The sequence below is a fragment of the Podarcis raffonei genome, chromosome 6, assembly GCF_027172205.1.
Source record: "Podarcis raffonei isolate rPodRaf1 chromosome 6, rPodRaf1.pri, whole genome shotgun sequence".
Classification (NCBI taxonomy): Eukaryota; Metazoa; Chordata; class Lepidosauria; order Squamata; family Lacertidae; genus Podarcis; species Podarcis raffonei.
In genome coordinates this window covers 90,551,600-90,786,466 of record NC_070607.1, presented here as the reverse complement: position 1 = coordinate 90,786,466, position 234,867 = coordinate 90,551,600, and the positions used below count along the sequence as shown (strand labels likewise).

The 234,867-nt window shown below is 45.3% G+C and overlaps 1 protein-coding gene across 1 annotated transcript; it reads right to left on the bottom strand.

Annotated features, from left to right (window-relative positions):
* Positions 1 to 45,482: 45,482 nt before the first annotated feature.
* Positions 45,483 to 176,080, bottom strand: NTSR1 (neurotensin receptor 1). Its single transcript, XM_053394459.1, has 4 exons — positions 175,194 to 176,080; positions 64,965 to 65,166; positions 50,294 to 50,384; positions 45,483 to 48,733 (listed from the first exon to the last, which is right to left on the bottom strand). Exons 1-4 carry the CDS (start codon positions 175,881 to 175,883, stop codon positions 48,484 to 48,486), a joined length of 1,233 nt encoding a protein of 410 aa, XP_053250434.1. The 5' UTR covers positions 175,884 to 176,080; the 3' UTR covers positions 45,483 to 48,483.
* Positions 176,081 to 234,867: the final 58,787 nt, after the last annotated feature.

Below are 234,867 nucleotides of genomic sequence, written 5' to 3'. Positions count from 1 at the left end.
ATGCTTGCTTATGGGGTATGCATGGACATCCTATTAATTAATAGGATGGATGTCCTAAGGTAAAGGTAAAGGTACCCCTGCCCATATGGGCCAGTCTTGACAGACTCTGGGGTTGTGCGCCCATCTCACTCAAGAGGCCGGGAGCCAGCGCTGTCCGGAGACACTTCCGGGTCACGTGGCCAGCGTGACAAAGCTGCATCTGGCGAGCCAGAGCCGCACACGGAAACGCCGTTTACCTTCCCGCTGGTAAGCGGTTCCTATTTATCTACTTGCACCCGGGGGTGCTTTCGAACTGCTAGGTTGGCAGGCGCTGGGACCGAGCAATGGGAGCGCACCCCGCCACGGGGATTCGAACCGCCGACCTTTCGATCGGCAAGCCCTAGGCGCTGAGGCTTTTACCCACAGCGCCACCCGCGTCCCACCGCCACCCGCGTCCCACCATGGATGTCCTATTCAATTATTATTATTATTATTATTTATTCTATTATTATTATTATTATTATTATTATTATTATTATTATTATTATCATTATCATTATCATTATCATTATCATTATCATTATCATTATTATTTTGTTTGTAACCCACCCATCTGACTGGGTTGCCCCAGCCACTCTGGCTGGCTCCCGACACATATAAAATCATAACAATACATTAAACATTTAAAAACTTACGAAAGAATGGAAAGTGTTTACTGAATACTTACACATAAACTGTAAACAGATAAGCACATTGGCAGGATCATTGTAATAACTGGCAGTTTCATAAGAGTATACGTTTAAAGAAGGTGAATAAATGAGCAAATAAGTTAATTTGGATATGTAGAAGATATTAAAAATAAATTTAAGGAACCGCATAAAGAGGGGGGAGGAAGTCAAGCTTTGCAATGTCAAAATGACCATAAAATCAGTGAAAGGTATAAACCTGAAAAGTATAAATAAAAAAACTAAGAAAGTAAATGAAATAAAATGGACATTAAAAAACTTCCTTACACAGGGCTGCCTTCAGATGTCTTCTGAAGACTGTATAGTTACTTATCTCCTTGGCTCGGGGGTCGCAGAACTCCATGCCCTCCAACATTTCTCTGATGAAAATAGGGACATCCTAAGGAAAAGGGGATGGAAGTGAGAGCTGGATCATAAAGAAGGCTGATCGCCGAAGAATTGATGCTTTTGAATGGTGGTGCTGGAGGAGACTCTTGAGAGTCCCATGGACTTCAAGAAGATCAAACCTATCCATTCTGAAGGAAATCAGCCCTGAGTGCTCACTGGAAGGACAGATCATGAAGCTGAGGCTCCAATACTTTGGCCACCTCATGAGAAGAGAAGACTCCCTGGAAAGACCCTGATGTTGGGAAAGATGGAGGGCACAAGGAGAAGGGGACGACAGAGGACAAGATGGTTGGACAGTGTTCTCGAAGCTACCAGCATGAGTTTGACCAAACTGCGGGAGGCAGTGGAAGACAGGAGTGCCTGGCATGGTCTGGTCCATGGGGTCACAAAGAGTTGGACACAACTAAATGACTAAACAACAGCAACAAGGAAAAGCAGGACATTCTGGGATCAAATCAGGGACCGGGATGGCTTCTGTAAATCCGGGACTGGAAAATAGGGAAATTTTGAGGATCTGTTCTTATGAATAACACAATGCACAATTTCCTCACTCTCTTCCACATAAATGTTAGTCCCAGATACTCCTGTTAGGATTTCAAGGCTGTGTGTGTGTGTGTGGTCTTGTTTTATTTTTTCACCAATAAGTTTATCATTTCCTAGCCCTGCGGGGCTTGCTTAATGCATCCAGTTCGTACCGAACGAAGCAAAGTGGATTACAGAGAGCCCTAGGGTTCAACATATCTAGCTGTGAGTGTCACTGGAAATTGGTGCAAGGCAGGAACAGGGAATGACAGGCCCTTGATAAAACGACAAGAATTTTAAAGGGCACTGCAATCTTGCTAACACAATCTGGCCATTTTGGACCAGCCTGGCTAATGTTAATCTAATACGGAGACCTTTCCCAGCAGGCTGAATTCATTATACTTAAAAGCCGAATCTGTCTTTCTGTCCATCCGTCCATCCATTTGTACTGTAGTGTTCAGGGGCGAGTGCGGATCATTGGCATCACAGGGAGGTTTGGCCAGGCTTAGGTAAAATCTCCAAGGTTTGCAAAAAACCTTTAGGGGGGGAAAAGACCTTAAAGTGTGTGTGTGTGTGGGGGGAGTCCCAGAAAAGCAGCCCAATGACAACTGAGCATGCTCAGTAGCCACAGACTGTAGAGTCACTTATACATCTAGCAGTTAGGATTCCCGGTTTTCACCCAGGTGGTCTGGGTTCGATTCCTGGCATGGGAACAGTTTCTTGAGCTCAGTATAGCTCAGGCAGTAAAGCAACAGACTCTTAATCCCAGGGTCATGGATTTGAGCCCCACATTGGGTGAAAGATACCTGCATTGTAAGGGGTTGGACTAGATCAGGGATAGGCAGCCTTAGGCCCTCCAGATGTTTTGGACTACAATTCCCATCATCCCTGACCACTTGTCCTGTTAGCTAGGGATCATGGGAGTTGTAGGCTAAAACATCTGGAGGGTCGAAGGTTGCCTATGTCTGGACTAGATGACCCTGGGGATTCTTTCCAACTCTACAATTCTATGATTCTATGTAGTTTGTTAAGGGCTCTGAGAGTTCTTAGGAGTTGACCCGTGTTTCCCTCACAGAGCCACAATTCCCAGAGTTCTCTTGGAAGAGGGATTGACTATTAAACTGCTCTGAGAATTATGAATGCGACTCTCACCTTAGTACAGTAGGCTGGATTCCAACCTTGTGAAAGGAGGGCGTTTTCTATTTACAGACCTCTCCATCCCCATCCAGAAAAGCAAGAGACATTGTCATGGCCCAAGGATACATTCCGGTCTGTCAAAGGCACACAGGGCATGGGTTTGGCCTGGGGTGAGTCCTGAGGGCTGAATGGAGAGGCTCAGAGGACCACATTTTGGCCCCTGGGTCGAAGGTTCACCACTCCTGTATAGCCGCTCTTAAAATGCCAGAATCTTATATCTTAAAAACCTAAGAGAGCTCTGTCAATCTATCCAATGCAGTTAGGATAGCGCCCCCGAGAGCTTGAGCTGAAAATGAAATTAAAGTGGCCGAGGAAAGGAATGAGGCTGATATTTCCAGTCCTGATGAAAAGCATTTCTCCAACTTACACCCACAGTTTCCAATTGCCTGATGAAGCTGATTTGGGTTTCTTTTGCCCATCATCACTCCAGCATATCTCTGGTGTTTCAAAGTTGCCCTAGAAAAATGAATGAGAAACCTCTAATGGATAGTTTGTGGCGGGTGAAGGCTATATTGAAATAGATATTTCAGTATACCGGATATTTCAATATACAGGAAGAATATGAAATAGCAAGGAAAGATAAAGGCTGAGTAGGATGTGCAATCAATTCCACCAGAGAGCATGCCATGCCTTCATATTTATTGCAAGGGAAAGTTAGGGAAATTCAATGCATTGCAGGATTTTCTTCCCCAACCCTCACTTTCCACCATTAGTTAGTTTCACAAGGACCAGCTGATTCTCCTCCATGAAGGTAATATGATTTACGTATAAGCTAAACAAGCTATAGCTTAGGGCCCCACTCTCTTGGCCCCCCCAATCCACTTTTAATATACTTCTTCTTAATTGTATTTCAGTTCAACAATTACTTTGATAAAATACATATTTTGTTATGTGCAAATGGCTTTAGATACCTATTAGGTCCATAAATTACCACAGAGCATACATTCAACACAAAAACAATGACAATTTGTTGTTGACAAAGGACAGCTGGACATATAAAGGGCCCCATTACCTTCAGTAGCTTAGGGCCTCATCAAACCTAAATCTGGCCCTGGTGATATCTCTCTCATACACACACACACACACACACACACACAGTGGTACCTTGGGTTACAGACGCTTCAGGTTACAGACTCCGCTAACCCAGAAATAGTACCTCGGGTTAAGAACTTTGCTTCAGGATGAGAACAGAAATTGGGCGGCGGCGGCGCAGCAGCAGCGGGAGGCCCCATTAGCTAAAGTACCTCAGGTTAAGAACAGTTTCAGGTTAAGAACATGTAGGAATAACGAGGACGATGGGAGGTTGAACGCAGGTGAGCTGTGCAGAAGCACGCTGGCTAGCATGATCCAAGCAAGCTGCCGACTAGCTCTGCAGAGGCTCCTTTTATTAGCAGAAGTCAACAATTGAAACCACTCTGAACATGACATATTTCCATCTAAGCACATTGCTAGCATTAGCAAATACACGTGTCAGCAGGTGTTTCCCTAATATGTTTCCCCCGATACTTGATTGCGTCTGCATCCCCCATCATGCTCCAGCCAAGCGTTATGTCTAGTAACCAAATCTGTGAGAGGACAAACGGTCAGGGGGAAAACCCTGTTTGCTAGCCAAGAAGGCAAAAGGTCAGGGAGCGTGGGCACAACGCTCCTTGGCACACTGTTGCATGCCTGGTGCGAGGTTTGCCTCAGCACAAGCAAAGCATCACCTCCACAAGAATGGACCTCCAGAATGAATTAAGTTCTTAACCCGACGTATATATATATATCATATAAATATCTACTACTTTACTGGGAGCAGAGGAACTGGGGAGGGCAGGGTGCCCTCAGTTGCAGTGGTTCAGCATAGGGCAGTGGCAGAACATGTTCAAACTGTGCATGTTTAAACACACACATGCTAGGGGGCTGTGCACAGGGCATGGAGGGAGAAAGGAGCCCACCACACTCCAGCCCAGCTCTTGCAGCCAGTGCAACACCAGCCCCGAGCTGTTTTGCAAGGCTGCAATGTTCCTGGCCTCACAAGGCGGCCCAGGGCCCTGTACCACTTTGTCAGGCTGGGATCTGATCACAAAGCCAGACCCTCCAAGTGTCCCTAGTTTCCAGGGACACCCCTGATTTAGAGAAGCCGTCCCAGTTTCTGATTTGATCCCAGAATGTCCCACTTTCCCTTAGGATGTCCCGGTTTTCATTGGAGAAATGTTGGAGGGTATGGAGCTATCCAACCCACCAGCTGTCTGAAGGCAATCCACTATAGGGAAGTTTTTAAAATGTTTAATGTTTTATTGTGTTTTTATATATGTTGGAAGCTGCCCAGAGTGGCTGGGGCAACCCAGTAAGATGTGTGGGGTATAAATAGTAAAAGTATCATTGTGGAATAAAAAGGTAAAGGTACCCCTGCCCGTACGGGCCAGTCTTGCCAGACTCTAGGGTTGTGCGCTCATCTCACTCTATAGGCCGGGGGCCAGCACTGTCCGCAGACACTTCCGGGTCACGTGGCCAGCGTGACAAGCTGCATCTGGCGAGCCAGCGCAGCACACGGAAACGCCGTTTACCTTCCGCTGGTAAGCGGTCCCTATTTATCTACTTGCACCCGGGGGTGCTTTCGAACTGCTAGGTTGGCAGGCGCTGGGACCGAAGGACGGGAGCGCACCCCATCGCAGGGATTCGAACCGCTGACCATGCGATCGGCAAGTCCTAGGCGCTGAGGTTTTACCCGCGTCCCTATGGAATGGGATGTCCCTATTTTCACTGGGGAAATGCTGGAGGATATGCAAAGCAGCTTGGGGAGGGTGGTATGATACAGGAAATAAAAACAGAACCAGCAACAACCTAATTTATTCCGTTTCTCCACCAATTATTCTGTTCAACAAAGAACATGACTTTTCAGTTCTAATAATTTCAGTCCATGTCCTGCCAGCCACAATGTTTGCAAAGGAGTCATTTGTTTTCAAACCCCTTTGTGGCTTTCCACATGCTGCCATCCCCTAGTTTGCTTTTTCACCTGTTTAACTTTTATGTAAAGCTAAATGGATAAAATCACGCCCACGCCCACCCCGCAAACAAAACTGCCACTTTCTTGGCAGACATGCTGCCAAATGATTTACCCAGTTGCATTTTTATTTTTCGCTCTAATTCTCTCTTAATTGGTCCCTCCCCCTTCAACCTCTGTGTCTTGCAGTAATAAAGTGTTGGGTTTGTGTGGTTTGTATTCTGGTCTTTGCCCTACAAAAGGTTGAATTTCACAGATATTTCACAGGTATCTGACAGACCACCAGAACCAAAACATGTTGTGGATTGTTCCTTAATTAAAGGTAAAGGGACCCCTGACCAGTCGTGGACGACTCTGGGGTTGCGGCGCTCATCTCACTTTACTGGCCGAGGGAGCTGGCGTACAGCTTCCGTGTCCATCATGACTAAGCTGCTTATGGTGAACCAGAGCAGCGCACAGAAATGCCGTTTACCTTCCCGCTGGAGCGGTACCTATTTATCTACTTGCACTTTGACGTGCTTTCGAACTGCTAGGTTGGCAGAAGCAGGGACTGAACAATGGGAGCTTGCCCCGTTGCGGGGATTCGAACCACCGACCTTCCAGCCAGCAAGCCCTAGGCTCTGTGGTTTAGACCACAGCACCACCCACTTCCCTTGTTCCTTAATTAGAGAAGTGAAAAAGCATACCCAGATAGAAGCTGTGATGGGAATAAGAATAAAAAGAGTAATGCCCTGATTCCTGTGTATTGCAATTCAAGTATGCAGCACCCCAGGGCAGCCCAGCAAAGGCAAAGTTTGTGTACACTTTCCAAGACCCCACCTAGGCCTCCATCTCCGTTCAGCTGGGTTATACGAGCTCTAGAAATCACTCATTACCTGTAATATCCTGCTGTACTGTCTACATGCTTTAAAAAAAATGTTTTGAAATAAATTGCAGTTGGAGAAATATTGTTCCAATTATTTTTACGGCACACCTCCAGGTTTATTTGTATTCCTCTGAGTCCCACTATCACTTTCTTTTGACTTCTTCTACTCAGCTATGTTTGGTTTCTATTCCCCACTTAATTTGATTTTATGTTCCTAAACTGAAGTTTTATTCATTTGCTCCAAAGCATATGCCCTTCAGACATTATGTTGAATGCGTGGGTGGGCATGTGAAATTCTCCAAGTTTTGCGACCCAGTTCTTTGACCAACCAATCATTACCAAAATGCAGGGAGACAGTTTGATTATAATGCATACATTGTTGGAAATAGAATTGAAAATGCAATAAGGTAAAATTGCTTGCAAAAAGAGGTCTATTAGCCAAAACTGCCCACAAAATTGTGTTTTCGTTAGGAGAAATTTGCACTAAAATGCTGACTAATCTTCATGAGGATCGATCGATCGATCGATAGATAGATAGACAGAGGTGTGTGTATGTGTAAATTGCAAATTGCTTCAGAACTGCAGAGAACTGAGTTTAAGAATGAAAAAAATTAGAAACAGAGATAAGTAGAAATCAACAGATTTGTCCTTCCTAGCAGTCAGCTAAATCTTTGCTGATTTTTAAAAATAATTTTATGTGCAGGACTTTGACTGATTTTAGTATGATTTTAGTATGATTCAATAAAGCAAGTAAATGTTGTTGTACTTACAGAGTTCAAGTCTGTTTTGAGACATGAGAGATGGGCAAGAGAAGCCAGAATCCAATGATGCAAATAAATTTATCATTATTATTTTTAGCTGCCAATTTGCAGAGTACCAAAGGGCAGGCCCTTGCTCTGGGGACCATAGGTCACAGGGGAAACAAGAGAGGAAAACCTGCACCCCAGCGGTAGAGTATTCACATTGAATGCAGACGGTCTGGAGTTCGAGCCCTGGCAGGGATACTTTTGCCTCTGGCCCTGCTCACCCCTGGCATGTGGCCCCTGGGAGGTTGCCCAGGAGAACACGTGGCCCCTGGACTGAAAAAGAGTCCCCACCCCGTTGCAGAAGAACAATTAATAGCTAGTTTTATAAATGCACCACATAACATATGCTGTTCTGTTTCTTAGGAAGGAGTGCCAGCATAGCTATGTTAGCGTATAATTAACCAGATGGGGAGAAAAAGAACCAATTATTAGGAGGTTGTTATTTGACGACGTACTTGGCATAATTAAGCTGACTGGCTGTCATCTGAAAGAAGAATGGGAGGAGAGGAAACAAATAGATTCAGGTTCAAAGATATTGGTGGATGAGACCAGGGGGACTTTGTGGTTTTCTTTGGTGGGGCTGGACAGCTGGAAGGTGCACATGCTTGGGCAATGCCAAGGCTCTGCCAAGGTTTTCGGGAAAGCTATCCCTCCCCCGGTTGCAGCAAGAACAGAGAAAACAAGGAGAGTCATTTTTTAATGAGTTTCATTCAATCCTAATAGCGAGAGACAAAAAGAACGCAACAAGCCTTAACATGGCGTTCCTCCAAACTGGTCTCCTACTCCCTCTTTCCCAGCAACAGCATCTCCCCTTATGGTGGCTGCTTGTGGCCAAATGTCTCCGATTCCTTTGTTCCTGCACGCTTAAGGAACGCCGAGTTCTGGGAGAAGGGGGATCAGAAATACTCTCCAGTGACAATGTGTCATCTGGCTCAGTCCAGTATACCTGAAGGATATACCCCATCATTCTGCCCGGCCACTGAGGTCCAGTGCCCAGGGCCTTCTGGCGGTTCCCTCGCTGTGAGAAGCCAAGTTACAGGGAAACAGGCAGAGGGCCTTCTCGGTGGTGGCACCCGCCCTGTGGAAATCCTCCCACCAGATGTCAAAGAGAACAACAACTACCAGACTTTTAGTAGACATCTGAAGGCAGACCTGTTTAGGGAAGCGTTTAATGTTTAATAGACTATTGTATTTTAATATTTTGTTGGAAACTGCCCAGAGTGGCTGGGGAAACCCAGCCAGATGGGTGGGGTATAAATAATACAGTGGTACCTCGCAAGACGAAATTAATTCGTTCCGCGAGTTTTTTCTTCTTGCAAGTTATTTGTCTTGCGAAGCATGGTTTCCCATAGGAATGCATTGAAAATCAATTAATGCGTTCCTAAGGAAACCGCTTGCCGGGCTGGCGGTGCGGAGAAGGGCTTTTCTCCCCACCGCAAGCCTTCGGAACAGGTCCGGGAACAGAGGAGAAGGCGCGCAGCGCTTCTCCTCTGTTCCCAGGGCTTGCGGTGGGAAGAGGGTTTTTCCTCCCCACCGCCAACATTCAGAACAGCATTCTGAATGTTGGCAGTGGGGAGGAAAACCCTCCTCCCACCGCAAGTCTTCAGGACAGGTCCTGGAACAGAGGGGAAGGTGCGCTGCGCTTCTCCTCTGTCCCCGGACCTGTTCTGAAGGCTGGCAGTCCACCGCCAGCCTTCAGAACAGCCTTCCGAAGGCTGGCGGGGGAAGGAGGTCTCTCCGCCCCACCGCCAGCCTTCGGGGCAGCCTTCCGAAGGCTGGCGGGGGGAGGAGGTCTCTCCGCCCCACCGCCAGCCTTCGGAAGAGGTCCGGGGACAGTGGGGAAGACGCGCTGCGCTTCCCCGCTGTCCCCGGAGATTTCCCTATGGGCTTTCATCTTGTGAAGCAAGCCCATAGGGAAATTCGTCTGGCGAAGCACCTCGAAAAATGGAAAACTCTTTCTTCTTGCAAGTTTTCCGTCTTGCGAGGCATTCGTCTTGCGAGGTACCACTGTAAATTATTATTATAAATTATTATTAAAGGCTGCCCCTTCTTCTAACACTTCCCAACTATTTTGTCCGTCTCTTTCTGAGCTGTGTCCTTCCTCACCCCTCTCAAAAGCCCCTGCTTCTCTTCCCATCGGAGAAGCCCCAATCCCATTCCTACTTGCATGCAAGCAGGAGGGGGCAGGGATCCTCAGCAGGGAAGGGAGGTGTCCCGTTACCTAACTGAGAGATCCCTGCCCCCTCCTGCTTGCACACAAGTAGGAGTTGGGAGGCTGCTCCGATAGGCAGCATGAAACCTCCCTTCACAGCTTAGTTGCTGGGGTCAGGGAAGGTGGAGGCAGCCCGGAAGCTGCATCTTGGAGCCCCTGCACCACCATCATATGGGGACTTCAAGCAGCTCCTGAAGCCAGCCAGAGCCAACTGCTCCGGGCTGCTGAGACTGCCGCTGCTGCGTTTCCCTGGGACATTAGATGAAATCCGGGGACATTCCGGGGATGGAATTTGTCCAGGGACTTATTCGCAAATCCGGGGACTGTCCCCGGGAAACAGGGACCTCTGGTAACCCTACTGTAGCTTCTAGAGAAGAGGAAGGTAGTATTGAATTACAGCAGGGCTTTGAGGAAGATCACAGCTCAGAGGCAGATGAACAGAAGAGTTTGGAGGTGTTAGGAGAAGGGGGTGGGGAAGCAGAGTCAGAGCAGCCAGCTGACATGCTATCACTGGAGAGCATTGAAGACCCACCTTCCCCTAGAACGCTGCGTTTGTTAAGAGTGCAAGAACAAAGGACTCAAAGACACTTGATGATGGACGGCCAGCATAAAAGGAAAAGCTGTTGTGCTTGGAAAGGAGGGGGGAGTAGCTCAGTGTGAGCAATGCCATTAATGGAGGATGACTGGATTTCACCATGATGACTGAATAAACTTATTAGTAAGGACTCTCTTTGTTTCCTCCCTGCTTCTTGCTTCCACTGGGGGACGGAGAGAATTCCCCAAGCCTGACACCCAACTCAGAGAAAATAAACACTAATCCTAAACCTCCATTGCCTTGTGGGATGTTTTTGGGAGAAGAAAATGCTAAGGAGTAAACCCTGCACAAATCTGGAGTAGAGTCCCAAAGACAGTTGGATGGTGCCTTGTAAGCCCCTCCTGGAAATTCCTGTAGCTAAGATGGTGACAAATATATTGCTCTTCTTGTTAGGATATTGATGTTCCATTTCACCTAAACAGATGTGTGGAGCTGTTGTATGTCACATGTCTGTTTACATTCCAGCACAGCTTGCTGGGAACTTCCGTTTGTGTATAGCTTTTGCCTTATGCTTCTTGCTTGGACACGAAGGGGAGAAGACATGCTTTTCTTTTGTCCTGATGCTGAATAAATGCTTGTAAATACGCTTTACACAGCCTCTCTCTGCCCTTCCATTGCAAAGAGTTCTTATCTCTGCTGGCTTGCGTGACCAGCTTCTGACAGTTTCTGAAGCTCGGGTTGCTGTTTATATGCAGAACCGAGGACTGGAGTTTGACCAGCACCTGTCAGTGGGCTGGAGACAGCTAGGGGCCTGCCAATTGCCCCCGTTCCCTTGGACGCATCACAATACTTCTTTCCTTTGGACCACATCAGCAAGGCTGAGATGGGGACATGTTGTCTGGGCAGCCCAGGCCCTTCATACACGCTGCCCAGGCTTGCACCCCAGAGAGGTCACTTCTGTCACGGCTAAAATGGCCGCTGTATCTATAATGCTTAAAAAAGCTGGGTCAGCATGAGTCAGCGGTCTGCACCGGGTTGTATATGTAGAGTGAGAAATGTTAGTTTGGTGTTTGGTTGGTTGGTTGGTTAGTGAAAGCTGGTAGTGTTGTTGTGTGTCAGTCGCTTTTGCAGAAAGACTTTTAAGAATAAAACTCTGCAAGGATACTTTTCCCGTGGACACTTTTATGCCAACAAGGGTCTGAGGACCAGGCTGAGGAGACAAAGGGAGGTCAGAACCCTTTCCTCTTTTTTGCTTTTTACAAACACTGACAACTTCAGTGCTGCTCATGCAGCAATTGGACTTGCCTCCAGAGCAGCACTCCATTGTCTCTCAAGACACAAACCACATGGACATTACTAGCTTCTAAAAAGGGAGGGGGGTTGTGGTGGGGAAGAAGCAAAACAGATCTGCAGTGAATTGTGCATATGCCAGTTTTGAAATTATTAATAGCAAACTCAGATGCTGAGTTAAGACAGCTATATAGCCAAAATGGGGCTACTCATAAAGTAAAAGGAGCCTTCAGTCTGCTCAGAAGAAACATGAATACTGAAGAAGTAGAGGGAGAAACTTTAGAGAAATGAATCCCTTCAAAAAAAAACAACAGAATGCGGAGTTGTTTTTTGGGAGTGGGGATGAAAAATGGCAGTGTGGGGCCGGGGAGGTGAAACGGAATGGAGTAGCCTGCATGAGGGTGTGGATGGCTAGAATACTACACAGGAGCACTCAACACAGCACCTTTTTTTTTTTGCATGTTCCACTTGCTTTTCTAAATACTTTATTCCCCAGTAAAATAATATATTTGAAAACAGCTTCCAAAAATAATCAAGTGTGCATTTAAGTCTCAGCCACCAAAAGTTAGAGTTAGTCCAAATGGCTTGAAGTCAACTTTCAATGCCAGCTGTTCTCTTTGTCTGCATCACTTCAAGAACAATCTATTAGCTGCTTCCGGAAGAAATGATTGAATCAAACGACTGAAATGTGCAGGCTTGTGACACTATTTCACCATTAGCAAAAATGGACAAAGTGCTTCTGCAATCAGCCAGTCATATACTCATTAAGAAAGTTCTCTGAACTGTCCTTGGTCCACCCAAAATGACACCATCAGCAATGTAAAGGAGAGGAAACCTATGTCTGTTTCCTGAGTGCGCTTGCCCTACTTCTCCCTCTCTCCTCTTTTTTATCATGGTAAAATGAGGCACTGTAACAGAAAATGTATATCAGTATCCTCTGACAGCAGGAATGGAGGAGGGTGTGATTGCCTATTTCCCTGTTTTGATTTTCTTGGCATGCATTATGTGTCCCACTGATTTAAAAATATTGTATCGCAACACCAAGGCATCTCCCATGATCTGGTTACCATGGAAGATGGTCATCAAATGTCATCTTTGTACCTATCACTGTGAACCTGAGATGACCCCTGCTGGATCAAGCCAAAAGGCCCATCTCTACCAGCATCCTGTTCCCACGATGGCTAAGCAGATGCCTATGGAGAACCCACAAGCAGGACTTGAGTGCAACAGCTCTCTGCCCACTTGCAATTCTCTGCAACTGGTATTCAGAGGCACGTTCAGAGGCTTCTGACAGTGGAAGTACGGCATAGAGGTTGGGGGAGAACTTTGATTCAGTTTGCATTTAAAGGTGAACCTACCTAATCTGTGCCTTCCAAAACAACGCAGGAACCAGAACACACGCCCATCCTTCAAAATTCACGCTTCTCTGAATGCGGTTCTCTAGCCACGTAGTGTGTACAAAAATGGACTTCTAGGAGAAAGTGTGCATAACCATTCACATAATGTATTGCATTAGGAAAATTGCACTGTATAAAGGTATGTATTGGGGAAAATTGCATACAGAATGTGTGCACCATGAGGAATTGTGCAGTAAATTTTGCTGGTGGATTTCCTTGAGGACCTTTCGAAAAATAAAAGTCAAAGTTGCAAACTGATGTGGTAATGTGGAGAACTGAAGACTGGGAAACTGAGAAATTGAAATTGACAGATCCACCCATCCCTGGTAGAACGTGGCTGTCGTGTCTAGTGGCCATTGATCCTCTGTGAATTTGTCTGATCTTCCTTTAAAGCCATGACTACATTTCGTGTGAAGAGCTACGGTACTTGTTTTTTGGCCCCATTGCGGACAGTGGGGTGGGATGTTGTCCCTCACCTGACCTCTACTAGGATGCATTGCTGTTGCTTAATAGAAGGAGGAATGAAATGGCAGCAAGGTCAGTGTGGTGAGAGCACCCCAGTGAGAGCACTGGGTTGGCTCTGCTGATGTGTTTGCACTGCAGCAACCTCACCGCTCCCTCTACCCCCCAGTCAGCAGCGATGTGACCGACTGGAGGTCAGGCGAGCGGTGCCACCCCATCACATCAACTACTCCTGCTTTTGCATTTCCTGGTCCATGACCTGCACAACTGCACAAAGCCACCTCTTCTTGCTCAGTGTACCTGCTATAAATCTCCTGTGTCCAAAGCAGCTTCACTTGCTCATCCAATCCACTACATTTTGGGAATGTGCATCATGTTTTACTGGTGGAACATTGATTATTTTTTGGCGGAATAAGCCAGAGAGAGGAAAAATGATACTGCAAGTGCCTGAAGGTTTTTTTGTTTTGTTTCGTTTCCTGTTGCTGTTTGGAATGTATTTGGCAAAGGAGGAAGCAACAGCAGTCTATTTTTCTTTCTTTCACTGTGTGTTTTATTCCTGATTTTGTTCCTCTATCCTCCTTTTTGGGTTTTTTTTTGTAATTTCTAGAGGATCACTTGCAAACTGCATCTTTGCAGAAAAGGCTGTACTAAGCAGAGCTTGATATGATCCAGCAAGTCACTTCGAATATTCTTATGGCCTTAGGCAGGAGTGGGTATTCAGGATCACTTAACACAGATTTCTTACATCTTGACTGTTGAGAGATCACGACTCTTGCATGGTAAATGTAGAACACGTTGAGATTTTAGCAAAAGCAGGCCACAGCTCCCAGCCACATACCCTGCCCTATGTGATTGGTCACTACCTATTTCCCCCCTGCTATATTATATAAACTTATTTCTGGCAGAAAATCCAAGGATAACGTGGGAGGCATCTGTGAAGTGGCTCCCTCCCATATCAGCATTGCTATAGTTTCTAAGAGATGCAACAATGGTTCAAGAAGGATCTGCATTGTGGACTTCTCATACCTGTTTGAATGTGTCTGATGTCACAGAACAGGTAAAATTATCATATCCTCCAAGAGGCCTTCAAGTGCCCAAACAACCACAATGTGACCTCTCTTCCTCCATCTTAGCTTTGTTGCCTGTATCACGCTGCTAAGGGTGGTTAAAATGGTTGCCTCTATATCTAGTTAAAGCTATGATTTTCCCAGTAATGATGTATGGAAGTGAGAGCTGGACCATAAAGAAGGCTGATCACTGAAGAATTGATGCTTTTGAATGGTGGTGCTGGAGGAGACTCTTGAGAGTCCCATGGACTGCAAGAAGATCAAACCTATCCATTCTGAAGAAAATTAGCCCTGAGTGCTCACTGGAAGGACAGATCCTGAAGCTGAGGCTCCAATACTTTGGCCACCTCATGAGAAGAGAAGACTCCCTGGAAAAGACCCTGATGCTGGGAAAGATTGAGGGCACAAGGAGAAGGGGATGACAGAGGATGAGATGGTTGGACAGTGTTCTTGAAGCTACGAACATGAGTTCGACCAAAGTGCAGGAGGCAGTGGAAGACAGGAGTGCCTGGCATGCTCTGGTCCATGGGGTCACGAAGAGTTGGACACGATTAAACGACTAAACAACAATATCTACCCTTAGGTCTTTCAAGCAAAGCTTCTCCTGTATCAAGCCCTAGCCAATACTTCACTTTGGTTTTGCTTACTCCAGTTTTGCTCTTTTATTATCATTCATGTTTAAATTTGGTCCACGAAATAAGATTTCCTCTATTTTGCTGAGCTTTCGTGTGTGTTTTGTACTGATCCGACTACAAACATTTTGCAGTTTGGGGATACAAAATATAACATGCAGGAAAAGAGGCGCTCTTAGAAACAAACGATAGATAACGATTTCAGTTTGGGATAATGGAAGCAGGTTAACTAACGGCAGAGCCCCCTCTGGTTCAGTTAAAAAAAACAACTATGATCACATATGCAGCGTTCATTAGAGTCCACGCCTCTTGAAAAATTGCCCAAATTAGTGAGAGACAGAAAGTATCAGCCTAGCTTGGTGCCAATGAACATCAGGAATGACAATGTTATTAACATTCTGAGGTCAACGCTGTCGGCTCCAATAAACCATTCATAATGCACAACAAGTCTCTTGCCTTCTGCAAATTAGAGCTGAGATATCACCTTAGCCCATAATTGCTTTGAACTTGCAAAAGGACCAAAGGAAGCACATTTATCTGTTTAACCATGTTGTTTTATTCGGTGACCTGGTTGTGCAGAGAATCTGAATTAATTTTGAGTTGTCAATCTCTGCAGGGTTTGCAAAGCTTTTCGTCCTGCAAATGCAAAGGACTGGGTCAGAGGGATCGTTGCAGCTGTGGACTAGTTCACACATGCATTTGCAGCATGAAGACACCATGTTTGATGGCTGGGTGGCTCCAGTAGCACTGTGCCAAGCTCCTTGCTGCTTCACCGGTGTGGTAGTGGTCTGGGGTTGCAAGATGTGTGTGTCCTGTTACTATTTCTGCAGCAAGATCCCTGTCTGCAGTATTCAAGGGCCATCAAATTACCATAAAAGGGAGCCTTTTAGCCACTTTATGATTGAAAACTAAGCATTTAGGAACACTGACAACACAAGGTGCTTCAGTTTCAAGAGACTAGAGTGCAAATTCTGTTACGTCCAATGGAACTACACTGAAACCATGACTTCAGTCACTCCAGAAGAAGATACTGGAGCACTCCAAATCATTTACTCATTTACCCAATAGAAAGTAACGCAAAACGGATTAATCAGTTCCAGATTTTTAAAAACAACCCCTAAAACAGCGATTTAACATGAATTTTACTATCTAACGAGACCGCTGATCCATAAAATGAAAGAAATAATCAATGTATTGTACTATACAATAAATAAGGCAGCATTTGTGGTCACCAAAACAAATTAACTGAAAAAGCCTCAAAAACAAAAACACAAAATAAATAGTAAAAACAAAAGCGCCAAATACAGTGGTACCTTGGTTCTCAAACTTAATCCATTTCAAAATGTTTGAAAACCAAGGCGTGGCTTCTGATTGGTGCAGGCCCAGAAACAATAGCGGACAACTGCATTGCACGTTCGGCTTCTGAAAAACATTCAAAAACTGGAACACTTAGTTCTGGGTTTTCAGTGTTTGGGAACCAAGGCGTTTGGGAACCAAGGTACCACTGTACTGTATAAACTTATAAAATTGCATAATCTTAGAAGGGGTGGGGCTGTTCTGGGGTCGGGCACAGTTTACATTGGAACCATGGTGTTGGGTGAGCAGTGTTAACCTTCTCCCCATTTACCTGCTGAATATTACTCTCCAATAAAGTTGCAATTTGCCCCTGGAGCTACAAGCAGCAACAGGTGTGTGTGTCTGTGTCCTGAAGTTGCCTCCTTCCTCCCCCTTTAACATTGCCCCAATTCAGATTGAATCTCTTGCGACTGTTGAAACCTGTTAAAAAAGAAAGCAGGATAATCCCAAGCATGTTTAACATCATTTTGTTTTCTTTTCTTTTACTTTCCCAGCCCCATAGAACACCAAATGTAAATTCTCTCCTGCATATGCCTTTGGGATCAGAACTGAGTGCCTCTTCCCTTGACTGCCAACTCAATTTGCCTCCCCGAGAGATTTGACTGCTGCACAATTTAATAAAGGCACCGACTACGCTCTATGAAATAAAAGTAAGGAAATAAACAGTGCTTAAGGTAAGCAGGACTATTGATTTATGCCTGGCAAAGCATCTTCTTTCTTGCTCACCATATAATAGATCGGATCTCGCATCTATGTCTCCTTGCTGGTTAGTATTCTAGTGCCAAACAGCAGAGAGGGAAAGTGGGATTGAAATCAGAACAAAAGCAGTGGTGATTCAGACACACCAGCCTTTCATAATGTCACTTTATTCCTCCTGTCTTGATCAAGATGGTGCGGCGAAGTGGGAAAAACAGTGCCTTGGAAGGGGGAGAAATACGTAGATAGGCAGGTCCAATGACTTGCAATCATGAATGAGAAGCAAATTGACACAGGGCACAGCACAGAGAGCCTCTTTAGGTGGCATTTTGTCCAGCTTCGCAGAGGAGAGATGCCAGAGGTGTTTGAAATTATGCATTGTGTGGGGAAGGAGGATAGAAAAAAGTTCAGGATGCGTCACAGCCAAGGGCAAGATGCTTGCCAGCAGTATCCCCATCTGCATAACCTGGTGGAAGGTGCTCAGATGGCGTGTTCGAAGGGCTGAACCAGCTCAGGATCTGCAAGATCCCAAGCTGCTCTCACAGCTGGCAGCAGACAACAGAGGGCCTGTTCTGGGCCTGACAGCTGCATCAGACTGAAGCTGGTGTAGGGATTGGGCTCAATCTGCCCCTTCAACTCATGATGTACAGGTGGTATTTAACACCAGTGAAATTGGCTAAAATGTATACAGTGGTACCTCGGGTTACATACGCTTCAGGTTACAGACTCCGCTAACCCAGAAATAGTACCTCGGGTTAAGAACTTTGCTCGGGATGAGAAATTGAGCGGTGGTGGCATGGCAGCAGCAGGAAGCCCCATCAGCTAAAGTGGTGCTTCAGGTTAAGAACAGTTTCAGGTTAAGAACGGACCTCCGGAATGAACTAAGTACTTAACCTGAGGTACCACTGTAGAAAAAAAAACGAATGTTGGAAATGTAAGGGAAAGGAGGGTACTTTTTACCATATGTGGTGGACATGTAAAGGGGTAAAAGCTTTCTGGGAAACGATATATAATGAGTTAAAGAAAATGTTTAAAAACACTTTTGTTAAAAAGAAACCAGAAGCGTTTTTATTGTGTATAGTGGGTAAAGAGATAGCGAGACAAGATAAAAAAATTGTTCTTGTATGCAACAACTGTGGCAAGAATTTTGCTAGCCCAAAAATGGAAACAACATGAAATACCAACAAAAAGAAGAGTGGCAGATGAAATTGATGGACTTTGCAGAACTGGCGTAACTGACGGGAAGAACCCGGAACCAGCAAGACCAAGCATTCCAAAAAGATTGGAATAAATCCATATTATATTTGAAAGACAACTGTAAACAACTAACATCACTAGCAGGGTTATCTGAAGATTTGTAAGATGAAATTGCTACCTATTCAGGTTGAGTAATGTAACATTTTAGGTAATGACATAACAAGAATAGGAAAGGAAGCGAAATGTAAAGATGCAAAGTTTAATTTTGTAAACCACTAGATGGGAGGGAGGGAAGTTGTTGGGCTCAGTTGAGCCAAAAAGATGAAATAAGAAGATATGATGTTACATAATGTGATTATATGTAAAACTATTTTTTTTAAAAAAAACCAACAACAATCTGCCCCTTCAACTGCTGCTGCGAATGACCGAGCCGGGGATGCAGTAATACTGCCGTTCCACATACTCTTGGCAGTTGATTGTTCTGTTAGTCCTGCTTAAAGTAGATTCACTGAAATCGAGGCAACTCAAGATAAGTCCCTTTGCTTTTGATGGGTCTGCTGTGTATCACAGGGGGTTGGAGGAGATGAGCCTTTGGGTTCCTTCCAACTCTGTGGCTCTGTGATTCTACTCTAAGCATGTCTGGATCCAACTCTCTGTGAGAACAAAAAAGAACCATATACCGGAGATCAAAGTGTTTGAATCTAAAGCTCAGTTTATTTTGTTACATTTAAGGATTTGGAGATCCAAATCTGCTATGCAGTAACAGAAGGAAGAGGAAAAGGAGGAGGGAATACTCATGCCAGACTCCATGTTACCATATTCCAGGAAGTCTTGCATTGTTAAGCAAGTGACACATAGCTACTCCAATCCCCAATTAAAGTCTTTGTGAGCCACTCTCAAGTGCTTATCATCATTATGTGACAGGTTTCACTTGAATAGGTATATGCACCACTCCTGAAGGCTGCAGGATCTTCTGAATAATGAACAGATTCTGAGCAGGGACCAAACAGCTCCTGTCTGAATATAAGCCCTTAGTAGTTTTAGCAAATGGGTTCCCTTTGTGGCTCGGGTGAATTTTTGGTTGCTTGTTTTGATACTGGAGTGTGGGAAAAATCAGACACCTTCATTTTTGCAGAGTGTGTTCCTTAGGTTCTATTTGGCTATCAGCATCTGTAAAGTAAGTTCTGTAGAGGGAAATCTGCATGCGGGAAAACCAAAGCTAGAACACAGCAGGGAACACATACTTCAAAGAAATGTTTATCCTGAGTTTCCCCCCCTTGGTGTCAGAGATCAGGCTGAGGAGTACTACTCTGATGAGGAATGGTGGGAGCCTACCCCTCTCCCTGCTGCTGGCCAGGATCCTGAAACTCCACAGGAGCAGTGGAGTAGTATTGACCTGGAACAGTGGTTTGCTGAGGGGCACAGTTCAGAAGATGATAGTTGGGCAGAACTGGGAGGTGAACAACAACAAGAAGAAGAACAGGAAGAGAGAGAGCTAACTGACTCTCTCTCACTGGAAAGTATACAGCCTCTCAGTCCCAAGGCTAGGAGATTAGATAAGGTAGCTTCACAAAAAGCACAACAGTTGAGAGATCAGGTGGCTAGGAGATGAGAGGACGGAAGTGACAAGAGGGAAGTTGGCAGAACTTAATTAGGAGCACCTGCACTACAAGAATGGTCGTTGGTTCTTTTGCTGCGTTCATTAAATGTTTCTGTTACTGGTAAAAGACTGCTTGCTCTTTGTACTGCTTATCTATGGCTAAGGGGGTAGGAAGCCAAGCCCCGAAGCCTGACACTTGGTGTGTGTTTCAGGAGAAATCTGCACCATAATGCTGATTAATTTTCATGAGGATTTAAAAATAAATAAACCAAAAATTGCTGCTGAATTGCAGAGAACTGAATTTAAGACTGGAGAAACTGAAAGCAACAGGTCTGCTGATCCCTAATTGAGGCCACAATATTGAAAGGATGAACTTCTCCTCTGTCCCCCGCCCAGCTGAGGTCTACAATGGAGTCCCTGCATTGTGTTTTTCTAACAGTGGTTTATTGGTACTGGTGAGGCAAAAGCCCAAGAGACTTATAGTAGGTTGAGCCAGAGCTGTTGACAGGCAAAGCCAACACATCCTGTTGTTGTTTAGTCGTTTAGTCGTGTCCGACTCTTCGTGACCCCATGGACCAGAGCACGCCAGGCACTCCTGTCTTCCACTGCCTCCCGCAGTTTGGTCAAACTCATGTTCGTAGCTGCAAGAACACTGTGCAACCATCTCGTCCTCTGTCGTCCCCTTCTCCTTGTGCCCTCCATCTTTCCCAGCATCAGGGTCTTTTCCAAGGAGTCTTCTCTTCTCATGAAGTGGCCAAAGTATTGGAGCCTCAGCTTCACGATCTGTCCTTCCAGTGAGCACTCAGGGTTGGTTTCCTTCAGAATGGAGAGGTTTGATCTTCTTGCAGTCCATGGGACTCTCAAGAGTCTCCTCCAGCACCATAATTCAAAAGCATCAATTCTTTGGCAATCAGCCTTCTTATGGTCCAGCTCTCACTTTCTCCCTGCTGAGTTCTTCGAGGGCAACACTGAGACTCAGGAGGAGGAACTTCTTGGATTGATTGCAAGTAAGGAGATACTGAAAGAAGAAACTGAAATAGACCAATTCTATGAAGACTTACAAGACCTTATAGAAGTGACACCAAAGAAGGATGTTCTTCTCATTATAGGGGATTGGAATGCTAAAGTAGGGAATCAAGAGATAAAAGGAACAACTGGCAAGTTTGGCCTTGGAGATCAAAACGAAGCAGGGCAAAGGCTAATAGAGTTCTGTCAAGAGAACAAGCTGGTCATCACAAACACGCTTTTCCAACAACACAAGAGACGACTCTACACATGGACATCACCAGATGGGCAGTATCGAAATCAGATTGATTATATTCTCTGCAGCCAAAGATGGAGAAGCTCTATACAGTCAGCAAAAACAAGACCTGGAGCTGACTGTGGCTCAGATCATCAGCTTCTTATAGCAAAATTCAAGCTTAAACTGAAGAAAGTAGGAAAAACCACTGGGCCGGTAAGATACAATCTAAGTCAAATCCCTTATGAATACACAGTGGAAGTGACGAACAGGTTTAAGGATTTAGATTTGGTGGACAGAGTGCCTGAAGAACTATGGATGGAGGCTCGTAACATTGTACAGGAGGCAGCAACAAAAACCATCCCAATGAAAAGGAAATGCAAGAAAGCAAAGTGGCTGTCCAACGAGGCCTTACAAATAGCGGAGGAGAGAAGGCAAGCAAAATGCGAGGGAGATAGTGAAAGATACAGGAAATTGAATGCAGATTTCCAAAGAATAGCAAGGAGAGACAAGAAGGCCTTCTTAAACGAGCAATGCAAACAAATAGAGGAAAACAACAGAATAGGAAGAACCAGAGATCTGTTCAAGAAAATTGGAGATATGAAAGGAACATTTCGTACAAAGATTACCATAATAAAGGACAAAAGTGGTAAGGACCTAACAGAAGCAGAAGACATCAAGAAGAGGTGGAAAGAATACACAGAGGAATTATACCAGAAAGATATGGATGTCTCGTACACCCCAGGTAGTGTGGTTGCTGACCTTGAGCCAGACATCCTGGAAAGTGAAGTCAAATGGGCCTTAGAAAGCACTGCAAATAACAAGGCCAGTGGAAGTGATGGTATTCCAGCTGAACTAATTAAAATTTTAAAAGATGATGCTGTTAAGGTGCTACACTCAATATGCCAGCAAATTTGGAAAACTCAGCAGTGGCCAGAAGATTGGAGAAGATCAGTCTACATCCCAATCCCAAAGAAGGGCAGTGCCAAAGAATGCTCCAACTACCGCACAATTGCACTCATTTCACACGCTAGCAAGGTTATGCTTAAAATTCTACAAGGAAGGCTCAAACAGTATGTGGATCGAGAACTCCCAGAAATGCAAGCTGGATTTAGAAGAGGCAGAGGAACCAGAGACCAAATTGCAAACATGCGCTGGATTATGGAGAAAGCTAGAGAGTTCCAGAAAGACATCTACTTCTGCTTCATCGACTATGCAAAAGCCTTTGACTGTGTCGATCACAGCAAACTATGGCAAGTTCTTAAAGAAATGGGAGTGCCTGATCACCTCATCTGTCTCCTGAGAAATCTCTATGTGGGACAAGAAGCTACAGTTAGAACTGGATATGGAACAACTGATTGGTTCAAAATTGGGAAAGGAGTACGACAAGGCTGTATTTTGTCTCCCTGCTTATTTAATTTATACGCAGAATACATCATGCGAAAGGCTGGGCTGGATGAATCCCAAACTGGAATTAAGATTGCCGGAAGAAATATCAACAACCTCAGATATGCAGATGACACAACCTTGATGGCAGAAAGTGAGGAGGAATTAAAGAACCTTTTAATGAGGGTGAAAGAGGAGAGCGCAAAATATGGTCTGAGGCTCAACATCAAAAAAACGAAGATCATGGCCACTGGTCCCATCACCTCCTGGCAAATAGAAGGGGAAGAAATGGAGGCAGTGAGAGATTTTACTTTCTTGGGCTCCATGATCACTGCAGATGGTGACAGCAGCCACGAAATTAAAAGACGCCTGCTTCTTGGGAGAAGGGCAATGACAGGCCTAGACAGCATCTTGAGAAGTAGAGACGTCACCTTGCCAACAAAGGTCCGTATAGTTAAAGCCATGGTTTTCCCAGTAGTGATGTATGGAAGTGAGAGCTGGACCATAAAGAAGGCTGATCGCCGAAGAATTGATGCTTTTGAATTATGGTGCTGGAGAAGACTCTTGAGAGTCCCATGGACTGCAAGAAGATCAAACGCATCCATTCTTAATGAAATCAGCCCTGAGTGCTCACTGGAAGGACAGATCTTGAAGCTGAGGCTCCAGTACTTTGGCCACCTCATGAGAAGAGAAGAGTCCCTGGAGAAGACACTGATGCTGGGAAAGATGGAGGGCACAAGGAGAAGGGGGCGACAGAGGATGAGATGGTTGGATAGTGTTCTTGAAGCCACAAACATGAGTCTGACCAAACTGCGGGAGGTAGTGGAGGACAGAGGTGCCTGGTGTGCTCTGGTCCATGGGATCACGAAGAGTCGGACACGACTAAACGACTAAACAACAACAACAACAAGGAGATAGACTGTGCCCCATTCTCCCTAACAAATCAGCCTCCACGGTCTATACAGCCCATCCTTTTGGCATTCCTAACAAAACCATCAGGAGGCTTTACATGCATGTTATTTTATGGATTGCTCAAGTGGATGGATCATGCATGATATAATTGAAACCTTTTCAAACAGACGCCCATTCACCAGAACCTCTCTATACCCCATGATCAGTACATTTCTTGACCCATTTCACACCAACTTCTGTGCTCTAGTCAAGAATCAATTTCTCACTGTCGAAAGTGTTCTTTAGCCAGCTCTAGAAATGTCACCCTTAGAAAACTCTCAAATCTACTCCCCACCAAAAATAAAAATAAACCTCTTCAGTTGACACAGCACCACTTGCAGTATTTTATAATTTAAACATTCTTTCTTCTTGGTAAACTTAAAAATGCTAGCATTGCTGGGCCTTCGGGGGAAAGGACGGGTTAAATATTCTGAGCAGAATAAATAAAGCTTCAGATGTTGCTGCTATTGGAGGTTCATGTCGACAGCATGAAGAAGGCTGATGTCTCATTAACTCCCCAAGTAATGTGAGAAGCACCTGCATTATGACTGGAGGAGTGGAGGCAATAATCATGGTGTATGTGCATGTGCGCAAGGCAGGAGGGCATGGAGACATGAGAACATAACAAGAGCCTGCTGTTTCAGGCCAGTGGGTCATCTAGTACAGCACCCTATTCTCACTGTGGCCAAGCAGATCTCGTGAGAAGGTGGCAGAGATCTAAGGATTGGGAAACTGACCACCTCCAATCTCTGTACATAAATTGTGCTTCGGCAAGCAGCTTTGTGCAGGTGGCTCTCTGTGCTCAGGAAGACCTCCTGCAACTTCTGTGGGATGCTGTTTGGAACAGTACCTGCCTAAATTTGTGATGCTTCCCTGAATCCGCCTCTGCCAACGTGGTGAACTCCAGGTGTTTAGGACTACAACTGCCATCTAATCCAGGCTCATCCAAAGCCTATTCTGGATGAGCCCACAAGAAGTGCTACGGAACAAATGAAAAGATAAAAGAACAACTGTTATCTGCAGGTGGGTGTACACCCACACCCCCACACCCCCACACCCCAGAATGCTCAAGGGAAGTAATAGTAACACTCTGTTCTGCCTTGGGCAGGCCACATCTGGAATACTGTGTTCAATTCTGGGCACCACAATTCAAGAAGGATGTTGACAAGCTGGAACATGTGCAGAGTGTTAGGATACAGTTCCGTTCCACCTTTAGAACAGGCATGTGGAGTTGTTGTATGTCACATGTCTGTTTACTTCCAGCACAGTCTGCTGGGAACTTCCATTGTATATTGCTTTTGCTATGCTGCTGTTTTTTGCTTGGACACGAAGGGACATGTTTTTCTTTTGTCCTGCCGCTGAATAAAATGCTGTAAATATGCTTACACACGTCTCTGTCCGCCATTTCCGTTGTGAAGATTTATTCACTCTGCTGATAGAGCGTGCTCAAGTTTCTGAAGGCTTCTGAAGCTATGAGTCACTGATTGATGCTGTTCCAAGGGAAGCTGGAGTTCGCCCGGCTGTCGGCCGGTGGCTGGAGCCAGCTGGGGGCCTGCCTGATGCCCCCGTCTCCCTGGCAGCATCCCAACACAGAGGAGGGTGACCAAGATGATCAAGGGTCTGGAAACTAAGCCTTATGAGGAACGGTTGAGGGAGCTGGGTATCTTTAGCCTGGAAAAGAAGAGCCTGAGAGGAGATATGGCAGCCATCTTCAAATATCTCAAGGGCTGTCACATGGGAGAGGGAAGAAGCTTGTTTTCTCCTGCTCTGGAGGGTTGCTGGTGGTGGCAGTGGCTTTCAGTGAGATCACGCTGATATCTCATGAGATCTCATCAAAATCTTGTGAGACCTTGCTTGAATCTGCTGCCATTGCTGTTGCGGCACGGGTGCTGTTGCATAGCCCAGGTAAGGAAGGTGGTGGGGAGGCACAGTGATGGCAGCAGTGCTAAACTCACTCCAGAATATCTGAAGGAGCGTCTCCACCCCCATCGTTCTACTGAGGTCCAGCACCGAGGGCCTTCTGGCGGTTCCCTCACTGCGAGAAGCCAAGTTACAAGGAACCAGGCAGAGGGCCTTCTCGGTAGTGGCGCCCTCCCTGTGGAACACTCTCCTACCAGATGTCAAAGAGAACAACAACTAACAGACTTTTAGAAGACATCTGAAGGCAGCCCTCTTTAGGGAAGCTTTTAATGTTTGATGTATTACAGTATTTTAATATTTTTTTGGAAGCCGCCCAGAGTGGCTAGGGAAGTCCAGACAGATGGGTGGAGTATAAATAATAAATTATTATTATTATTGTTGTTGTTATAAACCTTCCTGGTTTGCTTCAGATGGTGAAAAGGGACATGTGGCCCCATATAATTCACATGGACAGATGTAGCATGTGAACTAGGCCATGGTGGATTTAGACTGCAGCACATCCTATGATCTCAGTGTAACCTTTATCTAGCTCCTGCAATTGCTCTTAAGTATTGCAACTTATATGGGTGGGGAATAATAATAATAATAATAATAATAATAATAATAATAATAATTCCGTTTCTACAGTATGCTTGCATACTTGCCCATGGGAGGGCATACTCAAGGATGGCTGGGACAGCTTGCATGTTCAAGAATAAGAACATAAGAAGAGGCTTATTGGATCAGAACACAGACTCAGTATCCTGCTTCCTAGAGGGACCAACAATATCTCTCCAGAGAGCCAATGAACAGAGAATGGAGGCAATAGGCTTCTCCAGCAAAATGATATTGTGTTTACTAGTCCTTTGCATTATTGCAAAGCATTGCAGCACAGTTTGATAAATGGTTTCTCTCTCTCTTATCATGGTAATATGCACAATAGACAGAAGCTATTGTCCTCCACTCCATCAAAATCTGTAACTTGATTCTTCACTCCTTCCAGAAATGGGCTCTGAAGTGTATTTTCTTTTCTGATTTATTGAATGCCTCCGGTATCAGAGATTGGGTTAAGAGAAGTTGATGCAATAAAGTGACATGTTTTCTTTTCCTTCTGTTGTTCTCCCCCACCCTGTTTAGAAAAGAAATAAGGAAAGCGAGGAAGGGAAACTTAATGTTTGTGTAACTGGATTTTGTCGTTGTAAACTAATTAGAAGCCTGTTTTGGGGAATAAATAAATCTTTTCAGACAGGGATCCGGGGTGGAGCTGGGATGGTCTCTTTAGCTTCTGACAGGAATCTGCACCTATCAGGGTAATAGGAGGATATGCCCATCAGGGTATGGCAAGCATGGATGGGAGGAATATTTTGTTGGAGTAACTGGACCTGAGAATTTCCTTCATGAGCAAGGCCAGCCAGGCCAGCTACTTTGGTAACAGCCCAGTGCCATGACTATATCTGTGATTAATGCATGTCAGCTCAGTAGTGTTTGCTGGTAAATTGGTTAGCCGGTTGGCGTTACTTGTCTGGTGCTAAATCTTGAATTGCTGGACTTATTTTAAGCAAGGGAGACATTCTGTACTTCTCTCTCTCTCTCTCTCTCTCTCTCTCTCTCTCTCTCTCTCTCTGTGTGTGTGTGTGTAAGGGTAATATGTGAATGAGACAGAGCAGATGGTGGAGGGACTGGGTATATGCAGCTTTCAAACTATCAACTCTGATATTAACCAACCAACCAATATTCTTCTTTTTTTAAAAAACCCCAAGGTAATTTGTTTCTGCAAGCAGCAAATGGCTTCCAAAATGACCATGACAGATTTGTGTGAAACCAAGGGCAGTTTATGACTGATGCTTGCCAAGGCCAAAGCAGTGAGCTTGGGGCAGGATATATAGTTAGCTATTTGCAAGAAGTGAATTTGAATAGGGTCTAAGGGATGATTTACATATGACACCAGTCACAGGGAGGGATATGCGAGTAGATGCTTCCAAGTGGTAAGTAGATCCATGCAATGGGTGTCGAGAGTTCCCACCCAACCAGTACGTTACTGAGCTGAGCAGAATTTTATCCCCCTAGCTTGTTGCTAGAATTACAGATTGCAGATTGTTTTGCCAAATGCAAGGTGGTTCTTTTAAAATTAGATTCAGAAGCAATACAAACACAAGTTGGTGAGAAGATTACAGATTTTATTCTGAACAGCAAGTAAAATATGCATTACCAAGCAGCACTTCAATCTGCCACTGGGAAGCTTGAAGAAGTGGTGAAGTGACCCCCTCAGATAGTCTTCCTTTGCACAACCTTCTGGCCATGAGTCTGTGCCCAGCTTCTCACTGCCATGCTTAAAAACTGTGCCCTCTTATGGCCACTACAGGCTCAGCTATGAGCCACTCTACATCAAAGACAAAAAGCCAGGCCATACATCAAAGGCTTTTACTGACCAGTGCCATTTGCCAACAGACCACACATCAAAGACTTTTTTTACAAGGGATAGAGAAAGTAATAATTACAGGTAGGTAGCCATGTTGGTCTGCCATAGTCAAAACAGAATAAAAAAAATTCCTTCCAATAGCACCTCAGAGACCAACTAAGTTTGTTATTGGTATGAGCTTTCGTATGCATGCACACTTCTGCACACGAAAGCTCATACCAATAACAAACTTAGTTGGTCTCTAAGGTGCTACTGGAAGGAATTTTTTAGGTCCATATAGTTAAAGCTATGGTTTTCCCAGTAGTGATGTATGGAAGTGAGAGCTGGACCATAAAGAAGGCTGATCGCTGAAGAATTGATGCTTTTGAATTATGGTGCTAGAGGAAACTCTTGAGAGTCCCATGGACTGCAAGAAGATCAAACCTATCCATTCTGAAGGAAATCAGCCCTGAGTACTCACTGGAAGGACAGATCCTGAAGCTGAGGCTCCAATACTTTGGCCACCTCATGAGAAGAGAAGACTCGCTGGAAAAGACCCTGATGTTGGGAAAGGCTGAGGACACAAGGAGAAGGGGACGACAGAGGACGAGATGGTGGGGCAGTGTTCTTGAAGCTACCAGCATGAGTTTGACCAAACTGCGGGAGGCAGTGGAAGACAGGAGTGCCTGGCGTGCTCTGGTCCATGGGGTCACGAAGAGTCGGACACGACTAAACAACTAAACAACTACAATAAAACATATATAAGCAGAGCCAGGAAGAGATAACCAGAGCCAGGAAGAGTTGACCATGTCAGATCACTAATCTCCTCAAAATCACAATAATCTTCCGGAATAAGTTTCCCATACACAAATCCACAGGGTGGGGAAATGCAGCAGAGCCATATTCTAGAATCTCATGCCCAGAAGATCACTGACCTGATCAGACTGGCCCCAAAATTACATCCTCTACCGTTACCTGGTTAAAACATTTATATTTGCAACTATGAAGCTTATGTTTAGACTGAACTGTAATTTTAAAGTTTTAATGCTACCTCTTCTTTTGCTAGGGATGTGGGTGGCACTGTGGGTTAAACCACAGAGCCTACGACTTGCCAATCAGAAGGTCGGCGGTTCGAATCCCCGCGACGGGGTGAGCTCCCGTTGCTCGGTCCCTGCTCCTGCCAACCTAGCAGTTCAAAAGCACGTCAAAGTGCAAGTAGATAAATAGGTACCTCTCTGGCAGGAAGGTAAACGGCGTTTCCGTGCGCTGCTCTGGTTCTCCAGAAGCGGCTTAGTCATGCTGGCCACATGACCCGGAAGCTGTACTCTGGCTCCCTCGGCCAATAATGCAAGATGAGCGCCGCAACCCCAGAGTCGGTCACGTCTGGACCTAATGTTCAGGGGACCCTTTACCTTTACTTACCTTATTTTGCTAATTTATTATGAATGTTGATCTTTTCTTGTTTTTGCCATGTTTCTATCTGCTATGAATAAATTTATTGAAGTGCATTGTGGACCACCCTGAAATACATTTAGATGAAAGACAAACCAGAAGTATATTTTCACAAATTTTAAACATCAGACATTTTTTATTACATATTAAATTTATCGATCACTTTTAAAACCAAAGTAACTCTAAGCAAATAGGGACACGGGTGGCACTGTGGGTAAAAGCCTCAGCGCCTAGGGCTTGCCGATCGAAAGGTCGGCGGTTCGAATCCCCATGGCGGGGTGCGCTCCCGTCGCTCAGTCCCAGCACCTGCCAACCTAGCAGTTCGAAAGCACCCCCGGGTGCAAGTAGATAAATAGGGACCGCTTACTGGCGGGAAGGTAAACGGTGTTTCCGTGTGCTGCGCTGGCTCACCAGATGCAGCTTTGTCACGCTGGCCACGTGACCCGGAAGTGTCTCCGGACAGCGCTGGCCCCTGGCCTCTTAAGTGAGATGGACGCACAACCCCAGAGTCTGTCAAGACTGGCCCGTATGGGCAGGGGTACCTTTACCTTTAACTCTAAGCAAAGGAACTTGAATAATCACAATATGTCCCAGTATTCTTTAAAAAGCCTCTATCCTTGCTCAGATCTGTTGATTTGGTACCTTCCTGGTTTCACCAGTTAACTCAGGTTGGCTAGAATATTAAGTAATTAAACAAACACAAAATATTTCTTCATGCATTTCATTTTATTTGTGAATTGCTTTCCATGAAACAAAACCAACAGTAAAAACACATAGAAAAACAATTTCAATCTCAGTGCAGGTGCAGCCTGGGATAAGAATCTCCACATAAAAGGCTTTTCAAAAAAGGAAGATATTCAATGGCATTGAGAAAACAATAGAGACGGCCCCTGCCTGATGTGCAATGGGAGGCAGGTTCAAAGGTGCCACCAGATTCTCACATTGTATGGAACTGGCCTCCTGATGAGAAGGTATCTGCAGGAGACACTCTCCTGTGGCGTGCAGTGAATGGTTCTGTATATAAGGAGGAGAGATGAACTTTTTGGTATTGTGCTCCAAACATTAGGCTTTGCACACCTTGAATGTTGCCTGGTAGCTAATTGGCAGCCTGGGCAATTCTTTCAGCTGCTACATAGCATGGTGGTGATATCCTGCCCCTTGAGCAGCTCAAGCAGATCTGTCGCTGATCTTGCAGGAAGATCCGTCACTTGAGCATGCATGTGCCGTGACACGAAGGACAGTGGCTTCACATCTGTGTTGGGTAGAATCATAGAATCATAGAGTTGGAAGAGACCACAAGGGCCATCGAGTCCAACCCCCTGCCAAGCAGGAAACACCATCAGAGCACTCCTGACATATGGTTGTCAAGCCTCTGCTTAAAGACCTCCAAAGAAGGAGACTCCACCACATGTGTGTGTGTTGCAAATAATAATATTATAATAATAAATTTTATTTATATCCCACCCTCCCCAGCCGAAGCTGGGCTCAGGGCGGCTAACAACAATAAAATAGTACAACATTCTAAAATCATTTCGTTATAAAATTAATTCAAATCAAATTGATGGCAACCATTAGGCTAAAGTTCTGTGAAGATTGCAAAATGAGGGAGTCAGGCTGTGCCCTGACCAAAGGCCTGGTGGAACAGCTCTGTCTTGCAGGCCCTGTGGAAAGATGTCAAGTCCCGCAGGGCCCTAGTCTCTTGTGACAGAGCGTTCCACCAGACTGGAGCCGCAGCCGAAAAAGCCCTGGCTCTGGTTGAGGCCAGCCTAACCTCCCTGTGGCCCGGGATCACCAAGATGTTTTTATTTGAAGACCGTAAGGTCCTCCATGGGACATACCAGGAGAGGCGGTCCCATAGGTACGAGGGTCCTAGGCCGTATAGGGCTTTAAAGGTTAAAACCAGCACCTTGAACCTGATCCTGTACTCCACCGGGAGCCAGTGCAGCTGGTATAGCACCGGGTGAATGTGATCCTGCGGCGAGGACCCCGTAAGGAGTCTCGCCGCAGAATTCTGCACCCGCTAGAGTTTCTGGGTCAGTCTCAAGGGCAGCCCCACGTAGAGCGAGTTACAATAATCAAGCCTGGAGGTGACCATCGCGTGGATCACAGTGACTAGGTCAGGGCGAGAGAGGTAAGGCAGAACACTTTGTGAACAGAAACGCATGCACTCTGTGTTGTGCCCCCAGGCATTCTGTGCTGGATCAGGCCAATGGCCCATCTAGTCCAGCAGTCCTGATCTCACATTGGCCTACCGGATGCACACTTCCCTGCTGTGGCCGCCAACAACTGGTATTTAGAAGTATTACTTCCTCCAACCATCTGATTTCTTCCAAGATGCCCTGCCACCCACCCACCCACAATAAATAAATTAGTTGGAAAATAAATATAACCCAGGTGGTTAAGAAAGCCCAACAGAGACTTCATCTCCTCAGAGTATTGCAGAAGAACAATGTCAATCAACATTTGATTATCTCCTTCTACTGGTCAACAATACAAAGTGTCCTTTCATACTGCGTCATGGTGTGGTACGCTGGTTTGACATCATCTGATAGGAAGTGCCTACAGAGGGTGGTCAATACAGCACAAGATATTATGGGCTGTCCCGTGAATCCGCTGGATGAAATAGTGGAAGAACGTTGCCTCAGGAGAGTGAGGAAAATTCTCAGGGATGAGTCACACCCTGGCCGGCACTTTCTTGATCTCCTGTCCTCAGGCAGAAGATATAGAAGCAGGATTAGTCACACCAACAGGGTAAAGAACAGCTTCTATCCGTGGGCTGTTAGGCTGCTGAATGAAAAGATAACAACAGGGCAACTGACTTTTGGGTTTTTTGGGTGTGCATCAGTAAACAAGGGGAATTAGGACTAAGAGAGCTGAGTGGGGGGAGCTCGTGTAATCTCACTGCATACAAGTTGTACAAGTGACAATAAAGTATTTCAATTTCAATTTCAATAAATCCCAAGCATCTCTCTCCCCTGTTGAATGACTGCCTGCCATCTCACCCCAGACCACATCCTAGAATCTAATGCTGCCTTTTACTCTTATCATTTATCTTAGTTCTAAGCACCACAGTGCTCAGATTGGAGATAAAGCCCTCTATAAGAATAAATGGCACCTCTTGATGAATAAATGGCAGGGAGAAGTGTTGCCTTTTACTCTTAAGGAGCAGGCAGAGGGCTTTATCTTCAAACTTAGTGCTGTGGTGCTCAGCACTAAGAGCAGAGATAAAAGACACCCCCTCTGCTCTTTAGAGAGGATCTCTAAACACTGAGCTAGATGGATCAATAGTCTGACTTTCTCTAAGACAGCTTTGTAATTATGGGATGCCTGGCCTTCAGACTGGGCATGCATCTTTTCGATGGCTTTGCAGTCGCTTGAAGTTTAACCTGTATTATTGCCAGAATAGCATTATGTAGCCGCTCCCTAAGAAAGGAAAGGTTTTGTAAACTGGAAGAGGCTTGTTAATGATAGTAATAGTAATATTACTAATAATAAACACAGGCATTTGATGTTCCATAGAGCAATAAATGGTTGACACCTGTCATGGGTGGAACTTATTCAATTCTTCTCCAACGAAATTTTAAAGAACACCACACTTCCTCCCTAGAGTGAAGCTTAATGTGGCATAAATTGAGATGGGGTTTGTGTGTGTCGGCATCTGCCCTGCACAAATTGTGTCTGTGGTGGAGGATTTGGAAAGCAGATGAGATAAATACATTCATTTACCCTTTTAGAATTAAGAATGGCATGAGGATAATAAAATTTTGTCAAAAAAAGCGAGCAAAATGTACTCCACATTGGAGTAAATTTGAAGGCATGCACTATAGTCCCGTTGGGCTGTGATCCAATGAATGATTTCACAGGTGTCAGCCATAGCCCAAAGTGCATTTAATCAACTTTGGCTGGGTTGCCAGCTGTGACCCTACTTGGGGGGAAAAACAACAACACAATCTAGCCAAAGATATCTGTACTCCGTTAACATCCAGGTTAGATTGCGTGACCAGGCGGTGACAGCCCCAGCTCCCAGGGATCATAAAGACTCTGATGACGTGTTATGGAATTAAAATTAGGCCACAACTTTATTAAACTTCTGAATGTAGGAAGACCTTAGCTTAGGCCTTGGGCGTGTATCCCTCCCGGCCCCCCAGCCAGGGGGAACTGGGGCTCATCAGGGTAAATGGTGTTGTAAATAAAAATATGCCCTTTTCCCTTATGGGGTATCCAAGAGCCCATATAGAGTCCTTACATAGGTTCCCTATTGGTAGGAGAAAATAACAGAGGCCAACCAGAGAATATTGAGAAGCAAAGCAGCTAGTAAGCTTGATCTTTATTGATCTGTTGCAACAGGGTACTCCCCTCACACGCAGGAGAGGAAGAGGACCCCCAAAAATGCTGTGCAAGGACTTATAAAGACTTTTGAAATTCCCATCCTCTAGATCAAGACCACCCCCAGAAACATTATGCATTCATCACAGAAGGGGTGTAACCTAAGACCACCCCTCAGATAAGGCGGTCTAAAACAGAACATTTGCATGTTGTTTTCTCCTGTCGCTTTGTTTATTTCCTGTCTGGCAGGTTACTTGATTGGATTTCTTGGGGAGCCTGGGCAGTCTTTTGTAATGATAAGGCTCACACCCTTATTCAAACACAGATTAAGACAGGATTTGTGAAGGAAGAGACAATGGGGAGGCTTTTCCATTTTGACCATACAGAGAAACATTTGCTCAGTTTAGGAATCAAAATGGTTCCAGGTTGGCTTTCCTGTGCTGATCTATGTACGTGTGGTTATGAACGTTGCCATATATCTAAGACCATAAAATTCCTATCACAATGGGATATTGGGGTGCTCTGTGAGACGTAAGTGTAGCAGGCAGCTGAGCCCATATCCCCGCATGCATGGTAGTTCACTGACAACTTTTCAGTGTATGGCCAGTGACACCCATATATAAAACCCCTTTAAGAGGGGGAACCTGGAATCGCCACCACAGGGGAGTGAATCACCACTTCACCCCCCCCCCCCCCCATATAGGGAAGAAAAGATGAAAGGATTCCACCCAAGGCCATAAACCACCAAAGTTGTGACGAATTGCTACAGGGAAGACAAAACCTGCCAATGCAGGAAAAATTTATTTCCAGTCCTTCAACAGTGACCAGTCAAAGACCGTAGCAGCGCCCGCTAAACAGGAAGAAAAAGTTAACCTGCAAAGAAGGAAACATTAAACAAAGGGAGGAGAGGGAGGGTGACTCTCCAGAGCCAACTGCCTGGCTATTGTTGGCTCCACCCCCTATTTTTAAATGGGGCTGGCCCCACCTCCCAGCAATGAAACTTGACTACTGAGGCTGGGCGTGAACCTCCAAATGATAACAGTGAGAGGCAAGCCAGCCCCTGTTTGCCAGTAAGCTCCCTGGGAACTGTAGCACCGTGCACAATCCTGCAAAGGGCAACCACAATGTAAAGTGTGAGTGCTCATTACGGTAATGCACTCTATGTGGGACGACCTTTGAAGGTGATCTGGAAACTGGAACTGGTTGTTATACTGGATCATTTAAAACTGGTCATATTTAGAACAAGTTCCTTTTTGTTTCTTTTTGAAGTTTCATTCAACTTCAGAGGGGAAGCAAACCCTTGAAATTGTAAGCAGCTAGTGGAAGCATTGGGGGGGCGGGGGGAGATTTTTATCCAGTGGAAGACAGGAGTGCCTGGCGTGCTCTGGTCCATGGGGTCACGAAGATTCGGACACGACTAAATGACTAAACAACAACAACAATAACAAGCGAGCAACAGCAGAGAGTGGATGGACTCCTCTAACCATTGGTTCACAAAGCTGTACTTACCACTTCATTGGGTGTATGTATTTTTCCAGCTCCCGCTCACCCTGCCTCTGCAACTGGACTCAGTGTCTTTTAAGTGACAGCCTGTAACTGCACACCAGTTCATGCTGATAATTCTGGCGAGCACCCAGGGAACATTTGGTTTAATTTAATTTAGTTTTGAGCAGCATATCCCTCCAGGAGCTTTGCCCACTTCACGCTTTGTGTGTGTGTGTGTGCTTTGCAACCAAGAACTGCCGTACTAATAAATTCCCCTAGTCTCTTGCTGAGTGATGGCCTTTACTGCCGCAACCCTCTCCATAAATCTATTGCAGCCTGATTTGCAAGTCAAGCACAAATTCAATGGGACTGATGGGGAGAGGGTATCAGGTGAAAACCTTGTGCATAAATGAAACCTCAAATTATCTTTGTCTCATGGAGCCAATCTTCTCCAGAAGCACAACCAATTCTTAGGAAAACTGTGAATATGCTTTTCATAACTTTTCATAACTGAAATGAGAATGTGGGCCTAATCCAGCTTGTTAGGAATACAGGAAGCTGCCCTCTGCTGAGTCAGACCATTGGTCCATGCTGTTCAGTAATGTCCAGACAGACTGGGGATAGCTCTCCAGGGTTACAGAGAATCTTTCTCAGTCCCACCTGGAGATGACAAGGATTTGAATCCGGGACTCATCTGCATCCATGTGCTCTACTACTGAGTTCCTTGCTGTCTGACTGGCAGAATTGCTTTGTCTTCTGTTCACAAGGAAAGGCTTGGCAAGCATAGTTACCGTATTTTCCCGTGTATAAGATGAGGTTATTTTATGAAAAAACTGCTAAAAATTGGGGGTCGTCTTATACACAGATAGTGGAGAGGTGGGACAGGTGATTGGTGGCTGTCGCGAGCAGGAGATTGTCAGTGGCATTTTTGCGTGTGATCAGTGGGTGCTGCAAGGTCCACTGGCTATTGGCTACTGCGGCAATTGGGCGGTCAATAGGCATTTGCTTTCGGTGAGCAGGCAGACTATTGGTGGCTTCCTCGATGTGCACGCGATTGGCTGTTGTGGACCTGCTGGTGATTGATTTTTGGCAACCTCCCCCCAAAGCTCAGCAACTCTGGGCAATCTCCCCCCATTTTCTCAATTTGGAGTCCCCCAAAAGAGGGGGCGTCTTATACATGGAGGCATGTTATACACGGAAAAATATGGGTCATGTGGCCAGCATGACTAAGCCGCTTCTGGCAAACCAGAGCAGCGCACGGAAATGCCATTTACCTTCCTGCAGGAGCGGTACCTATTTATCTACTTGCACTTTGACGTGCTTTTGAACTGCTAGGTTGGCAGGAGCAGGGACCGGGCAACGGGAGCTCACCCTGTCGCAGGGATTCGAACCGCCGACCTTCTGATCGGCAAGTCCTAGGCTATGTAGTTTAACCCACAGTGCCACCCACGTCCCTTTTACTGCATTGTTGGGAGGCCCGTATTCCCTCCACAGAGCTATAATTCCCAGAGTACAGTGGACCCTCCAGTTACGTACCTCTCTGGTTACGTAACATTCAGGTTATGAACGCAGCAAACCTGGAAGTGTATACTTCCAGGTTTCGCCGCATGCGCATGTGGAGAAACGCTCTGTGTATCGCACACGCACGTGCGCAGAAGCGGCGCCTCTAGTTACATCCCTCTTCACAGATAACTCTGGAAATGGTAGGTCTGTGAAGGGGATAAAGGTAAAGGTAAAGGGACCCCTGACCATTAGGTCCAGTCGTGACCAACTCTGGGGTTGTGGCGCTCATCTTGCTTTACTGGCCAAGGGAGCCGGCGTACAGCTTCCGGGTCATGTGGCCAGCATGACTAAGCTGCTTCTGGTGAACCAGAGCAGCACACGGAAACACCGTTTACCTTCCTGCCGGAGCGGTACCTATTTATCTACTTGCACTTTGACGTGCTTTCGAACTGCTAGGTTGGCAGGAGCAGGGACCGAGCAACGGGAGCTCACCCCGTCACGGGGATTCAAACCACCAACCTTCTGATCAGCAAGTCCTAGGCTTGGTGGTTTAAGCCACAGCACCACCCACATCCCTTTTGTGAAGCGGATAGGGGTCTCCTAATAACTCTCAATGCCCTTAGCATACAACACTGGTACTGTTTCATATAGTACCAATTAGGTAGGTTCACCTGTAAATGCAAACTGAATCAAATTTCTCCCATATCCCTAGCCAGAGCCCATTCATTTATCTCTCATTTTGTGAAGTCATAAGATCTGTACAAGCCACCCAGTTATTCTTGCTTTTATGGAGCATTGGATGCAATTTCAAAATTGCAATAAATTGGTAATTTAGCTGTTTGCCTTTTTTGCATAACAGCGAGTGTGGGGGAAGACCACCAGGAAACAACAAAAAACAAACAGATGCAGAATGCCAAATGCAAGCTCTCCCCACATTTTCTGTCGCCAGTTGCTAAGATACTAGGAGAGACAGGAAGAAATCATAAGCAAGGAAATGCACAACATAACTGCAATAAAATTCCAAAATGATTGATTCAAATGTAAAAGACATCAATCGCTATTACACATTTATGCACACAAATTTCACATGTCATACAACGGCAAGATAAAATTTAAGTATCTAATATGCATTTATCAGGAGTGTGCACAGACCCCAGGATTCATATCTGTGCCTTTTTAAAAAAAATATTATTAAAAAGCTGATCTGTTTGAGTCATTCTGTGCTGTTTGCTTTGATCTGCTTAGTGGTCCTCATTCACTGTAATGGGGAATCCAGAAATGGCTAAAACTTTGTCATTTATGGCCAAAGTGGATGAAATTTGCAGGCACAAAATGCCACTTCACTCCAGAGTTGACTATGCTTTCCAAACTGCAGACAAATGGATCCTGTGTCTGTGTAGGAGGGAGCAGGAGGGAGCCTCTTGCTCTTTCTTACCTTAAAATGAGCCATAGGTGGCAAAATGGTTTGTATTATTTCTCGCACATTTTTTAAAATGCTGCAGTCCCACACAGGCCTCTCTTTTCTGGTGCTTTTTGTATCCTCTAATACAGGCATAGGCAAACTCGGCCCTCCAGATGTTTTGGGACTACAACTCCCATCATCCCTAGGTAACAGGACCAGTGGTCAGGGATGATGGGAGTTGTAGTCCCAAAACATCTGGAGGGCCGAGTTTGCCTATGGCTGCTCTAATAGGCCTCACAGGTGAGGCGATATCATGTGAAGCTGTCTAGAATACTGCATGGGGTTCTGGAGAGTATTGGTCCTCACCATCTGCTATTATTGTGGTTCTTAAAGTAAAGCAAGGCTGGATTATTATTATTTTTTAAAAAAACTTCAACAAAGCTTAAAAAACAACAACCCTCTGCTGCTGTGCTTCTGACAAATAACTACCCAGGGCTCTTCATTGTTTAACAGACAACATCATGGACAGCCCCACTTCTTGCAAAACCCATGAAACTAGAGAAAACTAGAGATATCGGAAAGCAGGAAGCAACAAGCTAGACCCGTGCACTGGATTCAGCTGAGTCGCAAATACTTGAAAGAGCACCTGATCTTTTATAGACTAGTCTGGGATTTAAGATCAGCAGGAGAGGCCTTGCTGGTGATTTTGCTACCCTCGTAGGACTGGGGAGTGATGGCATGCAGGTCCTTCTCGGTGGTGGCCCCCAAATTTTGGAATTCATGTGCACCTAGTCCCAGCTTTGAGGATTTTCAGAAAACATGCAAAAGTTTCAGCTAGGCTTTTGGGAATGTGTAATTGTTGTTCATTTCCTGCAAATGATATCGTTTGTTGATTGTTGTTTTAACCCTTTAACATCTGTATTTTGTATTTTACTGCTTCATTGTGATGTAGCCTGTCCTGGGGCTGGTAATAAAAGTGCTTAATAAATAAATAATAAGACAAAATTTTAAAAACCCTATAACCATTTCTTGCAATTTAGTGGAAAATTCTTTCCATACAGCTTTCAGATGAGAGTGTTTTATTCTCTTTATCCAGTTATGTATAATCTCTTCCAGCTACTGTAAGTTCAGATAGTGCTCTGAGGAATGAGTATCTATTACATCAGCTTATAATAGAACTGGGAATATCTATAATTGCGACATGATTGCATGATAATGTTGGGGCAGACCTATCCAGTATGTTATTTGAATCAAAAAAGATATAATTAAGCTTAGTATTGATAGTCAAGTACTGGACATATTTCAATTTTCTCTGAATTGTCATTTTAAAATAATCACAGAACAACCTGCTTTTCTCTGATCGGACAATGAGCTAGCCTAGACATATAAGAGCAAAAATTCAATTTATGTTATTTTTGCTCATGGAACAGAAAAGTTTTGTTCTTGGATTGCTATTTTAAAGAAAACCATTTGCAGAGCTCATGGCGCATATCTTCCTACCTATTCTGAACATTTACAGCTCAATAGATCTGGTGGAAAAGTAGGAAAAATGGATTTGCCTAATAAATTATTACATTTGTTAATAATTTTTGCCATTGCAAAAACAAGTTCACCTCCCCCAGATGATAAATCATCTACAGATTTCTCCTGCCCTCTCTCTTCACTGCTCAGTGACTGTAAATCTTTAACTGGGATTTGGAAAGTTAATTCGTCTAGCACTGAAAGCTTCATAGTGGCAAAGGATTTATTTTTATCCAAGTAGCAAATCTGCCTGTCCATCCATCTACATCAGAAAGAAAATAGCCCAGGTTAATAGTTAATAAATATGTTTATGTTTGACAAATTGTCAGGGTTAAAACCACTTGGGCCTGATTTAAAAATTATCTTTTGTACTTGGTATAGAGGCAGTGTGATCATGAAATTAAAGATGTGCATCAGATTTGGGCAAATTCCAAGCTGAAGCTGGTCATTTCAGACATATTTTGGGCCTGTCTAAACAGGGACAGGATTTTTCTGAAGCCTTCTGAACCAAAGCATGGACCTCTAATGGGATTCTGGATGTTTTGGAGATTTGGATATTGAAGAAACACACCATAAGGCACGTCTTCCAAAAATGAATTCTTGTTTGCCATATAAGAAAAACGCCACAGTAGGATGGACGGAAAGCTCTTTTCATGATGGACAGGTCTAGCTTCTAATCAGAGGGAATAGTTTTCCCAGGAGTCTCCAATCACAGTGTTTTGGAGAAGGGATGATGGAGTAATGTATCTCCTTGCTCTTGTTTGTTCTGTATTCTTTACTAACGCTATTAGTGGCGTGCGTGTTTGTGTGGAGACAAATCAGCCCAGAATGTAAAAGATATAATTAAGCTGCAGGAATACAATCAGCCAACAAAATAAAACCCAAGGCTGTTTTATTTCTGAAGATCAATGCATGACAAAGTAGTACCATACAGTACAAAGGCTAATATCAAGAAATAGCTTTACACTTGGATCTAAAAATATCCAATATACAATTATGATGTTGATACATTTTGAGAGTATTGTTCCCTTTGACACATGAACTATTAACAGGTAGATTGGAGCACTTGTCATGTCAATTGTTTATTTTTTTTAAAAAATAGTAACATAAGGACTTCTGTGGGGTTTTCTTTAAATTGTGCACTTTTGTATTTCTGCCACAACAATGACATGTGTAGAATAGTTACATTGAACAAATATATGAATTTGCCAGTACAAGGGCAAAATGTTGTAAAAAGGGGGGGTCGTTTCCATACTCACCATCTTGGTTGGAATTGCCATCGTTTGTTCAGTAAGCCTGTTGCTTTGTGGTTCTTTCTGCATTAACCAATGTTCACACCAGATCTGTGGGGTTTTTTTGTTTTAAAATAACGTTTAATATATAACTGCAGATTGTCCATTGTGGACTAACAAAAAGTTATTAAATTTATTTCGGGTTACTGCGTCTTTAATTAAAAGCTTCCTCCTTGCAGGTTCTTTCACTTGGGTTGGTCTTTGTCAGGTGCAATAGCAGCATTACTCATGAATAGCCTCTTGGTTGTTCTCAAATAGCCTCACTTGCCCTTGAAATTCAGTTCTTCTTTCTGGGAAGGTAAAGGTAAAGGGACCCCTGACCCTTAGGTCCAGTCGTGACCGACTCTGGGGTTGCGGTGCTCATCTCGCTTTATTGGCTGAGGGAGCCGGCATACAGCTTCCGGGTCATGTGGCCAGCATGACTAAGCCGCTTCTAGCGAACCAGAGCAGTGCACGGAAACGCTGTTTACCTTCCCGCTGGAGCGGTACCTATTTATCTACTTGCACTCTGAGGTGCTTTTGAGCTGCTAGGTTGGCAGGAGCAGGGACCGAGCAACGGGAGCTCACCCCGTTCCGGGGATTCAAACCGCTGACCTTCTGATCGGCAAGTCCTAGACTCTGTGGTTTAACCCACAGCGCCACCCGCGTCTTTCTGGGAAGAGAAGGCTTTAATTATTTGTTTCCTCTCATTATTATTTCTCTTCTTTCCTTTGTAGTGGGAGATCATTATTTTGCAATAAAAAAAAGTAAACCAACCAATAACAAAAGCCAGTAATTTCAGCCGATTATTAGAATGTTGGTACAGGAAATTATATTAGAGGGCAATTCAGAGACTACTCAAAGGAAAGTTAAGAGACTCGTTATCAGTAAGAGCAAAAGCTGCAAGGAAGAAGCTGCTAATTAACACTATAGGAGACTTTTGCTTCATGGGATGTGCCTCTGGGTTAGAGAAGGATTTTGGGGAGGTGGAATGTGAAACCATTTAAATTACACTTCAGGCTGATTGTTTAAAAGCAATTGCTTGGCAGGGCTAAACAACCTACTTGTGGAAGCAACCCATGGTATAAACTGGCAGGTCTTTGCTTTCAAATTTCCCTACAAAGTGCCTGTCAGAAGCCCCTCACTCCAGAAACTCACAGCCCCATGGTTTCTGGATACCTTCAAGATGCCCCACACCTATTGTCCCTCTGGTGAGAAGCTTGTGGCACCCCATACTCTGAAACTGAATGCAAAAACACAGAGAAAGACATAGTAGAGGCAGCCACATAGCTTTGGATCTTCTTACTTCTGGAGAGGTGCTGCTCTAAGTTCCTTTGTAAGTGGAGGCATGATTTATAACGGAGAGGGCCTTTTCTGTGGTGGCACCCCAACACTTGAATGCTCACCCTTGCTTAGCACTGACGTTACTAGGTTTTCAACCACAGGTGAAGTTCTTCCTATTTTCCCAGGAGTTTTAGATAGTACACAATATGTGGAGTTGTGTTCTATTCTGTTTTTAGCTTCTTGGTTTTGTTGTTTTGCCTGTATTGTCTGGGTGGATGAGGCCAACCACGGAGCCAGGAATGACGTGGCTTCAGTGGCCAGCTCCTCTTCCTCCTCCTCCTCCTCCTCCTCCTCCTCCTCCTCCTCCTCCTCCTTCTCCTCCTACCGCAGAGAGGAAGGAGTGGGGAAAAAGACCCTGACCAGGGGCGGCAGCAGGAGAAGGCGGCAGCGCCGGCCATTGAAGCCATGCTGCCTCTGTGTTTGATGTCCTGATGTCTCCCAATGTCCTGACATCAAGTGTGCAATGTTGGCCCCCATTCTCCCTTGAAGGATGGTGCCTCTGCTTCCTGTCAACCCTAGCCTGAAACAGAATATGGACATACCATGGCAGAAATGGTTTGGCTGCAGCAGTGTGAAACATCCCTTTACAAATATCGGCTTCTCCTTTTGCTTTTCAGCTCGCAGCAGTGTCACTGCGCTCCATACCACGATCAAGAAAATAGAACTTGGAATTATTGTGCATGAGCAGCTTTTGCCATGTCATGCAATTTTCATGATGGTCAAAAGAAAGAGAGAGAGAGGGAGAGATCTGTTGCCCTGTATAAAGAGGGCAATTTGATTAAAGCGAGCGGCGGTATTCAGAGCTAGCAATGTGATTGCCCTATGTTCGGAAAAAGACAGTTTGACATAACCAATGAAGGCATCTGTTTACTTTTCCTGTTTACACCACGTGTCTCCCTTAGGCCTCCCATCTGCCCTTCCATTACGTTGGCTTCTTTAAGACCGGAGTCACTGAAGCGAAACCTTGCTTGCTGTACAAAAGGCAAGATCGGCAGAGCATCACATGCACGGAGGCAGGACGGAGCTCAGGAAGAAGAAGAAGAAGAAGAAGAAGAAGAAGAAGAAGAAGCCGCCCATTCTGGATAAATTGATCAGAAGCACAATTCATTTTGGAGTCTGATTGCACACTTTGTCAAATGGATGGTGCTCTCCATAAAAAGCGGTTTGAAAAGTACATTTTCAAGAAGTCATATGGCGGACCCTTTTAATAGCTGTCATCCATCTGCTGTAGCTTTATTTCCCTGAATCTGCTATCTTTTTAAAAACCTTCTAAAAGGCAAATGTCTTAGAATCGTCTCAACAGAAACGATCGCAGGGTTCATTTAACCCAATGGTCTCAAAACTGCACGCCCGGCTTGAAAATTGCTGAAGGTCTTGGCAGACTGTTTAATGATTTTCCTGCAATTGTGACATGTGGTGCTAGATGTGGGTTTCTGTGTTTCTTACATGTTGCATTTTATTGTATTACAATTTTGATTCAAATGGCAATGCAATAAAATGCAATATGAGAAACAAAATAAGGAATAAAAATACGGTTGAAAATCAAGATGACTATTTCGTCTGATGGATGGGCAGTGGCGGAGCTTCATGCTCCAGCACTGGGGGGTGGACAGCAGGCAGGGGTGGGGCTGGCGTGCGTCCCGGGGGCGTGGTGTGCCACCTGCAGGGGTGTGGCGTGCGTCTTGGGGGCATGGTGCACTGCCTGCAGGGGCATGGCACTCGTCCTGGGGGTGGGGTGCGCCGCCTGTAGGGGCGTGTCGCTCAGCACAGGCGGGGGAGCAGCTGCGATGGGACCCCACCAGGATTGCGCTGCCCCCGCACTCCTCTTCCTCCGCCAGTGTGGATGGGATATCTCCCATCTTCAGCCACAAATCCAACAGACCACAGAACACTTGAATGCAGCTCATCCCACAGGTTGGTAACTGATCTAGCGCAACTCTGTGCAAATGTAAGATTCCTCGATATTAAACCACCACCCATAAAACCTGAAGAAAGGATTTTCTCACATTTTCCATTCAGCAATCCATTTAGCTGTGCATGCACTTTCTGATAAGCAACCTCAGTCTGTGAATATATTCACCATTGAGCAATCTTTCTTTATGCAGAGTGAGGGAGCCACCTCAGTTGGCAGCTGCTGAGGTGTGGAGAGTGGACATTGCTGGGGGAGTCACCCCACAGCCTTGTGGGCCCTGTGTGTGGTGGAGCATTTAGCCTATCACCAGTGTTGAAGTAAGATGCAACTGCTGGTCTAGTCAAAAGGGAGAGGCGCCATTTTCTCCTCTGCCACCATTGACGTAAGCCAGCCCTGCTCTACATAAGTAGTTTTCAAACTTTCCAGTTCCTGGGTTATCTCTTGTCAGAATTGTCTCATCTTTGCTATGGGACACCAGCTTGTTGCAAGGGATTCTGGGATATGTTCCATGGAACACAAGTTCATGCAAGGTCCTCCCTGGTCTGTCCTTGCAGTTAAGAATTACAGGAGAAGAATGGTAGTGAAGAAGCTGTCTTTTAGCCAAAGCCGTCACCAAGATACCCCCAATAAGCTTTTGAGGTGCTCCAGGTAATGGTTTTGCAGCCCACCGGCTGAAGCAAAGGTTCCTTGATTCTCTCTGACCTCTCCTCACGCATCAAATGCGGCAGTCCTTTGATCATCCCTCAAGAGATTATGCATACCAGATGAGGCCAATCCAGTGCCAAATCCAGTATGTCTCATTCCTTTTATGTCTTCCTCCCTGCGTAAGAAGAAAAATCTGCAAAATGTCGCTAGCTGGTTTGGAGCTGTAATGTGCTACATTTTCAGGACTTTCAAAACAGATGCATGCAGATTATTCAAGCTGTTTTGTCAAATTATTATTAAAAAAATCAGATTTAAATAATAACGGAAATGGATCATCACATTGACATACAGCAAAGTGAACACTTATTCATGTATATAACATTATATACGTGTTATCCTTGGGCCCTTTAAAAGTTCCTCTCCAAAGGATCTAAAAATGAATAAATCAAAATCAAAATCTAGGATGTCATAGGGAAAATGCAGTTACTGCTTTAATTTCTTTCCTGAAATAAATCTACCCATCCCCTTAGTTATTCCTAGAGCTTTTGCAGAGCTCTTTATGATTTATGTAACTTTATATAGATTTATTGAATTTGGTACAATGCTTACACGTGGTGCAACTTGGTTTATACATTGTTCCATATTTTGCAATGTTACAAAATCACAGAATTTTAGAGTTGCAAGTAAGCTTGAAAGTCATCTGGTCCACCCCCCTGCTCTTTATCATTCACCCAAAATAATGAATTTTAACCAAAATGTCTGCCTCCAGGAATTTGTTACATGCCAAAAGTACACAAGCACAGACTTAAGTGCATATGTGTGTTTTTGCTTTTCTTTCTTTTGGCTTATTTTCTTGCATTTTCTTTTGATCTAAAGGCACAGTCATATCAGCTACTGTGTCCCTGTTGTGGTGAGTTCAAAAGTCAAAATTAGTTGTCCTTAAATCCTATTATCAATTGGGAGTAAAGCAACAGTGTTTGCAATAAGATGTCAGAACTGGGAGTGGCTTACAGGCAATCTAGTCTTCCCTCATTCTTTTGTAAGTAACTACCTCTAGGTAGTTTTTCTCAGGCTCCTCCAGTCAGTATTCATTAACCTCATGAGAGGGTTGCCATATTTAAAGAAAAGTTGTTGAGCTTCCTGGTTCTGTTGGTAAAACCCGGACATTTTGCCGGACGCTAATTTCACCGTTTGAATCCCGGACATGCCCAGGAAATTCTAGATGTATGGCAACCATACGTCATGATGGCCACATCTAAGTCTCTACCCAGGATGGATTTGTTTGCCAGGATTAATAAACCTTAAGTTTCTTTATTATTTCACCAGCAGTCATACCAGATGATATAATTCTGCACTTGGCTGCAAAATATATACACCAAAGCCTAGCACTAACATATCCCCAAATAATAAGGGAGTTTTCAAGTTCCCCAGCATGGTACAGTCTAGCAACAGATAAATCAGGCCCAGCTGAGCAGACTTTAGATTTGGAAAGAACTGGATTATCAGATACGGATCCCCCCAAATATGCTACAGTTTTCCCTAGCAGAGATTCAGCCATTGAGTTTTGCCTTCATGCTTAGTTGCTCAGGCAGCACATCACCAAATGCTGTGATGTTTAGAATGGAGGCTGAGGAGAACAGATGTCTTTCTCCTTCTCCAGCTACACTTGTTGTTACACCACTGATCACTAGCTGCCATGCCAAGGAACTATTTGGGAGGGGAGGAAATCCTGGGAAACAGAGAAGCAATGCAAGGCAAACCTATGTCCTGCATGCTGAAGAGTTGAATCTGCCTTTAGGAAATCACCATATTAATATCAGTCTCAGTATGGTGCAGTAGATAGGGGCTGGACTTAGAACTAGGGAGATTAGGTTCATCTCAGCCATGATGCTCAGTGGGTGACCTTAGGACAGCTTCCCCCAACCTGGTGCTCTTCAGATGTTATTGGATGATAGCTTTCATCATCTCTGACCATACATTGTATTGGCTGGGACTGATGGCTCCAGCAACATACAGAGGGCCCTATGCTTCCCATACCTGTAGAAAGAGAAGAGTTTCCCCTCCATCTCTTTAGGTATACAGTTGAGGGAGGGTAACTTTGCAACCGTGAAGCTGCAAAGATGTCACATTGGTTGGGACTGATGGCAGCTGGAATCCAAACCATCGGGAGGACATCAGGTTTGGGGAAGGCTGAGCTTAGGCTGGTCACCATGTCTCTCTTTCTTCTATAAATAATTTTTATTCATTTTCAATGAAATCCTCCAATTAACAACAAATCCAATCAAATCATTGCAAATTACAATAATAATACCACCAATTATATATTACAATTACAAAAAAATAATAATTCAAAAGCGGACTCCCCATGTTCCAGAAGTCTTGAGGTTTTGCCTTCATTAAAGTCCCTGCGTTCTTCGCTATTGTTCAATTCATAACTCTGATTTTAACTATCCTTATTTCCTCAAACCATCAGTAGCTGTTCTGTAACTCCCTGTCTTTCCCCCTCCAATCCCTTAAATTGTTAGCACACAAGAGGTATTTTTTATTCCATATTGTTGGCTGGCCACCATGTCTCAACCCAACTTACTATGCAGAGTTGTTGGTGAAGAAAAAATGGAGAGTACCCTCTTTTTAATACCTTATTCAGACTCGGTTTTCCACTGCCATTTAACTACTACTGCCATACCTGCTACTTACAATTTCCTAACTTCTTCCCTCATCTCTTCTTCATTATCTACTGTAGATTGCAAGTGCTCTGAGCAACTCCTTGATCTGTATGGCACCTTGCATATGATTGACAGGACACAAGTGTTACACAGTTGTAGACAAAGTAATTGAAGTCGACCAGTAATCAAAGCTGGATGTGTCTCCTCTGCCTAAAGTGAATTCCAGCGCTATATAAAGGATGCAACAACTTTCCCCTTTCTCTCCTAGCAAGTATGGTATATTTTTCCAGGCACCCTTGCCTTTGCCTGCATCATTACTGTACAATGGTAGCATTGCCTAGAGGCTTTGATCAAGGAACATGGCCCTGCTATGACAGGCACATACACAAATAATAACAACAGTGGTTTCCTAGGCCAAAATATTGAAATATTATTGAAAACGTAACCCAAGATGGCACCATGGACTTTCCAAGGCACCCCACCCTCCCCTTATCAAATGAAAGGGAGCCACACTGGTTCTCCCAAACACTCACTGCAGAACCTGAATTCATCCCCAAAACCAAAAGTACAAGAATAACCTCATTCCCTGAGTATTGCATGCCCTTCTTTATTGAACAATTTACATTCCTCTTTCTTTAAAGACCCGTTGGATAAGTTTCCCTTCTCCCACCCTAAAAGCAACAACCCCCATTCACTAAAAACCAAACCAAACCCCACCCACAATACCTACCCAGCCTCTATACCAGCTTAAGATCACCAGGAGAGGTGGGTCTTTTCCAACACCCCTGTGGCACTTCTAACTGAGAAATGGATGAACCACAGTACAAGAAGCATTCAAGCTTGGCCAACACTGACTCCATAAATGTTTATGCTTCCTGGATGACGTCACAGGCAACTTCTATGCTGGATCAAAATTACACAACATGGAGACGTTACTCACAAAAGGCAGAGGCCGATGCATTAACATAACCCCAAAGTTAATCTGTAGAACAGAGGTCTACTCATTCCCATGTATGACAACCAGCTAAACACATTCATGCTATGGTGAATTTGGAGGTCATGTATGAAAGCAGTACAGCCCTCTTCTCAAGCTCTGATTCTGCCTTGAATCAAGATGCTTGTTCATTCCTTCCTTGACAATGCCCAAGTCTCAATATGTGGTTTCTCTGGTGACTTGGCTGGAGAAGGTATGGTTGCTGGAGATGCTGTTGGACTTCCTGTTGAACTTGGTCCTCTTCTTCTTCTTTCTCCAGGGCAGGCACACAAACATGAGCGTGGAGAGGAAGATTTGGCGGAAGTTGGCAGAGACCAGGTTGTACAAGACTGGGTTGATGGCTGAACTGACATAGAAGAGGATGTTTGTCAGCATGTAGAAGTAGTGGTAGAAGTCGAAAAGGAAGCTAAGGGGATAGAAGAAAAGGTGGGGCAAATGAGCAAGGAAAAAAACCAGATGGTTGAGTTGTGTAACAACAAGTCATCGTGATACTTCATCATCATTTTAGTGCACATTCCTCCAAACATACTCTATTCAATTTTGCTAAATGTACAATTTTTTCCAAAGCAATTTCCCCAAATATAATGCTTTCTTGCCTGTTATTTTTTGCTAATATATGATTATATATGCATTTTTTGCTCTTGTACATGCATATGTGTACACATTACTTGGCTGGAATTTTAAGGGACAAAGATTTGGCTTGGAGTCATGCACTGGGCCTGAGGTTGTCCCTTCTGTCTCCTTCAATGGAGAAGGAACCCTAGGAGAGCAAAAAGCTGAGATGGTGGATAAGCACATTCACACCTCTTGGTCAAGCTTCCAGTGTCATGTTCAGGGTCTAGCAACTTGGACTTCCTTTAGGAAGTTATTGACCTTATGGATTTAGGGGCTATGAAACCTCCTAGTTCTATGAAGGGTCATTGGCTGGAGATGCAATCAGAGGGACCTGGATCACCAGAACTTCTTCCCTTGAAAGATGAGGGAAAGGGGTAAAGGAGGTGTCAGCGCTGCCCAAGGTCCCAGCTCACACAACACCAACGCTGCTTCTTCCTCAAGTTAAAAAGTCTTTATTGAAGTTCAGTTTCATTTCCAGACGCGCAGCGCGCAACGCTACGTCTATGCCTCAGACCGTAGAAGTCCCATCTGAATCTCCTCCCCCCTGACACCAGCTTAAGATTCTAGCCTTACTCCACCTCTTCCTCTGTTCCTTCTTTCTCTGGGTCCTCCTGCTAGTCGGAGCCTCAACCCTCCTAGATTCTTCTGACGCTGAGTCCGCCGACTCTTCTCCCCCCCTCCTTCGGGCTTTAGGACCTGGCTCCCAATCCGGGTTTTCTGCTGTCCCGCGCTCCTCCACATTTGAACTTGGCGTGCGCGCGCAGCCTCCCACTTTCCTTCTGACCGTTACACTTGTGTCACTGCTCCCTCTTTCGGGGAGGCTAGCTGGACCTGGCCTTCCCTCCGTTTCCCCACTCCCCGATGGAGGAGAAGCTGGTCCTGACTCATGTGACTCTTCCCCCCCACTGTGCTCTGGTGGGGGAACTGGTCCTAATCCTCCGCTACTCCTTTGGGACTCCCCTCTGGTTCCTTGTTTATGGATCGTCCCCCCTGGGACTCGCCTCGCCCTTACCATAGGCGCCCCCTCCTGGGAATCTTCTGATTCGCTGGAGAAGCTCATGGAATCTCTCGGGCCACTGTCATATTCCCCTACGCTCCCCTCTGATTCCTCTCCTCCGCTCTCTATTTGCTCTCTCCCCTGCTCTTCTGCTCCTGAGCCTCTGACAGGAGGCTTGAGCCATTACCCAGCCAATACTTCCAGCAGGATGGCAGCTTTCCCCTGAGAGTAGTTGTCCTCTTCTAAGAGGCCAGGAGTCACCTGATTGGGTAGGGGTAAAGGAAGCAAGGCTGTTGGCCACTGTGATTTGCATTGAAACATACTGCAGTTAATGCACAGAATTAGGTTACTCACTCTGACCACTGATTTTCTGGCACATAGCAATACATAAGTCGCCGTACATGATACGGAAGCCAGCAGACAACAAAGGCAATCACAACAGCTCCTGCAATGGACAAAAATACCAATTAGTCTCTGTAGTCGGTGCGGTCTGCACTTTCGTTGCATTGCAAGGCAAGTTGATGATTTGCACCCCGTGCTATGTTAAATCAGTATCCCACAACCAGGGGCAAAAACTGGCTCACCTAACTGTTTGCAATCATTGCAACAACACAAGTTCTGCAGGAAAAAGTTAGGAATGATTTTCAGCTTTCCACACTGGAGGGCTCTTATGCATGAAGGGGGACTTCTCTGCAAAGAAAGGAATGCAGATGGAAGGGGAAATAATGATTCAGTAGAGGAAGGGTGGGGAATTTGCATTTCCTTGAGGGTAATTTGTTGGGGCCACTCACCTGCAAAGGGTCAAACTCGATCCAGTGGTGGGCTTGGGACCACAGTAAAAAATGATGTGGATCAGAGTGGACCCTGATGGTTCCTTTGTAGCCATGCAACTTAGATGGCCATCTAAGTTGGTGGCCATCAGTGCCTCTGGTGGGAGCAAATTCTGTAGCTTAATAATGTACTATGTGAAGAACTTAATTTTGTCTGTGTGCTGTAGCACAATGGGTCAGTGCTTCTGTCTGCTGACCAGAAATTTGGTGGTTTGAGCCCACCCAAGGGCAGCTGTGGGTAGGATTCCTGCACTTCAGGGGGTTGGACTAGATGACCCTTGTGGGTCCCTTCCAACTCTGATTCTCTGATACTATGATTCAAGTCCATCATTCAGCTTAGAATGCATCACTTCCTTTTTGGGGGGGGGCATCACTGTTACCTCTCCCTCTGACAGCACTTCATGCCTGAGGACCACCTGTTCAGCAGGAGTTCAACCCAAGCCAGAAAACAAACAAACAAACAAACAAACAAACAAACAAACAAACAAACCACAACCCCATCTGTCTTGTCGAGAAAGAAAATTGGACCATCCTTTGGAAACCTGCTGCATGACATGGCTGAAGACTGAGCCTATTTCCAATAAGCAGAAAAATCCACTTCGGAATCTGATCTTTTAATTTGTTAGGGCTTGAGAACAACCTTCTCATCTGGAGGCGATAAGCTGTTTGAAAGCTGTTCTGTAATGATGGAATGGTATAGACATGTTGGTATATGAGCGCTCTCCATGGTGCTGAAAACGGCAGATAGTATTTTGCAGCTTAGAGCTGAAACAGCAAGACAGATAGGACTGGGTGAAACTATGGGTCACTAAATTGACTTAATAGAACACAGAGATAGATACTAAATATTAGTGCAGGAGCTAGCTATAACCTATCAGACAACACCTGCAGCATTTGAGATGGCATTCTGCCTAACCCTTCTCCAAGTCGCACCATAAAAGTAAGTAGGGGAGATTCCTGCATCATTCTTCCCTAGAGTCAAGTGCACCACTCCGCAGAAACCACAATGCAGAGCAGGTGAAACAAACTGTACAAAGAGCCAATAGCAGGCAAATTAAAAATCCCTACTCAGCCCCAAAGCAACCTATTAGATAATGACCCTGTATGATAGGTGTCAGGGGCTGGTCTGAATCGGATGCCAGAGGCTGGTCTGACTCTGAAGATGGAGGACTGAGATCACAGACAGAGCAGCCTCTAACAGAGGGGGAGGATCCCCCCTTGCTTTCCATGTTCCCAGAAGCAGTGAGACCAGCAGATTCAGAGGCTGCACAGTTGGGGGAAGAGCTGGACAGCTTTGAGATAGTAGCTAGGCAACCAGGAGGGAGGGAGTGTTTAGGCTCACTACTTCTTATCAGAAGCTACTGGAGGGAGGGGAAAACTCCCATGCCTGCCAGTGTACCTGACAATAGGTTAGGCTGAGAGGTAGTGACTAACCCAAGGTTGCTAACACTAGTTTCTCCATATGTGAATCATCAGCTTTGCATGCAGAAGGTCCCAGACTCAGTTCCCAACATCTGGGAATGTCCCTTGTCTGAAATCCTGGAGAGCTGCTGCTGGTTAGTGTAGACAATACTGAGCTAGATAGAGAACTGGTTAGTCTCAAGGTAAGGAGGCATCCTGCCTTCTGTGTTTCAGGTCTGACCAACATTACAGGTACATGCTTTTCAACATCTACATGCAGCCGCTGGGAGAGATCACCAGGCGGTTTGGGCTGGGTGTCCATCAGTATGCGGATGATACCCAGCTCTACCTCTCTTTCAAATCAGAACCAGTGAAGGCGGTGAAGGTGCTGTGTGAGTGTCTGGGGGTGGTTGGAGGATGGATGGCGGCTAACAGATTGAGGTTGAATCCTGACAAGACAGAAGTACTGTTTTGGGGGGACAGGGAAGGTGTGGAGGACTCCCTGGTCCTGAATGGGGTAACTGTACCCCTGAAGGACCAGGTGCGCAGCCTGGGAGTCATTTTGGACTCACAGCTGTCCATGGAGGCGCAGGTTAATTCTGTGTCCAGGGCAGCTGTTTACCAGCTCCATCTGGTACACAGGCTGAGACCCTACCTGCCCGCGGACTGTCTCGCCAGAGTGGTGCATGCTCTGGTTATCTCCCACTTGGACTACTGCAATGCGCTCTATGTGGGGCTACCTTTGAAGATGACCCGGAAACTACAACTAATCCAGAATGCGGCAGCTAGACTAGTGACTGGGAGCGGCTGCCGAGACCACATAACACTGGTCTTGAAAGACCTACATTGGCTCCCAGTACGTTTCCAAGCACAATTCAAAGCTTTGGTGCTGACTTTTAAAGCCCTAAACGGCCTCGGTCCAGTATATCTGAAGGAGCGTCTCCACCCCCATCGTTCTATGGACTTCTCGGTAGTGGCACCCGCCCTGTGGAATGCCCTCCCACCAGATATCAAAGAGAACAACAACTACCAAACTTTTAGAAGATAGCCCTGTTTAGGGAAGCTTTTAATGTTTGATGCATTAAGGTATTTTAATATTTTGTTGGAAGCCGCCCAGAGTGGCTGGGGAAGCCCAGCCAGATGGGCGGGGTATAAATAATAAATAATAATAATTATTATTCTAATAATTGCTTAGCCTAAAATAGAATAATGAGGCTCTCTGGGCTTTGCATCCCTGCTGCCACAGATCAAGGCTAGGGGCCAAGTAGACAAAGACCTACTTGGAGCCTTTATATTGAGGATAGAAATGAGACTTGCATGGAACTGTCCGCAGAACTGTATCCAAGGAGACCAAATCTCTCTCCCTCTTTGCACCTCCAAGTTTATCTCAGATACATCTAATTGCATATCTCAATTTTTAATAGCAGTGTGATTGCATTGAATATTACAACATTACCATAAATAGGTTACTAATTGGTTATTTATTTTCTGAGTCATGGCAACTAATTTTATATACCAATAGGTAGATATAGAGTCTAATTGCAGAGAATATCAGAGGCCACAAACAAGCTTTCAGATTTCTGCCAATTCATCCCAGTTCCTTCCTGTAGACTTCCATGACAAGTCTGGATCAGGACAAATATTAAATTTCCATAATTTCTAAATCCTGATCCAAAAGTTCTGACAGACATTAGAAATTCTGCTTGACATTTCAAGGAATCAACTTACTATCTGTTCTTACATTAACAAGCATGGCATATGATTGGCATCTCTACATTTTCAAGGCTTTTTATTTCCCCCCCATGAATCCTTGATATTTCTGCCCTTAGCTGCTAATACCATATTAATTTTTGCATGCAAAAAAATGCACATGGCCCTAAAGACTACACAATCCATGATGCAGTGGGAGTGTGAAAGGATGGGCATACATTCAGTGAACCATCAATTGCCACCTGTTGGTACCTCACATCCAGGTACAGGCAGTTCAGAGAATGAAAACTTTGCTGTGTCAGTGCCATGAGTTTGTTTGTTTCTTCCTGAGGAACTTGAGCAGATTTTTGGAGAACCAGATCCATATCAATGGTTCTTAGATACAAAAGGTAAATGGATCATCCATGTTTAGAAGCGGTTTACCACCAAATGCCGCTTTCTGGAGGCAAAAATGAAGAGAAAACATCCTGCTGCAGGAGTGCCTTGATTTCAGAATGTGATGGCCTGGAACTTGGGCTTGGACTCGGAACCAGAGGAGACTCAGTCTGCACTGGATCCTTTGCCTCAGGCATCACCTGAACCAAGTCTGGGCCTGATCCTGAAGCATCCCAGTCTGCACAGGTTCCTCTGCAACAAACACCAGCTGGGCCGAGTCAGGGGCCTGAGCCTGCCCTGGCTCCAGATGTGGGGATTACCTCGTTGCCTTCAGCTGGGCCATCACTTACAGCTGCTCCACTACCAGTTGGGTCAGGGGAGGCTGAGGCGGCCCCTGGGTCTAGTAACCCACTGACGTCTTCCGAGCTGCAGAGACTAAGGTCTGAGAGAAGGAGAGACCTGAGTACTTGCAGGAGGAGTGCTCGACTTCGGGCAAAACAGGGAGGTGAGTCGCCAGCAGATCAGGACCGGCTGCTACCCCAACAAAGATAAAAGGCTATCGGACCCCACCCCAGGTTGCGGGAGCAACATTGCTGTGTGCTGGATCCTGCCCCTGTCCTTGCCTGGTTTCCTGCCTTGTGTCCTGCCTTCGCCCTGTCGGACTGACTCCTAGCAGAACCTCCAGATTCTGGACCGGTCCTGGACCACATTTCACAGGTTACCCCCGGGCCCAGCACACAGAAGCATCCACACAGGTCATGGCAACAACTGTCCCCTTTCATCATCTGCCTCCAGCTTCTTACAGTCAGGGGGCCTTCTCGGTAGTGGTGCCCACCCTGTGGAATGCCCTCCCATTGGATGTCTAGGAGATAAATAACTATACAACTTTCAGAAGACATCTGCAGGCAGCCCTCTATCGGGAAGTTTTTAAAGTTTGATGTTTTATATTTGTTGGAAGGTGCCCAGAGTGGCTGGATCAACCCAGTCAAATGGGTGGGGCACAATTATAGAATTATAGAATCACAGAGTCGGACGGGACCCTGAGGGCCATCTGGTCCAACCCCTGGCAATGCAGGATTATCTAATGAGATAATCTAATTATCTTCATCATCCATCATCATCATCACATGTGGAAGCTCATTTTTGTCTATCCGAGCTGCTCCAGCGAGTGGTACTATGATTTGTATACATCATGTGAGTGTCTGAAAGAGCGTGAGAAAGGAGGTCTGTATTATCTCTTCCTTCTGAGTACTACTGGAAGTTGGTTTCACTTCTGGGTGTGTTGCTGTTCTGTACTGGTGTTCAGAGAGCACAGACGTACTGCTGGAGTCTGTGCATATAAGACTGAAAATAAAGTAGTTTTAGAACTACGATTGAGTCTTCTGCTATGATATACCAGAAGACTGGTGTCCTCTTTTCAGGAGAGAAGGGTCGCTTATTACCGGCTACTCTGGACTGAAGAAGATTTACAGCCAGAGAGGGCCACACTCTGGAGACTTGGGAGGTTTGCAGCCTTCCCAGGGCGTTTTCCCAACAATTTTAGCTGCTAAGGCCAAATGCTATTGACCCCTCCTAGGGTGGGGAACCTCAGGCCTCCCTCCCTGATCCTTTGAACCTCTCCCCAGGCAACACCCTTCAATGGCCTTCTTCAAGGCTAGTGTGTGTGCTTGAGCTTGGATAAGGCCTCTTGCTTGTCTGGATGTAAACAGGGCTGTGGGGCAGCTTTGACTTAGGCCTTTAATCACACCAACTGCTACTGAGCATGTGACTGCATTTGTTCCCATTCATCCATCCCTACCTTTGGCTCTCTTCCCTTTCTCCCACTGCTAAAACTTGGACTGTAAGCTCCTTGCAGGCATAGACCTATCTCTGTTTGTTTGCAGAACTCTGCAAACCCTGACACACATTGATGGCGCTGCATGCATAAGGATACATAAGAACTACAGCCATCTATAGGCATAATTTTCTGGGGCTCACACAAGAACAAGTTTTTTGCCTCCAAGGCAGGAAAAGTCGAGTAGCTCTTAGAAAACCAATGGCACCCCAGGTGAGTTCTTTGAAGTTTTCCCACTTGGGTGGTATTGGCAAATGAGCTGAAAGGCTACGATCCCAGGCAGAGCAACCTGTTTAATGAATTGCCAAATGAGCTCAATTCACAAACTGGCACAAGCCAATAAATTGTTTGGAATTGGATCTGCCTAATTAGTCTGGGGAATTAGCCTGGGGAAGGAAAGGGAAAAAAGTACAGACCTGTTTATTGACCAATAAAAGTTTTAAATCTCTCCAGAGCTACAGCTTTTTTTGCTCAAGAGTTAGGGCTGATTCAGCTGTCCCCACAGCTATAATAATAATAATAATAATAATAATAATAATAATAATAATAATAATAATTTATACCCTGCCCATCTGGCTGGGTTTTCCCAGCCACTCTGGGTGGCTTCCAACAAAATATTAAAATACAATAGTCCGTCAAATATTAAAAGCTTCCCTAAACAGGGCTGTCTTCAGATGTCTTCAAAAAGTCTGGTAGTTGTTTTTCTCTTTGACATCTGGTGGGAGGGCATTCCACAGGGCAGGTGCCACTACCGAGAAGGCCCTCTGCTTGGTTCCTTGTAACTTGGCTTCTCGCAGGGAGGGAACCGCCAGAAGGCCCTCGGCACTGGACCTCAGTGTCCAGGCAGAACGATGGGGGTGGAGATGCCCCTTCAGGTATACTGGACCGAGGCTGTTTAGGGCTTTAAAGGTCAGTACCGACACTTTGAATTGTGCTCGGAAACATACTGGTCAATGAGGTTCTCACATGGCATCACACCCCATCTTAAGAACAGAATCCTGCTGGGCTGCAGGATCATGAGGAATGTTTCTGTGCTTCAGAAATTATAGATATAATATAAAATGAAAGTTGAAATGTTTGTGAGAAAGGCTGAATGTTGGAATGTGAAGCTTGTGTTTGCAAGAAAACCAAGAGATAAGGACAGAACAAAACGTATGCAGGAGCTATTGCTATAACAGTTGAGGATAAAGGAAGGAGGGGACGATAAAAACGTTGCTATGCCTTGTGATTAAACCAGTAGAAGCTGGTAGAAGGAAGTTCTGCCTCTTTGCTTGTAAGTGTATAAATGTTTGTGCTTTTCCCTGTTTTGTATGTCACTCTTCAACTATTTGCAAACCGAAATAAATGTCCTGCTTGACCGGTAATTGGCTTCTGGATCTTATTGGCCATGCAGCCTGAATCTACAGGGTATTGGACCCCAATATTTCCCCAACATCTGCAAGAGTATTATCCATTTCCTAGGAAGAAATTGTGGCATTAATGTGAAAGCCTCCAATGGGCTCTGTCCTGGCTCTTACTTGTAAGTAAGAAATAGATGTTTATTCAGACACAGACTCAGGAGCAGACACAAAGCTCAAGGGTCATGGTTCAGGAGTTCAAGAGTAGGGCAAGAAGCTTGGAAGTGGATGGAAGCAACAAAGACGTCCCAACAAGTTTCCATGCCCCACCCGCCAAGCTTTTAAAGATGAGCCATGGCATGAGGATCAGTGTTCCAGGATGATAGGAATTGTAGCCCAACATTTGGAGAGCTGTGAGTTCCTGAGTCCTGTTGCTAGGAGTGGTAGTTAGAGAAAGGTTGTGTGTAGATGTGACATACTGTGATGACCTGGGATTCAGACTCGGAGGCTGAACCTGAGGAATCCAAGCCTGCACAGGATTCCCGCCTCCAGAAGCAGCTGAGCCGGGGCTGGGGCTTGAGCCTGAAGGGTCCTCACCTGTAATGGATCCTCAGGTGCAGGCACCAGCTGAGTCTGCTCTGGCTCCTGAGGTGATGGAGAACGCATTGCCTGCAGGTGCTCCACTCTCAGCCCCGTCAGGGGAATCTGAGGTTGCCTCTGGATCCGGTAACCCTCCAGCCTCTCCTGAACTGCAGAGGCTCAGGGCAGAGAGGCGGAGGGAACTAAGTTCCCGCAGGAGGAGTGCTCACCTCCAGGCCAGGAGAGGCGAGTCACCTGTGGACTGGGGTTGCCCTATGCCTTGGGGCAGATAAAAGCCACCCAGCCCCAGTCCCAGGTTGCGGGAGCAACATTGTTGGTAACCTGTTCCTGCCTGCACCCTGTCCTGCTCTTCTGCCAGAGTTCCTGACCTCACCTGACTCCCTGCCTTGGACCCAGCTTCAGCTTTGACGGACAGCCTCCATACCGCACCCTCGACCTCGGACTGGACTCGGACCTCGCCGCACGGTTAACCCTCGGGACCAGCACACATACCCTCTCAATATTATTCATTGGTTTTTGCTGACATTTCCCATACCAAGGCAGGAATAGCCATTGGAGTGCAGCAACCTGCTGGCAGCAGAAGGGTGAGAATTATAATGATCAGGGATGTTATAATCCCAGGGACAAGTGGAGCCAGTGCACTTGATAAGGTTTAGGGGCTCTAGAACATAGGTCAATAAATGAGAGTCCTGGGTTACAAGTTAGTTCCAGGCCCAGCAAAATGATTTATGTGTACTGGCTCCCTCCAGCAGAACTGCCAGAACCTCAGGTTTTCATTTAGACAGACAAGTAGTTTCTATTTCTCATTGTTGTGCAGAAACAGTTTCTTTAAAAAAATGAATGCCAAGGCAGAGCCTGATAAGAGCTCAGCTGCCTAAGATATTCTATGTGTACATACGCAAGTTATCTTTGTTCTACACTCCTTTTAAAATTTCATTTGCAATTTGATTTCAGGGCTTAATTTTGATGTTTTAAAAAAACTGTTTCAAATATGTTTTGCTGATTGTCTTAACTGCATGCTGAACTCAACAGGGGGCTAATCCTAGAAGGTAGGAAATGAACACAAAGTAATTTGGATTCATTATCCAACTTGTAATGACATTTGGGGCCACCTGAAGCAGACTTCAAAGACAAGTGGGGTGCCGCAGAGTTCTGTCCTGGGCCCAGTGTGGTTCAACATCTTTATAAATGATTTGGATGAAGGAACAGAGGGTATGCTCAACGCTGCAGATGACACCAAACTGGGAGGGGTAGCTAATACCTCAGAAGACAGAATCGGGATTCAAGATGACCTTAACAGATTAGAGAACCAGCTAAAGCTAGCAAAATGAATTTCAGGAGGGTTCTACAATTAGGCAGAAAGAACTAGCTGTACATATATAAGATGGGGGACACCTGGCTTGCCAGTAGCACATATGAAAAGGATTTAGGGCTTTTAGTAGATCACAAGCTTAATATGAGTCAACAGTGTGATGCAACAGCAAAGAAAACTAATACTATTCTAGGCTGCATCAACAGAAGCATAGTGTCCTCATCAAGGGAAGGTCATAGTCCTGCTCTATTCTACCTTGGCTCGAACATACTTGGAGTACTGCGTCCAGTTCTGGGCACCACAATTTAAAAACGATATTGACAAGCTGGAATGTGTGCAGAGGAAGGGCACCCAAGACGATCAAGTGTCTGAAAACCAAGTATATTGCTTCCAGCCCTTTTGTGACATAATTAATAAATCACACACAATTTCACCACAGCGAAGAGGAAGAGTAACAACATGGTTTTTGGTGGAAGCTGAACTGCAGCAGAATAGAAGCAGGGCTGCCAAGAACATGGATCAGAATGGAAATTGATGGCTTCTTAACCCTGTACTCAACACAGAGTTGAGTCCTGTGTTCCCTGACCACAAGTTATTTCACATCCATAAATAATCATAGTTTAGAGGTCCCGGGCCCTAAGGAAGTCAGATTATCCTCCACCAGGGCCAGGGCCTTCTCAGTGATGGCTCCGACCTGGTGGAACGCTCTGTCCCATGAGACCAGGGCCCTGCAGGTTTTAACTTCCTTCTGCAGGGCCTGTAAGACAGAGCTATTCCGCCTGGCTTTCAATTTGAATTTAGCCTGATCTTTTATTCCCCTTCCTTCCCCCCTTCCCTTTTTGTGAAGACTACCCGCTCTGGGATCCCACAGCTAATTCTCCCCTGGTCTCCTCACTGGCCCTAATTTAGCCAGCTAGCCCTGGTGATCATCTAATGTTTATTGGATGGATTTCCCCCTAAATTGATTTTTGAATTCTGAATTTATTGTTATTCACGTTTTATACTGTATTTTATGCTGTTTTTTGTTGTATCAATTAAGTGTTTTAAATTTGTTGCTAGCTGCCCTGAGCCCGGTTTTCTGAACCGGGAAGGGCGGGGTATAAATAATTTATTATTATTATTATTATTATTATTATTATTATTATTATTATTATTATTATCCATCCAGACGAACCACTATTCCCCATAGTCCCCATTCTAGCACAAGAGTTCTTGCTTAGCATATACACCTCTATGCGGTGTATCTGGTGCTAAACTGGAGCTCAGCATAGTTCCTCACACAAATACTTTGTAGCTTACTTATTGCACTTCTCCTGCATTTTAAACTTTTCCTCCCTTTTTCTTTCATTCTCTACATTTTGTAGATCTGCACTAACCAGCTGAAATCCTGTTGCCAAATAACATTTATCCAAAGGTGCAAATATGTAATTTTCAGTGCTGATTACAAAAAATAAGTTTCCCCCCATTTTCTCTGGGTAACTAGCCCTAGCAGTTCGAAAGCACGTCAAAAGTGCAAGTAGATAAATAGGAACCGCTCCGGTGGGAAGGTAAATGGTGTTTCCGTGCGCTACTCTGGTTCGCCAGAAGCGGCTTAGTCATGCTGGCCACATGACCCGGAAGCTGTCTGGGACAAACGCCGGCTCCCTCGGCCCATAGAGCGAGATGAGCGCCGCAACCCCAGAGTCGGTCACGACTGGACCTAATGGTCAGGGGTCCCTTTACCTTTACCTTTAACTAGCCCATGAGCGAATACTCACAGAGAAGCATGAGAATACGGCATTTAGTATATGATTTCACCTTGGTGGTCTTATGCCAATAGTACCCAGACAATATGTCTTTTTCTCAATGCATTCTGCATAGCATTGTGTGTGTGCTTTGATTTTTGGAGGGAGAAGGAATGCTGTAATTTGCTCCTTTAATAGCTTGCTGTACGTTACAGAGTTTAGATTGATTGAGCCTCCTTTGTGTACGACAGAGGAATAGAAGGCAGTTTTACTATTCTCCAGCCATCCATGTTCCCTCCAGGCTTTCAAATGTGCCAGCCGTAAGTCTTACTTGAAGTAAAACAGAGAGCTATCGCAGGGGGTGGGGACAAGAGGAAGAATATACTTCTTCCCTGCATGCAATTCTGTGTGGAAAGAACAGAATGAAATTTTAAGATCATTTTGTTTCAGGTGTGCTCTAAAATGCTAAATGAGATGTTAATGATTTACGATCCGGGTCTCTGCATGGTTACTTGGGAGTGATTCCTGTTTTATTCAGGTGGCCTTACTCATAAGAAAGTAGGCAAAGAATGGCAGCCCAGGCCCCAATGAGATGAGTTAGTCCCATTGCTTGCACATGGAACTTAGTCACAACTAACGTAGCTGAGCATTAATTCTGCCCAACCATTTATCAGTAGATGTGGGGGAGGGAAATGGCCTTTCTGTGTTGAATTAGAATGGGTGTGGGGGTGTTTGCATGCAGGGGAATTTCCCAGTTTACAAATTCATATACTGTATTTTTCCGTGCATAAGACTATATTTCCCCCCAATATTTTTAAGTTTAAAATTGGGGGTCGTCTTATACACGGAATGTTGCCAAATGTTTATTTCTTAATTTTGGGCTCAAAAAATAGGGGTCGTCTTATACATGGGGGTGTCTTATACACGAAAAATACGGTAATCAACTGCAGTGTTTCTCAAATTTGCATTTCATTGCATTACATTTGCATTTAAATTTCCCTCTGTTATAGTGAACTGGAAATTTGAACCCAGCCTATTTGGAATCAACAAAAGCACCAAACCCAAAGCTCATTTTAGGAATATGCATTTGCAGAGGATGCATTGCAACCATCCTCCTATAGGGACCCGCTCCTGTTCAAGGTCCTAGCCTGCTGTTTCCTCCAAGCAAATCATTCTGCTCTTCCTCCCTCCTGTTCCATTTTCTTTTCCAGCTGTCACTCTGTTTTCCATAGCTGTTGAACATACTCAGCTCTTACTGGGCTATTTTGAGACTTGGGTTTTTGTTGTTGCTGCTGTTGTTACTCCCTTTGTTCTGTTGTGTTTTTTTTAAATATAATGATGTATTTGTATTTCTGATAAACTCAAGAGTTGATCTTAGGGTTATGGTATGAACCTAATAATAATAATTTATACCCCAGTCATCTGACTGGGTTTCCCCAACCACTCTGGGCAGCTCCCAATCGAATATTAAAAACAATACAGCAATACAATACAGCATTGTATTGTTGTAAAAACAATACAACAATACAATACAGCATTAAACATTACTTCCCTAAACAGGGCTGCCTTCAGGAAGAAATCTGTAATTTTCTGCTACCGCTGTCTACGTTGTAACCTGGTTTAAATATGAGATTTAACAATAATAACAATATAATTGGCAGCTACAGTATATGGAACTGTATGAATGGAAGTGGATTCTATTTAAGTAATCAAATAATGACTGTGTTGAACATGACACATAGGCCTGTGTTTTAATTATATTGTAAAATCTAATAAAATATCAATTCAGGGTGGTTGTTTTTCCCCTTTCAGTATTTGCATTGGGAACTCGTTTAGCTAGGACTGCTGCGTTGTTAAAATATCCTTTTGTTCATTCACAGATTAGCAGCTTTAAAAGAAATCCCAGATATGATTAATATCTTAACACTGGTATTTATTCGAGGATAATTAACAACTAGTTCACACTGAGACCTTAGCAGAAGCTCAAATAGTAATGTGCAGTAGGACAATCATAAGAACAAGAGAAGAGGCTGCTGGATTAGGCCAGTTGCCCATCCAGTCCAGCCTCTTGTTCTCACAGAGGCCAGCCAGATGATTAGGGGAAGTTTGCAAGCAGACCCTGAGTGCAATAAGTGGTACACAGGCTGAGACCCTCCCTGCCCGCAGACTGTCTCACCAGAGTGGTGCATGCTCTGGTTATCTCCCGCTTGGACTACTGCAATGCACTCTACGTGGGGCTACCTTTGAAGGTGACCTGGAAACTGCAATTAATCCAGAATGCGGCAGCTAGACTGGTGACTGGGAGAGGCTGCTGGGACCACATAACACCGGTCCTGAGAGATCTGCATTGGCTCCCAGTAAGTTTCCAAGCACAATTCAAAGTGTTGGTGCTGACTTTAAAGCCCTAAACGGCCTCGGTCCTGTATACCTGAAGGAGCGTCTCCACCCCCATCATTCTGCCTGGACACTGAGGTCCAGCTCCGAGGGCCTTCTGGCGGTTCCCTCATTGCGAGGTTACAGGGAACCAGACAGAGGGCCTTCTTGGTAGTGGCGCTCACCCTGTGGAACACCCTCCCACCAGATGTGAAGGAAATAAGCAGTTATCCTATCTTTAAAAGACAGCTGAAGGCAGCCCTGTTTAGGGAAGCTTTTAATATTTAATGCTGTACTGTTTTTAATATTTGATTGGGAGCCGCCCAGAGTGACTGGGGAGACTCAGCCAGATGGGCGGGCTATAAATAATAAATTATTATTATTATTATTATTATTATTATTATTATTATTATTATTATTATGCTCTCCCATCCCAGCAAGTGGTAGTCAGTGGAGGTAGAACACAGTATTCCAGGTTAGTCATCATGGATCGCAGAGACTATAGGCAAGAGTGACTCATTTGGCCTTGCCTGGATCCCAGGAGCATACATTCTAGCACAGCACAGGAAATTTTTGCTATCACTTTTCTTAACAAACATGTATCTATGTGATTTCAAGGAGAAGGTGTACAGTGGCGACATCCTCCAGTGTACACAGTAACACAGTTTTCAGTGTATCTTCTAAGCAACACCAATGTTATGAAACCTTTGCCAACTGCCCATGTTCCAATCCAAGATGTCCCATTTAATAAGAGGTAGTTGAAAGACTTGAGCAATCCCCCTAACAGTGAACTCAGGTGTGGAGTGCTGATATAGTTTGAGCCAAGAAGGAGCTACTCATTACACCATTAACATTATGGTGCTGACCTTTAAAGCCCTAAACGGCCTTGGTCCTGTATACCTGAAGGAGCGTTTCCACCCCCATTGTTCAGGCCGGACACTGAGATCCAGCTCCAAGGGCCTTCTGGTGGTTCCCTCACTGCAAGAAGCCAAGTTACAGGGAACCAGGCAGAGGGCCTTCTCGGTAGTGGCGCCCACCCTGTGGAACACCCTCCCTTCAGATGTGAAGGAAATAAGCAGCTATCCTATCTTTAAAAGACATCTGAAGGCAGCCCTCTTCAGGGAAGTTTTTAATATTTAACGCAGTATTGTTTTTAACACTTAATTGGGAGCCGCCCAGAGTGGCTGGGGAAACTCAGCCAGATGGGCGGGATATAAATAATAAATTATTATTATTATTATTATTATTAAGAGGGAGGCCTCAATATACTAAGGGGAACTTTGAAGGTATCTCCACAAACTTTGCCATCCACACACAGTCCATGAAGTATGAGGGCAGCCATTTTGCTAGCCTAAAGCAAACAGGAGTTGGAAAATGCTTCATCAGTGAGGTGGGCATTCTGGAAGTTTGTTTTGAGAAGGCTAATAGCCGGTAACTTCCAAGTCTCAAGTGCCAGACCTCAGCAAAAGAAAGTCTGTCAAGATATGCAGGAATCTAGGAAGAGGGCTTAAAGAGAAAGAGGAACTTACGTAAGACTCGGACGCCATGCTTCAGGGCTTGTACACGGCCAGGCTCCATGGACATACTGAGCATCGTTTGCTGGCCTCCAATAGTGCACACCTGGTTTTCTTGTGCGGCTTGCTTGAACATGATGATGAGCTGGTTGGCAATTATGGTGTTCAAGACGGAGATGACGACCATTGGGAAAACGAAGGAGATGAAAGCATTGACCTGGATGAAAGAGGACAGATATCATCATCTTCTTTTTAAAAAACTTTTATTGATAATTGCAATACTTACAAACACAAACCAGAAACTAAACAAATTTATTTTAATTTAAATACTGCTAATGTCAAAATTGACATTTCAGCAACTTAGAAGTATAAAAATGGTTATATAACCATTGAAACCATAATCACATTACGCAACTGGAATACACCATAGGGCACTCCCATTCCAATATTAAAATATAAACAACCTATTAAAATAAGCAATAAAGCAACCCCATTGAGTACAATGTGTCCTCATCAAGAGTTGTTTCCTCATCAAGAGCATCCTGAATTATATTCTAGAATTTAATAACAGTGGCAAACTACGACTACAAAAAAATAAAATAAAGGAAGCTGGAAGGGGGAAGAAAAGGAAAGGCACGACTCTCCTCTTTCTTTAAGGAATGGTTGATCAAATAGGGAGATGGACAGGAATGTCAAAGCTCACAAAAATGTATTTGCCTAAGAGACAGCAGACAGCACTTTGAGACTTTTTGCATTAATGGTTTCCCTTTTACCAGCTTCATAAAAGAAAACGCAGTTTGAAGTTTGACTTGTATAAAAGCCTTTTCTGTATTGCAAATATAATATGTTTCTGTGCTTCTGTCTATTTTCCATGCTTGGCAGAAGAAGAAAAAGTTGCTTCTAAGGAATTAAGTTTTTGCACCGCAAAAAAATGGTTAGCTTTTGAGTTGTTGTTGTTGTTGTTGTTGTTGTTGTTGTTGTTGTTGTTGTTGTTGTTGTTAAATAGAGGATTAGACAAATACATTATTGACCAGCCTATCAATAGCTGCTAACCAGGCTGACTTAAAAAGCTCAACAATTGGCAACCCTACGATATTGATGAATACATAAAGACATTATAAATTAGAATGGGGAAAAAAACATATAAACATTAACATATTCCCTCCTTTCGTAGCTCCCATTCTCCAATGATTGTGGCAACAACATTGGCAGCACAGTAACAGAAAGCAATAGTATACTCCCATCCACTAACCAGCATAGAAAAATAAAAACTCAACACTTCTCTCTTTAGCCCTAATCCAGAGGAATCTGCCATGTCAACCCGACTCAGATATTTCCTGGATTCCCAAACCTCGTAAGGTACTCAGTGCCCATATGTTGTGGGTGCTCTCAGTGCATCACCTCATTCTCTAAATTAGAGATAAACCTGTGATGGAAATTTCAGCGTGGTGGGGAATATGAAATCTCCAACTATAGAACACATGCATTCAAGAGGGAAAACCTTGGGTGCAGGATTGGACTAAATTAAACTTCCTGCAAAGTTTATGGTCCATTTACTCCACCGTTGCTCCCATGTTAACTGGCATAAGCATTTGATCTTCTTATCTACTGTAAATAGCCAGTAGGATCCCTTTGGGCTGCTGTGGTGCAAGTTAACACTTCACAATATCAGTGATTCCTGATTCACAATTGCTGGTTCATTCATCTTTAAAATAAAAATAAAAATTATAACCTGGGCTCTCCTTGAACTCCATCTTATTCCTTCCCCTCTAGCTGTCTTCTTTGTGTGTGAAGTTTAATGATTGGTCTCTATAGCCCGTGATCCCATTAGCCAATAACCTCTGCCCCAGAGGATTGAAATTGATTGAACAAACAAATCCAAGTTATAGCATTTCTGAAACCCTCAGTATGTGTTTTTCAATAAAGCAAACACTACTGATATTAACTTGTGCTTGACTCTGAAGGAAACTCAAACACTGAATGCAATCAAGATCTTTTGCATTTCAACCAATGTGTAGCCATATCTTCACTAGAACCTTAAACTTCTTTGAAATGAGTTTAATTATCACAGCACACATCAAATAATGGTGGAAACCATTGCTCTGTGAGGTTGCTCAGACCCCTGCCCCCTCTCCCTAGAATTACAGTTTCCAGGGTTTCTAGGTTGGGTGTTGTGAAAAGTTTAAAGCTGGTTTATATTTGTAGGGTAGCCATGCTCCTATAAAAGAAGTGCAGGTGGTGCTGTGGTCTAAACCACGGAGCCTCTTGGGCTTGCTGATCAGATGTTTGGTGGTTCAAATCTGTGCAACAGGATGAGCTCCCATTGCTCTGTCCCAGTTCCTGCCAACCTAGCAGTTCAAAAGCACACTAGTGCAAGTAGAATCATAGAATAGAATCATAGAATCATAGAGTTGGAATAGACCACAAGGGCCATCGAGTCCAACCCCCTGCCAAGCAGGAAACTGTGCAGATAAGATGGCGTCCGGCACGTTTCTGCTGCGCCACTGCGCTTCTGTGCCTAGCTCCCTTTAGCTCTCTTATCATAGTCCTAGCAGAGTTCAGCAGCGGGAGAAACTGTTGCCGTGTGTGGGTAATAAATTCAGACTGACAGCAGACTTCTTGCTTATCTCCAACAGTCTTTAATGCGTAGAAAAACATCATAAATTAGCCCGGCGAGAGAGCAGCCATCCTTCTCGTCTCTCAGCCAAAACCGAAAGAAAACTCACACACAGAGAAAGATTCCCGTATGTGAACATAACCACGCCTCAGAATGTGAGACGTCACACAGAACTGTTTAACCCTGTAAGTTCTGATTCTCCTCACACCCCCTCTCGTCTCGCATCCTGAGGGAAGCTGTGAGTATAACTCTTCGGCAAAACCTTGCACCTGTCTATCTGTCTGTGCGCAGCTCTCGGCCTGCCTGCCCTCTGGCAGCTTCGTGGTCAAGCACACACCTATAGACTTCATTGAGTTCAACTCCTTTCCCATTGCCTCTTGCCCCTTCCTGGCATCTGTCTCAGGCAACTGTTGAACTTCCTCAAAACTCAGGTTCGCACTGCGCGAAACCAGCCCACACGCTGGTGACCACAAACCTCTCAGGTGGTACTCCCTTTGTGGTGCGAGCGGACCATCTGAGCACTGTCTCAGGTGCTCCCTCTGACCCACTGGGGCTAGCAAGTGTGTCTCTGACATCAGAAGACTCCCCCTCCGACTTACTGTGTCTTCGGGCCTTTTGCACTTTTCTAACGGGAGACGAAGGCTCACTCTTGGGCTCTCTTTTAACAACCTGCGGAGATGCCCAACCCTGTTCTTGACCCTGGTCAGAGACCTGGTCCTCATCAACAGGTTCAGCTTTTAACTCTCCCTCCTCATCAGAATCGGACAGACATTCTGAGAGAACGTCAGGATTCGCATGTATCCTTGACCAACCATTCTGCTCACAGAACTCAGCACTTCTGCTGACTAGAATCCTGGACTGATCACCTTCTGGATAGGCAAACCTCCACCCTTTTGTCGCAGGCTCGTACCCACAAAAGATCATTTTCCGGCACCTCGGGTCACCTTTCTTTCGTTGAGCCTTTGGCACAAGCACCCAAGCTTCGCAACCAAACACACAGAAGAAATGCACCTTAGGCTTCTTCCGGTGCAGTAGAAAATACGGGCTGTCACCTACCACTGAATTGAACGACCTGTTCAATGTGAAGTTGGCCGCCTTCCAAGCCTCCCCCCAAAAACTCTGAGGCAAACCAGAGTCAAACAGTAAAGCGTCAGCTGCCTCAGCTAGCGTTCTGTTCCGGCGCTCTGCTACACCATTCTCCTGAGGAGAAGCAGCAACCATCAACCTGTGACGTATTCCCTTCCGGCGGAAGAAACTCTGCAGAGCAGACCCAGTGAACTCCCTGCCTCGGTCACTCTGAAAGCTCTGTACTTTGGTGGAAAACTGTAGTTCCACCTCCGCAACCCAGTCTTTGATTACTTGCGCTGCCTCGCTTTTTTGTTTCAGCGAGAAACAAATGTTGTCCCTATTTTCAAAAAGGTGAAAAGAGAGGACCCAAATAATTACCGCCCAGTCAGTCTGACATCAATACCAGGGAAGATTCTGGAGCAGATCATTAAGCAAACAGTCTGTGAGCACCTAGAAAGGAATGCTGTGATCACCAATAGTCAGCATGGATTTCTGAAAAATAAGTCATGTCAGACTAACCTGATCTCGTTTTTTGACAGAATTACAAGCCTGGTAGATGAAGGGAATGCAGTGGATGTAGCCTACCTTGATTTCAGCAAGGCATTTGACAAGGTGCCCCATGATATTCTTGTAAAGAAGCTGGTAAAATGTGATCTTGACTATGCTACCACTCAGTGGATTTGTAACTGGCTGACTGACCGAACCCAAAGGGTGCTCATCAATGGTTCCTCTTCATCCTGGAGAAGAGTGACTAGTGGGGTGCCACAGGGTTCTGTCTTGGGCCCGGTCTTATTCAACATCTTTATCAACGACTTGGATGATGGACTCAAGGGCATCCTGATCAAATTTGCAGATGACACCAAACTGGGAGGGGTGGCTAACACCCCAGAGGACAGGATCACACTTCAAAACGACCTTGACAGATTAGAGAACTGGGCCAAAACAAACAAGATGAATTTTAACAGGGAGAAATGTAAAGTATTGCACTTGGGCAAAAAAAAATGAGAGGCACAAATACAAGGCGGGTGACACCTGGCTTGAGAGCACTACATGTGAAAAGGATCTAGGAGTCTTGGTTGACCACAAACTTGACATGAGCCAACGGCAGCTAAAAAAGCCAATGCAATTCTGGGCTGCATCAATAGGAGTATAGCATCTAGATCAAGGGAAGTAATAGCGCCACTGTATTCTGCTCTGGTCAGACCTCACCTGGAGTACTGTGTCCAGTTCTGGGCACCACAGTTCAAGAAGGACACTGACAAACTGGAACGTGTCCAGAGGAGGGCAACCAAAATGGTCAAAGGCCTGGAAACGATGCCTTATGAGGAACGGCTAAGGGAGCTCGGCATGTTTAGCCTGGAGAAGAGGAGGCTAAGGGGTGATATGATAGCCATGTTCAAATATATAAAAGGATGTCACATAGCGGAGGGAGAAAGGTTGTTTTCTGCTGCTCCAGAGAAGTGGACACGGAGCAACGGATCCAAACTACAAGAAAGAAGATTCCACCTAAATATTAGGAAGAACTTCCTGACAGTAAGAGCTGTTTGACAGTGGAATTTGCTGCCAAGGAGTGTGGTGGAATCAGCCCTAGCCTCCATAGGCAATGCCCCCCGGAATCCTTTATCAGAACTACCCCTAGATATTTGGGGGAGGTGATGGTGCTCCTCCCCCCCAACTCATCAACATAATAATACCCCTACCAATGCCTAACCGCCAAAACCAAAGGCGTTGTGACATTTTGCTACGAGGTAGGCGAAAAAACCAAACGGCTCCAAAACAATGCCTATTAGCCAAGTGGAAAAACTCCTACCAGGCCCCTTGCGGCGACCAACCGAGGTCCATAGCAAAGTCCGAGGGGAAACCTAGAGGGTGGGTGGGTGGGTGGGAAACTGCAGCTGGAGCGTGGACGGAAAGGGGCGTTCTCGGGCCGCACAGACCTTAAATGACCCAGGCCCAACTGGCTGGCCCGGGGTATGACGCGGCCCGAGGATCCCCCTGGTCGCGCAGGGCCGCAGCCAGCCCCGCGCAAACGATGGTGGGGCATGAGCCCGCAACCCCCCCTCCTAATGTCGGTAGTGGCTTTCCACACACAGTAACAGCAGCAAATTAAATACCAAATCAACTGACTTCACACAAATATTCCTGTAAGTCTTTTCAACAAATTCCTCCTTCTGATCTTTCTGTCTCCAGTTCCGTTCCCCTAAGTCACCCTAATGTGTCCTGCTTCCTTCCATAACCTGGCTGGTGCTTTGTACGACCACCAGCAAATAACACAGTTGAAAGGTTTCTAACAGCAGGAAGGTGATGGGTTGGATCTCTCCAAAAGTATCCTTAAGAGCTGCCAACTCTCTGATGCTTTTAAAATTGTGGAGGATGAAAGAAGCACAATTCCCAGTTCTGCAGAAGCTGCAACACAAAAGTTTGGCCTAATAATTTATACAGTAAATAATATAGTAATTTGCTACCGCAATGTCTGCCAACTTGGATGTCTTTAAAAGGGTTTCAGAGCAATTCATGGAGGATAAGTCACAATGGCTATGTTCTACTTCCACTGATGGAGGGAGTATGCTTTTGAATACCAGTTGTGGGAAATCATAATTGTGGAGGGTGCTGTTGTGCTTGCAGATTTCCCATGGGTGTCTGGTTGGCCACATTGAGAGCACTGAGTTAGGTGGACCTGATCCAGCCTACCTGTCATGTATGGGGCCCCACCTCTTCGCTTTCACTTGCCCCTTTGAGATTTAGAAAAGCTGGGATGGAGATAGTTTGTGAAGCATCTGAGCTGCATTTGACTTGGTAAGCTTTCTCCCCTCTTCTTCAAAGGGAGACGTGAAGCAGTCAGTCCCTCCGAACAGGCCTGGCTGGGACCAGCTACCGCTTGACTTTCCTCTCTCAGGCTGCGGACCTACCTTTAAAACACATTCAAAACATGTTCTTTCTCTCAAAGAATTCTGGATGCTGTAGTTGGCGAAGGATCGCTGGGCCTTGTAACTCTGTGAGGGGTAAACGACACGCCCCAGTATTCTTTGAGAGGGCAAAGATGCTTCAAATATGCTCTAAAAGCATAGTGTGTATTTTCTACCTGAAATGTCTCTATTACCAGCCCTTCAATCTCAGACCCTCCAAGTGTCCCTATTTTCCAGGGACAGTCCTGGATTTACAGAAGCTGTCCTGGTTTCTGATTTCATCCTGGAATGTCCTACTTTTCCTTAGGACACCCCTATTTTCATTGGAGAAATGTTGGAGGGTATGGAGTTAGGCGACCCACGAGCAACGGAGAAGGCATCTGAAGGCAGTTCCTATATAGGGAAATTGTTAATGTTTGATGTTTTACTATGTTTTTATCTGCACCATAAGCCATCCTGAGTGGCTGGGGAAACCCAGACAAATGGGTGGGGAATAATAATAATAATAATAATAATAATAATAATAATAAATAAGAATTGTGTATTGATTTGTAATGATTTGTTGGGTCTCTGGACTGTAATAAAGATTGATTGATTGATTGATTGATTGAAAATAAATAAATAATTGAATAGGACATCCCTATTTTCATCAGAATAATGTTGGAGGGTATGCAATCTGGTTACACCAGGGGGAGAGCTGAGGTGTAACGTCACCTTGCCTTAGAACAGGGGCAGACTGTGCTGGGCCTGGGGGTTTACGCGAGCAACGCAGTCCAGGTCAAGTCCCAAATCCAAGGGTCCCACAAAGAGTCAGTCCAACAAGCCAAGGCAGGAAACCAGGCTAGGTCAGACACAGGGTAACAGGCGGGTACCAGCGAGCAGCAATGTTGCTCCTGCAACCTGGGGCAGGGTCTGACAGCCTTTTATCTTTGTTGGGGTAGTGGCCGATCCTGATCCCCTGGCGACTCACCTCCTTGTTTCTCCCGAAGGTGAGCACTCCTTCTGCGAGTACTCAGGTCTCTCCTTCTGTCAGACCTTAGTCTCTGCAGCTCGGGAGACGTCGGTGGGTTACTAGACCCAGCGGCTGCCTCAGCCTCCCCTGACCAAACTGGTAGTGGAGCAGCTGTAAGTGATGGCCCAGCTGAAGGCAATAAGGTAATCCCTGTATCTGGAGCCAGGGCAGGCTCAGGCCCTTGACTCGGCCCAGCTGGTGCTTGTTGCAGGGGAACCTGTGCAGACTGGGACTCTTCAGGATCAGGCCCCAGACTCGGTTCAGGTGCCGCCTGAGGCAGAGGATCCGGTGCGGACCGAGACACCTCCGGTTCCGAGCCCGAGCCCGAGTCCTAGGCCGTCACACAGACCTTGGTAATATACTGCCCTGTGTGAAGCCAGTTGCTTCCTCCCCTCAGCCCTCGCAGTGCCGGCTTAAACCAGGCTTTGGGAAGGAGGCACAAGGCTCTGACAGGTTCCTAGAGCCCTCCTACCTTTCCTTCAAAGCCCAGTAAGTGTGTGCCCAGCTTTGGGAAGGAGGTAGAAGGATCCTGTCAGAGCCCTTGCACTACCTTCCTAAAGCAGGGAAAGCACTTACTGGGCTTTGAGAAGGCACCCTTCTTGGCTGCACACCCAGTGATGCTGCCTCACTACCCTAACCGTGTTTGAGGCCACTTGCCATTTGTTTCCTCCCCTTCCTGAGCCATCTCCTACACTGACCATTTTAGAGGTAACAGCATGAAACAGTTAATCCGCTCCACTTCCCAGTGGGGAGGAATTGTGGTGGACCACGTGGCCACCCACTCCCCTCTGGGGGCAGGGGACGAAGTCCTGCGTCACCCAGAGGTTCCCGGCCATGTCATTGTCCAGCCAGCCAATCCGCTGGCTGGGGGGCCGTGGCCGGGCCCCATTTAAACTGAGGTGCAAGCCGGAGAACTTCCTCTTGGCTCGCTTCCTCAATCTCCCGCCCACCCTCCTTATTTTCAGGTTTCGACATTGGCTTTGCTACCGACCTCAGATGGTCACCGTTGAGGGGCCTGGTAGGAATTTTCCCACTTGGTAGGGTTTTCGCCTACCTCGTAGCAATCGTCACAACTTTGTAAGGTTTGGTGGTTAGGCATTGGTTGATCTTATGATGGGGGAGGGGAGGTGTAGCCATCACCTGCCCCTCCAAGCTTAAGGGTATTCAATTAAAGGAATCCAGGGGTGTGGATTTTGTCCGAAGCCTGGGGCAGGGCTATTACTATGCCACGACCCCGTCAGGAACCCAGGGGGAGCTTGACTTGGTTTGCATTGACTGAGCTTCCCTTACCAGTGGTTGACCCTTACTGGACTCCCTGCATGATGGGCAGGAGTCTGATGTAGTCGGGTCAATTCCAATGCCTAAGCCAGGATTTGGTTATACTACTTCTAGATTTCAAAAGGAAGTTATAGAAGGAGAAGTGAAGTTGCTGAAGGGTGCATATAGTATCCTGTTAGAAAGGGAAACAAAAGATGAGGAGGTAAAATCGGTCATGATCAAATGGGCACAAACATACCATTTGCCCAATAATAAGTGTTGGAAATGTAAGGAAAATGAAGGTACATTCTTTCACTTTTGGTGGACGTGCCCCAGGATTAAGGCTTTCTGGGAAATGATATATAATGAATTGAAAAAGGTATTTAAATATACCTTCTTGAAGAAACCAGAGGCCTTTCTCTTGGGCATGGCCGGCCAAGTGGTGCCAAAGAAGGACAGAACTTTTTTTATGTATGCTACAACAGCAGCAAGGATACTCAGCGCAAAGTATTGGAAGACGCAAGATCTACCCACTCTGGAAGAATGGCAGATGAAACTGATTGACTGTATGGGATTGGCAGAAATGACGAGCAGAATCCGTGACCAGGGAGAAGAGTCGACAGAAGAAGATTGGAAAAAGTTTAAGGACTATGTACAGAAATATTGCAAAATTATGGAAAGTTAAATGGTGTTGGATTGAAATTGAGTGGTTTCTAGCTGTAATGATATAAAGGAACATAGATGGGAAAAAAGGGTCTGGAAAATAAGGTAATATTATAAGCTGTAATGCTTTAAGTGAAGGATTTGCTGAACAAATAATTTTACTTGGAATACAAGGAGGAGAAGTATGAGGAGGTCTGAGAAATGTGTTTTTGAAAGTATGTTTTATGAACTATATGTCTTTTTTAATTTTTTTGTTTGTTTTGTTTTTGTTTGGTTGTTTGTTTAAAAAAATTGGAAAATTTAATAAATATCTTTAAAAAACAACAACAAATGGGCACAAACATACAATTTGAGGATTGGGAAAAATTGTGGAAAACAGATTTAAAATTTACAGACTGTTCTTTTTTGAAAGAAAACTATATGAAAATGATGTATAGATGGTATATAAGACCAGTACAGATAGCAAAAATGTACAAAACCGGGTCAAACATATGTTGGAAATGTAAAGAAAAGAAGGGGGTGGGGGGGGGAAAGGGGGTAAAATAATGAATATGATATGTTTTGATATGTTGTTATATTGAAATTGCTAATAAAACATTTTTTTAAAAAATTCCAATGCCTAAGCCAAGACCGCTCACATTCTGTAACCAATAAAGTCATGGCCTAAATTTGCCCAATACCCATTAACCTAATGCCCATGTCCTTGTGTCTTATTCATCAACGAGAGGGGGGCTTCGGGGTCTCGACACACAAAAGGTAGCCTATGGGCAAGACTGATTCAGACCAACTTATTTACAACTTTCTTATTCCTGGGGTTTGCGTGCTTGCTAGCTTTAAATAACAACAGCACACTATTACTTTCTTCTTGTGAAACAGAACAGCAGATGAACTATGTTCTCTCTCCATGGAAATCATTTAACCAAGGCTTGGGAGATGTCATAAACAGGCAAGAGTGGGGCTGGAATTGTTTATGGTCACCACAAAACCATTGAAGCTTCACAGGAGAGGCACCTCCATAGATTAATTGACTTGTGACGGTTCTGAATTCCTGGAAACATTTATAATATTGGGCCTGTTTACTAGACATTTCTTAAGCCATTAAACTTGGGTTGTTAGCAGTAAAACTTGTAATGATTTTCTTTCTCTTTTTTTGCCAACTTGCAAAGGGCAGGCTGATACCATTTCCCAAAATGCACTGCTTCCCACCACATCCAATTATTCCCGCATAATTGGATACAGCTTCTGCTCAAGCACTCCTGCTGTCTAGTCAGTCTATCCTGCCTGTCATCAGATTATGGGTTTGTGAAACTTGCCCTTTGTGCATCCACATATATTTTCCATTTCCTGGGCATGCTTGAGATTGATCCAGAAAACTGGAGACATAACTTTTGCAACGCTGTTCCAAATCCTGGATCCGTTGCAAATCCAATGCATGTTATTATTCTGCTCCTGACGCCATTCTGCATGATAACCCTAATAAGCACAAAACTCCAAACAGCATAAATCTTTATTTTATTTATATCCCACTTACTATAAAAAATTGTCTTGAAGTGACTTGTAATTTCCTTTTCCTTTTGTCTTTTTAAAAAGCATAAATACCAAATTTAAGATATATTAAAAAATAAAATAATTGTCCAGTAGTACCTTAGAAACCAACTAAGTTTGTTCTGGGTATAAGCTTTCGTGTGCATGCACTTTTTTTCAGATACACTGAAACAGAAGTCACCAGACCCTTATATATAGTGGGAGGGTGGGGTGGGGTTTTTCTCAGGAGGGTAGTAGGAGATGGGTGATTAACTCAATGGGTATGGTAAACCTGTTGATGACTGTTAACGACTGCAATTAGTCCTGCAGGAAAAAGCAAGGGATAGTATGCTGATGATTAGCATATTGGACAGGGATCCAATATCTCTATTAAGACCAGGTCTCTCTATAGTTTGCAGTTTAGTGATAAGTTGTAATTCAGCAACTTCTCTTTCAAGTCTGTTTCTGAAATTCTTTTGTAATAAGACAGCTACTTTAAGATCGTGTATTGAATGTCCTGGGAGATTGAAGTCTTCTCCTCCTGGCTTCTCTGTCTTGTGACTCCTGATGTCAGATTTATGTCCATTTATCCTTTGGTGTAGCGTTTGGCTTGTTTGTCCAATATAGAGAGCTGAAGGGCACTGCTGGCATTTGATGGCATATACAATGGTAGAAGATAAGCAGTTAAATAGGCCTGAGATGGTATGTTTGATGTGGTTGGGTCCAGTGATGGTGTTGTCTGGGTGTATGTGGCAGCAAAGTTGGCATCTGGGTTTATTGCAGCTTGTTTCAAGAAACAGACTTGGAAGAGAAGATAGAACATTCTATCACACCCAAATAAAAGATGAACACCAATTAAGAGGGGAATGTTTGGGTGAACAGGAATGCCTTCACCCAGTGCCTTAAAGCTGATAGCGATGGTGCGAGGTGCATCTCTCTGGGGAGAGATTTCCAGTTGGGAAGCCACCAATGGGAATTGATTCTTGCAGAATCAGGACCGGCCCAAACCCAACCATGAGGTGGCTGAGGCAGCTGCCTCAGGAGGCAGAAACCCAAGAGATGGTGTGCCTTGGGCTCCCTGCCCACACACTCCACCACTTACCAAAATCTTGCCAAAATCTCATGAGATCTCATAGAGTGACGCACAATATCTCATGAGATTTTGGCAGGACACACCATTGCTGCTTCTTTGCAGATGCCTTCCCACAACCTGGGTGAAATATACTCGGAGTCGAGAGTGGATTTCATGCTCTTTATTCAGCTCATAGTGGTGAGGAGGAATGGAAGTTCCCCCTGAATGTCTGCTTTATATACATTATTTACACAATGGTCCCCACGTGATTGGCTAATTCCGGGGTTCTCCTGTAGGCCAATCAGGTCGTGGATTCACTTCTACCTAGAGCTGGATTGGGTGGCTCCTGTGGACCAATCAGACTGCTGCATTCTGGAGCCTATTGTTCTAGGACCAATCAGGCTGCTGCGTTCTGAATCCTATTCAACTCAGTACATAACACTGGGTAAGGTAGGCTGTGGTGGTGACAGCATAGCTGTCAACTTTTCCCTTTTTTAAAGGGAAATTCCCTTATTCCAAATAGGATTCCTCACAAGAAAAGGGAAAAGTTGACAGCTATGTGACAGTGGGGTGACACCGTCCTGTTTTGCCTCAGGTGGCAAAATGGGTCACACTGTCCTTGCCTGCAATAAAACATGAGTCTGGAGCGGCTCCATAATAATATTTACCTGTCCCTTCTCTGATCTCAGTTTCTCCAGATTAGCTTTATCATTAGCTTTTCAGAACTCTGTTATTTCTCCAAATATTTTTTCTTGCTTCAATTCATTGCCGCATCATAGGTCTGAATAGTGAGAAATTGGGGGCTGGTCTGAGAGTAGCGGTCAATCAGCAGAGCTGGACATAATAATTTCGGCAGTGTGGGATGGCAATCAAGCCCTGGAGCCTCCGCGCTGTAGAAAGATCACCTTAGGTGAGAACTCATTGGCTGAAGCATTTAGTGGAAATGCACAGCAATAGACTGGGGCCAATCCCATCTTGGCTACTCGCAGATATCAGCAGTGTTTGAGTGTTAAATCCCCTACTGGAAACAAGCCAACAGTGCCTCATATTTGCTGCCAGCAAGACAAAACGAGGCACTAACACACTTCCATCCGGCTATCAGGCTGCTGATCACTGGGGGTGAAAAGCAATTCGGTTGCCTCGCCGCTAACATTTGAGAGACACAATTATTTCTTCAGGACCAAAGTAATTTCCAGTATTTATGAAATAGCCAGCCATCAGACTCCACTCCCCATCTGACCCGGGTTGACCTGCAGCTGCTGTGTGAAATAATTGGATAGCATTGACCTGGGAATGGAGGGGTTGGGTTGGAGGGAGGGGAGGGGAAGAGGAAGAGGAAGAGGAAGAGACTGCTGCCACTTTCCCCTACCATTCCAAGAGAGGGAAGCTATTTCCACCCACCAAGGTGAGAAGTCTACAATTTAGTTGACCCCACCCCTACTCTTCAAAAAAAGGTTATAAGATGGATCCAGACTTAGGGCACAGTCTTCTGCCAGCAGAAGACTCCCTGCTCTGCCACACACACACACACACACACACACACACTGGTACCTTGGGTTACAAACACGTTGGGTTATGCGTTTTCAGGTTGCGGACCGCAGGAAACTCGGAAGTACTGGAAAGGGTTACTTCCAGGTTTCACCGCTCGCGCATGCGCAGAAGCACTAAATTGCGTCACGTGCGTATGCAGATGCAGCACTGCAGGTTACGAACGCTGCGGATTGTGGATGTGCCTCCATCATGGAATACGTTTGCAACCCGAGGCTCCACTGTGTGTGTGTGTGTGTGTGTGTGTGTGTGTGTGTGTGTGTATATGGCACACGCACACACACACGTACCACCTTTCCTCCACAGAGTTCACGGTGGGATGTACAGTTCTCCTTAGTGCTATTTTTCTAGAAAAAGAGGTGCCGGAACTCACCACGAACACCTCCCTTGTTCTCTTAGAATGGCAATGGTGCCCACCTGAGAGGTGCTGTAATGGAGCTGGCAGGAAAAGCCTGGGTTCTCCTCCTTCCCAAAATCACACTGGGTCAGTTAATGCCAGAAGGCATAGCTTCATGACATAGATGCCAACTCCTTAGGGCCCTGGGTGCTTGAGCACCCACAAGGGAGCACCCATGAAGGGGCTTGGTACCCACAAACTTTGGTGCCAGGGCCATGCACACTGCAACGCACCCGTGGCTGCAAGCCCCCACGGTTGTGGGACCAATCTGGCACTCTTGCTGCATGCTATCAGCAACCACACCATTTGCACACCTGTACACCAGGTAAGACCATAGTGCAAGGTCAATTCACACCTGAAAAGTCTGTGATGCAATAGCATTGGATTTTGTTTTTTAAGCCTGTTCTGTAAACCATCACTTGAAGAAGAAAAGAGGGAAATCATGAAAACCTGAGAATGCAACTTGAGAGGAATGTTGTGCGGGTTCATTGATTTCAATGGCTCTACTTTCTCCTCATCGCTATGATGGATAGGTGTACAGCCAATGATTCAGGACCGATAAAAGCAAGGACATAGTTAAACTATGCAAGAGGCAGTGGTGGCCATCAACTTGAATGGCTTCAAAAGAGGATTGGACATGGAGGAGACATCTGCCAATGGCTACTAGCCATAATGGCTATCCTCCACCTCCACGGTTGGAGGTAGGAATGCTTCTGGATACCAGTTGCTGGAAGCCACAGGAGGGGAGAGTGCCCTTGTCCCTGGATCCTGTGCATAGATTTCCCACAGGCCTCTGGTTGGTCACTGTGAGATGCTGGACTGGATGGGCTTTCGGTCTGATCCAGCAGGTTCTGATTATGATCTTATAATTTGGAGCTGATATAGATGTGGAACATCTCGTGTGGATAGCCCTGGTGCCTAAGACTCTAAATAAATAAATAGCGGGTATGTGTTTGTGTGTGTTGTGGTTCCTGATGTTGGGATTTTTCTACTACGTGCAACTTCACACAAAGCAAATAGAAGTTGGCCGAAAGCCAGGATGACTGAGCTATTCTGCCTAGAGATATGGGACCTTGGATACAGCTCTACCATTGGTTGAGGTCTCACACAGGCATGACGACTTATGACCTTACTGACTGGATAGTTTCATTGGTCAGTGTGGTGTTCTGAGAGTCGTTTGGAGTTTGTTAAGATAGAGCTTAAGATCCGTATCTGTTCTTGTATATAGTAACTTGTATAGTCTGCTGTAAATGATGTTGTTGTTTAGTCGTTTAGTCATGTCCGACTCTTCGTTACCCCAGGGACCAGAGCACGCCAGGCACTTCTGTCTTCCACTGCCTCCCGCAGTTTGGTCAGGCTCATGTTAGTAGCTTTGAGAACACTGTCCAACCATCTCGTCCTCTCTCATCCTCTTCTCCTTGTGCCCTCCATCAGGGTCCATCCCAACTTCAGGGTCTTTTCCAGGGAGTCTTCTTTTCTCATGAGGTGGCCAAAGTATTGGAGCCTCAGCTTCATGATTTGTCCTTCCAGTGAGCACTCAGGCCCGATTTCCTTCAGAATGGATAGGTTTGATCTTCTTGCAGTCAAGAGTCTTCAGCACCATAATTCAAAAGCATCAATTCTTCGGCGATCAGCCTTCTTTATGGTCCAGCTTTCACTTCCATACATCACGACTGGGAAAACCATAGCTTTTACTATACAGACCTTTGTTGGCAAGATGATGTCTCTACTTTTTAAGATGCTGTCTAGGTTTGTCATTGCTTTTCTCCCAAGATGGAGGCGTCTTTTAATTTCATGGCTGCTGTCACCATTTGCAGTGATCATGGAGCCCAAGAAAGTAAAATTTCTCACTGCCTCCATTTCTTCCCCTTCTATTTGCCAGGAGGTGATGGGACCAGTGGCCATGCTCTTCGTTTTCTTGATGTTGAGCTTCAGACCATATTTGCGCTCTCCTCTTTCACCCTCAATAAAAGGTTCTTTAATTCTGTAAATGATAAACACCTCTAAATAACCAAGTTATTAGTAGCAGCGTTTTGTTCCTGCTTGCTTTCTGGAACTCTGCATATGCTTGGCTAAGGTCTTGCAACAGGTCAAAGTTGCAAAACACCAATACCTGAGTCATATGAGGACTGTGGTGTGGGAGAAAAGGCTTTGCCCACCATCAGAGTCACCTCCTTTCTGTGCTTTTAACAAGGGGGAGAAAACCTCCAATTGCTAATCACAGGTGTGTGTGAATAACAGGCAGTGGAGGAATTCTGATCAGGACCTTAAAGGTTTAAAGCATGCCTTCTCCCATGCCACAGTCTAGTTTGACCCTTAAAGTGGTGAAATTGCCAGCCGGGAAAGGGTTAAGCACCCCCTCTCCTCCCTTCCTCCTGCATTCAAAAGCACAGCCTCCCAATGCTGCTTTTCATTAAAAAACCCCAAAAGGGCTTCACTATTTACATCGTTTGGGCATAATGCATAGTTTGGTCCTAGATATTCTGTGTTGAAGCTTAAAAGTCCCATGGAGCTCTTTATTCATCAAAATGCTATTTTGCTTTCAACCATTACGAAAACTTCACAGCACTTCACAAGTTTGCTAAATGATTACACTTCTCCGTAAGTGTAAGAGAAAGTTGATTTTTTGACTTTGCCAAGCAAAGGTCATTTGGAGAAGAACCAGTGAGCTCTAATATACACTCCACTCTCATGCCCAGTTTCTAAAACTTTCAGTTCCTATCTATGCAGGAGAGAAACTTTTGGCACTTGAAGATAATGAATACCCCCAGTCTTGAGCCTATCTGCCCTACCTGCCTGCAGACTGTCTCGCCAGAGTGGTGCATGCTCTGGTTATCTCCCGCTTGGACTACTGCAATGTGCTCTATGTGGGGCTACCTTTGAAGGTGACCCGGAAACTACAACTAATCCAGAATGCAGCAGCTAGACTGGTGACTGGGAGCGGTTGCTGAGACCATATAACATCGGTCTTGAAAGACCTACATTGGCTCCCAGTACAGTGGTGCCCTGCAAGACGAATGCCTCGCAAGACGAAAAACTCGCTAGACGAAAGGGTTTTCCGTTTTTTGAGTCGTTCCGCAAGACGAATTTCCCTATGGGCTTGCTTCGCAAGATGAAATGTCTTGCGAGTTCTTGCGAGTTTGTTTCCTTTTTCTTAAAGCCGCTAACCCGTTAATAGCCGCTAAGTCGTTAATAGCCGCTAAGCCATTAATAGCCGCTAAGCCGCTAAGCCGCTAATAGCCGTGCTTCGCAAGACGAAAAAACCGCAAGACGAAGAGACTCGCGGAACGGATTAATTTCGTCTTGCGAGGCACCACTGTACGTTTCCGAGCACAATTCAAAGTGTTGGAGCTGACCTTTAAAGCCCTAAATGGCCTTGGTCCAGTATACCTGAAGGAGCGTCTCCACCCCCATCGTTCAGCCCGGACACTGAGGCCCAGCGCCAAGGGCCTTCTGGTGGTTCCCTCACTGTGAGAAGCCAAGGTACAGGGAACCAGGCAGAGGGCCTTCTTGGTAGTGGCACCCGCCCTGTGGAACACCCTCCCACCAGATGTCAAAGAGAAAAACAACTACCAGACTTTTAGAAGACATCTAAAGGCAGCCCTGTTTAGGGAAGCTTTTAATATCTGAAGGACTATTGTATTTTAATATTTTGTTGGAATCCGCTCAGAGTGGCTGGGGAAATAATGGGCCAGATGGGTGGGGTATAAATAAGAGATGATGATGATGATGATGATGAGCCATTTTCTTCATTAATTAAGGGGACAATCCAAACCCAAGATCCATCAGGCTGAGTGGAGTTTGTAGTAGGTGGATCTCCAGCTGGGCGTAGGCTCAGCTGGGGCTATGCCACTTGAAATCTCCATTCAGTTCCACAGTGCAATGTTGAATGGATATAGTATCATAGAACTGCAGAGTTGGAAGGAACCCCAACGGTCATCTAGTCCAACCCCCTGCAATGCAGGAATCTTAGCTAAAGTGTCCACAAGCATCCAACCTTTGCTTAAAAACCTCCAAAGAAGGAGGGTTCACAAGCTCTGAGGGAGACCGTTCCACTATATGACATTGCACCTAGAGGAATTAATGTATTTGCCAGGGTTACCAGTTGGATAGCTTCAAGTCCTAGTATTATTAGAGAGGGGGGATTTTTTTTTATCCTTTTCAACTTTCACAACAGGAGTAATCATTGAGGAAAAGACACAAAGGAACTACAGGAATTGAAATCTGCACCAAACTGCACATGCATAGTATTTTCTAGAAATCCAATAACAACTTAATGGAGTCATGCACCAGTTCCTAATGCACCTGTAACACTTTGGAAAGAAGACCAGACAATTCAGAACTCCAGAATTGAGGTTGCAAATCAGCTGATTTGGAAGCATCACGCAAACAACCATAATTCTGAATTCCCCAGGCAGAGAAGCAGTTTAGGAAGCATCACTCATACATTATACAACCTGTTCGTAATTTAAGGACCATCTATGTTTCCAGTACAGTATTTACCCAACGTGAGCTAGAGCCCCACGATTTTTGAACAAGAACTACACAACTTATCTGCAACACTGGCCTGCAGACACTTTCCACATAGAACATGGGTGATAGACCACGAGCTGAAGTCAGAGGAGCAAGCATGGCTGAGCAATAATTGAAAACAAACAACTGGAAAATACTTTGAGATGGATGAGTAGGTGGAACCACGGAGCACAGTGCAAAATTTATAGCAGCAAAGGAAAAGTGGGCTTGATAACACATGATAGATCAAGACTGTACATCTTCTTGGAGGGGGGAAACAACATTATTTTTCTTTCTCAATGATGTAGGAGGCACTGGAAAAGCCAGCCGCATTTCATTTTTTGGAAATGTCAAGAATGGCTTTGCAAACCCAGTGTCATGGCCCGCCAGGATGCATGAGAGAACATCAGATAAGGGGCAGCAATTGGAACTGATGAAAGGAACATTCTTGTTTTAGAAATGCATTTGAGAGCAATGGCTTTTTTCTCTGCTCTCTCCAGGTGTCCAAGGGATGTTTGAAGGGCAGGGGAACCAACCAAGAACTTCAGAGACTTGTATAGAATAAAAACCCAGTCTGGAACTTCTGAAAAAAGTGGGGCCCGGCTGAAGGCTGTGCTTGGTGGAGCAGTGCTCTGTTTGACCTAATGGAACAGCTTCCACTGCTCTGTGGACGGTGAATAAGAGATTAAGAACAGAAGAACAGAATAAGAGCCTGCTGGAATAGGCCAATGGCCCATCTAGTCCAGCATTCTAGATGGCCAAACCACAGAAGGCCCGCAAATTGGACCCAAGCACAAGAACGCTCTCCCCTCCTGTGGTTTGCAGAAACTGGTATTTAGAAGCTTTGCTGCCTCCATTGCTGTAGAGAAAGAGCATAGCACTCATGGCTGGTAGCCACTGATAGTCCTATCCTTCATGAATTTGTCCAGCCCTCTTTTAACCAAGTTGATACCCATCACTGCCTCCTTCTGCTTTGGGCTTCAAAATAATAGAATCATAGAACTGTAGGGTTGGAAGGGACCCTGAGGACCATCTAGTCCAACCGCTTGCAATGCAGGAATATGCAGCTATACTAATACTAATACTAATTTATTTATACCCCGCCCATCTGGCTGAGTTTCCCCAGCCACTCTGGGTGGCTCCCAATCGAGTGTTAAAAACAATACAACATTAAATATTAAAAACTTCCCTAAACAGGGCTGCCTTCAGATGTCTTTTAAAGATAGGATAGCTGCTTATTTCCTTCACATCTGAAGGGAGGGTGTTCCACAGGGCGGGCGCCACTACCGAGAAGGTCCTCTGTCTGGTTCCCTATAACCTCACTTCTCACAATGAGGGAACCGCCAGATGGCCCTTGGTGCTGGATCTCAGTGTCCAGGCAGAATGATGGGGGTGGAGACGCTCCTTCAGGTATACAGGACCGAGGCAGTTTAGGGCTTTAAAGGTCAGCAGCAAAACTTTGAATTGTGCTCGGATACGTACTGGGAGCCAATGCAGATCTCTCAGGACCAGTGTTATGTGGTCCCGGCGGCCGCTCCCAGTCACCAGTCTAGCTGCCGCATTCTGGATTAATTGCAGTTTCCGGGTCACCTTCAAAGGTAGTCCCACGTAGAGTGCATTGCAGTAGTCCAAGTGGGACTATTCACAAGTTATCCATAAGGATCGAACCTGCAACCTTGGCGTTAGCAGTACCCTGCTCTAACCAACTGAGCTATTCATGTTGGCTGGTGTAGGTGAAATACACCTTTTTAAAAAGTATTCAAAACTTCAGCAAATTGGTGTTTGTTCCAAGGATTTGTCTGGAATTCCAGAGTGTCTCCAAACACTCTTCCTCTCCCATTTGGTTCAGGACCAGCCCTAACTAACGGGAACCTTTGACTGACTGCATGCCAAGCATGCACTCTTCCATGGAGCTCTCCTCTGGCCCCTCCTTTAACCCCAGGTGTGTGCCTGAAGGATCCACAAGCTCTCCTATTCCATACAGCCAGAAGACCAGAGTGAAGTCCCTAAGACAGTTAGAAAGCACCTTGTACGCCTCCTTCCGGCAACTCCTGCAGCCAGCTGGTGCCAAACAGATCACTCTGCTTTCTTTTGGACCACATCTGGACAAGACCAAGAAGGGGGTCTTGTCATCTTGGCAGCCCAGGACCTCCAGGCACACTGCCCAGGCTTGCACCCCAGGGAGGTCACTTTGGTGCTGTTACTACAGTGGTTTGACTACACCCCTGGAGGTGGACTCCATTGTCTCTTGAGGCAGATGGATGCCACCAACTTCTTTCAACAGGTGCTCTTGTCAGCTGGGCATGTTTCCTAGGGCTTCACCACTGAAGGCCACTGTTCATATTTCATGCCAGGGAAATGGGAGAATGACAAATTTCAGGGAACTCATTACCTGGGAGTGTCAGGAGAAAGAACAAAATGACCTTGGACAATGATTCAGTCATGAGATATCCCAGCACTCAACTGATGAAAAACCCAGAGGGTAGTTTTCTGGCCATCTCGGTGCGGCTAATTAAAATTATATTTCTCTTTCCCCAGGTACCCATCTTAACATCTGCAGCCGGCTGCTGGGTGTCGTCTCCTACTGGGAAACTGATTGTGAATCTTCTGCTGCAGCTGAATGGCTTTGCTCTGAGAGGCTGCATCATAGAGCTATTGTGATACCCTGCATATGGAAACCAGAGGCTCAGATCCAGACTATGATATGTTAAGCAGAGTCCCAGGATGATTTCCTCTGCATATTTTGTTTTTTTCCCCTTTTTAGCAGGCTGTTTAACCCTTTTTTCTCCAGTCCCAGCAGTGACTGGTGCATACTGGGACTGGTAGGGTAGAAGACAGGCAGACCAACAGCAGTTTATTCCAGAGTAGCCGCCTGCCTACTGCCTGCTTTTAAGTAACAAAGGCAAGCAGGTAGGGGCAGAGTGAGGTTGGAGGGGCAGTGCCCCATTTGCCCCAATGCAGTTGCCACCACTGTACTCTCGCAGTGCAAAGTGACCCTCCTCACACTGCTTTTTCACTCTTGCATGGGAAATAAGAATATAAGGACCCTATATATATATATTTATTATTGCATTTGCACCCCACCTTTCCCCCCAAATTGCTCTCCCACGTGGCCCTCCTGCTCCACATATAATCCCGACAAGAGCCCTGTGAGATAGCCAAATTTGGCCCTCCAGCTGTTTTGGGACTACAACTCCCATCATCCCTAGCTAACAGGACCAGTGGTCAAGGATGATGGGAATCGTAGTCCCAAAACAGCTGGAGGGCCAAGTTTGGCCATGCCTGGTTAAGAGGCTGTGAGTGGCCCAAGATCACCCACTGAGCTTCATGGCCAGGTGGAGATTTGAACCCTGGTCTCCCAGATCCTTGTCTGACCATCAAACCACTGTGCACCACTGGTTCATCTTTTAAAAAACTACTTAGTGGTATATGAATGTTGTTAAATAAAACTTGCGGGTGAAAAGGCAGTGGTTTTGCCCCAGAGAAGGAGCGAAGGAGAAATTAGCTGTCACTGGCTCCTGCCATCAACAACTGACCCGCAGGTTGTTTTGGGCTTAAAGAACAAACCAAAGTTCTACAGCAGAGAGACTATTATGGTCCTCAGAAACTCCTGTCTCCTTTCAGCTGTACTTCATATTAGAACAGTTCCGATTACATTTGATGCTTTATTTGCAAATCTGAAACCTTTCTTCTCTGCCCTTCGTGATCAAGTTCCAGAGTGGTCTACAGGAACGGGAAGACTTGTGAAGAAAATGGTGAGCAGGTTAAAACCAAAGGCTTCTCCCCGTTTAGCCAATACTCTTGTCGAATGCCGCTCATACACACCGCTATCTGATTGCAAAACACTGCCATATATTATGAATTACAGATGTGACCTTTGAAATGGTAAACAGCAGAATACTGATTGTTGGGGGAAGAATATGATAAACAAGGGAGACAAGCAACAAAAACAACATTGCCGTGTGGCTCTAAGTAACCATCCACCATATCTCAGACAATGGGGCAGAGGCAGCAAAGAATTGGACCTCCAAGGAGGATCTTAACATACCAGTAGACTTATTACCATGGACCAGACTTTCCCAATCTTGGATTTCCAGATGTTGTTGCATACCAAGTTCCACCATCCCAAAACAGCATAGCAAGTGGTCGAGGGTGATGGGAGTTGTAGTTTAACAACATCTGGGAACCAAGGTTGGGAAAGGTCGGTCGATGAGAATGAGTCTACTTGGACATTAAGCTCTTCTTTGGAGGTCCAATTCTGTGCTCTTCCTATTGTTGCCCTTGGGAGAGACTTGGGCTGAGATGTGTTAGTGCCAGCTTTGTATCTCTGCTCATCCAGATCTCTGTTGGCGGACTGAATGGGTTCCAAAGAACCATTTTTGCTCAGAGCTGTTGTAACATGAGCATGACTTCAGGCTAGGTTGGAGCCCAACCTGAGATACTGTATGAACGTGATGTAAATAAATGCAGATCTTGCCATTACTGGAAATTTGGGTTAGCTGTGGTGGCACCAGGGCCAGATTTAGGTTTGATGATGCCCTAAGCAACTGAAGGTAATAGGGCCCTTTATATATCCAGCTGTCCTTTGCCATGCAACCAGTCCATGCAGAATGTAGGCACCCTATATATAGAAATGAGCAAACCAGTGATATTTTAGGGAGCAGGCTAGCAGGCGGGGCCCATTACTTACATCATAGGAACCCACACAACAAAAAACACTGTTGCTTTATGTAGGTTTTATTTTATTTGTTTTTTATCTTATATCTTGGAAATGTACATCCAGTTTTTCCCCCTTTAAATTTTTTTGGGGCCCCCAAGAGAGTGAGGCCCTAAGCTATAGCTTGTCTAGCTTATACGTAAATCCAGCACTGAGTGCCAGCAGCAAGCAGTGAAGCAAGAGGGGCAAAAAAAAAAAAAAAAAAAGAATTTTCTCAGCCTGCCGATCTAGATATGTATGCAAGCTGCACTGCAGTCTAGAGAAAAGTTTAAGCCTAATTGTTGTCTTGTAGCAAAATGCAGGAAGTTGATCTACAGTTTCATTGTGGGGAGACTTTCTCTGCTCATTTTCTCTGTGTCACCAGCAGTAGAAATGATTAAGGAAACCGATTTTGCAATTATGCAGCAAATATTCTCTTATTAAGAGAGGCCTCCTTTCGTTCCGCGTGGCTGTAATTCAGAAGCAACTAATCTCATCTTGAAATCCTTTGGGCTTTCATTGGAAACGTTCATTTAATTAACTTCAAGGAGTTTGAGTCTTAGAGTAGTTGATTAAATTAGTATGATTCATCTAAAACCAGAAGTGTCTGGAGAAAAAAACATATCTGAAGAAGGGAAATTAAGATCACTGTGGACCATGTAAGCAGCAAGCACTGAGTGTCCATTTGTATGGAGTCAATGGCTTTCCATTGGAAAGTTCTGAAACTCCTCAACTGGTTTGCACAATGGCGTCCTTTGTAGAAGTGGCTCTCTGCATGGGACAGAGCCACCAAACCAGCTTCCTGGCAGGTGTATCTCTTTTGCTAGAGAGAGGAACAAGGTGGTGGGGAAGTCAGCGCAGTGCAAACACACTGGCAGAGCCAATTCAGCATTTCTGCTGGTCCTTTTGCACTGTGCAGACCTCTTCTTTTTCCTGTCCCACTCACTCCTGGTAAGCAATAATTATCCATCTGCCAGAAGTAGAGGGTAGCAGTTTTACCCTAGTGAGCTGCTTCTAGCCCTTTGAAACCTGCCCTGTCTCAGTAATGGTGAGCCAAATCAAGTCTGTAAAACATACAAATTGTTCTTAATATTGCAGCTTGTCACAGATCCAGGCTCTTAATTCTTTGGCCTATTTGTGGCCAAGGAATTTGGGGGGGATCATTTCACCAAATTTCGGTAAGAGGAGGAGAAATACACCAATGCTGTCTTGGGGGCTCGTCATTAGCAGTGGCAACAGGAAATTTGCATTCTTTCCCCTCTTCTGCAGCTCTTAGCAGTGCCATGTTCTCCCACTAAGACCAGGGCTTTTAGTGAGATGGCATCTGCCCTTTGGAATGTGCTCCCAGTGAACATTAGGCAGGCACCAGCCATATTGGGATTTAAACTTATCTTGCTTAAAACTTATCTGTTCACTCAAGCTTTCCCTAAGGGGTGATCAAGCTATGTTAATGTATTGAGCTGATCTATTGATTTGTAATTTGTTTTGATGCCTTTGTCTTCTGAATGCTTTTACGTGTATCCTGTTTGCTTGCTACCTGACAGGTCCTGATCAAATCTGAACTCTACTGAATCTCAGTCCATCTCAAAGATGGAGATCATAATCCAGCTCAGAGCTCAGGACAGATACTCAGGAACACAGCTTTCTCTTAATTATAGTCTGAGCCAGCATATATCAATTCGCTGTAAGAGTAAACTCATGTTTACTACAACATATACGAAAGATCCTGTGAATTTGAAGACTGATGTAACATTTTTAGAGTTGCGGAACTGGTTTGATAGCTCCTCAAAACACATATGTAGTTTTGTGGGTTCTGTAGCTTTGCAGTATTTTGTTGTTTTCAGTACAGTGATACTTTGGTTTACAACCACAATCCGTTCCGGAGGTCCAGTTGTAAACCAAAACAGGTTGTAACCCAAGGTGTGCTTTGGGCAGTGGGGCCTGTCAGCATAGCCCTTGAGCCAGTGCCACCAACTGGACTCATCCACTTCAGCCCCGACTGGGCCAGGCGAGCTGGGGTAGCACTTCCAGAGACCACCTTCTGCACAGGAAGGTCTAAGTGCTGTGGACTCACAGCTTAGAGTTGTGAGCACCGGATTCACTTCCACAAGAAGACAGTCGTCGCACAGCAGAGTATAGCAGAGTACAGCAGAGCATAAACGACTCGGAGAGCAGCTCTGTAGAATATCTTCTTTATTCTATCTACAACTATAATACACAACTATATACAGAGCTAAAGGAGGTCTAAACGAAAAATGCTGAACTGCACTGAGTGTCTGCAGCTGCTCTTAGCACCAACCTTATCTCTACACACGATCTCTCTCTAACACTCAGCCTCTCTGTCTCTGACACTTTGATGTGAGGCTGGAGCGGAATAAGTAGAGAGCAGAAACCGTCCCCTCCTCTCTGGAGAATCAGCAGAGAACATCAGCAGATTCTTGGATATGGGAGGGGTGAAATCTCCTCAGGGCTCCCCCCCCCCAAAAAAAAAGAAGAAAAAGGAAGAAGGTTGTAATCCAAAAAAAATAATAAATAAAAATGGGTTGTAATTAAAAAAAAAAGGGACACAAACTTCAGGGTTTGACGTGGCTGTAATCCAAAATGGTTGTAATCCAAAACGCTTGCAAACCAAGGTACCACTGTATGGCTTTAGGCTGTAACAGAATCCTCCCCTCATTTCTTTCTATTTCCTCCCCAAACTGTGGTACCAATATGACTTGCTCAAAAACAGCAATTCCTTTGCTTTGTAAACACAAATATTTGAAAATACATTTGTTGATTCCACTTTGTAAATCAGCAGCAACCGCCCCCCTTTCTGCTCTTTGCTTGTGTGCTATAAATCTATTCTAGCTGATTTCTCAGACCGATGCTTCAGTCTTTCTTAATTGGTTTTTGTTTAGTTTTAATTTTTTTTGTTAATTCTAACATAAAAAGCCTGTCCCTTGGTGTTTAAATTACAGCGCCAGAGTAGGAGAAAACTGCAGTTCAGAAAACAGCTTGAGCCCTTCCGTAACCACTTTGGGGAAGAGAGAAGATGGAGATGTTTGTGCATGGAACTCGAGCGCAGATTACGCAAGAGGAGTGGGCTGTGCAATCCAAGTCCCTCTTTTAACTGGGCTGTGGGATGCGTGGTTTAGATTTAGCGGAGTTCCCCCTTTTCCCAGTCCTGCCAGCCTCAGTCGGTGGAGTAACTGAAGTGTGACTTTGCTGGTATGGAACTCCTCATTCCACCCCCTGAATGTGTGGGCAAATGGAAGAGCCACACAAACTTGGGTCTCCAGCTGTTTTTGGACTACAGTTCCCACCATCCCTGAGCACTGGCTCTGCTAGCTAGAGATGATGGGAGTTGTGATCCAAAACAATAGCTGGAGACCCAAGTTTGGGAAACACTGATTTAGAATGTCCCATTCCCAGGCTTTCCACAGGCTGTGCTGCACTCAACTCTCACCTGTGGCTCCTAGAAGCTGTCAGCATGTGACAGCAGCCACACCCCAGTACATTGTTTCGACTGGCCAGCTAAACCAGATGAAGGTGGCCAATGGGTCTCAAACCTTTGGTGAGTTAGGGATTTCCCTTGCATGTGAAGACAGGCTCCCACAGATTGAGTGGATGGGACAGACAGTGAGTCCAATGATCAAGAAGGCAGTTTCTGCCCATGCTGTAGAGGGGAGTGATGGGCAGATGGGACTTGTGAACCTGGGAAGGGAGTCCATCCAGGAGAAGGAAAACTCTGATCCTAAACCTCTATTGTCTTGTGGGATATCTTCTGGAGAAGAAAAGGCTAAGGAGCAAACTCAGAATGGAGTCCCTAAGATGGTTGGATGGTGCCTTGTATCCCTCCTTTGGGCAACTCCTGCTACTAAGCTGGTGCCAAACATATTGCTCTGCTCTCCTTTGGACCACACAAACAAGGCCAAGAGAGGAATCTTTTCTGGGGAGCCCAGGACCTCCATACGCACTGTCTAGGCTTGCACCCCAGAAAGGTCCCTTCGGTGCTGCTAACACAGGTTGTTTACAACAACAGTAAAAACCAGCATGAAACACACTAACATCACATCCACACAATACAGTGGTACCTCGGGTTAAGTACTTAATTCGTTCCGGAGGTCCGTTCTTAACCTGAAACTGTTCTTAACCTGAAGCACCACTTTAGCTAATGGGGCCTCCTGCTGCTGCCGTGCCACCGGAGCACGATTTCTGTTCTCATCCTGAAGCAAAGTTCCTAACCCAAGGTAATATTTCTGGGTAAGCAGAGTCTGTAACCTGAAGCATATGTAACCTGAGGTACCACTGTACATTTAAAACGCTTGACTTCCCCCAATGAATCATGGGAAGTATATCTCTCCTCACAGAGCTACAATTTGCAGAGGAAGTCATGTGCTTTAAATGTGTGTTGAATGTGCTTTAAATGTATGGTACGAAAGCGATCTAAGTTTCTATGAACCAAAATTGTGATAAAGCACAACAAGTATATACACAACAAGGCTGCAGCAAAGCCACATGCGAGGTATTTTCTTTCAATTTCTTGACAAGGCTAGTGAAACCACCTGCTAATCATAGCTATTGTGGGTGGAATTAAATTGAATACTGACTGAGAGGGCCACTGTGTGCCTTTGCTGAAAATATTGCTCCCCAGCCTGTATTTTTGAATAATTGCTTGCTGGAGAGAAACAACAGGTGATCGTGGACATGGGGTGGCAACCTATATCCTGCTGCTGATGAGATGTGCAAACCCATCAAAGTACTGGGAAATCGGCTTGCAGGGACACCAGCTGAGCTCTATAAATATGTATGGCTTCGTGGACAAACCATTTAACCTCCTTTCCCTGAATGAGTCACAACTTGCTGCCTAAAGTGCTCTCAGACCATACATAAATAATTTCACTGTTAGATATACTTATCATGTGCAGTGTGAACTGGGCATTATCCAAGCATGCCAAGTGAGGCCACATTTTCAGAATAAGTGGATGGATGTGGTCAGCTTATCCCCTTGGGAGCCCTCATGTGATGAGATACTCGAAATACCGTCAGTGCATTGAGTATACATAGGTGTGGGAAACACCTGAGCATAAGAGCAGAAGAAGAGCCCTGTTGGATCAGATTAATGGTCCATCTAGCCCAACATCCTGTTCTCACGGTGGCCAACCAGATGCCTGTGGCAAACCAGCAAGCAGGATGGGAGCAGAAGCATCTTCTCCCGTCCTGTGGTCTCCAGCAACTGGTATTCATTACTCCCTCTGACCATGGAGGCAGAACATACCTCCTGCACACTCCTAAGGTAAGCTCTGTTGAATGTTACAGAGCGGGGAGCTGAACATGCAGCTGTCATTTTTTTGTAGAAGTCTAGCTGTGAATTATGGTGCTGGAGGAGACTCTTGAGAGTCCCATGGGCTGCAAGAAGATCAAACCTATCCATTCTGAAGGAAATCAGCCCTGAGCACTCACTGGAAGGACAGATCCTGAAGCTGAGGCTCCAATACTTTGGCCACCTCATGAGAAGAGAAGACTCCCTGGAAAAGACCCTGATGTTGGGGAAGATGGAGGGCTGAAGGAGAAGGGGACGACAGAGGACGAGATGGTTGGACAGTGTTCTTGAAGCTACCAGCATGAGTTTGACTAAAGTGCGGGAGGTAGTGGAAGACAGAAGTGCCTGGCGTGCTCTGGTCCATGGGGTCACGAAGAGTCGGACACAACTAAATGACTAAACAACAACAGCTGTGAATCTTCCATTTAATTTTCCTCCTTGAAACAAGCCTAGTAACTCACTGGTCAGTTCCTTCCAAACAGCCCCCCACCCACACTGATGGCTCAATCTGCCTGTAACTTATACACCCGTCTACTGAGTTTCCTCTTTTCAAAACTGGTTTGCGTTTCAGTCCAGCCTCAGTTTTGCCACGGGCTCCTGCCCTTCACCTTTCACAATTAATTGTATTTCCCAACCAAACTGTGCTTCCTATTGTCCCTCTAGGTGTTTTAATGAACGTCGATGTGGTACTCAGTGCTTCTGACATTTCAAAACTCCAGACCCAGCAATCTGTGGGCAATTATCTGTCTTTCTTACCTTCTCTTTTAAAATATTTTTGTATGTATGGTGGGGAAGGGGGGACATTAGGCAGGAGCCGAGCATCTGGCTGCCCTCCCTGCTTGTCACAAACAGATCTTGCTTGCTGAGGTGGCTCCCAGGAGAGGGGGCTGGATTTACTTTGCTCCTTGCCACTAATGATGCTCCTGTCAAAACAAAGAAACATCTCTTCTGCTTGTTATTCTATCAGACATGACTGCTCTATTCAAGGCAATTGACACTTGCCTCTTACTTATTTACAAGCGAAACCCCGCGGAAAGCCACGATTCCAGGATGCAGGAGGGAAACTGAGATGGCTAGGGCAGAGGGTGGGAAGGGCGTGGGTCCTTTCTCATGGCCCATATGTGGTCTTAAGCCACTGGCATGGGCAATGCCACAAGGCAAGGACCCCCTGAAAAGATCCCTCATTGGAAATGAACTGGAGAGTCCTGGACTGAAGACTGAAAAAACATTGCTTAGCAGAGGGGGGAACAGTTGAATAATTTAGATTGACTACTTTGAGGAACTGGTATTTAGCCTTTATTGTATCTGGAAGTCGTTGGTTTGTGTCTTACCCTCTGGAGCAGGAGAAAACAAGCTTGCTCCATCTTCCATGTGACAGCCCTTGAGATATTTGAAGGTGGATATCATGTCTCCTCTCGGTGGGAAATTAAAAATAAATGAATCACAAATTGCTGCTGAGATGTGGGGGAACTGAATTTAACGCTGCAGAAACTTAAATTGACAGATTTTCCAGTCCCTTGCTGAGGCCGAAATATCAAAAGAAAAATCAAGGGAAATAATAGTACTGTTCTATTCTTCCTTGGTCAGAACCCACCTGGAATACTGTGTCCTGGGCACCACAAATTGAGAAGAATAGTTACAAGCTGGGAGGTGTGCAGAGGAGGGCGGCCAAGATGATCAAGGGTCTGGAAACCAAGTCATATGAGGAATGGTTGAAGGAGGTGGTTATGTTTAGCCTGGAAAAGAGGAGGCTGAGGCGAGATATGATAGCCAAATATCTCAAGGGCTGTCACATGGAAGAGGGAACAAGCTTGTTTTCTCCTGCTCTGGAGGGTTTGGACTCAAAGCAATACCTTCAAATCACAAGAAAGGAGATTCCAACTAAACATCAGGAAGAACTTTCTGACAGTAAAGGTTATTTGACAGTGGAATGGTTTCCCTGGGGAGGTTGTGGACTCTCCTTCCTTGGAGAATTGTAAGCAGAGGTTGTATGGCCAACTCTCATGGATACTTTAACTGAGATTCCTGCATTGCAGGGGGTTGGACTAGATGACCCTTGGGGTCCCTTCCAACTCTACAATTCTCTGATTCTATGAAACTCCTCATGCATTGCATGCAGAAAGTAAGTCCCCAGCATCTCCATATAGAAAGGTCCCATGTAGCAGAGCTGGGAGACCCTTTGCCAGTTGAAGCTGACCACACTGAGCTGGCTAGATAGACCAGTGGTATGACTTAGCACTTATGTATTATGAATATATTACAGGACTTAGTTTCCTGCTTTTCCTCATCATTAAATGTCATGTGTGCAATTGGCCTAATTGTGCAGTGTTCCACCATCCAAAAGCACTGTAATGCAGCCCCAGATCCCTGCTGAGAACATGGCATGTGCAATCAACGTAACTGTGCATCACTCACCAGTTTAATGCATGCAAAACTACGAGCTAGGCATTGGGCATCAAACACACCATGGACCGGCTTAATTGTGCAGGGAGCATATACGATCAAAGTGCCCCACATCTCTGATGAAAATGGTCTCAGAATGGCAAATATGCTGGAGCATGAAACTGCTTAGATTTGCAGCATCCATACATGGAGGAGGAGGAGGAGGCAGTCTCTTGTTGGTGTATATATTTTTATTTTATGGAGAATTGCCCCTAGGTACGGCATTCTTGCAGACTGAAGTTGGCTCAGGAGGCTAGAGGCAGGCAATGCATTCTTAATGACAGAGGGAGAAGATCGCGACATGTGTTAACGGTGTAAATAAATCAAAGCTGATGTTCCCCAGGACCCACGTAAGACATTCTGGCTTCCTTAACAGCTTTGTGTTACTCTTCAGCTTTCGGATTCCTGCTCAGCACATTCACTGTAACCAAAGAAGCTTATTTTTTCTTCTTCTGAAAAATGGTTAGATTCTGCATTGCCTCCTAAATCAAGGTGATCCTTCCTAGCTCTAACCTAAATCGCTTCACCTTCTGCCATCTGAATAAAGAAACTGATCAAGCACATCTGCACATGATTAGTTTAAAGGTAAAGGGACCCCTGACCTTAGGTCCAATCGTGACCGACTCTGGGGTTGCAGAGCTCATCTCGCTTTATTGGCCAAGGGAGCCGGCGTACAGCTTCCGGGTCATGTGGCCAGCATGACTAAGCCGCTTCTGGCGAACCAGAGCAGCGCACGGAAACGCCCTTTACCTTCCCACCGGAGTGGTACCTATTTATCTACTTGCACTTTTGGTGTGGTTTCGAACTGCTAGGTTGGCAGGAGCTGGGACCGAACGACGGGAGCTCACCCTGTTGTGGGGATTCGAACTGCCGACCTTCTGATCGGCAAGTCCTAGGCTCTGTGGTTTAACCCACAGTGCCACCTTCCCTCAAAGCATTCTGCTTTCCAAGTTTCCAGAGCTGTTGGTTTTTGTGTGTGTAGAAGATTTGAGACTGTGGAAAGGATTATGACTGGGATGGAGAAAGCTGACAGGAGAATTTGTGAGCTGTCCAGGAAGGATCAATAATTGTGCAGGCCCACAATGGAGCTCAGGTTTCCAGAAGTCAGAGAGGGTGGGTTACAGGTGGGACTAGCCAGACGGACAAGCACACACATCTAGCACACTTCTAGTCTGGCATATCAGAAAACTTGTGTCTCAGAAATAATAATAAAAAAGGCTGATTGCACAGGCAAACAAATACCTGCATTCATGCCCACACTAGATCTCAGGTTTCTGGAGCTCAAGGTGGGTGGCACCAATTGGGAGGAAGGGGCAACACAGAGTGAAAATACGTCCTATCAAGTGTGGACCATTAGTGTGGATGGGCAATACTAGGTCAGAGCTCAGCTGAAAGTGCTCATGTCTGGATGAACTTCCACAAAAGTGCACATAGAATAATGGGATCTATGTGACCCATGTGAGCATTAACACAACCTAAGATTTACTTATTTCACAAAATTTATATACTACTTGACTGTAAATAAAAACCTCAAGATGTGAGGAGATGGGTTTAAGACAGTGTTGGAGCATCTTGGCCCTGCAAAGGTTGCTTCCTAATTCTAGATATAGGGGGAAGATGATTGAAGCCATCCCCTAGGAAATGCAGGCTGCATATGCTCAGAGACACAAGTTGGAGATGAGCTCTGGCAAGCTCTGCATCTAATTAGAGAGTCAATAGAGACAGAGTTCTGGATTTGGTCCAAAGGTGTGTGGATTCAAGTCCCCAGTCATGAATGAAGCTCACTGGGTGAAGGAGCTGGGTATGTTTTGCCTGGAAAAGAGGAGGCTGAGAGGAGATATGATAGCCATCTTGAAATATCTTAAGGGCTGGCATGCGGAAGATGGGGCAAGTATGTTTTCTCCTGCTGTGATTATGTGATCTTGGGTCAGTTGTTGTTTCAAAGCTTTGCGTATCTTGCAAGTCTATTGTGGAAATAAAAAACAAATCCCTCCTCCCACACAGCTCCTTTTTGGAACTGCAACTTATGAATGTAATAAATATAAAAAGCCAAAACCTTAATAATGCTGTTTTGCAGGATGTTGCTGCCTTCAGGCAACTAATTGTAAATCACCCACTGCTTGATAGCTGAGAAGAGATGTCATAGTATGTTATAGCATTAGTAAAATCTAAGGAGAAAATTGCTTCTCTTGGGGTCTGGTGAGAATTTCCAAAAACCTAGCAACAAAATGAGGAAAATCAAGTCTTTGCATCCAGGTGTCAAATTTGATGCAGATTTCTGGCTGTCAGATCCTGCCTCCTCCCCCATTGCTCATATATCTAGAGTTTAAAATTCAGTCCATACCTTGAAAGCTGTCAGATCAATTTCCTAGCAAGGCAGAGAGTAGAATGATTGCAGTCCGAATGGGATGCAATTTCTAGGTAAAATGCAGCACTCGGTACATACAGAGTTAGGGCAGTCTTTATATGTCTAAGGGAAACAGGCAATGCTTGTTATATACTTGTCAAAATGATGCCATTGGAAGTTAGTCATTCACTTAGTGTAGAGACCTACGTGGTGGCACAATGGAAGGAATGTTTGCTGTTCTGGAAGGCCCAGACTCTCCTTTGTGAATCGGGGGGAAATGGGCTAAGATAGAATCCAGACAAGATTGTGGTGCTCGGAGGGAATAGCTGTGAACTGGAAGTATCATACAGAAGCTGCTGGGTTAGGACAAGGAGCAGTGGTGGCTCAGTGAAAGAGAACCTGCCTTGCGTGTAGAAGGTCCTATGTTCAGTTCCCAGCATCTCCAGGTAGGATCATCTGAAATCCTGGAGGGTATGTAAACAACACTGAGCAAGCTGGACCAATGGTCTGAGTCAATATAAGGTTGCTTCCTTTTGCTTGTAGATTCCTATGTAAGGCTGTTGTTGTTGTTTAGTCGTTCAGTCGTGTCCGACTCTTCGTGACCCCATGGACCAGAGCACGCCAGGCACTCCTGTCTTCCAGTGCCTCCCACAGTTTGGTCAAACTCATGTTGGTAGCTTCGAGAACACTATCCAGCCATCTCGTCCTCTGTCGTCCCCTTCTCCTTGTGCCCTCATCCTTCCCAACATCAGGGTCTTTTCCAGGGAGTCTTCTCTTCTCATGAGGTGGCCAAAGTCTTGGAGCCTCAGCTTCAGGATCTGTCCTTCCAGTGAGCACTCAGGGCTGATTTCCTTAAGAATGGATAGGTTTGATTTTCTTGCAGTCCATGGGACTCTCAAGTCTTCTCCAGCACCATAATTCAAAAGCATCCATTCTTCGGTGATCAGCCTTCTTTATGGTCCAGCTCTCACTTCCATACATCACTACTTGAAAACCATGGCTTTAACTATACGGACCTTTGTTGGCAAGGTGATGTCTCTGTTTTTTAAGATGCTGTCTAGGTTTGTCATCACTTTTCTCCCAAGAAGCAGGCGTCTTTTAATTTCTTGACCGCTGCCACCATCTGCAGTGATCATGGAGCCCAAGAAAGTAATGTAAGGCTACCAATGGCTATTAGTTACAATGGCTGTGTTCTGCTTCTGGTGTTGGAGGCAACATGCCTCGGAAAACCCACTGTTGGGAATCCCAAGCAGGGGGATCACTGTTGCACCAAAGTCCTGCTTGCAAGTTTCCCCTAGGCCACTGTGAGAACAGGAATGCTGGACTTGAGGGATCTTTCACCTGATCCAGCAGGGCTCTTATTAGGCTCCGTAAACTAAGCAGGTTGACAGAGTTTGCTTACACCCCTTGCTATCGGAAGTAAGCGGAGCAAAATCTATTGCAAGGTAGATACAATGTGCAGAAGAGGCTGTTCAGCAGCTGGCAATGGGAGGGTTTGCGTGTTCAGACATAACACGCTGATTTGAGAGAAAGGGAGTTGATCACACATACATAAGAGTGTCCCCGTTTTTATCTCTGAAATGTGGGAGGACTGCTGTTCTGTGTTCTGGGTACTTTATTGGTAGGGATAATTTTAAGGGCGAAAAAAATAGAATGAAGATAAGATATTTTACTCCTTTACCCTTTCCAGTAACTGTCATTAATTCTCTTCAAGTGAGATATTACAGCCACCCTCTTGTTGCTTAAGCCGTTTATACTATTATTATTGCATCTGCAAATTCAGCGTCTGCACGATCTGTCCCTTTTCGGTGGCGTATGCTCAGCTTCTTCTTTTGAAAGGATGGTTTTGGTATCTAGTAATTACATCTACGTTTAGCTCCGTTGATCTGTGAAGAAAATTAAAGCTATGGCAGAATCTCTTGACTGGGGGGGGGGGTAGGAGGGAGAATAGTTTCCCGCTCCTCCAAAATTGGTTCACCTTTCAGATCCCACTTCAAAAAAAAGCCTCTTCCATTTGCACAAATCTGAATGAAATGGATGCTTTCTCAGAACAGAAGTGCTTTGTGAGCTGGAGCACTTGCCCTCCTCCTCAAACCGCCAGAGAAGAAAATACACAGGACTCTTACGGCTCAGGGATGGGAATAAGCCTCCTTCAAAAGGAAAAGCTGACTGTCATTCTGATGTGCATTTCACATCCCCCACTATGTAAGGCAAGTGAGAGACAAAAAGCTCTGGAAAAAAACTTGGGGAGAAGAGAGTGCGAGGGAGCGCATGATTGCCTCCGACACTGATGGCCGGATCTCCTATCCTTGGGAGCCCGTATGCGCAGGGGAAAGTGGCTCTTCCATTTTGTTATTAATAGATGATTAAACATATCCATGGACGAGAAGGCTCATGCATTGTTAAAGAGAATGTTGATGCGGAGGATGAAGCCTTAGTCTCTATTTGTAGAACAGGAAACCAATGTGTGCAAGATGTACCCATATGGGGTGTGTGTGTTTTCAGCACAACTTGCAACCCAATGAGCTACTCTGAATGTGGTGGCCCATTAAAGAGCTCCATAAGCCTTGTGGGGTTTTTTGGTGTCTGTGTGACATAGAAGATGGGCCAGACCCATTCTCTGCTGCTCCAGAGGGTGAAGGCCTCGGTCCAGTATATCTGAAGGAGCGTCTTCTCCCCCATCGTTCTGCCTGGACACTGAGGTCCAGCTCCGAGGGCCTTCTGGCTGTTCCCTCACTGCGAGAGGCCAAGTTACAGGGAACCAGGCAGAGGGCCTTCTCGGTAGTGGCGCCCGCCCTGTGGAATGCCCTCCCATCAGATGTCAAAGCGATAAACATCTACCTGACATTCAGAAGACATCTGAAGGCAGCCCTGTTCAGGGAAGTTTTTAATATGTGACATTTTAGTGTATTTTTCATCTTTGTTGGAAGCCGCCCAGAGTGGCTGGGGAAACCCAGCCAGATGGGCGGGGTACAAATAATAAATTATTATTATTATTATTATTATTATTATTATTATTATTATTATTATTATTATTTGGCTAAGCATAATAATAATAATAATTTTATTTATACCCCGCCCTTCCCAGCCAAGACCGGGCTCAGGGCAGCTAACACCAGGTATAAACAACTGATTAAAATACAACTTAAAAACAAGATTAAGTACAACATTAAAATGCAGCCTCCTTTCAGTAGAAACTCAAATCAAAACTTTTTGGGGACGAAAACGTCAAATCTTCACCAAGGCCAACTATCCAGACTGGTCCTACGTGGGCCAGAAAAAAGCCAGGGAAGTCCCCAAATAGGAGTTCCATCACAGAAGGAGAAGGGAAAAAGGAAAGAGGTGGACTTTGTCTCAGTTGTAGGAGCTGTTTGCTAAGGGGACAGAAGGTGGTGGCCTCTCTGAATATGTTTAAACAGAGGCTGGATGGCCATAGAATCATGGAACCGTAGAGTTGGAAGGGATCCCAAGGGTTATCTTGACCAACCGCCTGCAATGCAGGATTCTCAGCTAAAGCATCCATGAGAAACGGCCATCCAACCTCTGCTAAAAAACCTCCAAGGAAGGAGAGTCCATCTGTCAGGGCATGCTGTGGCTGCAAGAACCCAGCACTGAACACGGCATTGGACTGATGGCATTCAAAATCCCTTTCAGCTGTGAAAGTCCCTGATTTCCCCGTGAAAGTCTCACTTGGACTACTGCAATACACTCTACGTGGGGCTACCTTTGAAGGTGACCCGGAAACTACAACTAATCCTGAATGCGGCAGTTAGACTGGTGACTGGGAGCAGCTGCCGAGACCATATAACACTGGTCTTGAAAGACCTGCATTGGCTCCCAGTACGTTTCCAAGCACAATTCAAATTGTTGGTGCTGACCTTTAAAGCCCTAAACGGCCTCGGCCCAGTATACCTGAAGGAGGGTCTTCACCCCCATCATTCTGCCCGGACACTGAGACTGAGGTCCAGCGCCAAGGGCCTTCTGGTGGTTCCCTCGCTGCGAGAAGCCAAGTTACAGGGAACCAGGCAGAGGGCCTTCTTGGTAGTGGCACTCGCCCTGTGGAACGCCCTCCCACCAGATGTCAAAGAGAACAACAACTACCAGACTTTTAGAAGACATCTGAAGGCAGCCCTGTTTAGGGAAGCTTTTAATGTTTAATAGACTATTGTTTTTTAATATACTGTTGGAAGCTGCCCTGCCACATGGGCGGGGTATAAATAATAAATTATTATTATTATTATTAGTAGTAGTAGTAGTAGTAGTAGTATATTTTAGAAGGGTGGTACAGATGAAGGGAGGTCACAGTCCCTTACTGGATCAGGCCAAAGGCCCATCTACTCCACCATCCTGTTTTCATAGCAAGATGCCTGTAGGAAGTCCACCAGCAGGCCATGAGTGGAACAGCTCTCCCCATACTTGTGTCATCCAGCAACTGGCATTCAGAGGCATACTGCCTCCCACAGAGGAGGTAGAACAGAGCTGGTCTTGAGTACCTTTTTAATTGCCCTGATCAGAAGAGCTCTGCACCTGGAGGTTCAAAATCTCCTTTTGGAAATCAACTCTTCCCCCCACCTGCATTGCTGGGCAAGTCCTCATCCACATGCAGGATGTCTTCAAAAGCAGCCAGAACCGAGACTTCATTGGACTAAGTGGTGGAGCATCAAGATCCCAGGTGCAACCTCTGTCATCTCCAGGTAGGGCTGGGGATGTCCCCTGTCTGAAAGCTTACAGAGCAACTGCTAGCCAGTGTAGACATCGTTGAACTAGATGGACCAATGCTAGGACTCAGAATAAGGCACCTTCCTTAAGTTCAGTGGAGGACCAACATCTGTTGCTCTCAGAATCTTTCAGAAGACCACAGGTTTTCATTTCCCCATATCTGACAGGTGATCACAATTAATTTTCTCAGACTTATCCTCCACAGGGAAGGCTTTACTCTGACTTTACCATTTTAATTACCCATGATTTGCAAATCCACCCTTGCAATAAATATTCACTGCAGAGAATTGGCTGTTGTGGTTTTCTTTTGTTCCAAACCGATTCCCTCCAGCTAAAGATTGGCTTGGGGGGGTATGCAAATGACTTATCTTTTTCATTTATTGGCTTTTGCTAGGCCTCCCTTTTCCCTTTGACATCCGTTCAATACACCGGGCTTTGTTTTCATGCTGCACGTTATCATCTCCTAAGGCCAAATTAAGGGTGGCAAAGCATTTGTTTCAACGAAGTGAATATGCAAATCTGGTATAGTGGCGATTCAGAACCTTCACTTGGGTTTGAATAACTGTTGATATTAGCAGAATGGGCTGTCATCTATGCTAGGTGGCTGCTGTTACGCAACGGTCAACAAGGATGCAACTTACCCGTGGTTCTATGAACTCTGGCGGCAGTATAATTACTTTTCCAGCTGCACTGGCTCCCGGTGGAGTACAGGGTCAGATTTAAGGTGCTGGTTTTGACCTTTAAAGCCCTTCACGGCCTAGGACCCTCGTACCTACGGGACCGCCTCTCCTGGTATGCCCCACGGAGGACCTTAAGGTCCATAAATAGCAACACCCTAGAGGTCCCGGGTCCTAAGGAAGTCAGATTAGCCTCAACCAGAGCCAGGGCCTTTTTAACACTGGCTCTGGCCTGGTGGAACGCTCTGTCTCTTAAGACCAGGGCCCTGAAGGATCTTATTACTTTCCACATGGCCTGTAAGACAGAGTTGTTCCGCCTGGCCTTTGGCTTAGAATCAGTTTGATTCCCTCCCCCTCTTTCTTTTTCCTTTCTCCTCCTGTGAAGAGGCTGCATCCTAATGTTTTAATGTTGTATTTTAATCTTGTTTTTTAAATTGTATTTTAATCAACTTGTTTTTATTACTGGTTGTTAGCCGCCCTGAGCCCGGTCTTGGCTGGGGAGGGCGGGGTATAAATAAATTTATTATTGTTGTTGTTGTTGTTGTAGAAACTAGTGTCTAGTGCAGCACCAATGATAACCTCTTCAATATAACACTGGGATGTAAGCAGCTCCTGCTGGATCAGGGCAGTGGCCCATCTATTCCAGCATCTTGTTCTCACTGTGGCCCATTAGATGCCTCTGGGAAGTCTGCAAGCAGGATCTGCGCTCAGCAGCGCTTTGCTTTCCTGTGGTTTCCAGCAACTGGTGTTCAGAAGCATTTCTGCCTCTAACAGCAACAGTCAGTCCACCATTTGAAAAATAAGACTTGCCCCCAAATGGCAAGTAGACATTCCATTTTGGCGACGGCATCTTTGGTTTAAGGAGCCATTTGGCACCTAGCTTATTTATCTGCGTCTCTAACCTGGAGAGTCACTGCCAGTCTGTGTAGTCAATACTGAGCTAGATGAACCAATGGTCTGGCTGGGTGAAATGAAGTCCCCTATGTTCCAGGAGACAGCATCTTAAAAAGCAGAGACATCACCTTGCCAACAAAGGTCTGTATAGTTAAAGCTATGGTTTCCCCAGTAGTGATGTATGTAAGTGAGAGCTGGACCATAAAGAAGGCTGATCGCCGAAGAATTGATGCTTTTGAATTCTGGTGCTGGAGGAGACTCTTGAGAGTCCCATGGACTGCAAGAAGATCAAACCGATCCATTCTGAAGGAAATCAGCCCTGAGTGCTCACTGGAAGGACAGATCCTGAAGCTGAGGCTCCAATTCTTTGGCCACCTCATGAGAAGAGAAGACTCCCTGGAAAAGACCCTGATGTTGGGAAAGATGGAGGGCACAAGGAGAAGGGGACGACAGAGGATGAGATGGTTGGATAGTGTTCTTGAAGCTACCAGCATGAGTTTGACTAAACTGCGGGAGGCAGTGGAAGACAGGAGTGCCTGGCGTGCTCTGGTCCATGGGGTCATGAAGAGTCGGACACGACTAAACGACTAAACAACAGCAACAACATGATCCAGTTGCACCCCATATTCATATGGTGAAGTTGGTGAGTATAGGGAGTTTCCCCCTATCAGTTTCTGGTGAAATGCAATGTAGTATCATGCCAGCAATACACAGCTCTGTGTGCATGTCTTTTAAGGTGATTGCATTTAATGCTGCAACACCAGGGACTTCAGTTGAAAGGGGGAGAGAAATAAATTCAAGGTGCAAGAAGGCACCCCAAGGAAGCCCGCGACAGGCATACCTTTGTAACATCCGTCTCAATAAGGAATAAATTGACTTTGCAAAGTAACACCTTTTATCTCATTTCCCTGAATGATGGCTTTCTGAAATCCACCCATTATTAGATAATTTTCCAATCTAATTAACTTCACTGTGAAGGTTTATTCTTTCCCTGTAATGTGCAAAACTCCAGCTGCATTCATTTCTATTGATCTACCATTGATTCTATTTTATTAAACAGATGAATCAGCTGCAAATTTTAAAAAAGACAAATTTTGTTGACTGCTCTGTCTCAGCAAAGAAAATTGGATCAGATGAACTGAAAGCTCTTCCGTGGTCCATCAAAGGTACAATTAGCCACAAACAGGCAATGAATAGTTAGGCAACAAGCCTACCTCGGTCACCAATGCAAATGTGGCGACTGTTCTGACTCCTGATGAATTGGCAAACTCAAGGTTCCTCCAGCTGATATTTTGGTGTATTGTGAGACATGCCACTGATGCGGTAATAGCGCATTGGTGATGAATTTATCCTGAACTGTCCACACATTATCCTGTTTGATTACTTCTTCTGAAATGCTTCTCCAATGTTATCACATTATTGCCACCTGGAGAGGCATTAAAGTGCAACAGAAGGGGGGCAACATTGGTGGTATAAAAACTTACAGGATTCCAGCGGGAAGCTATGGGACATCGCACCAATTGGAAACAAAGCAACATGTCTCCCCCAGATACATTGCAGGCACATACAAAATAGATAGTGGGATCACATATAAATTCCCCAATAGCTAGCCTTTTAAATACAGTGTTACCTCGGGTTAAGAACTTAATTCATTCTGGAGGTCTGTTCTTAACCTGAAACTGTTCTTAACCTGAGGTACCACTTTAGCTAATGGGGCCTCCTGCTGCTGCCGCCACGCAATTCTGTTCTCATCCTGAGGTAAAGTTCTTAACCTAAGGTACTACTTCCAGGTTTGCAGAGTTTGTAACCTGAAGTGTTTGTAATCCGAAGCATTTGTAACCCGAGGTACCACTCGGTACCTGTGGGAAGACCTGTGGGTCTGTGGGAAGTGGGTGTTATTGTTTTGTTGTTTTGGTTTAATTTTTTACTTGTGTTTTATTTTGTATTTTATTCTGTGAACTGCCCTGAGATCTTTTGATGAAGGGCGGTACAGTGGTACCTTGAGTTACATACGCTTCAGGTTGCAGACTCCGCTAACCCATAAATAGTACCCCGGGTTAAGAAATTTGCTTCAGGATGAGAACAGAAATCGTGCTTCAGCGGTGCGGCGGCAGCAGGAGGCCCCATTAGCTAAAGTGGTGATTCAGGTTAAGAACAGTTTCAGGTTAAGAACGGACCTCCGGAACGTATTAAGTACGTAATCAGAGGTACCACTGTATATAAATGTTGATAACACCAAAAATACCATAATGAGCACAAATCATCATGGATACACAATGGAAAGGATGTAAAGTAGGGACCACAGGGCCCCTCTTTTGCTTTGATGAGAGTTGTTTTTATCTTGTTGTTGTTGTTTAGTCATTTAGTCGTGTCCGACTCTTCGTGACCCCATGGACCAGAGCACGCCAGGCACCTCTGTCCTCCACTACCTCCCGCAGTTTGGTCAAACTCATGCTGGTAACCTCGAAAACACTATCCAACCATCTCGTTCTCTGTCCTCCCCTTCTCCTTGTGCCCTCCATCTTTCCCAGCATCAGTGTCTTCTCCAGGGAGTCTTCTCTTCTCATGAGGTGGCCAAAGTACTGGAGCCTCAGCTTCACGATCTGTCCTTCCAGTGAGCACTCAGGGCTGATTTCCTTCAGAATGGATGCGTTTGATCTTCTTGCAGTCCATGGGACTCTCAAGAGTCTTCCCCAGCACCAGAATTCAAAAGCATCAATTCTTCGGCGATCAGCCTTCTTTATGGTCCAGCTCTCACTTCCATACATCACTACTGGGAAAACCATGGCTTTAACTATACGGACCTTTGTTGTCAAGGTGACGTCTCTACTTCTCAAGATGCTATCTAGGCCTGTCATGGCCCTTCTCCCAAGAAGCAGGCGTCTTTTAATTTCGTATATAAATGTTGATAACACCAAAAATACCATAATGAGCACAAATCATCATGGATGCACAATGGAAAGGATGTAAAGTAGGGACCACAGGGCCCCTCTTTTGCTTTGATGAGAGTTGTTTTTATCTTACCTGGGGACAAAGAAGGACATGCCTTTGCAGGCTTGTGAGTGGACTGTTATGGGAAAGGTGCAGCCCTCAGCCAAAATGGCAGCTGCACTGGTAATATATCTCTGCAATGGTCTTCCCACCCCCTTCTCCACTTCTGTGACAGCCGGTGTTGTGGGACAAGGTGATGCACTGAGATGAGGACACAGGTCTGCTGTTGGTAGGGATGGGGGCAAAATTCATCCGCCTTGCATTTTAATGTCACCCTGCCAAATTTGCTCTTCCTGAACCAAGATGCAAGCCATAGCACAGTTCTCTTTCAGAAGTTGCATATCTCTGAATTTTTCAATGCAGTGATCCAACCAAGGAATGCATTGAAAAAATATATACATTAGGGACCAGAGCATGCAAAAAAGTATATAGTGGTGAAAATATTGTACAGAAATGCCTTCTGTTAGGGGAAACCTTGTGAAACTTCATTTACCAAGCAAAATTGTATACAGTTATGCATATATTACAAGAAACAGCATGAAATGCTTATGGGTCTTCACATGGTCTTTGTATTAACAGTGCTTTGTTGTTTTGGTTGCTATTTTGTTAATTTTAATACTGCTTTATAGATTATAAATGCATAGCTGTCAACGTTTTCCTTTTTTTAAGGAAAATTCCCTTATTCCGAATAGGATTCCTCACAAGAAAAGGGAAAAGTTGACAGCTATGTATAAATGCTGTATTGATCAAACATATAATAAGACTTCTGCTTTAATTGTGATGTTTAGCTTATTTTCAGTTGTTGCTTTGTTAACAGTGTTTTATAGATTGTAATTGTTGTATTGATGATTTGTTAATTATTTTATATAATTTGTGCTGCATTTGTGATGTTCTGTTATGTTGTGTCATGTTACTGGTATTTATTGTTCGTAATGTGCTTTGGGGTTCATCTGAATAAAAAGTGGCATAGAAATATAATCAATCAATCATCAATTGGTTGCATTGGACATCAGCCTCATTCAGAAATCACTGCATCTGTTGCAGCTCTTAAGTGGAGTACGACAAAACTCTGGGGCAGATCTCCACATGAATGGCCCTTGACATTTGCAATGTATGTGTGATATTCTCCATATGATTTGATCAGGAAAAGAATTCAGCAGCCTTCAAATGGAGCTATGGTATACAACGTCCTAACCAGCCCCCTTCAATTTCCAAACTTCTAATTCAGTGAATTCAGTTCTCTCATACATAATAATAAGAATAATAGCTCCCGTTAATAGTAGACACTTTGGTAATTGTGGCATTTTAATTCCAGTCCTAGAGGAAAGGGGAAGTCTCATTAGTGCTTGTTCTGAGATACGGTGATGAACGTCAAGGGGAGGGAGGAGGGAATTCCAGAATAAGCAACATTGGACAGGAGCCAGCAATCCTTTATACCTTCCAGGCATGCACCGCCGAGTGTTTTGCAAACATGTGTGGCCTCCGTCAATGAACGTAAAGCAGCTCTACCCTGCATAGGGACAGAAAGGAAAGAGGAACTTTCCCCTGAGTAGTTGGAATGTTTATGGACAGCACTGTTGATGCTGCTACACCTGTTCAGCTAATTAGTGTCAACCGCTTCTTAACCAACAGCACAATGCAATCACCCGCCCCTCTAATCATGAGCTAGGGTGGTGAGCACAGGCAGGATTGGAGCCAAATCAGAGTCTCTGGGAAACAAGAAGAGACCTGGGGGTATAGGATGGTATATAAATTCAATAAACAATCTAATAATAATAATAATAATAATAATAATAATAATAATAATAACAACAACAACAACAACAACAATATCTGGTGCACTCAAAGGTTTGCGGAAGTACAGGGCTGGTAATATAATGAACCACGAACAGCAACATTTCCTGTGAGGATGCACAGCAATGTTTCATTGCAGGTTCCACTTATACAATATAATTCAGTGAGACAGCCAGAACTGCTGCTTACACTGGCTGGAACTTTTGCAACAGTAACATTTAAATCTTGTGCTTGTGTTTGTCTTTTTCCTTCTCCCTCCCATTCCCCCTTTCCTCATGTACTGTGCCTTTTTAGATTGTGAGTTGCGGGGCAGGGGGATGGTCTTAGAATTAATTTTTTTTCATAGAATCATACAATTTTAGAGTTGGAAGGGGCTCAGAGGGTCAACTCTAGCTCCCCTCAGCCCCAGCCAGAATGGCCAAAGTTGGGGATTATGTAGACAATAAGGTTGCATTTGCAGCATACATTTAAAGCACCATTGCACCATTTTAAACAGTCTTGGCTTCCTCTAAACAAACTGTGGCTTGTTACGGGTGCTGAGAGTTGTTAGGAGACGCCCATCCCAACCCTGAAGGGATGCGGGTGGCACTGTGGGTTAAACCACAGAGCCTATGACTTGCCAATCAGAAGGTCAGCAGTTCGAATCCCCGTGATGGGGTGAACTCCCATTGCTCGGTCCCTGCTCCTGCCAACCTAGCAGTTCGAAAGCACGTCAAAGTGCAAGTAGATAAATAGGTACCGCTCCAGTGGGAAGGTAAATGGCGTTTCCGTGTGCTGCTCTGGTTCGCCAGAAGCGGCTTAGTCATGCTGGCCACATGACCCGGAAGCTGTACGTCGGCTCCCTCGGCCAATAAAGCGAGATGAGCTCCGCAACCCCAGAGTCGGCCACGACTGGACCTAATGGTCAGGGGTCCCTTTACCTATCCTAACCCTGGGGTGACAGTTTCCAGAATGGTTTAACCACCAATCCCTGTTCCCAGGAAACTCTTGAAATTTGCAGCTCTGTGAGGGGGGGAAAGGAGGAGTCTCCTTTAACAAACTGCACTTCCCAGAATTCTTTGGGGGGAAGCTAGGATTCTTTGAAGAGGTGTTCTGGTGCTTTAAATGTATGGCGTCAAGGTGGCCTGAATCCAACGATAGTCCTGAGAGAAGTCCTACTGAAATTAATGAGCGTGGCTAACAAAGGTCCATTAATTTCAGTGGGTCTGTGCTGAGCAACACATAGTTGGATACAACCCATGACCTTTGCTTGGCAGGGATAAAAATATTTTGATGAAAGCTCTTCAATCAACATAAGGGATAAAATAATTTCACTTTACTGAGTTACCAGGGTGCAAGATAAATATTTGGAGCTCCTATTTTTCCTATGTATTACGTCATAACCTCCAAGAAGTTGGCAGGGATGTTCCTAACTCTTCCTCCCGCTCACAACAGCCTTGTGAGGTAGGAAAGGCTGAGAGAGAGAGACTGGCCCAAATTCACCCAGTAGGCATGACAAACCTAGACAGCATCTTAAAAAGTAGAGACATCACCTTGCCAACAAAGATCCGTATAGTAAAAGCTATGGTTTTCCCAGTAGTGATGTATGGAAGTGAAAGCTGGACCATAAAGAAAGCTGATCGCTGAAGAATTGATGCTTTTAAATTGTGGTGCTGGAGAGTCCCATGGACTGCAAGAAGATTCATTCTGAAGGAAATCAGCCCTGAGTGCTCACTGGAAGGACAGATCCTGAAGCTGAGGCTCCAATACTTTGGCCACCTCATGAGAAGAGAAGACTCCCTGGAAAAGACCCTGATGTTGGGAAAGATTGAGGGCACAAGGAGAAGGGGACGACAGAGGACAAGATGGTTGGACAATGTTCTCGAAGCTACCAGCATGAGTTTGACCAAACTGCGGGAGGCAGTGGAAGATAGGAGTGCCTGGCGTGCTCTGGTCCATGGGGTCACGAAGAGTCGGACACGACTAAACGATTAAACAACAGGCTTCAGAAGTGACCTTAGGCCTCCCCAGTCTGAATCTGATACTCCAGTCCAGCAGTGGGGAACCTGTGTTTCCAACTCCCATCAGCTCCAGCCATCATAACAAATGATCAGGGATGATGGGATTTGTCATTCAACAACAGCCAGTTGGCCATAGGTTCCCTGCCCCTTATCAATGCACTGCACTTGCTCTCTGTTTTCTAAATACATGGCAATTTCATTTCCATTGTGTTTTTAAAAATACTATTTATTTTAGTATCGCTAGCACAGATCCATAGCATATCCTCCAACATTCCTCAGATGAAAATTCTTTTCTACATCAGTATCACTGCTGGGTGTGTGTGCTTTTTTTCACCTGGTGAGCAAGCTCCCTATTCATTTAAAAAGAAAATCCCTCAATTTGTGTTTGCTTTACAGTTTTAATTCAGCACTTAATTAAAGCCAACAGGGGATAAAAATTAGAGCAACAACTTTTACATTTCGCTCCAGGCATTCTGTAATTTCTCTCTCTCAAAAAAATAGGCCCTTTCCTAAATATATATTTAAATTATGAAGACTGCACTGCATGCTCCTTTTCTTATGCAAAGCTTTTCCTCTCTCTCCCATGGCATGCCCTGTACAAACTCAATTCTTCACTGGCACCACAAGTAGCACAACTGTTGTTTGTTCAGCAACAGGGACTGGACATGCAAACTCCAACCCAAAACACTGATCAGCTCTGTGGTGCTACAGAAGGTTGAACAATGCAAGGGTTTGTGTAAAAGGTTGGAGGCGGGGGACAATTTTCAGGTTGTTGAGAAGAGAAAACTGAAATGCCCTGCTATGTTCTGCTAAACCCAGTGCCGGATTTACATATAAGCTACACAAGCTATAGATTAGAGCACGCAAAAAAACTTAAAGGAAAGAAAACCCTGGGTGTACATTTCCAAAATTTAAGCTAAAAAACAAATAAAATAAAACCTTCACACAGCAACGGTGTTTTGTCTTGTGTAAAGATAAGGGGACCCCTGACCATTAGGTCCAGTTGTGACCGACTCTGGGGTTGCGACGCTCATTTTGTTTTATTGGCTGAGGGAGCTGGTGTACAGCTTCCGGGTCATGTGGACAGCATGACTAAGCCGCTTCTGGCAAACCAGAGCCATTTACCTTCCCGCCGGAGTGGTACCTATTTATCTACTCGCACTTTGATGTGCTTTTGAACTGCTGGGTTGGCAGGAGCAGGGACCGAGCAACGGGAGCTCACCCCGTTGCGGGGATTTGAACCGCTGACCTTCTGATCGGCAAGTCCTAGGCTCTGTGGTTTAACCCACAGCGCCACCCGCATCCCTTTGTGTTGTGTAGGCTCCTATTTGTTATGTGCAAATGGCTTTAGATACCTATTAGGTCCATAAATGACCATATAGCATATATTCAACACAAAAAAACAGCTACAATTTGTTGTTGACAAAGGACAGCTGGATATAAAAAGGGCTCCATTACCTTCAGTAGCTTAGGGCCTCATCAAACCTGGCCCTGGCTAAACCACAGCTCAGGCCCAAGCTACACATGGACACTAACCAACTCTTGGGTGGGATTCAATTCACATGTCCTATCAGTAGAAGCACAAGGGCTTCCACTTGCACAAAGGAGCTCCCCCCATATCCTTTCCCAGTGCCCCCCAAAATTGAATCTGGGGTGGGGGGCTGTCAGGAGAAGACCCCAAAACAATGCACAGGGAGGGATCATTCCATGTGGGAAGCTGAAATACTGGTCCTCATGGAAGAATGTTCAATTTCTCTTTCAGTCTTTAAGCATACTCCTGCACCATTCTCCCACAAAGTGTTGGGAGAAGTGAGTTAAAATATGAAGTGCCAAAAGGAGTAAGGACAACACAATTTAGTTGTCTGAAAAACTCTCCTCACTTTATCATAAAGTTTTTAAAAATGATTAATACTTATGAAATATAGGTCACCACGCTTTGTAAGACTACAGTCCTGCACATTTACATGGGACTAAGGCTGTGGATGCACATTCAAAGTGCATTCTTTCCCTCAAAGAATTCTGGGTAGTGTAGTTCATCCCTCACAGAGTTACCATTCCCAGTGGCCCTTAACAAACTACAGTACCCAGAATTCTTTGAGGGAAAGAATATGCGTCGAATGTCCTTTAAAATGTACACAGTCTCAGTGAATGCCCTCCTGTCAGAAGCTGAGGAAATAAACAAAGATCTGACTTTTAGAAGACATCTGAAGGTGGCCCTGTATAGGAAAAATGTTAATGTTTGATGTTTTACTGTGTTAAATTTTTTAATTTGTTGAAAGCCTGGGGCAACCCAGTCAGATGGGCAGCATATAAACAAGTTGTTGTTGTTGTTGTTGTTGTCACCCTGCTCGCCTCTCAAATTGCGCTGTGAACTCATTGAACTTCAGGTATCTTGGCTGACAACTGCTATAATGGGTTTCAGCAGAGTTGACAAAGGCTGTACAATATGCACTTTTTCTTTTTGGCTGTTGGAGAATTATTAACCGGAGATAGCAAAGAACTCAAAGGATATTGTAGCAACTACATCAGGTTGTTCACAGACCACTGTGTTTCTTTACGGAATTGTCAATTAATCCACCAGCCTCCAATGTCAAGAGCTTGATCTTGCCTGGGATTAGTGACTCTCCTCCAGCCCAAGCGCTGATTTACCACTTGAAGACATAAAACAAAGCAGAGGTGGTGGTGGTGGGAGAATGAAAGGCTGGTATTTTAAACAAAACTCAACGCAATAGCAAAAGCTTAATTTTTCTTCTTCTTTTGGCTGGCAATGGAAGTACATCTGGTGCCTATTTTCAGTGCTCCTTTGATAAAAATAGACAAGTTTAAACAAAAGAACCTAGCTCTTTATTTCACCCTGATGGTAATGTGGCAGGATTTTCTCTGCTGAAGGATATGAAATATGCTTGGTGCCTTTTAAAATGCCCAGTTCATGTAGGAAAAACCAGGAGCAAGAATTGACAGCTTGAGGGGTGGTAAAGATGGTTGCCAGCTGTCCAGAAGGAGGAGATCTGCTCCTGTCCCTCAAACAGAAGTTTGAGGTTCAAAAATCAGCAGGTGAAGCTCCCTGCCCTTTTTCTTTAATGACATGGAACTAAATATATGACACCATCAACAAAAGAGATCTGGCAGGTGCTGATGGGAGAGACGTAGGGCTTCCCACTGACATCTGATTGGCCACTTTGAGGAAAGGATGCTAGATGGTTTGGTCTAGCAGAGCTTTCCTTACGTGAAAGACATCCACCTAACCTGTGGGTGTGTCATTCTGTGTCCAGGGCAGCTGCCCACCAGCTCCATCTGGTACGCAGGATGAGACCCTGCCTGCCCGCAGACTGTCTCCCCAGGGTGGTGCATGCTCTGGTTATCTCCCGCTTGGACTGCTGCAATGTGCTCTACATGGGGCTACCTTTGAAAGTGACTCAGAAAGTACAATTAATCCAGAATACAGCAGCTAGACTAGTGGCTGGGAGATGTTTCTAGGACCACATTGGCTCCCAGTACGTTTCCCAGCACAGTTCAAAGTGTTGGTGCTGACCTTTAAAGCCCTAAACAGCCTCGCCTCTGTATACCCAAAGGAGCATCTCCACACCCGTCGTTCAGCCTGGACACTGAGATCCAGCTCTGAGGGCCTTCTGGCAGTTCCCTCACTGCAAGAAGTAAAGCTACAGGGAACCAGGCAGAGGGCCTTCTTGGTAGTTGTGCCTTGTGGAATGCCCTCCCATTCCATCAGATGTCAAGGAGATAAGAAAATATACAACTTTTTAGAAGACATCTGAAGGCAGCCCTGTATAGGGAAGTTTCCAATGTTATACTTGTATATTTGTTGAAAGCAACCCAGAGTGACTGGGGCAACCCAGTCAGATGGGCGTGGTACAAATAAAATCATCACCATCATCATCTGATCCCAGGAAAATAGAAAGAAGCAACAAATACATTAAAAATATCTCTGCCACAGCCACTGGGAACCTCCGGATAACATATCCTTCTTCAATCGACCCTTCTTGCTGCTGTGAAAGAGACGGAGGGGTGCCTGTCACTTGTAATGCAGTGATGTGGACATTTCTCAGCACGTCTGCTGCCTTCGGGTGCCTCTTGATGGGCTTGTGGTGTCTAAAACTGATTCACAGCATCCGAAAGAGAGGTAACAGATTGCCTCGCAGTTTGCGTGCAGAGAGAAACAGTTGCCACTCGTGATGTATACTCCCTGCAGGGCTCAGGAAGGATCTTTGTCTTCCAGGTATCGCCCTTGTCGAGGAGATTAGTCATCCTGAAGACCAGCCGCTTTGGAGAGAGCGGATTAACTTTCTCCTGCTGGGCACAAAATGTTTGGATAATGTTGCCTAGCAAGATTGATGAAAGAGGCCTGGGGTTTGCAATGCATCTCCCCTATCCAGCTCCTTGGAGCAGCAGCAGCAGCACCTCCTCGGGTCATTTAGATAATGCTGAAAAGATGTGGACTGTGAAGCGTTTCTCTCTTTATTGCCTTGATTTTGCGAGATCCAGAGTGCATGAATTTACATGCTATTAACTCACAGATCAAGAGGGCGCAATGAAGAAAAACCAAACTGCACTCACTGTGGGTGCATTTCAAATCTATGCCTAGTGAGTGCAGAACACTCAGAACTCGAGCCGAAGGGAAAGGTGCATTAGATCCATTCTGAAAACCCCTCTCTGTTATATCATTTATTTAAATCAGGGATGGGTGGCTTTCTGCAGTCCAAGGATATAATTAGGGACGGATTTAGGGGAGTGTGGTCAATTTGCCCACACCTAGCCGAGAGGCCATCACAGGGGCTCCACAACAATGGCCAACAATGAAAGGACGGAGGTGTGGGCGGGCACTGGATTTGGTGTCAACACAGGGCACAGCAGAAATTTTAAACCCCAAATCCGCCACTGACCTCATTTTCTCCTATGAAGCCTGGGGACAACATTCCCAGGGCCACAAGCGAAAGTGTGCAGAGCAAGAAACATTTTTCTATATAGTTAAACACTCCTCTCTATTCTGCATCATGAATAGTCCCTGGTATGGATATTGACTGGCAGAGGGACCATGACAGAGAAATGAAATTTGTTCATCTGAAGAGCTTGGAAGAAAAATAGCAAGAAGGGATGGAAGGAACAAAAAGGTTTGATATCAGATATGCAGTTGACACAACTTTGATGGCAGAAAGTGAGGAGGAATTAAAGAACCTCTTAATGAGGGTGAAAGAGGAGAGTGCAAAATATGGTCTGAAGCCCAACATCAAAAAAACTAAGAACATGGCCACTAGTCCCATCACCTCCTGGCAAATAGAAGGGGAAGAAATGTAGGCAGTGAGAGATTTTACTTTCTTGGGTTCCATGATCACTGCAGGTGGTGACAGCAGTCACAAAATTAAAAGACGCCTGCTTCTTGGGAGAAAAGCAATGACAAACCTAGACAGCATCTTAAAAAGCAGACACATCACCTTGCCAACAAAGGTCCGTATAGTTAAAGCTATGGTTTTCCCAGTAGTGATGTATGGAAGTGAGAGCTGGAACATAAAGAAGGCTGATCGCTGAAGAATTGATGCTTTTGAATGATGGTGCTGGAGGAGACTCTTGAGAGTCTCATGGACTGCAAGAAGATCAAACCTCTCCATTCTGAAGGAAATCAGCCCTGAGTGCTCACTGGAAGGCCAGATCCTGAAGCTGAGGCTCCAATACTCTGGCCACCTCATGAAAAGAGAAGACTCACTGGAAAAGACCCTGATGTTGGGAGAGATGGAGGGCACAAGGAGAAGGGGACGACAGAGGACAAGAGGGCTGGACAGTGTTCTGGAAGCTACCAGCATGAGTTTGACCAAACTGCAGGAGGCAGCGGAAGACAGGAGTGCCTGGTGTCCTCTGGTTCATGGGGTCACAAAGAGTCGGACACGACTAAACAACAACAACAACCCCAATGCAACAATCCTGGGCAGCCATTTGGAGAAGCAAGGGACCATTACAAGCCAGAGGAAGGAGAGCATCTGGATGAAAGGAGTCGGAAGCACCAAAGTGATGCATACAATGCTCAAAAACAGAACCTGAGGAACATTTCATTATTAACCTGAGGTCATGCCTTGAAATAATCCAGGAAAGAAAATGCTGTTAAGAGTTCCCGACAAATCAGTTTTCTTTTTCTTTTTTAAAAAGCTGAGTGTATGCTAATAGATGAGGTTGATCATTTGATGATGACTTGGTAGAAGCTAATGATAGGAGACGTGCTTCCGATAGCTGGGAACTGCTCTTCTGCTCTTGGAATGAAATAACCATCAGAGCTGTAAGGAAGTGACAAGAATCACTTCCAATATGGCAAACAGACTGCAAGAAGCAGTTGGTTGATTGTCTGAACGGAGGAAATTGAGAGGTCTGAGAGTTTCCAGGAAGAGAGAACCAGAATGGGGAACGTTGCATCAGAGAGGAAAACTCAAGTTGTTTTCTGGGAATCTGCTGCCTATTGAAGGAAGTACTTGTTTGCCCCTGTTTTTACATTTGCAAGTAAAGCAAACACTACAAAGATGTCACAAATCCCCAGTCTCCTCACACTCAAAGGAAACAATGCCCTGGACAGCAACAAAATCATGTTACCCCCTGGAACATCTCACTGCTTGAATATTGAGAGTGATTATTTATCTATTTGTATGTTTCTTTATTAATACAGTGGTACCTCGGGTTACAGACACTTCAGGTTACAGACTCCGATAACCCAGAAATAGTACCTCAGTTTAAGAACTTTGCTTTAGAGTGAGAACAGAAATTGTGCTCCAGCGCATGGCAGCAGCAGGAGGCCCCATTAGCTAAAGTGGTGCTTCAGGTTAAGAACAGTTTCAGGTTAAGAACGGACCTCCGGAACGAATTGAGTACTTAACCCGAGGTACTACTGTATAGGCAGCAATCAATGTGCATAGTACTTCACAAAGTTTAAGACAGCACTGGCTAACCCATAGCTTCCCCCACCACAGCTCTCACTTTTCCAATATTAAGTTCAGTTCTCCCCATTTCCATAGTGTCAGGGAACTGCCATCGGAGGAGCAGGAGGTGGAAGGGCTCACAGAGGCTGAGAGAGAGTATTCAGCTGAGGAGGGAACCAGCAGGGGGAGAGGTGGAGTTCCAAGGGAAAGTGAGTCGGAGGGAGGGCTCAGAGACACTTCCAGCGAAAATAGTGGGGAGGTTTCAGGACCTCCCATAGGGACACCTACTCCTCGCCGGAAACTGTCACGCCGAGAGTCCAGAAGACGCGTTTCCGTTAAGGAGCTTTTATGCTGGAAGAAGTTCCGTAAACGCCCACTGTCCGATTCTACGAGCGACTGATGGAGCCATGCTTAAGGAGCTCCGTCACAGACAGAGGTTTGTGGACTTAGCCAAACTCTGAGGGACTAGGGTTTTACGCACAAGCAGCTCACCATCCCATCACAGCAATCGGACAGTGCCTGAAAGCAGCTTGTGCAGAGAGGCATCATGAGCAACCCAGCCGGAGCCGGGGGAGCAGGAGGAGCTGGAGAGGGTCCAAGCCTGGAAGAAAGGTACAGGGTGTTGGAAGTCCAGCTAGCGCTGCAAACGGCGAGGCTAGAGGAAAGGAGGGCGCAGGATGCAGAAAAGGCAAAAGGCGCTACACTAGCAAGAAAGATGCCAGGATTGGTGCAGAAGTCTGGGGGGGACCCCAGGAACTATCAAGCCTTTAGGACAGAGATGCAGTATGCTCTCGAGCTGCAGTTTGATGACTTTCCCGACGAGGCATCGCGAGTGGCGTTTGTGGTTGGCCATCTCGAAGGGGGGGCGAGAGACTGGGTTAGACCCCTGATGGCAGGGAATAGTGAAATGCTGAAGGACACGAGGAAGTTTTTTCGCGCCATGGATTTGATGTTTTCCAGCGAGATTGAACAGGGGCTGGTGCGCAGACAATTGATGGCTTGTAAACAGGGGGGCCGATCGGTTCGTGAGTACTGGACTGAGTTTACAATGCTGATACATAAATTGGGGTGGGACCTATCGGCGGAACCCATTCAAATGCTTTTTGAAGAGGGGCTTTCTTTGGCGGTGAAAGACTAACTTTCCCGGGCGCCCAGGGCGGAGTCTATGGACCAGCTGACCAAATCAGTGCTGACCATTGGAGCGCGCCAGGAGGCAAGAGCCTTGGAGAAGCGGGAAGGGAAAGGAGAGCGCGTTGGAGGGATTTCCGCATTCCAGAGATTCCGGAGCCAAATTTCCCGCCAGGAGAGCCGATGGAAATCGGAACAGCGCGCGCGCGCGCAGTTTCAAATCCCAGTGAAGGGAGGAAGAAGGAGGGGAAGAGCACCAAGAAATGTTATCTCTGCCAGCAGCCAGGTCACTTTGCCAGAGTCTGCCCGCAAAGAAAGGAATGGCAAGGGATGGCGGGAGCTGTTGGGAAGGAGGAGGGAGTCCAGGAGCCAGTAAAAGCCAACGCCTGGCTGCCACCGTCAGGGCACAGCAGCCAGGCCAAGGAGCAGTAAAAGTGCCCACTCCGGAACCTCCAAGACCAGCCCTAGTAATAGAGGTGTTGCTAGAGCTGGCAAACGGATACCCACTAAAGACAAAGGCGCTGTTGGACTCAGGCAGCTCCTGTAATTTTATGAGTAAGGAGTTTGCAGCTGAACACCAGATACAGATACTCCCTTTAAGCAACCCCCTGCAGGTGACCACGATCGATGGGAGGGAGCTGTTGGGAGGAGAAGTTAGCCTACAGACCGTCCCAATGGTTATGAGGGTGGCCAGGCACACCGAAAGGATAGCGTTCAATGTGGCCACCCTGGGAGGGGCTCCCGTTATTTTGGGAATGAGCTGGCTAGCGTTGCATGATCCGCTAGTGGGCTGGCATCAGAGAGTGGTCTCCTTTGGGTCAGCACATTGCCTGGAACACGGCAGAGAGGGAAAGGTGCCGGAAGGGGCAAAAGCCTTTCTAGCAGGGACGGAAGTGGCGGACAAAGGGAAGGTGCCCAAACAATACGCTGACCTGAGCAAGGTCTTCAGCGAAAGGGAAGCAGATAAACTACCACCGCATAGAGCCTTTGACTGCCAAATTAACCTGGTCCCTGGAGCCCAGCTCCCCGTGGGCAAGCTGTACGCCATGTCAGACAGGGAAGTGCTGAGCCAACTGCAAGCAAACCAGCTGTGGGTGAAAGTGGAGAAGTGTCAGTTTCACACCAAGGAGGTGGAATTCCTGGGGTACCGCTTATCAGACAAGGGATTAGCCATGGATCCAGGCAAGGTCCAGGCGGTGCTGGAATGGAAGACACCGAAAACGAAAAAGGATGTGCAAAGGTTCTTAGGGTTTGGGAACTTTTACTGTAAATTCATCAAGAACTTTGCCCACTTAACGGCTCCCATCACGGACTGTCTCAGCAGCAAGAAGAAATTCGTTTGGACGGCGGAGGCGGAGCAAGCATTTGAGGAATTGAAAAGGGCATTCGCTTCGGAAGAACAGATCCTGCATGTGGATTTACAAAAACCCATGAGAGTGGAAACTGATGCCTCAGACAGGGCGGTGGGGGCGGTGCTGCTTCAGCCGGGGAGGAATAAGTCGGAATGGAGACCGTGTGCCTTCTTTTCGCGTAAGCTGAACAAATCCGAGAGGAACTACACCGTATATGACCGAGAACTACTCGCCATTCACGAAGCGTTCCGGAGATGGAGACATTTACTAATTGGCGCACAGCATAAGGTGCAAGTGTGTACGGACCACAAGAATTTGGAGTATTGGAGAACGGCACGAGTGCTCAACCAACGACAAGTGAGGTGGGCCCAGGAGTTCTCCAAATTCCATTTTGAAATTTGCTATGTGCCAGGTCCAGAAAACATCAGAGCGGACGCTCTCTCACGCAAACCTGAATATTTGGAGGGGGAGGGAGCGCCTGAAGAGAGACATATCATCCCAGAGGACCGCTGGGTGTGTGGGGCGGCCTGGGTGGGGCAAAGGGAACTGGTAGAGGGAACGGTAAATGATGAATACGCCCAGAATAAGCTCAGAGGTTTAAGGAGAGAGGGAGAAGACCCCGGAGGTTTTGAAGAAAGAAACGGGGCATTGTATTACAAAGGGGCACTATATATACCCGAAGGGGAATTGAGGGGGAGAGTACTCAAACAGCTGCACGACAACCCCACAGCGGGGCATTTTGGGCAACACAAGACCATGTGGTTGGTGACCAGGGAGTTTTGGTGGCCCAAGGTGAGGGAGGATGTACGGGAGTATGTAAGAGGGTGTGACCAATGCCAGAGAGCCAAAGGAGAAAGGCGGGCGCCAGCGGGGTTATTAGAACCGTTACCCACACCAGAACGACCGTGGGAGGCGGTATCGATAGATTTTATGACTGATCTGCCTAAATCCCAGGGGAAAACCGCCATACTAGTCGTAGTAGACCTGTTAACTAAGATGGGTCACTTTGTAGCTTGCTCACATGCAGTCACGGCGGAAGAGACAGCGAAATTGTTTATAGAACATATTTTTAGGCTGCATGGCGCCCCCTTGAGGGTGGTCTCCGACAGAGGGAAACAGTTCACGTCCAGGTTCTGGAGGAAACTTATGAGCTTGTTGCACGTAGAGGTCAACTTTTCGACCGCCAGGCACCCTGAGACCAATGGGCAGGCGGAGAGAGCAAACGGTATCCTCCAACAATACCTGAGGTGTTATGTCAATGACAGAGAGAACGATTGGGTCGAAAAGTTGGTGCTAGCGGAATTTGCCTACAATAATGCGGAGAATGTGTCCACCGGGATGAGCCCCTTTTTGGCTAATTATGGGTGCCACCCCAGGGCGTTTCCAGGGGGAGGAGGGGAGAGATGGAGTGTCCCGGCCGCCGAACATTTTGTAGAAGAAATGGAAGCGATCCATCGTCAACTCCAACTCAACTTAGAAAGGGCCAAAGAAGAATATAAGAGGCAGGCAGACAAGAGCAGAAGGGAAGGTGAAACCATTAGGGTGGGGAGTCAGGTCTGGCTGTCAACCCAAGGGTTGCCGTTCAAGGGGGGTTGCAAGAAATTGAGACCCAAAAGATTGGGACCATTTGAGGTCATCCAACAGGTCAACCCAGTGGCTTTCAGACTCCGGTTACCGAACCACATGAAACTGCACCCAGTATTCCACAGGTCATTACTGTCACCATATAGGGGGGGAAGGTGAAGGGGTCTCCACACGGGGGCCAGTCTTAGAAGAAAGGGAAAGCAGCAACCATGTGGCGGAGATCATCGACTCCAGGTGGAAGGGTAATCAGGTGGAGTATTTGGTCGCGTGGGAAGGGGAACCGGAGTCGGAAAACACCTGGGTGACGGCAGAGGAGGTCAGTGACGAGATCTTGATCGAAACGTTCCACCAAAGGTTCCCCAGGAAACCTCAGCCAGTAGCGAGGTTCCGGAGGGAGTACTTTGGCACCACCGGCGATGAGGAGGAACTGGAAGGATTCAGGGAATCGGAGTTGGAAGAAGGAACAGACTCCGATGAGGAGGAGTACTTGGAAACCGGAAACAGCAACCGGTGGAGGGAAGTGTTCGAAACTTCGGAAGATGAGGGAGGTTCTTTCAGGGGTTTTGCTCCCTCGCCTCCCGCAGAGGAGGGGAGGGAAGGGGGTGAAGGGGGCCCTGGAGGGGAGGTGGATGTCAGGGAACTGCCATCGGAGGAGCAGGAGGTGAAAGGGCTCACAGAGGCTGAGAGAGAGTATTCAGCTGAGGAGGGAACCAGCAGGGGGAGAGGTGGAGTTCCAAGGGAAAGTGAGTCGGAGGGAGGGCTCAGAGACACTTCCAGCGAAAATAGTGGGGAGGTTTCAGGACCTCCCATAGGGACACCTACTCCTCGCCGGAAACTGTCACGCCGAGAGTCCAGAAGACGCGTTTCCGTTAAGGAGCTTTTATGCTGGAAGAAGTTCCGTAAACGCCCACTGTCCGATTCTACGAGCGACTGATGGAGCCATGCTTAAGGAGCTCCGTCACAGACAGAGGTTTGTGGACTTAGCCAAACTCTGAGGGACTAGGATTTTACGCACAAGCAGCTCACCATCCCATCACACATAGCATTTGCAATTTTTTTATTTAAAAAACCCTCCAGAAAATTCAGCATAATTTCAGCGTGACTTTCCCCTAATCTACACATTTTGCAAAGCAATTTCCCCAATATAATGCATTCACCTAAGCTATTTTCACCATGCATTTATATGTACACGGTACCCTAGAATATGCATTTTGTGTATCTTACAGGGCTGGAAAACTGCATTGCGAAATTCAGAGAAATTTGAATTTGAAGGATTGCTTCGGAAATTGCAAATTAGCTAAGTTCACCTTAAAATGCAAAAGGAATGGAATTTCTTCCCTATGCTTAAACTATAGAGTAGGTTAGAGACAGCTGTACTATTAGGATCAGACCAAAGGACTGGCCAGTCTCACACAATATTTCCAACACTAGTCAGCTAGATTTATCTGGACCAGGGGATACTGAAATGACATACTCCAGATGTTGGTTGTGGATGACAACTCTCATTATGTGTGATGGATGGATTACCATTGGCTGTGCTGCCTAGAGCTGGTGAGAATTTTAGCCCCAAAACACCCAGAGATCATCACGGCGATTATCCTTGCTCTGGGCACTCACATTCAGGCTACAATGCTTTGATAATGCTAACTGGGCAAATTTATGTAGTAAATTTCGTCCTGTCCTTTAATAGCTGACTACTACTACCATTTGTGTTGGTTAAGGTCTTTCCAGGAGTAACCCTCATTCTAGACATAGAAAAACACCCACAGCCAATGTGTGCAATCACTAAGAACTGCTAAACGACGTTCTTCCTTGCTGCAAAGGATTTTTGCGATGGAGTGGCAAGCATGAAAAGAAAAGGCGGCTTCTCTCATAAATAAGTCAGTGTGTTACTCCTGCTAGACTGGAAGTGGGATGACAGCTCTTCCAGATGCTGAGGTTCTGCTCGTCTTTGACCTCAGGTAAACTCCAGCCTGCTAAAAATAAACAAAATAAAAAGCACATTTGCTTCGGGGCTACAGGAACACCTGGAAGAAGTCTGAAGGGCTTGGGTTTACCTGCCAAACCCTCAACAGCATTTGTGTTGCTAAAAGGACCTACATGTTTTTTGCCACAGATAATGGGGAGCACGCTCCACACTTCTGATGTTCCTTATCGGACAAGGGCTCAGGGAGATGAAGCACCTCAGAGATGCAAACATCTCATTGCATGGAGATTCGAAGACTAGTAGACTTTGTAGCACATTACAGTGCACGGTGCCAGGTTATTTCAAACCAGGATGTGAACTGAGGTGCCTTCTCTACCTCCGCAGCTCCTAACCTTATGAACACCTTCTTTCCAGGTGTTCTTTCCAATTCCCCCTTCCCCTTTCCAAACCCTCTTTCTGTCCCTCTTGATGTCTTTTCATTCCTCGACTCTCTCTGCCAGTCCCCTGCCCTATATACAAACATATGAAGCTGACTTGACAAACCAGCTTAACCTATGTGTTGGCAACTTCATGGTTGGGTTACTGCAATGTGCTTTACGTGGAGCTATCCGTGGTGCTGATCCAGAGGCTGCCACTGGAGCAGAACGCGGTGGCTATGTTGCTTGTGAGGCCAACTGCTTGCTTGCAGGATTTCCAACAGCTGCCAATTTGTTATTGGGCCAAGTTCAAGTTGGTACTAACATATCGGTCCCTATAAAGTTCAGGACCAGCTTACTTGAGAACCCACTTGAGAGACCACCCTTATATGCCCCAGTAGATCATTGTAGTATATGGAAGAGTCTCTCCAGCAAATTCCAAAGATCTCAGAAGCCTGTTCTGCAGTAACTTGGTTTTGGGGTTTTAGTGCAGCTGCCTCTGTTCTGTGGAATACCATTCCTTTCAGATATGATAGGTGCCCACTTCCCAGAAACAGTTGAAAACATTCTTGTTCCCACAGACCATCAGTGTGACCTTTATTAGAGCTTTAGTTTTATTTTAAATGTATCTCTTGTTTGTTTGATTTAATTCATTTTTAATTACCTTTTACATGTAAATTTATCTGAGATGGTGGTTTAGAGGGTAATTAAGGAGGATGTTTTACTTTTGCTTTAAATGTATCTACTGTTTTTGTGTTCTTAACTATTTCATGCTGCAACAGCAGAAGTATAGTACAGAAGTACAGTGTGCTGATCAAGAGAAGTAATAGTACCACTCTGTTCTGCCTTGGTCAGACCACACCTGGAATACTGTGTCCAGTTCTGGGTGCTACAATTTAAGAAGAATATTGACAAGCTGGACTGTGTGCAGAAGAGGGCAACCAAGATGGCCAAGGGTCTGGAAACCAAGCCTTATGAGAAACAGTTGAAGGAACTGGGTATGTTTAGCCTGGAAAAGAGGAGGCTGAGAGGAGCTATGATAGCCATCCTCAAGTATTTGAAGGGCTGTCACATGGAAGATGGAGAAAGCTTGTTTTCGCCTGCTCTGTAGGACTCAAACCAATGGCTTCAAGTTGCAAGAAAGGAGATTCTGATTAAACACCAGGAAGAACTTTATGACAGTAAGAGTTGTTCGACAGTGGAACTGACTCCTGCAGGAGGTTGTGGACTCTCCTTTGGAGGTTTTTAAACAGAGGTTGTATGGCCACCTGTCTTGGGTGCTTTAGCTGAGATTCCTGCATTTCAGGGGCTTGGACTAGATGACCCTTGTGGGTCCCTTCCAACTCGATGATTCTGTGCATAAATCGCCTTGAGAAAGTGGATTAGAAAGCAATTGATAAATTAATTGCAAAAATAATAATAATCTCAGCATTGTATAGTAAGTAAACTGATGGGGGAAAGCCAATAGGCTTTCTTGTGCATCATGGGACAATCTGTATGCCTGTCCATCTGTATGCTCATAGGGATCCTCCTGCATATAAATGTAGGCAAACTAAGGCCTGGGGGCTGGATCCGGCCCAATTGCCTTCTAAATCCAGCCCATGGACGGTCCAGGAATCAGTGTGTTTTTACATGAGTAGAATGTGCCCTTTTATTTAAAATGCATCTCTGGGTTATTTGTGGGGCATAGGAATTTGTTTAGTTCCCCCCCAAAATATAGTCCGCCCCCCACAAGTTCTGAGGGATAGTGGACTGGCCTCCTGCTGAAAAAGTTGACCCCTGCTGTAGATGGCCCCCCCATCACACAACATGATGCTCTCAGGGGTGTGGCTGTTGGTTGTCAGGAGCTGCTGGCTCTGTGTGCTGCTCCCCCACCTGGTGAACCGATGAACTGTAGGTGGCGGCTTCTTGGCGAAGTACCTTCAGACCCAGTGCTGACCCTCCCCACCCAGACTGGCCATTGGATCCTTTGGGACATGAAACACTACAGGAAAGTGCTGGGGTAATATTGGGGTTCAATATGCAATGCCCTGTGGGTTCAGCCTGGATGGCCAAGAAAATCCAGGCACCAGGTGCCTGTCAGAACAGGATGTTTATTTAGGCATTGCAACACTGATGTGACGCTGGCACACTAAATATGAAAACAGCACAAGCTTATACACAAAGGGAAGCAAAAGGGCAGCTATGTTCAAATATGGCAGTACTGCTACTTGTTTAATCATGGGGCACAAAAACTTCCCCACCTTTCCCCTCTTTCCTTTGTGCTCAACATTTAAAGTAATAGCTTCTGCACACGTCTCATTCCCTCCTCCTCTCTTTGTTCTCTTGCAGACACAACCTTCACATTCCAGCCTTCACTTGCTCAGCCATTCTCTCACACATTTCAATATCTATTCCATAATTTTTCTCTGACAAAAGTTTCCAGCGGAGCCTTTCTCAATAAGGACCTCTGTGGTATTCGTGCACTCATTTTTTTTAATGGTTCCACTTCCTACCTTGTTCCTTGCTCCTGACTGCTGGAGTATCCTTTAATCCTTTAATCCTGATTTGCTGTTTGGTCCTGACTATAGTAGGGACGCGGGTGGTGCTGTGGGTTAAACCACAGAGCCCAGGACTTGCTGATCAGAAGGTTGGCGGTTCGAATCCCCACGACGGGGTGAGCTCCCGTTGCTCGATCCCTGCTCCTGCCAACCTAGCAGTTTGAATGCACATCAAAGTGCAAGTAGATAAATAGGTACCACTCCGGCGGGAAGGTAAACGGTGTTTCTGTGCACTGCTCTGGTTCACCAGAAGCAGCTTAGTCATGATGGACACATGACCCGGAAGCTGTACGCCGGCTCCCTCAGCCAATAAAGCGAGATGAGCACCGCAACCCCAGAGTGGGTCACGACTGGACCTAATGGTCAGGGGTCCCTTTACTTTTACCTTACCTGACTATAGTATGGTCTTGTGATTCCCAGCTCCTGGCTCTCTCGCAGACTGGGTGTCCTACCCCACATCCCATCATGCATTGGCTATGTGCATGTCTGTGTCACCTTCACAGGGCTATGGGGTTTGTGCTTGAGGGCAAATAGACCTTCTTTGTGTTCAAGAGAAGTAAACTTAACGGAAGAAATAAACGTCACCGGGAACAGTCTCTCCCTGCACCCACCATTTTCTTGCTGTTTAACCTCCAAGTTGCACAAAGAGTGTCAGAGCAGTGGAGACAGTTTGAATAATGTTTTACACCTTCTGTGCGGCTTCTCTAAATTGCCTATCCATTACCATTTCCATTCCTCCTTAAACAAGCTCTTTCTCCCTGCCTTTTCTCCGCCCCTCACTTCAGACAGATTAAATGATAAGGTTTTAATTAAATGACAATTAAAAGACCGATGGTGTTCCGCTGCAGTCTGTTTCCAAGCTCCCCATGTAATTACTTTCAGAGATGATGCTCAAAGGGAATGCGCGGCCTCATTGCCAAGGCTGTGGCAGGCTGGCACTGTGGCGGCAGCAACACACTATTGGTACTGAAATAGATACAAGCTCTGGGCAATGAGAGAGAGAAAGAGCAAGAGTCATCTGTGAAGAGGGCTAGTCTTAAGCTCTTAAGCTGTATTTGGGACCAGGGCCCCACCTGGACTGTACAGTATTATATACTCTAAACAGTCATTCCTGCAAATAAACCTGGGAACTGAAGTTTGTTAAGGGTGCTGAGAGTAGTTAGAGGTAAAGGGAACCCTGACCATTAGGTCCAGTCGTGGACGACTCTGGGGTTGCGGCGCTCATCTCATTTTACTGGCCAAGGGAGCTTCTGTGTCCATGTGGCCAGCATGACTAAGCCGCTTCTGGCGAACCAGAGCAGCGCACGGAAACACCGTTTACCTTCCCGCTGGAGTGGTACCTATTTATCTACTTGCACATTGACATGCTTTCGAACTGCTAGGTGGGCAGGAGCAGGGACCGAGCAACGGGAGCTCACCCTGTCGTGGGGATTCGAACCACCGACCTTCTGATCGGCAAGCCCTAGGCTCTTTGGTTTAACCCACAGCGCCACTATTTCCTCGATGGTGCTACAGTTCTCGGAGGTGCTTGGGAAATAGGATTGATGGTTAAAACCACTCTGGGAATTGTAGCTCCATGCTGGGGGAGGGGTCTTTGCATCCTTAACAAATTGCAATTCCCAGGATTCTTTGGGGGGAAGTCATTTGATGTAAATATAGGCTGTGGGTGTGACCTGGGTTTCTCTACCCCAAATAATAGTTTAGGGGGTACAGCATAAGATTCTTAATTTCAGGGCCATGGGTTCAAGACTCACATGGGGCAAAAGATTCCTGCTTTGCAGGGGGTTGGGCTAGATGATCCTCATGGTCCCTTCTAAGTGTCTAGCCAGTCATGGCACTTCTTTGCTGGTATTTTAGTATTTCTGGTTGGAGCAGGGCTTTCAGGGAGCACATGTCGCGCTGCCTGAGGAAACTGAAACAATCTTCTCCCCTTTGTTGATATATTATGACTGTGGTGCATTGTAAAGCAGTTCATATTTTGTGGTCTGGGTTTTTAATGGCGACAGTTGGTTGTAAATCCATTTTATTGTTGTGATTTATCCTGCTGTTTTATTAAGTTCCCACTACTTCGGTAGCAGAGATTGCGCAGCACATGCATCTGGCAATAAAGAAGTTGTGGCAGCCCATCTCCTTTGGCTTTCCACAATTAAATGCTTATCCTGTATTTGTCCAGTCCATATGTTCTCATTTTTGTGTTCCTTGTTAGCAAAGTCGCTTAAATAATGCAGACGGAATCCCGAGGGAAAATAAATCCCGACAACACTTAACTGAGGAAAAATTGAACAAAAACAGTGTATAATTCTAGGATAAAGCTACTAAGCAACACCTCCACCTGTTTCCTCTTAAGTTAGCTGAATTATCTCTTACTGTTGCCCTGTGTGGGGGCTCCATGATCACTGCAGATGGTGACAGCAGCCACGAAATTAAAAGACGCCTGCTTCTTGGGAGAAGGGCAATGACAGGCCTAGACAGCATCTTGAGAAGTAGGGACGTCACCTTGCCAACAAAGGTCCGTATAGTTAAAGCCATGGTTTTCCCAGTAGTGATGTATGGAAGTGAGAGCTGGACCATAAAGAAGGCTGATCGCCGAAGAATTGTTGCTTTTGAATTATGGTGCTGGAGAAGACTCTTGAGAGTCCCATGGACTGCAAGAAGATCAAATGCATCCATTCTTAATGAAATCAGCCCTGAGTGCTCACTGGAAGGACAGATCGTGAAGCTGAGGCTCCAATACTTTGGCCACCTCATGAGAAGAGAAGACTCCCTGGAGAAGACACTGATGCTGGGAAAGATGGAGGGCACAAGGAGAAGGGGACGACAGAGGACGAGATGGTTGGACAGTGTTCTCGAAGCTACCAGCATGAGTTTGACCAAACTGCGGGAGGCAGTGGAAGACAGGAGTGCCTGGCGTGCTCTGGTCCATGGGGTCACGAAGAGTCGGACACGACTAAACGACTAAACAACAAAGTTCACAGAGGAGGCGGGGGTGTGAGGCGTGAAGGGAAGCCCAGCAACTGTTTCTTTTAAACAAAACAGCCCACAATAATAAAACGCAGAAGCGTTCATCATTAATTTTCTCCTGCCGCCAGGCATTTCGAGTATGTCCAAACACATCCTCATAATAGGCAAGAGGAAATGTGATCTGGGCTTATTTTAGCGGAGAGTTTTCCGTGCTGAACTGATAATGCGATTCCAGATAGAATTCTTGTTTTGTTCACCTTAATAGTGTGTCAAACGAGGAGCTTTAAATAACTGGTGGATGTGAGAAGAACAAAACAGGGAGTCAGAAAAGAAAGAGGGGCGATTAGGGAAGGATCAGCTCTGTACTACACAAGATAAGGGAGCTCCCTTCCTTCTTTTAAGGGTCTGTGACTGTAAGCCTGTACTCACACAAAAGGACGTAAAGCAACTCACGATGCTTGCTGCCTTATACGAAGTCAGGCAACTGATCCACTCAGCTCAGTATGCCTACACGGGCTGGCAGAGGCTTTCTAAGGTTTCCGATGGGAAATTCCCAGCTCTCACTGGAGCCACTAGGGATCAAACCTGGGGGCGCTGTGGGTTAAACCACAGAGCCCAGGACTTGCTGATCAGAAGGTTGGCGGTTTGAATCCCTGCGACGGGGTGAGCTCCCGTTCCTCGGTCCCTGCTCCTGCCCACCTAGCAGTTCGAAACCACCTCAAAGTGCAAGTAGATAAATAGGTATCGCTCCGGCGGGAAGGTAAACAGCGTTTCCGTGTGCTGCTCTGGTTCGCCAGATGCGGCTTAGTCATGCTGGCCACATGACCCAGAAGCTGTACGCCGGCTCCCTCGGCCAATAAAGCGAGATGAGCACCGCAACCCCAGAGTCGGCCACGACTGGACCTAATGGTCAGGGGTCCCTTTACCTTTACCTTACCACTGAACTACAGCCTAGTGATGCTTTTTTTATTTTATTTTAGCAGCTTTCTAAAATATGCGGAGTTAAAATATTTTAGCTAGGGTTGTACACTGAATTCAGCTGTAGCTGAAACCAAATTGGGCCGATTCAGGTGGTCCTAGGTTTCATCCGCAGTTCGTTGAGACAGATCTCCCTGGGTTGAGTCAGACTGGAAAGTAACCCCTCCTTATAAAATTTATAAAATTATGCCTGGCATGGAGAAGGAGGATAGATAAAGGTTTGTCTCTGTGGAGATCACACAGGGTCCCCGGACGTTTAACGGTCTATTGATCCTTGTGACACCACTGTGCTCGCTTCCCTGTTGTCACCAACCAGTTACTCTCTGGTAAAACACTGAGTCCAGTCAGTTGTTAAAAGTGAACCAAAAAAACAAGTTTATTTTACAAACATTAACAAGTTTATGGATTCTCAGATAATATTCCTGTCAGTATCATAACTTTAGTTTCTTTACTGGCCTATAGCTTCCTAATACCTTCTGACTGATTATCTCAACTGTTTGACTGACTCCTCTTAACAAATTCCCTCACTCTCTCACACCAGACTAGCCCAACCCACAGACTTATCTTCTCTGTCTCTTCTAACTCCAGACTGTCTTCTCAACAACTCTAACTCACTAAAAAACCTCTGTGCTTAAACCTTATACACAGTTAACTCTGCCTCCTGGGTTCCCATTGGTTAGTCATTTTACAATTAGTTAACCCTTTCCCTAGGTTCCCAGTATGATGTCACACACATAGGAGGGCAAACGCCACAGTCTTCCTTTCTCATAACCCTGGAAGTCATGGGCATCTAAGAAAGCTGAATGTTGGACAATTTGGGACAGATGCAGCAAATAGTTAGACTATGGAACTCACTGCCACAAGAGGCAATGATGGGCAGCCACCTAGATGGCTTCTTAAAAAAAGGATTAGACAAATTCACAGAGAAGAGGGCTATCGATGGCTACTAGCCATGAGGGCTATGCTCTGCCTCATGGGTAGGCAAACTAAGGCCCAGGGGCCGGATCTGGCCCAATTGCCTTCTCAATCTGGCCTGTGGACGGTCCGGGAATCAGCGTGTTTTTACATGAGTAGAATGTGTCCTTTTATTTAAAATGCATCTCTGGGTTATTTGTGGGGCATAGGAATTCGTTCATTTCTCTCTCTCCAAAATATAGTCCGGCCCCCCACAAGGTCTGAGGGACAGTGGACCGGCCCCCTGCTGAAAATGTTTGCTGACCCTTGAGTCTGCCTCCACAGTCGGAGGCAGCAACACCAGTCTGAACACCAGTTGTTGAAAACTGCAGGAGGGGGAGAGGGATCTTGTGCTCAGGCCCTACTAATAATATAACAATAATTTATTATTTATATTCTGTCCATCTGACTGGGTTTCCATAGGCACTCTGGGTGGCTCCCAACAGAATATTAAAAACATGATAGAACATCAAGCATTAAAAATTTCCCTAAGCAGGGTTGCCTTCAGATATCTTCTAAAAGTCAGATAGTTGTTTATTTGTGGCTTAGGGCCCTCGTATTTATGGGACCGCCTCTCCTGGTATGCCCTGCAGAGGACCATGAATAATCATTGTTTAGAGGTCCTGGGCCCTAAGGAAGTCAGATTATCCTCCACCAGAGCCAGGGCCTTCTCAGTGATGGCTCCGACCTGGTGGAATGCTCTGTCCCATTGAGGCATCTGATCATAGCCTGCATTTTTAATCAAGGCTTATATTTTGATCAGATTCCTGTATTCCAAAAATGAGCTTAAATTCACAAATGTTTCTTTTTGAGACAGGAAACCAGCAGGCAAGGTCTTTGTCGCAGGCAAGGTCTTTGTCAGAGGCCCCTTTGGTTTATTGCGGTCATAAAACAGGCTGGGAACAAAAGGTCACACTGACCATACAAATGATAGAATACAATCAAGGTTGCAAAAAAACCAATTAATTATTGTGCCTCCCATTAAACTTGAGCCACATCTTCCTAAGGTTAAAAGGGCAAGAGCTAATACAAACAGCAGCTGGCTAGGGAAGAGGCCTCTCTCTCTGAAGCTGCTTTGAAGCTTTAGAGAATTTAGAGAACTTATAGAACTTAGCTTTTACTAAGTTCCTTTTTTACTTAGACAAGATCTTTGCTTCTAAAAATCTATATATGTTATGTATGAAATATTGGCTTAAATGTAATTATGCAAAGGATTTAGAAAGTAAGAAATTATAGAATCATAGAAGAGTTGGAATAGACCACGAGGGCCATTGGGTCCGGACCCCTGCCAGACAGAGAGACGCCATCGGAGCACTCCTGACATATGGTTGTCAAGCCTCTGCTTAATGACCTCCAAAGATAAAATTAGCCACCATCTGTTTTGGAGTGAATAGGGCAATAGGGCAAAAGATGAAATGTTAGTTAAGGCGCCTAGTCTAGGGCAAAAGGTTATCTGGTAATTAAGGTGCCTTGTAGAGGTTAATGGCTATTTTTTTGCCAATTATAAATAGAAGGAAATATAGCTCTTTGTCTCCCATAAAAGGTAATAGGAAATGGGTGTATCTTTTATGATTGGTTCTAGCAAACAGCCAATAGGAATTTTAACCAGGCTGATTGGACAGAGGCAGCCAAAGGAGGAGCAAGGGGGCTGAGCTGAGGGAATATAAGTGCTGGCCATAAGGGCAGGAAGGCAGGCCAGAGCTTGGTAACCATATACCACTGTGCCTCTCATTTATTTGTCTGACAAATAAATTATTATTTTAATTTCTCTATTGCTGCGTTGAATATTTCATTCCAGCTAAGCGTTAACCACAAGCAGGGTGCTACATTTTATGGTGCCTCTGTGACTCGGATAAGTGGTCTGCTGGAACGCAGCCCCTTCGCCTTACTGGGCAGGGTACAAGAGGGAGGACCACTAACTGCTTACCCAGCGCGCACTGGAACATTTTTCCAGGGGAACGCAGAAGTCTCGTCTGTCTGATACCCTGCTCACCGACGGCGACGGACCGGGGGGAACCAGAGAAATAAAGAGGGATCCGCTAAGGGTAAGTGCACAAAGGGGTTTTGGCCCTCCAATTAATTGGGAGGAAGAGAAGTCTTGATCAAACTTCTGCGTCTCAGTAAGGGGGAAACTGAGTACGCTAGGTGGTTGGGTACATCAGATGGTGGTCTGGTGGAGGAAAAGGGAAAGGTTGGGAGGTAGAGTGTGGTGAAGTATCCAGCACATTGTATGTGTGAGAAAGTACAACCTGAGTGTGGAGTGGGTAGTACTTCGGTTCCCAGTAAGGCGACTTCACTGGGCAAGGAACCCCACGAAGCGAGTGTGTGAGTGACTGAGTGGATACTTCACAGGGCCATACAATGGGAGTTGGGGGTTCAAAGGGGGAAAATACACCTCTTGAATGTATGTTAAATAATTTTAAGAAAGCCTTCTCAGGGGCATATGGAGTCAAAATGACGCCAGAGCGCTTGAGAACGTTATGTGAATTAGAGTGGCCGAAACAAAATACTGAATGGCCATCTCAGGGAACCTTTGATATAAATTTAGTAAGCAAACTTTGGACTAATATCGCCAAAGAAACGGGAGGGTGCCCAGAACAATTTTCATATATAGATTCTTGGCTGAGCACATTAAATAAAAATCCTCCATGGATAAGTGAATGCAAAGTCCAACGATGCAAATTATTGGCTGTAAAAGCCGAAGCTAGGAAAGGAATCTTGCCAAATAAACTCAAACCCATTTTTGAGGGACCAGAGGAAGAGGTGCTTCCAACTCCACCCTATGCTCCACATCGAAGGGAGCCTAATCCAAATACTCCACCAGTTGTAACCCCAAGGCAAGAAAGTGGAACGAATAATGGGGGTGGAGTCACAGAACTTGATTCCTTGATAGATTATGATAAATATCTTCAGGAGGCCTTGGAGTCCTATAATAAAGCCCAAGCAGAAGTGGTTATTCCACCTGTGAGTCCCAGTAGAACTCCATCTACAGTCTCCTTTAGTGGACCAACTAATTGCCCACCCCAAACCCCTGTACATCCAAATCCTAGAGAACTATTACAGAAGTTACAGGAAGACCTTGATCGGTCAGCAAGCAATACAGCCAGGCGTATAAAGCTGCTAAAAGAACGCCTTGGGACAGATACCATCCCCTATGATTTGAGGCCCCTAGAGCAAAGCGAAGAGAAAGGTCACGTAGTAGCCCCTCTTAGAAGAGTATTTGATGCACTTGAGGAGCCTGTGCTGGTTAACGGGCAACCCGGACCACGGCCACCTCGAACTTCGACCCTCCAGTACATTCCATTCACAACTACGGATCTGATGAATTGGAAAACACACACCCCATCATTCGCAGAAAAACCTCAGGCTATGATGGACTTGGTGACTTCAATAGTAAATACTCATAGTCCTACTTGGACAGATTGCCGCCAACTCCTGAATACTCTGTTCACCACTGAGGAAAGAAGAGACATAATTGAAAAGGCACAGATATATTTGCGTGAGCAGGCCAGAGTGGGAAATATTTTTAATATTGACCGTCATCTCCAGGATAACTTTCCTTTGGAAGATCCTAATTGGGATCCAAACAATGCAATTCACCTGGCCAGGCTTACCACCTACCGCCAGACGCTTGTGCAAGGTATCCGCAGGGCATGCCAGAAGCCCACTAATATGTCTAAAGTCTCAGAAGTAGAACAGAAACCAAATGAGAGTCCGGGAGACTTTTTAGAGAGGCTGCAGGAAGCCTATCGTATATGGACTCCTTTTGACCCTGAAGCCCCTGAAAACAGCAGAATGATTACTGCTACATTTGTGGCCCAGTGTGCTTCTGACATTCGTAAGAAAATTCAGAAATCAGAAGGATGGGAAGGGATGCTGATGAGCCAAATTATGGCCATTGCACGCCGAGTTTATCGGAATAGGGATGAGGCTGAGAAACAAGAGAAGAAGAAGTGGCAGAAGGAAAAGATGGTGATGCTAGCCACAGCAGTGAAGCAAGACTACCGCCCCTTAAATGGAGGGAGAGGGCGGGGAAGGAATCCACCACTGGGAAGGAATCAATGTGCGAATTGCAAGAAGGAGGGTCATTGGAAGCGGGAGTGTCCTGAACCCCTGAGGTTGGAAGAAGTACGCCCAGGCCCAGGCTCCGGCCCAAGAAACCAGGGACGGGGACGGGGAATGATCCGAAATGGAAGATATCAGAGACCTGGACAAGGACAGAGTAGAGACAATTTCATTGGACTGGCAGAGGAGGCTTTTACCCAAGACTAGGAACGACCGGACTCCATAAAGTTAGGCTTCCAGGAGCCCACGGTCACGATTCAATTAGGGAGCCATTTAATAGACTTTATGATTGATACTGGGGCTGAATACTCAGTACTCCCAGAACTATTGCAGAAAAAGGCATCCAAAAGTGTAGTCATTAAAAGTGCCACTGGTCAGTCAGCTAAGAGGTCTTTCCTCCAACCTTTGGAATGCCAGATTGGGGGACATCGTTTAACCCATCAGTTTTTGTATATACCTGAGTGTCCAATACCTCTCTTAGGTAGAGATATGCTGTCCAAATTGCAGGCCCAAATCACCTTCACTCCTCAAGGTCCAGAAATGAAACTGCCATCAAAGGCAGCAGGAATAATTACCCTCTCAGTACCTAAGGAACAATCATGGCGCCTAATGTCAGCCCTGCAAGTCCAACCCACATTGGATACAGAATTAAACAAGCTCCTCCAAACCCTACAGGTGCCACCAGGAGTATGGGCCGAAAATAGCCCACCAGGAATGGCTAAGAATATAGCTCCAATTGTAGTAACCCTAAAACCTATGGCTACCCCTGTATCTGTAAAGCAATATCCTTTACCCCGGCGAGCAGCAGAGGGCATCCAGAAACATTTGGACCGCCTATTAAAATATGGTCTGCTTAAGCCCTGCCAATCAGAATGGAACACACCCCTTTTGCCTGTTCGGAAACCTGGGACAGATGAATACAGGCCAGTACAGGACTTGAGGCTCGTAAACCAGGCTATCGAGACCTTGCACCCAAATGTACCAAACCCATATACCCTGCTGAGTTTGATCCCACCAGAAGCAACATTTTTTACTGTATTGGACTTGAAAGATGCATTCTTCTGTTGCCGGCTGGCACCACAGAGCCAACCTATATTTGCCTTCCAGTGGGAAGACCCTTTGACAGGAACAAAAGGCCAGCTAACCTGGACAAGATTGCCCCAGGGATTCAAAAATTCCCCAACTTTATTTGGTACTGCCTTGGCGAAAGATTTAACAAGTTACCCCTCAATACCTGGAGAAAAGGTGGTTCTGCAATATGTAGATGACCTTATACTAGCGGCAAAGGATTTTGATACCTGTAAAGAAGGGACAGAGGAACTGCTCCACTTGCTCTGGGAAGCTGGCTACCGAGTTTCCCAGAAAAAGGCACAGTTATGTTTAGAAAAGGTCAAATATTTGGGCTTTGACATCTCACACCAACAACGAGCATTGAGACCAGAGAGGAAAGAAGCTATTTGCCTTATTAAGGAACCTACCACAAGGAAACAACTCAGAGGATTCCTGGGAACAGCAGGGTTTTGTAGACTATGGATACCTGATTTCAGCAGTCTGGCCAAGCCCTTACATGAAAGCACTCGAGGTGCAGAAAAGGACCCATTCGTATGGGGACCTGAGCAGCAACAAGCCTTTTTAGCTATCAAACAACGACTTATGGAGGCCCCAGCCCTTGGACTGCCTAATTCGGAAAAACCCTTTCAGCTGTATGTACATGAACAGAATGGGATTGCAGCGGCAGTCCTGACCCAGAGATTAGGAAGTTGGAACCGTCCAGTAGCTTATTTGTCAAAACAATTGGACTCAGTAGCAAAAGGATGGCCTCCATGCCTAAGGGCAGTAGCGGCCACTGCAAGCCTTGTCAAAGAAGCTGATAAATTTACCTTTGGCCAGACGATGTATGTGAATGTACCTCATGCTGTTCTGACACTTATGGAATATAAGGGTAGTTATTGGCTAACAAACCCAAGGATGGCTAGATACCAAGGCCTATTGTGTGAAAATCCCAGGATTCATCTACGAGTAGTGAATATGCTCAATCCAGCAACTTTGCTGCCCCTACCAGAGGTAGATGATGAAGAATCACATGATTGTCTCCAAATAATGGATGAAGTTTATTCCAGTAGACCCGATCTGAAAGATGAACCATTGAAAAATCCAGATGTTGTATATTATACTGATGGTAGCAGTTACCTGCATGAGGGTGCCAGACGAGCAGGATATGCTGTGGTCACCAATGAGGAAGTTGTGGAAGCTGAAGCTTTGCCTGCTGGCACCTCAGCACAAAAAGCTGAACTTATAGGTTTAACTAGAGCTCTGCAATTGGCAGCCGGATGTAAGGCAAACATCTATACTGATTCTAAATATGCCTTCTTAACCCTGCATGCACATGGAGCTCTATGGAAAGAAAGAGGTCTAATAGGAGCCCACGGGAAGGCCTTGAAATATGGACCTGAAGTAGAAATCCTGTTGGAAGCAGTATGGGCTCCAGAACAGATTGCTGTAATGCACTGCAAAGGTCATGGACGTGGAAGGGATCCAATAACCAGAGGAAATCATGCTGCTGACAAAGCAGCCCGAGAGGCAGCCCAAAAGCCTGTGGGAGGATTTATAGCAGCCCTCATACCAGAGGTAGTTCCAGAAGAAGTTAAACCTCACTATACCCCAGAAGAGAGGAAGTGGGCTGAACAGGAAGGGGCGATTGTGAAGGACGGTTGGATGATCCTGCCAGACAATAGGATTTATGTACCTCATCACCTAGCAGGTACAATTGTAAGAAATTATCATGAATCTACTCACCTTGGCGGTACTGCAACCAGAGAGAGTCTCAGTCGGAAGTTGTATATTATTAACCTATCACAATTAGCAACTTGCATTTCCCAGAAATGTGTTCTTTGTGCTAAAAACAATCCCAGGCAGGGACCGGTACAACCTCCTGGAATCCAACATGTGGGATACGTCCCCATGGAAAGCCTAATTGTGGACTTCACAGAGCTGGTCCCTTCTAAGGGATTCAAGTATCTCCTTGTGTTTGTAGATACTCTTACCGGATGGGTTGAAGCTTTTCCCACCAGAACTGAAAAGGCACGAGAGGTAACTAAGAGACTCCTCACTGAATTGATCCCAAGGTTTGGATTACCTAGATGCATTGGAAGTGATAATGGGCCAGCATTCATTGATCAAGTAGTACAAGAAGTATGTCGAGTCCTACAAGTGAAGTGGAGACTGCATGCAGCATATAGGCCTCAGAGTTCAGGGAAAACTGAAAGAATGAATCGGACTCTGAAAACCCAATTGGCAAAATTAACCCAGGAAACAGGATTGGGATGGGTAGATGTGTTACCCATAACACTGTTTCGTGTTCGGTGCGCACCCACAAAAAGACTTAAGTTGTCACCTTTTGAGCTCCTGTATGGGAGGCCGCCCTCCTTTGTTCAGGATATTCCAGCTGACCTCAAACAAATAGGAGACTATGTGACACAGGGACAAGTGCAATCTCTCTCCCGTGTTTTTGTTTCTCTTAACAGGTGGGCCCTCGAGCGCACGCCGTGCAGCATTGCCGAGCCGATTCATCAGTTCCAGGCTGGCGATAGCGTATGGGTGAAAGAGTGGAAACGCGATCCACTTGCACCTAAGTGGCGTGGACCTTACACCATCTTGCTCTCTACTCCAACAGCGGTGAAGGTAGCTGAGGTGACCCCCTGGATTCATCACTCCCGTTTGAAGAAGTCCGAAGGCAGTTGGACGTGCAAAGGTGACCCCTCTAATCCTTTAAAACTGACTCTCTCCAAAAACCCCTGTATCTAGCCCTACAGGGAACGGGCTAGGTCACGGGCAACATTAGACGACCAGCCTGCTGCAGCCACAACCTGGAAGCTGGCTGACCTGCGCACGCCTGAAGCTTGAGGAGCATCTGAACCAGTGATTGTGAACGGGAAGATTCTCTTATACAATTGATTGACTGCCCCCCCCCCCCTGTGGAACAATTATCAGAGATATTACTCATTGGGGATCCTTGGGACATATGTTTTGGTCTTGGTGGTTCCCCATTTCTGTCACTGGGGGAATTATATTGGGACTAATATTTTTTTGTTATCACAATAAGGTAATCTTTTGTGGAAGGAATGCATATACTAGACATCAACATGATTTTATTATTAATCCTGATCCCTTGGGAAGGGGAAGGGTCCTTGAATTTGAGCAAATTTGCTAAATATGGATTCCGCCATGACCACAATATGTGGGTAGGCTTAGCTGAGATGGTAGCCAATGTTACAAATAGGACCAATTGCCTTGTTTGCTCTCTTGGGCCAGATGATTCAGAGGGAGGTATGCCCTTATTACCAATACCATTAAATGCCATTGGTATGGTAAGCGAAATGCCACACCAAACAGAAGTACAGAATTTCCCCGGATGGAACTCAACTAAACCAATACGAGTTATACCTGTACAAGGGGAATTCTGTGTACATAAATCATCAGAGGCAGCTGATTCTACCATGATAGGCTCTTCTCATTGCCACTATACTTGGGATTATATTAAGAATAGTCAAACCTGGGCAAACGGTACTACCTATCGAACTCGGAATACCTTGCCCTGTGCACCTCCTTTTATTCATGCATGGAAAATGGTGTGGAACATAACTGTGACAGAAAAAGGCAATCTAACATACTGCACTGTGAACTCTGTACCCCTTTTGATATTTCGCCTTATGCACTCCACGTACCAAAAACCTCAGACCCGATGGTTGTGGTGGATATGTGGAGAATGGGCATACAAGAAACTCCCTTCCAAATGGAGTGGGACTTGTTTCCTGGGATGGGTATTACCACCAATGTGGATTATGCCCACTAGTTCAGCCAAGCGTACACGAAGAAACGCTGATATTTCTCATATAGCAGGAGGAAGTACCCAAAGTTGGAGCGATACTGATGATTGGCCACCAGAGCGCATTATAGCTTATTATGAACCTGCCTCCTGGAATCCTGATGAGCTCATACAAGGGGCTCGAGATCCTATTTATAATCTAAACAGAATAATTCGATTGCAAGCAGTAGTGGAACTTGTAACCAATGCAACGGCCCAGAGTTTGAGACTTATTGCACAACAGTTGGATGAAAGTAGAGCCGCCATTTTGCAGCTGAAAATGAGAATGGATTATGTACTTGCCAGGCAGGGAGGCCTATGTGGAGTCTTGAACTTGACAGGGAATGCCTGTTGCTTTAACATTTCTGATAATGGTAAGGCAATCCGTGTGTTGGCCACAAAGATGGAGAATATAGCACATGTCCCAGTACAAACATGGGAAGGATGGGATATGGGATGGCTCACCAACTGGTTACCAAATGTCGCAGGACTCAAAGGGATACTATTGTCTTGCTTGTTTTTCTTGACGGTAGTAGTAATGGTTTTGTGTATGGTGCCATGTATCATTTCATGTTTTAGAAGTACAATTAGCAAGATGATTTCAAATGAAACTCTACCTCATATCATGGCCCTATACAGAGCTTTACCTCAGGAATATGATGAAGGTCAAGCTATCAAGGACACTTGGGATGAAGGTCCTTGAGCTTGAAAGGGGGGAATGAGGCATCTGATCATAGCCTGCATTTTTAATCAAGGCTTATATTTTGATCAGATTCCTGTATTCCAAAAATGAGCTTAAATTCACAAATGTTTCTTTTCGAGACAGGAAACCAGCAGGCAAGGTCTTTGTCGCAGGCAAGGTCTTTGTCAGAGGCCCCTTTGGTTTATTGCGGTCATAAAACAGGCTGGGAACAAAAGGTCACACTGACCATACAAATGATAGAGTACAATCAAGGTTGCAAAAAAAACAATTAATTATTGTGCCTCCCATTAAACTTGAGCCACATCTTCCTAAGGTTAAAAGGGCAAGAGCTAATACAAACAGCAGCTGGCTAGGGAAGAGGCCTCTCTCTCTGAAGCTGCTTTGAAGCTTTAGAGAATTTAGAGAACTTATAGAACTTAGCTTTTACTAAGTTCCTTTTTTACTTAGACAAGATCTTTGCTTCTAAAAATCTATATATGTTATGTATGAAATATTGGCTTAAATGTAATTATGCAAAGGATTTAGAAAGTAAGAAATTATAGAATCATAGAAGAGTTGGAATAGACCACGAGGGCCATTGGGTCCGGACCCCTGCCAGACAGAGAGACGCCATCGGAGCACTCCTGACATATGGTTGTCAAGCCTCTGCTTAATGACCTCCAAAGATAAAATTAGCCACCATCTGTTTTGGAGTGAATAGGGCAATAGGGCAAAAGATGAAATGTTAGTTAAGGCGCCTAGTCTAGGGCAAAAGGTTATCTGGTAATTAAGGTGCCTTGTAGAGGTTAATGGCTATTTTTTTGCCAATTATAAATAGAAGGAAATATAGCTCTTTGTCTCCCATAAAAGGTAATAGGAAATGGGTGTATCTTTTATGATTGGTTCTAGCAAACAGCCAATAGGAATTTTAACCAGGCTGATTGGACAGAGGCAGCCAAAGGAGGAGCAAGGGGGCTGAGCTGAGGGAATATAAGTGCTGGCCATAAGGGCAGGAAGGCAGGCCAGAGCTTGGTAACCATATACCACTGTGCCTCTCATTTATTTGTCTGACAAATAAATTATTATTTTAATTTCTCTATTGCTGCGTTGAATATTTCATTCCAGCTAAGCGTTAACCACAAGCAGGGTGCTACACCATGAGACCAGGGCCTTCAGGATTTAGCTTCCTTCCGCAGGGCCTGTAAGACAGAGCTATTCCACCTGGCTTTCAATTTGAACTTAGCCTGATCTTTTATTCCCCTTCCTTCCCTCCCTCTCCCCTTTTTATGAAGATTACCCGCTCTGGGATCCCACAGCTAATTCCCCCCTGGTCTCCTCCCTGGCCCAAATAGGACTAATTTAGCCAGCTAGCCCTGGTGATCATCTAATGTTTATTGGAGGGATTTTCACCCTAAATTGATCTTTGAATTCTGAATTTATTGTTATTCATGTTTTATACTGTATTTTATGTTGTTTTTTGTTGCATCAATTAAGTGTTTTAAATTTGTTGTTAGCCACCCTGAGCCCAGTTTTCTGAACCAGGAAGGGCGGGGTATAAATAAAAATTTATTTATTTATTTATTGCCTTGACATCTGGTGGGAGGGCATTCCACGGGGCGGGCACCACTACCAAGAAGGCCCTCTGCCTGGTTCCCTGTAACTTTGTTTCTCGCAATGAGGGAACCACCAGAAGGCCCTCAGCAATGGACCTCAGTGTCTGGGCTGAACAATGGGGGTGGAGACGTTCCTTCAGGTATACTGGGCTGAGGTCATTTAGGGCTTTTGCAGGTTTCCCAAGGGCATATGTTTGGCCACTGTGTGAACAGGAGCTCCATGGCTGGATGGGGCTTTGCACCTCGGTCGCCCAGGTCCCAGTCCAATAGTCTAACCACTACAGCATACTGGCTTCAGCATTTCAATGGTTAATAGCCACGGTATAGCTCTGCTTGCAGGCAATAAAGCACTGAATAACCACTGCTGTGGGGTGGGAGTAAGGACACACAGTAGCATGGTGTGTGTGTGTGTGTGTGTGCTTTTGTCCTCATGACTTGTTCATGCACTTCCAAGATTCATCTGTCTGGCCTCTGTAAAAAGCAGGATGTTCAGTGTTTATGCATCTTTTCCTATAGGGATATTAATCTATCAGCCAGGTTGTTTGGCTGACTTGTTCAGTGCTGACTGTGATGCAAAGGTCACATCCATCCCGTATGGTTAAAGAGCCCTTATACCACTTTAACAGTCACATCTTCCCCCAAAGAATTATGGGAACTGTAGTTTTTATAAAGGGTGCTGAGAGTTGCGAGAACATTAACAAACTCCAATTCCCAGGATTCTTTGGGCGAAGCCATGGATGCGAAAGCAGTATAGGGGCGATTTAAAATGATGCGACTGCGACCCAGCTGCATTACCAGGCTCCTATATACATTAAAATGTAAGGCTGTCATCACGCAACCCCCATTGGAGATTTTGTAGGGCCTAATCACAACCCTGGATTTGTATGAAGTGGGGAAGGGAAGAAAAGAGAAAGCAGGTTTTAAAACAGCAGAGGTTTGAATAAAGCAGGAATGGAGAGAGACAGAGAAACTGTGAGGATATGGGTGGCTCTAAGGAGCTGTGAGGGGTTTGGGGTTTGGGTGAGGCATAAAAGGAAGGGTGGGGATTGGCAAAGAGTGGGGTTAGCTGGGGTTTGCGAGCAGCGTGAGCAGGGCAGCAAGCTATTTCATTTTATACTGAAGCCAGCGACAGGCACCTCAGAGTAAATATGCTCCATCTTAAGTATTTGTCATCTGAAACATTTACTAGTTGCCTTTAAGGGCAAAAGATATCCCAGGACAGCTTCCACAATAGAATATTATTTATGTATTAGATGTTCTAAGGGACGCGGGGGGCGCTGTGGGTTAAACCACAGAGCCTAGGACTTGCCAATCAAATCCCCGCGACGGGGTGAGCTCCCATTGCTCGGTCCCTGCTCCTGCCAATCCAGCAGTTCGAAAGCACATCAAAGTGCAAGTAGATAAATAGGTACCACTCCGGCGGGAAGGTAAACGGCGTTTCCGTTCGCTGCTCTGGTTCACCAGAAGCGGCTTAGTCATGCTGGCCACATGACCCGGAAGCTGTACGCTGGCTCCCTCGGCCCATAAAGAGAGATGAGCACCGCAACCCCAGAGTCGGCCACGACTGGACCTAATGGTCAGGGGTCCCTTTACCTTTACCTATTAGATGTTCTTATTCTGAACCTTTGAATTATGGTGCTGGAGGAGACTCTTGAGAGTCCCATGGGCTGCAAGAAGATCAAACCTATCCATTCTGAAGGAAATCGGCCCTGAGTGCTCACTGGAAGGACAAATCCTGAAGCTGAGGCTCCAATACTTTGGCCACCTTATGAGAAGAGAAGACTCCCTGGAAAAGACCCTAATGCTGGGAAAGGCTGAGGGCACAAGGAGAAGGAGACAACAGAGGACGAGATATTTGGACAGTGCTCTCGAAGCTACCAGCATGAGTTTGACCAAACTGCAGGAGGCAGCGGAAGACAGGAGTGCCTGGTGTGCTCTGGTCCATGGGGTCACAAAGAGTTGGACACGACTAAACAACAACAATTCTGAACCTTTCTTCCAGTCTGGAGCTCAGTCCAACCTCATAGATGAGGTCATCAAAGCAACCATCTAAAACAAGTAACAGACATCAAATAATTGCATCAAATTAAAATGCAGCAGAACAGCTGAGCATATACCAAAAGGGGCCTGGCGTAAAACAAATCATGAACCAAAAGCTGGGGCAAACAACAATGTTTTCAACTGGTGTTTAAATATATCCACCATGAAAACGGACCAAATATCCCCTGGAAGGAAGTCCCTGGTGGGACGTCGCCACCCTGTCTCATGTCACAACACAATATGGGTTATTTAGACATTAATACAAGTAATGATAGTAAAAACATTCTTGGTAGTGGTGCCAGCCCTGTGGAACGCCCTCACACCAGATGTCAAGGCAATAAGCAACTATCTTACTTTTAAAAGACACCTGAAGGCGGCTCTGTTTAGGGAAGGTTTTAATGTTTAGTGCTGTATTGTGTTTTTAATATTTGGTTGGGAGCCACCCAGAGTGGCTGGGGAAACCCAGCCAGATGGGCAGGGTGTAAATTATTATTATTATTATTATTATTATTATTATTATTATTATTATTTTACAGAAAACTTTCAAAGACCAATATATATATTACCTTCAATTTCCAAACAAAAATCACCACCAAACAACCGGTTAAAACACTGAATTTATTTATTTTTTACTTTGGAACTCTACATTATGGCGATAGAACACAATGCAGCATCGCTGCAGCAAATCTCCGAAATGTTAGCAGCGATGCTGGGAATGTAAACAGCCCTCCTGTTGTTATTTGGGCCAGCTAAGAGCAGGATCAGCATGATGCTCCATAGGACTCGAAATGATGAGGAACGAACGGGGCAAAAGAGAGAGAAGACCCTCAGTCGGCAGCTGCTGCTGTTGTTGTGTAATAGACTTGCACACAGTTCCCTTGCAGTGTGCATAGCCTTGCTGGAAGAAGCCTCTGCTATTGCCCATTTGGCAAAGAGAAATAAAAACAAGGGCTTGAGCACTCCATGGGAAGGCTTGCATTATTTGTGACGTGCAATAAAGCCTTTCCTTTCCTGACAGGCTCCAGGAAATACACTTCAAACTGGGTCGGAAAGCTTGCAGGCTAAAATATGGCAGTTGTAATAGCAGGATGCCATTCCCGCGGGGCAGGTGTAAGAGATAGGCCCTGTTGAGCTGCTAGGGTCAGAGAAAATGTCTGAGGATCCTGGGGGCTGGGACTGGCTCTCGTTAAATTGGGACATAAAATTCAAGAATGGTTTTGTTTTGCTGTTGAGGGAGATTAATAGGTGAGGTTAGATTTCAGGCAGAGCTGTGAAGAGCAGTGTGAGCTATTATGCTATGTTATGGTTTATTTAAACACAGCTCTCTTTTCTTCCTCAAAGGCCCCCAAAACAATGAAGGAACATATCAACACAGCAGAAAATGACAATCAAAGTATGGCAAATCAAAACGATACAAAATAGCAAAATTACAAAATGCCCACCAGTCACATTGGATATGGAAGCATCTTTTGCCAGGAGAGGAAAACACTGAGAAGTGATATGATAACTCTTTCCAAAATCTGAAGGGCTGTCACATGGGAGATGGAGAAAGCTTGCTTTCTCCTGCTCCTGAGGACCCAAATCAATGGATTCAAGCGCCAAGAAATGAGATTCTGACTCAACATGACTCAACATGACCAAGAACTTTCTGACAATAAGAGCTGTTCATCAGTGGAATTGACTCCCTCGGAAGGTGCTGGACTCTCCGTCACTGAAGGCTTTCAATGATTTCTATGATTCTGTCCTCCTGCTAGTGTCTCCACCTGAAAATTATTGTGTATGTATATACACAAATATATACTTGATGCTCCTATAGACTGTTTGTTTGTCGCAAGGTGATATCAGAGTGGTTTGTTTATTCGCTTGGTTATAATCCACACTTTCATAAAAACATATTAAGGCGATAGGCAACATATAAGAATGAAGCCAGCAAAAGCATGCATAACAACAGCACCAGAGACATTAATTAAATACTGATTGGTTAAAAAGAGAAAAGGTATGTTGCAGAGGTCTGCCTAAACAATATCGTTTTCAAATGATGCTTGAAAGGTTCCTGGTGAATTTCTGCTGGCAAGGAGTTCCACAGGGCAGGAACTGCCACACTGAAGGCTCACTCCCTAGTGAAGGCCAACCAAACCCCAGGGGTGTGAGGAGCTACCAGGAGAGTTGCTGTATCAGAGGAAGTGAGCAATTGAGGTGGATCACCAGGAATCAGGTGGTCCTTCAGGAACTTTGGGTCCAAGCTCTTTTGAACTTTGTGAATTAACACAAGGAACATGAACCTGTCCCAGTGGCAAAATCAGCAAGTGGTGCAATGCAAAGCATACCCTCCAACATTTCGCTGATGAAAATAGGAACATCCTATTCCATCTTCATCATCATTTTATTATTTGTACCCCGCCCATCTGACTGGGTTGCCCCAGCCACTCTTAACGACTGCAATAGGTAAGAGTCGTCAACAGGCTCATCACAGCTATCTGCCAATCACCCATTCCCACCACCCTTCTGAGTAATACCCCTCCCCACCTTCTCACTATATAGAAGGATCTGGCAACTTCTGTTTCAGTGTATCTGAAGAAGTGTGCATGCACACGAAAGCTCATACCAAGAACTAACTTAGTTGGTCTTTAAGGTGCTACTGGAAGGAAAATTTTTTTTTTTTGTTTTGACTAAAGGTTGTATAGTTACTTATCTCCTTGGCTCAGGGGTCGCATAAACATTTCTCTGATGAAAACAGGGACACCCTAAGGTAAACTGGAACATTCTGGGATCAAATCAGAAATGAGGATGGCTTCTGTAAATCCAGGACTGTCCCTGGAAAATAGGGACGCTTGGAGGGTCTGATGGAAAGGACTCTAAAGGACGTAAATACAAATCCTAAAATTCAGTTTGAAGCCACAACAACAAAACAGCTGCAATCGACAAAGCAAAAGTGAGAGCAGAACTGATATATTTCCCCGCCATCTAACTTCATATTCCACTGCCAGATTAAACACCCACCTCATTAAACAGCAAGATTGATCACTGAGTTGTGGGCTCAGCTTCTGTATTGTCAAGCAATCACTGATAGTGTTTGGAAGCACTGAAAAGGACCGGAGAGTACACAGCGGACAAAACCTGCGTCTGTTTCTAGTCATTTTGCATTGGGATAAATATTATGAATCAGAGTTCTCAGAGTTCCAAATTAAGTGCAGGTTGCTCGGGGGATCAGAGAGGGGCTTGGCCGCAAAGCTGTTAATGGATTCCAAGGAATCCAAGGATTTCGAATGCTTCACCTGACAGAGTCCCCTCATGCCCATAAAGAGGAATAAAAGCTGCTCTGGCTAAATTGCAGGGCACCAGAGCTTGTTCCTGAGTCTCCTCTTGAACTTAGTGGGATTAATTTTCCTGGCGCAGACTGCTTAAAACAGAAAGGAGTTCTGTGTTTATTATTGGGGGGGAAATGAGACTGTACATATGGAGGCCTGTGTGCTTTCTTTGCAAGTAAACAGACGGCTGAGGACGAGAGGGCAAAAATCAATCTCTGTCCTTGAGCTCGCTGGCCACTGTTCTTGCGAAAAGGGTGTAGTGACAACACTGTCCGCAGCACGGCCGCTGGAGAGGATGTGTTAAAAAGCAAGCGGCAACCCAACAAGGCTTGTCAAAGGACAACTTGCCTTGTTTTGTGTTGTTTTCATGAGTGTCAAAAACCATCTTCCACTGATGCTGCAAAATGAACATAAATGCATTATTATGATAGATGTTCATATGATACCATCAGGGACAGGGAGGGAGTGGGTTGATGCAAGGCAATTGGAATGGTTATATTTTGCATAATTGAAAACCCAATAAAAACAAACAAGAAAGCCCTGTATCATTTTCAGTTGTTTTCAGCGCTTATGAACACATTCCCATGCTGCTATTCTCCATGCTATTTTGCTTCCTTTTATTTGACTCACAGTCCTGGGCATCATCATCATTAATTAAACTTATTAGTCACTTCTCTCTCTCTCTCTTTTTTACATAAATAACTTAAAAATTAAATTCCCAATGCACCCAAAAGACAACTCAGAAAACAGAATTGTGCTGGGGAAAGGTTATATTAATTATAATATTAACATCCTAGAAGATCTGAAAACCAAATTAAAATTAGTCCAATCGAAATATATTCCAGGCATGGAAGCTCCCTGAGACATGAGTAGCCAGATCACTCCCCATTCCTGAGCATATTTACTGGTAATGCCTGTTAGCCTCAGATCAAAGGAATGCAAGGAATTACCCCTTGCCAGAGAACCTTGGGTATGTCAGCTTTAAAAGTGCCCAGGGGCTCTATCAGTTCAGTGCTCACCTCAATCAAGGACCGCCTCTTTCCATATGATCCTACCTGGTCCCTGAGATCATCCTCTGAGGCCCTCCTTCGTGTGCCCCTTCCTCGAGAGGTCTGAAGGGTGGCAACACGAGAACAGGGCCTTCTCTGCAGTGGCTCCCCATCTGTGGAATGCTCTCCCCAGGGAAGTTCGCCTGGCGCCTTCATTGTACACCTTTAGGCACCAGGCAAAAACGTCCCTTTTTAACCAGGTCTTTGGTTGATCTTATTGACCTCCAACACCCTTTTAGAATGTGGCTTTTGGGGGGAGGGTATTGGGTTATGGGTTTTGGTTTGATTTTATATGTTGTGGTCCTGTTGTGAACTGCCCTGAGACCTCCAGGTATAGGGTGGTCTATAAGTTGAATAAATAATAATAATAGCAATCCACGTGCAAAGCCTGAAAGGCACCCATGGTGACCCTGCGCAAGACAGCATAAAGTAGCCAAAGAGTGCCATTCCCCCAATACTGCCTCAGTTATTTGCCCCACCATTGTTTGATTTGCTTTTCCTTCACAGGCTAACAGCCAATTAAACCAACTTAAACTCTATGCTGCTCCAAACACTAAACTCCCAACCATATGAAGTAAGAGGAAAAGAGGAGTCCTGAAGGCAGTTCCCCCCAAATTGCTCCAAAACTAAATAAACTCTAAGGTAAGTTAGTGCAGCACTCTAATTTCTTTCTTTCTTTCTTTCTTTCTTTCTTTCTTTCTTTCTTTCTTTCTTTCTTTCTTTCTTTCTTTTTTCCCTACCCTTCTTTCCAAAGGAGCCCCATCTTAAAAGCAATTCCAATACAGATGCAGATTCCAATACAGGTGCGTTCTCTCTCTCTCTCTCTCTCTCTCTCTCTCTCTCTCTCTCAGATTACTGGGTTCAGAGTCCAGCACGCTAGCCATTAATTAGACCACAGAACCCCAAATAGGTGTCAGAGATCAACATATTATTGATGGAAAAACGCCCTGGGGGTGCCTGCAAGTCCCCGAACCACTGAGTGTCCTCTGGTATGCGCAGCTCTGGAAAAGGCATTTCCCTTCTTCTCCAGGGCGCTCCAGCAACACATATCAGCTGGTATATGCACACTAATCTTCTGGCAAAACACAGCAAGAAGAGCAAGACATCATAGATCTAATCTACTATTTATTTACACACTATGTGCAGACAAAGGCATAATGGCGTCCGTTCTCTCCAGCTCCGAGAGAACAAAACCAAAACTAAATAAAAGCGAAAGTACAGTGTAATAGTACCCACAGCAGAAGAGATAAGACATTCTTCCTTTCCCAGAGTTGTCCCAGACAGGCATGGGATTTACAACAATCTCATCTGCAGCATCGGAGGAGTGAAGGAGTGCTTGAAGGGCTTCCCTTAGTGGCATGGCTAAGCAGTGGTGTATCATGGGTTGCTGGTGCCCGGGGATGGGCAAATGTGCTCCAGTGGTGGACTGGGCAGCTGGGAACGAGATGCATGTTGGAGGGTATGGGGGGCATGCAGAGCCTACAAGGCACATGACTGCCAGCACTGCCGCTGCTGGTAGCGGTGACCATGCACCTTCTTGGTTTGGCGGCTCTTCCACCTACTGGCTCAGCCAGCTCAGAGGTGAGGTACACAGGTGTTGTGCCTGGCTACGCCCTTCTCAGAATTTTGGGCCTGGGACCACTGCCCCTCTGCTCCACCCCCCATGCTCCACCACTGTGGCTAAGGGGGCAGTCCTGAGGAGCTCATGCACTCTGAAACTGACTGCTACACTGTGATGGCCTGGGAATCGGATTCAGAGGCTGAACCTGAGGAATCCCAGCCTGCACAGGATTCCCCGCCTCCAGAACCAGTTGAGCCGGGGCTGGGTCATAAGCCTGAAGGGTCCTCACCTGTGCTGGATCCTCAGGTGCAGGCACCAGCTGAGTCTGCTCTGGCTCCTGAGGGGATGGAGGACCCATTGCCTGCAGGTGCTCCACTCTCAGCCCCGTCAGGGGAAGAGGAGGTTGCCTCTGGGTCCGGTAACCCTCCAGCCTCTCCTGAGCTGCAGAGGCTCAGGGCAGAGAGGCGGAGGGAACTAAGTTCCCGCAGGAGGAGTGCTCGCCTCCAGGCCAGGAGAGGAAAATCACTTGATGATCGGGTCTGCCCTGTGCCTCGGGGGAGATAAAAGCCGGCCAGCCCCAGTCCCAAGTTGTGGGAGTAACATTGTTGGTTGTCGGTTCCAGCCTGATCCCTGACCTGCTTCCCTGCCGGAGCTCCTGGCCTCACCCGACGCCCTGCCCTGCACCCAGCTTTGACTTCTATGGACTGCCTTCATATTGCACCATCGACCTCAGACTGGACTTGGACCTCGCCTCTCGGTTAGCCCCCGGACCAGCACATACACCATGACAAACACAGAGGCGCGCACACAGAGCAAGGGCTACGGCTTCCTACCAAGTTTCAAATGTGAATGAAAGAAGAGTTGTTTAAAGCCATTGGGGTTCTCAAGGAGGTGGTCAGAGAAAGAAGGAAGAAATGGTACTCTGCAGAGAGAGAGATGATTTTCTAAATGAAGGTACAGTCGGGTGTGATAGGACCTCATGTTGGTTCTAACAGCTGCAGCCTCTGATAAATGTGTAATTTTCAGAAAGGAGTGAAGTTATAACAGCAGGCTACTTGAGCTGCTTGTGAGGTCCAATGAAAGAGATGAGAAAAACTGTTGCAAATTTCCTCTTTTCTCCTATTACTGCCCGGAAAGACCGATCCCTTTATTAAATGTCCAGCGTTATGATGGGCTCGTATTTTACCTTTGCGCCTGAGTGCACATGTGCGCAATGCATCCGGACCACCAAGAAACAGAGAAGAACATATAGTCATTAAATTTTAGAGTTGGAAGGGACCCCAAGGGTCTTCTGTTGCAAGGCCCTGCAATGCTGGAATCACAGCCAAAGGGTCCTTCACAACTGGCCATCCAAACACTGTTTAAAAACCACAATCTGAACATAAGAAGACCCCTGCTGGGTCAGGCCAATGACCTGTCTAGTCCAGGATCCTGTTCTCACAGTAGCCAACCAGGGGTCCCCTGAAAGCCCATGAGGGACACATGAAACACAACAAGCATCTCCTCAGCTATGGGATTCCAAGCAACTGGTACTCAGAGGCCTCCATCTCAAGGGGTTTCTCTCAGAAAAAGAAGGCACCTTTTATCATATGTGGTGGTCTTGGTGATCAAGTATTCCAAAAGGACTGGAGTAAATTTATACGATATTTGAAAGATTATTGTAAGCAATTGACATCACTAGCAGGGTTGTCTGAAGACTTGTAATGAGAAGTTTTCTATATTTAAATTTTGAGCCATTTTGTAACGAGTGTAATTAGAAGTGGAAAACGTTCAAAACACAATGATATAAAGGTTAATTTTGAAAGCCACCAGGTGGGAGGGAAGGAAGTTGATAGCCTCTAAAGAGCCAGGGTGGTAAAGTGGATAATGATGAAGTGAATGTATAATATTACATGGAAAATCAATAAAAAATATACATATGTGGTGGTCTTGTAAGGTAACAAAAGCATTCTGGGAAATAATATATAATGAATTGAAAAAAATGTTTAAACTAACACTCATGCGCGCGCGCACACACCCCCCCCCCACAAACCCAGAAGCTTTTTTATTAGGAATTGCAAGTGCTCATATTCCAAAGGAGCATAAAATACTTTTTATGTGTTGCATCGACAGCTGCAAGGATGTTGATAGCCCAGAGATGGAAAGAAGACAAGGTCCCTACCAGAGAAGATTGGCAAATTAAACTGTTGGATTATGCCAAAATGGCAAAACTGACCGGGAAGACCAAAACTTTAACAAAGACTGGGGAAAATTTATAATTTATCTTGGATACCACTGTAAGCAGATGAAAACGTTAGCAGGATTCTAATAAGACTTGTAATGTAGCAAATATTATGGAGGCAGTGGAGTGATATAAAATATGGATTATTGAAAGGGTTGACTGTATGACCCATAGAGGGGAAGGTGGAAAGTCCAGAGATTTGGAGGGATCTTTAAATATGGATGTGTATGGTTGTATTGTTATATTCTTATACTTGTAAAACCATGTAAAAATTATTTCAAAAAGAGAGAGAGGGGTTTCTCGCAGTGGAACATCGCATGCAGTGTGGACGCAGGACTGAATAATCACACCATCAAACCTATCCATTCTGAAGGAAATTAGCCCTGAGTGCTCACTGGAAGGACAGATCCTGAAGCTGAGGCTCCAATACTTTGGCCACCTCATGAGAAGAGAAGACTCCCTGGAAAAGACCCTGATGTTGGGAAAGATGGAGGGCACAAGGAGAAGGGGACGACAGTGGATGAGATGGTTGGACAGTGTTCTCGAAGCTACCAACATGAGTTTGACCAAACTGCGGGAGGCAGTGGAAGACAGAAGTGCCTGGCGTGCTCTGGTCCATGGGGTCATGAAGAGTCGGACATGACTAAACAACTAAACAACAACAACAACATGTTCCAGTTGCACCCCATATTCATATGGTGAAGTTGGTGAGTATAGGGAGTTTCCCCCCATCAGTTTCTGGTGAAATGCAATGTAGTATCATGCCAGCAATACACAGCTCTGTGTGCATGTCTTTTAAGGTGATTGCATTTAATGCTGAAACACCAGAGACTTCAGTTGAAAGGGGGAGAGAGAAAAATTCAAGGTGCAAGAAGGCACCCCAAGGAAGCCCGCGACAGGCATACCTTTGTAACATCCGTCTCAATAAGGAGTTGGACATGACTAAACGACTAAACAACAACAACAACATAAGTGAGAATGCAGATGAAGATAGTCAAGGCCACTACAGAGAAAAGATGGAGAAGATGCTTCCTGTCCCCTCTATGATGCTTTTGGTGGGGGAAGTATCTGCCAGGCTTGGGTACTCCTAGTGGCACCAGTGGTGAATTTGCTGCCTCCATTTCTCCTCGCTTTGCACCCTCCCATCATCCCTGAAACACTTCTCTGGCTTCTCATCGATATCCAAACCAAGAATGCCACATAAATGGTAAGAAAATTCTTCCCAGATGAAAATGGAACTCGTATAACAACCTGTCATCTGATTTCTTTATGAGGCGTTTCAAAAAACTAGCGTTAACTTCATCAACTGAGTGATATTCATGATGCACCATTACAGCAAAGGGAGTAAATAACTCGAATGGATGCTCTTAACATGCAGACAGAATCTTCTCCCTGGGGCCCGAATGACAAATTAGGATATATTGGCAGCACTTTCGGATTCAAGAAGGCAGGGGCCTAAAAACCCAAAGCTTTTCTTTTGGGAATTATAGGGACAGAACTACCAAACTTATTCATGTGTGCTACTACAGTGGCAAGGGACACGGGTGGTGCTGTGGGTTAAACCACAGAGCCTAGGACTTGCCGATCAGAAGGTCAGCAGTTCGAATCCCCGTGACGGGGTGAACTCCCATTGCTCGGTCCCTGCTCCTGCCAACCTAGCAGTTCGAAAGCACGTCAAAGTGCTAGTAGATAAATAGGTACCGCTCCGGCGGGAAGGTAAACGGCGTTTCCCTGCGCAGCTCTGGTTCGCCACATGACCCGGAAGCTGTATGCTGGCTCCCTCGGCCAATAAAGCGAGATGAGTGCCGCAACCCCAGAGTCGGTCACGACTGGACCTAATGGTCAGGGGTCCCTTTACCTTTACCTTACTACAATGGCAAGAATGTTACTTGCCCCCAAATGGAAAGAAGCAGAAGTCCCAGTAAAGGAGAAATGGATACAAAAACTTATGGAATATGCAGAAATGGCAAAACTTACTGGAAGAATAAGAAAATCAAGATGTCAAGCTTTTTATAAAAGAATGGAAATGGTTTATTGAATATTTACAGATAAATTGTAAACAGATAAAAACATTGGCGGGATTATTGTAACAACCTGCAGTTTCAGAAGAGTATATGTTTAAAGAAGATGAATAAATGAGCAAATTAGGTTAATCTGGATATGCAGAAGATATTAAAAATAAATTCAAGGAACCACAGAAAGTGGGGGAAGTTCTGAAATGTCTAAATGATTGTAAAATTAGTGAAATGTATAAAATTAGTGAAATGTATAGGGGATGCGGGTGGTGCTGTGGGTTAAACCACAGAGCCTAGGACTTCCCAATCAGAAGGTTGGTGGTTCGAATCCCCGTGACGGGGTGAGCTCCTGTTGCTCGGTCCCTGCTCTTGCCCACCTAGCAGTTCGAAAGCACGTCAAAGTGCAAGTAGATAAATAGGTACCACTCCAGCGGGAAGGCAAACAGTGTTTCTGTGCGCTGCTGTGGTTCGCCAGAAGCGGCTTAGTCAGGCTGGCCACATGACCTGGAAGCTGTACGCCGGCTCCCTCGGCCAATAAAGCAAGATGAGCGCCACAACCCCAGAGTTGGTCACGACTGGACCTAATGGTCAGGGGTCCCTTTACCCTTTACCTTATAAACTTGAAAAGTATAAATAACAAATTAAAAAATGAAGAAGGTGGGGACCTAATGCACCAATTATCAATGGGGACAGCTGTGCATCAATGTAGGGAACAAGCAGTCTGATGGTTGATCCAGCCACTAGGGCCTCTGCAATCCAGTCTGCCACAACCCTGCCCTCTCCCACAATCCATCTCCCGCTGCAATTAGGCTAAAAAAAAAATGCATTTCTTTAAACAGCTTGGTTTTTTTGGAAGTCTAATTGCAACGTGAGAGCTGCTTTGGGGAGAGGTCACAGCTGGGAAGAGAAGCCATATCACTTGCCTTTATGCTGTGACTCCTCCACCACAAAAAAACAAAAACCAAAAACATGTGCCGCCATTAACCTTGTCTTGGCTACAGCAGAAGGCTTTTCCCCCAAGCCTAATTGCAATGGGTAGGGAATTTTGATTCAGCTGACAGCGAAAACCAAATGTGCACTTTCTGAAACAATACCAAAATGCAGACATCCTTCAAAATTCACACGTCTCTGAATTTTGCAATGCAGTTCTCTCGCCAAGTTATGTGTACTGGGATCCATGAAATGTCCATAAAAATCAATATCTTATTATATTGGGGTGGCGGTGAAATACATTGCAGAAATGTATTAGACAAAATTGCATGGGAACATAGGTATTCAGGGGGAAATCACACTAAAATGCTAGCCTTTTCTGATGCAGAAATGTTTGGGACTGAATGTAAGATGGGGGAAATTAGAAATGAGGATGGATGAAATGGACAGATCTCTCTATCCCTAGCAGTTGCTCACATCTCAGCTCCATACCTGTTGCCCTGGTATTTGTTGCTCCTGCCACTAGTTCCTACTGCCTGATTTTTGAAGTTAAATTGTACAAAATAAAAAGATGGAGGATGTGCTATCATTGCCTGTGGGTGCAAATTCTATTTTGTGTGTGTGTTCCTTTGCCACAGCCCATTGAATAGGGTGTTTGGGTTTTTCTGGAAGACTTTAAAACAATCCTTTATTTTAACAATTTTTATTTTATCCAACTATTGTACAGAACAATGCACACTTGTAAATATTTTATGGTGGTGGTGCTGGTTTGGAGAACTGCTTTTCAAAGGGCAGCAGTGTTTTGAATGTGCATTAGATAAGTCCACATTAAAATGCTCGCTGAATCACTAGTTGCTGACATTTGGGGTGTTGTCCATCGATTAGCCCTGACAGCGAGTAACGTTGACCGGTATTGCTCAGTAAGGAGCAAAATCATAGCCCAGTTGGGAGCATCTTGGTCAGATAAACATCCCTAGGTATTTTAAGGGTACAGTGAAATGAAGGTTGATGAGATTTGTCGAAAGGCTGAAGGCGCCTGCTGGCTAACTGTTGAAATCCGAAGGGATAAGAAACATTATCCCATCACTGCCAGGAGTGAGATTATGCTTCAATCCTAGACACCCTTACCTGGCAGTATGGCTTGCTTCTGATCAGACTACACTGATAATGGTTAATTGATGTCTGTTTTTAACCTTTTTACGGTTTTTATTGTACAGCTTTAGGTTTTATTGCTGCAATCCACTTTGACATACGTTTTATGATATAGCGGCATAGAAACACTTTAATAAATAAAGAAATAATCTGCAGAAATTTGGAAACAAGTTTGGAATACCCTTTCTAAAAGATAATAGTAATAGTGGTAGTAGCAGCAGCCGTAATAATAATAATAATAATAATAATAATAATAATAATAATAATAATAATAATTTATTACTTCTGCCCCGCCTATCTGGCCGGGCCTCCCCAGCCACTCTAGGCAGCTTCCAACAGAATATTAAAAACATGATAAAACATGAAACATTAAAAACTTCCCTAAACAGGGCTGCCTTCAGATGTCTTCTAAAAGTCAGATAGTTCTTTATTTCCTTGACATCTGGTGGGAGGGTGTTCCACAGGGCGGGTACTGGACCCTGTGTATGTGTTGATTTTTTATTTGTATCTGCATGTTTAAATTTGCATTTTCATCAGGGGGTAGTCCCCCCCCCCCGAACAACTTTGCCAGAACCTGGGCTTTGGAACAGTGGCAATCTTGCAGGGGCTTTCAAAAAGAAGGAGAGGTTGGTGCAAGGAACCCCTTCCCCAACACACACACACACACACACACACACCAATTCTGGAGGCAGAAATACATTTCTCATCAGAATGTAGAGAGCTGCCTAACAATGAGTTGTACCATTGGTCCACCTATCTCAGATGTTTCTGCATTAGCTGACAGCATCTCTGCAAGATTTCAGACAGGGATCTCTCTCAGCCCTATGCAGAGATGTTGGGGGTTGAACCTGGGACCTTCTCCATGCAAGGCAAGTGCTCTACCACTGAGGTATGGTCCTTCCCTTCTCCTATGGCAAGAGCTGTAGCTTACCTTACCTAATAAGGTCTGAAGTCTTCTCCATCGCTTCTTGGTCTGAAGCCCTCTCTACCACTTCACACTGCCCACACTTCTTAGCATGGCCAGGGGATGCTACAAGGAGCAAAGAGGGCCTTGCAGCATTGTGAGTGATGCAGGATAATAATAATAATATTATAATAATTTATTATTTATACCCCGCCCATCTGGCTGGGCTTCCCCAGCCACTCTGGGCGGCTTTCAACAAAATATTAAAATACAGTAATGCAAACATTAAAAGCTTCCCTAAACAGGGCTGCCTTCAGATGTCTTCTAAAAGTCTGGTAGTAGTTGTTCTCTTTGACATCTGGTGGGAGGGCGTTCCATACGGCAGGTGCATGCGGGATGCATGTTCTTAAAGTAGAAAAAAAGCATGCAGAAATCTTCAGACCTCTTGCAGTGCTAAGGTCAGTGGCAGCACCCGCTCCTCAATGATTTGGGGGAAATTTCTTCTGCTTCACCATGAAATCAACAGAGCCCTGCACCCATTTCACATAGGAAGAAACTCTGGAGAGGATTTTGTTCCAATGCTAAGTGGAACCGCAGAATGCAGATAGAACCCGCAGGTGTAACTCTAATATTTAATAGTGGTGGCAAGTGTTTTGGGTGGCTCTTCAGGAAGGAGTTGCAATGGGACACCCCAAAAGACCAGCCTGTCTGCATGACCTCCCCCTATTCTGTGGTTGTTGTTGAGTTTTGCTTTTTAAAGGAAAGGGCACTCTGCTAGAAATGATTCGAATTGACGTCTAGGTGTAACCTTTCCCCCCTTCCAACAGCTTTTATGCAATGCTCCAAAGTAGGGAGGAATTCAGGAAATGATCCGGGAGTCAGGCTTCTAGTCAATTCAGTTTTAATGTCCCAGCCTCTCTGTGGGAGGATGTTGATGGACTGTCTCGCCATTCTCCTGAAATCATTCATTGTGGAATTACAGCCTGCAGCAACTTCAAGTGGTATCACTACCCACGCTTGATGCCTGTGTTACTTTGCAGGAAATGATCCCTTTCTATAAATGGGATTTCTCCCCTCCCCCATGTCTCAAAGTTAGAGGGGCATTTCATGCTCTCCATTCCTGCCATGCTTCAGCACACAATAACCCAGGGTCAAAGTGAGGATTGTGCAAGATGCCATCTTGACTGCGAGAACAGAAGGCCAGAGCAGATAGGTCTTTGGTCTGATCCAGCTGGGCTGTTTTGCTCACAATGCCGTGGGGAGAAAGAGAATAGGGAAGTCTTTTTCCTTCACTGAAAATCATCCACCAGCCTTGGCCAACGAGTATGGCCAACAGTCAGGGATGGCAAGAGTTGCAATCCAATAATATAATCTTTTATTGGACTGGGAATTGATGGAGGAAGAAGTGAAAGAAACGATGATTAAATGGTCTCAGGATTTCGGACATACTATCTATCTAGAGCAATGGGAGAAACTCTGGTGAGAAGATACACTCTTTACTGCCTCATATACAATTAAATAAAATTTTGTAAAGATGTTCTATAGGTGGTACTTAACGCCAGTTAAGTTGGCAAAGATATATAAATTGAAATCCAACCTCTGTTGGAGATGTGGTGGAGAAATAGGAACAACAATACATATGTGGTGGAGGTGTGAGGAAATTAAGAAATTTTGGATAGTAGTACATGAAGATGTTGAAAATATTAATAACAAAGAAATAAAAGATATATCTCCTTGGATTGATAGATGAAGAGATACCATGGGGGGGGGAGAATTTTCATATATGCAAGTACAGCTGCTAGAATAGTGATTGCTGCTAGGTGGAAGTCACAAACTATACCCACAAAGGGGGAATGAATTTTTAAACTAAATGAATATTTATTTTTGGTAAAATTAACTGCTATAATAAGAAATCAGTTGAATCAAATTTTTTAAAAAGAAGTGGAAATGTTTTGATGAATATATGGCAAAATATTGCTCAAAAAAAGAAATACTAATATGCCTAGATTAAAATGTGAAGTACTGGATGGAAGAAAAATTAGTAATGAAAGATAATAAGAATATATAGATGATTTGAGAAGACTGTAGAATATGAAGATTATTGTAAATTGTAGAATGTGGAGGAAATCGAGTGGGGGCGGAGGGAAGTGGGAGGAGGGAGAAAAGAATAATATGATGGATTGAGGAAATATAAATGTAAATGTATGGGGGGATGGGGAGGAAATGGTGTTGGCTTTGGTACATTTGTATTGTAATGTAATAGGTGAAAACCAATAAATAAATAATGATAAAATAATAATCTGGAGGGCACTGAGCTAAGGAAGCGTGTCCTACATCGTTGAAGGCTGTCCTCAATTCCTCCCAGTTCCCTGGCTGTGTGAGCAGTGCCAAAGAAACCCAGTGCCTGCCTCTATACAGAGTGAGAGGCCATTCTGGTCCATGGTGGTCCCCAAAGCACGTCACTTTTTCAGAGGGAGCCATCAGGCTGCCTCTCTGCTTCCTTTTAACACAGCATTTTAAGAAGGCAGCATTTTCAGTAAGTGGGATATATAGGAAATGCGGCTGTGCAAGGAGCCACGTGGAATCGCAGGAAAGACTGCTGGGAGCAAAACATGCTAAAAGCTGGGAATTCTCTTGGAAGGTTTGTGTCCTCCACCTCAGAAGAGAGGCAGACAGAGAGAAGCACTTTAAACCTAGTTTGCCTTGAAGGAGACTAGCAAAACAAACTTGATTTGCTCACACCTTTTAAATTGTCTAGAGCCTTAGGACCTCAGAGGGCTTGGCAAAGGTCTGCTGCAAAGGTGAATGGTGGAAGAGGAACCACACAAAGAAGTGACATGACTTTTGTGTGCTTCGTGGGCATTTAACATGCCTGGTTTTCTCCATGCAAATGGCAGTCAAGGGAGGGGGGCATTCAGAGTAATGCGTGAGAGGGAGAGGGAGTTTATTCTATTTCCTCCATGCTGCAGTCCCAATGAAAATTGCCCCCCTCCTTGCTATTAGCCCTGGGAGATCAGTTACGATTGGAGCCACAAAGTTTAAGATGCGGTTTGCTAGGACCCCCTGGCTGAAGCTGCAGTATGGTGTGAAAGGATTTGCATTCCTTCCCATGCAACCTAGTGCTAATTCTCATTGAGCTCACCTACATCTGTGACTGCTATTTACATAAGAAAAAAAAAATCAGGCAGGCCCATAAAATGTGTGCATTCATGTACAGTGGTACCTCGCAAGACGAATGCCTCGCAAGACAAAAAACTCGCTAGACGAAAGGGTTTTTTGTTTTTTGAGCTGCTCCGCAAGACGATTTTCCCTATGGGCTTGCTTCGCAAGACGGAAACATCTTGCAAGTTTGTTTCCTTTTTCTTAACACCGTTAATACAGTTGCGACTTGACTTCGAGGAGCAACTCATAGAACATGGTGTGGTAGCCTTTTTTGAGGTTTTTAAAGACTTTGGTGATTTTTGAAGCTTTTCCAAAACTTTCCCGACACCGTGCTTCGCAAGACGGAAAAAATCGCAAGACGACAAAACTCGCGGAACGAATTAATTTCGTCTTGTGAGGCACCACTGTAACTCCACATCTCTTTTGGCTCAGAGAGCCAGACTTTAGGGCTGTGTCTGCTGGTGCAGAAGCCACAAGCCCAAGGGTACAGAACAACAACAACACACAAGGTTAACTTCCTGGGAATTTCCACTTTTTAAAAATAAGCATAAGTTTCTAGTTCTTATGGGTGCAGAGATATGAATAAGAATAAGAATAAGAATAAGAATAAGAATAAGAATAAGAATAATTTATTTGTACCCTGCCCATCTGGCTGGGTTTCCCCAGCCACTCTGGGCGGCTTCCACAAAGAGCGCCCCCAACTCCCAGCCCCTCTAGAAGGTCCATAAGGATGTTATGGTCGATTGTATCAAAGGCCGCTGAGAGATTCAGCAGAATTGGAAACAGCTCTCATGCTTGAAAGCGTGTGGTCAACACTGACTGAAAACTACAAAGACAGAGGGTAGGTATGAAATAACGTAAAACCATTTTTGCAGGCAAAAAATAAAATAAAAATCAATGAGTGGGGGGCGACAAGAAATTTTCCACACCAGGTACCACCTGACCTTCCAATGCCTTTGTATATAGTGCCATAACTATGACATACTGTATTGAGAAGAATGGAAGGTGAGAGGTGGGATGGGCACATTGGATTTTGGACTCACATAGGGCACTGCCGAAATCTGAAAGACCAAACTCTGCCCCTGTCTGCAGCTCCACCTCACTGCCACCCCCCAAAAAACTTGCTTGCTGCTGTACAGTGGTCCCTCGGGTTACATATACTTCAGGTTACAAACTCTGCTAACCCAGAAATAGTGCTTCAGGTTAAGAACTTTGCTTCAGGATGAGAACAGAAATTGTGCTCCGGCGGTGCGGTGGCAGCAGGAGGCCCCATTAGTTAAAGTGGTGCTTCAGGTTAAGAACAGTTTCAGGTTAAGAATGGACCTCTGGAACGAATTAAGTACTTAACCCGAGGTACCACTGTACAAAGAATCCTGGTGGGCAGAGCTGAGAGAGATTAAACCCCCCTCCAGTTTCATCTAACCTGGTCTCTGAAATACAACACAGGCCGGCATGCTTACTGAGAGTCAAGTCTTGCATATCTGTAGTTTTGCCATTCACTGACCTGGCAGTGACCAGCAGAATTTTCAGCCCAGGAGGACTGTTGCCAAGACTATTCTAGGCATAAGGTCTACTGGTCACAGAATCCAGCTCTATTTGGCACAGAATTTTAGTTTGTCAGGGTATAGCGTGTTTGTTTGTTTGTTTTAAATTAACAGCAGTCAAAACACGAATGGAGGCGGGGTGGCAGACATCCCATAATCAGCCCACCCATGCACTCAGCTCAAACCATGTGGTTCCATTGTTCACACACAGCCTCCGGGTGCTTGGAAGCCAATCATGTCTGAAGGGCACCATAATGAAAGTGTTCGAGGAAGGGAAGGAGACAATTGAATGGCTGCTTTAAAGATTAAAGCTGGGAATGAGATTTGCTTGGTCTCTTCCACAAGCGAGGACCAGCAAAATTAACTTCTGCCCTTCTGCTTTTGTGCAAACTTCCATGGAAATTGGGGAGAAAGAAAAGGCGGGGTTTCAAACTCCATCTGTGCCCCCCCCAAATCTCCTTGCTTTTTTTTAAATTCCCTGCCACGGACGGCTTGCAAGAAAAAGCAAATGCTTTATAATCAACAGACACATACACAAAATTATGTAAGAACTGGCAGAGCTCGGTAAGCCAAGTGATTATATAAAGTAGTGAAAGCAAAGACTTATTTAATTTCGATCCAGCCACAAGACGGGCTTCCTGGTGCGATGAGGGTAGGATTAGTCATTCTTGGGAAATGCCATGCACGTTCGGGAAGATAAGCTGCCTTTCTTTTGTGATGTGACACCACACAGCCTTCCCTCGAATAAAAGATTTATGCCATAAGGAAGGCAGAATTCAGATCCACAAGCCTGATTTCTTTCTCACCTTGCTGTTTCTTTTGGTGCTGTTCTCCAACATTTCTATTCAGTTTAAAATGCAGTGCAGGACAGAACCCTCAGCACTTATAATAATAATAATTTATTATTTGTACCCCGCCCATCTGGCTGGGTTTCCCCAGCCACTCTAGGCAGCTTCCAGAAAGACCAAAAATACACTAAGATATCACACATTAAAAACTTCCCTGAACAGGGCTGCCTTAAGATGTCTTCTGAATGTCAGGTAGTTGTTTATCTCTTTCATATCTGATGGGAGGGCATTCCACAGGGCGGGCGCCACTACCAAGAAGGCCCTCTGCCTGGCTCCCTGTAGCTTTGCTTCTCACAATGAGGGAACCGCCAGAAGGCCCTCGGCGCTAGAACTCAGCATCCGGGCAGAACGATGGGGGTGGAGACGCTCCTTCAGGTATACTTAGACAGATCCTGAGGCTCTGCTGTTGTTCAGTGTCAGGGACAGAGAAGCAGAGGAGGAATGGTGGAGACCAACTCCCCAGCCTTACCCTTCCAGAGAAGAAGACAACAGTTCAGAATTACAACAGGGGTTTGAGGAAGATCACAGCTCAGAGGCAGGTGAGGGGGAAAGCTGGGAAATAATGGGAGAGGAGGAGGAGGAAGAAGCAGCAGCACCAGGGGAGCAACAGCTCAGGGTCTTTAGAAATCATTCCAGATTCCCCCTCTCCCAGAACCTGGCAAGCCTTGAAAGTAGGAGAGCAAAGAGCTCAAAGGCAGAGGGCACTTCTCAGCACCCATAAGTAATACTGCATGAAGGAAGAAAGGGGCGGGTGGAGACTCACTCGGGACAATGCCATTATTCCAAGATGCTGCATTTCCAAGCCTCTCTCTGTGAATATTGAATAAAAAGCAGCTGGTAAGAACTTTTCCTCTTCTTATCCATTCCTGGCAACCTGTCACGGGGGTTTCCGTACACCCATGTACAGCCCACGTCTTCAGCACCTGCATGGGCTGGATGATGGGAGCACCTTCTCTGACCTTCCGATCGCAGGAACGCAGGAACAGCAGAGCAGCATTCCTGATGAATAGGTCCTGGCGCTGTGGACTCACATTTGCTAATGTGAGCACCTCAAAAGCAGCAGAGTAACGGAAGCAAAGCTGTGGAGGTTTTGTTGCATACCTAATTTATTTCATCTAATTAAACAAATAAAAGAACATAACAAACATGTATGAGAGAAGCAGCTCTCTCATACTGCCATCTTGTCTCTAGACAAATCAAAGAAAATCAAGACAGTACTAGGGACGGAAGCACGGAAGGGTAGTTCCGCCCCCTCCTATCTCACAGACAGAAAGTAAAACAAACATGATCTGGTAATCCTTGCAATGTGTGCTGGTCCCATGGGTTACCCAAGAAGCAAGGTCCAAGTCCGGTCCGTGGTCAAAGGTGCAACGAGGAGGCAGTCCGTAGTAGCTGAAGCTGGGTGCAAGGCAGGGAGTCAGGTGAAGTCAGGATCCCTGCCTGAGATCATGGAAAGCCTTTGCCAGTCAAAGTAAAATATGCAACCCTGGGCTAGAGGCAGGCTGGTATGATTCATTGCAAGGAAGGGATGGGAGCCTGTGCCATGGGATGGAACATCTGAAGTCCAGCCTAACAATTTCACATTTTTGAAAACCATTTGCAGACTGAAATAGAGCTATCCTTTGAAATTTGCTCCTCTCTGAATTTTGCAATGCAACCCAGGGGCCAAGTAATATGTACAAAAATGCATAAATTTGGGCAGAGTGTACATTTCTTTAAAAGGCATAGATTAGTGAAAATAATGAGCAAAAATGCATTATGTCAGGGAGAATTGCTTTGCGATTATTAATTAATTAATCAATTAATTCACCTGAGGATCACAGGGTGGTTTACAATATGAAAACAAAAATAATACCATAGTAACAAACAAAAACAGCAACCCCTCCCAGCACACAGAGTTTAAAAGGCCATAGATTGTTTAATTAGCCAAAGGCCTTGGAGAAGAGGAATATTTTTGACTGGTGTCTAAAGGCATATGGCAAAGGCACCAGGTTAGCCTCCCTGGGGAGAGCATACTAGGGGGAAATGCACAGAAAAGTGTGTATAGTTGTAGGAATTTGAAATAAAACGATGATGAATTTTCATGAGGACTTTTTATAAAAATGGCCAACTGATGTGGAAATGTGGAGATCCGAGAATAATATTTTTTAAAATGAGAAATTGATACATTTCTCTCTCCCTGCTTGCAGCCCTCTAAGCAATGTTGGGCACCAACTCCCATCAGGCTCCACCAGCATGGCCAGTAGTCAGAGATGATGGGCGCAGTAGTTCAAAACATCTGCAGTGGAGGGCCCAGCTTCCCCATCCTCATTGTAAATCATTTTCATATGTCCAGATCTCTCTCTGCTCAGCTGCAAAGTCAATGACGGGCCTTGATCAAGTAGCTGTTTGCTCCGCTTGCTTCTGCACACGAAGACGGTCTCAGTTTGAGACCGCAGAATCCAAAATGCAAAGGAAAGGAAGGGAGGCTAGGATGTCTAACTCAACAGGAGGCTGGTGGTTTATTGATCCATGTCAAGTTACCTGGATTACAGGCACTCTATTAAAGTAAAGAGCTGAGGCAATTAAAAGGCAGAAGGAAGAGATCTGCAGGGCTGCACACGAAGGAGGCATAATGATACCAGCTGTCCTGAAAGAACAAGGCAAAACGTCTGTCTAGATCGTGTTCTGTCTCTCCTGTGGGAGACGGAATGCCTCTGGATATTAACTGCTGGGAATCACAACTGGGGAGAGCACAGCTGTACTTGGGTCATACAATCACATGATGAAAGAATTGTAAGGGTCCCCAAGGCTGATCTAGGCTAACTCCCTGAAATGCAGGAATCAGAGCCAAAGAATCTCTGACAGATGACCATCCAACCTCTGCTTAAAAACCTCCAGTGAAGGAGAGCCCCCTTCTGAGGTCCCATAGGCAACTAACTGGACAATTTGTGAGAACTGGATGCTAGACCAGATGGGCTTTTCTCGTATGCTCTTATTTACACAAAAGTTTGCCCCCATTTTACAGATCGAAACATTAAGGCAACATGGGCCAGGAAAGGCAAACTCTGACAGATCACAGGGTGGGGTGTGCAGTGGCGTAGCGTGGGGGTGCAGGGGGGGCGGCCGCACCAGGCGCAACATCTGGGGGGGCGCGCTCGCTGCCTCCGGAGTCGCCGAAGAGCCTCGGGCGCAGGCTGTAGCAGAGCCCCATGTCTCGCGGAACCGACGAGCTGTGCGCACGTCCGGGCTGAAGGCGTCCGGCAGGCAGCGGCTCTCAGCGCTCGCCGCGGTCCCCGCGCGTCAGGGCCGCGGAGGGCGCGCCAGGCAGCCCCTCCTCACAGCCCCACTGCCGCCGCCACTGCAGCTGCTGGGCTATGTTGCATTTTCCTCACCTCTCTGCCCTCCTCCTCCTACGGGCAAGTGGCGTCGTTTGGGCGGCAGCGCCAGCGGCAACTTGCCTCAGATCACCTGACACGGACCCGCTGCCGCCGTGGCTACCTTACCGTAAATACCCCAGCCCAGGCAGCAGCAAGAAGAAGCTGGCAGCGGTGGCAGGTTAGGGATTAGGGGGCGCAAATTACTTGCCTTGCCCCGGATTAGGGGGCGCAAATTACTTGCCTTGCCCCGGGTGCTGACAACCCACGCTACGCCGCTGGGGGTGTGACCCGATGTTCTGGATCATGCCAACTTTAAGAGCTTTTAAATATGGTCCCCTGACTTCCATTGATGTCACAGCAGGGTTACCCAAATGCATGATAAAGGAAGCATGCTTCTTTCCTGTATTAAGATTGGAGTCACATTTCACATGCACGCCAGAAAAGGTTGGCTTTCAAAGTGTTAAGGAGTATAGCTGATCCACCCCCAGAGAAGCCTATTGCCATTGTTTCTTCGTGATCCAGACAGACTTTCCTATGGGATGCGGGACAGAGGCCAGTCTTTGGTTGGAGAAAGACTTTAGCCTATGCTTGACATGCAGACAAGCCTTGGCAACAGGTGATGGTAAAGGTACTTAGCCTGGGATTTGAAGAACTGTCAGTCAGAGTAGACCATCTACTCTGGCAAAATCACTACATGAGACCAGAGCAGGGACTGGATAATTTTGCTGTGTGTGTCCCAACACTGGAATGATTGAACTATTCAATCATGCCTGATGCGGAGCAGGTATGGAGCAGAATTATTTCTTCCTATGAAATGGGGCAGATCCAGAGCAGTAAATCATCCAGAAGCACAGCAAGCATTATTGAATTCATTTTGCGTAGCACGTTCATATCCCCTAGCACAGAGACTGCATTCCCACTCCCCACTTTACAGCTCCCAGAAGTTGCTGCTGCTTTTTTAAACAGAACAGCCTCAAGCTACCAAGACGCCAAATTCTCCTTTGAAAATGGTACTTGGGAGACAGCCGCCCTTTGTGCCTTCAGTGCTATTCTTTTGCCTCGCAAGAATCCAGCTCATTTCAAAGTGGCTTTTTTAAAGTTTTCTTTTGCTGTTGTTGCAACCACGGTCTGTTGCCATAGAGCGTGGATCTGACAATGTAAGCAGAGAAATGTAATTTCGAGGCGGGAAGGAAGTAGGATGCTTGTTTAACCCGAAGTCTCTTGACATTTTCCTAACAAGAGAAAGAATAACTTAAAGGAATGAAAGGAGGGAGGGAGAGCAGGTGGGTTCCTTTCTAGCTGTTTTTAACTCCTATCCAAAGGAGGAAATAGCATTAGACCAGATCCATGGGGTCAAGCAGCTGAGTAGCATCCAATAGCTGTTTCTGACGTTCCCTGTTTGGAGCACATGCTTTCAATCCTTGTTTAGTTAACCAAAGCTAGAAATAACCTCGTTTAGTTAAAACCCGTGCCACTCTCCTCAACCTCCACATGTCAGCCTGGCTTTCCCCTAGAGAGGCAATGCAAGCAAAGAGCATGTGTGGGATCTGAACACACAGTGAGGAAACTCTACCTTCCCCTGTACCCTAAGGATTTGCTAATACAGTGGTAATGTTAAGTTGTCCAAAGTTTTCCAATTCCAAGTGACAAGCTGTTGAGCACCACTAACAGAGATAAGCTATCAGTTCTTTGTAAAGTAAGCTTTTCCGCTCTTCGTCAGAAAGGGACAACAACCCCAGTTGTGGATTCCACAACCCTTATTGTTGAGTGATCTCCCTTATCTCCTTGAAAACCAGAGTGCAGAACTTTGATGCCTCGTCACAAGACGACCACATGTCATAAAAGGTACCCTTGATGCTAAAACCCCACTATATTTAGGTGAGACTTGAGAGCTGATATTGGACTCATCTACATTTTTTAAAAAAGCGTTATAACACTGTGACACAAGATGGCACTGTAGAGTTTGATCCTTCAGCAACGTGATTTCCCATTATGAGTTTTACGTGTTTTCCTGATTATTATTTTTTTATGTGTGTGTCTAGATCCAGCCCTTGTTACATTTGCCTGGTGTTAAATGGATTCGTTTCAGTATGTTTCCATCAATTCTTGCTGATAGGAATCTTAGTGTTATTTTGTGTCCGTATTTTTCACCATTCTCCTAAGCCAATCTCAGCACTCAAATCTTCCTCCTAAATTCTTTTCAGTGCTATACCAGGTGACTGCTCTGCTTTTGCTTTGGGCGCCTTCGTTTATCTCTCTCTCACAACACTGATCCTGCCTCCCCTTACTGACTCTGCTACACATGCCGTTTCTCATTTCTCACTGACTTACGGGAACCCATGAAGAATGGTTGAAAGACCTGGGTGTGTTTAGCTTGAAGAAGAGAAGGTAAAATGGAGACATGGTTTCTGTCTTCAAGTACCTGAAGGGCTGTCAAAAGCATGAAGCAAGTCTGTCCCAACATCAAATGGCCCTTCTTCCTAGGAGGGTTCACCTACCATTAAGCTTAAATCTGCAATTTGCATCTCTTTATTCTAGTCCCATTCTCTGGCGCAATATAGAACAAGCAAGTCTTAGTGGACTCTCCTTTTCTTGGCGGTGTTTTCAGCATAGATTGGGTGGGCCATTTGTCTGGGAAGCTGTAGCTCCCAGATCCCTGAGCAGGAAGGGTAAGATTGGATGACACCCAAGAACTTTCCCCATCTTAAATTCTATAATAATTCCACCTCCATTCTTCTCTCATGTGCCTCATTTTGGTCTAGGTTTTTATCTTGAAATTTTATCTATTGCTCTACTATTCTTTCTCATGTTATGGATGATTTGCACCAACAGTAATTTGTGAAGAAGGAACTTTGGAATCAGAAGGGTTGCAGATTTCAATGCAGATTTTTAATGAGGGAGTAGATATCGCTCATTTGAACTGCACTCACAACTGTCATTTACTGCACAGAATGCCCCCAGGTCGCATTTGTTCACAAAATACGTCCGGCAGTAAAGAGCTCCCTGGAGCATTTAAAGACTATTGCAGAGGCTTCCTGCTCCAATAGTTTAAAATGTTCCCAGTGGCATTCTTACTGCAGGAAACATGTGAGCACAGTTCCTGGAGTAAATCTGCTATTACTCCTTGCTTCAGTCATGGGGAAGATATACCTCTGCCTTCCTTCTGAAGCGAGGGCAGGCAAAGCTTTATTATTTATTAGCTATTTAAAGCAGCACATATGATCACTTCCTTCCCCATGTTATTCCCACAACAACTCTGTGAAGCAGACCAGGTTTAGTGACTGGACTCCTAAGCGACATGGCTAGGAGGGGAGTTGAACTGGAGTCCCCTCAGCCCTAGTTAGGGATGAGGGGGAAACACACATTTAAAGGCAAATCCATCCAATTTGCCGTTTCCTGAAACAATCCTTGAACCGAAACACAACCCTCCTTCAAATACTCCAATTTTTGCATTGTGGTTCTCCCACCGAGTTGTTGGTGTCCGTCTTTCTCAAAAGACAACAGAGTATGCCTCCAGGTGTGTGGGGGGGTCAAACTGTTTCATCAGAAGCACCAAAATGCCCTCTTTGAGGTACAACCCTGGGCAGTGTGTGTGGAGGACCTGGGCTGCCCAGATGACAAGATGTCCCTCTCGGCCTCACTGTTGCAACCCAAAGGAAAGCAGAGCAAGACGTTTGGCACCAGCTTTGCTGCATGAGTTGCTAGAAGGTGGCAAGCAAGGCATCATTCAACCACCTTACGGACTCCAGATTTGTGTACGGTTGACTCCTTAGCATCTTCTTCACCCAAAGATGACGGTTTAGGATCAGAGTTTCCCTTCCCCATCTGCCCCTCTACAGCATGTGCAGACAGGGATGGAGGATGGGGCTGCAGTGGGTGTGGTCTGCCCCGGGTGTCACTACTGAGGGAGGTGACAAAATGCCGGGCAGCACGCACCACAGGGCCTGCAGCACGCCTGAGCCATACGTCTCTCCTGGGAGAGACCCAGTGGCTTGGGCATGTGCAGACTCCGCACTGCCCAAATGGCGCATCCGCCGCCTCCTTCCCAGCTGCAGGGCGGCTGAGTGGAAGGAGGCAGGCATACTCTGGAGACTGTGGCTCGCGCCACCTATGGGTGCGCTGCCCCAGACGCCCGAGTGGCTTCCTCTGCCACTGCATGCAGAAACTTCTTTCTTGACCATTGGAACCACTTTTGGTCTCCTCTGCTCATCCTATCTTTTGAATGCAAGTCCCTAACTCAGCAGGGGTTGATACCCATTGGCTACCCTTACCTGGTTTAGCCAGCCCCATCAGAGAAGGTTTCCTGGGGTGTGGCTATTTTCACATGCTGGCTGCTTCTAGTAGCCACAGATGAGAGCTGAGTGCAGGTTGGGGACCAAAGGTGGACAAACTACCTCAGAAGGAGCACAACAACCAGGTTCACTCTAGTTCAGGCAAACACATAGTTCCTCTTTGAATCGCCTGTATTCCCATAAAATCTGCATTCTTGAATGTTAGTCATGAAACTCCCCCCCCCCCAAAAAAAGCCGCAAGAGGGATATCCCTCTGCACATGCTTATTACTGGCTGGAAGAACAAGAGGACAAATAAAAGGTGTAATTATAGCCATGGAACTTTTCTCGGTTTAGGCACAACCTGCATAGAACGGAAAGCCCCACTGAATGACTGGGGTTCTGAATCATATAGGAAGCCTTTCTCAACTTCCATAGGAGAAAAAGTGGTGGTCAATCTCCAGGAATCTTATCCCAGCACAGAGTACTAGGAGACATCTGTCCTCCTGAGAAGTGATTCATTGGAGCAGTCCCCACCTCTAGCTATCCTCTGTGGCACTTCATGGGATAGTGCATAGGAATCTGACTTCTACTGAGTCATACCATAGGTCTATCAAGTTCAGCATCATCTACAATGAATGGCAGTGGCTCTCCAGGGTCTCAGGCAAAGTTTTTTGCCCAGCCCTACCTAGTGATGTCATGAATTGAACTTGGAACCTCAGGGTGGCTAACACAGCTCAGAACCCCTACCTTGCTGTATTCATGTTTTAAAAAAGGAGACAAAAATGCGTCCTTTTTCACACCTACTGACTTCCACAATTACTTTAGGTCAGGTAGTGTGCTCCTAGTGGGACGCGGGTGGCGCTGTGGGTTAAACCACAGAGCCTAGGACTTGCCAATCAGAAGGTCGGCGGTTCGAATCCCCACCACGGGGTGAGCTTCCGTTGCTCGGTCCCTGATCCTGCCAACCTAGCAGTTCGAAAGCACATCAAAGTGCAAGTAGATAAATAGGTACTGCTCCGGTGGGAAGGTAAACGGCGTTTCTGTGCACTGCTCTGGTTCACCAGAAGCGGCTTAGTCATGCTGGCCACATGACCTGGAAGCTGTACACCGGCTCCCTTGGCCAATAAAGCGAGATGAGTGCCGCGACCCCAGAGTCGGCCACGACTGGACCTAATAGTCAGGGGTCCCTTTACCTTTACCTTTAGTGTGCTCCTAAGTAATGTGTTCCTACAGACGCATGGAACAAAATTTATTCTGCCTTGATTTTGGAGAAGGATGTTGCTCCTTGACTTTCTTTGGCATTCCCTCTGGGCCTGGGATACATTGCTAGGACAGGAAACTGCCTTTGTTCTCCTACGGATCTGCGAGACATTTAGTCCCGAAGTGCTTCCTTTTAGAAACAAGGGTCACTTTGTTGCTTTTCTTTCTTTCTTTTTTCCATTTTGCAGCTGGCTAAAAGCAATGCTACTTGTTTGACACTGATATTGATTCAAAGTTTGCTTGCACTTAAATTCATGCCTGGGTAAACTTTAAGAACACATGCAGCATTCCTCCCATCCTCCGTGACATCAAAATAAACCTCCACTCTGTAGGCTCCATCCACAAACCCATCTGAGCACAGTGTTTTGGCAAAATTCAACTCCCTTAGACCCAAGAACCCAAGCTCCACTTGTTTTGTAATTAGAGGCAAAAGTTTCCCACACATCAGCCCCTCTCAGCGTTGGTGAGCATTGCACAAATCGCTGGTGTGTGTTTGGTGGGAGCACCAATTACACTCTGGAACACATAGCACACCTTCCTGAAGCTGAAATGCGCTGCCAGATCCACAAACCACTTAAGCCAGCTTGAAGTCAGGATGCATGTGCCAATCAATGATTAAGTCGCTCGACCTAAAGCGTTGAAGTCAAAGGATGCTACTCTATCCATGCTTGCATACTTCTAATAAACATGAACAGCCTTTGCCTGTAAGACTGTAAGGGTATCCACAGTTAGCTCAAAGCTAATTTTAGGAATGCACTGAAATCACTTCTATGGAAAAACACAGCATTTTGGGTTGCACATTGCAGTCCTTTGCAAAGTTCCCAGTGAAGCCCCAATGACTTAACTTCCCGTTCATAGTAATGGGGTGCAGCTCTCAGCTGTTAATGTTTTCTCACATCCACTTGCCAGCCCAAATGCCTTGGTTTGTCCTCGTTATGTTATCCACCATCAGGAACACTGGCACACGTTTAGGAACGTGTGTGCCCCTTCTAGGAACAAGCCAATAAAACACTACACGGCTGAACAGTAGCCCTGGTCGCATTTCTCAACAATGTGGCATTTTATCTCAGCATGCAGCCGTGCAAATGATTCTTTTGCAAATGTACTGGTTTTATGAATTAACTATGAATTAACATGGAACTCCACACTCTTCTTTTCCAGTCTATTATACCTGTGAGCAACTTCAGGGAATGTTTTAGCATGTTTTGCACACTTAATAACCATGGAAAGCCAGGGCCTTCCTCATAACCAGGCAAGTGTGTATTATGTGTGCAAGCTCAGAAAAGAAAAGAAAAGGTACAATACGTCAATTGGGCAAAAGCTTGCGTTTCTTGAGAAGCTCTACTTTCCTTTTTGTTTAAAAGCAAGTTTCTAGTCCCCATTGTTGAGTGAAATTTTTTGTAACATATGGGGAAATCCCAGGACCCCAGTGAGTTCCTGAATAAGATTTCCAGGGGTCAGAGAATGAATTTCAGTGCCCTAGCTAGATAACTCCTTGCCTCTTGAGCAGCAAAAGCAGACTAAATTAAAACTAAATAGTAAACATTTCAGACTTAATCATCTAAATAATAGAGAGAAATCATGCAAATCTGCTGGATTTGTACAGTTTATACAGTTTGCAGAGCTCAGCTTCCCATTTCATTGGGGCAGACGGCACTCAGCTTTGCTTTTGAATCTTAGGACAGTTTCACACATTACGCAGGCAACAAACCTGGGTTTGCAGGTGAGCATTCTTGCAGCGTGGATCCCGGAGCCAAACTCCACCAGCTCACAATTGTACATGTGGGACTCATATGTGTTTGTTGCATATACACTACACTTTCCTAAAAACTGTAGATGTTCCTTTACACCGTGTCATGTGGGAAACAGCCTTTACAGAATTGCAAGCAGCTCTTCTGCAAAGTTCAGCAAGCTTGCTGGCTTCGGTCATCTGGGAGCAGCGGCACGCAAGGACTCCCGACGAGAGAGCAACACGAGGAACTGAGCGTGCTCGAGAGAGAGAGAGAGCTTCTGTCATCTGCTGTGACAGGGGAAAGCTTATGGCTTTATAGGAAAATGAGCGTCTGCTTGCTATGTTTTCAATTTTTTTCCCTAAGTCACTAACTAATCCCTGATCTCTAGGTATTAAACATAGCTAGAGCCGAGTGCAGTTTAGACAAGCTGCCAGCAGCAATAGAAAACAAAGCAGACATAGAAACTGACCTGGATGACAACTTTCAGTGTGGACGCTTCTACTATCTGGGTGCAGATCACGGTGCCTGGATCTTGCTTGTATACCTCTCCCATGGTCAAGATCATCGGAATGGCCAGCAGGAACGAGGCGACCCAGATGCAGCTGATGAATTTTTTGGTCCTGCTCCTGGACATGATGCTCTTGGCTTTGAAAGGGTGGCAGATGGCCATATATCTTTCGACACTGAGGCTGGCGATGTTGAGGGCAGTGGCATAGGTGCAGGCGTCCCTCAGGAAGTAGTAGCCCTTGCAGATGTCGTTGCCGAAAGCCCAGGGGTGATGCACCCAGATGAAGTTGTAGAGTTCGATGGGCATGCAGAGGAGGAAGATGAGCAGGTCGGAGAACGCCAGGCTGGCCAGGTGGTAATGGACGGTGCTTTGCAGGTTCTGCAGGGACTTTTTCTGCACCAGGGTGTAGGCAGTGATGGAGTTGCCAATGGTCCCCACCAGGAAGAGCACCAAGTAGATGATGGTGACCATGACTTTGGAGTAGATGTCCGTGTTCACGTCCAGGTCCTCCTCATTGGGCACCTTGGACCCAAGTTCTGAACCATTGGAGACATTCCCAGCTGAAGGCAGCGCGTAGTTGGTGGGCAGCAAGTGAAACTGACCCATAAGGTATCCCAGCTGGTAGAGTGAAGAAGTTGTGTTAAGGTGCATGTCGGCTCTCCTCGCAGAGCAGAAGGCTTCCTGGAACGTCGCTGAGGATGCTTGCTTTAAGGATGCTTTCCAGCCCCAACTGGTACCCAGCTTTGAGGGAGGCTGCCTGGAAACTGTCGCCTGAGCAGAGGGTGTGACTGGTGCTGGTTGCTGCCAAGCAGCGAGAGTGCAAACCCAAAGTGGAAACTTGTCTCGTTTTGCAATGTGCTGGAGAGGAGGAGCCTGCCGACAAGCCTCTCTGTGTGTGTATAAGAGAGAGGAAGGGGAGAGCAGTTGGAAACAGCCTGCCACCGAGACGGCTCCAGAAAAAGCATGCAGCAGTTTTCACTTGCGAGCCCAGAGCCAGGCAGCAGGCAGCTCTCGTGTCTTTTCCCCTCTGACTCTCCTCCCCCCATCGCTGGCTCTTTGTGCGTGCCTCGTTCTTTAGGCTCCTGCACTCTCCAGATGCGAATAGCGCTAATGTGGTTTAGCAGGACAATAATCTCTCTCTCTCTCTCTCATTCCCCAGGATGAGCAAGTGAGTGAGAGAGACTGTGCTGTTCTCCCGGCCATGTATACATTATATGTGTAAGTAAAGATGGGGGAGAAATTTGGTTTTGTTCTCATTGTAATGTGAAGCTACTGAATTTGCGCATCTCAAATTGCTACGCCGAGAGAAGTGCAGTGATCCTTTGACATTTGCACTTCCTCTGAATTTTGCAATGTGCTCCTCCAGTGGAACAGTGTCTACAAAAAGGAATACATATGGGGAAAGGGTGCACAGAAATGATATACCAGTAACATGCAGAAAGGGACTATTTTCGGGGAGATGTGTGTATGATTCAAACTGCATGAAATATTGTGTTCATGGGAGAAATTCACTTTAAAATGCTTGCGAATTTTTGCAGGAATTAAAGAAGGAAAGGAAAAAAACACACCCTGTGAGTTGCTGCAGAAATCTGAACTGAATTCATGATTGGAAAAATGAGAAACTGAGGGAAACCAAAACTGACAGATTCATCCATCCCTTTGTGTAAATCAAATTGGCACAAAGCTGGCCAATATTTTCCTTATAGGGCTCTCTCCCCCTTTCATCTTCCCCATCTTCAAAACCTCTGAATATTTATAAGGGGGGGTCTCCTTTACAGTTCCCCCTTGTACACCAGCATTTGCATATTTTTCAGTATTATGGATTTCATAACGAGTTAGATATATCATTTATGAAGACTATCATGAGAGGTTAGAAATCATTTCAGCTCCCTGGCTTTTCTTCCACAGGGAACCAAGTAGTGGAAACAGGTTGGTACCCGGTGTGGAGCCATCCTTCTCCAATACACTTTCTCTTGTAGGGAAACCTGCAGTTGCTGTTTGACTCCAACTCCCATCAGCCACAGCCAGCCCAGCCAATCAACAGAGATGATGGTAGTTGCAGTCCAACAGTTTCTGGATGGCTACAGGTTCCCTATCAGTGATGGATGAATTTTTCATATTCCCTGTCTAATGGATCTCCATACTGGGCTCCCCTGAAGCAGGGCACACTCAAGTCATTCTGCTGCCTGAGGTACCTCACCCATGCAAATGCTAACCAGACTACCAGATGACTCTTAAGTTGGTGAAGGCATCAGGCTAGCTTGGGGGACACACAGGGCAGGCTATGTGGTACCACGTCTGCTGCCCACCCATAGCATCTGCCTACTGGGAGAGCTAGTTTTACCCAGGACCTAGTGCTGTGGGCTGGCTGAGTTGTCAATCGAGAAGCACTGAGTTCGAATCCTGCACCAAACATAAACGCAGTAAGTAGTCTCAGGCAAGCCTTTGTTCTTTCATCCTCATCCAGCCTCTTCATCTGCAACGATCCTGCTTTCTCTTACAGAATTGGACAACTCTGTTAACACATGGGAGGTGCTTTGAAGAGTCATAGAAAATTCACAGGTTGCACAAGAAGTGTGTCAAATTGACTAGCGACTCTGGAAGGTCAGAAGTTGCCCTGAAATTACAAGAGGGGCACAGGGATCAGGTGACACAGAGGTGATGGAAGGTGAGGGGTCAGGAAGTATGACTTCACCCTCCTCTTACCCTCCCAATTTTAATCTCCAAATCAGTGTGCAGTGAATCCCCCCCCCACTAGACCCTGGATTTTCATGGCAGCAAAAAATCAGTGAAAGGCTTGTGGTGAAAGGAGATTTACCACTGGCAATATCAGACACAGGTAGGGATGAAGGAGATGTTCATCCACTTCATGAACCCAAATGCACCATTGTTTTGAAATTGGCATTTCTCTGAAATTTGCAATGCAGTTCTCCAAAAACAGCAACAACAAATATGTACAAAATGTGCACATTATGGGGAAATGTGCATAACATGCATATCTTAGTGGAAATGCCATGCAGAAATTCACAAAATTAGGGAGATTTGCTTGCAAAAAACGTCTATATTAGGAAAAATGCACACTGAGGTGCTGACAAATTAACATAGAGACTTTTTAAATCTCTATCTAATGCAAAAACATAGTAAACCAAAATTAAGATTGGAACAATGAGATACAGAACTTGACTAGTGATTTATCAATCACTAGCAACACAGAATATTGAACTGCTGGATCTCAGGTAGTGCTGTGGTTTAAAGCCACTGAGCCTCTTGGGCTTGCTGATCGTAAGGTCGGCAGTTCGCATTTGCACTACGGGGTGAGCTCCCGTTGCTCCATCCCAGCTCCTGCCAACCTACCAATCTGAAAGTGCAAGTAGATAAATAAACCTTCCTGCAGTGGGAAGGTAAACGGCGTTTCTGTGCACTCTGGACTTGTCACTGACCTCCATGTGCTAGTAGTGGTTTAGTCCTGCTGGCCACATGACCTGGAAAGCTGTCTGTGGACAAACGCCGGCTCCCTTGGCCTGAAAAGTGAGATGAGCACCATACCCCATAGTGACAGGATTTAACTGTCCAGAGGTCCTTTAATTTTAGGTAAAGGTAAAGGGACCCCTGACCATTAGGTCCAGTCGTGACCGACTCTGGGGTTGCGGCGCTCATCTTGCTTTATTGGCCAAGGGAGCCGGTGTACAGATTCCAGGTCAGGTGGCCAGCATGACTAAGCCGCTTCTGGCGAACCACAGCAGCATATTGAAACACCCTTTACCTTCCCAGAGTGGTACCTATTTATCTACTTGCACTTTGACATGCTTTCGAACTGCTAGGTTGGCAGGAGCAGGGACCGAGCAACGGGAGCTCACCCCGTCACAGGGATTTGAACCGCCAACCTTCTGATCATCAAGTCCTAGGCTCTGTGGTTTAACCCACAGCACCACCCGTGTTCCCCTACTAATAATCTCCTGGTCACTCATACCACAACATTGAAGGACCCAGACATGCCATTTTGTATAACATGGAAGACAGGAAAGCAAGTTCTTCACATAACCCCAAGCCCTGAAGCAGCAACAAGGTGGTTCTTGAGGGTAGTGGAAGCTGAAACGAAGAAAGGTTGATGCAGAAGATACAGTGATTGCCACCAATAGGCATATAATTCGCCACCATAAGAATAGAATGATGGACTAGATGGGCTCCTGGCTTGACCCAATAGGGCTGTTACCTTCTTCAAATGCCACTGATTTCCCATGAGTTGTATTCAACATAGCACTAAGGAAATTGTTGCATCCTTGCAAGCATTTCTGGAGAGATTGCAACACAATGCTGATGAGGACTAAAGGACAAAAAGAGACCTTGATGCACAAATGTGGAGCACTGAACTTAAACGTGGAAAAACGAGAAACCGAGAGGAACCAAAATTGATAGATTGCCCCACATCTGACCACAAGGTTGTCTAATACCAACCATTCTGTGCTAAGGAATTCAGAAGCAGGAAGGAGAAAATACTACCAGGCAGCTATTTTTGTTTCAAATAGGCTGTCCCATCTCCCGCTATGCTGCCATGCATATCAGAGGGGAAACAGATTCATGTTTGTCCAGGAAGTCTTTGCACTCTTGCTTAAGCATTCTCATTGTGACATCTTGTGCTTTCTCGAACCTTGTAAGGCTCTCATTGTGCAAACAGCCTGTCTAAGGATAAACCTCCTGTCCATCTCCCATATTGACATCAGGCAGGAGCCTTCACTGGAATCTGTTTGGTGACTGCTAAAAACATGTTTGTTTAGGCAAACCAATCCAGTGTGCATGTGTTTCAATCTGGGTTTTTAAAAAAATCTTATTGTTGATTTATATATTTTTTGAAAGTTTTAAATAGTTGTTTTTAACTGTTTTTACTGATGACTTCATTGAGTTTTTCATTTTGTAAATGGCTTTGAGGTTGTTGTTGTTTTATGAAACAAGTAATAAATGTTTTTTATGTTTTATAAATGTTTTATGAAACAAGTAATAAAGGTTTTACAAAACAAGTAATAAATAAAAGAAGTAAATACGTTAAAAGAAGTATGGAAAGTTGAGAGTGGCTTATTCTCAACTAAAGCTTGACTCAACTCTCGTGGTTATTTTGTGTGATTTTAGAGGAAAATCTTGCTTTGAGCCTCTGCCATTCATTGCTTTTGGCTGTACACAAGGAATAGATTGATTTTTGTCACATGATTTTTTTCTTTGCTTTTTTAAACTTTGTTTTTAGCTAAGGGATGCTTTGGTCAAGTCCATGTTTTAGAATCACAAACGAGGCCCCAACTTTCCCCCACTCATCCCTGTAGCAACTTTTTTTTTTAAAGAAAGAATCACCATGCCCCTTTAAAAAAACAACCAAACCAAACAAACACCCTTCTTGGTACTCTCTGAAATGCCACAGACTCTTGGACTTCCACACTTCCTGAAATGGTCATTGGCAAGGTAGGGAGATCATGATGTAAATACTTCTTCTAGGCATTTCAGGAAGTGCATGAGGCCAGCTTTGCAAAGACAGGCACAAAGCCATAAATTAAAAACGAAAACAAACAAACTTGAAAAAAAACAAAAAACCCCACCACTCAACCATCACACAAATGATAGAGCAAGAACAAACATACCTGGCACACCGCCATGGAGATTTGCCCTAGGTTCTCACACATTTTTATGCCTCCTACCCTACCCACCAGGGACGTGGGTGGTGCTGTGGGTTAAACCACTGTGCCGCTTGGGCTTGCTGATCAGAAGGTCGGCGGTTCGAATCCCCGCGACTGGGTGAGCTCCCGTTGCTCGGTCCCTGCTCCTGCCAACCTAGCAGTTAGAAAGCACGTCAAAGTGCAAGTAGATAAATAGGAACCGCTCTGGCGGGAAGGTAAACGGTGTTTCCGCGCACTGCTCTGGTTCAGCAGAAGCGGCGTAGTCATGCTGGCCACATGACCTGGAAGCTGTCTGCGGACAAACGCTGGCTCCCTCGGCCTATAGAGCGAGATGAGCGCCGCAACCCCAGAGTCGTCTGCGACTGGACCTATCGGTCAGGGGTACCTTTCCTTTACCCTACCCATCATCAAACACCAGTAAAAACACAGCAGAAAATATTGACACCACACAAAAATTGTGAACCATCTTCGGAATAGTCTTCAGAGGCAGCCCCACATGCAATGCAATGCAGTAGTCTAATCTGGATTGTGACTAACCATGGCCATGGTACCTCTGCCAAAGAGATAGTTTTGGAATATTGAACTATTATTATTATTATTACTATTATTATTATTATTATTGAATACAGCAGTCCTAGCCCCCTTTGTATATATTTTACTCTTATCCTAAGAAGTAAACACCCTAAAATATGTATTAATTGCATCCCTTATTCAGAGCTGCAGCCTCTACAGCTGTGGTTCCCAAAATCCCCATGGGCCACTTAGATAATGGGTAGGCAAACTAAGACCTGGGGGCTGGATCCGGCCCACTTGCCTTCTAAATCTGGCCAATGGATGGTCCGGGAATCAGTGTGCTTTTACATGAGTAGAATGTATGCTTTTATTTAAAATGCATCTCTGGGTTATTTGTGGGGCATAGGAATTCGTTCATTTTTTTCTCTCCAAAATATAGTCTGGCCCCCCACATGGTCTGATGGACAGTGGACCGGCCCCCTGCTGAAAAGGTTTGCTGACCCCTGTCTTAGATATTGCCAATGATTTTTCTGCCTGCTGTTGCAATTTTGTAATGCACTGTGCTAGATGCTGTATGTTTTTAAATTGTACTCATAATGCTTCGTTTATTTCTTATCTAGGCAATTCCCCAATTGCACACAATCGGCACACATGCGACCACTGATATGCATGCTGTTTTCAGCGCTGTAAGGGGGCAGGGCAGTACAGGGCTGGCTTATGCGTGTCCCATTGATGAGCACGGTGACTTGGAACATAATCATGATTTAAATGGGGAGTTGCCTGCATTGTATTTTGTTGCTGTTTAGTCATTTAGTCGCGTCCGACTCTTCGTGACCCCATGGACCAGAGCACGCCAGGCACTCCTGTCCTTACTGCCTCCCACAGTTTGGTCAATCTCATGCTGGTAGCTTCGAGAACACTGTCCCACCATCTCGTCCTCTGTCGTCCCCTTCTCCTTGTGCCCTCCATCTTTCCCAACATCAGAGTCTTTTCCAGGGAGTCTTCGCTTCTCAGGAGGTGGCCAACGTATTGGAGCCACAGCTTCAGGATCTGTCCTTCCAGTGAGCACTCAGGGCTGATTTCCTTCAGAATGGAGAGGTTTGATCTTCTTGCAGTCCATGGGACTCTCAAGAGTCTCCTCCAGCACCATAATTCAAAAGCATCTATTCTTCTGCGATCAGCCTTCTTTATGGTTGCATTACAATTTGAATCGTATAGAATTCCATGTAGTTCTGCTTGTAGTTCCAGATATGCCATGGACCACCTGAATGAAGCTTGTGGACCTCTGGTGGTCTGAGGGCCACAGTTGGGGAACGCCTGTTCTACTGCATTCACATGTAATTGTGCCTAACGTAGCTTTTGTATATTGAAATGATCGGCAGATCTTTCTCTCAGGGGAGAAGGAAATCATAACAGGAAAAGGGGAACCTTCCGTTCTGCAATATTAAAGGGCTTTTCTCTGACGTAGCCTTTAAACTGTGCAGGTGCATTTCAAACAAGTCTGCGAAAATAAAATAAAATAATCCTTCTTTTGTTTACCCCTGACTCCAGCCTCAATCCTTGCTATTTCTTTTTAACTTCTCTGGCCTTTGTACTCAACTTGACCTTTTAGGTGTATTTGTACCGGAAACTTAAAATAAAAATAAAAACCCTGTGTGACGGGGAGAAAGCCAACCTCAAATGTTATACTGACTTAAAAATCTTTTAGGAAAATATCACTGGCACGACCTTACCTATTAACAGGTTTTTTAAATGAAGATTCATTTGGAACCTGAAGGGGAAAGCTTACCAAATGTCAAGGAAACTTGCCTTTGTCATGCCCTAACGCACCACAATCTGGAACATTTTATTCCAGTTAATGCAACTGTACTTTAATTTCCCTTGGCTGGGTAACTTCAAGGGATTTGGAAGCCTTCAGTTGCAAAGTAACCCCTGAGAGAGACACATTTCCTTTTTCCATCGAAGCAACTGCCAGAAACGTGCTCTTTGACAAATTTCTCCTGTGCATGATGCCCTCAACTGATTTACAGTTGCTCAAGCAAATGAACAGGAGGCGCCCCGATTTTTTTGTTACGCCAAATTGCTGGCCTTGGGCTTTAAATTAACCAGGGAAGTTGTATTGCTTTTCAAAGAGCGCCTGGGTGTCTGTACAAATGGCCAAGGTGGTAATTGCATTTTTGGCTGTGTGTGCCATTTCCCTGCTTACAAATAGTTCCTGTGCTTAGAAAGAGGTGTGAAAAATTAAAGGCTTTTCAGTGCACTGAATTTGGTTATTAAATGTCGTGCTTCAGGAAGGATGTTTACAGCGCATGCACACACCAATGCCTGCACACACACAGAGACACACTCTTGTGTGTGTGTGTGTGTGTGTGTGTGTGTCAACTGCAAGGAATGCAAACAGATTTATTTCCCCCCTCTCAGTTCCTTCTGCAGACTTGCAATTTCAGAACTTCTCTAAAGAAACTGGCATGTGCTGATGACCAGTGTTGGTACAGTGGTACCTCGTTTTAAGTCTGCCCTGTCGGTCGTCCATTCCGTGGAATGTCTGCAGGAAACCCGGAAGTACCGGAACTTGTTTCGCAGCTTGTGCATGCGCAGAAGTGCAAAACCGCTCCATGCCCATGCGCAGAGCGACCCTCTGTTGAGTGACCCTTCCGTCGAGCGTCCAGGGTTCTGGAATGGATCCTGGACTCAAAATGAGGTACCACTGTACTGGGTTTTGCCCGAGAGCAAAAATTCACAACGAATTTGCACAGAGGACATCAAAGGATTTTTGAGAAAAGAGAAATAAACTAAATTAACCAGGGTTTATTGTGGGGCTTTATTGTGCATCTTACCTGTGGACTTCAGAAAATAAATGCAGAGATATGCTTTGCATGGCTGTCTGAAATCCTCGAGAGCTACTGCTAGTCTGTGTAAATAGTACCGAGCTATAAGGACCAATGGTTTGACTCAGTATATAGCAGGTTTCTCTGTTCCTAGCCATGCTGAAGAGTTACAACATTCAGAGGTTTGTGGGTAGCCAATATACTTCTGTCATGTCCTTCCCTTTCCCCCTCCTGAAATGCCCTGTTCTGTTTCCTTTTGATTTTACTTGCAGAATCACAGACTTGGTGGAAGATTGTCAATAGCACCACTTAGTGGCCAGGTCTTCCTGGCTTGCAGGCTGCAAATGTTTCACTTTTTAAATTGCAACTGAGTGGGCACAAGTAAGTTAAAATAATTAGTTATATAGGGGTCAAGGGATGCAGTCTCTCATCCCCATTACCCCACACACACCTGCCCAGTATTTAGTATCCAATGCTATTTATTCTCAGGGACATATACTACAAAAAGTAATCCAAACCCTTAAACATAAGAACATAAGAAGGACCTGCTGGATCAGGCCAATGGCCTGTCTAGCCCTGCATCCTGTTCTCACAGTGGCCCACCAGATGCCTGCAGGAAGCCTTTAAACAGGACATGAGCAAAACAGCATTCTGCCCACCTGAATTGCCCAGCAGCAGGTATTTGGAGGAATAAAAAGGTAAAGGGACCCCTGACCATTAGGTCCAGTCGTGGCCGACTCTGGGGTTGCGGTGCTCATCTCACTTTACAGGCCAAGGGAGCTGGCGTACAGCTTCCGGGTCATGTGGCCAGCATGACTAAGCCGCTTCTGGTGAACCAGAGCAGCACACGGAAATGCCGTTTACCTTCCTGCCAGAGTGGTACCTATTTATCTACTTGCACTTTGTGCTTTCGAACTGCAAGTTTGGCAGGAGCTGGGACCGAGCAACGGGAGCTCACCCTGTTGCGGGAATTCGAAAAGCCTACCTTCTGATCAGCAAGCCCTAAGCTCTGGGGTTTAACCCACAGCGCCACCCGCGTCCCATTTGGAGGAATACTGCCTCTGATAGTATGTTTATATATGAACTCCTCGAAAGATTCCATCAACGGTGTCTCCGAAATTTTTTACACATCACTTGGGAAGACAGGCAAACTAATGCCAGTGCACTGGAAGTAGCAAAGATCACCAGCAATGATTCTTCAACATCAACTTCGTTGGACTGTTCATGTTGTGTGGATGCCTGATTATCGTCTTCCAAAACAACCACTCTATTCCGAATTTAAAAATGGAAAGTGTAATGTTGGTGGTCAACAAAAGAGGTTTAAAGACTCTCTCAAGGCAAATCTTTAAAAAATGTAGTATAAACACTGACAAATGGGAAACACTGGCCTGAGAGCGCTCCAACTGGAGAACAGCCTTTACCAAAGGTGTCATGGGCTTTGAAGATGCTCGAACTCAGGACAAAAGGGAGAAACAGGCTAAGAGGAAGGTACACTTGGCAAACCCTCACCATGATCAACTCTCTCCCGGAAACCTATGTCCCCACTGTGGAAGGACATTGGAATTGGCCTCCACAGACACTTATGGATTCATTGTTAAAACTGTGTTAAAACTGTGTTCATGGAAGACAATCTTACTCAGCTATGAGTAATCACCAAAGAAGAAGAAGCACTTTTAGCACTTTTTAGCCACTTTCTGCAACAGCTGGGCACTGCACATGGTTTCTATGCAGACCATGGATGTTCTCACTATGTGGATGACCCACTTTACAGTAGCCCCAAGAGGCTCTCAAAGCAGCTTACAAAGGATTCACAAACACACACACACACACACACACACACACACACACCCAAGAGGGCTCTTGTGGCCAAATCCTGCTTGCCAGTTTCCCACAGGTATCTTCTGGCCACTGTGAGTACAGGATGCTAAACTAGATGGACCATTGGCCTGATCTGACAGGCTCTTCGTATGTCCGTATGGTGCTGGGGTTATTCCAGTGAGATTTCCTGACTCCATCTTTGGTCTTCCTTGATTTTGCCCTTCAGAGGCTCCCCCTACTGGGCAGATGAGCTCACTGAAGAAAGAGAATGGAGCTGGCAAAATGGCAACACTTCCTTTGCTGTAGTTGCATGGCAACTGCTCGCAAATGTCTTCTGAGGACTTCATAGCCAAAAAGAAAAGAAGAGAAAGACAAGAAAAAGGTTTCAAAATGAATCATCTTGCAACAGATTACTTTATCTTGCATTCTCACAGCTGCCATCCTTCATAGGGACTACTAGCTACGAATCTGTCCGTTTTGGTTTCTCTCAGTTTCTCATTTTTGCCAATTTAAGTTCTGTTCTCCACATTTCCATATCAGTGTGCATTAAAAAAAAACTTTATGAAAATTCACCAGTGCCAACTTAACCCAATATGCACGTTTTTGTATGCAGTTTCCCCTAATCAAGAAATTTTTGCAATGCGCTTTCTCCTTATGCAATGCATTTTTGTACACCATTTTCACTAATATATTCATTTTCATGCATATTTTACCCCAGAATATGCATTTTTATGTACATATTACATGACAAGAGAACTGCATTGCAAAGTTCAGAGATGTATGAATTTCAAATGATAGCTGTGTTTCCATTTACTTATTGTTTTGGAAATTGACAGTTTACATCAGTTCACCTTTAAATGAGAAACAAATGACGACACCCAACTCTATCTGCTGATGGACGGTCAACCTGACTCGGCCCCAGACACACTGGTCAGATGTTTGGAAGCTGTGGCTGGATGGTTGTGTACGAGCTGGTTGAAGCTAAATCCTTCAAAGACAGATGTCCTCTGGCTGGGTCGGGACGATATGGGGTTGGGGGGGCCAACTCCCATCTCAGTTAGTGCCAGTGCCTTCTGTCAAGAGTTTGGGTGTAACCCTCGACGCCTCCCTTTCTATGGAGGCGCAGGTTGCAGCTACAACAAAGGCAGCACTTCTCCATCTCCACCGTGCTATGCAGTTGGTCACTTACCTCTCTCGCCCTGATCTCACCACTGTGATCCATGCTACAGTCACCTCCAGGCTTGATTATTGTAACTCACTCTATGTGGGGCTGCCCTTGAGACTGACCCAGAAACTCCAGCGGGTGCAGAATGCCACAGCAAGACTCCTTACGGAGTCTTCACAGTGGGATAACATTCATCCAGTGCTTTACCAGCTGCCCTGGCTCCTGGTGGAGTACAGGATCAGGTTTAAGGTGCTGGTTTTAACCCTTAAAGCCCTATATGGCCTAGGACCCTCGTACCTATGGGCCCACCTCTCCTTGTATGCCCCACAGAGGACCTTAAAGGTAAGGGGTAAAGGGACCCCTGACGACTCTGTGTTTGCACACTCATCTCGCTCTATAGGCCGAGGGAGCCGGCGTTTGTCCGCAGGCAGCTTCCAGGTCATGTGGTCAGCATGACTAAGCCGCTTCTGGTGAACCAGAGCAGCACACAGAAAACACCGTTTACCTTCCCGCCAGAGCGGTACCTATTTATCTACTTGCACTTTGACGTGCTTTTGAACTGCTAGGTGGGCAGGAGCTGGGACCGAACAATGGGAAATCACCCCGTCGCGGGGATTAGAACTGCTGACCTTCTGATTGGCAAGCTCTAGGCTCTGTGGTTTAGACCACAGCGCCACCTGCGTCCCCCACGGAGGACCTTATGGTCTGCAAATAACAACACCTTGGAGATCCCGGGCCTCAGAGAGATTAGGCTGGCCTTGACCAGGGCCAGGGCCTTTTCGGCCTTGGCCCCAGCCTGGTGGAACTCTTTGCCACAAGAGATCAGGGCCCTGCGGGATTTGACATCTTTCCACAGGGCCTGCAATTCAGAGTTGTTCTGCCAGGCCTTTGGTCAGGGCTCAGCCTGACTCCCCTTTTCTTTTTGTATAAGAACTAATATGCAAGGTGCCTCCCAGCATTCTCCCATATAAGATCAGCGTAAACAGTTGGGCCGATGAGCACCTACTGTTCCCAACCCTAACCATGCGGAAAGCCTTCTGATTAGACTATAATTTGATTTTGACATGTTTTTAGGAGGTAATTTAATTATTGTTTGATTTTATACCAATGTTATATATCTGATGTTAGCCCCCCGAGCCCGACTTTGGCCGGGGAGGGCAGGATATAAATGAAAGTTTATTATTATTGTTATTAAATCAAATTTCTCCTCCACTCTTTAGTCCAGGTTCTTAACTGCAGTGGAGTCAGCTGGAATAGGACTGTTTTTGGAGCCCGGGGGACAGCTGTCCATTCCTCAACTCCACTGTGTTTCTCTCAAATCTGCTGAAGCTCTCCAAGCGAATGGCTCCATAAATGCAAAACTTTATCCTTCTTTGATCTTCAACAGTATTAACATGGTAATTCTTAAAACCCCGATTCTTGATTTGCATTCAAATGGGTCCAATAATGTCACCATGACTGCATTACCCTTTTCATTTACTAAGGATAATTTAAAGTGTTATTAAACTACTCTTCGTTCAAATAAATTTGCCTCCGCGTTCATAGCCCAGCCTCTGGACTGTATTCAGCTGAACATATTGTCATCTGTGCAAAGAAAATGGCTGTTTAATAGACTGTTGCTTCCTCCAGAATGAAATGCATCAGACAGTAGCTTATCTATTAAAAGCTTGCAAAAATGTTTGAGCTGGAGAAAATTTTGCCATTTTGAAATGTTTTCTGAAGCAATAAAAGAAGTTTGCGTAGTGCTGGTTAGGAACGAGCCTCCTACAGCTTTGCAGAGTGCTTTGACTTGCACACTTTTATGAAGATTTCTCCCCCCTTACGCATCCCGCCTCAAGCAATATTAGAGAGAGAGAGAGAGAAATGGGAAGAACTGTTTCCAATTAAAGAAGCTGGAATGGAGAACTAAATCATGGTTTTCAAGAGGAAACAAATTCTGGTTTTCTCCCATAAAACATTGATTTTCCTGATTCAGTGACTTTGTAAAAATGAGAAGTTACCAAGATCAGTCCTGAGAAGGAGGCAAAACCTTCCTCATTCTCAACCTTCCTGTGAAATCTTTGGATTAACCCTTTAACAAGGCAATCCTATGCAAGTTCAAAAGGTAGGCCATTGAGTTCAGTGGGTCTTCTTAATAGACACGCATAAAATTACACTGTAAAATAGACTTGCCATCCATTGCTTGTTTCAAGGAATGCAGTTTGCTCCTTTCCCCAGTACACCCATATCAAGTACTGTTAGGTAGGTAGAATCTGAATAAATCCTGGCTGCCTTGGTAGGATTTGGGTTTTGTCTGAGGAGAAGCAGGATGTGTGCAAAGCTGCATGATTTTGGGGGGAAGGGGACCCCTAAAAGTTTGTGTGTTACCTCTCCACCCCCATCGTTCAGCCCCGACACTGAGATCCAGCGCCGAGGGCCTTCTGGCGGTTCCCTCATTGCGAGAAGTGAGGCTACAGGGAACCAGACAGAGGGCCTTCTCGGTAGTGGCGCCCGCCCTGTGGAACGCCCTCCCATCAGATGTCAAAGAAATAAATAATTACCTGACATTCAGAAGACATCTTAAGGCAGCCCTGTTCAGGGAAGTTTTTAATATGTAACGCTGTACTGTTTTTAACACTGATTGGGAGCCGCCCAGAGTGGCTGGGGAAACTCAGCCAGATGGGCGGGGTATAAATAACAAATTATTATTATTATTATTATTATTATTATTATTATTATTATTATTACTGGTGATCCAGATCTTGGGGTGGTGGGGTGGGAATGCTGCATACAAGTGTCTGCTGAAAGCAAAACTATATCTCTTGTCAGAGACAAGCCAGCATTAAATCATACAGTGGTACCTCTGGTAGCAAACGGGATCCGTTCCAGAGGCCCGTTCGCAACCTGAAAAGAACGCAACCCACGTCTGCGCGTCTGCCATATGCGGGTCACGATTTGCCGCTTCTGCGCATGCACATGATGTCATTTTGAGCATCTGCACATGCGTGAGTGGCGAAACCCGGAAGAAACCCTTTCCGGTACTTCTGTGTTGCTGTGGGACGCAACCTGAAAACGCGCAACCTGAAGCAAACGTAACATGAGGTATGACTGTACTGTGCAAGTTGGAGTTAAGTCTTTATTAGCAAGAAACACAATAGAGATGGGTGTGTCAGGCCCAGTGAGCACAGCAACACATCTCTGGTAGGTCCTGCTGTCATGAAGCTGTTGCTGAGGCTGAAGGGACCCAGCTCCCTGCAGCTACCTCCTCTCCAGGTTTTTCCCAAAGCAATCAGAGACTGTGTTTGTGCATCACTAATCTTTCCTCCACTCTTTTCAAGCCTCTACTGGTTCTGGGAGACAAGTGGGGAAGCTTGCTGCAGCCTCCGCTTCTGGACTTCCCTCTGCCACAGACTCTCCCCGCTCACTAAGTCCTGCTCCCTCTTCAGCCTCTGAGATCTTCTCCTCCCAGGCTCCTCCCTCTTCTCCCTCTAACCACTTCTCGTTGTCCTACCACCACTCCCTGGGCTCTGAGTCTTCTTCCCTTGGGGGTTCCCCAGCTGGTTCCCCCCACCAACCCTCTGTGTCCAACTGCTCCATGACATCTCTATCTCTAACCCTACAATTTAGGGGAAATGCCATGGGGTGTGAGGTGTGGGAAAGGGGGAATAGCTCTGCAGGATTGAAAATTAGGTATCTAGCATAACAAAAATGCCAGGATCAGGAGGAGGAGCTTCCTTGTGACCGGCCCATCTGGCTTATAAAAAGTTTAGGAAATGATTTTATCAGCGCTCTCAAGTCCCAGCACTTTGGGGAGTACTTTTTTAAACATAGTTGGGGACTAGGCTAGATAGAACAAGTAGTGCATGCTTTTCGCAGAATGCCTCTGGGTATTTTTATGTACATTTTAGTATGGTTTTTGAGCTAAGAACTGGATCCCAAAGTTCAGAGAAGTGCAAAAGAGGAAGGATAACTGCATTCCATACACATATTACTCTAGAAGATGCAAATCAGAATGTTTCGCTTAAAAATAGAGACATAAAAAGACCGTTCAGTATCCCCAATATATACCCAAATGTATGGACAGATTTGATTCAGTTGTCATTTAAAGCTGAATTTATCGAATGTGCACTTCCTTAAACAATATGTGAACTGAAACAAAACCATTCAAAATCAGCACTTATTTGAAACTTGCTGTCAGCGCTGCCCAAGGTCCCAGCTCACACAAGACCAACGCTGCTTCTTTCTTTAGTATAAAAGTCTTTATTGAAGTTCAGTTTCACTTCCACACACGCAGCGTGCAACGCTACGTCTGTACCTTAGACCGCCGAAGCTCCATCTGAATCTCCTCCCCCCTGACACCAGTTTAAGATTCTAGCCTTACTCCACCTCTTCCTCTGTTCCTTCCTTCTCTGGGTCCGCCTGCTAGTTGGAGTCTCACTCTTCCTAGACTCCTCTGACGCTGAGTCCCCTGACTCTTCCCCCTCCCTCCTTCGGGCTTTTGGACCTGGCTCCCAATCCGGGTCTTCTGCTGTCCCGCGCTCCTGCACATTTGAACTTGGCGCGCGCGCGCAGCCTCCCACTTTCCTTCTGACCGTTACACTTGTGTCACTGCTCTCTCCTTCAGGGAGGCTAGCTGGACCCGGCCTTCCCTCCATTTCCCCACTTTCCGATGGGGGCGTGGTTATCCCTGACTCATCCTCTCTCCCCGCTGGAGGAGAGGCTGGTCCTGACTCATGTGACTCTTCCCCCCCACTGTGCTCTGGTGGGGGAACTGGTCCTGATCCTCCGCTGCTCCCTTGGGAGTCCCCGCTGGCCCCTTGTTTCTGGAGCGTCCCCCCTGGGACCCCCCTTGCCCTTACCATAGGCGTCCCCTTCTGGGAATCTTCTGATTCGCTGGAGAAGCTCATGGAATCGCTCGGGTCACTGTCATATTCCCCTACGCTCCCCTCGGATTCCTCTCCTCCGCTCTCTATTTGCTCTCTCCCCTGTGCTTCTGCTCCTGAGCCTCTGACACTTGCTATGTGGTTCCCCAAGTAAACAATTTAGAAAGATGCATATATCAGGAGAAAGTGTGCATAAAATGAAGATATTGGTGGAAATAACTTACAAAAATGTATTGTATTAGGACAGGCACGTCCAACTCTATAGAGACTGCGATCTACTCCCAGTATTAAAAAACTGGCAGTGATCTACCCATTGTTGAGCTTTTTTTGGGGGGAGGGGATCAGAATTGTTGAGCTTTTTGGGGGAGGGGAGGAAACAGAGATGTTGAGTTGATGAGTTTCTTTGGGGGGGGGGAGAAAGCAGAGTACTTTAGCTTCCTTTTAATTGCTCAAAAACAGCTAACACCAAATGAGTGCCAAATTGACGTTACAGAGCGACAGAAAGAGAGGGCGGGGGACGGAGACATTCATTTCATACTTCTTAAAGTCACACAAGCGAGAAGGATCCCTCAATCAAGCTCGATCGACCACGATCACCAGGGGATCTACCTGTCGATCGCGGTCGACTGGCTGGACAGGTCTGTATTAGGAGAAACCACTTGGAGAAATGCCCACATTAGTCGAAACTGCATACCGAATTGTGTTTCTTAGGAGAAATTCACACTAAGATGCTGAATAAATTCAAAGAGCTTTTATTTTATTTTTTAAGAGCCTTTGCAAATTGCTGCAGAAATGTGAGGAACTGAATTAAAGACTGGATAAATGAGAAACAGAGAACCAAAACCAATCTCCTCTCTGTCTCATCAGGAAGGAGTGTTGTTGTGCAAGTGGGACCTTGCACATGTCAAGGACATGTCTTCTTAATTAGCCATTGGCTAATTAGACAATCTATGGCCTTTTGATGCTTTTGAATTATGGTGCTGGAGGAGACTCTTGAGAGTCCAATGGACTGCAAGAAGAACAAACCTATCCATTCTTAAGGAAATCAGCCCTGAGTGCTCACTGGAAGGACAGATCCTGAAGCTGAGGCTCCAATACTTTGGCCACCTCATGAGAAGAGAAGACTCCCTGGAAAAGACCCTGATGTTGGGAAAGATGGAGGGCACAAGGAGAAGGGGACGTCAGAGGACGAGATGGTTGGACAATGTTCTCAAAGCTACCAGCATGAGTTTGACCAAACTGCGGGAGGCAGTGGAAGACAGGAGTGCCTGGCGTGCTCTGGTCCAGGGGGTCACGAAGAGTCGGACACGACTAAACGACTAAACAACAAAAACAATGGCCTTTTAGATTTATACGATCTGAAGAGAAATTAGAGTATAATCTACGGCCTTTTAATCTGGAGGGGGGTATTGTTTTTGCTACTTTCTATGTTACATATTTTTGTGTTTTTATTTTGCAAACCACCCTGTGATCCTTGGATGAAGGGTGGTATATAAATTTAAACAATAATAAAGGGCAGGTGTAGAGCCAGTAAACAACCCTCTTCATGCTTTCATTTTTACACCCCATGAACACCTGCACATAATTCCCTCATTCATGAATGAAACATTACTGCCCATTTTACAGATGGCAAAATGAAACATTAATGCCCATTTTAAAGATGGCAAAATGAGGTGTGTTTTGCTATTCAGCAATTAGATTCCAACCTTGGGGGGCAAATGGAGAGGGCTTCTAGCAGCTGTGCTGCATGATCAAGGTCTCTTTGTGTGTCAGAAAACCATGCAGCATATTTACATCTTGAGTGAAATGGAGGAAGGGATTTGTGGAGAGGAACAATTGCTTCATTAAGGAAATGAAGGATAGATTCCAAGGGAATGTGTTGTTTTCAGCAGAACAGGAGCAGGTGCTAAGGGAACAGATGGGATTATTTGTTCAGCACATACTAAATAGTAGCTTGTTTGTGCTGTTGGGGAAATTGAAGGAGATAACCATGGTTCCAAGTTAGCCAATTAAGCGTCTACCGCCAAAATTCATTAAAGATTCCTTCTACCTATTAAGCGTAAGGTAAAGGGTTAGGTCCAGTCGTGGCCGACTCTGGGGTTGCGGCGCTCATCTCGCTTTATTGGCCGAGGGAGCCAGCGTACAGCTTTTGGGTCATAATAATAATAATAAATTTTATTTATATCCCGCCCTCCCCAGCCGAAGCTGGGCTCATGTGGCCAGCATGACTAAGCCACTTCTGGCGAACCAGAGCAGCGCACGGAAATGCCGTTTACCTTCCCGCCGGAGCGGTACCTATTTATCTACTTGCACTTTGATGTGCTTTTGAACTGCTAGGTTGGCAGGAGCAGGGACTGAGCAACGGGAGCTCACTCCGTCGCGGGGATTCGAACTGCTGACCTTCTGATCGGCAAGCCCTAGGCTCTGTGGTTTAGACCACAGTGCCACCCGTGTCCCTTCACCTATTAAGGGTACCCCTTGGCATTTTCCCAATTCAAAGTGTTTACCCTGAAGTGCCTTTATGGCCCATGTTTCTTTGAGATTTTGCATGGCTGACGCCGAGCCATTCTCATCGCGTCCATCAAGTTGTCTGAATACGAAAAAGAAGGAAAACAGAAAGGTGAAGAGTCAAAGGGGTGGATGTTCATTAGGAAACAGTGCCATATGCCACAGTTGAATCAGATCTATGAAGGCTCTTGATAGTTCCCAAGGCTTGCCTTGGGTGATGTTTAAATTTGGCACTGAATGCAAGACACCGATTTCTGCAGACACTGGGTTCACTTGCATTGGGAGTTCCTGGTTGACAACATGGCTTGCATTAGGCACCAAGTTTAAACAGGGCTGAATGCAGTCACGGCTTCACCTGTCCTGCAACTGATATTGCAACTGCAAAGCCACGGCTGCATTTAGCACTCTTTAAATACAATGACAGGTAGTTGCATACCCATGCACTAACCCCTGGGGCCTAGAAGCTAGCCTGTAAATAAGGAGACACAACATAGAGATGTATGGTGTTATGATTGCTGGCGTGGTTGCTCGAGAGCAAACAGGCAAGACTGCCTGTTGGTCTTTCAAGGCTTTATTATTTGTCCAAAACGTTCACAATGCAGATTGACTCGATTCCATGTCTGCTCAGTCGCTAGCAGAATCTGGGAGTAGGTGGTCCTTAAACTTTCCCCAGCAGAGCAGTTTTTTGACCCCCACCCTACGCCTCCCCTCTCTGCGCGTGAGCCTACTGTGCAGAGAGGGCGTGGGCAAATGGGGACCTGCCTCCCCCCCCCGCTTTGCTCAGGTTTGGCGCTGCTGCTCTCCCCTACATCCTCCAAGCCCTGCCTCCCTTCCCCACTGGAGGCGTGGCTTCGCTCCTCCCTGGAGGACGAACTGCTTCTCAAGATTTTTGGCGGCTCCATGTAACCCAACTGCCCTTCCACCTCCTGCCTCTGAGCTGATGGCAGTTCCCTGACCTCCGGGATTAATTTAGGCCACAATTTTATTGATTTCAGATGTAGAAAACCTTGGCTTAGGCATTGGACGGCATACCTCTCAGCTCCTGGTTGGGTCTGAGGATGCACAGGGCAGACAGATGTTGTGGGGGAGACTGCAAAAAGTGAATTTACACAGCGGGGGCCCCACTTCACCTATGTAGGGAGTTTGACCTTCCGCCGCTGCTCAGGGTTAGCGACTCCCGCAAACAAGTCTTTAAGAGGCTCTGAAAATGCCGCCACATGGGGGTGCATAATAATGCTACCCCTCATTCCAAAGATAGACTATAGAATACCGCCGAAGGCCTAAAACCGCCAAAGTTGTGACAATTGCTATGGGGAGGGCAAAATCTCCAGAGCAGGGAAATTCCTTCCCAGCTCTGGGAAATAGCAACCATCGTGTGACCGTAGCAACGCCTGCAGACCTAGGAAGGAAAAGGTTAGCCTGCAAGAAAACCACATTAAAATTAAAGGGATGGGTGGGTGGGTGAAGCTCCAGAAAACCAACTGAGGAGGTGGCCAGCAGGATCCTGTCCTTCCTGGCGCTCACCCTACCCCCAGGCAGCTGCCGATTGGCCAGCCAGAAAGGTGGCGGAGCGATGGCCAGGCAGCGAGGGGGGTGTCTGCAGGACTTGGGAAGCCCATGCCGGGTCACAAACCCCGCCCACCACTGTGACGGCTGAGGAGTAATTGTGGCTGGGTAAAAATGACCCCATGAGCTATATGAATTTGGAGGTGTATCAAATGCACTAGAAGCAACTTATCCTGAGCAAAATGGGATATTGGCCAGCAATCAATCGCTGGCATACCTGATGTTGCCAGCTGGAACTTTTGAAAATATTAGCACATGTAATGATTAAAGCACTAGCATGTTGAAGCACAGGAGTCATATTTGGAAGTCCACAAGATGCCATGCTCTGTGCAGTTTGGCACTGGTGAAGGAAGAGGGGGGCGGGGGGAGCACGCAGCCCCTGGCACCACTATCCCGGTGGGGTGCCATCGCGGCTGCCCCCCCCCCCGTGCTGGGCGCCCTGCCCCCGCAGGCGGCACGCCCTGCCCCTGTGGGCGGCGTGACATGCCCCCGAGATGTGTGCCAGACATGCCCCCACCTGCTCTCTGCCCCCGGTACTGGAGCATGAAGCTCTGTCCCTGCAGTCTGGGAATCCAGGCATCTCTTCCATGCCAGCCATGTTCAGATTTTTTCCTCTCCAAAATACTGCATTACCGATGTTGAAAGGCTCTTCATGCTCAACAAGCCACTTAAATAGAGCTCAGGAAAAAGCGAAAGGTGGAGGAGTCAGATGGTGAAGATGGGTGAAACGCATATTGAGTTAGATAATAAGAGGACGGTCATTGCTTTTCATAAGCTCTTCTTTTCATATTCCTCTATCCGTTGTTTGATTCGGACAAGTCCGCAATGTTTAATACAGCTAAATTCATAGTGAAGGCAGCTCAACTTAGACGAGCTCATGTGTTCTCCCTCAAGATTTAAGATTCTGTGTTTTATGTATGTTTTATTTATTGTACAGGCCAGGTTTTCATTGTTATGTCTGATTCTTATGTATACTTTCCGCTCATTTGCTTATGTTTGGCTACACCCTGAATTTGGTTGCCTTATTAATAAATTTGAAATATTCCTCTATCCTATATGCTAATTGCGAACCCATTTTCTGAGTGTGGATCCTTGCATAGTCAAAACCAGAGAGAGGTATCAGCAATCTAGGGACACAATTACCTGTTAGCATTTCCCTCCTCCGTCGCTGGATGTGTGATTGTTACATCACATGTCTGTGTTTACTTTCTAGGCTTGAAAAGTGTGAGAATGGAAGCCGGTCTTCTCTCTTCAGCTCTGTTATACTGTTGTACTTTACTTTGTCTCTCTCTCTCTCAGAGGAGAAACACCATGATTGCTTTGTGTTGTATATATTGCTTAATAAACACTTAGAATGCACACACCAATGCTCCAGTTCATTTCTGCTAACTCTGCTGAATGAGTGTGCACAGAGTCTCCTGATATGTGTCGCTGGAAGCATTCTGGGACTGAAGATTTATGGACATCCTGAGCTGCACTTCATAAGGAAGACACCAGAGAGGTTTGTCTCATTCTGAGGGCTGCGTGTGCCCCCCAGGTGTGTTCCAACACCACCCACCAAAAATCTTTTTAGCCCTGGGGTGAATCTTCTGTGAGCCACACAGTAGGCGGGACCAGAGGTAAAAGTGGGAGGTGCAAAGGATGTGAATCTTATAATTACAGCCACGCACAAGTCAGAGGTTTACACCCACATCGTGCAAACATCATTCCGTCCAAACATGCAAGACATGGTCCAAAGACATATTCCAGTACGGCAAGTAAACTTCAGGAGGGTGCAGAACAGGCCAGTGAGGGGCTGTGGAAGTGGAGAGGGGTGCTGAAAAAAATCATAAGAGCCTGATGGATGGGCCTGGGGGGGGGGATATTTAGCCCCTAGCCTAAGATTCCCTGCCTCTGCATTAAAGGCTCATATAAGCCCAAAGCATGCATTCCCAGGAGATGCTGTCTTGCTGTGTCTATGTATGATTCATTGCTCTGTCCCTAATTTCTTCCAATCAGCCTCAGTGGTGGTGGCGCAGTTAGTTCTGCCACCTCTGTGGAATAGATTTGATTTGATTACTCAATCACTCCTGATGCAGAAAAGCTGTAAGCAATCCTGCTCTCTGGGGAGAATTCCCATTGCATCCCGGCTGGATTTGATTGCTGGATTTGGCTCCTTAAACTCAAGGGGAACACTCAGAACTGCAACATGCAGGAAGTGGTTAATTCTTTTCTCGTCCGCATTCTGAAGAGTCAACATTTTACTCAACTGTAAAAGTATGCCTCTAGTTTTAATTTGGGGTATGTGAAGTTTGAGAAACTCTGGGCTAAAGAAACTAGCAAACACACCTCTTCTTCTTTACAACGGCTCTTACGGCAATGAGCTGAACAAGAAATTCACTGTTGAGCCAACATCAAAGCAGCCAGGGGGAGAGAAAGGAAGCACAAAATGGGAAATGAAAGGGAAAGAAATAATGTGCAGATTTCCCTTGGAACTAAAGAGAATAATAAGAGTTCAGTGGCAGGAAAGAAAGCTTTCTGAGAAATCTGACTGGTGTGAATCATCAGTTCTAACTGAGGCATCTGTCATATTTCCTCAAGCCACCCTTAAGTAAATTTTAAGGATGTAAGAACTGCCCTACTGGACCCATCTAGTCCAACATGTAAGAGATCTATAGGTGCTTACAAGAACAGGAAGAATATGGGTCTTCTGCACAAATCATTTGGCTAGGTGGCACTTTTAGACTGCTTAATATAATAAACAAAATCTCTGGTTGCTTTTATGTAAGTGCTGTCATGTTCTGGTCTGACACCAGATCCAAAAAGAAGGTAGCAGTTGCAGAACCATGGACAGCTCCAAATGATCAACTTACTGCACCAAAGGTTGAGATGAGATGAGACTGAATGTTCTTGAGTCTCTTTCCGCAGACCTCCTCTCCCAGTTCTGCCTCCTTGTGGATTACTTTCAGATTCTATGGCCTGAAGATGGTAATTCCTCCTCTATAGCATGTGGCCTAGTCTTCTCCCGGCCCAGGTGGACCAGTGAGATACTGTGGGCTCTGGACCACAACTGAAAAGTTAGCTACTCCTGTCATAGGCACTGGTACACTAACTTAGTTTGCCTCACTTTGGGTATGACACTCTGGAAATGATTATTCCAAGTAGGACTGGAACCACCACCAAACAGTGCTACCAGCCCCTAACTTGGACAGCTGCTTCAGAAGGATAACATGGTTGATGGTACAGAAAGCCATTGAGAAGCCAAGGAGAATTAACAGGGACACATTTCCCCTGTATCTCTCCTGACAGAGGGAGACCGAAGCAGTTTCTGTGCCAAAACCGGGCTGAAACCCCGACTGAAATATATCTAGAAAATCAGTTTCCTCCAAGAGCACGTGGATCTGATCCACAACCACCCACTCAAGAAGCTTGTCCAAGAAGGAGAGATTAGCAACTGGCCAGTAGTTACTTAGATTTTCCAAATCCGGGAAGGGTTTCTTGAGGGTTGGTTTTACCACCACCTCCTTCAAGCAGCTGCAGTCATTACTGTTGCCCATTTTCTGCTTCACATTCCAGACAATGTGAGGCCTTGTGACATCAAAAGTGGTTGTCATGGGGATTGCTCATAATGTCAGAAATGGGCTTATAAACACCCAAGGCAGATGCCTTTAATCTGAAGAGCTGGAGGACGTTGATACTAGGAAGATCATAGTCATGTCACTCTGAGAAGAGGCTGTTAAATCGCAAAAGCATCCCATCATAGGGCCATAAGAAACTGTCATATACTGAGTTAGACTATTGGTCCATCTAGCCCAGGACTGTCTACACAGACTGAAAGCAGCTGTAGGGTTTCAGGCATGAGTTTCTCCCAGCCCTTCCTGGAGAACCTTTTACATGCAAGGCAGATATACCACTGTGTGTGTATGTGTGAACCCTCCCAGACAAGAAAAGGAAGGAATTTATTATAAAGCATTGAGAGCTAAATGGAAAAATGAAGTGCAGCAGCATCTATTTACAGTACTGGGTGGTCATAAACAATGTTATAACTCAACCACACTTCTACTTTCAAGAAATGGGAGTTCTAAGCTAAAAGGGGTGGATTTAGCTAAGACAGTGAGGAAGTCTACAGGAGGCAACCAAATCCTAAGGAAGGAAGGTCTGTTTTTGTGATGGCTACCAGGAAAATTAAAGATGTTCACCTGGTGGCAGTGGTGTAAACAAAGGATGATGATGCTTCATGCTGTCAGACCCCTGGTCCATCTATGTAGCTTGATACTGTGAACACTGACTGCCAGTGGCTCCCCAGGGTTTCAACAGCGGTCTCCCCTAACCTTGCCTTGAGATGTTGGGGAATGAACCTGGGACTTGCAGGTAAATCTGATGCTCCACTGCTGAGCAACAGGCCTCCCCATGGTGAAAAATATGGAGGTAATAAATGAGCTAATTTACTCCCCTACCTCCCCTTTCAAGGTGCAGGCTACAGCTCATACTATCTCACTCCCCTATTGTTAACCCCATTCAAAGTGCTTTTAAAAGCAAAGTAAAGCTAATTTCTAGACTTCTGATTATCTGTTTTATTCTGCCTTGTCTGCTTCAATGCTGTTTTCTTGTCACGTTACTACTACTACTACTACTATTTTTATTATTTATAACCCACACATCTGTCTGGTTTTCCCCAGCCACTGGGGAACAAACATGTTTTGTTTTTTTAAAATATTTTATGTAGGCTGCTCTCCACATCATTTGACTGAAGGCAGGGTATAAACCTACAGAAATAACAAATATAGAGAGATGGGAGATCTTCAGGATCTTACCTGGTTTGGTCTTCCAGCCATAGCGAAAGGCAAGCAGGCACAGTTTGTGATGGACTAACTTTCCACCACTCCCCACCAGCCTCTCTGTGCGGAGGGTTTGCTTTGCAATGTACATTTTTAAAAAGATGCACATTTGCAATTGGTATCACATGTCATCAAGGCACTCAGATATGATGGGCTGCATTATAGATGTTGCATCCCGTCCAACCTCCCACAAACATGGATAGGGAGGGATGCCCTTGTGTGTTTATAACACTTCTATCTTCACACCAAGCGTCAGTGCATGAGCACACCCAACTTCCTTTGTCGTTACAGTTTGCTAAAGGCTTTGGCTGCCACCAGACCAAACGCTCCTAGCACTACAAAATAATTGCTTTTGCACTGCGAGCTTAAAGTCCCATTGCAATTGCCTTTTCACACTGCAAGGGCTTCAGCCATTTGGGGTGTGTTCCAACCACACTAGTGGACGGAATTTATGAACAGGGAAAGGATAATTTCCTCTCATCCCCCCACCTTTCCCAATGTATGTGATGCTGTCTGGCTGTGTGTGTGCTTTCACATGTGTAACCTAACTTGCAGGAGAGGACAGCCAGAGTGGGACCATGGCATCAAATGAGTAGGACTTCATCCCCACTGTGGTTCTGACTGCAATCAGCCCACTATGAATCCCACCCCACAAATACCAAAATAGGGCTAAGAGTTGCCCCAGTTTGCAGCTGGGGCAGATGAAGGCTTCTGGTTGTGCTGATGCAGATGCACCAGGGCCAGATTTAGGTTTGATGAGGCCCTAAGCTACTGAAGGTAATGGGGCCCTTTATGTGTCCAGCTGTCCTTTGTCAACAATAAATTGCCGCTGTTTTTTTGTGTTGAATTTATGCTATATGGTAATTTATGGACCTAATAGATATCTAAAGCCATTTGCACCAAACAAAATAGGAGCCTACACAACACAAAACAAAATACTGTTGCTGCATGTAGGTCTTGTTTTATTTGTTTTTTTATCTTATATTTTGGAAATGTACATCAAGATTTTTTCTTTATTTTTTGGGGGGGGGGCAAGAGAGGGGGCCCCTAAGCTATAGCTTGTTTAGCTTATACATAAATCTGGCACTGAGATGCACCATGGCATTTCTTCTTTTTGTGCTCCTCCTGGCGGTCATTCTTCCTCTGGTCACTGCTGTGGATACACGACAAGACCGATGGTCTGATTGTCTATGGTGATCTTGTGAAAGAAGGTCAGTGACGTAGAAAACTGCATTATACTAAATCAAGATTTTTGGTCCATCTAGCTCAGTATTACACTGACTGGTACTAGATCTCATTTTTGGACAGGGGACCTTCTGAGCTCTACCTTCCGGGTCCTGAATCTTCCAACATTGAGCTTCATTGGATCACCCCCAAGTTGTAGTATTGTGAGAAACATCTCTCTACTCTCTTCCTTCACACCTGCAGTATGCACCCCCAGGGGTGAATTGGACTGGGAGTAGAATGTATAGGATTGCAGAGTAACCTATTAAAGAGGTTGCTCAGAGGACCATTATATTACTGAGAACTCTGCTCTTTTCCATCACATCTAGTATCCAAAGCAATCTCCCTGATTCCTCAGCTTTGTTTTCCAGAGCTGCTCATTTTTTATTCACTTGGACTCCTTCGCAAGTTGAGAACAAGCAGCAACAGAATAAATTACCCAGAAGCAAAAAAATGAACACTATATATATATATATATATATATATATATATATATATGCACACATACACATTTAACAGTGAAGAACTTTTCACCTTCCTCTCATAACTCTTTATAGTTTGCATTTCTTCTTTCTTAAAAGAATATTTGATCATATTCCAGGACTTCTATTCAAGTGCCACTTTATAGATTAGACTAAACAATGAGGTTTAGCATATAGCTGCGAAATGTTACTTGGGGAAGGCAAAATATGGAAGCTTGATTTATAGAGGTGCGGGAGAGCTGAGATCACCCAAGGACAACTCAGGGTGGCTTTGCAGCTGACTTTACAAGGAGCAGGAGCTGTGTTATTTCACTGTGCTAGGGAAGATATTTACCTTTTGAGGCAGAATGAAGGCCCAACAAGACATGACCTTAAATGCGTGTTTGCATTTAATATGCAGTGTTTTAAATAATGCAAATAGCATCAGATTGTGTGTGAGTGTGTGTGTGTGTGCAGAATTAGCAGGATCAGGGCAGGTGTTGTTGGGGAGAATCTAATCCAATGAGAGAGTACATGCTCTCTCTCTCTCTCTCTCTCTCTCTCTCTCTCTCACACACACACACACACACACACACAGAGAGAGAGAGAGAGAGAGAGAGAGAGAGAGAGAGAGAGAGAGAGAGAGAGAAGGCCACCTATAGCAGTGGATTTGTCCTTAAGCGAATTCTTTTGGGAGCTTAGATGAAGAAGAGGCCTAACTCCTGCAATGTCTCCCAAAGCTCTTCTAAATAAATAAGCAAGCTATTGGCCGAGATCTTTCTATCAACACTCTTGAACATGCACCCTCACACACTCTACAGTGGTACCTCAGGTTACATACGCTTCAGGTTACATACGCTTCAGGTTACAGACTCCGCTAACCCAGAAATAGTGCTTCAGGTTAAGAACTTTGCTTCAGGGTGAGAACAGAAATCGTGCTCCGGCAGCGCGGCGGCAGCAGAAGGCCCCATTAGCTAAAGTTTAAGAACAGTTTCAGGTTAAGAACGGACCTCCGGAACGAATTAAGTACTTAACCTGAGGTACCACTGTACTTCATGATGGAGGTAGTTAATATCACTCTACCTAAAGCTTCACTTAAACAACAAGTCAAATCTCTGCCCCAAAGCCCGGTCCCCATCCCAGAATTCATTATGGAAACCATTTCATGGGTTTGCCTCAGAGCATGTAAGCTATTCCATATACACATCTACATCACTTGTTTACTGCCGAAACAAGTTAAGAATGTCAGACCATACAAAGAGCCTTCTGGATCAGATCAATGGACCATCTGGTCCAGCATTCTGTTCGCACAGTGGCCAACCAGATGCCTGTGGGAAGCCTGCAAGCAAGACCCAAGCATAAGCACACACTCCCCTCTTCCAGTTTCCAGAAGCTGGTATTCAGAAGCATTTCTGCCTTCAGCCATTAAGGCAGCACATAGCCATCATGGCTGGTAGCCATTGGTAGCCTCGTTGTCATTCACAAATCAAACAATGCAGGCATTCATTTAAGGTCACCACCATCTTCAGCATCACAGCTGTCATTCATATCATTATTAATCACCTTCCACCACCTGAAACACTATGCTTTTCAATGATATATGGTGATTTTGATTGGCAACGGCTCATTCAGCCATGCAGAACATTCACCCATACAAATTCTAGCATTCTGCATAGTAGTCCCCAGAGCCATCAGAAGTCACCCAGCTGGGAAGGGTGTAAATACAGTAGTACCTCAGGTTACATACACTTCAGGTTACAGACTCCGCTAACCCAGAAATAGTGCTTCAGGTTAAGAACTTTGCTTCAGGATGAGAACAGAAATCATGCTCTGGCGGCGCAGCAGCAGCAGGAGGCCCCATTAGCTAAAGTGGTGCTTCAGGTTAAGAACAGTTTCAGGTTAAGTACGGACCTCCGGAACAAATTAAGTACTTAACCTGAGGTACCACTGTAATAAAATTGTTGTTGTTGTTGTTACCCATCAAATGCCTTCAGCTATCAAGTTACTCAAAAGCATTGATTGCTAGGTCCATTTTGCATAAACATAGAACATAAGCTTGCAATATGATGCTCCGAACTAGAACCTTTTTATTTGTATTAAACAACAACAACAACTATGTTATTATTTATACCCTGCCCATCTGGCTGGGTTTCCCCAGCCACTCTGGGTGGCTTACAACACATAAAAAATTGTAAAACATTAGATGTTAAAAAATATTCAGATAGGACCAATTGCACATTTGCATTGATGCAGGTTTGTGTGTTGCTGCAATATTTTTGAGCAGGCTGTTATCTTGCTTACTATCATCCCCTTGTGAGTCCACCAGCTGTTGCATACCCAGCAAAGAATATGCATGGGTTAAGGCTAGGTTCTTGCCAGCACCAATTATAAAGTTAGCAACTCTTTGGAGTGATCAGATCTCTCTTTTGTGATAACAGGCATGTGTGAACAGAAAGGGAGAGACAGTATTGTTGAGGGACAACAAAAGATATGAAGGCGCTTTACTTTTTTATTTTTGCTGGAGAGATAATGAGATGTGAAAGGAACAGTTTCACACAGATGGCCCTCTCGTGTCTTGTGGGAAAGTTTCTGGCTGGTTCTTATTCTTTCCCCTGAATAGAGTAGAATTGCATCAGCAGCAGTGGGCAAAAGAAGGAGGGCATCAAAACAACAGCAAAATGTTGATTCCAATGAACTGAGAACTAGAGGGTGAGGCACAGGACATACTGCAGAAACTTTCTCCAGAACAGAAACGGAGGTTGGGAGGAACTGTTACAAATTCCCATCAAGAGGATTGAACTGGAGCTGTCCATTGTTTTCAGTCCATGGGATGATGAAGACATCATTAGGGACGGCCTAAACGACCTATTTCTTATCAGTATCACTTTTGCATATGGCCACGTGTCCGATCAAGAAGTTCTTATTAAAATTTACAGATTGTTCCCTATTGAAGGAGAATTACATGAAGATGATGTACAGATGGTACACAACACCAGTGCAGTTAGGGGAAATGTACAAAACTAGTTCAAATATATGCTGGAAGTGTAAGGAGAAGGAGGGGACATTTTATCATATGTGGTGGGATTGTCAGGTAATTAAAAAATTTTGGGAAATGATATACAACGAATTTAAGAAAATGTTCCAATTAACATTTGTTAAAAAACCTGAAGCATTTTTGTTAGGGATTGTAGGGAAAGATCTGCCAAAAAAGCTGAAAAACATCTTCATGTATGTGACAACGGCCGCGAGAGTTCTGGTAGCACAAGGATGGAAGACTGAAGAAACCCCAGCTAAAGAATCATGGCAAAAAAAATTGATGGACTCTGCAGAACTGGCAAAACTGACATATAAGCTACTGGACAAGGATACCTGTGACCTTAAAGATGAATGAGAACCGTTTACAAAGTATTTGAAGATGCAACAAAATGAACTGGACTCCTTGGCTGGCTTTGAATAAACATTCACAAACTTTTTATTGATAATAATCAGCTAAATAGTTTGAGAATCTATGCAACTGTGTAACATGCAGAAAATAGCATTTTTAGAGAAATCAAAGACTGGAACTGAGGGAAGTCAGGGGGTGGGTTCTGTGTGGGGAGGGAGGGGGAGGGAGGAAAAATGGGGAGGGAAATAAGGGTGATATGTTTCTGGATAATATGTTTTGTTTTAATTTTGAATAAAAAAGTTATTTTAAAAAAGAAGTTCTTATTCAGAGAGATACCTCTCCTGTCTTCAAGAGCTGGCAAAACGCCATTACCAGTCCCTCTAGCAATTCAGCAAGGATGGAGGTCCACAACACTGGTGTCACCAGTGAAAAAGCCAGCCTCTGTGTCCCCAAAAATAGACCAGATGCAATACTACTTCATTCAACAGAGCTTTACTTGTGCTGAAGGCAAATGAGAGTAATGGTTATCAAATCCAATACAGTTAGGATTGGCTCAGTCCATACAAAATCCAGTTGCAGCATTTATAAGCTTAACTCATAATAAGACTAAACCTTAGCAATAAGCATCCTATGCACAGAAACAGAAACACCATACCAAAAGGAAGAGAGAGAAAGAAAAGTAAGACCTGGACTCCTTTTGGCCTATATTTATAGTCAGCATGACTCTGCAGAATAGAGATGAGAGAACTAGTTCAAAGCAGCTTCCCAGAAGGTATAACCCAAACAATCATTAACCCTTCTGCCTCTGCTTCTCTCACACAGAGAAGCTTCTAGTAGTTTCTTGTATTAATCAGAATAGAAAAGAATAGGAAATATCTTTACACATGAGATCAATACTTTCTGCACTAAGAAATGCAAACTGACAGTTTGGTCCAGAGTTATTGAGAGCCTTATCTATAAATAACAGGGCCTCCAAAATGGTTTGGTGACTAGCAGGCAGTCTGCAGATCCCTTAGTACTGATGTGATATGAACCCAATAAGGAGCTCCACCCATGGATCTGGACCATCTCCAGACCATTAGTCTGAGGGGATCAGGTTACTTTACATTGGAATTTGCAAAATAAAAATGAAAATATTTTTTTATCAAATTCCTCAAATATTCCTAGCTGCCATTGGCTTATCCAGCTTAGTATTGTTCACACTGACAGACAAAGGCTGCCCAGGATCACAGCGATATATTATTCTCATCACTTGCCACAAGACCCTGAGACCTTCTGGGTGTAAAAAAATGTGTTCTACCACTGAACTTTTAAAGACAGCATCTTAAAAAGCAGAGACATCACCTTGGCAACAAAGGTCCGTATAGTTAAAGCCATGGTTTTCCCAGTAGTGATGTATGGAAGTGAGAACTGGACCATAAAGAAGGCTGATCGCTGGAGGAGACTCTTGAGAGTCCCATGGACTGCAAGAAGATCAAACGTATCCATTCTGAATGAAATCAGCCTTGAGTGCTCACTGGAAGGACAGATCGTGAAGCTGAGGCTGCAATACTTTGGCCACCTCATGAGAAGAAAAGACTCCCTGGAAAAGACCCTGATGTTGGGAAAGATTGAGGGCACAAGAAGAAGGGGATGACAGAGGATGAGATGGCTGGACAGTGTTCTCGAAGCTACAAACATGAGTCTGACCAAACTGCGGGAGGCAGTGGAAGACAGGAGTGCCTGGCGTGCTCTGGTCCATGGGGTCACGAAGAGTCGGACACGACTAAACGACTAAACAACAACAACCACTGAACTACAATTCCTTCACAAATGGAGCTCTCTGTGGAGAAAGCACCTGCTGCCTTATCTGCTATGCAAAGAAATGGCTAGTTTTGAATTCTGCTATGGACCGTTGCAGACCACCTTGGCATATTTACCGTGGCCTGTAGAACTGGTCACTTCGGCCTTTGGCACACACAAGTTGTCAGAAGCTGAAAGTTAATCCAAGCTGAAGAAAAATAAATCACTCGCCCAGAGCCTGGGAGTTCTGTGATTCATCAGCCCTCAGCCTTTTTTTTGGATGGAGAATTACATTGCAAAATCCAGATAAAGTGCAAATTTCAAAGGATGGATGCTTTCCAGTTTGCATATTGTTAGGGAAGTCATTTAAATGTGAACTGCATTGGATTCCTCCACCATCCCTAATTGGGGCCCTCTTAAGAAGAATGTTGTTTCACTTTCTTAAAAATATGATCAGATCTGCTGTTCTGGGGGAGCCTCCTGTTTAGTCTGCTGGGTGAGAACCTGAAATTCTGCTTCAAAGTCCTGCTTTGACAGCATCAATGGCTAGCGTATGGACCCTCAGCCTGATCCAATCAGGCTGTTGTTTTTTTATGCCAGCACTCCCTCTAATACCAAACCTAGGTACTGAGTGCCAACAGAAGTGTAGCCAGAAAAGGGCTACTGAGAAATGAGGGGGTATCAACATGCTTGGAGGGATTCCAAGTTTTGCAGAAGTTTTATTTTTTAATCCAAGCCCCACACAATAATTTCCCAACTACAATTTATTAAATCTTGCTGCTTTATATATCAAAGTAATCATTAATTTGCTATCCAAAGGCTTTAGAAGTAAAAGCTTCCTGTATGCTACTATGAGTCATTTGATGAAATTATTGCTACTAGAGGTGCTACCTGCCAATCGAAGCAAGAGATCAGGGGAAGAAGAGAACAATAAGACCACAGACTGATGAAAGTTGGCTTTTCATCATTAGGCTAGTTAACATTTGTCCCCAATTTTTTCCAGGTCCCAGGCAAGATCTGGAGGATATTTTCACCAACGTAATTCATGGAGAATTGTGGGCTGAACTTCCAAGAGCAAATTTGCTTCAGCTCTAAATAAGGACTTCTGACTTACTTCCCCTGCCCTCACTACAAAATACTTTACACTGATTCAAAGCTATTCAAGAGGGGTTACAGCAGCCCAGATTACCATGAAGGAAGAAATAAGAACATATGCAGAGTTTGCTTGGCCAGGTGAAAAGCCCATCTAGTCCATCATCCTTTTCTCACAAGGACCAACTAGACACTTCTTGGAAACCCACAAGCAAGACCTGAATGTATGAGCACTACCCACATTTGTGATTTCCAGCAACTGTTGCGTGGTGACTTCCCGCCTCCCCCAGTAGAAATAAAGACACAGGACACCATTGATTAAGGTTAATGGGCTAAAATTGGCCACAACTTTATTGGTTACAGGTCTCGCCAGAGTGGTGCATGCTCTAGTTATCTCACGCTTGGACTACTGCAACGCGCTCTACGTGGGGCTACCTTTGAAGGTGACCCGGAAACTGCAATTAATCCAGAATGCAGCAGCTAGACTGGTGACTGGGAGTGGCTGCCGGGACCACATAACACCGGTTCTGAGAGATCTGCATTGGCTCCCAGTACGTTTCCGAGCACGATTCAAAGTGTTGGTGCTGACCTTTAAAGCCCTAAACGGCCTCGGTCCTGTATACCTGAAGGAGCGTCTCCACCCGCATCGTTCAGCCCAGACACTGAGATCCAGCGCCGAGGGTCTTCTGGCGGTTCCCTCATTGCGAGAAGTGAGGCTACAGGGAACCAGACAGAGGGCCTTCTCGGTAGTGGCGCCTGCCCTGTGGAACGCCCTCCCATCAGATGTCAAAGAGATAAATAATTACCTGACATTCAGAAGACATCTTAAGGCAGCCCTGTTCAGGGAAGTTTTTAATATGTAACGCTGTACTGTTTTTAACACTGATTGGGAGCCGCCCAGAGTGGCTGGGGAAACTCAGCCAGATGGGTGGGGTATAAATAATAAATTATTATTATTATTATTATTACAGGTAAGAGCGGTATTGGCTTAGGCATTGGTCCTATCAGACTATCCGGCTTCAGCCTGATTGCTTGAAGACCAGGAAGGGTTAACACCAGCAGGGGGAGCCCTGCTGATGCACATCAACTAGGTACTTCCCCAGGGTCACCGCTCGGGGACATGCTTTAGGCCCTGGCCTCCATAGGCTTTGGATGAGGCCACGCCCCCCAGAATCCTTTAACTGACTACCCTTCAATATTTGGGGGAGGTGATGGAGCTCCTCCCCCCCAACACAGCTAAATAACAAGACCCCTACCAATGCCTAACCTCTAAGACCAAGGAAGTTGTGACGATTTGCTACGAGGTAGGTGAAAAAACAAATGGCTGGCACCAATTTGCCAAGTGGAAGATATTCCTACCAGGCCCCTTAATGGCGACCAACCGAGGTCCATAGCAAGGTCAGAAGAAAACCTAAAAAGGAGTGGGAGGGTGGGAAACACAAGCAGCTGCGCCGATCAAACAGGGAGGTCCCAATGAGGCAAGCCACACACCCCGAGCCAGCCAATTGGCTGGCTCAGGAGGTGACGCAGCCTGAGGATTCCCCTGATTGCGCGGGGGCTGGAAGCCAGCTTCCACGCTCGTGTTGGGGGCGTGAAGCCCACAACACCACCTCCTCCCGAGGTCAGAAGTGGCTTTATTCAGAGCCATTGATAGCCTTAAACTGCATGAAATTGTCTAATCCTTTCTAAAAACCCACCCAAGTTGGTGGCCCTCACTACCTCTTCTGGGAGTGAATTCTGTATTTTGACTATATGAAGAAGCATTTCTTTTTGTCTGTCCAGAATCTTCCAACATTTGGCCTCATTAGATGGACCCAAGCGGTGGTGTAGCGGGGGCTGCCAGCATGCAGGGCCACACAAAGTGGGGGGAAATGGATGCAGAAAGCATGCACATTCAACTGCCTAATGGTGTCTACGTCACCCATGAGATTGCAGCCACAGAGATAAGAAAAGAAGAGTTGTTTCAGTGTTAGGAGAGCTCACTTCCTGGTTCACATGGAGAAGCTGTTTTCAACAGAGCCCGGTGATAGACATGCACAACTGCATTGAAGCAGTGCTGGGTGTTTAAATTTTGTGCCCCTAACAATTTTGCACCCAAGGCAACCGCCTCTGTGCCCCGCTATGCTACTCCACTGGTTCCAAGTAGTAGTGTTATTTGTGAGAACTTTTGGTTAGCTGTGTGGAAGAAGGAATTCCAACGTAGCAAGCTACACCTGTTGAAAATTCCTCTTAATAATAATAATAATAGTAATAGTAATAATAATAATAATTTTTATTTATACTCCGCCCTCCCCAGCCAAGGCTGGGCTCAGGGCAGCTAACAAGCAATAATAAAAACAAATTGAATGAATACAACTTAAAAACAAGATTAAAATACAACATTAAAATATTGAAACATTAAAATATTAAAATGCAGCCTCATCACAGGAGGAGAAGGAAAAAGAAAGAGGGGGAGGGAATCAAACTGGCTCCAAGCCAAAGGCCAGGGGGAACAACTCTGTCTTACAGGCCCTGCAGAAAGAAATCAGATCCTGCAGGGCCCTGGTCTCATGAGACAGAGCGTTCCACCAGGCCGGAGCCAGTGTTGAAAAGGCCCTGGCTCTGGCTGAAGCTAATCTAACTTCTTTAGGGCCCGGGACCTCTAGGGTGTTGCTATTTATGGACCTGAAGGTCCTCCGTGGGGCATGTGCCGGCCCCCGGGGGTCCACACGCTTCCTCTGCGCGACTCCCTTCTGCTGGGGCTCCTCCGATTTCAGCAGCATGTAAACACAGCGGAACAGAAGCAGGGTTGCCGTGTGTGTGCAATAAATCAGGCTTAACGCACAGTGTCTTCTTATCTTACTTTAAGTCTTTATTCCCGTAGCAAAAACAACAGTCATAACTCTCCTGGCGACAATGCACTCATCTTCGCTCCTCTCACGCAACGGAGCAAACACACACTGAGAGAAACACAGTAAAACACTCCCCTCAGTATTCTAAACCACGCCTCAGAATGTGAGACGTCACTCAGAACTTCTTAACCCTGTGAGTTCTGATCCTCTCTCCACAGGGCATACCAGGAGAGGCGGTCCCGTAGGTACGAGGGTCCTAGGCCGTGAAGGGCTTTAAAGGTCAAAAGCAGCACCTTAAATCTGACCCTGTACTCCACCGGGAGCCAGTGCAGCTGGAAAAGTACTGGGTGAATATGCTCCCATGGCAGAGACCCCGCGAGGAGCCTCGTTGCAGCATTCTGCACCCACTGGAGTTTCTGGGACAGCTTCAAGGGCAGCCCCGCGTAGAGTGAATTACAGTAGTCAAGCCTGGAGGTGACCATTGTGTGGATCACTGTGGCCAGGTCAGGGTGGGAAGGTATGGGACCAACTGCTTGATGTGGCAAAGGTGCATCTTAAGAACGTAAGAGGAGCTCTGTTGGATCAGAACAAGGTCTAGCATCCTGTTCCCCTATGGGCCAAGCAGATGCCCTTGGAAACCTGCAAGAAGGAGGTGAGTCAAACAGTGATCTCCCTACCTGTGTTTGAAAACTTGTTTTCAGAGGCATATTGCCTCCAACAGTGGGATGGTGGCAGAAATCAACATCAATGTCTTGGTGGAGGGAATTCCTTTTCTTGCCCCACTTGCTCCACTGAGAAGCAAAAATAAGTCACAAGAAAGATACAATTGTTTTCCTGATTCATACCGAGATCCGAGTAAACAGATTGATTGTTTGGAGAGGGTTTAACATAGCTGTCACCACTTATGACTAAATAAGCTTTCCAAATCTCTGCTAGGTTTTTGATTGCCCAAATGGAAATACTTCCTTCTTTGTTTAAGAGAAATTGCCTTTGCATGGCCATACTCCCTTCTTCGCCTCTCTTGCAATATATATCCAGTGAAAATGTGCTGGAGACAGATAAGCAGTATTTTAAACTGCTTGGGAATACAGATTACAAAGCAGGAAATCTTGATATGGGCAGTGAGAAATATTGCAAGGTATTATGGCTCTCGGAATGGTAATGATGGTGTTTGTCAGAATGGGGCTCTGGAGATTTCCCCCAGAATCAATCTAGATGTCGGTGTGCGTACATGTGATAATATAAAGCTGGGAGGAACTGTGAACATTTTAGGAAAAAATTCTCTTTCTCATTCCACAGGACCTTGGTAAATGCAGAAAGGAAAGATCGTTTTTCTGTTTATCTCCTGGTTCACCAGCCATTACAGAGGATTCTGGGATAATAATAATAATAATAATAATAATAATAATAATAATAATAATAATTTATACCCCGGCTATCTGGCTGGGTTTCCCCAGTCACTCTGGGCGGCTTCCAACAAAATATTAAAATACAGTAATCCATCAAACATTAAGAGATTCCCTAAACAGGGCTGCCTTCAGATGTCTTCTAAAAGTCTGGTAGTTGTTTTTCTCTTTGACATCTGGGCGGGTGGCACTACCACAGGGCGGGTGGCACTACCGAGAAGGCCCTCTGCCTGGTTCCCTGTAACTTTGCTTCTCACAGCAAGGGAACCACCAGAAGGCCCTCAGCACTGGACCTCAGTGTCTGGGCTGAATGATGGGAGTGGAGATGCTCCTTCAGGTATACTGGACCGAGGCTGTTTAGGGCTTTAAAGGTCAGCACCAACACTTAGAATTGTGCTCGGAAACGTACTGGGAGCCAATGCAGATCTGGTGTCAAGACTGGTGTCATGTGGTCTCGGTGGCCGCTCCCAGTCACCAGTCTAGCTGCCACATTCTGGATTAGTTGTAGTTTCTGGGTCACCTTCAAAGGTAGCCCCACATAGAGCACATTGCAGTAGTCCAAGCAAGATCGCCAAACAAAGCACAGAAATAAAAGAAGCTGCCCTATACTGAATCCAACCGATGGTCCATCTAATTGTGTACTGTATACACTGACTGGCAGCAGCTTTCCAGAGCTTCGGACAAGGGCTATTTCTTGAACCATGGACTTTCTGCATGCATAGCATAAGAACAGTATGTGAGTGTGCCGCAAATCATGGGCATTGGCGAGGATCTAATTTAAGACATTCACATATCAAACAATCTCTAATGCATGGTCAGTGATGATAAGAATACAAATTAGAATGTTGGAGATATGTGCACTTTTGACAGGATCTATCTTGAGTCCCAATGTATTCTCACTGTGCCAGTTGCAGGAGAGATGCTGAGAGCTGCTATTGCAATGGCTTGCCTCTCCAAAAGGGTATGGGAGAATGTGATGCTAATGACCAATACCAACATGGAGGTCTACCAGGCACGTTGAGCACACTGCTTTATGGTAGTGAGTCATGGGCAACTACCAGGAGTGATGCCTCAAAATCTTCCTGCATGGCAGGGGGTTGGATTAGATGACCCTTGGGGTCACTTTCAACTCTTCAATTCTATGATTCTACGATCTTCCACAAGGGATGCGGGTGGCGCTGTGGGTTCAACCACAGAGCCTAGGGCTTGCCAATCAGAAGGTGTTGGTTTCTGTGTGTTTCCACTGTGCAGTTCTTGGAGTCACAAGACTCTGTTTACATTCCAGACATTCCAGGCTGTTGGAAGTCTCACCGAAGACAGGAGACAGATGTGATGTTTACTGGTTTTCTGTTCCTTTGTTTTTTCAGTTGCTCTCTGCTTTCACAAAGAGAGCATGTTTATTTCTTTTCTGTCTGTGTAGTTAAATAAAGCATAGCGATGTAGCTCATAAATCTCGTCACTTCTGCTGCTTTGATACTCTGTGTAATGGGAATGTGCTTGGAGCCTTATCAGAGGCTCAGGACGTTAATCATCATCGAAGATGATTCTGGAGGAGCTCGGAGGAGCTTGGTCGAACGGAGATTCTGACAGAAGGTTGGCAGTTTGAATCCCCGTGACGGGGTGAGCTCCCGTTGTTTGGTCCCTCCTCCTGCCAACCTAGCAGTTCGAAAGCACATCAAAGTGCCAGTAGATAAATAGGTACCGCTCCAGTGGGAAGGTAAACGGCGTTTCCGTGCACTGCTCTGGTTCACCAGAAGCGGCTTAGTCATGCTGGCCACGTGACCCAGAAGCTGTACACCGGCTCCCTCGGCCAGTAAAGCGAGATGAGCGCCGCAACCCCAGATTCAGCATCCCCAAACTTGGCCCTCCAGATGTTTTGGGACTACATAAAAATTCATGAAAATTCATCAGCACTGTAGTGTACATTTTGTCAAAGACATATATTTTGTGTGCATCGTATATGGATTTTCCCCAGTGCAATATATTTTGTATGTAATTTTCACCAATATGCACATTTTATCCATTCTTTCCTCTCCTAAAAATGCATTTTTGTAACACCTTTCGGGGTGGGAGGGACTGCCTTGCAAAATTCAGAGAAACATGAATTCCAAAGTTTAGCTGTGTTTTGGTGCCAATGTCCTTTGAGGAGGCACAACTTAAAATGCCTATCAAACCAAATTTCTTCCCCATCCCTGGCCTAAGGGATCGCTGCAGATCTTTCAGAGCTTTGTGTTATATTTCAGCAATGATACAATGAAGAGATGCTTGAGAATAATTCCATCTCAAATGTTTCCGTATTATGAACTTCTGTTTTATATGTGATCTGTGTGAATAATGGATGCTCAGTTGCCCCAGTTGCTTTCTCTGGATATGGGGGGCGGGGAGAGGAGCACCTACTGTCTCCTCACTCTTGTTCTGTTTGCGCAATCCCAGCAAGATGCCATCTACTATTCTGTGCCCCAGGAAATAAATGAGGAGAAATTGGAATGATGAAGGAGAACCTACAACAGTTGTTTCGATGGGGCTGCCATCTCTGCATGACAAGCTTCAGCTGCCAAATTCTGTCTCCTGCACAGCTGTTAAGAAGAGTACAGAGGTCTTGCCTTCCTTCGCATCTGGCCACCCTCGAAGGAGCACCATAGGTGGCGAAGGAGAAGGAGGATGCACCTGGAACACACAGCGGCAGTTCAAGGAATCTGCTGTTACGGTAACGATCGTTTCTGTTGTTGCTGCAGGAAGGAGAAGCTTAAATGAGCAACATCTCTCCTGCATTGTGCTAAATGCCTTCTTTACACACACGGGCATGTACTCCAGAAGAAAAGCGACAGATTTAGTTCCCTTCCTCACCAACAGCTGTTCCCAGCTTTAATTATGCACGGCACACAAACAGCATCTCAAATCAAAATGCTTTTCTTTGGGAGAAAGGGGGGAGGGAGAATTATTCCCTCTTTGAAACTCCAATTTGTGCCTAGATTTATCGCTATAAACAGGATATTAGAGCCACAAATGTGATCACTTATTTTTAATGAGTGCTTCAGAGTTAATCCATTTTACTCTCTGGATGTTCTCAGCTGCCTTTGACATAATTACATTCCTGTTATCTTTAATTCACAACACACCCCTTCATACGACGCAATCTCTTCTTCACCTTTCATCTCTCCCCCCTTTTTGAAATGTGCTTCAATTTGTACCCATCACATGAAGCTGGTGAAGGGTTGAAGAAAAGCGTAACATTTTAAATGGGGCGGGGGGGGGAGTTTGAAAGCACTCCTCTGTGTTCCAAGCAAACACGCATTTTCCTCTCCAGATCTGAGCCTCGAAACAAAACAGTTTGGAGCGGGGGGGGGGGGGTCCAGTATGGATGACACTAATTGGCTAGCATCCATGATGTCACAACAACCCTGACTGGTTTTAAAACAGTGTTTTCAAATGTCTCAATTTTCAGACATGGAAGGCATAAATGTAAAGTATAAACAGACATCTGGCATTTGGTAGAAGATGATTGTGCGTACACCTAGCCTGAAGCTGAGGTAGAAGTATGATTCGTGGCTAACCTAGGTCACATTCACACCATGCATGATACCTCTTTAAGCAGTCACGACTTCCCCTAAAGAATTCTGGGAGCTGTAGTTTGTTAAGGGTGCTGAGAGTCGTTAGGAGACACTTATTCCCCGCACAGAGCTACAGTTTATAGAGTGGTCTAACAACCAACCCATCTTCACAAGGAACTCTGGGAATTGGGGCCTCCTAGCAAGTCTCAGAGATCTTAACAATCTACAGCTCCCAGAATTCTTTGGGGAAGACATGGCAGTTGAAAGTGACATCACAGTGCTTTAGCTGTATGGTGTGAATGTGGCCTTGGAGGTGGGGAGAAGTTTGGTTCAGGTCACATTTAAAAAAGAACCTTCTCAATTTTAATTTCCCCAATCAGTATGTCAACGAATACACAGGCATTCTTGTAAATTCATACTTCTATGAGTTTCGCAGTGTAGTTTTTTCAGCCGAGTAAGTTCTACAAAAAACATATATACTAAGGGGAGTTGCTTGCAAAAATGTGTATGTTAGGCCAATTTGCACACACAAAAATGTGTATATTGTGAGAAATTCACATTCAAATGCTAGTGAATTTTCATGAGACTTTTGTAAATAAAAAACATCACAAACTGATGTGGAAATGTAGAAATTAAAATTTAAGATTGTCTGCCTATAGAATTGCAAGGCCAAGGTACTTTAAGAGCCCTCTGTGGTCTCTCTCTCTCTCTCTCTCTCTCTCTCTCTCTCTCTCTCTGTTATACCTCTTCTCAATCCAAAGTTTAAAGTTCTGTGCTTGGGTCATGCCAGATAGGAAAATGTGGGCAATTTTCATAGCAAAACCTCTTGGGACATATCCTTAAAAGTCTCATTTCAGGTGCACATTAATCTCTCTGCCTTTATTTGAAGTATCATTCATTCTGTGCTGCAGAGCACAATTATGCTCAAGTGTCTTTCTAACTGTTTCCCAGATGGAAAGTTCAGATTCATCCTGTACCGTGAATGTTAATGAAACAACATGACAAACATTTCCTGGAATATGACATCAATGAAACGAGCTGAAACAAGGCATTCAGGCTGAAATCTTCCTTGGTGTTTCTTATGCTTCCATTCAGAACAGGGCAACCAAAATTATCAAAGAGGTGAGCAAGTCCCATAGGAGGACAGGTTGCAACCATCAGGGCTTTTAAGTTTAATTTCTCAAAATTCAGTATGTTCCTCCCTGTCCAAAACAGTTGGTGAACCGTAGGTGAACCCCTGCTGCAGGCCTGTATTAAGAGCCCTACCAGGAGACTGAATAAAACTCTCTTTAAAAAAACATTCATGGAGTGTGAATTCAGTAATCAACATTTGACAGACAATGCTCTGGAAGTTGGCAGTTGCAGCAACCAAACAGCGTCTATTATCTGCCTTTTAAAAACACCCCAAACTTGTTATATTGGAGGTACAATTTGCGGAAAGAACGTGATCCTCAGGAAAAAGCTATTATCTTATCCAGAGGTGGTGAAATTACTGGCAGAGAAATGGAGTCATTTCCTAGAAAAAGCCAGATGTACAATATTGTACTATTATTGGCAGGAATAATCATCCGGACAATGGGGAAAGATGAGCCTCAGCTTTTGAACTACCTTAGAGATGTCAGTGGAAGATATATTTTTTTGACTTGTTGCAGAGGTGTAGCAGAGTTAGCCTTGCACTGATGAAAGAGAAGAGCCTGTTAAGGAGCTGGCTGGCTGCTGAGTCACAGCTGTACATGATCTAGTTAGAGAAGGTTGCCCAATATTGTCCCTGAAGAATGGAGGGGTGTGCATGTGTTTGCATGTACACACGCATGTGCGTGCTGGAGGAGAAATTCTATAACCTAAAATAGAATGATCCCTATTAGGAACAGTTCCTGTTTTCTGGTACCTGTCCCAGGTGAACCATTGTCCCTATCTGGCCATTGGAGGAGAGCTGGGGATGCTTCTTAAACATTTTGTTAGTGTACACAGCCATGCAGTAGAGTTAGGAAGTGGAGATGGAATTCAGTGCCATGCTATGGCAAACGTTCTGTCTGCAAGTGCTTCAGCTTGCCAAATGGAATGATTCTCCCTCTCTTCCCCCTGTTCACTGTTTTGGGGTTCTCCTGACCCCCCCAAAACAATTACGGAACAGGAGAGAAGTGGAGGGGGGGACCATTATGCAAGCGAAAGTCCTTATGCAGAGTTTTTGCTGATGGGGCTCATAAGATGAATTCTGCCCTGAAGGCTGTATCCAACAAAAATCCTGTTCAGGAGACCCACTGAAATTAATTAGCCTGTGTTAACCATGTCCATTATTTTCAGTGGGCTTACTCTGAGTAGGACTAATATTGACTATAACCTCTAGAAAGTTGCCTTGTACAGGCCAGGCTATTTGCATGACCTTCTCTGATCTCTTACAGTGCCTCTATAGGGTCTCTCTATAGAGCGCCAGTGTGGTGTAGTGCTTAAGAGCAGTAGTCTCGTAATCTGGTGAACTGGGTTCGCTTCCCCGCTCCTCCACTTGCAGCTGCTGGGTGACCTTGGGCTAGTCACACTTTTTTGAAGTCTCTCAGCCCCACTCACCTCACAGAGTGTTTGTTGTGGGGGAGGAAGGGAAAGGAGAATGTTAGCCGCTTTGAGACTCATTCGGGTAGTGATAAAGCGGGATATCAAATCCAAATCCAAACTCTTCTCCCTTTGTAAAAAGCAAAATAAAAAAGGGAGATGTTAGGGATCGAACCTGGAGGTATCTGCATGCAAACCATGTGCTCTACTACAGAATTATGATCGGTCCCCAAGGCAACTATGGTTCCCATTTTCAGTGCTTACATCTAGATCTGCAGCTGTTAAATTTCTGAAGGAGAAAGGGGAATCACAGAATCATAGAATGGTAGAGTTGGAAGGGACCCCTAGGGTCATCTATTTTTATTTTTTTAATAAATATTTATTAAAGTTTAAACATTACAAAAAAGAAAAGAAAAACACAAGAGAAATATACAGGACATCAACAATACCTAAAAACAAGAAGAAGAAAAAAGAGAAAAGAAAACAAAAACATTAAAAAGAAACCGCAAAAAAGAACAGACATACATACAAAAGAACCCCATATTTTCATATCCTTATCTTTCATTAGCTTATTTCCTCGACTTCCTCACGCCTCCTTTTTTGTATTCCAATTCAATTAAATGTTCTAGCAAGTCCTTTCCCTCTTTCACAAATTTAGTTCCATAATTTAATTTAACAAAATTTTAAACTTAAATTTACATCTTTACCCAATGTTGGCTATTCATACTTAATTCTTTATAATATTTCTACTAAAGTCATATAACTTCTTTCCAGCATCTTTCTAACATTCATTAATTTTAGAATATTTCTGTAAATAAGCTTTAAATTTCTTCCAATCTTCTTCCACCGACTCTTCTCCCTGATCTCGGATTCTGCCAGTCATTTCCGCCAATTCCATATAGTCCATCAGCTTCATCTGCCACTCTTCCCTGGTAGGTAGGTCTTGTGTCTTCCAGTGCTTTGCGATGAGTATTCTTGCTGCTGTTGTAGCATACATGAAAAAACCTCTATCCTTCTTTGGCACCAATTGGCCCACCATGCCCAGGAGAAAGGCCTCTGGTTTCTTTAAGAAGGTATATTTAAATACCTTTTTCATTTCATTATAGATCATCTCCCAGAATGCCTTAATCCTTGGGCATGTCCACCAAAGGTGAAAAAAAGTACCTTCAGTTTCATTGCATTTCCAACAATTATTATCGGGCAAATGATAGATTTTTGCAAGCTTGACTGGTGTTATGTACCACCTATAAATCATTTTAATTAAATTCTCTTTTAAGGCATTACATGCCGTAAACTTCATGCCAGTGGTCCATAACCATAGGGTCATCTAGTCCAACCCCCCTGCAGTGCAGGAATCTCAGCTAAAGTATCCATGACAGATGGCCATCCGACCTCTGCTTTAAATGTCCAAAGAAGGAGAGTCCACCACCTCCTGAGGGAGACCATTCTACTGCCTTCAGATGTCTTGTAAAGTTTGTATAGTTATTTATCTCCTTGACATGTGATGGAAGGGCATTCCACAGGGTGGGTGCCACTGCTGAGAAGACCCTCCTCCTGGTTCCCTGCAACTTCACTTCTCACATTGAGGGAACTGCCAGAAGGCCTTTGGAGCTGAATTTCAGTGTCTGGGCTGAACGATGGGGGTGGAGATGCTCCTTCAGGTATACAGAGCCGAGGCCATTTAGGGCTTTAAAGGTCAACACCAACACTTTGAATTGTGCTCGGAAACGTCCTGAGAGCCAATGTAGGGTCCACAAATCCCATACTCTGTTTCTCCTGACCCTCCATTTTACCCAAACCTTTGAATCCCTGGTAACCTACTAAAGAGTAGCTAAGGGTGCTCTTCTCAAGATACGAGAGGCTTGGCCCACACCTCTTCCTCCTCGATCACTACTACAACCACTGGTAACTTGAGCACTATAGTATCGCTTCTCTCATTTGTGAAATGTCAGGTGTTATTCTATAAAAGGAGTTAGTCCTGTAAAGAAGGAAGACGATCAAAGCCAAACAGGCAGGGGAGAGCCATGTACATCACATTGAGCTCTTTGGAAGAAAAGTGAGATTAAAATGCAACAATAAATAAATAAATAAATGCACACACCAATAACTCATGATATTCTGTACTAGGGGCAGGCAACCTAAGGCCTGGGGGCCAGCTGCGGCCCAATGACCTTCTCAATCTGGCCTGCGGACGGTCCGGGAATCAGCGTGTTTTTACATGAGTAGAATGTGTCCTTTTATTTAAAATTCATCTCTGGGTTATTTGTGGGGCCTGCCTGGTGTTTTTACATGAGTATAATGCGTGCTTTTATTTAAAATCTCTGGGTTATTTGTGGGGCATAGGAATTTGTTCATTCCCCCCCCCCAAAAAAATATAGTCTGGCCCACCACAAGGTCTGAGGGACGGTGGACTGGCCCACGGCTGAAAAAGGTTGCTGATCCCTGTTCTGTATCATGGTGGTGAAACCACTCTGGTCGAATGTTAGAAGGATGCTGGAATAAAGTTATATGGCTTTAGCAGAAATGTTATAAAGAATTAAGTAAAAATAGATTGTTAATGGGCCAAAGTGGAAAATTTAAGGTTAGATTGTGTTAAGATAAATTATAGAACAAAAATTGAGAAAGATGGAAAGGATTTGCTGAAATAGCTAATTGAACTAGAATACAAAAAAGGGAGGTGTGAGGAGGTCGATGAAACAAGTAAATGAAAGGTAAATATATGGAAATATTGGATGTGTTTTTAAATGTTTTCGTTTTTCTTCTTGCTTTGCTGTATTGTTTTTTTGTTTTTCTTTTTATTTCTGATGTATTGTAAGGTACTGTTTTGTTTTGTTTAACTTTTTATTGTTTCTTTTTTCTTTTTTCTGTAACTATTAAATCTCTAATAAATATCATTAAGAAGAAGAGGAAGAAGAGTTTGGATTTGATATCCCGCCTTTCACTCCCTTTAAGGAGTCTCAAAGCGGCTAACATTCTCCTTTCCCTTCCTCCCCTACAACAAACACTCTGTGAGGTGAGTGGGGCTGAGAGACTTCAAAGAAGTGTGACTGGCCCAAGGTCACCCAGCAGCTGCATGTGGAGGAGCGGAGACGCGAACCCGGTTCCCCAGATTAGGTGACTACCGCTCTTAACCACTACACCACACTGGTAGTTTGTTTTTTTTAAAAAAAAAACTACTCTGGTCACACACATGGTACAAAACCATGCAATTGGCCCTAACCACATGGGAGGGAGATGGAGAAGTTGCTTGGAGACTCATGTTTGCCTGGGATGTATCCTGCTAGACAAAGGAAAGAGGTGCACCAGTTTTTCCAACTACTTGTGCCTTTGTCCCAGCCCACGACTGGCTTGTGGCTCTTAAATGTTACCCCAGAAAGAAATGTGGCCCCAGGGCTGAAAAAGAAGGCATTTCCACCCCTGCCTTAGATATGTGGATGCAACATCATGGCCAAGGATGAGCATCTTAGCCAGTTGGGTCTGATCAGCCTAGGCAGCCTTTGGCTCAGAGCATTCCTCAGCAAACTGTACTCCATCTGTCCTCTTAAGCAAACAAAATCTGTTGCTGCTGTGTTTGGAGGCAAATTCTCAAAGAGGTCTCTGCTAACAAAGAGCAGGCAGAACAAACTCCTGGTGCTTCATGAGCCTCAGATGTAAACACAGAATTCAAATCCAGCTACAAGAGCTCGTGCTTGCCCTTTCCCCCTCCTGGCCACTGAAACATAGCAATGCTTTCTTTTTGCCTGGCTTTGTTTGCACAGCAAACCAAAGAACTCGAGGCTGACTAGCTGGGGCTGATATTGTGCAATAGGCAGCATGACATGCTTTCCATTCTCCCTTCTGTTTCAAAAGGGTTCTTCTTTTGTCAGGTCCCTCAGCCATCCTGCTGTCCTCATGTGCATGGCTGTGTCTCAACAATCGGGTGCAGCACCCACGGTTGCCTATATCCCTATCGTATGATCAGAGGCACTGGGTTCAAAACAATGAGATCAAACCAGCTGTCGGCTACCAGCTGAAGAAATGGGCTAAGCCAACATGGATGTAGCTCCAGGTGTTGTTGGAACTACAACTCTCATCATCCCTCGCCATGCTGGCTGAATCTGCTGGGAGTTGTAGTCTGGCAACATCGAAAGGACACCGTGAGCTAAGCTCTCTGCCATGTTTACATGCAGAGCTGTGGCTGCATCACGGTGCCCTTGATGGCAGGCAGAGAAAGTGAAGTATAAATATGCCACAAAGCAACAGATCCTGAATTGGCACAAGTTACTCCGTGTGAGCCCTGGCACAAGTCAAACTAAATTCTAAGCCCAAAAGTCCATGCTCTCACTTACTGCATTGGATTCTGTTAGTTTTATCTACATTGCATCGACAGTTCAGATCGAAACATGGGCTCAAGGGGTTTCCACACCCAGACAAATGTCCATGGTGAATCTTGAGATCTTCCCTGAAATAAGAACAGAAGAGGATCCCTCCTGGATCGGACCAATGACCCATCCAGTCTAGCATCCTGTTCTCACAATGGCCAATCAGATGTTTCAGATTGGAAGCCTAAAAGCAGCACTTGAGTGTAACAGTGCACTCCCCATGCTTGATTCCCAGCAACTGGAATTCAAAAGCAGTATGGTGGCAAAATATAGTCACCATAGCCTGTGATAGCCTTATTTTCCTTGCCCATGGAAAGACTCAAGAGGCAAAAGACTACTTCTGAGGATGGTCTTCTCCATAGGATGGAGCTGGATAGCTCAGTTGCTTAGAACATGATGTTGATAAGGTTGATAAGGTTGATAAGGTTGATAAGGTTGATAAGGTTGATAAGGTTGATAAGGTTGCAGGTTTGATCCCCATATGGGACAACTGCACATTCCTGCATTGGACTAGATCAGGGGTGGCCAACTGCCAAGAGACTGTGATCTACTCACAGAGTTAAAAACTGGCAGTGAGCTATCCCCTTTTGGGTGGTTCAGGTCAAAGTTGTCCAGCTTTTCTTAGGGAGAAGGAAAGTCCCATTTTGGGGGGGAGCAGGGCAAAAATGTTGAGCTTTTGGGAGGGAACCAAAATTGTTGAGCTTCTTTGGGGGGAACCAGTGATCTACCAGTAATCTATCACAGGTGTCCAGTGATCTACCGGTAGATCACAATCTACCTGTTGGACATGCCTGGACTAGATGATCCTCAGGGTCCCTTCCAATGCTACAGTTCTATGATTCTATGTCCTGTTATCCCTGGTGGAAGTCCAAATCAGACGCATCACTCTGTATATGCAACATTTGTCTTTATCCTAGATATATGTCCTGAAGGTGATTCTGTAGTGCTTCTGTAGGTCTTTCATATGCATGTCATGAAGATATAGGTTTAGATTTAGGCCCTCTTTGTTGCTAAAACCAGGAATGTAGCTCCAGTCTTGTGATTGTTGTTTGGAACAAGTCGTCTTCAGCTGAGAGTCTCATACTGGAAATGCCCCACTGTGAGCTGTACTTCCTCTGAGAGCGCTCCAAAGGGACAACCATGGAGAGTTCTCAGCTGATCCCAAGGCATCATGTTGGCACATAGGGACAGAAGCTGTCTCCAAGGAACATTCAATAGCCATATGGATTGAATGAGTGGAGGAAAGCAAAGGGACTGTATCCGTATTCAGTTAATCCAATTAGACATACAACTGTAGCTGACATTCTGCATGCCTAACTCATTATCATCACCATCAAACAAAAGATGAAGGTTTTCCATATGGTTTTGATGAGGACACATTGGGTCTACTGTAAGGTGTGTGTGTGTGTGTGTTGGCTGAGACGGCATTTGTACAATGAGTGGTTGACCTCTTTCCTAAATTGCTGACCTGACCCTTTGATATATTGGATTGTTCTCTGGAATTGAGCACCAGAAGAAAGCTCTGGTCAACATTTTTCATAGCAGCTATCCCTGGAATTGTTTTATGCTTAGAGATGAAGATCCAGTACCCAGTTTGGGCATCCTCCCTCATAAGTTCCCTGTCACATAAGCAACAGGATACTTAGTGGTCCTGCACTCTCAGTCCTATTTTCTGGTGGCCCAGTTCCACCACTGTCTACGTATTGGTGCTGAATATATGCAGAAGGAAAGTTGAAGGGTTCTCAATTCCCCAAGGAGCCTACATGAGCAGAGCAGCTTCCTTAGTAGAGAAGCTGAGCCCCAACACATAGCAAGGGCTATCAGGAACATACCAGAGAGGCCTGAGCCAATAAACCTGTCCCCACTCCATTGCCTTCATGCAAGGGAACAGTGTGAGTGGTGTGGCCAAAATGTCAATAGAGCTCTGTTGGATCAGACCAAAGGCCCATCTAATCCAGCATCTTGTTCTCAGCTCAGGTTGAAGGTCTCCCTTTTCAATATATGTTGACAATGCATACATGTGGTCTACCTTTTGTGTTTCTTTCAGGTCCACAGTCATGGTTTTCAACCATTTATTATTTCCATTTATAGACCACTTGCTATCTGATGATATTGAATCAGCTTACAATGGATAAGAACACATGAACACACACAGAAAGAGTACAATTAAAAAAACACACCCCAAACCATACAAAATATCCATATCCATAAACAGAACAGCAGGATGAACCTGTGCAAGTATCTCTGCTGGCGCAATGAGATTCCCTTCCTTTCCTCACATGCCCCCAGTGCCCTCCAAATTGGGTTTGGGGGGTTGGGAGAACCCCAGAACTGTGTGTGGGAGGAGAGGGGTTATTGTTCACTTCCAAACATCATCATCACCACTGCTATTGTTTCTAGAAAAAGGGGTGCCGGAACTCACCATGAATGCCTCCCTTGTTCTCTTACAATGGCAATGACGCCAACTTGAGAGGTGCCAGAACTGAGTTCCAGTGAGTTCTGGCTGAAAAAAGCCCCGATGGTGATGATGATGATATACTGCTTATATCATGCTCTCCTAATCTCTGAAGCACTAATGGACTTTCTATCTTCACAGGGCTCTTTCTACATGGTCTCATTTGCAACAGAACTCCAGAACACGTTGCAGAGAATTCTGTGGCATGGTTCATGTGGGAAACTGGCAAGCCCCACTGGGTTTCACCATTGAGTTGCATTAATGGAGAGCATTTCCATGAACACATCTAATGCTCACCTGTGACTGCACATTGCAGGTGATGATGGTTGTGGTGAGTTAGCCGTCTTTCAGGCAAGCTTGTCTACTGTTACTGATCTTCTGACTGAGGAGCTTCTGAGCTAACCAAGAGGTACCCAGGACAATAAAAACAACCTTATTCTATGCAAAAGCATTACTCTTTTCTCGCTACAATTCATGTGTTCCTCCTTTTCCATCACAATAAAAAGCCCTGCTGTTGTGTTCCTTGATATCTTGTAAGCAAAGCCACTTTGCAAATGTCCTTCGGGTGAATTTAATGAGGGAATTATGTGGGTGTGATTTTATTGGCAGTATTTTCTCTGAGTTGTGACAGCCCATAACCTTCGCACCATTTCCGTTTCTCTGCTTTATTTGAGTTCCCCTGCACCCACAGAATCATTGCTATTGTGGTGAAGCTTACAAGAGGACTGTCATTCTGGAAGAAAAGCAAGAAAGCCTGCACTAGAATTTAATGTGGAATTTTGAGAAGATTGTCTGAGGACATACAGATAACCCAATCGCACCAGGAGAAGCTATAAAGTATCTGCCATGTGTGTAATCCCCCCAAAGCTGTATGCACACCTTATATTTAAAGAACAGTCAAAGCACATGACTGCTCCTGAAGAATCCTAGGAACTGTAGGTTACCCCATAGAGCTACCATTCCCAGCACCCTTAACCAACAACAGTCACCAAGATTCTTTAGGGCAGTTCATGGAGGCCATTGGTTGTTGTGGACGCCATGAAGTCCCAAGCGGGCCCATTTGAGGCAGCCTCAGCATGGATATTGAAGGCCCCCTTGTGAAAGGGTTGTCCAACACCACATCCAAGATTGCCTCCACTAGTCAGCCAGGGAGGTTGTAGAGCAGTGGAGGGGACATACGCTAACAGCGTCGTTCTCTCTCAGCACCACAAGCAATCCCTCAAACCCAGACATTGTAGCAAATTCTTCGTGACACTTTAGCAGAAATGCTCAGAGTTCCAGGTTCTTCAGTGCAGTACAGTGGTACCCTGGGTTAAGTACTTAATTCGTTCTGGAGGTCCATTCTTTACCTGAAACTGTTCTTAACCTGAAGCACCACTTTAGCTAATGGGGCGTCCCGCTGCCGTCGTGCCACTGGAGCACGATTTCTGTTCTCATCCTGAAGCAAAGTTCTTAACCCGAGGTAATATTTCTGGGTTAGCAGAGTATGTAACCTAAAGCGTATGTGTAATGGTTATAGGGGTTGCTCGTGCGTAAGTTGCCGCCACTCCTGGCTAGGTTGCCTGGTTAAACCTTTTCTGGCTGGACAGCCCTTCACTTCGTGGCTGTTTCAGTCGCTAGCAGAATCCGTCAGTGGGCGTTTCTTGAACTTCTTCCAGCAAAGAAGTTCTTTGACGCCAAGTCTACGCCTACTTTCCCTGCGCGGAAGTCTTCTGCGCAGGGTGGGTGTGGGTAGCGGAGGACCCGTGCTCTCCCTGCTGGTCTCCGGCGAGGAGTCCTGGAGCCCCCTCGCCGATTCCCCCATCTGCCCCCCTTTATCCCTGGTGTTACACTGATTTCCTTCCCCAGCTGATGAGCTGCCTCTCTCCCTGCTGGGCCCTTCTCCAGCATCGCTTGGAAGCCTTGCCTCCGCCTCTGGCTCCGATGTCAGTTCCCTGACAGTATGTAACCTGAAGTGTATGTAACCCAAGGTACCACTGCATCTTTATTGTGAGCTATATATATATATACAAATATCTACAGGATATAATACATGAGCAGTTCATACAGTCAAAGGGAGTATCTGGCTGCACCTTAAGGCAAATAGGAAGACCTTTCTATCTACAGTGGTACCTCGGGTTACATACGCTTCAGGTTACGGACTCCACTAACCCAGAAATAGTGCTTCAAGTTAAGAACTTTGTTTCAGGATGAGAACAGAAATCGTCCTCTGGCGGCGCAGCAGCAGCAGGAGGCCACATTAACTAAAGTGGTGCTTCAGGTTAAGAACAGTTTCAGGTTAAGTACGGACCTCCGGAATGATTTAAGTACTTAACCCGAGGTACCACTGTATCTATCTATCTCTGACCACATTCTTCTACACCACCCCCTTACTGCTGGACAGGTTTCCCTTTTAAACCAATGACACCCAATCAACTGACAGCCCATTACTGCTGAGTCTTTCTGACCCAGCACTTCCATAGAAAGTATTGCAGGCTGATGGCATCAGCCAGCTGCATCAGCTAGCAAACTCAAGCCTGCAGACTTACTATCTCACACAGCATTCTGTGACTCCCGACAGACACATGGTGGGTTGGTTTCCTGGTGAGGGAAATGAAACTTTTATGGATGATTGCAACTCCCCCCACCCTTCTGACCTGGAATGGTGTGGCATCAAGTATCCAGGTGGGGACATCTGAGTTGTCATAGGACCACCCAGTCCATCTGCCTGGGTCTCAGTTATACACACCAAGTTGGCCTCTTCATCATGGATGGTTTATATTTTCTCCTGGACAGATCTGGATTTTAGCAACAAAACACCAGACCAGGATGCGCTATTGTCAGTTTGCAGAAAGTATTGATCTGATATGTAGAGATCTTTCCTGTTCTGATTAGTTCAAGAGGGTTCTAGAAGGCTTCTTCTCTTTGCGAAAGAAAGTTTTCTTTCTATGTGAAAGAAACAGGCAGAAGGTTTTTGTTTTGGCTATTTCTTCTGGGAAGCTGAGTATAGCGGGTTTAAACTGATTCTGTTATCTTTCTGACAAGGTCATACTGACTATAATAGTAAGACCAGGAGGAGCCTGGGTCTAACTCACTCACTTTCTCTTTCCTGTCTCTTTGTTCTAATGCATGGGTAGGCAAACTAAGGCCCGGGGGCCGGATCTGGCCCAATCGCCTTCTAAATCCGGCCCACGGACGGTCCAGGAATCAGTGTGTTTTTACATGAGTGGTGGTGGTTTAGTCGTTTAGTTGTGTCCGACTTTTCGTGACCCCATGGACCAGAGCACGCCAGGCACTCCTGTCTTCCACTGCCTCCCGCAGTTTGGTCAGACTCATGTTTGTAGCTTCGAGAACACTGTCCAACCATCTGGTCCTCTGTCGTCCCCTTCTCCTTGTGCCCTCCATCTTTCCCAGCATCAGGGTCTTTTCCAGGGAGCCCTCTCTTCTCATGAGGTGGCCAAAGTATTGGAGCCTCAGCTTCACGATCTGTCCTTCCAGTGAGCACTCAGGGCTGATTTCCCTAAGAATGGATATGTTTGATCTTCTTGCAGTCCATGGGACTCTCAAGGGTCTCCTCCAGCACCATAATTCAAAAGCGTCAATTCTTCGGCGATCAGCCTTCTTGATGGTCCAGCTCTCCTCCTTCATGGATCACTGCCTTGCCGTGGCGAAGGGGCTTGAATAACTCAGAGAAGCTATGAGCTATGCCGTGCAGGGCCACCCAAGATGGACAGGTCATAGTGGAGAGTTTTGACCAAACATGATCCACCTGGAGCAGGAACCGGCAAGCCACTCCAGTATCCCTGCCAAGAAAACTTTTACATGAGTAGAATGTGTCCTTTTATTTAAAATGCATCTCTGGGTTATTTGTGGGGCATAGGAATTTGTTCATCCCCCCCAAAAAAAATATAGTCTGGTGCCCCACAAGGTCCGAGGGACAGTGGACCGGCCCCCTGCTGAAAAAGTTTGCTGACCCCTGTTCTAGTTTTCTGATCTGTATGCTTAGTGTTAAGGTTTAGTCCTATTATAAGTATTGTAAGTTTTATTGTTAGTGCTGCAACTGGATTTTTATGGACCGTTCCAATCCTGAATGTCCTGGATTTGTGACCACAGTGTATCTGAAGTGTATCTGAAGAAGTATCTAGTGTATCTAGTGTATCTGAAGAAGTGTGCATGCACACGAAAGCTCATACCAAGAACTAACTTAGTTGGTCTTTAAGGTGCTACTGGAAGGGAAAAATTTTTTTGTTTTGACTATGGCAGACCAACACGGCTACCTTTCTGTAACTGGATTTGTGACCATTATGCTCATTTGCCTTCAGTAAAGCTCTGCTAGATGAAGTACAATTGCCTCTGGTCTATTTTTGGGGAACTCTGCTACATGTTTAAGGTTTTTCCCTCCTCTGGCACTGGCACAACAGCTATAACAGAGGTGGAGAACAGGAACGGGACAGGTGGGTCAGATCCTTATCCTCTCACACACACACGGATGGGTCATGTTTGACTGATGTGTGGGATGTTGGGTGAATTCTTTTTTCCTGTGTGGTTTGACATCAAACCACACACCCCAAAAATGTGTGTGCAATGCTTCTCACGTGCTGACATTCAAACTATAGCAACCATCAGGCTCTTGTCTGCATGGATTCTCTGATGGTCCAGCAGAAATGCAGCTTCTACAGCTAATTTCTGTGCTCGTGACTCTTTCTCCTGGACTAATCATCCACCTGATTGATGGACACTTTAAATGAAACAAACCACATATTGTACACTGTCCAAAAGTGTTGCCTCATCTATGAATTAACCATCTTGATTTTCTAAATTGGCACCTGGTAGCAGGGTAATTGAAAGAATGGGAAAACCCATTTGCTGGGAATAAACGGAGGCCATCTGCAATGTGGCAGATGGCCCCATCATGGTGGCATGGATGGCTGCCGTAAAGCGTCTGCAAAAATGTATGGTCCAAAAATCAGAATCAGCTATGGGGCAAGGAAAGGATGGTTCTGTGGTTCACATGAAAATGCTGCTTTGCATGACAATTCTAGTAATGTTGATTGGCCTCATTATCCAAGCCCAGGAGAACAGCCAACCCTATGCTTGGTGATCAGGTTCAGAACATTGGGTCATATTAGATGCTTGTCCAACTCAGAGCAGACCCACTGAAATTAATAGGCATAACTAAATCAGGTTCATTAATTTCAGTAGGACTTAATTGAATGCAATCCATTATCTTCCAGTTCTATTTTTCACGAGCTGCATGATGAGACAGTTGTGGAGGAGTAGATTATATTGTATGCAAAATTATCTGACTGTTTGAGGATTAATGTCGTGGGAGAGCCATCTGACTTGTAGTTGTCTTGGGAAGTAGCATTTGCTGAAAGATCCTCATTCTGCTTGCAGTCTCTGGATTTAGATGAAGAAAATTGTTTTTTACTGGATTATATTCTAGCGAATAGCTGGGTTTTGGAATCATTCCCAAAATGTAATTATAAACGAGCCTCTTATGTATGTTCCTTAAATATGTACACAAACTCAGGAAGAGGTATGAGTTTGCTTTTGCTGGATAATTTCATTTATATTAGGCCTAATTTGATATAGACAAACTCTCCTCTCCTCATCAACACAAAGAAGCCTTTTCTTTTTCTGATCTTTCATATTTGTCAGAGTTGAGAATCCCCACTCACAACACTATGTCATGGAGATCTTTAAAAGTATAGCCAATGCTCTTGAAGAGAGGCATGGATATTTTCTGACTGTGCGTCCACACTGAAATTTTTAAATGCTTTGCTGATTGTCTCCTGCCACACCCTTAGAGAACCACTGAATTAGGCAAAGGGTAGGGAATCCTTTGTAGGATGCGGGTGGCGCTGTGGGTTAAACCACAGAGCCTAGGGCTTGCCGATCAGAAGGTCAGCGGTTCGAATCCCCGCAACGGGGTGAGCTCCCATTGCTCGGTCCTTGCTCCTGCCAACCTACCAGTTTGAAAGCACATCAAAGTGCAAGTAGATAAATAGGTACCGCTCTGGCGGGAAGGTAAATGGCATTTCCGTGTGCTGCTCTGGTTCACCAGAAGCGGCTTCGTCATGATGGCCACATGACCCAGAAGCTGTATGCTGGCTCCCTCAGCCAATAAAGCGAGATGAGCACCGCAACCCCAGAGTCGTCTGCGACTGGACGTAATGGTCAGGGGTCCCTTTAGGGAATCCTGTAGCCATGCAGACATTGTTGGACTCCAATTCCCATCAACCCAAAGCCAGCAAGGCAAACTAGCTATGATGGGAGTTGTACTCCAGTGATGTCAGGAGTCCTGGTTCCCAGCTTGATAACACAGTAAGCGTAGGTAATTAAAAAGGAGGATTTATTGCAAAAACCAACAGATAGCTCTGGATGGCTCAAACCAAGCCTCCGGCATCATTAGTCAAGATGATCATTCTGAAGACTTCTTCCGTAGTAGATCAACACAGCTCTCAACATTTCCAGGCTTTCCTCCACAATGAGCCTTGCACCTCAAAGTGCGTCACTGTACACAATGCACTCACTCCTCTTGGATGCGTGTGTGGGTGACGTCAACTGTTTTCCTGAGCTCTGATGGTCATCATCCTTCAAAACTGAAGAGAGATGTCCAGGAGATGCACAAGACAGCCCTTTCCTAATCATTAGTTCTCGCTGACAACCAAAGGACCATTTTTCACTGTTACAAGTTATCTCTGGAAGGAACGGTTGACCAGAAGGCATAACTATCTAAAGCAAAATTGTACTATTACCTATCTATTTTAAAACATTGCCTTCCTGGATGGTGGCTGTTCTGACCTTACGCTTTGCCATTTGCAAGCTAATGCTGAAATTAGTTCTGAAGCCTGCAGGGACTCTTAGATAATCATAATGATGTTTGCTCTATCCCAGGTATATAGCCAGGGGCTGGGTCTCTCTTCTTCTTTTTCTTTTTCTTTTTCTTCTTCTTCTTCTTCTTCTTCTTCTTCTTCTTCTTCTTCTTCTTCTTCTTCTTCTTCTTCTTCTTTAAAAAAAACCCTTTAAAATGAAGCAATTTTAGTCAGGGCAGCTGTGCCCAATTATTGGCATATATGACATGTTCTCATCAAAGTAGCAAAAGATGGGTTTTTATATTCTCTTCTCCGCCTTATGCTTTCAAAATCCTTTTCCCCCTTCACAGCAAGGTAAGAGACCAACACACAACATCTGTTTAAAAAACATGCTATTTGCTGGAGTGTGTAAATGAGTTAGTAGACTGAACGCTGATTACAGGACCCTGGATGCAGGAGAGCTCACACGAAATGTTATACTGAGAGAGAGAAAAACCCTGTTGAAAAGGTAATGCACACCATATAAATATATTGGGGAGGAACCTAAAGGTCACCCACACTCATGCAATCAGGTAACATCTTTGATTTGTATACATGAGAAAGAGATTGTTTGTGGCTATCACGTCTGAAACCCTGGAGACCTGCTATTGCAGTTGCTGAATTCATGGTCTGAGCAATAAAGGAGGCAACAGGGGTAGCCTGTCCTGTTCTGTTGTTGTTGTTGTTTAGTCGTTTAGTCGTGTCCGACTCTCCATGACCCCATGGACCAGAGCATGCCAGGCACTTCTGTCTTCCACTGCTTCCCGCAGTTTGGTCAAACACACGCTGGTAGCTTCGAGAACCCTGTCCAACCATCTCATCCTCTGTCGTCCCCTTCTCCTTGTGCCCTCCATCTTTCACAACTTCAGGGTCTTTTCCAGGGAGCCTTCTCTTCTCATGAGGTGGCCAATGTATTGGAGCCTCAGCTTCAGGATCTGTCCTTCCAGTGAGCACTCAGGGCTGATTTCCTTCAGAATGGATAGGTTTGATCTTCTTGCAGCCCATGGGACTCTCAAGAGTCTCCTCCAGCACCATAATTCAAAAGCATCAATTCTTCGGCGATCAGCCTTCTTTATGCCAGCTTTCACTTCCATACATCACTGTTACCTGACACTAAACAGGAGAGTACCACCCTGAGCCCCTGCCCCTATCCAAGCCTTATTTGCCGGGTTTGCATGGCTGTGGCTTCCCGGTTCTGGCAAGATTTCAGGAGAGCTCCACAAAATCTCTTGAAAGTTTTTGGAGGGCTCTCGCGAGATCTTGCTGGAACCCAGAAGAAGAAGAAGAAGAGTTTCATAGAATCACAGAATCATAGAGTTGGAAGAGACCACAAGGGCCATCGAGTCCAACCCCCTGCCAAGCAGGAAACACCATCAGAGCACTCCTGACATATGGTTGTCAAGCCTCTGCTTAAAGACCTCCAAAGAAGGAGACTCCACCACACTCCTTGGCAGCAAATTCCACTGTCGAACAGCTCTTACTGTCAGGAAGTTCTTCCTAATGTTTAGGTGGAATCTTCTTTCTTGTAGTTTGGATCCATTGCTCCGTGTCCGCTTCTCTGGAGCAGCAGAAAACAACCTTTCTCCCTCCTCTATGTGACATCCTTTTATATATTTGAACATGGCTATCATATCACCCCTTAACCTCCTCTTCTCCAGGCTAAACATGCCCAGCTCCCTTAGCCGTTCCTCATAAGGCATCGTTTCCAGGCCTTTGACCAGTTTGGTTGCCCTCCTCTAGACACGTTCCAGTTTGTCAGTGTCCTTCTTGAACTGTGGTGCCCAGAACTGGACACAGTACTCCAGGTGAGGTCTGACCAGAGCAGAATACAGTGGCACTATTACTTCCCTTGATCTAGATGCTATACTCCTATTGATGCAGCCCAGAATTGCATTGGCTTTTTTAGCTGCTGCGTCACACTGTTGGCTCATGTCAAGTTTGTAGTCAACCAAGACTCCTAGATCCTT

Bases quoted from the DNA above. Each gene is read 5' to 3' on its own strand.
- NTSR1 (XM_053394459.1), bottom strand. From the start codon at position 175,883: ATGCACCTTAACACAACTTCTTCACTCTACCAGCTGGGATACCTTATG. The intron at 65,167-175,193 runs GTCAGTTTCTAT...TCTTTCATCCAG, and splicing joins CACTGAAAGTTGTCATCCAG to GTCAATGCTTTCATCTCCTT. The intron at 48,734-50,293 runs GTGAGTAACCTA...CTATCCCCTTAG, and splicing joins CCAGAAAATCAGTGGTCAGA to CTTCCTTTTCGACTTCTACC.